Source organism: Pongo abelii, chromosome 16, assembly GCF_028885655.2.
Source record: "Pongo abelii isolate AG06213 chromosome 16, NHGRI_mPonAbe1-v2.0_pri, whole genome shotgun sequence".
NCBI lineage: Eukaryota > Metazoa > Chordata > Mammalia > Primates > Hominidae > Pongo > Pongo abelii.
In genome coordinates this window covers 58,822,965-59,094,616 of record NC_072001.2, presented here as the reverse complement: position 1 = coordinate 59,094,616, position 271,652 = coordinate 58,822,965, and the positions used below count along the sequence as shown (strand labels likewise).

The following is a 271,652-nucleotide window of genomic DNA, read 5'->3' as shown; positions in this document are numbered from 1 at the left end:
AAAATTGACAAATGGGATCTAATTAAACTAAAGAGCTTCTGCACAGCAAAAGAAACTACCAACAGAGTGAACAGGCAACCTACAAAATGGGAGAAAATTTTCGCAACCTACTCATCTGACAAAGGGCTAATATCCAGAATCTACAATGAACTCAAACAAATTTACAAGAAAAAAACAAACAACCCCGTCAAAAAGTGGGCGAAGGACATGAACAGACACTTCTCAAAAGAAGACATTTATGCAGCCAAAAAACACATGAAAAAATGCTCATCATCACTGGCCATCAGAGAAATGCAAATCAAAACCACAGTGAGATACCATCTCACACTAGTTAGAATGGTGGTCATTAAAAAGTCAGGAAATGCTGGAGAGGATGTGGAGAAATAGGAACACTTTTACACTGTTGGTGGGACTGTAAACTAGTTCAACCATTGTGGAAGTCAGTGTGGCGATTCCTCAGGGATCTAGAACTAGAAATATCATTTGACCCAGCCATCCCATTACTGGGCATATACCCAAAGGATTATAAATCATGCTGCTATAAAGACACATGCACACGTATGTTTATTGTGGCACTATTCACAATAGCAAAGACTTGGAACCAACCCAAATGTCCATTAATGATAGACTGGATTAAGAAAATCTGGCACATATTCTACCAGAGGTACAAGGAGGAGCTGGTACCATTCCTTCTGAAACTATTACAATCAATAGAAAAAGAGGGAATCCTCCCTAATTCATTTTATGAGGCCAGCATCATCCTGATACCAAAGCCTGGCAGAGACACAACCAAAAAAGAGAATTTTAGACCAATATCTCTGATGAACATCGATGCAAAAATCCTCAATAAAATACTGGCAAACCAAATCCAGCAGCACATCAAAAAGCTTATCCACCACGATCAAGCGGGCTTCATCCCTGGGATGCAAGGCTGGTTCAACATACACAAATCAATAAATGTAATCCAGCATATAAACAGAACCAAAGACAAAAACCACATGATTATCTCAATAGATGCAGAAAAGGCCTTTGACAAAATTCAACAGCCCTTCATGCTAAAAACTCTCAATAAATTAGGTATCGATGGGATGTATCTCAAAATAATAAGAGCTATCTATGACAAACCCACAGCCAATAGCGTACTGAATGGGCAAAAACTGGAAGCATTCCCTTTGAAAACTGGCACAAGACAGGGATGCCCTCTCTCACCACCCCTGTTCAACATAGTGTTGGAAGTTCTGGCCAGGGCAATTAGGCAGGAGAAGGAAATAAAGGGTATTCAATTAGGAAAAGAGAAAGTCAAATTGTCCCTGTTTGCAGATGACATGATTGTATATCTAGAAAACCCCATTGTCTCAGCCCAAAATCTCCTTAAGCTGATAAGCAACTTCAGCAAAGTCTCAGGATACAAAAATCAATGTACAAAAATCACAAGCATTCTTGTACACCAATAACAGACAAACAGAGAGTCAAATCATGAGTGAACTCCCATTCACAATTGCTTCAAAGAGAATAAAATACCTAGGAATCCAACTTACAAGGGATGTGAAGGACCTCTTCAAGGATAACTACAAACCACTGCTCAATGAAGTAAAAGAGGATACAAACAAATGGAAGAACATTCCATGCTCATGGGTAGGAAGAATCAATATCGTGAAAATGGCCATACTGCCCAAGGTAATTTATAGATTCAATGCCATCCCCATCAAGCTACCAATGACTTTCTTCACAGAATTGGAAAAAACTACTTTAAAGTTCATATGGAACCAAAAAAGACCCCGCATCGCCAAGTCAATCCTAAGCCAAAAGAACAAAGCTGGAGGCATCACACTACCTGACTTCAAACTATACTACAAGGCTACAGTAACCAAAACAGCATGGTGCTGGTACCAAAACAGAGATATAGATCAATGGAACAGAACAGAGCCCTCAGAAATAATGCCGCATATCTACAACCATCTGATCTTTGACAAACCTGACAAAAACAAGAAATGGGGAAAGGATTCCCTATTTAATAAATGGTTCTGGGAAAACTGGCTAGCCATATGGAGAAAGCTGAAACTGGATCCCTTCCTTACACCTTATACAAAAATTAATTCAAGATGGATTAAAGACTTACATGTTAGACTAAAACCATAAAAACCCTAGAAGAAAACCTAGGCAATACCATTCAGGACATAGGCGTGGGCAAGGACTTCATGTCTAAAACACCAAAAGCAATGGCAACAAAAGCCAAAATTGACAAATGGGATCTAATTAAACTAAAAAGCTTCTGCACAGCAAAAGAAACTACCATCAGAGTGAACAGGCAACCTACAAAATGGGAGAAAATTTTCGCAACCTACTCATCTGACAAAGGGCTAATATCCAGAATCTACAATGAACTCAAACAAATTTACAAGAAAAAAACAAACAACCCCATCAAAAAGTGGGCGAAGGACATGAACAGACACTTCTCAAAAGAAGACATTTATGCAGCCAAAAAACACATGAAAAAATGCTCATCATCACTGGCCACCAGAGAAATGCAAATCAAAACCACAATGAGATACCATCTCACACTAGTTAGAATGGTGGTCATTAAAAAGTCAGGAAATGCTGGAGAGGATGTGGAGAAATAGGAACACTTTTACACTGTTGGTGGGACTGTAAACTAGTTCAACCATTGTGGAAGTCAGTGTGGCGATTCCTCAGGGATCTAGAACTAGAAATACCATTTGACCCAGCCATCCCATTACTGGGCATATACCCAAAGGATTATAAATCATGCTGCTATAAAGACACATGCACACGTATGTTTATTGCGGCACTATTCACAATAGCAAAGACTTGGAACCAACCCAAACGTCCAACAACGATAGACTGGATTAAGAAAATGTGGCACATATACACCATGGAATACTACGCAGCCATAAAAAAGGATGAGTTCATGTCCTTTGTAGGGACATGGATGAAGCTGGAAACCATCATTCTCAGCAAATTATCACAAGGACAAAAAACCAAACACCGCATGTTCTCACTCAACTCACAGGTGGGACTTGAACAATGAGAACACTTTGACACTTTGACACAGGAAGGGGAACATCACACACCGGGGCCTGTCATGGGGTGGGGGAGAGGGGGGAGGGATAGCATTAGGAGATATACCTAATGTAAATGACGAGTTAATGGGTGCAGCACACCAACATGGTGCATGTATACATATGTAACAAATCTGTATGTTGTGCACATGTACCCTAGAACTTAAAGTATAATAATAAAAAAAAAAATGAGCGGTGAGAGGGGACATCCTTGCCCTGTTTGCCTTGTTCCTAATCTTAGTGGGAAACGTTTGAGTTTCTCACCATAAAATATGATGTTAGCTGTAGGATTTTGGTAGAGACTCTCTACCAAGCTGGGGAACTTCTCTCTATTCCCAGTTTACTCAGAATTTTTTTTTTAAATCATGAATAGGTGTTATAATTCATCAAATGTTTTTTCTGCATTTATTGATACAATCATGAGACTTTTCTTCCTTAGCCCATTGATGTGATAGATAACATTAATTGATTTTCAAATGTTGAACCAACCTGGCATACCTGGAATAAATCTCACTTGGTCATCATGTATAATTCTTTTTATACATTGTTGGATTGAATTTGCCAATACTTTGTTAAAGATTTTTGAATGAGAGATATTGGTCTGTAGTTTTCTTGCAATGTTTTTGTCTGGTTTTGGTATTAGGGTAGTGCTGGCCTCATAAAATAAGTTAGGAAGTATTCCTTCTGCTTCTGTCTTCTGAAAGAGATTGTAGATAATTGATATCATTTCTTACTTAAATGTGCAGTAGAATTTACCAGTGAACCCATCTGGGCCTGTTGCTTTGATATCAACTATTAATTTAGTATCTGTAATAAAGATAGACCTATTCAGATGGACTATTCTTATATGAATTTTGCAGATTGTGTCATTAAATGAATTGTTCACTTCATGCAGCTTATCAAATCTGTGAACATAGAGTTGTTCATATTTATATTCTTTTAATGGCCATGTGATCTGTAGTGATGTTCCCTCTTTCATTTCTGATATTTGGTCATTTGTGTACTCTTTTTTTTTTCCTTAGCCTGACTAGAGGCTTATTAATTTTACTCATATTTTCAAAGAACGAGATTTTGGTTTCATTGATTTCTCTATTGATTTCCTATTTTCAATGTCATTGGGCCAGGAAAAGTGGCTCATGCCTGTAATCCCAACACTTTGAGACACAAAGTGGGTTGACTGCTTGAGCCCAGGAGTTTGAGACCAGCCTGGGCAATAAAGTGAGACCTCATCTCTATTAAAAAAAAAACAACTCACTGATTTCTTCTCTTAATTATTATTATTTTTTATGCTCAATTTGGATTTAATTTGCCTTTTTCTTCTAGTTTTCTAAAGTGGAAATTTTGATCATTGAATTTAGATCTTTCTTCTTTTCTAAGATAGGCATTCAGTACTATAAATTTCCTCTGAGCACTGCTTTTGCTGCATCGCACAAATTTTGATAAGCTGTGTTTTTTATTTTCATTTAGTTCAAAGTATTTTTTAATTTCTTCACGTTTCTTTTTTGACTCATGTGTTATTTAGAAATATGCTGTTTAATCTCCACATGCATATATTGGGGTTTTCCAGCTATTTTTTTTAGACAGGGTCTTGCTCTGTCACCCTGGCTGGAGTGCGGTGATGTGATCATAGCTCACCGCAGCCTCAAACTTCTGGATGATCAAGTGATCCTCCTGCCTCAGCCTCCCAAGTAGCTGGGACTATAGGAGCCTAATTTTTAAATTTTTTTGTAGTGGTCTCACTGAATTTCCCAGGCTGGTCTTAAACTCCTGGCTTCAAGCAAGCTGCCTGCCTCAGTCTCCCAAAGTGCTGGGTTTATAGATGTGAACCACTTCATCTAGCCTCTTTTTTTTTTTTAATTTCTAGTTTAATTCTATTGTGGTCTAAGAGCAAACATTGTATTATTTCTATTCTTCTAAATTTGTTAAGGTGTGTTTTATGACTCAGAATGTGGTCTAGCTTGGTAAACGTTCTACGTAAGCTTGAGAAGAATCTGTATTCTGCTGTTGTTGGATGAAGTGCTCTACAGATTTTCATTATATCCAGTTCATTGATGGTGTTCTACTCTGTCCTTACTGATTTGGTGCCTGCTGGATCTGTTCACTTCTGATAGAGGAGTGCTGAAGTCTCCAACTACAATAATGTATTCGTCTATTTCTCCTTGCAGTTCTATTAGTTTTTGCCTCACATAGTTTAATTGTTGTTAGGCACATACATATTAAGGATTATTATGGCTCCTTGGACAACTGACTCCTTTATCATTAAGCAATGTCTTTCTTCATTCCTGATAATTTTCCTTGCTTTGAAATCTGCTCTAAAGTTAATATAGTAACTCCTGCTTTCTTTTGATTTATGTTGGCATGGTATATTTTTCTTCATCCATTTACTATTAATCTATATGTGTCTTTATATTTAATGTGGTTTTCTTGCAGAAAACATATAATTGGGTCTCATTTTTTGATCCACTCTAACAATCTCTGTCTTTTAATTGGTGCATTTAGACCACAGACATTCAAAGTGATCAATGATATAGTTGGATTAATACTTGCCATATTTATTTCATTCTCTATTTTTTGCCCCTGTTCTTTGTTCCTATTTTTGCCTTCACTCTTTCTCTGTCTCTTATGGCTTTAATTGAGCATTTTATATGATTCCTTTTTCTCTTCTTTCTTAGCATATTAGCTATACTTCTTTTTAAGCTTTTTTAGTGGTTGCCCTCAAGTTTGCGATACACATTTACAACTAATTCAAGCCTGCATTCAAATAACACTATATGACTTCACAGATATTAGGAGTATCTGATAATAATAAAATATTCCTAATTTCTCCCTCCTATTTCTTGTACCAGCATTTCACTTATATATAAGTGCTTGTATGTATATACATATATATGTACGTGTTTATATATATATTTGGGTTTTTTGTTTTTTAAACAAAGCCTCGTTCTGTCACCCAGGCTGCAGTACAGTGGCATAATCACGGCTCGCTGTAGTCCCAACCTCCCAGGCTCAACTGAACATTCCACCTCAGCCTCCCAAGTAGCTGGGACCATGGGCATGCACCGCTAGAGACGAAGTCTCACTGTGTTGCCCAGGCTTATCTCACACCCCTGGGCTTAAATGATCTACCCGCCTCAGCCTCCCAAAGTGCTGGGATTACAGGTGTGAGCCACCATGGCTAGCCTATATTTGTTTTTTCCTCAAGATATATAGATACACATACATACAGATATATGCATAAGTATATATAATTGAATACATTGTTGTTACTTTGAACTTATATTTTAGGTCAATAAAGAATAAGAAAAATAAAGGTTTTTATTTTATCTTCACAAATTCCTCTTCAATGCACTTCCTTTCTTTATGTAGACCCTGTTTATCTGTTAGATCAATTAAGAATAAGAAAAATAAAAGTTTTTTTTTTTATCTTCACAAATTCCTCTTCAGGGCTCTTTATGTAGATCCAAGTGTCTGACCTATATTATTTTTCTCCTCTTTAAAGAACCTCTTTTAACATTTCTTTCAAGGTAGGTCTCCTGGCAACAAATTCCTTCCATTTTTGTTTGTCTGAGAAAGTATTTACATTTCCTTCACTTTTTTTTTTTTTGAGAAGGAGTCTTGCTGTGTCGCCCAGGCTGGAGTGCAGTGGCACAATCTCGGCTCACTGCAACCTCCTCCCCCAGGTTTTAAGCAATTCTCCTGCCTCAGCCTCCAGAGTAGCTGGGATTACAGGTACGCACCACCACACCTGGCTAATTTTTGTATTTTTAATAGAGATGGAGTTTCACTGTGTTAGCCAGGCTGGTCTCAAACCCCTGATCTTGTGATCCGCCCGCCTAGGCCTCCCAAGGTGCTGGGATTACAGGCGTGAGCCACCGCGCCTGGCCTCCCCTTCACTTTTGAATAGTTTTGCAGGGTACACAATTCTAGATGGGCAGGTTTTTTCCCTTTAAACACCTTAAATATTTCATTCCGCTCCCTTTTTGCTTGCATGGTTCTGAGGAGAAGTCAAATGTAATTCTTGTTTTTCTTCCTTTATATGTACCTTATTTTCCATCTGGCTTTTCCAGGATTTGTTTCTTTGATTTTTTGTAGTTTGAAAATAATATGCCTACTTGTCATTTGTGTTTGTTTGGGGACTTGGATTTTTTTTTCTTTTTTTGGCATTTATTCTGCTTGGTGTCCTCTGAGCTTCCTTGATTTGTGGGTTAGTGTCTAACATTAATTTGGGGAAATTCTCAGTCATTATTGTTTCAAATATTTCTTCCATTCCTTTTTCTCTTTCTTCTCCTTTTAGTATTCTCATTGTATATATGCTACACCTTTGTAGCTCTCCTTTAGTCCTTAGATATTCTGTTCTTTTTTATTATTATTCATTGTTCCATTTAATTTTCAGGTTTGGAGATTTCTGTTAAGATATCCTCAAGCCCAGAGATTCTTTTCTGTCATGTTCAGTCTACTAATAAGCACATCAAAGACATTCTTTATTTCTGTTTCAATGTTTTTTATCTCTAGCATTTCTTTTTTTTTTTTTCAGGATTTTCATCTCTCTACTTACATTGTTCATCTGTTCTTGCATGTTGTCCTACTTTATCCATTAGAGCCCTTATCCTGTTAATCATAGTTGTTTTAGGTTAATTCCAACATCCCTGTTATGTGTTATGTCTGGTTCTGATGCTTACTCTATCTCTTCAAATTGTGCTGCCTGCTTTTTAGAATGCCTCATTTTTTTTTTTTTTTTTTTTTTTAAGCAGAGTCTTGCTCTGTCGCCCAGACTGGAGTGCAATGGCACGATCTCAGCTCAGTGCAACCTCTGCCTCCTGGGTTCAAGCAATTATTCTGCCTCAGCCTCCAGAGTAGCTGGAATTACAGGCGCCTGCCACGATGCCTGGCTAATTTTTGTATTTTTGGTAGAGACAGGGTTTCACCATGTTAGTCAGGCTGGTTTTGAACTCTTGACCGCAGGTGATCCTCCTGCCTTGGGCCTCCCAAAGTGCTGGGATTATAGGCATGAGCCACTGCGCCCAGCCTTCTTTTCCTTTTTTTAAGACAGTGTCTTGCTCTGTCACCCAGGCCGCAGGGTTCACTGCAGGCTCAACCACCCAGGCTCAAGCGACCCTCCTGAGTAGCTAGGTACTGATGCATACCACCATGCTTGGCTAATTTTATGTCATTTTTGTAGAGACAAGGTTTCATCATGTTACCCAGGCTGGTGTAATTATTTTCTTGATAACTGGATATGATGTAAACGGCAAAATGAACAGCTGTAAATAGGCCTTACTAATGTGGTGATGTGGGCCGGGCACGGTGGCTCATGCCTGTAATCCCAGCACTTTGAGAGGCTGAGGTGGGAGGATCACGAGGTCAGGAGATCGAGACCATCCTGGCTAACATGGTGAAACCCTGTCTCCACTAAAAATACAAAAAAAGAAAAAAAAAATTAGCTGGGTGTGGTGGCAGGTGCCTGTAGCCCCAGCTACCAGGGAGGCTTAGACAGGAGAATGGCATGAATCTAGGAGGCGGAGCTTGCAGTGATCTGAGATCACGCCACTGCACTCGAGCCTGGGCGACTGAGACCTCGCCTCAAAAAAATAAATAAATAAAATAAAATAATGATGTGGTGATGTGGTGTGGGGGAAAGGAAAGCATTGTGTAGCCTTGTGATTAGGTCTCAATCTTTTGGTGAGCCTATGCCTCTGGACTGTGAACCTCACAGATGCTTCTCAGTTCCCCCTCTACCCCTGCCTTTAGGTGAAACACGATGTCTGGAGTAGACTGGAGTTAGATATGTCCCTTTTCTCAGTTATGTTCTGATAAAACCCCAGCAGCCCCAGCAGGTTAGGCTCTAGTTAAATGGTTTCTCCTGAGAGCAGAATATGTTAAGAAGAACAGAGTGCTCTGGAATATTTCAAAATGCTTCCTTCCCTCCCATCTCTTCCTGGAAGCACAAAGAGATTTTTGTCTGGTATTTACTGTAATAATCTGGTGAGCTCCTAGAGATAAAACTCATAAAAGCATGAGGGTCCCCCTATGACTGGGTTCCCCTGGAGTTATTTTTAACTCTCAGGTTTTGTTCACACTGACTCTCCAGCAATTCATCAATTACAGTTCAGGTGCTCCTAACTTGGCACTGGCTCCAGTGGTGGTTTCCACTCATGAGTCTCCGCCTGGTAAGCCATGACTCCCTGTACGCTCCTGTTTATCTCTCCAATCTTAGGAGCAGCAGTGTGTCCTGTGTCCTCATCTCTCCTATGGATCCAAGAATAGTAGCTAATTTTTCAATGTGTTTAGCTATTTACTTGTTATATGACGAAGTTGCAACTTCCAAGCTCTTTACGTTTGGAACCAGAAACCAGATCTCCTGCATTTTTGTTTCTTGACCTTTTTCCAACCACCTTCTGTAATCAGACAGCATTTTATGCGGGGTATGTATGAACTGTGGATGAGGACAAATCCCCTAACAAGAGAATTCCATTGAAACAAATTCACAGTTGGCTCCTTGTCTCTACTCCAGGAGCAGAAATGCCACAAAATAGTTCTTCTTGAATGGATTTCCCTAGTTATAACTCTAGGGGTTTTTAGGAGGGTAAGAGCAGCATTCTGGTCTGCCAAAAACTAGCTGCCTGGTCTTCGGCACAAACAACTCCATCATCTATTCCATTGCTCACTCAGGAGCAGGACTTTATCACTAAATGATTTTGGCCCATAGTCCTGATTCTTTAAACAAATGCCCAGGATATGCACTCAGTCTTATAATGGTTTTGTTCTAGATCCAGTGTTGCCTTGGGCAGAAAATATTAGATTATGCTGTAATGCTGTACTTGTTCCTGGGCCCTTTAAGTCTTTAGGTTCTTTGATACCAGGCACCAAGTTATATTTCTTTTATGTTCCCCAACATTAAGATGTGTATGGAAGATGTGTAATAATTAAAAGCCCCTTATTCATTGAATTCTACCAGCAATTGAGCAACTCCTCAGACTGATTATCAGAGCCAGCGAAGCGGCTGTCAACTTGAGGAAGGCATCTGCTGGAGCAAACTCCTGCCCTTCCTGGCTTCTTCTTGATCTAGGCAGAGAACATAAAACTCATTGCATCAGATACCTGCCTTGAGCCTCAGATTAAGGCAAAATGCCAGGACTTATATGAGCTTCTGCACTTCCCATCTCCTGCCTTGAGCTATAATTAGCAGACTGGGAAGTCAACAGGAGGTATGAGAGCACGTCTTCAAAATGGAATGAAAATCAATTGGGAAATGATTTGCTTTACAGAAATTTGATATGCATCCAGAGTTCCAGGAATATCTAAAATGGGGTCGATTGCACGTTAAATGAAACATTGAAATAATGCTCAGGTTGTCTAGTCAATGAAGATAATACAAAAGAAGTTTCCAGATGATCTTTTAAAATACCTCCCTTCCATCGTATGAAGATAGAAATCTCTTTTTAAAAGTAGGAAAAGTGGGAATATTAATAAATTAATAATTGCAAAAAATATTCACAATCCTTCTAATTCTCTTCAGTCCCTTAATATTCTACATGTAATTTTTAAACTTTTTATTATAAAAATTTCAAATGTATGAAAATGAACAGAAGAGCATGAGCCTTCATGTAGTTTTAGCCCAATTTAAATAATTGTCAACTCATAGTAAGTCAATCTCATTTCATCTATGCCTCAACCCATTTTTCCCACTTCTCCAAATTATTTTGAAGCAAATCCTAAATATATCATTTTTTAAAATATTTCAGCAAGTTATATCCAATGTTAAGACCAGTTCCCCCTCCAAATTTTAATTATTCCTGGTTATTAATAGTCAAGAGTTGCTTAAAACTTTCAAGATAGCTTCTGTAAATGTAAACATGTTTACTTATAAATTCCTTTACAGTAATATTTAGTTACTTCATTCATTCATTTATGTATTTGTTCATTCATGATACATTAAAAACATGGGCTGGGCACAGTGGCTCATGCCTCTACTCCCAACACTTTGGGAGGCCGAGGCAGGCAGATTGCTTTGAGCTCAAGAGTTCGAGACCAGCCTATTCAACATGGCAAAACCCCGTCTCTACAAAAAACACAAAAATTAGCCAGGCGCAGTGGCACACGCCTGTAGTCCCAGCTACTCAGGAGACTGAGGCATGAGAAACACTTGAACCTGGGAGCCCAAGGTTGCAGTGAGCCGAGATCACGTCACTGCACTCCAGCCTGGGCAACTGAGTGAGACTCTGTCTCAGGACAAAAACAAAAAGTTATTTTTAGCTATTACATTTTGGGGTGATTTTTTACTAAAAACAGAAACTAAAACAGAAATTAGTCTTTGGAAGTGGGGTGCTGCTGTAACAGAAGCCTAACACAGGTGATTTTTTTTTTTTTTTTTTTAGAGAAGGAGTCTCGCTCTTTCACCCAGGCCGGACTGCAGTGGCACTATCTTGGCTCACTGGCTCACTGCAAGCTCCACCTCCCGGGTTCATGCCATTCTCCTGCCTCAGCCTCCCGAGTAGCTGGTATTACAGGCGCCGCTACCACACCCGGCTAATTTTTTGTATTTTTAGTAGAGACGGGGTTTCACCGTGTTAGCCAGGATGGTCTCGATCTCCTGACCTCGTGATCTGCCCGCCTCGGCCTCCCAAAGTGCTGGGATTACAGGCGTGAGCCACTGCGCCCGGCCTAACACAGGTGATTTTGAGACTGAGCCATGGGGAAGGATGGAAGCATGGCAAGCCAGCACGGAAATTGTTATTAGAGGCCGCAAAGATGGTCATCTGTGTTTCAAGGTAGTGGAACAATTAGTGAAGCTGATGGCTACAGTAACACGGAAGATAGAAAACTTGATCTGGCTAAAGGAAATTTCCACGTTGAATGCCGAAGGGGCTAATTTGTTTATTTTAGCTGCCTATGATAAAATATGGGAAAGAGAGACGAACCAAAGGAAGAGCAATTCCATTTCGAAGGAGAATTTAGAGTTAATAGTTCTGGACTATGGATTGCTGGGACGGAAAATAAAACTCTCTCCCCAGGGGTTCTCAATGTAAGAAATGGTGTCAGGAAGCTGCTGGCAAAATGTGACCTTAGTCTACAAGATTAAATTGAGGGTGCGGCTGTAAGACCTGTTAAAAGACCTCACAAAGCATAGAGATCTTTCTCCAAGAGATGTGTAGATGTGTGTGTGACTTGTCTAATGGAATAGGCTATAATTTAATATATAGAAAACCCACTTCTTTAAAGGAGTTGTACACAGACTAAAGGAACAAAGGCAATTCAAAATGAAGAGAGACCTCTGGATCCCCAACTTACCATGAGTGAGACGCCAACTGAGGAATTACTCAGCTGCAAAAATGAACCATTTGTCTTGGAAAAGGGAAATGGTCTCAGGATGGAGCCAACATCCAAATAACAGTGAATTAAGTAACCATTTGCAGGGAGCAGAAACAGGCCTTCATCGAGAAACAGTCCTGCCTCTGGAGTCACGGGGACTGGCAACGTGTGCCTGGCTGGATTTCAGAATTGCTAAGGACCTGTGCCTGCCACGTGCCTTCAATCTCCTCCCCTTGGGAATGGGAGTATCTCTTACAGTTATCTCATCGCTTTCACACTATGATATCTGGGGTTGGGGAGGGCAGTGATGGTGGCAGATAACTTGAATTATTAGTTCACAAACTTCCAGATTGAGAAAAAGCTGCATCCAAGCAGTCTAATTCACATCTAGACCTGAGACAGATAGTGAGATTCTGAACACTGAACTGTTTCCATATTGAATGAGAGATCTAACTGGGGCTTCTTGGGAGGATATGAATGTATTTCACATGTAGAAGAAATGCAAACAATCTATGGCCAAAGAATAAACTATGGTAGATTAAAGATGAGCATAAAATCTTTTCTATCCTCCTCATTGTGACATGAAATTGATTTCCTCTCCTCTTGAATCTGGGCTGGCTTTGTGACTTGTTTTGACAAACAGAATGCAGCAGAAGTAACACTGTGCAGATTCTGGGTCTAGGCCTTAAAAGACCGGGCAGCTTCCATGTTTGCCCTCTTGGAGACCCCAAGCCACCATGGAAACAGATTCAGCTACCCAGATGGATAGAGCACGTGCAGAGAGAAAGATGCCAAGCCCCAGATGTCCCAGGCATCACAGTGAGACACCAGACATATGTGTAAAACTATCTTGAATTCCCAGCTGCAGGCAGTGAACTGTCCTAAGTCCAGCAAACACAAATTGCAGAATTGTGGTTAGATATGTGGTGGTTGTTTTAAATCACTAAGCTTTGGGATAGCCAGTTACAAAGCAATAGATAAATAAAACATAGATACTATGATGGATGGAAATTACTGCACATTCTGTTGAGTTCCACATATCAAAAGATAGAGGCTCTTTCCCTCTCCCTTGAATTTGGGCTGGCCCCGTGGCTTAGCTTTGACTAATATCTTACTTCCCATGCTCTATAGGTTAGCTGTACAGTTCCTCTGCTGGGCTTGCCTGGGCTCACTTAGTTGGCTGCATTCAGCTGGGCTGGAAGATCCAAACAGCTTCAGTCACAGGGCTGGAAGTTGGAACCAGCTATCAGCTGTAGCATCTTGGTTCTCTCCCCCAGGTTGTCTTGTCTTCAGTAGACTAGACCAGTTTCCTTACGTAGTGACCATAGGGCCCTTAAGCACCATGAAGCTGAGTCTCTAGAACTTGTACATTGTCACTTCTACCACATTCTATTTGTCAAAGCAAGTCAAATGGTCAACCCAGGTTCAAGAGATGGAGAACTAGTAGAAAACTGAGTAGTTTCTCTACCTGTTGATGAGAAGAACAGCAAAATATGGTGGCCATGTTTTTCAATCTATCACCCATGGACAAACTGTACCACAATAATTGTAGTTAATGCCAGACATTTTTTGCTTAAGAATATAAGAGCTAAACAGAACAAAACTAGAATGATTGTCTGCATCAGTGATCCCCAACTCCTGGGTTGTGGACCAATGCTAGTCAGTGGCCTGTTAGGGACCTGGCCACACAGCAGGAGGTGAACAGCGGGCAACGGAGCATTACCTGCCTGAGCTCCGCCTCCTGGGAGGATCAGCCGAGGCATCAGATTTTCATAGGAGCGTGAACCCTATTGTGAACCGCACATGTGAGGGATCTAGGTTGCGTGCTTCTTATGAAAATCTAAGTAATGCCTGATGATCTGAGGTAGAACAGTTTTATCCTAAATCATTCACCACCATCACCCCTCCTCCAACCTCCACCCCTCCCACCCCTTACCCCCATCCCTGTTCATGGAAAAATTGTCTTCCACAAAACTGATCCCTGATGCCAAAAAGGTTAGGGATAGATGGTCTACATAATACATGACATTTAAAAATTCAGCTCGTGACAGCACTACATCATCATTTTATTTCAGCCTGAATGTCAAAACTACCTTAATTTTTCTTTTTCTTTTTTTAGGAAGCCAGTTTAAAAAAAATACCAATGCTAAAGCTAGGTCTCCAACTAACCAGGGTAGATACCATTCCTGGTAAGAACTGTTTTCCCCTGAAATCCTGTTAAACCTGGGAAATGGAGAGTAAGGAGGAACTGGAATACGAAAGCTGCAAATGCATGAAGATCAGTCAGGTAAGATCCCTAGATTCCTGGGCAGGCCCCAAGCTACTGTCAATCCTACTGTAAACACTGCTGTAAAAATGTACTTTTTTTTAGAATTCGACTTAACTTTTCTGGAATTAACCTTGCATGATTAATAGCTCGAATTCTACTAAGAACCAGATATTGTAGAGAATCCTTTAGTTCTTGAATTCCACAAATGCAAGTTTGCTGAACTAGAAGAGTCTGAGAATATCTACCTTTAGTCATGAGTCAGAAATTAGTGGTGATAGGCCAGGCACAGTGGCTCGCACCTGTAATCCCAGCACTTTGGGAGGCTGAGCAGGGTGGATCACTTGAGGTCAGAAGTTTGAGACCAGCCTGACCAACATGGTGAAACCCCATCTCTACTAAAAATACAAAATTAGCCATGTGTGGTGGTGCACACCTGTAATCCCAGCTACTTGGGAGGCTGAGGCAGGAGAATCACTTAAACCTGGGAGGCAGAGGTTGCAGTGAGCCGAGATTGCGCCACTGCATTCCAGCCTGGGCAACAAGAATGAACCTCTGTCTCAAAAAAAATAAATAAATAAAAAATAATAATAGAAGGAAATCAGTAGTGACAAATCCATGTCTAAACTTGATATAAAAAGTAAACTTACCTATTTAAAGGAATCTTGTGATTGTGTTTATCACCTTTTATCATCTAGAGCTGCAGTCCCCCTTTTTGGCACTAGAGACTGGTTTTTTAGAAGATAATTTTTCCACCGTTTGCGGGAGGTGATGGAGTTTCAAAATGAAACTGTTCCACCTCAGATCATCAGTCATTAATTAGGTTCTCATAAGGAGCATGCAACCTAGATCCCTCACATGTGCAGTTCACAATAGGGTTTGTGCTCCTATGAGAATCTAATGCTGCTGCTGATCTGACAGGAGACAGAGCTCGGGTGGTAATGCTCAATGCAGCTCACCTCCTGCTGTGCCGCCTATTTCCTAACAGGCCACGAACCGGAACTGGTCCACAGCCCAGCGTTTGGGGACCCCTGATCTAGAGAAATTTCTTGGACAAAGTTTTGTTTGTTTGTTTTAAAGAGGGGATCTCACTTTGTTACCCAGGCTGGAGCACAGTGGCTATTCACCAGCATGATGACTACACATTGCAGCCTTGAACTCCTGGGCTCAAGTGATCCTCCCACTTCAGTCTCTTGAGCAGCTGGGACTCCAGGCAGTCACCACCACACCCAGCTTAGATAAAGTGTTTTAATCAAATATGCTGTAAGAAAGATTTATGTCAGCTTGAAAAGTAACATAGTTACTTTTTCACAGTTTTATCAAAATAGATTAAGACTTGAACAATCTGTAGTATCAATGAGGTACTATTTTAAAAAAATTATTTGGTATTATTTCCAGTTTTATATCATAATTGTGTTAGAGAAGGCAAAAGTTACATGCAGTTTTTCAGTTTTACCACTAGATGGAGAATGCATCTTCTAAGCAACTCAAAACAAATCTTAAGAGTGCCCACTTTGTCTGCTAGGCCCTGCCAGTGCTGAAATACCATATGTAGATGATACCTGAAGTGGCTTTATGGTCTAAAAGGATAAGACAAGAATGGAAGAGTCTGTATTTCGAAGCAGAATATAAATGTCAAAATACAAACAAAATGTTCTATGGAAATTTAAAGAATAACTCCAAAAAGTTAGCAGAGTTTTGGATACGGTGTATTTGAGTTTTGAAGTTAAAGTGATGTTTCAACAGGCTGAAGTGGAGAGTGATGCACAAACACACACAGGCAGAAAAGCACGACAGTGCAGCTTTCTTGGCAGAGATAAGATCTGAGATGTAGTACAGGGCTATATTGCTTTAAATAAATGAACCAGGCTCCTCCACATTCCCTCCCTCAGGCAGTTGGAATGCCCTGCTGCCACAGTCATAGGCCTTCTGCCTATCGGAAGGAGTAGAATGGGAATTTCTTGAAGTCAGGGATTTTTTGAGTATGTTTTTGAATCTCTAGCATTGTGCTAGATACATGTAGCTTGGGAGCCAAGAGAAATGGGAAGTTACTGGAATACTTTTCTGGATAAAAAATTTGGCTTACCAAATTTAGCTTTCATATCCTCCTTTAATGGTGGGCTAATTTTTTTCTGATTATAAAAGATATACATGTTATTGTTATTTTTGGCTATTTTTACTAATTTGGCCCACCATGAAAAGAGGATATAGATTTCATACTAACGAGAATCTTCCAAAAACTATGCCATATTATGAAGGTAAGTCTAAAACATCAGTCTGCAAGTTTTATAATGTTAAGGCAGCCTTATTTGATCATATCATGTATACTGCTGCAATGTAAAATGTCAAATTAGGATAGAGATTGCAAGCTGGTGACTTGGGGTCCTATGTAGCTCAAGACAGATTTTGTTAAATTTGCACAATGTTTTTAAAATTTTTTAATTGATATTACAAGTCATGAGATTTTCACATACAGTCTAGATTTCTGGCTTCTCTTTAAAAATTCAAAAATTGCATCATAGTGGGTCCCCATTCTCAGATGCTAGAATCACCTGACACTGGGTGAAGAATCTCCCTATGAGATCACACACATCCTCTCTCGATTTCACAGTCCCTCTGCTCCCTTTGTAACACATAGGACCTACCTTCACCATGTACATTACCTGTCTGGCCTAACAGACAATTGATTTGTGTGAACTCTGTGTGGACTCATTTGGATCTTCGAACTTTAGTATATTCGTTGAACCAGCCATTACCAGTCATTACACACTGATATTCTAAAACTCTTTACTGAATCCACATTTTGGTTAGTGTGTAAAATCTGGTTTGTTAAAACTGAACATGCACACCATTACTTCATTAACCTGAATTCTCCAAAAAGTTAGCAGAAGATTTTTGGATGCTATTGAATGGGATATAATCTGCTAAAAGTAAGAGGTAAGAGACATGGTGTAGGATCAAAGAAAGATCACATGAGTACAGGAACATCTGAGAACTCTGCCCTGTGAGCATATAGGGCGTATATTCTGGGCAGCAAAAATGTCTATTCAAGTAACAATACAGTGCTGTGGATGCTCTGGTGGTGAAATTGTTTGAAATACATTAATATGCTTTTTTATTTTTGTACTTCTTTGGTCATGACTTTTCCCCTAATTTAGCATCCCTTGTCTTAAGAAGAGTTAGGATTTTTATAGCAGGAATATGAAGGGTCACTGTTGAACTCCTGAAGCCCATTTCAGAAGCAAAAGTATTGGTGGCCCTGCACGGTGGCTCATGCCTGTAATCCCAGCACTCTGGGAGGCCAAAGCAGGTGGATCGCCTGAGGTCAGGAGTTCAAGACCAGCCTGGCCAACACGGTGAATCCCGTCTCTACTAAAAATACAAATATTAGCCAGGCATGGTGGTGTGCACCTGTAGTCCCAGCTACTTGGGCTGAGGCCAGAGAATCGCTTGGACCCAGGAGGCAAAGTTTGCAATGAGCCGAGATCGCGACATTGCACTCCAGCCTGGGCGACAGAGTGAGACTCCATCTCAAAAAAAAAGCAGCAAGAGTCTTGGAAGCTAGATACATCAGGCAGAGTCTAACCAGGAAAATAGAAACCACTCTAAGAACTTAGAGAAAAATTACATAGGTAACCGGATAAAAAGGAAATGGAGGAGGTGAGAAACCAAAGAGTGGATGGCAAAGTCACCCAGAGATTAACACCACCACCAAGACTGGAGAGACAAGGCAGCAGATGGTGTAACTACAAGGAAGCTGCATCCACAGGGTCAGCTCCTGCAGAGTTATCACTGAGGTAGAGGGAAATACCCAGCCTTCTCCTTTGCCACCCCCATCTTTATCTCCTGCTAGCATCTCCCAGTGGCCATCCCAGCCAGAGCCAGTTGCCATAGGGTTTGCAAGCATCAGGGTCCCGAGACAAGAATGCTGGGCAGGGGCAGGGTAGGGATGGACTGAAGAACAGGCTGATGACCTGCACACCGATGACAAAGGCCAGCCATCTGAGATGGAACAGGGTTTTGTTCTGTTTTTCACTTACAAAACATTGCTTTTAAATATCTAGATCCAAAGCATAGAGGGCTAAGTTAAGAATTTTTAATGTAAACCATAGAGTAGAGAACATGAGGTCATGGCCTCTTCCTGTCACAGAAAAAAAGGCAATAAAAACCCTTTCTCATTTGGGAGGAAGATCTTGGAGAGAGTCTGAGGAGGACAGGGCTCTCCAACTCTGTCAATGGGGCTGGGTAAGGGAGGGAGAATCTGACTTTGGCTATTCCTCCAGAGGTTAGGGCTGGGGACGGTTCTGGGGGGTGATGTACCATTTCCATCTGGAAATTTTGAAGGACACTGCCTTAAACAATGCCCCACACTGACATGGAAATGAAGTAGAATAGCACTCTAGGAGAGTGGTTTTCCATGGGGATTCTGGTGTTGTGTATATCGTGGGTGAGCTCCAGAGGCCACATGACTCTGTGCAGGAGGCACAGCCTCTGAGAGGGCCATGGCCCCAAGGACTGGATTCCAGTTAAGGAGGGCAGACATCTTGAGCAGGAGTTCAGCACAAGCACCACAGGCCTCTACAGCACAGGCTGGCAGGAGCAGTAGCCAGTGGTGCACACAAGAGAGACAGACACCTTAGCTGAGGCCAGCAAGAAGTGGAGGTCACAGGGGCTCAGGCCCTCCTTTCCACAGTGCAGTGCTGGATACATGCCACCTGCCACCTGCACTCACAGCATACCTCTGGGGCAAAGGGAAAAGGAGATTTTTTTTAAAGTCTAAGCATTGAGTTTGACTTTGAATTAATTAAATTTGAATTCTGAATCGGTTATTTTTCCAAAAGAAATGAGGTTTTAAACTGGATGTTTTTTATCTTCATGGGGCAGAATGAAATGTTTCTACCATTTGTAGAAATTAGGGGCTATTTTTATCGACAAATAAACTTAAATTTCTTTGCATCTGACTTCAAACCTATTGCATGTGCAGGGTTTCGGGCAAGTATGCCTGCTCTGAGTTTAAACACACAGACCACACACACACATACACACGCACACAGAGATCACTCACACACACACACACACACACACGCATGCACGCACAGTTTTTCAGCCCTTCAATTGCTTTCTTTGTTACAGGCTGAATCAGCCTTTCCCTGAAGCAAAGAATGCCATTCTTTTTTTTTTTTTTTTTGAGACTGAGTCTTGTCTGTTGCCAGGCTAGAGTGCAGTAGTGTGATCTCGGCTCACTGCAACCTCCACCTCCCGGGTTCAAGCGATTCTCCTGCCTCAGTCTCCCAAGTAGCTGGGACTACAGGCACATGCCACCACGCCCAGCTAATTTTTGTATTTTTAGTAGAGATGGGGTTTTCACCATGTTGGCCAGGATGGCCTTGATCTCTTGACCTCATGATCCACCAGCCTCAGCCTCCCAAAGTGCTGGGATTATAGGCGTGAGCCACTGCACCCAGCCAAAGAATGCCATTCTAATGGGTGAACAATCATTGGGCAACAAATATCATTTTGGGAAAGAAAACTTGGTAACTTGGTTTAAACTTTCCAAGTTATCCACAATTCCAAATTCATTTATTTTCCTTTATGGGGACCTGTGATCCCCACAAAGATGTTTATTCTGATCTAGATGTCCCCACTTCCAAGAAGGCCTCTGTGTAGAATATATCTCTTTGCAATCCCTTTAGGGTTACCTGTGGGGCCTTGGCCTTCAGTAAAATTCTCACATTCCTTCGTCGGTAGTTTTCGTTCATTCTCCTGCTGACCCTACCCTCAGGAAGCTTCAGTCGTGATGCAGACAGAGCTTCCCTTGATGGGGGATGAGCTCAAGGCATGCATTAGGCAAGGCCCTCAGGCAGAGTTGTGCAGGAAGAGTGCATCTTACAGCCCTAGGAGCAACATTTTTATCCTAGCCTGTGTATGCATCACTCCCTCACAGGGTTGTACATGGTGTGCAGTGTGCATGGTGGCCCTCAATTTGTATCAACAGGAGTAAGCAGCTATCTTTAAGAGCAACAGAAAGTGTAGGCTAATTCCTAAACCGAAATCTCCTCTCCTCTCTGCTAGAGACAGAACTCTCCTTGGCTGGCTATGGGCACATCCTGCACTGAGGCTCTCTCAGGCTAGTGTGGTCCTCTCCTCGTTTCCTCTCTGCCCATATCTCCCAAGTCAGCTTCAGCTTCTGCTTCACTAACAACGGGTTCTCTTTCAAGCCTAGCTATAAAATCTTGTCTTTCTCCAAAACCCAGTCTTTCCAAATGTCCCTTAAGCCTCCACATTTATGGCCTGAGTTACTTTATGACTTTGCTTGATGCTTTGTGTCCATATCTCTCTCAAAAGAGCTTTAGTTCTTTGAACTATTCAGGGTCCAAGAACGAAGGCTTCAATATAGCATTCCACATTCCTTTATTTCTTCTTCCACCAGCTATTCTTCATCTGCCTCCAGGTAGCAAAACGGGTCTGTGCACCCTGTTTTTTCTCCCAACTTGAGGCTGACTCAGGAACTCACGGGTCTCTTTCAGGTTATGGAAGACCAGTGGGGCACCAACTCAAGCTCTCTTCATCTACCAAATATATTATGGCACCACTTCTACTCTATTGAGGCTACCCATCATGGCATGGGACACTGTGCACGGGGTTCCCTCCTACAGTTCAGCGTGGAAAGGGGAGCATAGTCTCCTTCTGCTCTGATGACTGAACCAAGCTCCATCAACCTGTTCCCCTACCAGGGGGTTGACTGCAGGAGCCTGGGACCAGGCTGCACATTAGCTCTTGCTCTCCTCTTACTCTTTCTCTGATTCCTCTCTCCCAGCTTGGTAAAAGTTTCTTTGGTTTTCCTGCCTGGAAGGGAGATGGGGGAACTGCCCATGAGTCATAGTCTGTATTGTTCCCTTCTCTATGGTTACCTTTTATAAAGCTAAACTCTGATCCTCTGATTTGGTTTAAACTTTGGAACCAAGCCCTCTTTGAATTAAAAACTAAATCATTTCTCTCTCAAAGGCTTGGCTCAAACAAATACAAAATGCTATGATTTCAGACTCTTTGCCAGGTGTGAATTTAAAAATCCATTCAACCTTGCTGTGGTTTGAATGTCCCCTCCAAAACTCATGTGGAAATTTAACTGTCATTGTGACAATATTAAGAAGTAGAACCTTAAAGAGGTGACTAGGCCACAAGGGCTCTGCCCTCGTGAATGGATTAATGCCATTATCTTGAGAATGGGTTAGTTATCCCAGGAGAGGGTTCCTGATAAAAGGATAAATTTGGCCTGATTTCCTCTCTGTCTTGTGCCCCCTCTTACCATGTGATGACTTCCGTCATGCAAAGACATGGCAAAAAGGCCCTACCAGATGCAGCCCATTGATCTTGAACTTCCCGCTTCTAGAATCATTCGCTAAATGCAGCCACACTTATTTTATCGTGCTTCACTTTTTGCACTTCACAGATATTGCATTTTTTTTTTTTTTTTTTACAAATTGAAGGTTTGTGGCAACCCAACATTGAGCAAGTCTATCAGCTCCATTTTTCCAACAGCACATGCTCATTTTATGTCTCCATGTCACATTTTGCTAATTTTTGCAATATTTCAAACTTTCTCATTACTATTACATTTGTTATGGTGATATGTGATCAGCGTTCCGACTGTACCACTGACTGGTCATTTCCCCATCTCCCACCCTCTCATTGGGCCTCCCTATTCCCTGAAACACAATATTGAAATTGGACCAATTAACAACACTACAGTAGCCTCTACATGTTCAAATGAAAGGAAGAGTGGCATGTCTCTCACTTTAAATCAAAAGCTAAAAATGATTAAGCTTATTGAGAAACGCATGTCCAAGGCTAAAATAGATCAAAAGCTAAGCCTCTTGTATCAAATAAGTAGTCAAGTTGTGAATGCAAAGGAAAAATTCTTGAAGGAAACTGAAAGTGCTACTCCAGTGGAGAAATGAATAAGAAAGTGAAACAGAAATTATTGCTGATATGGAGAAAGTTTTAGTGGTCTGGATAGAACATCAAACCAGCCACACCATTCTCTTAAGTCATAGCCTAATCCAGAGAAAGGCCCTAACTGTCTTCAATTCTACGAAGCCTCAGAGCAGTGAGGAAGCTGTAGAAGAAAAGTTTAAGCCAGCAGAGGTTGGTTTATGAGGTTTAAGTAAAGAAGCCATCTCCATAGCATAAAAGTGCAAGGTGAAGTGGCAGGTGCTGATGTAGAGGCTGCAGCAAATTATCCTGAATATCTAGCTAAGATCATTGATGAAAGTAGCCACACTAAACCACAGATTTTCAATGTATACAAAATAGCCTTCTCTTGGAAGAAGATGCCATTTGGACTTTCATAGCTAGAGAGGAGAAGTCAATGCCTGGCTTCAAAACTTCAAAGGACAGGGTGACCCTCTTGCTAGGGGCTAATGCAGTTGTTGACTTTAAGTTGAAGCCCATGCTCATTTACCATTCTGACAACCCTAGAGCCCTTAAGAATTATGCTAAATCTACTCTGCCTGCGCTCTATAAATAAAACAACAAAGACTGGATGACAGCATATCTGTTTACAGCATAGTTTACTGAATATTTTAAGCCCACTGTTGTGATCTACTGCTCAGAAAAAAAAAAAGATTATATTCAAAATATTACTGCTCACTGACAATGTACCTGGTTATCCAAGTGGTCTGATGGAGACATACAAGGAGATTCATGTTGTTTTCATGCCTGCTGAGACAAGATCCATCCTGCAGCCCATGGATCAAGGAGTAATTTTAAATTTCAAGACTTATTATTTAAGAAATACATTTCACAAGGCTATAGCTGCCATAGATAGTGATTCCTCTGATGGATCTGGGAAATGTATGTAAATTGAAAACCTTCTGAGAAAGATTTGCCATTCTAGATGCCATTAAGAACATTTGTGATTCATAGAGAGGACATTAAAATTTCAACATTAATGGGAGCTTGGAGGAAGTGGATCTCAACCATCATAGATGACTTTGAAAGGTTCAAGTCTTCAGTAAAGAAAATAATTGCAGATGTGATAGAAATACCAAGAGAACTAGAATTAGAAGTGGAGCCTGAAGATGTAACTTAATTATTCCAATTACATAATACAACTTAAACAGATGAGTTGCTTCTTACAGAAGGACAAAAAACGTGGTTTCTTGAGATGAAAGCTAGTCCTGGTGAAGATGCTATGAATATTGCTGAATTGAATTTAGATTACTCCATAAACTTAGTTGATCAAGCAGGGCAGGATTTGAGAGGATTGACTCCAATTTTGAAAAATGTTCTACTGTGGGGAAAATGCTTTCAAACCGCATCACATGCTACAGAGAAATATTCATAAAAAGAGTCAATTGATGTGGCAAAGTTCACCATTGTCTTATTTTAAGAAATTGCCCAGACACCCCATGCTTCAGTAACCATGACCCATCAGCAGCCATCAATGTCAGGGCAAGACCCTCCACCAACAAAAAGATTACAACTTGTTGAAGGTTTAGGTGATCATCAGCATTTTTTAGCAATATTTTAAAATTAAGGTATGTACTTTTTTTAGGACAAAATGCTATTGCACGTTTAATAGAATATAGTATAGTGTAAACATAACTTTTACATCCACTAGGGAATCAAAAAATACGTGTGACTCACTTTATTGTGATAGTCACTTTATTGTAGCAGTCTGGATATATATAAATATCTGGATATTCCAAATAACTGGAATATCTTCAAGGTCATGCCTGTAAATCTATGTTGATTATAAGCTACTCAGTTTGTGGTTTTCTATTATAGCAGTAGAAAATGGACTAAAACAAGCCTTTCCATTAAATTATTTCTTTGTAGACAGTGTCTGCCCTCAATAGTGAATGCCATTATCCAATACATAAACAACTAGAGTATAATTTTTAGGACATAAAAAATGTAAGGTCAAAATCTCCAAATACTATCCCAGAACACTTTTAGAGACAAGCTGACACATTGTTTTGCTTTGAAATTATTGATGATGATACAGTTTTGTTTTTACCTGTTATATTTCTTCAGGAATACTGTCATGACTTTTAAAATATTTGATGAACCACTTCCCTACTGTTAGGTCTTACAGAGCCAATGTGGAGAGATGGATGTTAGACAAAGTCATGGTTTCAAGGCTTTATCAAAATTTCTAGACTTGGAGATTTCCTCATGACATTTAGTTATTTCGTCTGGTTTAAGATCATTTATAGTCTGGATCCCATTAAAGAGAATCGCTACTTGAACTGGGAGATCACTTTTATAGGGAAAGACAAGAATGTATTACTCATTGAACTAAAACTTGTTTTGGTAAATTTATGAGGAAGTGGAATACATTTAAAACTTTCTTTGCTTAGCAGCTTGTTTCTTCAGATCTCCACTTTGGTCATAATATTTAGTTACTTCTTGAGAAGAAGACTCTAGAGAGAACTCCGTGTTGCCTCAAAGGAGTCTTTAAATAATCCATATTACTCTTTCTACTGAATTATCAGATAATTAAGCCTGACCTATATCTCCTGACCAGGAAGATTTTCTCTGTTTAATATCTGTAACTGGTCTTGATTTCTGCCAGGGGCATTAACTAATATTGATGAACAGATAATGTGTTTTAAAAATAGGTTTAAAGAGTCTTTTCACCGTGCATAATTAATGAGGAAGTTATTTTTTGTTTGTGGGGTATTCCACAGTTTATCTCCTCAGAGTACGTCTCAACAACATTCTTAATAACGAAGCACTTGCTTTTCAATTTCTAGAAAGGTAATACCCATTTACTGCAAAGGTATCCCAGCTCATATACAGAGAGTGATGCGTCTACTGAAAGACAGCCTTCCCACTTCCCTTCTGGGGTTCTAATGTCTTCCTGGAATTTCCTCCCTGGAAATCTCTTTTTTTTCCCTGAAAGATTTAACTTTCAGGAAGCATCCTGAAAGAAGACAATATGGTTCCTTTTGGAAGGGAACAGAGTTATTTATGACATGTTTAAAGTATGCAACCTCTAAATTATTAATTGAAAAGTCAATAATCTAACGTACTACTATCACGTCACTTTCAAAGTAATAACTAGTCTATAATGTTTTAAAAACTCATATAACCATCAAAAGTATGTAATAAAACACAGTATTCCTCTGCTTTCTTCATCTTCTTGTTCTGCTCCTTAGAGGTAACTATTTTCAATTTTGTAATGTTCTAGCATTTACCCTCATATTTCTAAATACGCAACTTTGCTATTTATTCACCAATTTTAGAAATTATCCAAGTTATCTATTATTACGGTAGAGGAGGAGTTACACTCCCTTAGCTTCCCCAATCCATCCTTCCAATGTAGTTTTTTCATAAATTTTGGTAAATTCATTTTCAGTGTTTTTCATTGCTATGACTGTATATATATATTTACATCTAAATCAAGAAGTGTGAAAGAATAGTACACTCCAGGGAAATCAGGTGGCCAGCTGGCTTTTTCTTCATGTAGCCCCAAAGGTCAATGTGTTACTGGTGGAGGGTGTCCAGGTTCTTGGCATCTTCAACAAAGAAGTGGACACAATGCACAAACAAAGCAAGAAAAGAATGAAGCAGCAAAACCAGAGATTTACTGAAAACGAAAGTACACTCCACAGAGATGGAGCGTCCCAAGCACAAGAGCTGAAGAGCCTAGTTACATAATTTTCTGGGGTTTAAATATTCTCTAGAGGTTTTCCATTGGCCACTTGGTGTACACCTCATGCAAATGAAGTAGTGGCCCACATCAGTCTGATTCGTTGCAGAAAGCAATCAATCAAAGGCTGAAGCGAAGCTAAACGGTTAAACTCTATGCAAACATCTGATTGGTTGTGGAAAACAACCAATCACAGGCTAAAGTGAAGTTGCAAAGTTATACTTCTATGCAAATGAAGACTTGGCTAGCAATCAGTCTGAATGTGGAAAGCAAACAATCAGAGGTATTTTCAATTTTCCATCTGCCATGCAGGAAAGAGGGGGTAGTTTGCAAAGGGAGCAGCCTCTGGTCTTTTTGTTACTTAGATGTGGAAAGTCGGGGTTTTCCTTTTGATACAGTTCTAGGAAGTCAGTGGGAATTGGCCTTAGGTTCCCTACCTCCAGACCCTATTTTCCTGCCTCAAATGTCTCTAGAGAGACACTGTATTTTTTCTGAGGTTGTTCATCTCTCCACATCCTGCTTGTGGTTGTATGATTGGTTATTGTTATTCTGAAATTCAGCAGGGGAACTTGAAAAAGGCTTTACAATTTCAAATGCAGATCACTGACTTTGTTTCAAATGGGTCATCTCATCTTCTCTCTTCTCTATTCCTAGTTCAGTTTCAAAGTATCTCCTCCACTACTAGTATTGGGAAGAGGTGGGACCTGACTACTTATAGTGTAGATGGTAACCTGGGAATCTAACTGTTTCTTATACAGGCTTTCAAACAGTCCCCCGACTTTGCTTTTTACACACTGTTGCGCCAAACCTTTATAGACTCCAGTGGGGATGACACCAGGTTCAAGAGGCCAAAGAAGAGACCCAGAGCCAGCAAACAAGACATGGGGTTGTACTGGGGGCTAAACACAGGGGAGAGCCCAGTGGTGGTGGGCAGGACAGGAGAATCCCACGACCCAGGGGCAGTAGGCTGAGCAGAAGAATCACAACCACTTGCAAAAAGCATGCAGTTTTTACAGCATTTTCACTTAGCCCCTGCCCCCTAATAAGCTCCACCTGGAAACTTGCATTTAACCCAAAACAAATAGCCTCAATCCTCTGTACAGCCCACATTCCACAGGACAGGATGGGGCCTAGATGTTCCTTATAGATAAGGAATGAATCTCTGCGTTGTCCACTCCCAGATTCCTTAGCTTGGAACTCTGAACAGCATTCAGGTGCACCTGCCATACAGGGTCATTCTCAGGGTATGCATGAATTATTGCTATCAGGTGCATTTAATACACATACACACAAACACAGAGACACACACACACACATTCACACACACAACCCTACCTTCTGATACACTTGGCACTTCCAATTCATGAGCATTTTCAGGATTCTGTGGGATGAATCAGCTAATTCCTATTAGTATCCTCATTTATGGGTACTCTTAAATTGTTAAGTCTACTGATTACATTTAAAATGTACTGGGTAGAGGGAGAGGTGGGAGAAATAGGAATTTATCTTCAAATAAGCAATAAAGCATTATTGTGTTGGGTTCATTGCATATCTGTGATTATAAATAGACTTTTAATTTGTCTATAGAGTTCTGTCTATCCTCCATGAGCTTGGCATGACAAGTCTGGTTTTGTTTTGTTTACCTTGATAGATAAGAAAGGAATCTTGAAGCAGCACTTGCCTTGTGTCAGGGGATTTAACAGGACAGGTCTGGGCCCCTGAACTACAGGTGATGTTAAAAAACCATGACTTTAATCTTTAAAACATTCTACAATTGCAGGAACATGTGAGAGCAAGAGTTGAACTCTGTGTCTCAAAAGTAACAAAAGGTCTCACATTTCATCCCTGGCTAGAAGGGGTCAGAAGTGCCTGTTCTGGGCACCTTGCATCCAGGCAGTAAGTTTGAGCAATCAATCTGTACTAGATCTGTGTTTTTTCCCTTTGTGGTGTGGTTGGGATTGGGGTAGCTGTCAGGTGGAACTGTTACACCAAAAGGTCCAGGGTTAATGGAATCCATCACTAATATGGTCTCAAAGATTTTTACATATTTATAATTTTCTCCATTCCTATATGATGACAGAATGTGAAGGATGTATTCACTTTTTGTGTGACAGCTACAGATAATTATCAAGCTAATATATTCCTTGCCTGTTTCTTTTTTCTTTAAAGAAAGGGTCTCGATCTGCTGCCCAGGATGGAGTACAGTAGTACAATCATAGCTCACTGCAGCCTCAAACTCCTGGCTCAAGAGATCCTGCCACCTCAGCCTCTCAAGTAGCTGGGACTATAGGCATGCATCACCACACCCAGCTAATTTTTTAAAATTTTTTGTAGCGATGGGGTCTTACTATGTTGTTGCCTAAGCTTGTCTTGAACTCCTGGCCTCAAGCAATCCTTCTACCTTGGTCTATTTATATAAATATTGGTATTATATCCAGAACAAAATAACGGGGTATAAAAATAATTAAGACTTGACCATTTGCTATTATCTGAAAATAATCTTAACACACTAAATAATAAATAACTATATCCCACTCCTTAAATCCTAAAAAGCAGGGGTAGGGGAATCTTAAGTGGTGACCCTTTTCAAGTAAAACACTAAAAACCATCTTAAAATACTAAGAAAAATCTGAAACAATAGTAGAAAAATAAAAAATTCTACATATAATTTAAAGAAAGTTCTGATATGGAGGTTAAAACTGGATGACAGAGCCAGTGACCACACTGAGGTGGCAACATCTTCAGTCACAGCTCACGGCAGTCATGGGCTTTCCACGAGTGGGACTCCCTGGAAAACTTACACACAATCTGATCACTAAAAGCAAAGATCCTCAGGTATACATCTCAAAGAGACGAGCCTTACATTTTCTCCTGTGTGACCTAAAGCAATGACATGGGATTTTTGCACCTCAGTTGCCTTACATGAAAAAATGGGATGCCTGCCTCCTAGGATTGTTCTGACAATTAAGAGTAAAACTCTTAGATGAGTGCATGGCACAGTGTAACTGTTACCAATTAGTATTATTACCTCACACCTAATGAAAGAAGGAAATAGACAAATGGGAAAAAAAAGGTGGGGGTGGCTAGAATTAGCTAAAGGTGATAATGCCCTAATCAAACACCCCAGGGTCTCTCCCTTGTGGTCCTAAATTGTATGTCAATTCAGGAAATTCCAGGATTGCATCAGCCGAGTGAGGTAACTGGCTTGTCGTCTGAACACTTTGCCAGCACGTGATGCTATTATGTGAGCCCACTGTTCCAACATGAGTCACACATGTGAGCTGCAGCCACTTCTGCAGATGGAATAAAGTGTGTCAAGGTACAAGAACTGTGCTTTCTCCTTTTTTTCTCACCTTGAACCTGAAAATCATGTGGGATTAATTTCCTAAGTATTTGCTCTACAGTTAACTCCAAATTATCCATGCTAGTGGAGGGAAAGAAAGACTCAGATGGACATGAACAATGATTGCTTCAAAAATGCCTTGTAACTTGTGACTTTTGTAGTTAGAATTCTATATTGAGAATTGGTACCTAAATGTTCTGGAAACAAAACTTGAAGCAAAGTAAGTCTTTCTCACCAGGCACGGTGACTCATGCCTGTAATCCCAGCACTTTGGGATGATGAGGCAGGTGGACGGCCTGAGCCCAGGAGTTCGAGACCATACTGGGCAACATGGTGAAACCCCATCTCTACAAAAGAGATTTTTAAAAAAATTAGCTAGGCATGGTGGCACATGCCTGTGGTCCCGGCTATTCAGGAGGCTGAGGTGGGAGGATCACTTGAGCTTGGGAGGTCAGGACTGCAGTGAGCCATGATAGTGCCACTGCACTCCAGCCTGGCCAACAGACTGAGACTGTCTCAAAAAAAGATTAAATTAAAAAAAATTTAAAATTAAAGTAAGTCTTGCTAGAAGACTGACCCCAGACAAACCAGAAAATCCATCCCAGACTTCATTCCATAACCTAGTACAAATCCATGCTGCTTTTCTCTTCTGAGGCAGGAGGAGCCATAGCATCTGATGGGGGACATTATCAGCCTAACTTGCATGGTTGCGTTCTCATGCACTTCATGGGAGAAGGAAGATAGTTAATCATTCCTGACAGCTGAATAGAATTGTGAGTAGAGCCTCAGTCTCTCTATCATTCTGAAGGTGGTATGCTATAGAAAGAAATAACAAAGAAAATGATGATACACCTGAGAGTTTAAGTTATTTTTTAAAATTCATGAACAGTATAGTTTATGCAATATGTAGAAATCAGCTCTTCAGTAGACTGACCCTGGGAAAACTGGTTGGAGTGTTTTTGTTTCGTTGTGTTTACAAGGGTGCAGACAGCAAGGAAGGAAGGGAGAGAGAAATATCAGACTTATAACCAATGATACACACACACACACACACACACACATACACACACACACACCAGTTTTATTGAGTTGTAATTACTTTTTGAGACAGGGCTGGAGTGCAGTGGCATGATTACAGCTCACTGCAGCCTTGAACTCCTGTTCTTAAGCAATCCTCCTGCCTCAGCCTGCAAAGTGCTGGAATTATAGGCATGAGCCACCACGCCTGGAGAACTGTAATATTTTGTAGTGAACTCTACTATGTGGTAAAACTCTAAATCATGATTTTCAATAAAGCCCACTGAAGCCGGTTCACCTACGAGATACTTTCTACAAAGTTTAATTCTTCAAGTATGCACACACTTTTTTAATGTATGAATTTAGAAATGATTGCCTAAACATTTTGTTTCTAAAATACAAGATGATACGTGCTTTATGAATGCACATATTCCATTTCATTATTTCTTTCTGCAGAACATAAATTCATGGTGAAGGGAACCATAATGAATTATTTAGCCAAGCCAGTATTTTTGACTTGAGCTAAGATGACTGATACGGTTTGGCTCTATGTCCCCACCAAAATCTCATGATGAATTGTAATCCCCAGTGTTGGGGGAAGGTGGGAGGTGACTGGATCATGGAGATGGATTTCCCCCTTACTGTTCTCGTGACAGTCAGTGAGTTCTCATGAGATCTGGATGTTTAAAAGTGTGTAGCACTTCCACCTTAGCACTTTCTCTCTCTGCTCCACCATGTGAAGATGTGCCTGCTTCCACCATGACTGTAAGTCTCCCGAGGCCTCCCTAGCCATGCTTCCTGTATAGCCTGTGGAATGGTGAGTCAAGTCACTCTCTTTTCTTCGTAAATTACCCAGCCTCAGGTAGTTTTTTTTAGCAGTGTGAGAACAAACTAATACAATGACCATATTGTCTCTAAGTACACACTTTGCTGTTGTCAGCCACAGAAATAAAACCAGGTTTAGGATGGAAGTCCCTATTGGCACTCAGAAGCCATCTGAAGGCCAGTTTTCATTTTTTCTCTGCATTTTCAGCCTGTACTGCCTTTTCATTTTTTCAAAAAAGAAAAATATATGATAATGGTTGAAAATACACTGCAAATATGTAATTCACTCTTCAGGAATAACTGTGTGTAAACTTTTATATTTTAATGCACATGTATAATTTGTTAATAAATGTAATCTGATAAAATAAAAACTTCAGGCAAATTAAATTTAAAGGAGTTTGAGCAATAAATGATTCATGAATCAGGAAGCCCCCAGAATCACAGCAGATTCATAGAGTTTCCAGTACAGCCACGTGGTGGAAGATTTATAGATAAAAAAAACAGGAAGTGATGTACAGAAATTGGAAGTGAGGTACAGAAACAGCTGGATTGGTTACAGCTCGACATTTGCCTTACGTGAACGCAGTTTGAACACTCAGCAGTGTATGAGTGGTTGAAGTATGGCTGTTGGGATTGGCCAAGACTCAGCTCTTGTTACAGGCACATACTCCTAAGTTAGTTTTTCAATCTTGTCTACCTATTAAGTTAGATTACAGTTTGTCCACAAGGACTCAAATACAGAAGTACAGAGTCCTTCTCAGGCCATTTTTAGTTCAATTTAACAAATCATAATCAACAAATTAAGTAACCTAATTTTTTCACTTGCAGTGTATCATGGGCATCTTTCTTGTTAGAGTTGATAGAAACATCTCGCATGTTAAGGGTTGAGTGGTTCTCAAACTTGACTGCTCATTAGAATTACCTGGGGCACTTTAAAACAATGCAAATACTGGGCCTCACTCTCAAACATGTAATCAGAACCTCCGAGGGTGGATCCTGGAATTACGAGTTTTTTAAGTGCTTCTGGATTCACAAGTGCAGTCAGGGTTGAGAATCACTTATCAATCTTATTATTTTTTAATCTGCATAGTATTATGCATATATCATATTAACCCTCTCCTACTGATGGACACTTAAGTGGTTTTGAATTTTTCTACTACATGCAGTACTGCAATTAACATTATTTTATATACATCTTTGCTTATTTGGCCTTAGGATAAATTCCCAAATGTGGAATATGCGTATTTAAAATATTAATACATGTTACCAGATTCTTTTCCAGAATGATACATTCCAAAGTACCAGCCAACCACCTTTCCTACCCTGGGAATTGATATTTTTCATTTTTGTCAGTTTGGTGGATTGAAAACAATCCTCTTTCATTTGAATTTCTTTGCTTATTAGTGAGGTTGAGAAACTTATGAGCCATTATTCTGTCTCCTAAATTAACTCTAAATAGAGTCAAGTACAGACTAAAGTGAAAGTTCTAACTGGATTATTTATTTAGCAGGTAGAAGTTGGGGAGAACAGTAGCTCCAAAGAATCATGAAATTATAGTGTTGAAAGAAAACTTACAGATATCTAGTTTAATTCTGAGTAATGCCGTGACTTGATTATTTTCCCATCCAAAGGTGAATGTTACTAACACTAGAAAATTCAGATGAAACAATAGTGAGATGAGGAAAAGATATGGCAAAGGGGGAGAAAACCTAAACTGGGTAGGAAAGAAGATGAGAGCAAAGGAGAGGCTGGTGCACAGAGAATAGAGAGAAAAGGTGAGTACTATCCTGTGGGTGACTATTGGGTAGGTCCTGCCAAGAAAGCAGGTGAGCCAGGTCCATGTAGACAAGGGCAAGGGCCACAGGGACAAAACCATGGATAGGAGAGTGGCTTCTCTAGATCAGGGCAGCTGGACCCTGCTGCCAGCAACAAACCAGCTGGAAGCTGTTTCCAGACAGACCCATGTTGGTGTACTGAGGAGAAGCCACGCGAGCACATCCCTTAACACAGGCTGAGGGCTCAAGTTCTCAGACAGGGGAGGTACAAGACAGCAGCCAACAGTAATTTTTTTAAAATGAAATCCAACCAGTACTGCTAGGTGTAGGGTGACAATTTCTGGTAGGTGTATGTTTGGAGCCAGAGAGGGGAGTCACCTCATAGATACATTAATCAGAACTGATTCTCAGGAGAGTCTGGCATCTCCTCTTTTTTAAGGACTATCATATCTGTGTGGTGAAATTCTGGACTTTGGTGAGTATTTGAAGCTGTCCATTTCAGTTTTATAACCTAGACATGGACTCCTCCCTCCTGAACTTTAACAATATAGATGCTCCTGTGCCCACTTTGAGTTGATTGTATACTGAGCCTAATCATCTTCTTACTCTCATTTGATCACTGATAGAGAAGTGGATGCTTCCACCAAGGAAAAGTCTGTTACTCTAGAGTATGAGGACAGAGGTATAAAACCACTGTTCTTAAATGACATGGTTAATGCCCACAGTGCACTTAGTTCTTCTAGAATTATTTGCCCCACCCAATCATAGTGAAACCAGCAGCGTTGAGAGTAGGGAGCAGCCCCCAGTAGCCAGGTGGTGCTGGGTGAGAGGGATGGTGATGCCATCTTCCATGCTGACCTCTGATAGATGGGCAGACATGCAGCTCACCTCTAAGCCAGCTGCAAACCCCTACTGGTGAGGCAGGAGCCGGAGCTAAGGTAACTGTGGGGACCACCACACAGCCTACATCTTCACAAAATGCCTTCGGCATTTTCTCAATCCTGGGAGTGGCTTTGAATACTATTTTAGGGTAAACACACCTGACAGCAATAACTTGAGCATACCCTGAGACCGACCCTGCATGGTACATACACCTGCCTGTGTGCTCCGAGCTAGGGAATCCAGGAGTGGCCAACCCGGAGATTCATTCCTTGTCTAGGAGGAACATCTAGGCCCCCATCCCATCCCAAGGAGCACAGGCCATGCAGTGGATTAAGGCCCCAAGTTTTGGGTTAAATGAGGATTGCCAGGTGGAGATTGTTAAGGAGAGGGTATTAAATGAAAATGCTATATAAACTGCATGGTGTTTGCAGGCAGTTGTGATTTTCCTGCTCAGCCTGCTGCCACTGGGCTGTGCAGTTATCTGGACTATCCCACCACCACCGGGCTCTTTCCCCTGTATGGAAGCCCCTAATAGAAACCACATGCTGGTTCTGGGTCTCTTCTTTGGTCTCTGGAACCTGGTGCCTTCCCTACTGAGGTTAATAGGGGTTTGGCACAACAACTATGGAGGCTGAATCATGGGTTGCTGGGTGTTGTCAATGCTATGCAGCCAAAGACCCCCAGGAACACCCCTGCAGCTGAACAGTTGGGTTTAGTGCTCCAAGCAACAGGGGAGACCATACACTCTGGGGTACGCCTCTGTCACCGTGGGGTGTTTAAAAGACTTTCTATAGGATTTGGGCTCTTGCTAGGCAATTGTAGAGTTTAGGGGAGTAGGAGTTTGCTCTGGACTGGAGGCTGTCAGGAGACAGAGGTAATTCTATGATTGGGCATCTTAATGAATCTCATCTAGAAGGAGGGAAGACTAGAGTAAATCTAAACTGATCATTGGTAAAGCAGCAGTAGGCACTCATATTAGCCAGGTTAGGGGCATGTTTGGTCATTTTTGTGGCTAGGAAAATGTTCATGTTTTGTCCATGTTCAAACCTGATCACAAAGTGGTCTCGTTTCTCTCTTGATTCATCCTGGTTCTCGGATGGCCTTGCTGGTGTTCTGTGAAATGATTTATGTTCAGCAGGAAAATGCCCAGGCCTGACTGTGGGTGCCAGGGCAGCTCCTGAGTGTCAGGGGCTTCTTATCTCTTTCTCATAGTCAAATTTGGGTGAGGAACAGAGCTCTTAAAGATCACAAGGGGCAAATGAGAACAACACTTTGGCTGGAAGGAGTGTGAGAGAGCCCAGCAGTGGGGGAGGATGGCAGAAAGCCACAGACAGTAAGCTGGTCTGAGGTCTCACACAAACCAGAGCTCTGAGGTCTCACACAAACCAGGAGAGCACTGGTGAGGGACAGCTGCTGAGAAAATCAGGGGGAAACAGGAAAGGATGAGTTCCTAGAAAGAGATACTACTAGAAACCAGGCTGCTTAGTATAGCGGAATGGGGGCAATCAGTTCAATATGTTTGCACCATTGATGTGAAGATGGGACTCGTGTCTCTTTCCTGATCTGTCACATCCAAGAAGGTGCGGACTGAAAGCCACTGAATGCTTCAAAGATACAATTTTTATTACTTGACCAGCCACAAAATGTTCTTCACTGACCAGCACATTAATTCTGAAGTAGGTGTAACCCTCAGACCAGAAAATAAAACTGAATGGTAGTACCTAGGGTAGGGTTGGCAAATTTAGGAAAATTATTGGAGATCTCTAGTTTACTCTGAATTTCAGATAAACTTCAAATATGTAATACTTGAGAATACTTATTATTAAAATAAACTATTTATCTGAAATTCAAATTTAACTGTCCTATATTTTATGTGGCAGCCCTAATCTAAGTAGGTATTTTTAAATTTTTATGGATGTATTTATTTATTTATTTTTTTGAGGCAAGGTCTCACTCTGTCACCCAGGCAGTGGTGAGATCTCGGCCCATTGCAACCTCCGCCTCCCAGGTTCAAGTGATTCTCCTGCCTCAGCCTCCCGAGTAGCTGGATTACAGGTGCCCACCACCACACCCAGCTAATTTTTGTATTTTTAGTAGAGATGGGCTTCACCATGTTGGCCAGGCTGGTCTTAAACTGCTGACCTAAGGTGATCTGCCTGCCTCAGCCTCCCAAAGTGCTGGGATTACAGGCATGAGCCACGTGCCCAGCCAAGCCCTAACCTAAGTAGGTTTGAACCACAAAATAATTGAGCCTAGAGGAGAGATAGTCTTAGGCCAGTGAAACAAGTTACATGTGCACCAAGATACCTGACCACAAGATAAGGGGTCCTAATGGAGCCTGTGCATGCCAGTCATCTATTAACAGAATGGTGTTCTCTGAGGACATGGGAATCTTCAATCCAGTAAAGCTGGTCAGGATTGTTAGCATCATTACTCAAACTCTCTTGATGCTTTCCAAGCTTTCTATCCATACATTATTCTGATTCTCATTTTTTTCCTTTGCTTATCAAATTTATTTTAAACAATCCAGTATATGTTAGCCATGCTAAGGTGCTAAGGCATTTATACAATTAACCTAACAAAGTGCCAACTAGATATAATAAAACAATATTACAGTAAAGGCAGAGTTGAGCAGAAGCAGTAATGTATCACATTCGGGTTGAAAACAATTAACATAGTAAGAAGGCATCTTTTCAAATTTAGTCATAGATTTAAGGTAGTACAATTAAAATGCCAATAGAAATTCCTACAGAAAATAGCAAACCATTTACAAAAAAACAAAAAGTGGTCAGGTGCACCGGTTCATGCCTGTAATTTCATCATTTGGGAGGCCAAGGCAGGAGGATTGCTTGAACCCAGGAATTGGATACCATCCTGGGCAACATGGTGAAACCTCATCTCTACAAAAAATACAAAAATTAGCCAGGTGTGGTGGTGCATGCCTGTAGTCCCAGCTACCTGGGAGACTGAGGTGGGAGGGTGACCTGTGCCTAAGAAGTTGAGGCTGAATGAAGCGTGATCACACCATTGCACTCCAGCCTGGGCGACAGAGTGAGACCCTGTCTCAAAAAAAAAAGAAAAGAAAAGAAAAGAAAAAAGTAATTCTAGACTCTGGTTTTAGTGAAAAAGTAGCCTTTTAGTTACAAAACAATTACATATTTATAAAATTTCCTATAAACAGAAGTGAATGATAGAATGCAAAAATTGATCCAAACATTTCAAAGGTTAAAATGGGTGGCTGGATTTCACTTTCTGTCCTCCTGTGTTCTTCACATCCTCATTTCCTTTTCACCCCTCTCTGCCCCCACTGCCCTTCAAATGGAAAGAATTCCTTGGTGAGACTTTGCACCAAAGATTGCTATGAGAAGTGGTCACTATCAGCAAAGGAAAGCTTCGTCTCACAGAAGCTTCACTCCTCAGGACCTGCAGAAATGAAACCTTCCTCAGATGCAAAAGCTCTACCACAGTGGCCACTGCTGCTCCAGGGGCACCAAGGACTTCAGAGATCAAACTCCAGCATTCCAAGACAATGCCTGGGCCTGAGGGAGAAGCATAAGAGGGAAAAAACCAGGGTTCCTGGTGGAGGAAGAGGAGGCCAGCAGGCAAAAAAGCAAAGTTCTAGATGTTCATCAGAGGTAGACTCCGGACTAAAAGATGATTCAACATTGTCAAGTAAAGAAAAAAAAATCAAGCTTTTGAAGAATTAAAGTTCATTTTATTCAGAAGTCTTACTGAGGACCACAGCCCAGAGAGAGTCAGAGAGGGTCTGCAAGACAGCTGAAGCAGTGTTTCAGTTGACAGCTTACCCACAGGTAGTAAGATTTAGTATGTGCTCCAAAGTTACATTAAGACAAAATCACATCCGAGTCTGAGGGTAAGAGTACATCTGGCTATAGATGACAAAGGCATACCATTAACCCTTCAGATGTTATCTTATGTGTAGGAAAAGGCAAAGACTAGGGTCATTTATCTTTTAAGGAATATGTTGACTCAGGCAAGAGACTTAGGAGCCATGTGCCCTATCCCGTTTAGTCTTCAAAGCATTAGCCGGGGGCAGTTGCTCACGCCTGTAATCCCAGCACTTTGGGAGGCTGAGTTGGGTGGATCGCTTGAGCCCAGGAATTTGAGACCAGCCTGGGCAACATGGTGAAACTCCATCTCTACCAAAAACACAAAAATTAGCTGCGTGTTATGGCGGGCGCCTGTAATCCCAATTACTAGGGAGGCTGAGACAGGAGAATCACTTGAACCTGGGAGGCAGAGGTTGCAGTGAGCCGAGATCATGCCACTCCACTCCAACCTGAGTGACACAGCAAGACTCGGTCTCAAAAAAAAAAATGAAAATAAAAATAAAGCATCCTTTTGGAGAGCTACACATAGTCACAGAGTCAGGGGCTCTGTGAAATTACGCTGGCAAGCAGAAATGAGAAAACATGACTTCTTATAGCTGGTACTTTGTCTCAGTGAAAAGCAAAGAAACATTGTGCATGACCCTTTGTACTACACACACACACACACAGCTCAAACAAGGTAGCATATTAACATACATTGTAACATGATGAAAGCAAATTGCAGAAGCCTGCATGTGGAGTGAGGCCTGTGTGTCAAATAGGAAGGAAAAGAAGGCACATTCATTTTTACTTGTATCTGCACTGAAAGGATACATAAGAAACTAAAGTGATTCCATGTAGAAGACAAGGGAGATGAGGTGAATGGGGCAAGGGTGTTAGAGAGACTTCAAGGCATACTCCTGTAACACTGTATGGTGGAAAACTTTCAAATACATATAAAAATAAAAAGAATACAGGCAGCTTCAGCAACAATACACGTTTTTGTTAAATCTTATTTCACTATTACCCCACATTTAAAAAAAATTAAAATTCTAAAAAAAAGTTTGTTCCATAAATATTTACCATTTGAAATAAATTCACAATTAGTTTAAAAAGAGATTTGGAAAGAAAGATGAGAGGAAAGCATTTGGAGACAAGTGTAGACTGTTTTGTTTTGGGTTTTTTCATTTTTTGTTTTTGTTTTTTATTTTTGACTGTAAAGGAGAAGGGGGAAGTGAGGATACTGAAGTGAGGACACTTTTTTGTTGTGTGGTTGTTTCTTGACAGACATTAATGGTATTTTGTGTGCTGATGGAAGAAAATACCCAGTAGAGACGGAAAATCTAATAATGCAGGAAATCAAGGTAGGATTTGCTGAAACATGCTACTGCAGGTGAAGGGATGGAATCTGGATCCTGGATGGAGTGGTTTCCTTGACTAGGAGCAAGGATGGTTCACCCACAGCAACAGGAAGAAAAAAGCAAAGTAAGGAGCACAGGCGCAAATACGTAGAGAAGGCCACAGGAGCTTAGAGAATAACCAATCTTTTTGTTTTATATTTTTTTGTGTTAGGCTTAGAAAAATATTTTTTACTCCAATGAGGCACAGTTGAGCCTCATTACTTATGAATTCTGTATTTGAGAATTTGGCAGATTTATTTGCAACCCCAAAATCAATACTCACAGTGTTTGTGCTGTCATGTGCAGACATTTGCATGTGCACAGTGGCAAAAACTTTGAGTGGTCCACTGTGGCTGTTCCCGGCTAAGGCTGACACCCCACCTTCTAGGTTCAGCTCTCCGTACTGTAAAAAGTAGTCATCTCAAGTACTATTTAGGGCCACATTTTGGTACCTTTGTGATTTTTGTTGGTGATTTTGCTGTTTAAAGCGGCCCCCACCTATAGTGTTGAAGTGCTGTCTAGCGTTCCTAAGTGCAAGAAGGCAATAATGTGTCTTACAGAGAAAATGTGTGCTAGGTAAGCTTCCTTTGGCCATGAGTCACCATGCCATTTCCTGCGAGTTCAATGTTAATGGATCAATAATAAATATTAAGTAAGGTGTCTTTAAACAGGAACACGTATCAAACAAGATTACGTAATGATAAGTTAACAAAAATGTGACCAACAGCTCCTGAGAATCTAACCTAGGTTGCCCTCAAACAATAGGTCAGCATTTGCTAATTCAGTGTGTGGGGCATGTTATGGGCTGATTTTATCCCGAAATACATATGTTGAAGTCCTAATCCCCAGGACCTCAGAATATGACTGTATCTGGAGATAGGGTCTTTAAAGTGCAAGTTAAAATGAAGTTGTTAGGGTAGGCCCTAATCCAGCATGACTGGGGTCCTTAGAAGAAGAAAAGATTAGGACACAGACACACACAGAAGAAGAACCATATGAATACATAAGGAGAAGACCACCATCTTCAAGACAAGGAGAGAGCCCTCAGAAGAAACCAACCCTGCTGACCCCATGACCTACAACCTCCAGCCTCCAGCACTGTGAGAAAATATATTCTGTTGGTTAAGCCACCCAATTTGTGCTACTTTGTTACGGCAGTCCTTGTGGACTGACACAGGGTGACTTTAATAGAAAGTAACTACCATGAATGACTTTAATAGAAAGTAACTACCATGAATGACAAGAATTGATTGTATGCTATTTAAAAAAAATAAAGAAGTTGGTACAAACCCAAATGACAAATCTAGCCTCTTTATGTCCAGGGTTGATAGTAACAACAAAATATTTTAATAAGGATAACAAGTAACATGTACTCAGAAATTACTATATGCTGGCCAGGCACGGTGGCTCATGCCTGTAATCCCAGCACTTTGGGAGGCCAAGGTGCATGGATCACTAGGGGTCAGGAGTTTGAGCCCAGCCTGGCCAACATGGTGAAACCCCATCTCTACTAAAAATACAAAAATTAGCTGGGCATGGTGGCACATGGCTGTGGTCCCAGGTACTTGGGAGGCTGAGACAGAAGAATTGCTTGAGCCTGGGAGGCAGAGGTTGCAGTGAGCTGAGATGGCACCACTGCACTCCAGCCTGGGCAACAGAGCGAGACGCTGCCTCAAAAAAAAAAAAAAAAGAAAAAGAAAAAAGAAATGACCATGTGCTAGATTCTAGTGTAACCGTTTTACATATATTAACTTACTTAAAGGGTCTTAACAGCTCAAAACATAAAAAGTAAACCAAAAGACATTCCAATATTTAGTAATTAAATAATGCAAATTAAAATATTGCATACTTCTTTACACTTTATAATTTGGCAAAAGTAAACAAAATGCTAAAACTGAACTGTTTTGAAGTGTATGGGGAGATAGGCATTGTTAACAGTAAATGATGTGACTTTTCTGGCACTGAGAAAAGCAGACACAGGAGCAACAAGGCACCTCTGTTGCAGAACTCCAGGGAGCACCATTTATGCTGCATCCTATATGAAGGGTTGTAAAAGTTGTAAAACCATTCAGACCTTTTTTATTCTCACAATCTCACTTTCAAAAACATGTCCAAGGGGAATAATTCAATACAGAACAAAAAGTTAACCACACAGAGATACTGATTCACAATGGAGAAAATATGGAAACAATACAAAGATAAAAAAATCTGAAAAATATCAAATGAACTATTCTAGATTAATATTAGGAAGCTTGCTGGGTGCAGGGGCATGCACCTGTAGTCACAGCTACTTGGAGGCTGAGGTGAATCACCTGAGCCCAGGAGTTCCAGGCTATAGGAGGCTACACCAACTGGAGGTCTGCACTAAGTTTGGTATCATATGGTGACCTCCCGAGTATGGGAAAATCACCAGGTTGTCTAAGGAGGGGTGAACCAGTCAATGTCATAAATGAAGCAAGTCAAAACTCCTGTGCTGATCAGTAGTGGGATTATGCCTGTGAATAGCCCCTGCAATCCAGCCTGAGCAACATAGCAAGACCCTTTCTCAAAAAACAAAGCAAGAAACAAATAAATATATATGAGGGTGCTCTTTACATGATCAATAGATAGATCAGCTACATGAAAAAGTATAAGTAAAATAATACTAAATTTTAATCATTAACTTAGGTAGTTTTAAGCACTGTGTCATTTTTAATTAGCTTAGGCAGTTTTAAGATTGTGTCACTTTTTTCAAAATATTTAAGCAATGTTTTAAAAAATTAGGACATTAGATATGTAAACATTATTGTACAAAAACAAAGCATCTGCTGCTGCTCAGCTGTTTGTAATTAAATATTTGCCGATTTGACACAATTCATATCAACATTAATAAACTAAGAAGGCAAGATATATTGGTTTCATATTATATCACAAATGCAGAGATAATAGAGAATATTTTGAATGCTGGCAAATGTCAGAAAGAATATTACTGAGAAAAGCAGTGAAGAGTAAGAATAGTAAAGAGGAAAAATAATTTGAGAAGGTCAAATCAGTTTTTCATCATTCTTATTGATGGAACAAAAACAGTGTGTAAAAGAAGTTAGCAACACCTGTCTTTTTTTTTTTTTTCTACAGGATTTTACACTGTTGCCTTGGCTGGAGTACAGTGGCATGATCATAGCTCACTGAAGCCTCAAATGCTTGGGCTCAAGCAATCCTCTTGCCTCAGCCTCCCAAATAGTTATGACTACAGGCAAGTGCCACCATGTCCAGTTGTTTTTTATTTTTTATTTTGTCAATATGGTGTGTATGTTGTCCAGGCTTCATATCACATATTTTTAGGAGTGGCAAGAGAGCCCTTGACAAGATAAATAAGTGTTCTATTAAAGCTTCCTCATTTATGATACACTTATGATATATGTGAAATGTAATTACTCCTGGGTGGTGTAACACTGTAAGTCATACTGGTTATTGTGACTAGGCTAGTAAGATTTTTTCGAGACAGTAAGTGATAGACAGTAGGTATTGATAGCAAAGTGTTTACAGGCATTAAAACCAGATTGTACAGATTCAGATGAAACTCTACTCAGGTGGAGAAAGTATGCAAGAATGCAGAAAGGAGACAAAGAGTCAAGAAATGTGTCTACGTTATAATATTTCTAGGACACTCCTTGGATGTGAGTCACATCAACAATCTACAAGGTAGAACCAATGTTACCAGCAACCAGAACATGTGAAGTGGGAGGGCCTGATATCAGGGTCCTTGTGTTATTCTGAATGAGAGTAGAAAAATGGTTACTTCTGTATTTTAAATATATAACACATGTTAACGTATTAAAGGTAACTATCAAAGGAATAAAAATAAGATTTATAATTAGCTGGGCATGGTGGTGTGCGCCTATAGTCCCAGCTGCTCAGAAGGCTGAGGTGGGAGGATCGCTTGGGCCTGGGAGGTCGAGGCTACAGTGGGCTGAGGCTACAGTGGGCTAAGATCACACCACTGCACTCCAGTTGGTGCAACAGAGTGAGACTCTGTCTCAAAAACAAAAACAAAAATAAGATGTATAACTTCCTAAACAGTTGAGGGGAAATGAAGAAAAACAAAACAAAATATGATCAATCTATAAGCCAGTCACAGTAAGAAACACAGCTCCCCAAATCCTAAATAAAATATTAATAAACTGAACCCAGCAATCAGGAGGAATGGAGGCAGATTTTGAGGCTGACAGAGCATCAAAATAATCGCTTCATTCATTCACCAAGTATTTACTGAGTAACTGGGTTGTGCCAGGCACTGTTACAAGTACCAGAGATATAATGGAGAAAACAGGCAAACATCTCTGCCACCTTAAAGTTACTAATAATATTCAAACTAGGGATAAACACAACAAACAAATAAACAAAATACACAGTATGTCAGATGGCAATCACTGCTATGGAGAAAAATAAGGCAGGGAAGGAGGTAAAGGAAGAAAGGAACATGACTGTAGTTTTACATAGTGTTATCAGAAATATGCAGAAAGTGATGTTTGAGCAAAGACCTGAGAATTGAGGGATATATGTAGACATATGTGTGTAGGTTTACATATATAGATGTGTTTATATGTAGATATGTATATTCATAAAATCTACATGTAGACATGTATATATATGGAGATCTATTAGTATATATGTAGACAAAACTATGTCAACATAGGGATATACGTCGACATCTGTGAGAGAGAACTACCCAGGCAGAGGCAGAGGAATGAGCAAGTGCGAAGGCCCTGAGGTGGGAGTGTGCCTGGAGTGAGCAGGAGCAGGAAGAGCAATAGGAGATGTGGGCCCTTGAAAGGACTGTAGTGTTTACTTGGAGGAAGATGGGAAGTTTTCCGAAGGTTTTAGGTAGAGAAGGGGCATAATCAGATTATATTTTTAAAGGATCATTACAGTTGCAATTTGAGAATCAACTATAGAGAGGCAAGTGTGGAAGCAGAGAGACTAGGAAGGGATCAGTGACTCAATCCAGGAAACAGAGGATGACGACTTCAATTCAGGCAGCAGAGATGGTTAGAAGTTGTCAGATGCAGAGTATATTTTGAAGGAAGGAAAGGCCAATAGGATCTTCTAAGAGATTTAATAGAATAGATGTGTGTTATGAGAGTGATTACAAATGAATATAAGTTACTCTAGATCAAATAGGATTTGTATCAGGAATGCAAGGAGAACCTCATAATGTTGTTCACCAAATTAGCTGATTAAAGGAGAAACACAATATAATCCTCTTATAGATGCAGAAAAAAAATACAAATTGACTCCAAGTGAAATGATGTACTATGCTTATCAGCCAACTGAACAGTCTGTGATTTGGTTGATAGGAAATGAGCAAATGATTGGGGGGAAACTTCTCAAGGGTATTTAAAATATATTTTTTAGTCTGGGTGCAGTGGCTCACACCTGTAATCCCAGCACTTTGGGAGGCCAAGGCGGGTGGATCACGAGGTCAGGAGATCGAGACCATTCTGGCTAACCCAGTGAAACCCCATCTCTACTAAAAATACAAAAAAAAAAAATTAGCCGGGTATGGTGGCGGGCACCTGTAGTCCCAGCTACTCAGGAGGCTGAGGCAGGAGAATGGCGTGAACCTGGGAGGTGGGCTTGCAGTGAGCTGAGATCGCGCCACTGCACTCCAGCCTGGGTGACAGAGCAAGACTCTGTCTCAAAAAAAAAAAAAAAATTTAAATCCAATTACTAAATTTAAAGATGGCAAGTTAGGCAAAGTTTTAAAAAAAGCTTAGGCAAACTTGGGATGGAAGGAAAATTGCTTGCCTTTGTAAAACATAGTTATAAAAAATGTATAGCAAACACCATATTTAATGGCAAAATAGTAGAAATAATACTTTCAAACTCAAGAAGAAAACAGTGATGCCCACCATCACTATTCTTATTCAATATTGTCATGAAAGACCTACTCAATGTAGTAAGACAAGAAAAAAAATAAGGATTGGAAGGAAAGAGCAAAAGGTAACTATTCATGGATGACAGGGTTATCTTCACAGAAAATCCAAGATAATACAACTATGATAACTAACGAAAGAGTCCTGCAATGTGGGTTTAAGCACAATATACAAAATTCATTGCATTTCCACAAAATAGCAGCAAACATTTCCATAGCGTAGCAGCAAACAATCTGAAAATGTTATTAAAGAGAAATGATCCCACTCATAGAAGCAACCAAGCTGGTTAGATAGCTATGAATAAATCCAACAAAAGATATGCAAAACCTCTATTAATGATATTGATTGAAGTTTAAAGAAACCCTAAGTAAATGGAATGGTTTGTCATGTTTCTTTTTTTTTTTTTTTGAGACAGAGTCTCACTCTATTGCCCAGGCTGGAGTGCAGTGGCATGATCTCGGTTCACTGCAACCTCCACCTCCCGAGTTCAAGTGATTCTCCTGCCTCAGCCTCTCAAGTAGCTGGGATTACAGGTGCATGCCACCACGCTTGGCTAATTTTTTGTATTTTTAGTAGAGACGGGGGTTTCACTATGTTGGCCAGGCTGCTCTTGAACCCTTGACCTCAAGTGATACATCTGCCTCAACCCTCCAAAGTGCTGGGATAACAGGTGTGAGCCACCACACCTGGCAGCCACGTTCTTAAGTAGGAATATTTAACCGCATCAACATGTTGTTCATCACTAATTAACCTGCATAGGCAATACAATTCCAATCGAAATCAAACTCAAGGCTGGGTTTTATGTAATCTGAAAAGGTAATCCTAAGATTCAGATAGTAAAGGCCTAAGAATAGAGACATTTTGAAGGGGAATTGAAGGGGACTTGCACTACCCAGACATCCAGATGTCAAGATGCACTATAAAACTATAGCAATTAAGTAGTTTAGTAAAAATTTAAAAAAAATCAAAATCATTCTAACTCTCTCTTAGTAGAGGAATGGATAAATTCTCTTTTATTCATACAATATCGGGGGAAATCAGCCCCTGATATTTCACGTAGGTTCTTTTCTATTTTCCCTAAGTGTCAGCCAGTCTGAGAAGTAAAGGGAAAGAGTACAAAAGAGAGAAATTTTAAAGCTGGGTGTCAGGGAAGACACCACATGTTGGCAGGTTCCACGATGCCCCCCAAGCCACAAAAGCAGCAAGTTATTAGTGATTTTCAAAAGGGAGGGAGTGTACGAATAGGGTGTGGGTCACAGAGATCACATGCTTCACAAGGTAATAAAATATCACAAGGCAAATGGAGGCAGGGCGAGATCACAGGACCGGGGCGAAATTAAAATTGCTAATGAAGTTTCAGGCACACATTGTCATTGATAACATCTTATCAGGAGACAGGGTTTGAGAGCAGACAACCGGTCTGACCAAAATTTATTAGGCGGGAATTTCCTCGTCCTAATAAGCCTGGGAGCACTATAGGAGACCGGGGCTTATTTCATCCCTTATCTACAACCGTAAAAGACAGATGTTCCCAAAGCGGCCATTTTAGAGACCTCCCCTTGGGAACACATTCTCCTTCTCAGGGATGTTCCTTGCCGAGAAAAAGAATTCAGCGATATTTCTCCTATTTGCTTTTGAAAAAAGAGAAATATGGCTCTGTTCCGCCCGGCTCTCAGGCAGCCAGACCTAATGGTTATCTCCCTTGTTCTCTGAACATCGCTGTTATCCTGTTCTTTTTTCAAGGTGCCCAGATTTCATATTGTTTAAACAATCTGTGCAGTTAATGCCATCATCACAGGGTCCCGAGGTGACATTCATCCTCAACTTGAGAAGATGACAGGATTAAGAGGTTAAAGTAAAGACAGGCATAGGAAATCAAAAGAGTACTGATTGGGGAAGTGATAAATGTCCATGAAGTCTTCACAATTTATGTTCAGAGATTGCAGTAAAGACAGGCGTAAGAAATTATAAAAGTATTAATTTGGGGAACTAATAAATGTCCATGAAATCTTCACAACTTATGTTCTTCTGCCATGGCTTCAGCCGGTCCCTCCATTCAGGGTCCCTGACTTCCCACAATGATACAATAGAATAATAAACAGATAAAATGAATAAACTCGATTTCCATGTATCAGATTGTATAGTTCAAAAAATGCTGTTAAAAGGCAAGTTGAAAACGAACCTATAAACTATGACGCTATTTATGTTTAATTTAGAAATACAAACAATTCATATATTCTTTATGGGTATATGCATATACACTAAAAGTTATATATTTGTATTTTAAAAAAGCTGTAGTTGCCTCTAGAAGAGAAGAAGAGGAAGAAACGGGGCCAGAGCAGGGCAATATGCTTTGCCATATTTATAATATTTTTTAGAGTGTGCTCTCAAATGACAGTAGCAAAATATCAAGATAAACTTACGCAAGCCTCAGTAAATTCAAAAAGATAGGAACCTTACTCTCAGACCACAGTGGAATAGAAATAGAAATTAATACCAAAATCTCTCAAAACCACAAAATTACATGGAAATTAAATAACTTGCTCCTGAATGACTTTTGGATAAACAATAAAATTAAAGCAGAAATTAAAAAATTCTTTGAAATAAATGAAACTAGAGACACAACATAACAAATCCCTGGGATGCAGCAAAAACAGTGTTAAGAGTATTATTTTTAGCAATAAATGCCTACATCAAAAAGCTTGAAAAAATCTTAAATTGACAACCTAATATCACACCTAGAGGAACTAAAAAAACAAAAACAAATTAATCCCCAACCTAGCAGAAAAATAACTAAAATCAGAGCAAAACTAAGTGAAATTGAGACCAGTGGCTCATGCCTGTAATCCCAGCACTTTGGGAGGCCAAGGCTGACGGATCACTTGAGGTCAGGAGTTCAAGATCAGCCTGGCCAATGTGGTGAAGCCCCCGTCTCTACTAAAAATTCAAAAATTAGCTGGGCATGGTAGTGCATGCCTGTAATCTGAGCTACTCAGGAGGCTGAGGCAGAGCAATTGTTTGAACCCGGGAGGTGGAGGTGGCAGTGAGCTGAGATTGTGCCACTGCACTTCAGTCTGGGCAACAGAGAGAGACTCTGTGTGGAAAAAAAAAAAGGAATCAACAAAATGAAAAGTTGGTGTTTTGAAGGATAAACAAGATTGATAAACCATTAGCTAGATTAACAAAGAAAAAAAGGAGAAGATCCAAATAAGCACAATAAGAAATGACAATGGTTATTATAAATGATGCTACAGAAATACAAAAGAGGCTCAGAGACTATTATGACTACCTCTATGCACACAAAGGAGAAAATCTAGAGGAAACGGATGAATTCCTGGAAACACACAATCTCCCAAGATTAAATCAGGTAGAAATTGAAACTCAGAACAGACCAATATCAAGTTCTGAAATTCAATCAGTATCAAAAAACCTACCAACCAAAAAAGCCCTAGACCAGATTGATTCAGTCAAATTCTACAAGATGTACAAAGTGCTTATACCAATTCTACTGAAACTATTTTTTAAAAAGTCAGGGAGGAAGGACTCCTCCCTAATTCATTCTACAAAACCAGCATCACCCTGATACCAAAACCTACCAAAGACACAACAGAAAAAAAAAACAAAACTCCAGGCCAGTATACCTGATGAACACAGATGCAAAAATCCTCAACAAAATACTAGCAAACCAAATCCAACAGCACATCAAAAAGTTAATTCACCACAATCAAGTAGGCTTCATTCCTAGGATGCAAGGTTGGTTCAACATATACAATTCAAGAAATGTGACTGACCACAGAAACAGAATTAAAAACAAAAACCATATGATCATCTCAATAAACACAGAAAAAGCTTTCAACAAAACCCAACATTGCTTCTTGATAAAAACCCTTAAGAAACTAGGCATCTAAGGAGCATACCTCCAAAAATAAGAGCCATCTATGTAAAACCCACAGCCAACATCATACTGAATGGACAAAAAAAAACTTGAAGCATTTCCCTTAAGAACTGGAACAACACAAGGATGCCCACTCTCACCACTCCTATTCAACATAGTACATTGCTAGCCAGAGCAATCAGGCAAAGGAAAGAAATAAAAGGCATTCAAATCAGAAAATAAGTCAAAATATCAGTCTTCACAGACAACATGATTCTATACCTAGAAAACCCTAAAGACACTACAAAAAGGCTCAGGGAACTGATAGATGACTTCAGTAAAGTTTCAGGATACAAAATCAATGTACAAGTATCAGTAGTATTTCTATATACCAACATTCAAGCTGAGAGCCAAACCAAGAATACAATCCCATTTACAATAGCCACACACACACAAAATACCTAGGAATACATCTAAACAGGGAGATGAAAGATCATTACAAGGAGATCTACGAAACACTGCTCAAAGAAATCATAGATGACACAAATGCATTCCATGCTCATGGATCAGAAGAATAAATATCACTGGGCATGGTGGCTCATGCCTGTAATTCCAGCACTTTGGGAGGCTGAGGCAGGTAGATCACTTGAGGTCAGGAGTTTGAGACCAGCCTAGCCAATATGGTAAAACCCCATCTCTACTAAAAATACAAAAGTCAGCCAGGTATGGTGGCACATGCCTGTAATCCCAGCTACTCAGTAGGCTGAGGCAAGAGAATCACTTGAACCTGGGAGGCAGAGGTTGCACTCCAGCCTGAGCAACAGAGGAAGATTCCATCTCAAAAAAAAGAAAAAACAAAACAAAACATGGAAAAAGAATCAATATTGTTAAAATGGCCATGCTGCCAAAGGAATCTACATATTCAACACTATTCCTATCAAACTACCAATGTCATCTTTCACAGAACTAGAAAAAAACTATTCTAAAATTCATATGGAACCAAAAAAGAGCCTGAATAGCCAAAGCAATTCCAAGCAAAAACAACAAAGCCAGAGGCATCACATTACCTGACTTCAAGTTATACTATAAGGCTACAACAAAAACAAACACATAGATAAATGGAACAGAATAGAGAATTCAGAAGTGAAGCTGCACACCTACAGCCATCTGATCTTGACAAAGGTGACAAAAATAAGCAATGGAAAAAGGACTTCCTATTCAATAAATGGTGCTGGGATAACCGCCTAGCAATATGCAGAAGAATGAAATTCAACCCCTACATTTCACCATATACAAAAATGAACTCAAGATAGATTAAAGATTTAAATTTAAGACCTCAAACTATAAGACTACTAGAAGAAAACCTAGGAAACACCATTAGGGACATTGGTCTTGGGAAATAATTTATGACTAAGTCTTCAAAAGCAATTGCAAAGAAAACAAAAATTGACAAGTGGGACCTAATTAAACTAAAGAGCTTCCACACAGCAAGATAAGTTATTAACAAATTATATGGACAACCTACAGAATGGAAGAAAATATTTGCAAATTACACATCTGACAAAGGTCTAATATCCAGAATCTATAAGTAACTTAAACAATTGAACAAGCAAAAACAAATAACCCCATTAAAAATGGAGGAAAGACATGAACAGACACTTCTCCAAAAAAAAAAAAAAAATACAAGCAGCCAACAAATATATGAAAAAAATGCTCCATATCACTTATCATTAGAGAAAGGCAAATCAAATCACAATAAAATACCATATCATACCAGTCAGAATAGCTATTGTTAAAAAGTTAAAAAATAACAGATGCTAACAAGGCTGCAGAGAAAAGGGAGCATGTATACACTGTTGATGGGAATGTAAATTAGTTCAGCCAGTGTGCAAAGCAGTTTGGAGATTTCTCAAAAAACTGAAAACAAAAGTACCATTTGACCCAGCAATCCCATTACTGGGTATATATCCAAAAGAAAATAAATCATTCTACCAAAAGACATATGCATCTATATGTTCATCGCAGCACTATTCACAATAACTAAGACATGGGATCAACCTAGGTGCCCATCAGTGTTGGACGGGATAAATAAAATGTGGTACATACACAACAGAAACATTACGGAGTCATAAAAACAAAGAATGAAATCATGTCCTTTGCAGCAACATGGCTGTAGCCATTATCCTAAGTGAATTAACGCAGGAACAGAAAGCCAAATACCACGTTCTCACTTACAAATGGGAGCCAAATATTGGGTACTCATGGACGTACAGATGGCAACAATACAAACAGGACTACTTGCGGTGGGAGCAGACAATGGTTGAAAAACTAAATTATTTTTTAAAGAATGTTCATTTTTCATTTCACGGAATTCTAAAAATGTGCCAGGTATAATTAACAGCTGTTAATTAGATTCAACTGTGCTCCTTTTCCTTTCTTTTGATTACAGCGCCCCTCTTCGCAGTAAGGAGTCTGTTCATGCAGTTCAGGTGGGGCTAACACGCTTGCACCTGCCCTAGATGAGGGAATGGGTACAAGAAAGCCCAATCAGACTCTTCTCTTAGATTAAATACATAGAGCTTGGGAGATAAAGGGTTTATCTTCTGGGCTTAGGGGTAAACTAAGAATTACATAGACTTGGGACTACTGGTAGCTGTTGTGCTGCTGAGTAGAGAGAGCCTCTTCAAGAACAAAGCCGTGAAGAGACAACAGAGGGATGGAAAAAAGAGAGACCTGAAACTCTCAGATCTAGTCATTCCTGGAATCAGATTTACCTCCTTGAACTTTCCAAGTATATCCAGCAACATACAATTGATTCTTATTATATTAGTCAGGGTTCTCCTGGGGGACAGAACTAATAGGATGGATGTAGATGTATATATGAAAGGGAGTTTCTTAAGGAGAATTGACTCACACGATCACAAGGCGAAGTCCATGACAGGCCGTCTCCAAGCTGAGAAAGAAGGAAGCCAGTAGTGGCTCAGTCCGAGTCCAAAAGTCTCAAAAGTAGGGAAGCTGACAGTGCAGCCTACAGAGCCCCCGGCAAAATGCCGGTGCAAGTCCAAGAGCCCCCGAAGAACCTGAAGTCTGATGTCCAAGGGCAGGAAGCACCCAGCATGGGAAAAAGATGAAAGTTAGAAAACTCAGCAAGCCCGCTTATCCCACCTTCCTCTGCCTGCTTTGTTCTAGCCTCTCTGGCAGCTGATTGGATGGTGCCCACCCACATGAAGGGTGGGTCTTCCTCTCCCAGTCCACTGACTCAAATGTTAATCTCCTCTGGCAACACCCTCACAGACAAACCCAGAAACAATACTTTACCAGCTATGTAGGCATCCTTCAATCAAGTTGACCCCTAATATTAACCACCACACTCATTATTCATGGATTCTGTATTTGTAAATTTGCTTACCTGCTAAAATGTATTTGTAACCCCCAGATTAATACTCTTGAAACTATAAGGGAGTTTTAAACCTTCCCCCTACTTTCTGAAGGTTTGATAATTTGAATCTCTGGAATAAACTGACAGCATACAGATTAACAAGAGAAAAGGCATACAGTTTTATTATGTGCATGCACGTGGGAGTGTCACAAATTATAAGATTCAAAGAAGGGGTAGATGGGTCAAAGTTTTTATAGCATCCTGAGCTATAGAAGGAAATAGGGGCTTGAGGCTTCTGTGGGGAGGTGGTGACAGGTTATGAGAGGATGAGAGGAGGAAATTTATAGTGAACAAAGTTGTCTTGGTATACAGAGAAAATATCTCAAGTAGCAACCCTCAGAACAGATGGGCTGGGGGCAGTGGCTCATGTCTGTAATCCCAGCATTTGGGGCTGAGGCGGCCAGATCGCTTGAGGCCAGGAGTTTGAGATCAGCCTGGGCAATATGGAAAAACCCCACATATCTACAAAAAAAGAAAAAAAAAAAAAAAGCTGGGTGTGGAGGCACATGCCATGTTCCCAGCTACTCAAGAGGCTGAGGCAGGAGGACCCCTTCAGCCTGGGAGGTCGAGGCTGCAGTGAGCCACAAGAGTGCCACTGCACTCCAGCCTGGGCGATAGGAATGAGACCCTATCTCAAAAAAAAATACAAGAAGAAGAATAGGTGGCAACTTTTGACAAAGTCTATCTGGGCAAGGTACCAACCTTTAGTCTCCTCTCCTGTGATATAATTAATCTTCCCTAGCTAATGAGATTGCAGAGAGGGGACAAATGAGTCCTTTTTGGAGGATCCATTTTTAGGCAGGTAAGGGAAATTCAGAGAGAGCTCCCTCTTGCTCTTCAGGAGAGAAGGGCAAGAGACAAGAGCACAGGAGAAAGTCAGTGAGACTTTGGTTCTCCTTCAGTTCGAAGCACTCAGCATGCCACAGTGCCATACTATGGGGTATTGTTTTCTGAGCCCCAACAGCGCTTTCACAATCATTCACTGACATGTATGTACAGAGTGGTGAAAAATTTGAGTCACCTGATGCGCATGTTTCCAGCTGAGGTTCAACAAGACGTCTGCTGTCTTGCTTCACCTCTCACTCTGTAAACAAATTTCCTTTTTGCAATCTATTTAGTGCCACGTTTTTCACATTTTGTGCTTGTCGTTGTTTTCACTGTTTAAAATGGCCCTCAAGCTTAGTGCTAAAGTGCTGTTTTGTTTAGCGTTCCTGAGTACAAGACTGAGATGTGCCTTACAGAGAAAATATATAGGTTAGATAAGCTTTGTTCAGGCATGAGTTAGCATGTTGGTAGTTCAGTGTTAATGAATCAACAATAGGTATTAAATGAGATGTCTTTAAGCCAAAACACACATAAAACAAGGTTATGTATTGATCCATTGATGAGAATATTGTGACCAGAGGCTCCCCGGAACCTAACCTTTTAGGTCTTCTGGGAGTAATGGTTCAGTATTCACTAATGCAGTGTTTATGGCAACTTGACAGAACATAACTACTGCACATAATGAGAACTGACTGTATTCTCCTTTGGTTAAGTTAGCTTGAGTTGGAAGAAGCAGCACATAATGTAGTAAGGGGCTGAGGGAAGGCTTTATGAAAGAAATGACTTTTAAGTGAGTAGCATTTTACCAGGAAACAGAGTGGGAGAAGAGAATTCCAGGCTAAGAAAATAGTCTGAACAAAGATCTTAGGGTGACAAGGAGCAAAGCACGTTTGATGATCCAAAAGAAAGCCAGTGCAGTCGGACCACAAAAATCAAGGGAATAATAGTGTGAGAATTTAAAGAAGGTAGAAAAAATATATATAGTGAGTATTCTTGGTGCCTACCTGTAATCAATTTCCCACACCTTCCTTCTCATAGATGCCCAATTTTGTTCTGGTATCCATCCTTATCCAACCTTTGGGATTAGGGAAAGCTAACACCATCCTGAGCTCACAAAGTAAGGACTGGTTAAGGTAAACTAACCATGTAATCTCATCCCTGGCCAGCAAATGGTTTAGGAATGAGAATGTACCTCAGTGTTGGCCAATAAAATTTGAGCTACTAATAGCTTTTGGGAAAGTTCTTTATATTTGAGTGATAACGATGGAAAGTAGATCTCACTGTTCCATACTGAATGTAAGCAAAGAAACCTGTTGCTCAATTTGTGTCCTTGAGGGAAGCCAGCCTGAGAACAAAACATACACATGGAGAATGGACTCACAAACACTGCAAGAAAATCAGGCTAGAACTTTGATTATGTTGAAAATGCCTTTGCAAAATTATGACAGTAAGAGAAATCTGACATAGTTGATTCCATCTTGCTTCTGACCTCCAAGCTATCCTTGGTCTTTCCTGGGTGTGGGCCAAGTTAACCATGGGGAGAATTTAGTTTATAGTTTAACCTTAAAGCAGGGGTGATAACAGCCCTTCCCAAAACTAAACTGCCTTTGTAAAACGAATAAAAAGCCACAAGCTTCGGATTATGAGAGGGGCCTGAACTCTGCTAAAATGTAGGCATAGTTTCTAATCCCTTACTGCTCAGGAGTCATGTGACCAGCGGTCACAAGATTTGTGACCTTCCCAATTGCTCCTATATAACATCACTATTACAGAACCTATAATTGGTTTGAGATGTTTTTCAGATGGACCCCACCTGAACTCATGACTCTCAATGAATCCTGTAGCCCCACCCAGAGGCAGACTCAGCCCATAAGGACTATTTTCCACACCCCTATGATTTCATCCCCAACCAATCAGCAGCACCTACTCCCTAAAAACTCCTAACCTCCAAATCTTCAGAGACTGATTTGAGCCCAGTTCTCCCTCATGGGCTTGCCTCATGTCAATTAAACTCTTTCTCTACTGCAGTGCTGCCATCTCAGTGGATTGATTTTGTCTGTGCAGTGCAGAGGAAGAACCTGTCGGGCAATGACAATATTGTACCTGAAGTCTGCATATATCAAGACATTTGGTTATGTAAGCCAACTTCACTGTTTAAGGATTGGAGTTGGTTTTCTGTTAATTGAGGTGGAAAGCCTCTTAACTAAAACAATAGTGTCCAGGCTCAGTCCCCTAAGTGATAAGCCTAAGATGAATGCAATTGGATGGCGGATTGGGATCTCTGGTGAGCAAGTTATTGAAGCCACCTGATACGGCTTGGCTGTGTCCTCACCCAAGTCTCAACTTGAATTGTATCTCCCAGAATTCCCATGTGTTGTGGGAGGGACCCAGGGGAAGGTAACTGAATCATGGGGGCTAGTCTTTCCCATGCTATTCTCATGATAGTGAATAAGTCTCATGAGATATGATGAGTTTATCAGGGGTTTATGCTTTTACTTTTTCCTCATTTTTTCTCTTTTCACCGCAATGTAAGAAGTGCCTTTCACCTCCCACCATGATTCTGACGCCTCCCCAGCCATTTGGAATTGTAAGTTCAATTAAACATCTTTTTCTTCCCAGTCTAGGGTATGTGTTATAAGCAGCATGAAAATGTACTAATACAGTAAATTGGGACAAGTAGTGTGTGGCATTGCTGAAAAGATACCTAAAAATGTGGAAGTGACTTTGGAACTGGTTAACACAAAGAGGTTGGAACAGTTTGGAGGGCTCAGAAGACAGGAAAATGTGGGAAAGTTTGGAACCTCCTAGAGACTTGTTGAATGGCTTTGACAAAAACGCTGATAGTGATATGAACAATAAGGTCCAGGCTGAGGTGGTCTCAGATGGAGATGAGGAACTGGTTGGGAACTGGAGCAAAGGTGACTCATGTTAAGTTTTAGCAGAGACTGGTGGCATTTTGCCCCTGCCCTAGAGATCTGTAGAACTTTGAAATTGAGAGAGATGATTTAGGGTACCTGGTGGAAGAAATTTCTAAGCAGCAAAGCATCAAAAGGTGACTTGGGTGCTGTTAAAAGCATTCTGTTTTAAAATGGAAACAGAACATAGAAGTTCAGGAAATTTGCAGCCTGACGATGCAGAAAAGAAAAACCCATTTTTTTTTTAGGAGAAATTCAGGCCAGCTGCAGAAATTTGCATAAGTAGCACAGAGCTTCATGTTAATCCCCAAGATCATGAGGAAAATGTCTCTAGGTTGATGTCAGAGACTTCACAGCAGCCCCTCCCATCACAGGCCCGGAGGCCCAGGAGGGAAAAATGGTTTAGTGGGCCAGACCCAGGGTCTCTGTGCTGTCTGCAGCCTAGGGACTTGGTGCTCTGTGTCCCAGCTGCTCCAGCCATTGCTGAAAGGGGCCAACACAGAGCTTGGTCTGTGGCTTCAGAGGGTGGAAGCCTCAAGCCTTGGCAGCTTCCACATGGTGTTGAGTCTGCGGGTTCACAGAAGTCAAGAATTGATGTTTGGGAACCTCTGCCTAGATTTTAGAAGATGTATGGAAATGCCTGGATGCCCAGGCAGAAGTTTGCTGCAGGGGTGGGGCTCTCACAGAGAACCTCTACTAGCGCAGTGCAGAAGGAAAATGTGGGGTTGGAGCCCCCCACACAGAGTCCCTACTGGGGCAGTGCCTAGTGGAGCTGTGAGAAGAGGGCCACCATCCTCCAGACCCCGGAATGGTAGATCCACTGACAGATTGTACCGTGCACCTGGAAAAGCTGCAGACACTCAATGCCAGCCTGTGAAAGCAGCCAGGAGGGAGGCTGCACCCTGAAAAGCCACAGGGGCAGAGCTGCCCAAGACCATGGGAGCCCACCTCTTGCATCAGCATGACCTCGATGTGAGACCTGGAGTCAAAGGAGATCATTTTGGAGCTTTAAAATTTGACTGCCCCACTGGATTACAGATTTGCATGGGCCCTGTAATCCCTTTATTTTGGCCAATTTCTTCCATTTAGAATGGCTGTATTTACCCAATACCTGTACCCCCATTGTATTCAGGAAGTAACTAGCTTGCTTTTGATTTTCCAGGCTCATAGGCAGAAGGGACTTACTTGCCTTGTCTCCGATGACACTTTGGACTGTGGACTTTTGGGTTAATGCTGAAATAAATTAAGTTTGGCAGACTGTTGGGAAGGCATGATTGGTTTTGAAATGTGAGGACATGAGATTTGGAGGGGCCAGGGGTGGAATGATATGGTTTGGCTGTGTCCTCACCCAAATCTCAACTTGAATTTTATTTCCCAGAATTCCCACATATTGTGGGAGGGACCCAGTGGGAGGAGGTAATTGAATCATGGGGGCCGGTCTTTCCAGTGCTATTCTCATGATAGTGAATAAGTCTCATGAGATCTAATGGGTTTATCAGGGTTTCCACTTTTGCTTCTTCCTCATTTTTCTCTTGCTGCCACCATGTAAGAAGTGCCTTTCACCTCTTGCCATGATTCTGAGGCCTCTCCAGCCATGTGGAAGGTGTAAGTCCAATTAAACCTCTTTTTCTTCCCAGTCTCAGGCATGTCTTTATCAGCAGCATGAAAACAGACTAATATACCACACTCAGAGGCTTTACAAGAACTCTGGACAGAAATATTTATAATCAAGCAGTAATCAGTCTGCATGTTGACCCACTTCCTTGTTACTGAAAGTCATATCACACTAGATACCGGCCGTCTGCACCCCCATTATACCTAGAATCATACAGCTTTTGTTTAAGATAGATATGATTTCTGACATTAGAGTCCTAACACTTTTAAGAATTGCTTAAGCAGATCCTGAATTCCAGCAGAACAGCTGATGCCAAGCAGTTTAAGACCCTCATAGGGTAACTCAATCAGCATCAACATGAGAATATCATTTCTTCATCTCTCTGTACCATGACTTCATCTTGCACTCTTCAACCAACAATCGTAATGCCTTGGCTCACTCCAAAACCCTTATAAACTCTAGCCCCAAACTCCTCAGGGAGTTTGAGGTTTCCTTCCATCTCCTCATATGGCAGCCCTACAATTAAAACTCTTTCTTTGCTGCAACCTGGTGTCTTGGCATATTGGCTTACCATGCACATCAGGCAACAGACCTATTACAGTCATGTAATAACCAGACAATCTAGTTTGGTGTTACATGTTGTGTTTATTTCCCTTTGGTTATTCGTTATTGCCTAGCCTTTAGTAAAGCCTTTTTTTTTTTTTTTTTTTTTTTTTTTTTGAGACAGGGTATTACCCTGTTGCCCAGGCTGGGGTATACTGGTGCCATCACAGCTCACTGCAGCCTTGACCTCTGAGCTCAGCCACTCCTCCCACCTCACCTGAGTAGCTGGGACTACAGGTGCACACCACCACACCCAGGTAATCTTAAAAAAATTATTTGTAGAGATGAGGTCTTACTATGTTGCCCAGGCTGGTCTCAAACTCCTGGGCTCAAGTGATCCTCCTGTCTTGGCCTCCCAAAATGCTGGGATTACAGGTTTGAACCACTGCACCTAACCCAGTAAAGACTTGTGTACACCATGAGCAATTGAAGTTTTCCTTGCCCATGAGATTATACTGAGAGTGACTTTAATGATTATTCCAGGCTCTAGAGAAATTCAAAGCAATCCCTTAGATTTCTTTGAACTCTACATGTACTCATGTTTATATGTTCATTACTACTAGCTCTGGTTCAGTTTATGGGTCATCTCACTCTCTAGTGTATGTTGAACTCTATGCTGTCTATTGAACATCATACCAACCTTTACCTGAAACATACCCTTCTATTCAAGATCCACACGTACATGAAAGAGATATTTATGTTTAATAAACATGATCAAATATTTTGGGGATGGATAGGGGACTTATCTTGTAAAAATGCCAACAACTTTAATGTTAAACACCCTTATTCTTTTTTTTTTTTTTTTTTTGAGATGGAGTCTCACTCTGTCACCCAGGCTGGAGTACAGTGGCGCAGTCTCACCTCACTGCAAGCTCTGCTTCCCGGGTTCACGCCATTCTCCTGCCTCAGCCCCACGAGTAGCTGGGACTACAGGCGCCTGCCACCATGCCCAGCTAATTTTCTGTATTTTTAGTAGAGACAGGGTTTCACCGTGTTAGCCAGGATGGTCTTGATCTCCTGACCTCATGATCCGCCCGCCTCGGCCTCCCAAAGTGCTGGGATTACAGGCGTGAGCCACTGTGCCCGACCTATTTCAAACAAACAAACAAAACCCACTACCTATCCAGTGTACGATAAGAAAACAAAAAACAACTTGGCATATCCTATTGGGAATACTTACAGAATCACAGAATTTTTGAATAAGAGGGCATTCCCTCATTGTATGTTTTAGGTGATACAAAAAGACATATAAGTTTTTATTGCAGAATAGATACAAAAGTATTGACTGCAAATGTAATTTTTTTCTGTGTGTTAAACATTGAGCTTTTTTGATCAATTTTGTGTATAGAAATGTCTTCCCTATTATGTGAGAAAGTCATATGAAACAAGGTCAACTCTTTACAGCCCAATTGACATCCATAGGGGAACAGCTTAAATAAATTGTGGTATACTGATATTGTATTTTTCCTTAAAGCTGCTGAAATGTATTAATTAGATGAGTATGCAACACAGCATAACAAGACAAAGTGTGGAAGGGAAAAAGCAAGTTGTAGAACAATGTATATACTGTTTACCGTAGTGAATTGTGCACATCATACTTAAAACAATGGCTACTTCTGGCACAGGGGAGGGTACTAGGATTTGGAGAATTCAAATAAAAAATGACTTTAGCCTTATTTATAATGTATTAATTTTTTAAAGAATAGTGCTGGCTGAGCACAGTGTCTCACGCCTGTAATCCCAGCACTTTGGGAGGCCGAGGCGGGTGGATCATGAGGTCAAGAAATCAAGACCTTCCTGGCCAACATGGTGAAACCCTGTCTCTACTAAAAATACAAAAAATTAGCCAGGCGTGGTGGCAGGCGCCTGTAATCCCAGCTACTTGGGAGGCTGAGGCAGGAGAATCACTTGAACCTGGGAGGCAGAGATTGCATATTGAGACTGGGTAAATTTTTTTTTTTTTTTTGAGATAGAGTTTTGCTGTTGTTGCCCAGGCTGGAGTGCAATGGCGCGATCTCAGCTCACTGCAACCTCTGCCTCCCAGGTTCAAGCGATTCTCCTGCCTCAGCCTCCCGAGTAGCTGGGATTACAGGCACCCACCAACACGCCCGGCTAATTTTGTATTTTTAGTAGAGATGGGGTTTCACCATGCTGACTAGGCTGTTCTCAAACTCCTGCCCTCAGATGATCCCCGGCCTCAGCCTTCCAAAGTGCTGGGATTACAGGCATGAGCCACCACACCTGGCCTGGGTAATTTATAAAGGAAAGAGATTTAATTGATTCAATGTTTCACAGGACTGGGGAAGGAAGCCTCAGGAAACTTAACAATCAAGGCAGAAGAGGAAGCAAACATGTCCTTCTTCACATGGCAACAGCAAGGAGAAATGCCAAGCAAAAAGGGTAAAAGCCCCTTATAAAACCATCAGATCTCATGAGACCTCACTCACCATCACGAGAACAGCATGAGGGTAACTGCCCCCATGATTAAATTACCTCCCACCGGGTCCCTCCCACAACATGTGGGGATTATGGGAACTACAATTCAAGATGAGATTTGGGTGGGGATGCAGCCTAACCATATCAATTAATGAAAAATACTATTACTACATGAATATAAGATTTTAATAAAACACATAGAATATTAGATGATATTTGTTGGAATATAAACATGTTATATTCCACCAAACATATTTATCTGTTATATAACATATTTATATGTTTTATGTTACATATTTATCAGGAGTAATTTAACTAAAATTACTCCTGATTCTTATTTGATAATAATATTGCAGGGAAACAATTTTAGAATTATTAAGAACCAGAGAGCTTTTTAGGATAACTTAACATTTCTTTTTTCATTTTTTTTTTGAGCCAGGGTCTCATTCTGTCACCCAGGCTGGAGTGCAGTGGTGTGATCATGGCTGCTGGGCTCAGGTGATCCTTCCACCCCACCTCAGCCTCTTAGGAAGCTGGGACTACAGGTACACACCACCATGCCTGGCTAATTTTTGTATTTTTTGTAGAGACAGAGTTTTGCCATGTTGCCTAGGCTGGTCTCAAACTCCAGGACTCAAGTGATCTGCCCACCTCTGCCTCACAAAGTGCTGGGATTACAGGCATGAGACACCACGCCCAGGCTTTTCTGGAAATTTAAATTTTAGGTGTGAATTCTAATAAAGGACTCAATAATGTAAAGACAGACAACCCAATAAGAAGACAGGCAAAATACTTAAACAGGCACTTCACAAAGGAGGATATTTAATTGTTCAATGAACATATGAGGAGAAGGTGCTCAATCATTAGTCATCAGGGAAATGCATACAATGAGATAGCACCACTCACATATGAGAAAGGATACAAAATTTTAAAATGATAATACCACATGTTAGCAAGGATCTGGAACAACTGAAAGTAATCATCTGCTGTTGGGAATGTACATTGGCATAGCCTCTTTGGAAAGCCATTTGGCAATAGTCTACTAAATCTGAATATGTGTTTACCTTATCCCCCAGCAATTCCACTCTTGATGAATGAAAACATGGGTGACCCAAAAGACATGTGCAAGAACATTCATTTGTAGCTTTGTTTATAATATCTCCAAATTGGAAACAACCCAAATGTATATCAAGGGTATAGTATTCATAGAGTGGAATACTGTATAACAATCAGAACAAGTTACTGTTGTATGCAACAGTAGCACACATTGCTGTATGACAGATGCACCTGACAGCAATGATTTAAGTGTACCCTTAAGAATGAACCTATGGTCTAAGAGGAATGTGTGTTCAGAGTTCCGAGCTAAGGAACCTGGGAGTGGTCAACCCAGAGTTTCCCTCCTTATCTACAAAGGGCATCTGAACCCCTAGTCCATCCCTTGGAATGCAGGCTGTACATGGGATTGAGGCCCTTTGTTTTGGGTTAAATGAAAACTGCTAGATGGAGGTTGCTAGATGGAGGGTGCTAAGCAAAAATGCTGTAAAAACGGCATGCTTTTTACAAATGGGAGAGGTTCTCCTGTCCAGCCACTGCCACTGGACCATCCCTGTATATAAGTTCTTCCAATAAACCCTATGTCTCAGTTGCTGTCTCCACGTCTCTTCTTCAGCCTCTCAGACAGGATGCCATCCCTATTGGGGCCAATGGGAGTCTGGCATGACAATTGCACAGGCATAATTTTGAGCAAAGGAAGGCAGACATTAAAGCATACTGTATGGTTTCATTTCAATAAAGTTCAAAAATGAGCAAAACAAATTTGTGATAGAAGTGAGAATAGTGAACATTTGTGGGAGGCAATGACTAGTAGACAACATGAAGACTCTAGGGCACGGACAATGTTCTGAGTCTTAATCTGGGTGCCAGTTAGTATGTGTGTTCACTTGGTAAAAGTTCATTCAGCTGTATACTTAAGACCTGTTCAGTTTTTGTGTGTTGTACTTCAATTTGAAATGTTTTTAATGGCGGGCGCAGTGGCTCACACCTGTAATCCCACCACTTTGGGAGGCTGAGACAGAGGATCCCCTGAGCTCAGAGGAGTTTGAGGCCAGCCTGGGCAACATGGCGAAACCCCATCTCTACTAAAAATACAAAAATTAGACAGGTGTGGTGGCATCTGCCTGTAATCCCAGCTACTTGGGAGGCTGAGGTAGGAGAATTGCCTGAGCCTGGGAGGCAGAGATTGCAGTGAGCCAAGATCGTGCCACTGCACTACAGCCTGGGCTACAGGGTGAGATCCTGTCTCAAATAAATAAAGTAAAATAAAATGTTTATAAAATAAAATCTCTAGCAGAGTCATATGGAGACAAGGCAGTTAGTGCCAAGTTATCCCAAGGGTGGCCCCTAAGATTGTCTGTGAGTTCCCCCTTCTGACGCCCCGGGAGCTATTCCAGTTTCTCTCCTTCCTGAGAACTGGTTGTTCTTTTTTTTGATTCTCTTGATCCTTACAATAAAAATCTCCCCCAAAATAATAATAATTAGTTTCTTACTGAGATCCACTTGAGTTTCAGGAAGAAATTGACATTATTCTTGAGGTAAACAGCACTGCTTTTTTTTTTTTTTTTGAGAGAGAATCTCACTTTGTTGCCCAGGCTGGAGTGCAGTGGTGCGATCTTGGCTCACTGCAACCTCCACCTCCCAGGTTCAAGTGATTCTCCTGCCTCAGCCTCCTGAGTAGCTGGGATTACAGGCGCCCGTCACTACACCCAGCTAATTTTTTGTATTTTTAGTAGAGACAGGGTTTCACCATGTTGGTCAGGCTCGTCTTGAACTCTTGACCTCATGATTCGCTCTCCTCAGCCTCCCAAAGTGCTGGGATTACAGGCATGAGCCACCAGTACTGCCTTTTATAAAAAAGACAAATACCTTATATGTAAAGTGGCAGAAAAAAATGTGTTTCTCTTATACATGATAGAACCCTAGTTGAGTACAATGGAATGTTTGACTGTAAGCAAGAAATTAATATAACTGGCATCTGTACTACAAGGGAATGCCTTCAAACTTAATAGCAATAAAATCCAGGTCTAAGATCAGAATTAAAAGAATCATACCCACAGTGGCAAGAGCATCTAGACTGGGGGTCTCTTGCCAATTACTCCTCTAGGGCACACTGACCAAACATGATCCTTAATATCCTTAGTGCAACCAAGAACGCTAGAATGTTTAAAGAAGAATGTTTAAAATTGCTAACTTATAAGGAGAGTTCTCTTCTAAAGAGGGTGCATTCTGTTATAAGAAAGTCCCTTTTGTTCTGCTGAATACCTTGATATGTTTAGGTATGCAAAATGAGCCTAGAGCTAAATTTCGATTGAAGAGTTGAATTGTTCTGCGGTTTAAGGAAAAGAAGATATTGGAGTTCCTAGTATATTCAGTGAGGGAATGGAGGGTGGAGAAAAGAAAGGAAAAGGATGACAGGAAGCTAGGGATTACTTGGGGAGAAATGGGCAGAAAAAAAATAAACAACAAAGAAACCCTGGTTGTACACCCCTTTAAGAATAAGGGTGTTGGCCAGGCACAGTAGCTCACGCCTGTAATCCCAGCACTTTGGGAGGCCGAGGTGGGTGGATCACAAGGTCAAGAGATCGAGACCATTCTGGCCAACATGGTGAAACCCTGTCTCTACTAAAAATACAAAAAATTAGCTGGGTGTGGTGGCATGCGCCTGTAGTCCCAGTTGTTGCCCAGGCTGGAAGGCAATGGCGTGATCTTGACTCACTGCAACCTCCACCTCTTGGGTTCAAGTGATTCTCCTGCCTCAGCCTCCCGAGTAGCTGGGATTACAGGCATGTGCCACCATGCCCAGCTAATTTTGTATTTTTAGTAGAGATGGGGTTTCACCACGTTGGACAGGGTGGTCTCGAACTCCTGACCTCAAGTGATTCACCCACCTTGGCTTCCCAAAGTGCTGGGATTACAGGCGTGAGCCACTGTGCTCAGTGACAGATAGTGTTTTAACCTCGAAAATATCTGCCTCAAACTTTGTGCTGCTATAACAGAATATCTGTTGCGTAATTTTAAATGGACAGAGATTTGAAGTCCTGGGCTCAAGTTATCCATCTCAGCCTCCCAAGTAGCTAAGACTATAGGCATGCACCCCATGCCTGGCTAATTAGTTTTATTAATTTTTTTTTTTTTTTTTTTTTACAGACAGGGTTTTGCTATATTGCCCAAGCTGGTCTCAAACTCCTGGCCTCAAGGAGTCCTCCTGCTTCAACCTCCCAAAGTGCTGGGATTACAGGCATGAGTCACTACACCCAGCTGACAATTACCTCTTAAAGATCCCACCTCTCAACACTGTGGCACTGGGGTTTAAATTTCCAACACATAAACTTTGGGAGACATATTCAAACCATAGCAGAAGTTACTTTAGTTTTGGCCTCAGAAATGAGTCAGAAGAAAAAGGAAGAATTCACATGCTACAAATTTATCGTGAAAGTTGCTTACAAAGTATTTATCTGCTCTTCAGTTTCTTCAACCAAAAGCTAAACAAGTTTGTACAGGTAGACAAGACCTTTAGCTTAATTTATAAGCGGCTTCCTGCAAAGCCCTCAAGCCATTTTATCACTCATCATCTCTTAAAAACAAAACTGGAATGTTAATCTATTTTTGGTAGAAAAAGTTGGAGACCATTTTATCAAATGGTTTACACATATGAAGCTGTATGTAACTTAAAACTACTTATTTGCCTCAGAAATATTACATATAGAGAAAGACAAAACTACACACAGACATTACATTACCTATAGAATAATATTAAGCACTTCTAATTGCTTGCCAACTTCTCTTCTTGATCTTATAAGGAGATAATCTTATTTTCATTCACACATTTGAGTCATTTTAAATGATAGTGTAGAAACACCAGACCTTTAGTAGGAATCCTTATTTATAATGCTTTTACTCTACATGTTAAAATAAAATGGAAAAAATATCTTAAATGTTTAACTAAAAATCACTTTTATAGGCAGATTCTCTTATTCAGAATTAAGAATAGCTAGTGTATACTCAGGAGGCTGAGGCAGGAGAATCACTTGAATCTTGGAGGTAGAGGTTGCAGTGAGCTGAGATCGCGCCACTGCACTACAGCCTGGGTGACAGAGTAAGACTGACTCTCAAAAAAAAAAAAATAATAATAACTAGGGTAAAAGAAACCACAAATAATGTCTTTTCTTCTCCTAGGAACCATATAACGCATTTTGCATTTCAAATTATTATCTTTCTGTTTTTTTAATAATTCAGGCAAATATAATCGGAAAAATTCTAAATGCTACTCATTTTAGCTAAAAGCTCAAGTTATTGTAGAAAGGCAACACTTTTGTAATATTGATATTTTAACCTCTTTTTCATTTTACCACTCAAAAATTGCTAATAATTGAAATGGAATGTTCTTTGTAAGTTTATTTTATATTTGGGAGCTAAAATAAACAACAGCATTTGCTCAAAGGTTTTGAACTACGGCATATTAATGGTATAGATATGGTTTATCTATTGCAGAATTGAGTCATATGCAATAAGAAACAGCATAAAATCCATAAATAAGATTTTATGAGGGAAAAAAATCAGTGTTACATATACATTTTTCCCTGTTTCTGGCAAATATAATCTTTCATTCATATAACTGTTGACTGGCTTCTATGTGTCCAATGGGAAGATAAGTACAGTTCCTATATTCAAAGAACTCCCAGACTAATTCAGGGAGAGCTGCAAGACAATTTAGGTAGTGCTAGATTAGGAATCCTAGTTCCTACTATGGGGTAGAAGGGATGCTTCTTCCAGGAGACACAGGAAGGGTCCCACTGTACTGGAAGCTATGACCACCACTTGGTCATTTTTGAGCTTCTCATGTTAGTGGACCAATAGACAAACATAGTAATTACCGTATTGGCAAGGAGGTATAGGAGCTATGGTTGAGTTACACAAGAAAGACAAGAAAGCATATGTTTGGAACTCAGGGGATTCACTGCATATTTTAGTACTTGCATGTCCAATGACAATTCTAAATGGGCAATTACTAGAACCATGACCCAATAAGTTTAACACAACTGACAAATCATACCTCTTGGGGAGGAAAACCTGAGTCCCCACCAGGCAATAACCTAGATTTGCTGAACTACTGGCCAAGAATGGGAAAATTGAGAGTGGGTGGTATAGGAGAGAGATAATGCATATCATTTATGGCCCTGAGACCAGTTACACAGTAGATGCTGCAGCTTATCCTAGAAACCCTTGTCTATCAAGTCTTTTGGAGAGGTAATTACTGGACACACCTCAAAGACTCTATGGCAGAAAGGACTAAGTGTGGTGCAGATTTGCACGTGTATTAGATTCCTCTTGCACTCTGACTCATACCCTCTCAACTAACCTTTACTCCAGTCCTTGCTGCAGCAACCAAAGATGTAGAGATGTAACCAGACAGCAACTCATTTTAGTTGTTTAATGTATATTTCACTTTCTGCCCCTGCGCCTCACTGCCACTGCTGTTGGACATACCTGTAGGAGCCAACTCAGCCATTCTATACACAAGAAAATCTGCAAATATTAACATCCTATGAAATAACCCCTGTCCAAAGGGGAATGGAAACTAATGAATAAATACTCCCTTCTTGGTAGAACAATTCTGAGGTACATTCTATATGGCTCCTGAAGCATCCTTACTGATATCGAGCCCAAATCAGGTTAATCATGTAAAGGAAACTAAAAAATTTAAAAAATCACTGCATGGGTTTTATGCCATTCCTTGTTTTACTCTTTTCTGTCCCTCACTCGTGTTTCCTAGGCTCAGTCATGTTCCGATAAATGTTTAATAACTGCCTCTCCAGGAAAAAAAAAAAATCTTGGTTTGTAGCGTTTGCCTATTTCTGTGATATAAATACGTCATAATTTCAAGCTACCAACATGACATCACCAAATCTGCAGTTGGATAGAGGTGTACACAATTGTACCTTGGATGCCAGTATGAGTTGAGTCCAGCACACTACTGCTTGGGAGTGTGTCTCAAAAAAAATTACTGCATGCAAACATTTGTCTCAGAAGATATAGGGTGAGACAAAAAAGACAAAAAGCTACCAGTCTGGGCCAATTACCAGACAATGATGGGTGTACTGACATCAGTCATGGATACCAATAAGAAGAGAAAAAAAATCTTAGGTAGAAGAGGAAAGAATTTCAATTGTATAACAAATTGGTGATAGGAAGAAGTTGTAGGAATGGGCAGGGAGTATGAATTTTAGAATACTCAGAAGTCTCTAGCCTTTGCAACTAGATAGACAATAATGCTATTTCCAGAGACACAGAATACAGGATGATGATGAATTTATTTTGGGATCTATTTAGTTTGAGACTTTTTTCATGATACCAAGGCAGAGACAGTTAGTGGGAAATACAGGTCTGAAGCTTAGGTAAGAGATAAGGGTGTGGAAGCTATAGCAAGGTATTGTGAAATTTTATTGTTGATAACTACTTATATTCCTGGAATATCCTGCTGCCCTTCCTCTGGCTCCAGTCAGACAGCAGTGAGGTTTTCTGATTACTGCCCTCAGGCTAGAACTGTTACTACAGAAATGAAAAGAGAAAGATGAGTCAATGCTCAGCTTATAAGTTTTAAAATAGAGCTTTGAAACTCCTGGTAGAAAAAATATGTTGACGCTGGGTATGGTGGCACATGCCTGTAATCCCAGCACTTTAGGAGGCCAAGGCAGGCAGATCACTTGAGGCCAGGTGTTCAAAACCAGCCTAGCCAACATGGTGAAACGCTGTCTCTACTAAAAATACAAAAATTAGCCAGACATGGTGGCGCATGCCAGTAATCCCAGCTACTCAGGAGACTGAGGCAGGAGAATCACATGAACCCAGGAGGCAGAGGTTACAGTGAGCCAGGATAGCACCACTGCACTCCAAACCTGGGATTACAGGGATGAGCAACCGTGCCTGGCCATAATAAATCTCTTTATATATCTGCATCCTATTGGTTCTGTTTTTCTAGGGAATCATAATACAGTGTCTTTAATCTGTCAGTCTGGAACAGTTCCTCCAACTTTCTTGACTTCTATGTCCTTGACACTTTTGAAGATTACAGGGCAGATATTTTGTAGTACGTTCCTTAAATTGGATTTGTTTTCTCATGATTAGATCCAAGTTATGGAGGAAAAGCAATGGGTTGCAAGATTTTGATTTGTCAAATGTTCACTTTGATCATTTGATTAAGGTGGTATCTTTCAGCCTTTTAATCTATGTAACTAAGTACTTTGTGGAAATACACGTTGAACCCTGTAAAAATCTCATTTGTCATTGAACTTTGAATGTACTCATTTATTATAATTTATATCTGTAATGAACTCATGGTACCAGAATTATTCATTGGATTATAATCTGTTGCTATCATAATTTATTTTAGTGCTCAAGTTAGACCATCTTTGGCCAGTGGGAGCTTTTTTCAGGTTGGTTCCTGTGTCCTTTTATTCTGTCTCCATCATTACTTTCATTATTTTCTGGGATAACAAGATGTTTCAGGCTCAACTTTTATTTGCGTTGTCCTAGTCCTGGAATCAGCCATTTTTCCAAGGAGCCCTGGTTTCTTTTAGTAAAAAGTTAAAATATGGATGCAAGATATGCTCATTGCTTTTGGGGTGTCATTGTTCCCAGGCCCTCTTAGAGTACAAATGTAGAAAATATTTGTGTGTGTGTGTGTGTGTGTGTGTATGCAGCAGAGGTTTACATCTACATTTATTTATATACTATATATATATGTTAAAAGCTTTTGAGTTCATATCAACACCACCAATTTCATTATAACAACACAAGACTCATTCAAGTTTTCTCTTTCCATTCTTGTAACTTCTTCAACAGTGACGAATGTGGTTCTCATTATCATTCATATATTCGCTTATTGGATCACTTGTCTCTACAAATAACTAATTTCCCATTTCTGCCATCACCAGTCCACCAAGCAAACCCTTCCTTGAACACACTTGGGTCCCACTGCCTTGCACCTGGCCGTCTCTCTCACTACCTCCCACCCCTTGTGGGGTGAGGAAGGCATTTTAAAAGATGACCATGATACCTGAACTCTCTTCTTTACTCCTTCCTCTGCCTTGTTACCTGGAACATAGATGTAATGATTGAAGCCTGAGCCACTCTCTAGACTATAAGGGTCACACCTACAAACATCAGAGCAGTGAGCTGTAAAGTGCCTGAATTTCTGACGCTTTGGCAGAGCAAACTAGCCATATTAACCCTGCCCTGCCCACTGTCTAGACTTTACATGACAGCCATATAACATGAATCTTTAAATCTTATTAGTTTAGGTAACTAACAGCCAAATGTAATTCTACTTGATAAAGATGTCCACAGCTAGAGGCCAGCGGGAACACAGATACATCTACTATTTCCAGGAGGGAGTGATGAGAACCTTTATCACCAAGATGAGGGAGCACAACAGCCTGTTAGAAGTCAGAATCCAGCTTAGCAAAAAGAGGCTCAGGGAAGACCAATGAATTGATTGGGGCTATGTATTCTACCACTGGAGGTAGAAACTTAGTTCATTTCGGAAAATCAAATAAACATTTCTTGCACTACTGAGCTCTGGATCTGAGATGGGCTCTATGAAGAGAATAGCTGAAACTATGGTAATGGCAATGGCAATGGATGAGGTCCAGGGAGTTTCCAGTGGAAGAAAAAATGAACCTTAAAAATCTCAAACATTAACTATTAGAAAGGAAGCAGCCAGCAGATATTAACAGTAAGAGAGAATTAAAGGAAAACTTCTGAACAAGACTTTTTTATATCCCTTAGAGAATTAATTACCAACATTAAAGTGCATTTCGTATCGTTACCTTTCATATTGTTACATTCCACATCAAATTTTGATCCCAAGGGGTGATATTTTAAAAACTAGAAACAATTTCTGCATCACAGTGAAATCTATAGGCAGAGTTAAAAAGGGTTAGCTAAGTACATAGACTACTAGAAAGTCTAGACCAGGTTTACTGGTTTTCATTCATTTCTTGTTTCTTAATCAGTTTGGAGCCTCATGTAAAGGCAGATTTGAAGGGAGACAAGACTCAAGAACAAGAGATAGAAGGGGTGATGCTATTGGAGGTTGCTAGAATTGCCTGGGTTTTGACTTGGGATGATCCCTAGCACAGGTATGAGGCACAGAATAAATTGTTATGCACCATGTCACATTCTTCACACGTGCCTCACATGGTTACACACATACTCAAACCAAATCAACATGAACCTAATCGAAGGCAGCCTAGGTGGACAAAAGGCCTTCATGAGAGTTCTGCGCAGTTGAGTGACAGGTAGAGGAGTTCTTCATTCTAAACAGCTTTCTCAGTGGTGGTTATTGGACCACCAGCTGATATCACCATCTCGATTTGAGCTTCCTTTAATTTCAGGTGCCCCTCCTAGCTGTTGACTGGGATACAATAACTACTCTAGTTCATCTTGTATTGGTAGCTGCCTGTTTAATTCTTCATGATTTCATATTCAGAAAGACAGAATAAGAAATCATGAGTCAAATCAGTGGTCTTTAAAGGTATCATCACTAATACCTATTGGGTACATCAAATGGCCAATTTGCTTTACTTTATAATCCCTTCGGGATTTACTGATTTTTTTTTTTTAAATTACCAGTTTTAGGCTGTGTATACTTCTCATATATTCATTAAATTTTAGTAGCTGTAACGGAAGCTGTTTTTACACGTTTGTAATTGTGCCCTGAAATGACACTGAATTAACTTAAATTCAAATGACTTAACTAACTTAAAATTAAACATAAAAATGTGTATCATGAGAGATGAGGGAAATATTCGTAAAATAGAAGGGCACACGGTATTTTCAGATTATTTTATTCTTAACCCACAAATCCCACAGATATGTGACAACTTAAAAAACAAATTAATGCTCTCATGGGTTTTTAGATTTAGGTAAGCCAACAATTCCTGACCATTCTGTAATTTTGTAGTCACGTTTGATTAAGTGCCATCTCTTTCCCCCTAATACGGATGAAATCTGAATTGTGTATTAACAGAATTTTGATATATATTATATGAATGAAATGGATCCTACCAAACATAAAGTACGACAATTGAGGTGGAGTCTTGTTCTGTCGCCCAGGCTGGAGTGCAAGGGCGCAATCTCGGCTCACTGTAACCTCCTCCTCCCAAGCTCAAGCGATTCCCTTGCCTCAGCCTCCCAAGCAGCTGGGACTACAGGCGCCCGCCACCATGCCCAGCTAATTTTTGTGTTTTTAGTAGAGACAGGGTTTTACTATGTTGGCCAGGTTGGGCTCGAACTCCTGACCTAAGGTGATTCACCCCCTTCGGTTTCCCAAAGTGCTGGGATTACAGACGTGAGCCACCGCGCCTGGCCAAGTACGACAAAAATCTTATGTAACAAACCAGTAATATGGGCTATAGCCTTGTTGCCACGTAGCATCTTAAACTGTTAAAAATAAATCAGAGTTATTCTGAAATCATTGAGGAAAATAAAAATTAGATTTCGAGATTGCAGAATTGTGCAAATTTCTGCAAATGTATAAAAACAACATGATATAAATTGTGGCCTGGGTGTTCATAATTCTCCCCAGACTCTTTTATGGATGCCTTATTTGGTGGAGGTCTTCCTGTAATTATGGAACTATAAAGCCCATCAGACAGGAATACTAAAAAGCATGATTATTCCATAACCTTATTCCACAGCAGGAGTTATTCTACAGGAGGTCCTAGTTCATTTTATTTTTCCCTCTTCGTCACTGCCTTCCGGTGGTGCTGCGGCTCAACGCCCAGCTAAAGCAGGTTTAGAGGGTCAGCCTGGAGGTTGGATTGTTACTGGTGGGATTTAAAGATGGACAGACCATAGGACAGCAAATAGCCTAGGAACTGGCACTGTTTACAAATCCTAGGGAGAGAATTTCAGATCCCGAGTCCAAGACTGCTGCGATCCCTCCAGGCCTCCCCATTTGCTGCCACGCTCAGGCTTTCCCTGGCGGTCCCCAGTTCCAGCCTCTTATTGGAATGACAGCCTTAACTGACAAGAAAGCCCTATGATTTTCCGTTTGGGATTTAAGCGGGGATTAAGCTCACGGATTCCCAGGCGTCTAGTCAAAGGCCGAACTCTGGGTCGGATCTCAGCGAGACTTGTTGCTGAGGAACACTGCAGCTTGGCTTCCCGGCGCTCCCCGGCGCTCCCCGGCTCCCCGGCGGGCCCGTCAACCACCCACCTCCCGGGGATGGGACCCAGGGCGCGCCCCGCCACGCTCGCTCCCCACGACACGGTCCCCGCCGCGCGCCCTCCCCACCCCCCGAGCCCCGCCACGCGCGCCCCCGCCCAGCCCCAGGAGCGCGCGCCACCGGCCTTTTCCCGCCGCGCTGCCGGGTGCCGCTAGTGCCCGCTCGCCGGGGGAGGCGCTGCTGTCGCTGAGGGAGCGCCTCCTCCTCTTCCTCCAACTCTTCCCCGCCTCCTCCCGCTTCTCCTCCTCCTCCTCCTCCACAGTTGCCTGCCCTGGGCGGGGGCGAGCGCGTCCGGTTTGCTGGAAGCGTTCGGAAATGGCAACTTGCGCGGTGGAGGTGTTCGGGCTCCTGGAGGACGAGGTGCGGGGACCGTGGGGCTGCGGGGCGGGCTTCCCTTCGGGTTATTCAGCAGCCGCACCCGGGGAGGTAGCGGCGGCGGCCACGACCGGAGGCTCCGCTGTCAGCCCCTCCTCCCTCGGCGCGAGCCCGGGGAGCGCGCGAGGCGCCGCGGGGACTGTGGGGGCGGCTCGGCGCGCGGGCGCTGGGGGCTCGCTGGAGGGAGCAAGCTTGTCGGGTCCACACCCGCCCCTTCCCGGAGCGGCCGCCGCCTTCCTTGTCAGTTTCCTTCAGGAAGTGTTGAGGAGGGGGCTAGGCGGCTGGTGGGGGACGCACATCACCGCGCCAGCCCCTTCCTGCCACCCCCGCCGGGTATGCAGAGCTCCCAGGCGTTGGGAGACGGTCGCAGCATCCCCGCTGTTGATTTGCTTGCTCTGGCGGAGGCCGGGCCGACTTAACTTTACGGACTTCGGTCTGGAGAGTTCCAAGTGAATTGTCATTCGCTGGTTTATTTTTTTATTCTTTATCTGAAATCCTTTTTAATCCCCTAACTAGAGACAGGGATGGGAGAGCAGGAACGTAAATTTTCCTCCTCCTCTTTAGCAACAAGTGTCTAGTGTGAGAAGTTCATGCTTAATTTCACCGGTCGTCGTTGATGTTAAAAAGTAAAGCCAAAAAAGTATACATACTTTATAAAGAAGTTACCACATCTGTTCCCTTTGAAAACTAGATTAAGCTCTGGGATTTGAAGAAGGCAAAGCTGTTTCTTTTCAGCTAAATAACTAATGCTGATTATGCCTATGCTTATTAAAAATATTGTAAGACCATTTGGAAAGGTTGTTCCGTCGTAAATGATATGTGGCTTCTGTGTGTTCTTGGAGATTGTCTCAAAAATGCAAATGGGTGGGAGATGAAAAGGCTGTATATAGTCTAACAGTGACTGGTTCCGAGTGAAAAAAATCAAATTTTTTGCCTTCTTGTTGGCTGACTAAGCTGCCACATGTACCTTTTATCAAGATTAGACCCAGTTAACTGAAAATCCATGAACCTAATTTATACTGCTTGCTTAAGTATTGTAATACTTAAGTTGTATTGTTCCTTCTCTTAGTACCTTGGTGTCGTCAAACATTTTACACTTCTCTTGAGAGTTCTTTGTTTATAAAGGGTGGGCAATTTGTTAATGCAGTCAAGTTATTTCAGGATATTTTGAGAATGCTTACGTGATGCGATTAGAATTTAATTTCCTAGTTATTGCTGCCAGAAGAGAAACAAAGTGATGATGGACAAATGGTGGCGGCTCATAGTCCCTCAGAAACAATAGTCAATGTGTTATAGCTAAAGATATCATTCTAGCTAATGGCACCTTTATTCTGTAGATGACATCAGAAGATAGTACAGCACTTCACCTGTGGTCGCTTTCTTATCAGTCAGATTTCCCTGCTTGCTACATAGACTGCCCAGTGCAGTTAACTTCAGGCTGGTGTCCAACCCAATCAGGCTGGCCTTGGACTTTCTTTCCCTGCTGTATTCACAGGTAGGCCCTGCTAGTTGCAGATTTCTCATCTCACCGCCTTCCAGCAGAGCCAGTTGATCTTAAAGAAAATAGTGCCAAAGGTATCATTCACCATCTGTTTTCTCCCTCTTGGTACATGAACAGTGTTTTTAATTATCTGCTTTAGTAATTTCTCTGTTTTCAGTTATCACCCCTCTGCCCAGCTGAAATAAAACTAATTGTGGCAGTTAATGGGTGGTCGGTAAGGACTGGGGCCAAAGGCCAGAAACTCCACCCTTTGAAATGTGGATTTCCTGAACTTGCTGAAGGATTTGTACTTCTAGGAAGTTTCATGGAATGTGGCCTATCCCATTCACATTCTGGCATTCTGGGAGTTCTGGCTGTCAGTTCCATGACTCTAATTTGCTTCTGTCCCCCCTCTATTTTGTCCACATTGAGGAAGGGAGTGAGATAGGAAGATAAGAGACATGATGATGAAGAATCTTCCACTTCTTCCATTGTAATTGGATTATTCATTCAACAGACATTCATTTACTGTTTGCTCTGTACCATGCATTGTGCTAGGCACCAGGGATAGAGAGGGAAAAAAGACAGTGTGAGCCTCCGACTGAGGGAAAGATAAAAGTCACTTTTTTTCTTGTGGAGGTTGCCGTCTCCACTGTCATTTGCCATTTATTTTCTGGTGCATCACAAAAGTAAAAGAAGGATGGGAACCACACTCCCCCCTCCTCCCTGCCCCCAAACACCCCTTTTGTTAAAGGAAGAAAGCATTGCAGCTATGTCACTTCTAAAACTCACAGACTAGTCTGGAAATAGGCAGCCCTCTGCTGTTGATTAAAAGTAAAGTGCTTTTTCATTACAACAAAAGGAGAAGATTCTTATTTTAAATTTGAAACTAAAACAGGGAGAAAAATAATTTGAAATGGGACAGAAGATAGTGAAAGAATTGTAATTTAATCAGTATATAGTGAATAGTCGCTGAGTCAGTGTCTGAGCATATTAGCACTGAAGTATGCTAAAATGTAGATCATAATACCTTTCTCTCACTTTTCAGTGAGTTTTGGCTCTTCTTCCACATATAAGTGACTTATAGTAAGAGATCACCCTGGCTGCATGTGCAGGATTTTACCATTAAAGTGTTAACAAACAAAGGAGGAAGTGTAGTATAATTTATACCAGATTTGCTGTGGTCACTTGAGATTAACAGTAGAGAATAACACGCACTGATCTTTATTGGGGAGCAGTGTGGTGGATGCGGGGACTGGAATTCAGCATCACTTCCCACCTCCTTCCCATGTACCTCCCTGTGATATGGAGGTGGGAAAACTAAACACTGTTTCCCACACTCCATTGAAATTAATGGACTGGATCCAAAATAGGCTCCCCAGTTAAGTGCGCTTACTTGAGATTTGGGGAGTGGAAATGAGGTGGAGCATATTGTTTTGTTTCTTTGGCTTTTTCTGCTGATGAGCACAGTCATGTAAACATCGAATTTTTCTGCAAAAGTATTCCAGTATCTGGTAACTTGCTTTGTACATATTGATAGGAAGTCACCGAAGTAGTGGTGGTGGTGGCTTCCAGACGTCGATTGATTATATTCTTGAAGTCATCATTTCTGATGATGACTCCTGATCATCTGCCTTTCTGACTGGGAGAGGTAGTAGCTTTCTGGGTGGGTCAGTTCTGCCATGTTTCTGATCTTCTAGAACTGCAGTCCCCAACTGTTTTGGCACCAGGGACCGGTTTCATGGAAGATAGTTTTTCCATGGACCGGGGATGAGGTCTAGTGGTTTCAGGATGATTCAAGCACATTACATGTATTGTGCTCTCTACTTCTGTTATTATTACATTGTAATATGTAATGAAATAATTATACAGCTCACCGTAATGTAGAATTAGTGGGAGCCCTGAGCTTGTTTTCCTGCAACTAGATGGTCCCAAGTGTGGGTGACGGTAATGGGAGACAGGGAGACAGTGACAAATCATCAGGCATTAGACTCTTATAAGGGATACACAACCTAGATCCCTTGCATGGACAGTTCACAATAGGGTTCATGCTCTTACGAGAATCTAATGCCGCTGCTAATCTGACAGGCAGCAGAGCTCAGGAGGTAATGTGATCGATGAAGAGCGGCTGTAAATACAGATGAAGCTTTGCTCACTGGCCTGCCACTCACCTCCTGCTGTGTGGCTGGTTCTTCAGGTTGGGGACCCCTGCTTTAGAAGTCCAGCCTAGCACCTACTCTTCCAGGTCTTGCAAAAATTTTGTAAGCATCTAATCCCCTGTATTAGCTTCTTTCTTCTTAAAGCATCGAGAATGATTTCGGTTTCCTATAAGAAAGCCTGACTGAAGCAAGGAAAAGAAGGAAGGAAATAAAGAGGAAAGAGTTTAGAGTCTCCGCTATCCTGTTGGAGAGTGCAGTTTGCACGTACAGAATAATAGATGCCCCTGGTGGCAGCAGCCACAACAATGCATAAGCAACAGGGTAAGAAGGGCATATTCTGATACTTCTGGACCCACTAAGGCTGAGCAGAAACTGACCCTTACTCAGTCTGGGAACAAACTTCCCAAACCTTTATGTACTACACACAAAGGAGGAGAAGCATAGGTTAAGCAGCAGCTGTATTAGTAATTTCTCCCAATCTTTCATGTATTGTTTTTGCCATTAGTGCTTTTTTGCAACTCTTTAATTCCAGGATCATTATAAAGTATTTTTCATGGACGCAGGGACTAAAGAAGTGAATATAGTGTATTTTTAAAATAACTTATTTTTAAATTATGTATTTTCTTTTGAGACGGAGTCTTGCTGTGTCACGCGGGCTGGAGCGCAATGGCGCGATGTCAGCTCACTGCACCCTCTGCCCCCCAAGTTCCAGCGATTTTCCTGCCAGGGTAGCTGTGATTACAGGCGCGCATCACCATGCCCAGCTAATTTTTGTATTTTTAGTAGAGACGGGGTTTTACCATGTTGGCCAGGCTGGTCTCGAACTCCTGACCTCAGATGATCTGCCTGCCTCGGCCTTCCAAAGTGCTGGGATTACAGGCGTGAGGCACCGCGCCTGTCCTATTTTAAAATTATTTTAAACCATCAGAAAAGTTGAAAGTACAACACAAAGAGCTCCAGTATCCTTCTCATGCAGATTCTGCAACTGTTAACCTTTTCACTGCAATTGTTCCATCACCTTTTTTTTGCCATTTTCATTAATCTTTTTCTGAACCACTTGAGAGCAAGCTGCAGACACAATGCCCCATCATCTTTAAATACTCTAGTGTGTATTTTTCTAAAACAAGAATACTTTCCTGCATAACAACCATACACCCTTCCAAGCTAGGAAATGGACACTGATACAACAATGCCATTCAATCCACAGATACCATCCAAATTTTGATAAATGTTACTAATAATTTGTCTTTTTCCTTTTCTGGTCTAAGAACCTATCTGGGAATATATATTGCATTTACTTGGCATGTCTTTGCAGTCTCTTCTAATCCATAACATTTCCTCAGTTTTTCTTATCCTAGACAGTTTTAAGTAGGACAGGCCTTGGCCGGGTGTGGTGACTCACGCCTGTAATCCCAGCATTTTGGGAGGCTGAGACAGGTGGATCACGAGGTCAGGAGATCGAGACCATCCTGGCTAACACGGTGAAACCCCGTCTCCACTGAAAATACAAAAAAAAATTAGCCGGACGTGGTGGCTGGCGCCTGTAGTCCCAGCTGTTCGGGAGGCTGAGGCAGGAGAATGGCGTGAACCCGGGAGGTGGAGCTTGCAGTGAGTCAAGATCATGCCACTGCACTCCAGCCTGGGCGACAGAGCGAGACTCCGTCTCACCAGAAAAAAAAAAAAAAAAAAAAAAAAAGAAAGACTGGCCGTACATCCTATGATGTTTCTCACTTTGGGTCTGTTTAGTGTTCCTTGATGACCATGTTCAGGTCACACTCTCTTGGCAGGAATCACAGAAATGATGCTGTGTTCTTCCCATACATCACACCAGGGGACACATGATGCTGACTTGTCCCTACACTGTCAGCGACCTGAATCACTTGGTCACCTTGGTGTCTGCCAGGTTTCTTCTCTGTAATGTCACCCTTTTTCCCTTTATAATTGATAGTATTTTCGGGGGACATAATTGTAAGATTACGCCAATATCCTATTTCTCATCAAGTCTTCATCGTCAGTTTTAGCATCCATTGATGAATTCTATCTGAACCAAACACCACTATTTTGTTTTCTTTCCATCTCTGTTAGTTGGCATTCTATGTAAGAAGAGCTTTCCTTTTCCTGTCATTTATTTATATCAGCATAGACTTATAAAATGCCACTTTATTCAGCAGGTTGTAATCAGTTACTGCCATTAAATATTTTATTGCTCATACTGTCCCAGTTTGTCCAGCGGGAGCCCTTTCAAGGAGGTTCCTAGGTCTTCGTAACGAGTCCCCATCATTCTTTGAACACTTTCTGGCAGAAGTTGTTCCAGGCATCTCTTGTATTTTGCTTGGCTCAGCTATCTACAATCAGCCATTTTCCCTAGGAGCACTGGTCCTATTTAGTATAAAATGGTTTTTACATGCTACAATTTGGGTACTTGGTGTGCTCATTGTTACTGGGATATACTCTTGGACCATCTCTGAACAGTTAAGCGTGTGTGTGTGTGTGTATGTGTGTGTGTGTACTGTATACACATATATAAGTATACACAAAGATCTATAGCTATTTCTATATCAATCTGTAAATGCATAAATTTAAAAATCATGAATTCATACTGATTTTTTCCAATTCAAACCTAATACCTGAGTTCCTTTATAGCCATAAGTACCTTTTCTAACGGTGAAAAAATTTGACTTTTATTATCCTTAATATATTTGTTCATTTACCTATGTGTTCAGTGTAACTAACTTCCTGACCATGCAGACATCTCCTCTGCCACTTCAGGTCTTCACATCCTTGGATGCCAGTGGGAATATTGCTATTCTCTATGCAGCATCCCTATGCAATGCCATCCTCCTCTCCTCAGTACCCTTGCCAGTGGGCACCCTTCTGATGCATCTCTGCATGGCACCTCCCTCCTCCCCTCAGTGCCCTGTGCTGGCGAGCATGCCAACCATGCACCTCTGTGAAATTCCCCCTCACCCCACAGACATTTTCTGTAGTGGTCTGTGATTGACTGCTCTGCACCAGGAACAGAAGAGGAGAAGGAATTATAATTTATTTTATAGGTAATTAGGAATTCATATATCACATAGGAGTAGAATCTTTGAGCTGGAAGAGACCTTGTAAATAAATCATTTAGGGTGAGCAGGGGTATAGAAAATGGGATTCTTTTGGGTTGGAGTTCTGGCCCTGTCCCTTACTTGGTGAATCTTGCATAATTATTTAACATCAGTCAGAGCAGGATATTTAAGTCTGCTGATTCTCCCATCCCGTTGCTGTCTCAGAAATATTCTATAGCATTTGGAGACATGCAGGAACCAATTGAACACAATTGCTTCTCAATCTATCATGGTTATCTACTCCAGAGCTGAATCTTTAAGTCAGATAGCTGATTTGAATTGCTAAACCCATTGTTCTGCTGAATTCTGTGGCAATTGATGTTACTTCTTCTTTACAACTTATATTTCTTCTGGCCTCCTTGTCAATGGTGTCAAAGTTTAAGAGGATAAATGAATGGGGAGGGGATAGGGGAGGCCTGGAGATAAATGCAGGGAGAAAGGCACAGCAGAAACAAAAAGCATTTTGATAAGGCTTTTCTGAAAGTTGAGTAAATATGTCTGTAGCCCATTATTATAACTCATGGCTGGACTCAAATGTCTAGCTTCGACTGATGTGAGACATGTTGGGGCAATGAAGAGAGTAATATGAACAAACAATCATGGCCGTCAATAAAGATGCTTTAGTGAAAGTATTCTCCTTTGGGAAAAAGAGTCAACCTAAATAAATAACAACTGCCTTTAACTGAATACCCACTATGTGCCAGGCACCAGGTTAGATTTTTTCATACTTTAGCTGTAATCATCACAACATTATTGCAGAAGTAGGAAGTATTACCCCCATTTTAGAGATAAGGAATGTGAGATTCTGGTTTGTTCAAGAAGCTTCTCCCAGTAGGTAGCAGATCTGGTTTTGAAACGCAGATCTCTTTCATAACAAACACTTGGTCCTTCCACTTTCCTGCTACAAATACACAAATAAAATAATTTAACAGAAGAGACTTTTTCTCAGGAATATGATGAATGTGAATGGAATGTGTGCAAAATTAACTTGTAATTGTTATGCTCTCATTTCCACATCTTCTGTCTTTTCTTGATAAAGCTTTTAGGTAGACCTCTAAAGTACTTGATTTCTGTATTTGCTTAACAAATATTTGATGAACACTGTGTATCAGGCACGTGGGTCAGGGCATGAGGTATAATGATATACAATATACTTTACCGATTTTATAGCCAAGAGGGAGAGAGAAACATTAAATAAATTATCACACGTCAATGTTTTATAAGTGTTATTAAGGAAAACAGTGTAAGATGAAAGTATTTATAACAGGTTGAGTGCAGTGGCTCACGCCTGTAATCCCAGCACTTTCAGAGGCTGAGGTGGGTGGATCACTTGAGGTCAGGAGTTCGAGACCAGCCTGGCCAACATGGTGAAACCCTGTCTCTACCAAAAATACAAAAATTAGCCAGGCATGGTAGCATATACCTGTAGTCTCAGGTACTTGAGAGGCTGAGGCAGGAAAATTATTTGAATCCCGGAGGTGGGGGTTGCAGTGAACCGAGACTGCGCTGCTGCACTCCAGTCTGGGCAACAGAACAAGACTCTGTCTCAAAAAAAAAAAAGTATATCTAAAAATTAATTAATTTTATATGGTGTGGAGAAGGGGGAAAATATCAAGGAAATTGAAACTAAGGATAAATAGGTGTTAGCAGATGAAGAGTGAGGCAAAAAGCCTTCTGAGTAAATAGAACCACATGTGCAAAAGATGGGATGGAGACGAACATGAAGGTTAGAGTGCTAAAACAAGAGGGACGATGTCAGCAGATGAGGCTGGAGAGGATAGCCTGATCAGGCAAGGCCTGGCATGCCATGTTAAGGATTTGGAATTGGATACCAAGTGGAATGGAAATCAAATGCGCGCGCGCGCGCACACACACACACACACACACACACACCCCGTTGTCATTATCATCAACATTATTTTTCATAGTTAATATTCGTTCCTCATATGCTTAACATTTGTTTGCTAGTTATTCTTTATTTCTTCTTGCTTCTTCACCTTTCCATCTGGGATCACTTTTTCTGCCTAAAGTACATCATCTGGAATTTTTTTTTTTTTTTTAAGAGATGGAGTTTCACTCTTGTCGCCCAGGCTGAAGTGCAATGGTGCAATCTCGGTTCACTGCAACCTCTGCCTCCTGGGTTCAAGCGATTCTCCTCCCTCAGCCTCCCGAGTAGCTGGAATTACAGGTGCCAGTCACCATGCCTTGCTAATTTTTGTATTTTTAGTAGAGACAGGGTTTCACCATGTTGGCCAGGCTGGTCTTGAACTCCTGACCTCAGGTGATCCACCTGCCTTGGCCTCCCAAAGTGCTGGGATTACAGGTGTGAGCCACCGCCCGCAGCCCTAGAATTTCTTTTACTGACTGTTTGTTGGAATTGAACTTTCTCAGTTTGTGTTTTTGTCTGAAAGTGTATTGATTTTGCCTTCTTTTATGGAATGGGGGTGGGGAAGAGTGAAATTTACAAAGAGTGAAATGCACAGATTATAATTGTATAATTTGATGATTTTCAACATGTAAAGCCAATGACCCAATTATGATACAGAATATTCGCATCATTCCAGAATGCTCCCTTGGGCCCTCTTCCAGTCAATTCTACCCCTGTACTCTGTATAGGCAACCTTTTGTCACCATGGATTACTTTTGTCTGTTATAGAACTTCATGTAAATGGAATGTACATTATGTACTCTTTTGTGTCTTGATTCTTTTTTTAAGAGTCATCCTTGGGGTTGTTTGTATCAATAGCTCATTCTTTTTCTTGCTGAATAGTATTTTATTGTATGAATATATCCATTCTCCTTTGATGGACACATTGATTGTTTCCAACTTTGAGCTATTATGAATAAACCTACGGTGAACATTCATCTGTAAATCTTTTCAGAAAAGTATATTTTTATTTGTCTTGTGTAAATACCTAGGAATGGAATTTCTGGGTCATAGGGTTATATGTGTTTATAAGAAACTGCCCAACAGTCTCCTAACGCAATTGTACCATTTTAATCTCCCATTGGTAATACGTGAAAGTTCTAGTTGCTGCACATTCTTTCAGCAACATTTGAAGTTTCAGCCAAAGCCTTCCTCCTACTCCTGTCTCCCAGCCTTCTCTAGTAACCTAGGTTATCAGTTCCATCTGTACCCTTCCAGTGATACTTTGTGTATAAAAAACGGATATGGTGTTATCACACTTAAAAGTAGTGATAAGATGTAAAGTAATGATGAGTTGTTCTTTCTTAGAAATCTTATAGTATTGATTGAATAAAGTCTAGTATTTTAAATGAGGAATACTTCCATAACCACATCAACTACAGCAGTTTCCTTTCCTACCCCCATGTTCTGTACCTGTGGTTGTCAACTTTAGTGTCCATCTGAATCATCTGAAGAGTTTGTTAAAATACAGACTACCCCACAGTGTGTGATTCAGTAGGTGCGGGCCTCAACATTTGCATACGTAACAAATTTCCATGTGATGTTCGTACTGCTAGTCCATGGAATCCACTTTGAGAACTACTGCTTGCTCCTAAATCCAAGGATTCTGGATATTTCTTCTTTATTATGGTTATTACTGTCAAAAACTCTTGAAGAATTTTGACTCTTGCATGTGGGTATCATAGACTCCAGCTTTACAAGGACACTTCTAATTGATTTTATTTCTCAGTTATGGGTGATCTTCCACTTATATTTTTATAGACCGTTTCAAATAAATTTACATACCAGAGGAAGAAAACAGCTGTCAATCCATAGGTTCCAGTTTTTAGTTTGGAAAATACGGTCGCCGTAAGTGATGTAGCATGTTGCTCAAAAGAAAAAAAAGGAGGCCGGGCATGGTGGCTCACACCTGTAATCCCAGCACTTTGGGAGGCCGAGGCGGGTGGATCACCTGAGGTCAGGAGTTCCAGACCAGCCTGGCCAACATGCTGGTGATATATGAGAATCCCACATATGTCTCTACTAAAAATACAAAAATTAGCTGTGTGTGGTGGTGGGCACCTGTAGTCTCAGCTACTCAGGAGGCTGAGGCAGGAGAAACGCTTGAACCTGGGAGGCAGACATTGCATGCAGTGAGCCGAGATCATACCACTGCACTCCAGCCTGGGCGACAGAGTGAGAGTGAGACTCCGTCTCAAAAAAAAAAAAAGGAAAAAATATGCATCCCTCCCTAGCAATTTTTTTTGTTGAATATTTTGTGATTACCTTATTACCCTATATAAATACAGTATTATTCACATCTGAATCACTATATTATGTTTATAATTATTTATTTCACATTTTTTATTTGGTTTAGTTTTCTGTATGTCTGTCACAAATTTAATTGCAAGCTGTTGGACAGAGCTTTAAAACCATTCAGTGTGGTAAAAATAACACACACACACATACACACACACACCCCTACACACACACTAAAAATGAATGCTAGCCATTTCCTTTTCCTTGTTCTTGTTGAAGACAGCCTCTTGCTATGTTGCATTCCATCTGGACTGCGTGTTCTCTACACCTGTTGTGTAGCCATCATCTGTGGGCTTCCATTTGCCATCATTGTGAGAGTTCACTTGCTCTCTTTTCTGTGTTGAATCTACTGTTTCTTTAATTTCTTGTTTTCTTCTTTCCAAATTTATTCCTTTGTTTGGTGGCTTACATCCTCTGTACGAGGGGCGGGTACTGTTGACTGGAGCCTCTCACAGTAGAATGATCCGAACCTACCATTTCATTGTGGGATTCTCACATGTCAGGATTTATAGCATTTTTTTTCCCTTGGATCACCCAGTTTGCTCAATCTTCTGTTTGGTGGGTACAGCAGCCGCTGTTCTCAGACCCAAGTAGGGGGATGAGGCAGGGGTCTCATTGGGCAAACTTTTCCCTGCTTTTAATAAGGTGTCTTACTCCTATTTTCAGCTACTTTAGAAAGGTTTCTTGTTAATCCAGAATTTGTCAGCCCCTACTGTGTGCCAGGTATTCTGTTGGTTTCTACAGAGGGGTATAAAGTTAATGAAAAGATGGCCAGGTGCTCACGCCTGTAATCCCAGCACTGTGGGAGGCCAAAGGCAGGCAGATCACCTGAGGTCAGGCGTTCAAGATCAGCCTGGCCAACGTGGCAAAGCTAAAAATACAAAAATTAGCTGGGCATAGTGGCACGCGCCTGTAATCCCAGCTACTCGGGAGGCTGAGGCAGGAGAATCACTTGAGCCCAAGAGGCAGAGGTTGCAGTGAGCCAAGATTGCGCCACTGCACTCCAATCTGGGTGACAAAGCGAGACTCCATCTCAAAAAAAAAAAAAATAATTATAATTATAATTATAAAAGTTAATGAAAAGAAAGTTTCTAAAATCTCAGTTTTAAAAGTGGAGAAAGGCATAAAGTTTATTGCATCAGATACAAGATAGTATGTGATAAATGCTACATAAATGAGGCTCTGACAATGAGAAGATTAATTTCATTTAAGGCTTTTAGAAAAGATGGCATTTGGGCTTTGAAGAAAGGACAGAACTTTCTTTAAAGAAAAAATAGAATGTAAAATTTACAAAATGTTTAAGAAGTAAAAACTTTCATGATCTTATTACTTTAATAACTATTTTTATTTTTGCATATTTCCTTCTAATCTTTCTCTGTGTGTTTTTACAGTTGTCATAGATTTCAGCGTTCTTATTTTTTCAATTAATGTAATTATTCTGTTATAATAATAATTACTTTTTAATGGCTTCAAAGGATTCTGCCCAGATGATATAGGATTTTAATAGTGAACTAGTAAGGGAATCCAGCTTGTATAAAAACTCAGAGATAAGTAAAAATGGGGTATATATATATTTTTTTAAAAATAGACTTATGAGGGTGGGGGACAACAGAGGAATGGGAGAAGGATGAAGAATAACAAAAGATAAAATCTCTCAAGACTTGTGAGAAATGGAAAGACGTACAGCCCTGCGTTTCCTGTTCTTGTTTTTTTTTTGCATTGTCAAGAAATTGAAGAGCAGGTAGTAGATGTCTTCATGAATTGTGGAGAAAATCTCAGCCTTAAGAAGCTACCTTTTAATTACTGACGCTGCTTGCATAGATAACACATTACATCACATTACCAATTTGTTTCTCCTTGTCATTCAAAAAAGCCGCATCTCTTTGCCTATAATTTGCAACTTTCTATTTTATTTTCAAAAAACAATAAAGCTGTCTTTACTCATGAGTTTGGAAGAGGGAAGTTTCAAGCTTTAGTGAAGAGCCTTGGTCTGGTATAATTTTGTCCCTGTTTTGATTACAGAAAGGGTGTTTAACTTTTGTTACTTTTTTACTTATTTAAGCACTATCCAGATTTCTGTTAATAGTACTCAGGATCAGAATTGTAAAATTATTGAAGTGATTTTTCTCTAGTTGCAGCATTTATGCTGCTTTCCCTCCTTTTCAAACATGTGAGAGATTACAATCTCAACACATTAAAGTGATGGAAAAGACTAATTTGACAATTCTCTAGCATAAAATTATAAAATGAAGTTAAAACCAATGCAAATATTAAAATAAATGGCACTTAATTTTGAAAGAAGTTTTTAATCAGTATAGCTTATCAATTAATCTTAGCATTTAAAATAACTAGTTCTGATTTTTGTGGTGGGAAATGCAAGGAGAAAGGTTAAAAGTTAAATGTATCTGGGATAGCTGTGTTATTTATAATTCCCCTGGAATTGTTTTTGATTAATGCTAGTTACATTTTCCCCATGAGGCTGGGGAGTGTTTCAGTCAAGGCTAACGTGGATGGTTTTTAATATCAGGAGCTCCACAAATATGGATTAACTTTTTAGAGATATATGGTAATCTCTTTTCTCAGTTAAGGTCATGCAAATTATAACTGCTACCTGAACTTAGAAAAAATAAGATAACTAACATTATTTGCTGTTGTCACTTTCAGTTATGCTTTACCACTTGAGAGAAATTGTACTTGTTAATTAAGTCATCACGGAAGAGATTTTTAATTGGCAGAATTCAGTTTTGGAGATTCCTACCTATGTAACATAGTATGGCTACTTTCCAGTAAACTGGTATAGTGAGAATTTGACCAGCAGGGCCCATGGAATATTTCAGTTGGCCTATTTATTCAGTGACCTTCCAGAAAAAAAGGATAATCTTTTTAAATTAAAAAAAAAAGATTAAATAAAATCTCCGATTTTTGTGAGTCCCTCCCCTCAGAAAACTGAAATTTCCTCTCTGGTTTTCAATTCCATCTTTATTTCTGATACCTGAGGATTTCCCTTCTTTCTTGAAAGATCAGCTATATATTTAATTTTATTTGGTGATGGAAGAAAGTTATTTTTGTCTAGCATCTCCAGTCAGAGTTTTTTATGTTGTATTAATTTACCATATGGATTTTAGAATTAGTAGAATATTTACAGTCATGCATTGCTTAACAACGGATACATTCTGAGAAATGTGTCATTAGGCAATTTCATCATTGTGCAAATGTCATAGAGTGTAGTTACACAAAACTAGAAAGTATAGCCTACTACACACCTAGGCTGTGTGATATAGCCTATTCTTCCTAGTCTACAAACCTGTACAGCATGATACGGTACTGAATACTGTATGCAGTAGTAATACAATGTAAATATTGTGTACCGAAACATAGAAAAGGTAAAGTAAAAATGTGGTATTTTATGGGACCACCATCATATATGCTGTCCATCATTGGCCAAAATATCATTCTGCAGCTATTACTATCTTATTTAGCGAGGCCTCCTGGAACAGGGATGTTCGTAAGTCTTTAGAAGAAAGAAGGTTAAAATAAATAATCTATGATATGCATATTTTCTCCCACTCAGACTTCTTGTTAGAAAGGCATACAAGCTACTGCTTGCCATTGGAATCATTTTAGAATAGAATCAGTTAATTTGCTATCTCTTGTGCTATAATATTTCACATTTGTTGATCTTTTAAAATTTTAAAAATGTTGGCCAGGCGCGGTGGGTCACGCCTGTAATCCCAGCGCTTTGGGAGGCCGAGGCGGGCGGATCAGGAGGTCAGGAGATCGAGACCATCCTGGCTAACACGGTGAAACCCCGTCTCTACTAAAAATACAAAAAAAAAATTAGCAGGGCGTGGTGGCGGGCGCCTGTAGTCCCAGCTCTTAGGGAGGCGAGGCAGGAGAACAGCATGAGCCCGGGAGGCGGAGCTTGCTATGAAGTGAGATTGCGCCACTGCACTCCAGCCTGGGCCACAGAGCGAGCCTCTGTCTCAAAAAAAAAAAAAAAAAAATTCGCCCAGATTTGGTAAAGGTACCCCTTTTGCCACATTCTTGCCAGCATTTGTTATTGCCCATCTTTCGGATAAGAGCCATTTTAACTGGGGTGAGATGATATCTCATTGTAGTTTTGATTTGCACTTCCCTGATGCTCAGTGATTTGAGCACCTTTTCAAATACTTGTTTTCCATTTGTATGTCTTCTTTTGAGAAATATCTATTCAGATCTTTTGCCCATTTTAATATCAGATTATTGGAGTTTTTCCTATTGAGTTGTTTGAGCTTCATATATTTTCTAGTGATTAGTCTCTTGTTGGATAGTTTGCAAATATTTTCTCCCATTCTGTGGTCTGTCTCTTCACTTTGTTGATTGTTTCCTTTGCTGTACAGGAGCTTTTTAAGTTGATGTGATCCAATTTGTCCAGTTATGCTTTGGTTGCTTGTGCTTTTGGGTATTATTCAAGAAAGTTTTGCCTAGACCAGTGTTCTGGAGAATTTCCTCAATGTTTTGATTTGATTTTTGTATATGACAAGAGATAGGGGTCTCGTTTGATTCTTCTACGTATGGATATCCAGTTTTCCCAGCACCATTTATTGAATAGACTGTCCTTTCCCCATAGTGTGTTCATGGTACCTTTGTCAAAAAGGAGTTTACTATAGATGTATAGATTTACTTCTGGGTTCTCTATTCTGTTCCATTGGTTTGTACGTCTGTTTTTATGCCAATACCATGTTGTGTTGGATACTATAACTCTGTAGTATAATTTGAAGTCCAGTAATTAATTTGACTCCATTTTGTTCTTTTTTCTCAGGATGACTTTGGCTATTCTGGGTCTTTTGTGATTCCATATATTTTAGGATTGTTTTTTCTGTTTCTGTGAAGTGTGTCATTGGTATTGTGATAGGAGTTGCATTGAATCTGTAGATTGCTTTGGGTAGTAGGGACATTTTAACAATATTGATTGTTCCAATCCATGAACATGGAATATTTTTCCCTTTTTTTTTTGGTGTCGTCTTCTATTTCTTTCATCTATAGTTTTCATTGTAGAGATCTCTCACTTCTTTGGTAAAGTTTATTCCTGGTTGTTTAATTTTATTTGTAGGGATTGTAACTGGGAATTACGTTCTTGATTTCTTTTTCAGATTGTTCACTGTTGGCATATAAAAATGCTACTGATTTAATGCCTTGTTTCTTAAATTAAAATAAATGCTACTGATTTTTTGTATATTGATTTTGTATCCTGCAACTTTACTGAATGTGTTTATCAGTTCTAACAGCTTTTGGGTGGAGTCTTTAGGCTTTCCAAATATAAGTTCATATCATTCTCAAATAAGAACAATTTGATGTCTTCCTTTCTAATTTAGCTTCCCTTTCTTTTTCTTATCTGATTTCTCTAGCTAGGACTTCCAGTACTATATTCAATAATAGTGGTAAAAGTGGGCGGCCGGACACATTGGCACACGCCTGTAATCCCAGCACTTTGAGAGGCCGAGGTGGGTGGATTGCCCGAGGTCAGGAGTTCGAGACCAGCCTGGCTAATGTGGTGAAACCCTGTCTCTACTAAAAATACAAAAATTACCCGGGTGTGGTGGCACACACCTGTAGTCCCAGCTAGTCGGGAGGCTGAGGCAGGAGAATCGTTTGAACCTGGGAGGCAGAGGTTGCAGTGAGCTGAGATTGTGCCACTGCACTCTAGCCTGGGTGACAGAGCAAGACTCCATCTCAAAAAAAAAAAAAAAAAAAAAGAAAAGAAAAGAAATGGACATCTTTATCTTGTTCCAGATCATAGAGGAAAGGCTTTCGGTTTCTCCCCATTTACCATGGCACTAGCTGTGGATCTGTCATATATGGCTTTTATTATGTTGAGCTATGTTCCATCTATAGTCAGGTTTTTGAGGGTTTTTTAATCATGAAGAGATGTTGAAATTTATCAAATACTTTTTCAGCATCAGTTGAAATGATCATATGGGTTTTGTCCTCCATTCTGTTGATATGATGTTTGACTTTCATTTGTGTATGTTGAACCATCCTTTCATCCCTGATATGAATCCCACTTGGTCACGATGAATGATTTTTTTTCAATGTGTTGTCAAATTTGGTTTGCTAGTATTTTATTACGGATTTTTGCATCAATGTTTATCAGAGATATTGGCCTGTAGTTTTCTTTTTTCAATGGATCTTTGTCTGGTTTTGATATCAGAGTAATATTGGCCTTATAGAATGAGTATGGAAAGTATTCCTCCTCCTCTATTTTTTGAAATAGTTTGAGTAGGATTGGTATTAATTCTTCTTTAAATATTTGGTAGAATTTGGCAGTGAAGCCATCAGGTCCTAGGCTTCTCTTTGCTGGGAGACTTTACTACAGCTTCAACCTCATTATTTGTTACTGGTCTTTTTATGTTTTGGATTTCTTCATGGTTCAATCTTGGAAGGTTGTATGTGTATAGGAATTTATCCATTTCCTTTAGGTTTTATAATTTATTGGCATATAGTTGTTTGCAGTAGTCTCTAATGATCCTTTGAATTTCTGTGGTGTCAGTTGTAATGTCTCCTTTTTCATCTGTGATTTTATTTATTTGGGCCTTCTCTCCTTAGTCTAGTTAAAGTTTTGTCTATTTTGTTTATCTTTTCAAAACACCAACATTTCATTTTGTTGATTCTTTGTATTATATTCTTTGTTTCAATTTCATTTATTTCTGCTTGGATCTTTATTATTTCTTTTCTTCTACTAATTTTGGAGTTGGTTTGCTCTTGCTTTTCTAGTTCTTTAAGATGCATAGCTAGGTTGTTTTTTTGAAGTTTTTCTACTTTTTCATGTAGGTACTTATAGCTATAAGCTTCTCTTTTAGTACTGCTTTTGCTCTATTCCATAGGTGTGCTATGTTGTGTTTCCATTATTATTTGTTTCAAGAAATTATTTAATATCCTTCTTAATTTTTTCATTGATCTGCCGATCATTCAGGAGCATACTGTTTAATTTCCATTTGTTTGTATTATTTCCAAGTTCCTCTTGTTATTGATTTCTAGTTTTATTCCATTGTAGTCAGAGAAGATACTTTTAAGATTTTAATTTTTTTAATTTTTTTCTTTTTCAAGACAGGGCTACTCTGTTGACCAGGCTGGACTGCAGTGGCACAGTCATGGCTCCCTGTAGCCTCAACTCTTGGGCTCAAGTGATCCTCCCATCTCAGCCTCCTGATGAGCTGGGAGTACCACTCTGCCTGGTTTTTGTTGTTGTTGTTGTTTTTGTTTGTTTTTAAGAGATAGGGTCTGACTATGTTGCCCAGGCTGGTTTCAAACTCCTGGGCCCAAGAAGTCCTCCCATCTTGGCGTCCCAAAGTGTTGGAATTACAGGCATGAACCATTGTGCCTAGCTGAATTTTTAAAGACTTGTTTTGTGGCTAACATATGGTTTATCCTTGAGAATGATCCATATGCCAAGGAGAAGAATATGTATTATGCAGCCATTGGATGAAATGTTCTGTAAATATCTATTAGGTCCATTTGGTTTACAGTGCAGATTAAGTCCAACATTTCTTTGTTGATTTTCTGTCTGAATGATCTATCCAGTGCCGAAAGTGGGATATTGAAATTTCCAACTATTACTATATTGAAGTCTAGCTGACTCTTTGACTTTAACAATATTTGCTTTATATAACTGGGTATTTCAGTGTTGGATGCATATGTATTTACAATTGTTGTATCTTCTTGCTGAAATGATCCTTGTATCATTGTGTAATAACCTTTTTTGTCTCTTTTTTTAGTTTTTGTATTGAAATCTATTTGATCTGATATAGCTATTCCTGCTCTTTTTGGTTTTCATTGGCATGGAATAGTTTCTCTGTCCCTTTATTTTCAGTCTATGTGTGTCTTTATAGGTGAAGTGTGTTTCTTGTATGCAACATATTGTTGGGTACTGTTTTGTTAATCCATCAACCACTCTATGTCTTTTGATTGGAGAGTTTAGTTCACTTACATTCATTGTTATTATTGATAAGTAAGGACTTCTGCCATTTTTAATTTGTTTTCTGGTTGTTTTGTGGTCCTTTTTGTGAAAGTGTTTTCTTTAGTGGTATGCTTTAATTTCTTGGTTTATCTATTGTGTGTCTGTTGTAGATTTTTTAACTTGATGTTACATGAGGGTTGCAATTAACATCTTACAATGCATTATTTTAAACTGATGACAGTTTAACTCTGATTGCAAAAACAAACAAGAAAAGAGAAAACTAATAAAAACTCTACACTTTATCCTCCTTGCTTTTTAACTTTTTTATTGTTTCTATTTTTGTCTTATTGTCTATGTCTTTAGAAATTGTTGTAGTTATTATTTTTGATAGGTTAATCTTTTAGGCTTTCTGCTCAAGATATAAGTAGTTTACACACCACAATTACAGTGATAAAATATTCTGTATTTGTCTGTGTACTTACTGTTACCTGTGAATTTTGTACCTTCAGATGATTTCTTATCGCTTGTTAATATCCTTTTCTTTTAGACTGTGGGACACCCTTTAGCATTTCTTGAAGGCTAGGTCTGATGTTGATTAAATCCCTCAGCTTTTGTTTGTCCAGGAAAGTCTTTATTTCTCCTTTATGTTTGAAGGTTATTTTCTCCGGATATACTATTCTACAATAAAAATTTTTTCCTTCAGCACTTTAAATAAATCATGCCACTGTCTCCTGCCTATTAGGTGTCCACTCAGAAACCTGCTGCCAGATGTATTGGAGCTCCTTTGTTTTTTGTTTTGTTTTGTTTTGTTTTTAATTTTCTCTTGCTGCTTCTAAGATCCATTCTTTATCTCTGGCCTTTGGGAGTTTGGTTACTAAATGTCTTAAGGTAGTCTTCTTTGGGTTAAATCTGCTTGATATTCTATAACCTTCCTGTGCCTGAATATTGATACCTTTCTCTAGACTTAGAAAGTTCTCTGTTATTATTTCTCTGAATAAACTTTCTACCCCAGTCTCTCTTGCTACCTCCTCTTTAAAGCTAATAAGTCTTTTTTTTTTTTTGAGACGGAGTCTCACCGTGTTGCCCAGGCTGGAGTGCAGTGGCACAATCTCTGCCGACTGCAGCCTCTGCCTCCCAGATTCAAGCATTTCTTCTGCCTCAGCCTCCTGAGTATCTGGGATTACAGGTGCACGCTGCCACGCCTGGCTAATTTTTGTATTTTTAGTGGAGACAGGGTTTAGCCATGTTGGACAGACTAGTCTCGAACTCCTAACCTCAAGAGATCCACTCGCCTCGGCCTCCGAAAGTGCTGGGATTACAGGCATGAGCCACCATGCCCGGCCCAATAACTCTTAACTTTGCCCTTTTGAGGCTATTTTCTAGATCCTGTAGGCATGCTTTGTTACTTTTATTCTTTTTTTATTTTTACTCCTCTCACGGTATATTTTCAAATAACCTGTCTTCAAGCTCGCTAATTCTTTCTTCTGCATGATCAATTCTGCCATTGAGAGATTCTGATGCATTCTTCAGTTTGCCAATTAATTTTTTCAACTCCAGAATTCTGCTTGATTCTTTATAAGAATCAAAGAGGTTTTTAATCTCTTTGTTAAATTTATTTGATAGGATCCTGAGATCCTTCTTTGAGTTTTCTTGTATTTCATTGAGCTTCCTCAGAACAGCTATTTTGATTTATCTGAGAGTTCACATATCTCTGTCCCTCTGGAATTGGTCACTGGTGCCCTATTTAGTTTGGTGAGATCATGTTGTCCTGGATGATGTTGATGCTTGTGGATGTTCACTAATGTCTGAACATTAAAGAGTTAAGTATTTATTCTAATCTTCACAGTCTGGGCTGGTTCGTACCCATCCTTCTTGAGAAGGTTTTCCAAGTATTCAGAGGGAATCTTAAGTCTTTGGTCACTGAAGCCATATGTGAGCATATTAGGGGGTACCCCAAGGCCATTAATGATGTGACTCTTCTAGTCTCATAGAGGCACCAACTTGCTGGTCTTGGGTAAGATCTGGGAGAATTCCCTGGATTACCAGGCAGAGAGTCTTGTTCTCTTATTTTCCCCCAACCAATTGGAGTCTCTCCCTTTCTCTCTGTCTCTCTCTCTCTGTTCTTAGCTGCCTGGAGTTGGCAGAAGGGTGACACAATCCTGTAGCCACCATCACTGGGACTGTGTTGGGTCACACCTGAAGCCAACACAGTACTGGATTTTGCCTAAGGCTTGTGGTGACTATTTCCTGGCTACCGCTTGTGTTTATTTAAGACCCAATGGCTCTTCAGTCAGCAGGAGATGAATTTGCCAGGACTGGGTCTTTCTCTTCAGTGCAGTAGGTTCCCTTCTGGCCCACGGTGGGTCTAGAAATGCTGTCCAGGAGTTGGGGCCTGGGATTAGGGACTTTAGGAATCTGCTTGGTGCTTTATTTCACTGGGGTTGTCATGGTACCCAGGTTACAAGACAAAGTCCTTTTTATTCTTCCCTTTGATTTTCTCAAGCAGACAGAGTCTCTGCCCATGGCCACCACTGCCCCAGACCTGTGGCTACTATAGTCTGGCTACTGCTGATATTTATTAAGGGCTCAAGGTCTCTTTAATCAGTAGATGGTGAGTCCTGCCAGGCCTGGGTCTCTCCCTTTAGGGCAGTGGGTTTCCTTCTGGCCCAGAGTGGGTCTAGAAATGCCCTCTCGGAGCTAAGGCCAGGAATCAGTGACTTTAGGAGTCTGATTGGTGCTTTATTTTACTGTCACTGAGCTGGTACCCAAGTTGCAGACAATTTTTTTTTACTTTTCCCTCTCCTTTGCTTAAGCAGGAGTCTCCCTGTGGCCGCCACAGCTGGGAATGTGTTGGATCACACCCGAAGTCAGCATAATACTGAGTCTTGCCCAAGGCCTGTGGCAACTGCTGCCTGGCTACCCCTGATGTTTATTCAAGGCCCAAGAGGTCTTTAGTCAGCAGGTAGTGACATCTGGCAGGACTGGGTCCTTTTCTTCAGGGTGACGGGTTCCCCTCTGGCCCAGGATGGGTCTAGAAATGTCTGGGAGTTATGACCTAGAATGGGGGCTTCAAGACTCTGGTTGCTGCTTTATTTTATTGTGGCTGTGCTGGTATCCAAGTTGGAGAACATAGTCTCCCCTACTCTTACCTCTCCTCCTGGAACTATGAACTGTGCTGTCTGAAGTTGGAGGAGGGGTGACACAAGCACACCCTTGGCCGCCCCGTCTGGTGTCTCACTGGTTCATGTGCATCCCAAATCTACTGGCTCCAAGCCCAGCACAGTACCAGGACTTGCTCAGGGACTGCAGTCCTTATGGTCTGGACTGCCTTTTAAGTTTATTTAGGATCTCGGAATGCTTTAACCTACAGGGGCAAGGCTTGCCCAAACTTAGCCTTAAACTGCTGGGATGGATGATTCCCCTCTGGCTGAGGCTGGTCTAAATACTCCCTCCATGGGTGCCAGCTGACTTCTGCCCTGTGTTGCCTTCCACTGTGACAGGGCAGCACTGAGTTCCAATGCAAAGTACCACAATCACTTTGCCCTTCGTCCCGCAAAGGCATAGATTCTCTCTCAGCCACCACACTACACTGCCAGGGCATGTGGGAGGGGTGGTGTGGGCAATTCAAGACTGTCTTTCCTACCCTCTTCAATGCCTCTTTCCTTGATACGATGTTAAAACTAGGTACTGTGATCAGTCACCTGATTTTTGGTTCTTATGTAGGTGCCTTCTTGTTAGAATAATTGTTTAATTTGATGTTCCTTGGTGGGGACTCTCACTGGAGGGTTCTAATGAACCATCTTGCTCCGCCTCCTCCTCCATATTTGTTAATCTTAAAAAATGCTCCTGTAAATACTGTTGTACTTAAGTCCTTGTGTACATAGATGTACATTTATCTAGGGAAACATCTAAAAATACAGTTCCTGGGTTTTTGTTTTAGAACTTTAGTAAGCATGTCAAACATCTCTTTAGAATGATCCATCAATTTACACTCCCACCAACAGTGCATTAGAGCTCTTTCTGCTAACTGGTGAGATTATCTTTTCATGTATTTCTTAGCCATTCTATATGGTATCTTGTACTAGGTTAATTATATTTTACATATTGATTTTTAGGAGTTATTCACATATTCTGGATAATTATCATTTGTCTCGATGTATATTTTAGATACTTCTGTAGATATTTTAGATATGTCTGCAGGAAGAAGTATCTAAAATATCCCCTTGTTTTTTTCATTTTGCGCATGATATTTTTTCTCATACTAATGGTACATAATTTTATTATTGTGGAATTTAATAATTTTTGCCATTAAGGTTGTATTTTTTTAAATCTTTCCAAATGCTAAAGAACTATTCTAAAATTTTAAATGAACTTTTAAAAATTTCTTTTCACTTTTAGACTTTATCTGGAATTTGGTTTTATATTTTAGTATAAGATAGTGATTGAATGTTATTGTTTACTTCTTTACTCATTTTTACTCCTCTCTATGAATTTTGGAATTATTTGTAAAGATCCATGAAAATATTTGAAGGGAGAGTGGGAATAGCATTAAATTTATAGATTACTTTGGAGAAAAAAGATAATAATATTAAATATTTTCACACATAAACATAGTGGATTTCTCCATTTATTGAAGGCTTCTTTACATTCTTCAATATTTTATAAATTTTTAAAAATAAGGTCTTGCTCTGTCACCCAGGCTGGAGTGCAGTGGTGTTTATAGCTCACTGTTACCTCAAATTCAGGCAATCCTCCTGCCTCAGCCTCTCTAGTAGTTGGGATTACAGACACAAGTTATCATGCCTGGCTTATTTTTTGGAGGGATGGGGTCTTGTTATATTGCCTAGGCTGGTCTTGAACTCCTGGGCTCAAGCAGTTCTCTCACGTTGGCCTCCCAAAGTGCTGTGATTATAGGTGTGTGCCAGCATAACTAGCAATATTTTATAATGTTATCTATGAAGGTTTTTTATATTTCTTATTAATTTTATTTCTGTTCTAATAGTTTTGTAACTTGTGAATTTTTAAAAAAATATGCATAATGTTTTATTATATTTTCTTACCTTTTTATTTTGAACAATTTCAAACCTACAGAACAGTTAAACGAGTAATATAAGTAGTACAGTATACACCTGTATACCCAAGAACTAGATCCACAAATTGGTAACATTTTGCTTATTCCCCTTTATTTGTATACACACACATACACACACACACACACACACACACACACAGCATAGTTATGTTCAAGTTTTTATTTGCTAAGTTATTTGAAAATAAGTTGCAAGCTTTATGATACTTTATCCCTAAGCACTTCAATATGTATCTCCTAAATCTAAGACACTCTTTATAAAACCTCAATGCCATCATATCAAAGATATTTAATATTTGATACATTACAGTATCCACACATTATCATACACTCTGTTGTCTGTTGAATGGGATTTAAAAAATAACCTTTTCTAAGTAGTTATTACAGATGATTATGGGCTGGGTGCAGTGTCTCACACCTGTAATCTCAACATTTTAGGAGGCTGAGGCAGGCAGATCACCTGAGGTCAGGAGTTCGAGACCAGCCCAGCCAACGGTGAAACCCTGTCTCTACTAAAAATAGAAAAATTACCTGGGCATGGTGGCGCATGCCTGTAATCTCAGCTACTCAGGAGGTTGAGGCATGAGAATCGCTTGAACCCGGGAGGCAGAGGTTGCACTGAGCCAGGATCACACCACTGCACTCCAGCCTGGGCAACAGAGTGAGACTCTGTCTCAAAAAAAACTCAAAAGCCAAATGGTTATGAACTTTCGATTTTGTGTACATATATAGCAATAATTGGAAATTCATATTAGTTGCAATACTTTGGCTTTAGATTTTCTTGAGCGCAGTGATAAATTCTTATTCAGTGTAATAAGTTGACTCAAGTTTTTGCTTATCTTTGTAAATAATCAGGTCATCTACAAATAATTTTCTTTTTTTCCTGTGTAACTTTTAATAAAATTAATTATTGAAAAAGATTCTTCAATTAATTTTAATATCCTAATTACTTTATTTGATATATATTTTTTAAAAGATTGTGTCTTAGTTAACTTATAAGTACGTGAAAATGAAATCTAAATTTTTGTATTTTAGGAAAATTCACGAATTGTGAGAGTAAAAGTTATAGCCGGAATAGGCCTTGCCAAGAAGGATATATTGGGAGCTAGGTAAGTATATCAATTTGGATTATAATTTTAAAACTTTGCATTTGTTAATTAGTTTTTTCCAAACTTTGGTTAAATTAAAAATCAAATAGTATTAGTAAATTGTTGTGGAAAGTATAATAATAATATTACCAGTTGGTGGTTTACTAAATCTCTTGGTATCTGAATTACTAAATTTGTGAAATTAGGCAGGAGTACAAATGATAGCAATAGTCACAAGATACATTATTGAGCTCTGCTTCTGGAAATTTACAAAATTCTAACAGACTAATCCTTTAGCAGATAACAACCATAAACTCTGGACTTAATACAAAAAGCAGCAACCTGAAGGCAATGGAGAGTGAACAGAGCAGGCAGATTCTGGTGGGAGTTCATATTTGGAAGAAGGGAATTGTACTGAGTGAGTTCCTGATATTATGAATTGGTCTGAGGGCAGGTAGAATCAGAACCTGGAAAAATTGTAGTCTTCATGGCCTGGGAAAATAGCAGAATCCAAACTTTGGTTCAATTAAAAATCAAATAGGGCCAGGCATGGTGGCTCACGCCTGTAATCTTAGCACTTTGGGAGGCCAAGGCAGGCGGATCAGTCGAGGGTCAGGAATTTGAGACCAGCCTGACCAACATGGTGAAACCCTGTCTCTACTAAAAATACAGAAATTATCCAGAAATCGCTTGAACACAGGAGGCGGAGGTTGCAGTGAGCCAAGATTGTGCCACTGCACTCCAGCCTGGGCAACAGAGTGAGCCTCTGTCTCAAAAACAAAAATACATACAAACATGCATGCATACATACATACATACATACATACATACCAAATAGTATTAGTAAGTTGTTGTGGAAAGTAGAATAATATTTCCAATTGTTGATTTACTGAATCTCTGAATCTGAAGAAAACATGGCAATGGTAAGGATTCTGGAAGGGAGAGAGCTGAAGAGCTCAGCAACTCAGCTGAAGACAAAAGATCTGAACAGAGATCACAGTCACTACCTAAGAAACGGGGTTTGGGAAACTGAGGCAGACAGATTGCTTGAGCTCAGGAGTTTGAGACCAGCCTGTGCAATATGGTGAAACCCTGTCTCTACAAAAAATACAAAAAATCAGCTGGGCATGGTGGCACATGCCTGTACTCCCGGCTACATGGGGGACTGAGTCAGGAGGATAGCTTGAGTCTGGGTGATTGAGGCTGCAGTGAGCCAAGATTGTGCCAATGCACTCCAGCCTGGGTGACAAAGTGAGACCGTGTCTCAAAAAACAAACAAAAACAGGATTTGTGGCTCTTGTCCAAACAAGATGATTAATTGCATGATAGTCTTATTCTGTTTAGTGTTGCTATAACAGAATTCCTAAGACTGTGTATTTTGTAAAGAAAAGAGGTTGATTTGGTGAGTGGAAAGTTCAAGACTGGGCCTTTGCATCTAGTGAGGGCCTCAGGCTGCTTCATTCAAGTCATGACGGAAACGGGAAGGGGACCTAGCGTACACAAAGAAATCACATGGCAAGAGTGGAAGCAAGGGGGAGGTGTGCCAGCCTCTTTTTGACAAATATAGAGGAACAAATAGAATGAGAACTCACTCACTCCCTAGGGAGGGCATTAATCTATTCAGGAGGGATTTGCTCCCATGACCCTAATACCTCCAACCGAGACCCATCTTTCAATATTCCCACATTGGAAATCAAATTTCAACATGCGATTTGGAGTATACAAATATCCAAACCATAGAATGATAAGCAGACACACACACACACACACACACACACACACACACACACACACACACCAGCAGCAAAATTCAGTCTCCAAAACTTAACATTTACAATATATGTCCAGGATATAATGCAAAATTACTTATCTAAAAAGAACCAGGAAAATGGAAGGCATTTTTAGTAGAGAAAAGAAAATATGCCCACAATAAATTTTAAAAATATGAAATGAAATGGAAACCATAAAAAAATGAAAATTTCAGGAGTGAAAAATACAGCATTTGAAATTAAAATTGTTGGGTAGATTTGTCAGCCAAATGGAGAAGAGGAAAGATTAACTGAACTTAAAGATAGATCAGTAGAAATTGTTACCCAGTTGGAAGGTGAGAGAGATGAGAGAGACAAAGATTGGAGGGAAAAAAGAAACAGAGCCTTGAGGATTTGTTAGCTAATATATAAAAGTCTAACATGGATATCATTATATAATATCTTACAGTCTAACACAGAAGGGGAAGGGAAAAGAAGGCAAAATATTTTTTGAAGAAATTTTGGCCAAGTTTTTTTCCAAATTTGATTAAATTTATATAGTATTAAAAAACACCAAGCAGGATAATAAACATTAAGAACACAATGAGGTGCATAATAGTCAAACTGTTGAAAGCCAAGTATAAAGAGAAAAATCTTGACAAAAAGAGAAAAATATGACACTTTATATATGGGGAACTACAATTAATTACTGACTTCCTACCCAAAACTATGGAGACCAGGAGAAAATGGAACAATAAAATAACAACCATCAATCCATAATTTTATATTCAGTGAAAATATCCTTTAAGGAAGATGACAGAATAACATTTTCCAAAAAAAGACAACTAGAGAATTCATCATTGGCAGACCTGTGCTGTAAGATATCTTAAAGTCCTTTCAGCTGAAGAAAATTGAAACCAGATAGACACTCAGGTCCTGAGAAAGGAATAAAGAGCATCAAAAATAGTAAATATCTGGGAATATACAAAACATGTTTTGCTTTTATCATCATACCTTTTTAAAATAAAACATACGCCTGTTGAAATCACAACTTGAAATATTGTTTTATAGGATTTATATTGTTTGTTAATGGAATACATAAAACAACTATAACATAAAGGATGGAGCAGGTATAAGTTATGGACCTATTTGGTAGAATGGTACAATACTAAGTATAAGTTGAATAAAAGATTAATGATGTATATTGTAATATCCAGAGAAACCAATAAAAAAAAATGCAAAAAATTATAGATAAAAAACAGTAGAAATTTTAAAATGAAGTTGTTGAAAAACTAAATAAACAAAAAAGCCAGGAACTTGAGCCCAGAGGCTCAAGACCAGCCTGGGCAACAAAGTGGGACCCTGTCACTACAAAAAGTCAAAAAATTAGCCAGGTGTGGTTGTATGCCTCTGTGGTCCCAGCTACAAAGGAGGCTGAGGTTGGAGGATCGCTGGAGCCCAGGAGGTCAAGGCTCCAATGAGCCATGATTATGCCACTGCACTCCAGCCTAGGCGACAGAGTGAGATCCTGTCTCAAAAAAAAAAAAAAAAGAGTGCCAGAAAAGGAGAAACAAATGATTAAAAAAAGTAACTGAGGCCGGTTGTGGTAGCCCACGCCTGTAATCCTAGCACTTAGGGAGGCTGAGGCCAGTGGATCACCTGAGGGCAGGAGTTTGAGACCAGCCTGGCCAACATGGTGAAATCCCATCTCTACTAAGACACAAAATTAGCTGGGTGTGGTGGTGCGTGTCTGTAATCCCAACTACTCAGGAGGCTGAGGCAGGAGAATCAATTGAACCCAGGAGGCGGAGGTTGCAGTGAGCTGAGATCACACCATTGCACTCCAGCCCGGGCAAAAGAGCTAAACATCAAAAAAAAAAAAAAAAAAAAAAAAAAAATGCCAGAAAAGGAGGAACAAATGAACAAAAAAAGTAAAAGAGGCCGGGTGCGGTGGCTCATGCTTGTAATCCCCACACTTTGGGAGGCTAAGGCGGGTGGATCACCTGAGGTCAGGAGTTCGAGAGTAGCCTGGGCAACATGGTGAAACCCTGTCTCTACTAAAAATACAAAAATTAGCTGGGTGTGGTGGCAGGCATCTGTAATCCCAGCTACTCAGGAGGCTGAGGCAGGAGAATTGCTTGAACCTGGGAGATGGAGGTTGCAGTGAGCCAAGATTATGCCACTGCACTTCAGCCTAGGTGACAGAAGTGAAACTCCATCTCAAAAACAAACAAAAAAACAACATAAAGGGCAGGGACAATGGAAAACAAACAATAAACCTGGTAGACTAAATCCAATCATATCAATAATTACATGGAACATTAATGGATTAAAATAAATATGAGACAGAGGTTGTTAGGATAAATTAAAAAACAAGACCCAACTATATACTGTCTTACATGATGCACTTAAAATATAAAGACATAGCTAAGTTGAAAGAAAGCGGACGCCAAAAGATATGCCATGCAAACAGTAAGCATAAAAAGACTGAAGTGGATATATTAGTATCTGGTAAAATAGATTTCAACACAAAAATTTTCAAACATTTCATGATGTTAAAGAGTAAAGTCAATCAGAAATATATAACAATCATAAATGTGTGTGTGCCTGCTAAAAAGAACTTAGAAAAATATGAATCAAAATTTGACGGAATTAAAGGGGAAGTTTTTAAAACTCCCACCATCATAGTTGGAGGCATTAACACTTCTCTTTCAGCAGTTGATAAAACAACTAAATAAAAAAATCAAAAACATAAATTTGAACAATATTATGAACAACTTTGACCTAAAGAACACTATTTCTAACAACTTTCTTTTCAAATGTACATTCTTTTCAAGTGTACATGGTACATTCACTAGCATAGACCACACATGGGCTGTATTAGTTTATTGCTGCATAATAATATTACCACAAGCTGGCCAGGTGCGGTGGCTCACACCTGTAATCCCAGCACTTTGGGAGGCCGAGGCGGGCGGATCACAAGGTCAGGAGATCGAGACCATCCTGGCTAACACCTTGAAACCTGTCTCTACTAAAAATACAAAAAATTATCCAGGTGTGGTGGTGGGCACCTGTAGTCCCAGCTACTCGGGAGGCTGAGGCAGGAGAATGATATGAACCCGGGAGGCAGAGGTTGCAGTGAGCCAAGATGGGGCACTGCACTCCAGCCTGGGTGACAGAGTGAGACTCCGTCTCAAATAATAATAATAATAATAATAATAATAATAATAATAATAATAATAATACCACAAACTTAGTTGCTTAAAAGAACATACATTTATTGTCTCATAGTTTCTGTGGTTCAGAAGTTCCTGCATTGTTTAACTGGGTCCTCTGCTACAGGGTCTTGCAAAGCTGCTGTTGTATTTTTTTTTCCAATTTTTTTTTCTAATTTTTTCTAATTTTGCAGTCTTGAAGTCTCTCACATGAGAGTGGCTGTAAACTCTAGCCCTGCCCTGATGAGCCTCTAGGAATTTGGACATAGATGTTTACAGTGTGCCTTTCATGGATATTTCTTTATCCTGGCAAGTGCCCTCATGCCTAAGTGTCTGACCTATGACCAGATGTCCCTCTCACAGCAAACTTGCATATCCTGGCAGATGCTCTTATAGCTCTTGTCTGTATCCAGTTTATTCTTACCAAAATAGCAGATAGCCACTCTCTAGGAGAATCCTGACAAAGAAGTTAGGGTCGAGTGTATCAGTCAGGTGAGACACGGGAGGCAACTCAACAAAACACATGAAATAACAGCAGTTTATTACTTACAGATGCCAGAGAGAAGAGGGCAGCATGCCTCCCAGGGCCAACAGGAAGTGGGGAGCCATCTAGGACATGCACAGTCAACTAGTGGGTGGAGAACAGGGCAAAGAGTACAAGGGACCTGTGGGCTGAGGCTTTTATTGGGGTCCAGGGCATTTTCCAAGCAGGTTTCCCTCAGGGAGTTGTGATTGGTGGGTTTAGAGCAAGTAGGCACAAATTTCATGGAGTCATGCTGTGTCTGAGAAATCAGTATTAGGGTTCTCTAGGGGGACAGAACTAATAGGATAGATGTATATATGAAGGGGAATTTAGTAGGAGAATTGACTCACATGATCACAAAGTGAAGTCCCACTATAGGCCATCTGCAGGCTGCGGAGCAAGGAAGCCAGTCCGAGTCCCAAAACCTCAAAAATAGGGAAGCCAACAATGCAGCCTTCAGTCTGTGGCCGAAGTTACAAGAGCCCCTAGCATATCACTGGTGTAAGTCCAAGAGTCCAAAAGCTGAAGAACTTGGAGTCTGATGTTCGAGGGCAGGAAGCATCCAGCACGGGAGAAAAATGAAGGCCAGAAGACTCAGCAAGTCAAGTCCTTCCACGTTCTGCCTGCTTTATTCTAGCTGCCCTGGCAGCTGATTAGATGGTGCCCACCCAGATTGAGGGTGTGTCTGCCTCTCCCAGTCCACTGATTCAAATGTTAATCTCCTTTGGCAACACCCTCACAGACACACCTAGGAACAATACTTTGCATCCTTCAGTCTAATGAAGTTGACACTCAATATTAACCATCACAGAGAGGTGGTTACTGTGGCTTATTTCTGCAGTCCTTGGGAGTATGGGGTGAGTGGAGCAAGTCAAGTAGGTTGAATCTAGTTGTTCCTTAGAGTTGTTCCTTAGGGAGGTGGTTACCAGGAGGCAGTTGTGTAAGGTAGTTATCTGGATTGACCACACTGAGGAGCTGAGAGGAGGTAGAGAACTGGAAACTGTGCTAAGGGTGACTAAGACCTGCTTCTGGTATAAAAATGTCCAACTTAACATTCAATATGGATGCTGAGGCAACATAAAATTATAGGAATTCACTTCAGCTGTCATTAAGGTATTGGTAGGGCTGTGGTCTTAGCTGAGGCTTGCTTAGGGAAGGATTCACTTCCAAGCTAATGTGGTTGCTAGTGGCATTCAGTTCCTTGCATGCTGCCAGTCTGAGCGTTTCCATTTCTTGCTAGCTGTCAGCTGGAGGCTGTCTCAGCTTCTTGCCATTCAGCAGCTCACAAGCTGCCAGTTTGCTTCTTCAAAGCTAGCAAGAGTCCCCTGGCAAGATGGATTACAATCTTATGTAATGTAATCACATACTTTTTGTCACATTTGCCATAATCTGTTGGTTAGAATATATAGATCTGTTCCAGGCTTAAGAGGAGAGGAACACAAAGAGCATGAATATTAGGAGGTAGGGATAATAGGAGCTGCCCTAGTGTCTGGATGCCACAATATTCTGGGCCTTAAAACAATAAGCCACATTCTTTTGAAATGCACATGGTATATTAATCAACATAGACCATGTGTGGGTCCATAGGACAAGTTTCAGAGATTTTCAACAGATTGAAATCATATAGAGGATGTTCTTTGAGAACAGTGGAATTCAATTGGAAACCAATAATATTAAGATCTAGAAAAACTGCAAATATTTGGAATTTAATTAGTATACTTCTAAATAATCTATATGTCAAAGAAGAAAACATTTTGAACTGAATGAAAATGAAAATACAGCAATATCACAATTGTGGAATGCAGCTAAAGTTATATTCAGAGGGAAGTTTATGTCTTTAAAATGCTTAACTTAGAAAAGGAGCAAGATATAAATGAATGACCTTAATAAATTAGAAAAAGAAGAGCGAATGAATTCTAAAATAAGTAGAGGGAAGAAATAATAAAGACAGGGGCCAAAATCAATAAAAGAGAAAGTGGACAATGGTAGAAAAAAATTATTGTAATCAAAAGCTTGTTATTTGAAGACATCAATTAAAGTTTTAAACCTCTAGCTAGAATGATCAAGAGTTAGAGAGAAGGCACTAATTACTGGTAATGAGAATGAAAACTGGGGCATTGCTATAGACCCCGTGGAAATGAAAAAGATAAAAAGAAAACATTTTGTACAATTTCATATCAATAAAGAAGTACACACAATTTAGATGAAGTAGATAATATTCTTGAAAGACACAGATTACAGAACTAGCCACAGAACAAATACAAAACTTTAATAGATGTTTATTATTGAAAGAAATTGAATTTGTTGTTAATTAAATTGAATTTGTCCTTCCCACAAAGAAAACTCCAGGCCCACATGGTATCACTGGATACAGCTATCAGACATTTAAGGAAAAAAAAATACAAATTCTACACAAATGCATTCAGAAAATGGAGGGTATTTCCCAACTCATTTTATTAGGCTAATATTATCTTGATCCCCAAACCAGACACAGACATCACAAGAAAACTTAAAACCAATATCCCTCAACATAGATGCAAAAATGAAATTGAGCATGATGTAGCAATATATCACCAGGTAGGATTTTTCCTAGGAATGCAAGATTTGTTCAACATTAAAAAAATTAATCAATGCAATTCATCGTATTAATACAGTAAAGTAGAAAAAACACATGGTCATTTCACTTAGCATGGAATGTGCCTTTGACAAAATCTAACACCCAGTCATGGTAAAACCTCTCAGCAAACTAATATAAAATACAAAGGTGGCTTAACATCTGAAAATTAACTGATGTAATACACTGTATTAATAGAATAAAAGAAGACAGTCATCTTTTTTTAATTATACTTTTAAGTTCTAGGGTACGTGTACACAACGTGCAGGTTTGTTACATATGTATACATGTGCTATGTTGGTGTGCTGCACTCATCAACTCGTCATTTACATTAGGTATATCTCCTAATGTTATCCCTCCCCCCTTCCCTCACTCCACGACAGGCCCCAGTGTGTGATGTTCCCCACCGTGTGTCCAAGTGTTCTCATTGTTCATTTCCCACCTATGAGTGAGAACATGCAATGTTTGGTTTTCTGTCCTTGTGATAGTTTGCTTAGAATGATGGTTTCCAGCTTCACCCATGTCCCTGCAAAGGACATGAACTCATCCTTTTTTATGGCTGCATAGTATTCCATGGTATATATGTGCCACATTTTCTTAATCCAGTCTATCATTGATGGACATTTGGGTTGGTTCCAAGTCTTTGCTATTGTGAATAGTGCCGCAACAAACATACGTGTGCATGTGTCTTTATAGCAGCATGATTTATAATCCTCTGGGTATATAACCAGTAATGGGATGGCTGGGTCAAATGGTATTTCTAGTTCTAGATCCTTGAGGAATCGCCACACTGAGAAGACAGTCATCTTAATAAAAGCAGAAAACACAACTGACAAAATTCAACACCCATTCATAATAGACACTCTCTGCAAACTAGGAATAGATGGAAATGTCCTAAACCTCATCAGGGGAATCTATGAAAAAACCCAGTAGCTAACCACGTACTTAATGGTGGCAGTTTGAAGGCCCTCTGCTTAACTCAGGAATAAGGCAAAGTTGTCTGCTTTCATGTTCTATCCACCATTGTACTATGTATTTTAGCCATGTAGTATGGCAAAGAAAAAAAAAATCATACAGTCAAAAAAGAAGAAGTAAAACTGTCTTTATTTGCAGACAACATGGTTTGTATGTAGAAAGCCCCAAGGAATCTACAGAAAAAACTACTGGAAGAACTAATAAGTGAATTTAACACCACCACAAAATGCAAAGTCAGTGTTTACATAACCCAAAATCAGTTATATTTCTGTATCCTATCATTGAGCCATTGGAAAATACAATTTAAAAGCATATTTACAGTTGTATAAATGTTAAATATTTAGAAATAAATACAACAAAAGATTTGCAAGAAATGGACACTGAAAACTATAAAACAGTGCTGAGAGAAGTCGAAGACCACATAAATCAATGGATACATACGCTGTTTTCATTAGAAGACTCAATAGTGTTAGGGTGTCATTTTTCTCCAAATTGATTAGATTTGGCACAATCCCAATAAAAATCTCAGCAAGTTTTTTCAGAGAAATTGATAAGCTGATTTCAATATTTGTATGGAAAGTCAAGGCACATAGAATAGCCAAAACAATTTCAAAAAAGAACAAAATTGGAAGACTTACATTACCCCATTTCAAGACTTGCTACACAGTTATAATAAGACAGAGTGGCAATGGCATTAGAATAGATATATTGTTCAATGGAATGGAGAGTGTAAAAATACGTGCGCGTGTGTGTGAGAGAGCGAGAGAGAGAATATATACACATATATATGATCAGCTCCTGTTTAACAAAAAATGCTGAGGTAATTCAAGGGAAAGGGTAGTCTTTCAGTACACAGTACTAGAACAACTGGTCTGTATAGAATGAAATGAATCTTGGTCCTTACCACACATCATACAGAAAATTAGTATGAGCTAAAATGATAAAACTTCTATAGGAACACATAGGAAAAAAATCTTTGCTCTATTGGGTTACACAAAGTTTTCATGAACAGTACCAAAAAGGATGAGCCATAAAAGAAAAATGTTGAAAGGAACTTCAACACAATTAAAACTTTTCTTCTTTAAGAAACAAGGTTACGGAAAATGCAAGCCATAGATTGGGAAAAAGTGTCTTTAGACATATATCTGGAAACAACCTAAATGTCCATTGTCAAATGAATGGGTAATCTCATGTACCCCATAAATATACACACCTACTATGTACCCACAAAAATTAAAAACATAAAAAAAGAAGTGTGAGCTGGGCATGGTGGCTCACACCTGTAATCTCAGCACTTTGGGAGGCCAAGGTGGGAGGATCACTTGAGCCCAGGAGTTCGAGACCAGCCTGGTGATAAGACCCTGTCTCTACAAAAAAATTTTTTAAAAATTAGCCAGGTGTGGTGATGCATGCCTCTGGTCCCAGCTACTCAGGAGGCTGAGGTGGGAGGATCACTTGAGCCCAGGAAGTTGAGGCTGCAGTGAGCCGTGTTTGTGCCACCTCACTCCAGCCTGGGTGACAGAGTGAGACCCTGCCTCAAAAAAAAAAAAATGTAATATAGATCCTTTTGTAGTTTTTAAGTGTCATGATGGGGTGTCCATGCACATGCGTAAGATGTGCCACTCTTGAAGCTTGTTACAACATGGGCAGATTACCAATCTCACATGAAAAGAAAAAAAAAGAAATGTATATACATACAGTGTTTATTCAGCCTTTAAAAAGAAGGAAATTCATGTGACAATATGGATTAATCATTAGGATATTATGCTAACTGAAATAAGACAGTCACAGAAGACAGATACTGCATGTTTACATTTATATATCTAAAATAGTCAAATTTATAGAATCAAAGAGTGGAATGCTGGTTGCTGTGTTGGGGTGAGGGGTGAGGGATAAGTAGAAATGGGTTAATAATTAACAGGCGTTAAATGAGTCAAGCAGGAAGAATAAGCTCTAGAGATCTGCTGTACAATGTTGTACCTAAAGTTAACATTAATGTATGTGCAATTAAAAATTTAAGAGGGTAGAGCTGCCAGTCGTGGTAGCTGATGCCTATAATCCCACCACTTTGGGAGGCTGAGACAGGTGGATCACCTGAGCCCACAAATTTGAGACCATCTCAGGCAACATGGTGAAACCCTGTTTCTACAGAAAAACACAACAATTAGTCAGGCATGGTGATGTGCGCCTGTAGTCCCCGCTACTTGGGAGGCTGAGGTGGGAGGATTGCTTGAGCCTGGGAGGTGGAGGTTTCAAGTGAGCCGAGATTGCAGCACTGCACTCCAGCCTGGGCAACATTGCAAGACTCTGTCTCAAAAAATGCTGCAATGCAATGCAGTGCAGTGCAATGCAATACAATGCAATACAATGCAATACAATGCAATACAATGCAATGCAGTGCAAAATAGGGTAGAGGTCATGTTAAATATTCTTACCACAAGAGAAACAATTAAACAAAGATATCTGAAGAAGGCCATTAACCCACTATATATATGAAACCTCTTACAACTCAGTAATAATATAATTAAAAAGCCAATTAAAAATGGCAAAACTCGGCTGGGCACGGTGACTCACGCCTGTATTCCCAGCACTTTGGGAGGCCAAGGCGGGTGGATCATCTGAGACTGGGAGTTGAAGACCAGCCTGACCAACACAAAGAAATGCCATCTCTACTAAAAATACAAAATCAGTCAGGTGTGGCGATACATGCCTGTAATCCCAGCTACTTGGGAGGCTGAGGGAAAAGAATCGCTTGAACCCGGGAGGTGGAGGTTGCGGTGAGCCGAGATCGTGCCGTTGCATTCCAGCCTAGGCAATAAGAGTGAAACTCCATCTCAAAAAAAAAAAAAAAAAAAAAAAGGCAAAACTCTTGAACAGACAGTGTCTGTGTATTGTTCAAGTGTATTTGTCTAGCTGGATGGTGAGATTAGGGATAGATACATAATTACATTTACATTTTGTATTTATATTTAATAGTATATAGTTAGTTGTAAAAAAGCCATGGATAAGATTGGAAAAGGAAAATGTAGAGAGAACAGAGGGCTGGGGCAATACGTAGGGAATATCAGTATTTAACTGGCAGATAGTAGAAGAGGTGCCTAAGTAAGCCACCGAAGGAACAGTTCGAGTGGTATGAGGAGCACTGGAAGAGATGTGTCGTAGAAGCAAAATGAGATGAGTGTTTCAAAGAGAAAATGGTCAGTAGTATCTAAAAACATCAAGAAGGCCAAAAAAAGAAGTATCTGGAAAACGTTGATTGCTTTAACAAGATTGATGACTTTACAACAGCCTTTTCATAGGAATGGATCTGAAGGGAAGAGACAGAAACCAGACTGTAGGGTTTTGAAGTGTGACGGGAATTAAGGAAATGAAGAAAAGGAGGTGGTATGCTATAGTGGTTAAGAGTATAGGCTGGGAGGCTGAGGCAGGCGGGTCACAAGGTCAAGAGATCGAGACCATCCTGGCCAACGTGGTGAAATCCCATCTCTACTTAAAATACAAAACATTAGCCAAGTGTGGTGGTGGGCGCCTGTAGTCCCAGCTACTCAGGAGGCTGAGGCAGGAGAATTGCTTGAACCCAGGAGGAGGAGGTTGCAGTGAGCCGAGATTGTGCCATTGCACTCCAGCCTGGCGACAGAGCAAGAGAGTTTAAGCTGGGCATGTTGGCTCATGGCTGTAATCCCAGCACTTTGTGAGGCCAAGGTGGGCAGATCACCTGAGGTCAAGAGTTTGAGACCAGCCTGGCCAAGATGGCAAAACCCCATCTCTACTAAAAATACAAAAATTAGCTGGGTGTGGTGGCACGTGCCTGTAATCCCAGCTACTTGAGAGGCTGTGGCAGGAGAATAGCTTGAACCCAGGAGGCAGAAGCTGCAGTGAGCCAAGATCGCGCCACTGCACTCCAGCCTGGGTTACAGAATGAGACTTTATCTCAAAAAAAAAACAAAAAAGAAGAGAAAAAAAGAAGAGTGTGGCCTCTGGAGCCAGGTGCTGGAGTTTCAATCCTGGCTGTCCGCTTTCTAGCTGTGTGATCTGTGTGAAATAAAGAAAGGAATAGTACCTACCTCACAGGTGGTTATAGAGATTCAAAGAATTAATATACAGGCTGGGCGCTGTGGCTCATGTGGGTAATCCCAGCACTTTGGGAGCCAAGGTGGGTGGATCACCTGAGGTCAGGAGTTCAAGACCATCCTGGCCAACATGGTGAAACCCTGTCTGTACTAAAAATACAAAAATTAGCTGGGCGTGGTGGTGTGCACCTGCAGTCCCAGCTACTCGGAAGGCTGAGGCAGGAGAATGGCATGAACCCAGGAGGCAGAGGTTGCAGTGAGCTGAGATTGCACCACTGCACTCCAGCCTGGGCAACAGAGCAAGACTCTGTCTCAAAAAAAAAAAGAAAAAAAAAAGAATTAATACACGAAACGTGCTTACAGCAGTGTCTGGCACTGAGTAATTGCTATATAAGTGTTCTTGTTTTTATTATTAAAAACTGTCTCTGAAAAGGTTTGACTGGGAATGGAAGAAAAAGATGTATTTTGCTTTGCTGAAGAAGGGAGGGAAAGTCAAGGGGAGGAGGAGTTTAAAAACATTTATATGCCTAGAGAAACCTAGATCAAAGAAAAAGCCAAAGGTCTAAAAGAGAGCAGTGAGAACAGATGATGCAAGGCTCCAAAGTTCAGAGAACTGAACAAGGGGGATGAAACTCAAAACAAGAGGACTCCTGACTCACTAGGTTAGGGGTAAGGATGGATTCTGATAAATACCAGTCTGTTGCGAGTGTTCTGGTGCCTTTGATTTTGGCCAATTAAGAGGTAATGTGGTATGAGGAAATGGAGATGGGGGAAGGATACTTTGGATTAGTTTGGAGGGTACTTGGTGGAGAATGGTGAGTACTTTGGATACCCAAGGAAAATAGGAGAAATTTAACCCTGGACAAGTAAAGTGTCCAAAGTCTTGTGGTTTACAACCCTATATATCACAAGAATTTCCTTCTCCATGTCTCCTTGTAGAAGTGGTTACATAACACCTAGTTATTTTATTTTATTTTATTTTTTGAGATGGAGTCCTGCTCTGTCGCCCAGGCTCGAGTGCAGTGGCGTGATCTTGGCTCACTGCAAGCTCCACCTTCCAGGTTCACACCATTCTACTGCCTCAGCCTCCCGAGTAGCTGGGCTAAAAGTGCCTGCCACCACGCCTGGCTAATTTTTTTTTTTTTTTTTGTATTTTTAGTAGCGATGGGGTTTCACCATGTTAGCCAGGATGGTCTTGATCTCCTGACCTCATGATCCGCCTGCCTTGGCCTCCCAAAGTACTGGGATTACAGGCATGAGCCACCGTGCCCGGCCACACCTAGTTTTTTGTTTTTTTTTTTTTTTTAAGTGAAAGCAGTTTGCCTTTACTTTATAAGAAGAGTTTACACCTATGAGATAACTTGAGACAACCTGAGGTCTTACAAAACTAGTCTTAGAATCATTGAATTAACCATCTTAACTCAAAAGAAGAAAGAATGTAATAAAAATCAAACAAAATTTTAAAAATCTAGGAAGGTTATAATCATTAGGCCTGTGATTAAAAGGTTTTCTTTCTAATTCTTTGTGTCTTTCACTAACATGATACTTCAGGTTTTTAACGAGATGCAAAAATTACTTTAGTTGCTTACCTGCCTAAGAATCCTGACTTTTAAATTCAGGAAATAATTGTAGATATAACTAACAAGGAAAACTATGAATTTTATAGACTGGGTAATCTGAGCCTGGGGTAAGCAATAATTAAAATTTTTCTTTTCTTTTTTTTTTTTAAACAGTGATCCTTACGTGAGAGTGACGTTATATGACCCAATGAATGGAGTTCTTACAAGTGTGCAAACAAAAACCATTAAAAAGGTTAGACTTAGCAATATTCCAAAGTTTTTAATGTACTTTGTTTTATTTTTATAAGACAAAACCTTATTTAGTTATACTATGTTTATTATTTTTTAGAGTTTGAATCCAAAGTGGAATGAAGAAATATTATTCAGAGTAAGTATATATTTTATTTTACTAAAGTGGAAAAAGTAAGTTTTTTTCTGAGGAGGTTAGAATGATAAATTCTTATTTATAATATTTGAAGATGTATCTCAGAGTTTGCCTAAAGTTGTGAAAATGTAAAAGGAATTGAAATTGGGGATGACATAGTCCTGGAACCATTTGTCTTATGAAAAACATAAATGTAAGATAATGGAGAGGTAAAAGACTAGAATTATCTCACTCTCGTAAAACTGACTTAGAGACTGTACAGTAGTCTTACTCCAGTTGAGCAGATTCAGTGTTTTCTCATAAAGATGATGCAAATTATATTTATATCTCCCCAGTCATTTATTATTAAACAGATTAGGGCCTATCAAGTGAATACATTTCTTTTTATCCACATGTCATTTACATTGCTGCCTTTCCACCCCATCTGCCTCATTTACCATAAGAGCAAATTCCAACCAGCAGTTATTTCCAGTTCCTCAGCAAGGCCCTGAAACTGACAGTGTCTCCTTGTACCTATTTAATATCAGAGTCCTTACTGTTGCCAGAATAGAAACTCTACCAGAGCAGTGGTAGAGATGCATTTTAGGAATTTCCCCTCTCTGGATTTTTCCCACTTGTATCATCCTTAAAATGTTCTTCCTTGACCCCATATTCCCGTTTAGCTGTTGACTCATTTCTCTGTTCACCTGAATAAGGAACATTCATGGGAGAGATGTCTGCCCTCATCATTTCCGCTTCTCCGGGATGCTCGTTAACCCACTGTACTCTAAATCCCCATCACTCAAATGAAACTGCTGTTATTCAGGTCACCAGTGACTTCCCTGCTGCCAAGTTCATCTTATCTCATCTTACTCATGCTCTTTGCCGCATTTGACCTGGCAGATCATTCCTGAAACACCAGCCTCTCTGGAGGCTTCTGTGGTACCATGCTTGATTTCAGTAAGGAAAACAGAAGCCGTTCTTCTGTACTTCATGTTTAAAGATTTTTTGTTGGTTTTGTTTTGTTCAATTTTAATAAAGTGAATTTGAGTGGAAGAAATTGCTGACACTAAGGGCAAGGAAGCTATTGCTGAAGATCCAGCCAACGGCATCAATTAAGTTGCTTCTGTTTTTTTGGTTTGGAGTAAGATTTTCCCCACTCTATGTAGTATGACATAAAAACAACGTTTTAAATCGGTTTGGAAATTTTGGATTCTTGAGGAAATGGTATTGAATCAATTGGATCGTCAAATGAAGAAAAATGAAGCTAAATTTCTGTTTTTACTATTTAACCAGAATAAATTCCAGACTTGATCATGTCTGGTTTTGATTGCTTTTTTTGGCACAAGTGTTGGTTAGGAGAGTGTTTTTAAATTCCCACGTTGTTGAGTTATTTATTTATTTATACTTTTGTTTTATTTTATTTTGTTACATTTTTCTTAGAAACATATGTATTTTCTTTTTTTTTTTTTTTGATTATACTTTAAGTTCTAGGGTACCTGTGCACAACATGCAGGTTTGTTACATATGTATACATGTGCCATGTTGGTGTGCTGCACCCATTAACTTCTCATTTACATTAGGTATATCTCCTAATTCTATCCCTCCCCCCTCCCCCCACCCCATGACAGGCCCCAGTGTGTGACGTTCCCCTTCCTATGTCCAAGTGTTCTCATTGTTCAGTTCCCACCTATGAGTGAGAATATGCGGTGTTTGGTTTTTTGTTCCTGCGATAGTTTACTGAGAATGATGATTTCCAATTTCATCCATGTCCCTACAAAGGACGTGAACTCATCATTTTTTATGGCTGCATAGTATTCCATGGTGTATATGTGCCACATTTTCTTAATCCAGTCTATCATTGTTGGACATTTGGGTTGGTTCCGAGTCTTTGCTATTGAGAATAGTGCCGCAATAAACATACGTGTGCATGTGTCTTTATAGCAGCATGATTTATAGTCCTTTGGGTATATACCCAGTAATGGGATGGCTGGGTCAAATGGAATTTCTAGTTCTAGATCCCTGAGGAATCGCCACACTGACTTCCACAAGGGTTGAACTAGTTTACAGTCCCACCAACAGTGTAAAAGTGTTCCTATTTCTCCACATCCTCTCCAGCACCTGTTGTTTCCTGACTTTTTAATGATTGCCATTCTAACTGGTGTGAGATGGTATCTCATTGTGGTTTTGATTTGCATTTCTCTGATGGCCAGTGATGGTGAGCATTTTTTCATGTGTTTTTTGGCTGCATAAATGTCTTCTTTTGAGAAGTGTCTGTTCATGTCCTTCGCCCACTTTTTGATGGGGTTGTTTGTTTTTTTCTTGTAAATTTGTTGGAGTTCATTGTAGATTCTGGATATTAGCCCTTTGTCAGATGAGTAGGTTGCGAAAATTTTCTCCCATTTTGTAGGTTGCCTGTTCACTCTGATGGTAGTTTCCTTTGCTGTGCAGAAGCTCTTTAGTTTAATTAGATCCCATTTGTCAATTTTGGCTTTTGTTGCCATTGCTTTTGGTGTTTTACACATGAAGTCCTTGCCCATGCCTATGTCCTGAATGGTATTGCCTGGGTTTTCTTCTAGGGTTTTTATGGTTTTAGGTCTAACATTTAAGTCTTTAATCCATCTTGAATTGATTTTTGTATAAGGTGTAAGGAAGGGATCCAGTTTCAGCTTTCTAGATATGGCTAGCCAGTTTTCCCAGCACCATTTATTAAATAGGGAATCCTTTCCCCATTTCTTGTTTTTGTCAGGTTTGTCAAAGATCAGATAGTTGTAGATATGTGGCATTATTTCTGACGGCTCTGTTCTGTTCCATTGATCTATATCTCTGTTTTGGTACCAGTACCATGCTGTTTTGGTTACTGTAGCCTTGTAGTATAGTTTGAAGTCAGGTAGCGTGATGCCTCCGGCTTTGTTCTTTTGGCTTAGGATTGACTTGGCGATGCGGGCTCTTTTTTGGTTCCATATGAACTTTAAAGTAGTTTTTTCCAATTCTGTGAAGAAAGTCATTGGTAACTTGATGGGGATGGCATTGAATCTGTAAATTACCTTGGGAAGGATGGCCATTTTCATGATATTGATTCTTCCTACCCATGAGCATGGAATGTTCTTCCATTTGTTTGTATCCTCTTTTATTTCCTTGAGCAGTGGTTTGTAGTTCTCCTTGAAGAGGTCCTTCACATCCCTTGTAAGTTGGATTCCTAGGTATTTTATTCTCTTTGAAGCAATTGTGAATGGGATTTCACTCATGATTTGGCTCTCTGTTTCTCTGTTATTGATGTATAAGAATGCTTGTGATTTTTGTACATTGATTTTGTATCCTGAGACTTTGCTGAAGTTGCTTATCAGCTTAAGGAGATTTTGGGCTGAGACAATGGGGTTTTCTAGATATACTATCATGTCATCTGCAAGCAGGGACAATTTGACTTCCTCTTTTCCTAATTGAATACCCTTGATTTCCTTCTCTTGCCTAATTGCCCTGGCCAGAACTTCCAACACTATGTTGAATAGAAGTGGTGAGAGAGGGCATCCCTGTCTTGTGCCAGTTTTCAAAGGGAATGCTTCCAGTTTTTGCCCATTCAGTATGATATTGGCTGTGGGTTTGTCATAAATAGCTCTTATTATTTTGAGATACGTCCCATCAATACCTAATTTATTGAGAGTTTTTAGCATGAAGGGTTGTTGAATTTTGTCAAAGGCCTTTTCTGCATCTATTGAGATAATCATATGGTTTTTGTCTTTGGTTCTGTTTATATGCTGGATTACATTTATTGATTTGCGTATATTGAAACAGCCTTGCATCCCAGGGATGAAGCCCACTTGGTCATGGTGGATAAGCTTTTTGATGTGCTGCTGGATTCTGTTTGCCAGTATTTTATTGAGGATTTTTGCATCAATGTTCATCAAGGATATTGGTCTAAAATTCTCTTTTTTTGTTGTGTCTCTGCCAGGCTTTGGTATCAGGATGATGCTGGCCTCATAAAATGAGTTAGGGAGGATTCCCTCTTTTTCTATTGATTGGAATAGTTTCAGAAGGAATGGTACCAGCTCCTCCTTGTACTTCTGGTAGAATTCGGCTGTGAACCCATCTGGTCCTGGACTTTTTTTGGTTGGTAAGCTATTGATTATTGCCACAATTTCAGCTCCTGTTATTGGTCTATTCAGAGATTCAACTTCTTCCTGGTTTAGTCTTGGGAGGGTGTATGTGTTAAGGAATTTATCCATTTCTTCTAGATTTTCTAGTTTATTTGCATAGAGGTGTTTGTAATATTCTCTGATGGTAGTTTGTATTTCTGTGGGATCGGTGGTGATATCCCCTTTATCATTTTTTATTGCATCTATTTGATTCTTCTCTCTTTTTTTCTTTATTAATCTTGCTAGTGGTCTATCAATTTTGTTGATCCTTTCAAAAAACCAGTTCCTGGATTCATTAATTTTTTGAAGGGTTTTTTGTGTCTCTATTTCCTTTGGTTCTGCTCTGATTTTAGTTATTTCTTGCCTTCTGCTAGCTTTTGAATGTGTTTGCTCTTGCTTTTCTAGTTCTTTTAATTGTGACGTTAGGGTGTCAATTTTGGATCTTTCCTGCTTTCTCTTGTGGGCATTTAGTGCTATAAATTTCCCTCTACACACTGCTTTGAATGCATCCCAGAGATTCTGGTATGTTGTGTCTTGGTTCTCGTTGGTTTCAAAGAACATCTTTATTTCTGCCTTCATTTCGTTATGTACCCAGTAGTCATTCAGGAGCAGGTTGTTCAGTTTCCACGTAGTTGAGCGGTTTTGAGTGAGATTCTTAATCCTGAGTTCTAGCTTGATTGCACTGTGATCTGAGAGATAGTTTGTTATAATTTCTGTTCTTTTACATTTATTGAGGAGATCTTTACTTCCAAGTATATGGTCAATTTTGGAATAGGTGTGGTGTCGTGCTGAAAAAAATGTATATTCTGTTGATTTGGGGTGGAGAGTTCTGTAGATGTCTATTAGGTCCGCTTGGTGCAGAGCTGAGTTCAATTCCTGGGTATCCTTGTTGACTTTCTGTTTCGTTGATCTGTCTAATGTTGACAGTGGGGTGTTAAAGTTTCCCATTATTAATGTGTGGGAGTCTAAGTCTCTTTTTAGGTCACTCAGGACTTGCTTTATGAATCTGGGTGCTCCTGTATTGGGTGCATATGTATTTAGGATAGTTAGCTCTTCTTGTTGAATTAATCCCTTTACCATTATGTAATGGCCTTCTTTGTCTCTTTTGATCTTTGTTGGTTTAAAGTGTGTTTTATCAGAGACTAGGATTGCAACCCCTGCCTTTTTTTGTTTTCCATTTGCTTGGTAGATCTTCCTCCATCCTTTTATTTTGAGCCTGTATGTGTCTCTGCACGTGAGATGGGTTTCCTGAATACAGCACACTGATGGGTCTTGAGTCTTTATCCAATTTGCCAGTCTGTGTCTTTTAATTGGAGCATTTAGTCCATTTACATTTAAAGTTAATATTGTTATGTGTGAATCTGATCCTGTCATTATGATGTTAGCTGGTTATTTTGCTCATTAATTGATGCAGTCTCTTCCTAGTCTCGATGGTCTTTACATTTCGGTATGATTTTGCAGTGGCTGGTACCGGTTGTGCCTTTCCATGTTTAGCACTTCCTTCAGGAGCTCTTTTAGGGGAGGCCTGGTGGTGACCAAAATCTCTCAGCATTTGCTTGTCTGTAAAGTATTTTATTTCTCCTTCACTTATGAAGCTTAGTTTGGCAGGATATGAAATTCTGGGTTGAAAATTCTTTTCTTTAAGAATGTTGAATATTGGCCCCCACTCTCTTCTGGCTTGTAGAGTTTCTGCTGAGAGATCCGCTGTTAGTCTGATGGGCTTCCCTTTGATGGTAACCCGACCTTTCTCTCTGGCTGCCCTTAACATTTTTTCCTTCATTTCAACTTTGGTGAATCTGCCAATTATGTGTCTTGGAGTTGCTCTTCTCGAGGAGTATCTTTGTGGCGTTCTCTGTATTTCCTGAATCTGAATGTTGGCCTGCCTTGCTAGATTGGAGAAGTTCTCCTGGATAATATCCTGCAGAGTGTTTTCCAACTTGTTTCCATTCTCCCCGTCACTTTCAGGTACACCAATCAGACGTAGATTTGGTCTTTTCACATAGTCCCACATTTCTTGGAGGCTTTGCTCGTTTCTTTTTATTCTTTTTTCTCTAAACTTCCCTTCTCGCTTCATTTCATGCATTTCATCTTCCAGGGCTGATACCCTTTCTTCCATTTGATCGCATCAGCTCCTGAGGCTTCTGCATTCTTCACGTAGTTCTCGAGCCTTGGTTTTCAGCTCCATCAGCTCCTTTAAGCACTTCTCTGTATTGGTTATTCTAGTTATACATTCTTCTAAATTTTTTTCAAAGTTTTCAACTTCTTTGCCTTTGGTTTGAATATCCTCCCGTAGCTCGGAGTAATTTGATCGTCTGAAGCCTTCTTCTCTCAGCTCGTCAAAGTCATTCTCCGTCCAGCTTTGTTCCGTTGCTGGTGAGGAACTGTGTTCCTTTGGAGGAGGAGAGGTACTTTGCTTTTTAGAGTTTCCAGTTTTTCTGCTCTGTTTTTTCCCCATCTTTGTGGTTTTATCTACTTTTGGTCTTTGATGATGGTGATGTACAGATGGGTTTTTGGTGTGGATGTCCTTTCTGTTAGTTTTGCTTCTAACAGACAGGACCCTCAGCTGCAGGTCTGTTGGAGTACCAGGCCGGCCGTGTGAGGTGTCAGTCTGCCCCTGCTGGGGGGTGCCTCCCAGTTAGGCTGCTCGGGGGTCAGGGGTCAGAGACCCACTTGAGGAGGCAGTCAGCCCGTTCTCAGATCTCCAGTTGCGTGCTGGGAGAACCACTGCTCTCCTCAAAGCTGTCAGACAGGGACATTTAAGTCTGCAGAGGTTACTGCTGTCTTTTTGTTTGTCTGTGCCCTGCCCCCAGAGGTGGAGCCTACAGAGGCAGGCAGGCCTCCTTGAGCTGTGGTGGGCTCCACCCAGTTCAAGCTTCCGGGCTGCTTTGTTTACCTAAGTGAGCCTGGGCAATGGCGGGCGCCCCTCCCCCAGCCTCGCTGCCGACTTGCTGTTTGATCTCAGACTGCTGTGCTAGCAATCAGCGAGACTCCGTGGGCGTAGGACCCTCTGAGCCAGGTGCGGGCCATACTCTCCTGGGGCACCGTTTCCTAAGCCCGTCGGAAAAGCACAGTATTCGGGTGGGAGTCGCCCGATTTTCCAGGTGCAGTCTGTCACCCCTGGAAAGGGAACTCCCTGACCCCTTGCGTTTCCCGAGTGAGGCAATGCCTCGCCCCTGCTTCGGCTGGCACACGGTGCGCTCACCCACTGACCTGCGCCCACTGTCTGGCACTCCCTAGTGAGATGAACATGGTACCTCAGATGGAAATGCAGAAATCACCCGTCTTCTGCGTCGCTGGCGCTGGGAGCTGTAGACCGGAGCTGTTCCTATTCGGCCATCTTGGCTCCTCCCCGCCTCTTTTCTTCTTTATTAGTCTTGGTAGCAGTCTATCAGTTTTGTTGATCTTTTCAAAAAACTAGCTCCTGGATTCATTGATTTTTTGAAGGGTTTTTTGTGTGTCTATCTCCTTCAGTTCTGCTCTTATCTTAGTTATTTCTTGTCTTCTGGTAGCTTTTGAATGTGTTTGCTCTTGCTTCTCTAGTTCTTTTAATTGTGATGTTAAGGTGTCAATTTTAGGTCTTTCCTGCTTTCTCTTGTGGGCATTTAGTGCTATAAATTTCCCTTTACACACTGCTTTAAATGTGTCCCAGAGATTCTGGTATGTTGTGTCTTTGTTCTCATTGGTTTCAAAGAACATCTTTGTTTCTGCCTTTATTTCGTTATGTACCCAGTAGTCATTCAGGAGCAGGTTGTTCAGTTTCCATGTAGTTGAGCAGTTTTGAGTGAGTTTCTTAATCCTGAGTTCTAGTTTGATTGCACTGTGGTCTGAGAGACAGTTTGTTATAGTTTCTGTTCTTTTACATTTGCTGAGGAGTGCTTTACTTCCAACTGTCTGGTCACTTTTGGAATAAGTGTGGTGTGGTGCTGAGAAGGATGTATATTCTGTTGATTTGGGGTGGAGAGTTCTGTAGATGTCTGTTTGGTCCGCTTGGTGCAGAGCTGAGTTCAATTCCTGGATATCCTTGTTAACTTTCTGTCTTGTTGATCTGTCTAATGTTGACAGTGGGGTGTTAAAGTCTCCCATTATTATTGTGTGGGAGTCTAAGTCTCTTTGTAGGTCTCTAAGGACTTGCTTTGTGAATCTGGGTGCTCCTGTATTGGGTGCATATATATTTAGAATAGTTAGCTCTTCTTGTTGAATTGATCCCTCTACCATTATGTAATGGCCTTCTTTGTCTCTTTTGATCTTTGTTGGTTTAAAGTGTGTTTTATCAGAGACTAGGATTGCAACCCCTGCCTTTTTTTGTTTTCCATTTGCTTGGTAGATCTTCCTCCATCCCTTTATTTTGAGCCTATGTGTGTCTCTGCACATGAGGTGGGTCTCCTGAATACAGCACACTGATGGGTCTTGACTCTTTATCTAATTCGCCCGTCTATGTCTTGTAATTGGGGCATTTAGCCCATTTACATTTAAGGTTAATATTGTTATGTGTGAATTTGATCCTGTCATTATGATGTTCACTGGTTATTTTGCTCATTAATTGATGCAGTTTCTTCATAGCGTCGATGATCTTTATAATTTGGCATGGTTTTGCAGTGGCTGGTACTGGTTGTTCCCTTCCATGTTTAGTGCTTCCTTCATGAGCTCTTGTAAGGCAGGCCTGGTGGTGACAAAATCTCGCAGCTTATCTATAAAGGATTTTATTTCTCCTTCTCTTATGAAGCTTAGTTTGACTGGATATGAAATTCTGCATTCAAAATTCTTTTCTTTAAGAATGTTTAATATTGGCCCCCACTGTCTTCTGGCTTGTAAGGTTTCTGCTGAGAGATTTGCTGTTAGTCTGATAGGTTTCCCTTTGTGGGTAACCCGACCTTTCTCTCTGGCTGCCCTTAACATTTTTTCCTTCATTTCAATGTGGGTGAATCTGACAATTATGTGTCTTGGGGTTGCTCTTCTCGAGAAATATTTTTGTGGTGTAATCTGTATTTCTTGAATTTGAATGTTGTCATGCCTTGCTAGGTTGGGGAAGTTCTCCTTGATATTATCCTGAAGAGTGTTTTCCACCTTGGTTCCATTCTCCCTGTCACTTTCAGGTACACCAATCAAACATAGAGTTGGTCTTTTCACATCGTCCCATATTTCTTGGAGGCTTTGTTTGGTTCTTTTTATTCTTTTTTCTCTAAACTTGTCTTCTCACTTTATTTCATTTATTTCATCTTCAATCAGTGATAGCCTTTCTTCCACTTGATTGAATCAGCTACTGAAGCTTGTGCATGCATCACAAAGTTCTTGTGCCATGGTTTTCAGTTCCATCAAGTCATTTAAGGTCTTCTCTACACTATTTATTCTAGTTAGCCATTGGTCTAACCTTTTTTCAAGGTTTTTAGGTTCCTTGCAGTGGGTTAGAACATGCTTCTTTAGCTCTGAGAAGTTTGTTTTTACCGACCTTCTGAAGCCTACTTCTGTCAACTCATCAAAGTCATTCTCCTTCCAGCTTTGTTCTGTTGCTGGTGAGGAGCTGTGATCCTTTGGAGGAGAAGATGCGCTCTGGTTTTTAGAATTTTCAGCTTTTCTGCTCTGGTTTCTCCCCATCTTTGTGGTTTTATCTACCTTTCATCTTTGATGTTCGTGACATACAGATGGGGTTTTGGTGTGTTTGTCCATTTTGTTGATGTTGATGCTATTCCTTTCTGTTTGTTAGTTTTCCATCTAACACTCAATTCCCTCATCTGCATATCTGTTGGATTTTGCTGGTGGTCCACTCCAGACCCTGTTTGCTTGGGTATCACCAGTAGAGGCTGCAGAACAGCAAATATTACTGCCTCATCCTTCCTCTGGAAGCTTTGTCCCAGAGGGGCACCTGCCTGTATGAGGTGTCTGTTGGCCCCTACTGGGAAGTGTCTCCCAGTTAGGCTACACGGGGGTCAGGGACCCACTTGAGGAGGCAGTCTCTTGTTATCAGAGCTCAAATGCCATGCTGAGAGAACCACTGCTCTCTTCAGAGCTGTCAGATAGGGACGTTTAAGTCTGCAGAAGTTTCTGCTGCGTTTTGTTCAGCTATGCCCTGCTCACAGAGGTTGAGTCTATATAGGCAGTAGACCTTGATGAGCTGAGGTGGGCTCTGCCCGGTTTGAGCTTCCTGGCTGCTTTGTATACCTACTCAAGCCTCAGCAATGGTGGACGCCCCTTACCCCACCAGTCTGTAGACTGGCAGGTCAATCTCAGACTGCTGCGCTAGCGGTGAGCAAGGCTCCATGGGCGTGGTACCCGCCGATCCAGGCATGGGAGAGAATCTCCTGGTCTGCCAATTGATAAGACCGTGGGAAAAGCACAGTATTTGGCCGGAAGTGTTCCATTTTTCCAGGTACAGTTTGTCACAGCTTCCTTTGGCTAGGAAAGGGAAATCCCCTGACCCCTTGCACTTCCCAGGTGAGGCAATGCCCCATCCTGCTTCGGCTTGCCCTCTGTGGGCTGCACCCACCATCCAGCCAGTCCAAATGAGATGAACCAGGCACCTCAGGTGGAAATGTAGAAATCACCCGTCTTCTGCATCAGTCACACTGGGAGCTGCAGACAGGAGCTGTTCCTATTCGGCCATCTTCCAATCATTACATCTTAAAGCTCCAAAATAATTCCTTTGACTCTGTGTCTCACATCCAGGCCACACTGATGTAAGGGGTGGGTTCCAAAAGGCCTTGGGTGTCTCCACCCCTGTGTCTCTGCAAGGTACAATCCCTTCAGCTGCTTTCACAGGCTAGTGTTGAGTGCCTGCGGGTTTTGCAGGCAAACAGTGCAAGCTGTTAGTCAATCTCCCATTCTGGGGTCTGGATGATAGTGGCTCACTTCTCACAGCTCCACTAGGCAGTGTCCCAGTGGGAACCCTGTGTGGGGACTCCAGTCCCACATTTCCGATCCACACTGCCCTAGTAGAAGTTCTACATGAGGGCTCTGCCCCTGCGATATCCAGACTTCTGTGTGGATATTGACACATTTCCATACATCCTCTGAAATCTAGGAAGAGCTCCTAGGCCTCAGCTCTTGCCCTCTGCACACCTGCAGGCTTAACACCATGTGAAAGCCACCAAGACTTATGGTTTGAACCTTCTAGAGCAGCGGCCTAAGACATATCTGGGCCCTTTTAACCACAGCTGGAGCTGGAGTGACTGGGACTCAGAGAGCAGTGTCCCAAGGTTGTGTAGGGCAGCAGGGCCCTGGGCCTGGTCTATGAAATCATTCTTCCCTTCTAGTCCTCTGGGGCTGTGATAGGAGGAGCTGCCACAAAGATCTCTAAAATGCATTCAAGGCATCTTCCCCATTCTCTTGGCTATGAACATTCAGCTCCAGCAGCTGGCTTGAATTTCTCCCCACAAAATGGGGCTTTCTTTTCTACCACATGATCAGGCTGCACATATTCCAAACTTTTATGCTCTGCTTTCCTTTTAAATGTAAGTTCCAGTTTCAGATCATTTCTGTGAATGCATATAAGCATATGGTTAGAAGCAGCCAGGCCACTTCTTGAACACTTTGCTGCTTAGAAATTTCTTCTGCCGGATACCCTAAATCATCTCTTTCAAGTTCAAAGTTCCACAGATTTCTAGAGCAGGGGCACAATGCTGCCAGTCTCTTTGCAGAAGCATAGCAAGAGGGACCTTTATTTCAGTTCCCAAAAGATTCCTCGTCTTTGAGACCACCTCAGCCTGGACTTTCCTGTCCATATCGCTATCAGCATTTTGGTCACAACCACTCAACAAGTCTCTAGGAAGGTCTATCTTTCCATCATCCTCCTTCCTTCTGATCTCTCCAAACTGTGTCAGCCTCTGTCCATTACCCACTTCTAAACTTGCTTCCACATTTTTCAGGGATCTTTATAGCAATGCCCGGCTTCCCATTACCAATTTTCTGTATTAGTTTGTTCTTGCATTGCTATAAAGAACTACCCGAGACTGAGCAGTTTATAAAGAAAACGGGTGTAATTGACTCACAGTTCCACAGGCTGTACAGGAAGCCTAGCTGAGGAGGCCTCAGGAAACTTAACAATTATGACAGAAGGTGAAGGGGAAGCAGGCTCATCTAACATGGCCAGAGAAGGAGGAGGAGAATGAAGGGGGAAGTACTACACACTTTTAAGCAACCAAATCTCATAAGAAATCGCTTACTGTCACCAGAGCAGCAAGGGGGAAGTCTGCCTCCGTGATCCAGTCACCTCCCATCTGGCCCCTCCTCCAACATTGGGGATTACAATTTGACATGAGATTTGGGCAGAGACATAATTCCAAACCATATGAGATACCATACAAACACCAGAAAAAATATGCTAATGGTTGTATTAACATTAGCCAAATTAGACTTCAGGACAGTATTGCCAGAGGTAAAGAGGGCATTTCATGATTATAAAGAGTGAATTCAACAAGAAGACATACAATCTGAAATGTGTATGCACCTAGTAATAAATCTTTAAAATTACGAAGTCAAAATTGACAGAACTAAATAAACAAATCCACAATAGTTGATTTTATCACTTCTCTCCTAGTAACTGATATAACAACTAGACAAAAAAAAATTAGTAAATATATAGATGATTTGAACAACACTACCAATCGTGTTAACCTGTTTGACATGTATAGTACACTACAGCTAATACCCAAGTGTATATTCTTTTTATATGCCCATGGAACATTCACCGAGATAGACCACATATTGGGCCATAAACCAAGTTTCAGTACACTTAAAAGGATTGAAATTCAACAGGATTGGCTGGGCACGATGGCTCATGCCAATAATCCACGCACTTTGGGAAGCCAATGCAGGCAGATCACTTGAGGTCAGGAGTTTGAGACAAGCCTGACCAACATGATGAAACCCCGCCTCTACTAAAGAAAAAAAGTATACAAAAATTATCTGGGTGTGATGGCGCGCACCTGTAATACCAGCTACTTGGGAGACTGGGCATGAGAATCACTTGAACCTGGGAGGCAGAGGTTGCAGTGAGCTGAAATCGCGCTGCTGGACTCCAGCCTGGGTGACAGAGTGAGACTCTGTCTCAAAAAAAAAAAAAAAAAGAAAGAAATTTAACAGGATATGTTCTCTGATCACAACAGATTTAAGTTACAATTCAGTAACACACGTATGTATATCACAAATGTTTAGAAATTAAACAAGTTTCTTTTGAATAAGCCATGGATCAAAAAAGAAAATATAAGGGAAATTAAAAAGCATTTTTACTGATTGATTGTTAAAGCATAACATACCAAAATGTGGGATGAAGCTAATTCAGTGCTTAGAGATCAATTTATACCTTTAAATACTTGTATATAAATGAAGAAATATTCAAAATCAATTATCTAAGCTTCCACCTTAAGTTCTTTAAATAAAAAGAAGGAAGGAAATAAGAATGGAAATCAATGGACAAGAAAATGGACAAAAAGTAGAGAAAATAAATAAAACCAAAGATGGATCTTCAAAAAAATTAATGAAATTGATATACAACAGCTGGCCTTATATGAGAGAGACAGAGAGAGTACTCAGATGACCAATGTTAGGAATCAGAGGAGGGAACCTACAGATACTTTTTAAAAGGTAATATTGTAACTAATTTTATGTGGGTAATTTTAACAACTTAGTTTAAATAGATAAATTCTTATAAGCTAAAATATACTAAAACCAATATAAGTAGAAACAGAAAATATGGATATCTGTTAGAGGAATTAATGTTGTAATTTATTTTTTATTTTAAAAAATTTAAGGTGTTTATAATTTAAAAATATTGCCATTCTTTTTGATGATCTTATTCTCCTATTAGAAAGAATATTTGGCCTGGCATGGTGGCTCATGCCTGTAATACCAGCACTTTGAGAGGCCAGGGTGGGCCGCCCAAAAGTTTAAGATCATCCTGAGCAACATAGTGAGACCCCATCTCTACCAAAAAAACGACCCTCTTCACAAGGCATGGTGACACACACCTATAGTCCCAGCTACTTGGGAGGCTGACATGGGAGAGAATACTTTGAGCCAAGGAATTCGAGGATACCACGGGCAACATAGTGAGATGTAGTCCCAAAAGAAAGAGACAGAGAGAGACAGAGAGACAGAGAGAGAGAGAGAGAGAAGGGGGAGGAGGGAAGGAGGAAGGAGGGAGAGAGGGAGGAAGGACTACTTTGGAATTAGAGATGTTAATGAGAAAAATAAGCCATTTAAACAAAATTTTAACTGATTTATTGGGCGTATAGTTCATATAGAAAAAGCCTGCACGTATTTAATACATACAGTTTGATAGGTTTAAACATATGCATACAGCTGTGAAACCATCACCACAATCAAAGTCATAAACATATCCATCACCTCCAAAAGTTTCCTCCTATCACCCCCTTTTTTGTGGTAAGAACACTTGATATGTACCCTCTTCACAAAGGTTTTGGTGTATAATATAGTATTAAACCACCATTCTGTTCTCTGCTTCTGTGAATTCGACTATTTTAGATAATTTTTGTAAGTGAGTTCATCAGTATTTGTTCTTCCGGGACTAGCTTATTTCACCTAGGGTAATGTCCTCAAGATTCATCCATTTTGTTGGAAATGGCAGGGTTTCCTTTTTGAAGGCTGAATAATATTCTATTGTATGTATATGTCACATTTTCTTAATGTATCCTTCAGTGGGTATTTAGATTATTTCCATATCTTGGCTACTGTGAATAATGCTGTAATGAATGTGGGAGGGCAGATAACTTTAATTGCAGTGATTTTATTTCCTCTGGCTACATACCTAGAAGTGGGATTGCTGGATGATCCGGTAGTTCTGTTTTTTAATTTTTGGGGGAACCTTTATACTGTTTTCTGTAGAGGCTGTACTGTTTTCTGTAGAGGCTGGAGTATTTTACATTGCTACCAGCATGTGCAGGGATTCCAGTTTCTCCACATCGTCACCAAAACTTGTTACCTAAAAAAATTTAAAAATTTTTGTAATAGTCATCCTAACAGGTGTGGTTTTGATTTGCATCTCCCTGATGATTAGTGATTTTTGAGCACCTTTTTACATAAAGAGTGGGCCATTTGTTTGTCTTCTTTGGAGAAATGTCTGTTCAAGTCCTTAGTTCATTTTTTAAATTAGGTTCTTTGTTGTTTGTATTAGTCCGTTTTCACACTATGATAAAGATACTACCTGAGACTGGGTAATTTATAAACAAAGGAGGTTTAACTGACTCACAGTTCCACATGGCTGAGGAGGCCTCAGGAAACTTACAGTCACGGCAGAAGATGAACAGTAAGCAGGCACCTTCTCCACAAGATGGTAGGAAAGAGAAGAGAAAGTGAAGGGGGAGGAACCCTTTGTAAAACTGTCAGATCTCCAGAGAACGAACTCACTGTCATGAGAACAGCATGGGGGAAACTGCCCCTGGTGATCCAATCACCTCCCACCAGGCCCCTCCCTTGACACGTGGGGATTATGGATCGAATGAGATTTGGGTGGGGAACAGAGCCAAACCATATTATTGTTGGTGGTGGGTTTTTTGTTTGTTTGTTGTTGTTGTTTTTGAGACAGAGTCTCACTCTGTTACCCAGCTTGGAGTGCAGTGGCACAATCATGGCTTATTGCAGCCTCAACCTTCTAGGCTGAAATGACCCCCCACCTCAGCCTCCCTAGTAGCTGCAAACACAGGTGCACACCATCACGCAGCGCCATTTTTAATTTTTTTTTTTTTTTTGTAGTGACTCACTGTTTTGCCCAGGCTGGTCTCAGACTCCTGGATTCAAGTGATCCTCCTGCCTTGCCCTCCCAAAGTGCTGAGATCACAGGCATGAGCCACTGTGCCTGGGAGTTTATTTTATTTTGTTATTGTTGTTGTTGTTGATGCTTGTTTTTTTTTACTATTGGGTTATGGGAGTTCCTTTTGTATGTAATTTTGAAGTTTGGAGATCAACTCTTTATCTTATACATGGTCTGCAAATATTTTTCCCATTTTGTAGGGTGCCTTTTCAGTTTGTTGATTGTTTCTTTTGTCATATAGCTTTTTAGTTAAATGTAGCTGCACTTGTCAATTTTTGCTTTCATTGCCTGTGTTTTTGGTGTCACTCAAAAAATCGTTGTCATTGTCAAGACCAAAGTCAAGAAGCTTCTTCTCTGTTTTCTTCTATGGGTTTTACAGTGTTGGGTCTTGTTTATGTCTTTAATTCATTTTGAGTTGATTTTTGTGTTTGTTTTAAGATAAGGGTCAATTTCTTTCTTTCACATGTGGATATTCAGTTTTTCCAAGCCATTTGTTGTTTTTTTGTTTTGTTTTTTGTTTTGTTTTGTTTTCAGACCAAGTCTTGCTGGAATGCAGTGGCACGATCTTGGCTTACTGCAACCACCACCTCCTAGGTTCAAATGATTCTCCTGCCTCAGCCTCCTGAGTAGCTGGGACTACAGGCACACACCACCATGCCCAGCTAATTTTTGTATTTGTAGTAGAGACAGGGTTTCACCACGTTGGCCAGGATGGTCTCCATCTCTTGACTTCATGATCTGCCCACCTCGGCCTCCCAAAGTGCTAGGATTACAGGCATGAGCCACTGCGCCTGGCCACCATTTGTTGAAGAGACTGTCTTTTCCCCTTTGTGTGTGCTTGGTACCTGAGTCAAAGACCAGTGGACTGTATTTCTTGGGTTTGTTTTTGAGCTATCTATTTCATCGGTCTCTGTCTGTGTTAATTCCTGTATCATACTGTTTTAATTACTGTAGCTTTGTGATATATTTGGAAATCAGGAACTGTTATGCCTCTAGCTTTGTTCTTCTTTCTCAAGATGCAGGGTCTTTTGTAGTTCTGTATGAATTTTAGGATTATATGTTCTATTTCTTTAAAAAGTACCATTGGGATTTTGATGGGTGTAGCATTGAATTTGTAGATTACTTTGGATAGTATGGACATTTTAACAATATTAAGTTCTTCCAATCCGTGAACACAGGATGTCTTTCTATTTATTTTTGTCTTGAAAGAAGGCTATTTGTAATTGACAAATCAGGATTAGGACTCTACTGCCATTTCCTTATTTTTTATTTTATTTTCTATAACTTCACTATTACCAAATGTTTTAGCTAGTAACGTTTACCAAATATTTACTTCATTTTTGGGATCATAGGCTGCACATTTGTTTCAATTAGAAATTCTGCTATTTTATTATAAGGATAACTAGATAAATTTGTGTGGATCAATGCTAATTCATTATGCTTAGAAAAAAACTGAAAACATATGGTGAAATATCTTCTGTACAAAGGACATTATTATGTGTGGTCCTCTATTTTCCTCTTTGTCATTTATATCATCATTTTTATATAGCCCAGAATGTTTTCAGCTGAATGTATTCACCATAAAAATGTCTGTTGAGATAACATATTACAGCAAAAACTTGGTTCTTGGGCATTTGGCCAAATAGAAATTGTGGTCAGAAGTTGAAGGCAGCTTTATATCTTTGAGAAAACATGAAGTTCAAAAAAAGTTTTTGTGAAAAACTGTTATTGACAAGTTAACACAAACGGGAAACTCCAAGTTGAAGTTAGTGCTCAATAGCAAATTATGGCCAGGCGCAGTGGCTCATGCCTGTATTCCCAGTGCTTTGGGAGGCCGAGGAGGGTGGATTACCTGAGGTCAGGAGTTCAAGACCAGCCTGGCCAATATGGTGAAACCTCATCTCTGCTAAAAATACAAAAATTAGCTGGGCATCGTGGCGCATGCCTGTAATCCCAACTACTCAAGAGGCTGAGGCAGGAGAATCACTTGAACCTGGGAGGCACAGGTTGCAGTGAGCTGAGTTCACACCATTGTGCTCCAGCCTGGGCGACAAGAGTGAAACTCTGTCTCAAAAAAAAAAAAGAAAAAAATAGCAAATTATAATTAAAATCTACACTTCACATGCTTAGAGGGAAAAAAGTGCAACACATTAGGTGCAGTGCACATGTTATTTACTCTGTGCATAAGAATTGTGCATGGGCATCTGAAAAAGCCTCACCCCATTTCCTACATTCTGCAGGTGCTTGCTCTGTGTATGTTTTTAGCATTCATACTCAATATATTAGATTTATGTAATGTATATATATGCAAGTGTATGTTTATATTATGTTATAGAAGTAATGTAACTTATACAAGATAGATTTTTTTAATAAAGAGAAATGAAAATCAGCCATAATTTCATCTCGATAAACCACCACTGATAATATGCTCTTCTGGGATTTCCTATGTGGTTTATTTTCTTTTGTATTTTTATGGTTGGGGGAAAAAAACTTACCTACATATGCACACAAATTTGGCGTGATATTTTTCTATACCTATTTCTTAGGCACTTTGCTATGATTGTTAATGAGGTGGCCACAGTTCCTACCCTCAATGAAACTTACTGTCTAGTATGGACCAGTGTGAACAGGTAACTCAAAATTATTACCAGTGTGCTGAGCTTTATAGAAGGGAAAACAATGGTACCGGAGAGTAAATACAGGGATGGGGGATCACTTAGTCTAGGAGGTTTAGGAGGGACCCCTCTAACAAAGTGTATCATTTAGGATGCTTTCAGCTTCAAGTTATAGACTTGAAGTAGCAATGAAAACTGCCTTCACAATAAGCACACTGGTTAGCTTTAATCATAAGAAGCATAGAAGAAGGTTTGTCATTGCAGCAGGTGAAAGAAGTCATGCTTGACCCAGCTTCTCTGGGATTCTCTTGGCTTTCTCTCTGTGGTCACAGATACTTATAGCAGTTCCAAAGACATGATGATGTCCAGAGGCTGAAAAGGGAGAGCTTTTTGCTGAGTATCTTTTTTTTTTTTTTAAACAGAGTCTCACTCTGTCGCCCAGGCTGGAGTGTAGTGGCACGATCTCGACTCACTGCAACCTCTGCCTCCCGGATTCAAACGATTCTCTTGCCTCAGCCTCCCGAGTAGCTGGGACTACAGGTGCATGCCACCACGCTCGGCTAATTTTTTGTAGTTTTAGTAGAGACAGGGTTTCACTGTGTTAGCCAGGATGGTCTCGATCTCCTGACCTCATGATCCACCCGCCTCGGCCTCCCAAAGTGCTAGGATTACAGGCGTGAGCCACCGCACCCAGCCTTTGCTTAGTATCCCTTTAAAAAAGTAAAAAACCTTTTTCCAGAAGACTTTGAATCTTTTTCTCTTGGGCCAGAATTGTGTAATGTGCATATTTCCTATGCCATTGTTGGTGAGGAAAATGGTGTTACCCTAAGGCTTAAAGGAATCAAAATTCAGCCCCTGGGAGAGAAGAGTTGCTGTCTATCCCTGACGTACATAGTAGTCACCCAATATTTGAATAAAATTATAATTCTTTTAGCTAGGAAGAAGGCAGGACACCCCATCAGTGGAGCAGTAAGTAAATTATGATACATTCATACAACAAAATCCTAATCTGCTGTTTAAAAAGAGACAGGTTTATATGTTGTTATAGATAATTCATTTCAGATTATATTAAATGAAGCAAGAAAAATGCAGAACAAGGCCAGGCATGATGGCTCATGCCTGTAATCCCACTACTTTAGGAGGCCAAGGCGGGTGGATCACCTGAGGCCAGGAGTTCAAAACCAGTCTGGCCAACATGGTGAAACCCCATCTCTACTAAAAATACAAAATTAGCCAGGCATGGTGGTGGGTGCCTCTAATTACAGCTACTTGGGAGGCTGAGGCAGGAGAATCACTGGAATCTGGGAGGCAGAGGTTGCAGGGAGCTGATACTGTGCCAGTGCACTCCAGCCTGGGCAATAGAGTGAGACTCCATCTCAAAAAAAAAAAAAAAAAAAAAAAAAGCAGAACGTTGTATATAGGAATATACTATTTGTGTAAAACCATAAAAATTTTTAATAAAATAAAATTTTAATAATAAAATTTCTTATATGCTGGTATTTTTAGAAAATAATTCTGGAAGGACCTAAGAAGCTATTTACTGTATTTGCTCTGGGGGTGGGACAAAGGTAAGACAGAGATTTATAATTTACTATATATCCTTTTTTACTGTTTGGGTTTTTTCTGCGTGGCCATATATCTACAGTTTATTTTTATATTTGTTGATTAGAGATAACTATTTGCATAAAGAAATAAAGTGGAAAGACATAAAACATTTAAATTAAAATGCCGGAATACTTTCTATTCATATATTGTTTTATGCTTATGAAAATACTTGTCTAATTCATTTAACTTTTTACACTTTTTACAGTGTTCTTAAAATATATGCACAGAAAACTTGTGCACCAATGTTCGTAGCAGCATTATTCATAATAGTCAAAAATTAGAAACAGCACAAATGTCCATCAACTGATAACAAAATGGGATATACACATATAATGAAATATCATTCATCAATAAAAAGGAATGAAGTATTGATACAAGTTACAACTTGGATGAACCTTGAAATCATTATACTAAGTGAAAGAAGCTATATTAGCCCATTCTCACACTGCTCATAAGATATGCCTGAGACTGGGTAATTTTTTTTTTGATTATCATTATTATTATTATTTTGAGACAGAGTTTCACTCTTGTTGCCCAGGCTGGAGTGCAGTGGCGCAATTTCAGCTCACTGCAACCTCCGCCTCCTGGGTTCAAGCAATTCTCCTGTCTCAGCCTCCCAAGTAGCTGGGATTACAGGCATGTGCCACCACACCCAGCTAATTTTGTATTTTTAGTAGAGATGGGGTTTCACCATCTTGGCCAGAATGGTCTCGAACTCCTGACCTCAGGTGATCTGCCCACCTCGGCCTCCCAAAGTGCTGGGATTACAGGTGTGACCCACTGCCTCCAGCCAGGACTGTGTAATGTATAAAGGAAAAAGTTTTAATTGACTCACAGTTTAGCATGGCTGGGAAGGCCTCAGAAAACTTACAATCATGGTAGAAGGGGAAGCAAACATATCCCTCTTCACATGGCAGCAGCAAGTAGAAGTGTCAAGAAAAAGGTGGAAAACCCCTTACAAAGCCATCAGATTTTTTTTTTATGCTTTAAGTTCTAGGGTACATGTGCACAGCATGCAGGTTTGTTACATATGTATACATGTGCCATGTTGGTGCGCTGCACCCATTAACTCGTCATTTACATTAGGTATATCTCCTAATGCTATCCCTCCCCCCTCCCCCCACCCCACAACAGGCCCCAGTGTGTGATGTTCCCCTTCCTGTGTCCAAGTGTTCTCATTATTCAATTCCCACCTGTGAGTGAGAACAGGCGGTGTTGGGTTTTCTGTGCCTGCGATAGTTTGCTCAGAATGATGGTTTCTAGCTTCATCCATGTCCCTACAAAGGACATTAACTCATCCTTTTTTATGGATGCATAGTATTCCATGGTGTATGTCTGCCACATTTTCTTAATCCAATCTATCATTGATGGACATTTGGGTTGGTTCCAAGTCTTTGCTATTGTGAATAGTGCTGCAATAAACATACGTGTGCATATGTCTTTATAGCAGCATGATTTATAATCCTTTGGGTATATACCCAGTCATGGGATGGCTGGGTCAAATGGTATTTCCAGTTCAAAATCCTTGAGGAATCGCCACACTGTCTTCCACAATGGTTGAACTAGTTTACAGTCCCACCAACAGTGTAAAAGTGTTCCTATTTCTCCACATCCTCTCCAGCACCTGTTGTTTCCTGACTTTTTAATGATTGCCATTCTAACTGGTGTGAGATGGTATCTCATTGTGGTTTTGATTTGCATTTATGCAAATTCTCTGATGGCCAGTGATGATGAGCATCTTTTCATGTGTCTGTTGGCTGCACATATGTCTTCTTTTGAGAAATGTCTGTGCATATCCTTTGCCCACTTTTTGATGGAGTTGTTTGATTTTTTTTCTTGTAAATTTGTTTAAGTTCTTTGTAGATTTTGGATATTAGTCCTTTGTCAGATGGGTAGATTGTAAAAATTTTCTCCCATTCTGTAGGTTGCCTGTTGACTCTGATGGTAGTTTCTTTTGCTGTGCAGAAACTCTTTAGTTTAATTAGATCCCATTTGTCAATTTTGGCTTTTGTTGCCATTGTTTTTGGTGTTTTAGTCATGAAGTCCTTGCCCATGCCTATGGCCTGAATGGTATTGCCTAGGTTTTCTTCTAGGGTTCTTATGGTTTCAGGTCTAACATTTAGGTCTTTCATCCATCTTGAATTAATTTTTGTATAAGGTGTAAGGAAGGGATCCAGTTTCAGCTTTCTACCTATGGCTAGCCAGTTTTCCCAGCACCATTTATTAAATAGGGAATCCTTTCCCCGTTTCTTGTTTTTCTCAGGTTTGTCAAAATTCACATGGTTGTAGATGTGTGGTATTATTTCCGAGAGCTCTATTCTGTTCCATTGGTCTATATCTCTGTTTTGGTACCAGTACCATGCTGTTTTGAAGTCAGGTAGCGTGATGCCTCCAGCTTTGTTCTTTTGGCTTAGCATTGTCTTGGCAATGTGGGTAAAGCCATGAGATCTTATTAGAACTCACTATCACGAAAACAGCAGGAAGGTAACCGCCCCCATGATTCAATTACCTCCCACCAGGTCCCTCCCACTACACATAGGGAGTATGCGAACTATAATTCAAGATGAGATTTGGGTGGGGACACAGTCAAACCATATCAGAAACCAATGACAAAAGACCATATATTGTATGATTCCACTTACATGAAATGTCCAGAATAGGCAAATCTATGGAGACAGAAAGTAGATTAGTGGTTTCCTGGGAAGGTTGAGGGAAAATGGGGAGTATCTGTTAAAAGACACAAGGTTTCATTTTGTAATGCTAAAAATGTTCTAAAATTGTGGTGATGGTTGCACATTCTCTGAATATATTAAAAACCATTGAATTGTATACTTCAAAGGGATGAGTGTATGCTATGTGAATTATAGCTAGTAAAGCTATTTTAAAGATGTACCTGTATTGTTTGTTCCCACAACCACTGGCAGAATTTTCAGGAATATTGCTTCAGTTTCTTTATGAACACAATAGAATCATATACTTCTCAACACCTTTGTTCTTTCTGGAAAATTGGATACTTTTTTGGCAACTTTTTTCCTCTGTTGTTTTATGCATTTATAGACTAACATAGTTATCCTTTTTTTCAATAAGGCTGTCACTGATATTTTTATTTTTTTTCTGCTTTTGCCTTTCCTTAAAATATCATCTTATAAACTCTGTTTTTTGTGAGCATAGTTTTACTTCTATCTTCAATAAACTTAAAAAATCTTGTGAAAGAATTTGCATATAGTTTTAAAATGAGATAGTATAAAAGGGCTTATAATGAAAAACAACAAATTCTGGTGCTCTGTCCTCCCTCCTATTCCTGCTACCCACTTTTTAACTGTTTCTGTTTGTTACTCTGATCATATTTCCCGTATTATTAAAAAGCTCATGCATGCATGTTCCAAGTTGATTTCCAACTGCGATAAATGAATAAATAGCCAACTTATGTTTGGCCATTCATAGGATTCTTGGGTGAACATAAATTTGAAGACATTGCTTTATCATCTTTTACAATTGTATTTTGTATTCCTGTTGAAAGATATACTTGTTCCTTTTTTCTCCCTCTTTCCTTCTCTTTCTCTGAAAAATTTTAATAATTATCTTTACGCCATTGTTTTAAAATTTCACAGTGATATGCCTTGTATGTACAGTTTTTAAAATCCATTGTGTTTGGCCTTTGGTAAGTGGATTAGTCCATTCTGATGCTGCTAGTAAAGACGTACCCAAGACTGGATAATTTTTAAAGGAAAGAGGTTTAACGGACTCACAGTTCCACATGGCTGGGGAGGCCTCACAATCATGGCAGAAGGCAAAGGAGAAGCAAAGGCATATCATACATGGTAACAGGCAAGAGAGTGTGTGCAGGGAAACTCCCATTTTTAAAACCATCAGATCTCCTGAGACTTATTCATTACCAGGAGAACAGTATGGGGGAAACCACCCCCGTGATTCAATTATCTCCACCTGGCCCTGCTGTTGACACATGCGGATTATTACAATTCAGGTGAGATTTGGGTAGGGACACAGTCAAACCATATCAGTAAGCATTTCGGTCTAATGAATACTGTTTCTCTTCAACTCTGGAAATTGTGTGAATAATTTCTATAATAATTTTCTTCCCTCTGTTTGTATTATCATTTGGGGATTCCAACTAGTTGAATGGAAGGTCACCTAGAGTGATTTTCTGTTCTTCTCAATCAGAATTCCTCATCTGAACCACAGACTCAGAAAATGGTTTGAGTAACTTTTTTCTCACATCTTCCAAGGCTGGTCTTAACCAGTACCATTCTAGATACATGAGAGAAATTAATAGATAACATACAGTGATTGTCTAGAACAAGGGTCAGTGAACTTTTTCTTAAAGGGACAGATAGTAAATATTTTCAGTGTTGTAGGTTGGGAGGCAAAATCAAGGCTATGGTGTAGGTATTTATATACCTATCTGAAATGTAACCATTTAAAAATATAAAAAATATTCTTATCTTGTGAGCCATTGAATTAAAAAGTAGGTGGCTGGCTGGATTTAGCACACAAGTCATAATTTGCCCAGCCTCTTTTTTAGGGCATTAGGAGTTAATTCTTTCACTGAATCTGTTCAGAAAATCCTCTTTTTTATTTTCGCTCATTTCCCTTCAACTTAGCTTTTTATTTTACCTTTGGGGAGATTTCCACAAATTTTTCTTAAAGCACTTCTATTTTAATTCAACAGTCGTTTTTCATTCCAGCACTTTTTTGTTTTCCAGTTCCCTTTTTTAGTATCTTGTTTTCGTTTTATGGATGCAAGACATTCCTAAATGTTTCTAAGGATACTCCTTATAGTTTTTAAAACTCTTTTCTTTTGTTTCCTAAATTATCTCTTTTTCCTTTGAGGACAGTTTTTCTAATTTGTACGTTCGTGATCTCTGGTAATCTATCATACTTAACAGTGATAAAATAGAAAAATCATCTGTTGTTTCTCTAGGTAAAATGCATAAACATTTAACAATTATATGTTACATTTTTAGTTACCATTTATATTTTATATATTAAAACTGATGCTTACAGGAACAGAAAACCAACCACCACATGTTCTCACTTATAAGTGGAAGTTAAACATGAGTACACATGGATACAAAGAAGGGAACAGTAGATACCGCGGCCTGCTTGAGGGTAGAGGACAGGAGGAGGGTGAGGATAGAAAAGCTACCTGTTGGGTACTATGCTTATTACCTGGAATGAAATAATATGTACAAAAAACCCCCATAACACACAGTTTATCTATAGAACCAACTTGTACGTGTACTCCCAAAACTAAAATAATTTTTTTAAAAAAGGAAAAAAATCTGATGCTTTTATTTTCATTAAATCTCCTCCTGAAATCAGACATAAAGGGAAAATCTCTAATAAGAGGGTGTGTGTGCGTGCGTGCTCGTGCATGTGTGTACATGTACCATCCGGAGGCTAAGGGGGTATTTGAGACATTCTTTCATTAGGGCAGTTGCCCCTGTTGCTTTGACACTCTGTTCTTTCGGTGGTTTTCAGCTTCCTCTGCCCTCCATCATCATTTCCGTCCCCGCTTCATCTGTCTGCTAGGTAACTGTTGAAATTGCTCAGCTGCTGATGGCCCTCTTATCTTCTTTGCTGTAATGGTTTTATATCTTTTACAAACTATTACCTACAATTTAAATAGAATCTCCCAAGAGAGAAGATAGCTGTTTATGTTGATGTTTTAATTAGTATTTTTAATTAGTATTCTCACTACACATTTTAAACTATATTTTTGCATTTATTATGTGCTTCTGAAATACAAAAAGCAACATGAATAAGTCATTTGTGGTGTTTATAACTCAGTAGGGAGATATCACACATATGCCAAATTAACTTTAATAAAAGGAAAAAATGTAGTAAATCTGATCAACTACTTTGAAAGCAGAGGAGTAGTAGTGAATGGGGAGGTCAGGCTCTAGGGAGAGGTTGGCATTTGAGCTGGGCTTGAATGATGAGCACAATGTAGACATGTAGAGTGGAGAAGGTGTTGCAAGTGGATAGACCTTAACATGCACAGAAGTACAAATCAGAAAATGCAAGAAGCAATTAGTAGTGAGTTTCCAGTGTGATTACAATATAGGGTAGATGTATATTTGGTTGGGCAAGGGGACATTTGTAGGACACAAGGCCAGAAAGGCAAATTGGACTCAGATCCTGAAGGACCATTCCATACGCAGGCATTTGGATTTTGTTATTTAGACCATTGGGGACAACTTTTAAGTAGGGTGTAAAGATGGCCTAAATGTCTTCTAGGTAAGTCACTCTGATTACAGTAGGAAAGATAGATTAAAAAGATAAGATAGGCCAGGCGTGATGGCTCACGCCTGTAATCCCAGCACTTTGGGAGGCCGAGGTGGGTGGATCACCTGAGGTCAGGAGTTCGAGACCAGCCTGGCCAACATGGTGAAACCCTGTCTCTACTAAAAAAAAATACAAAAATTAGCCAGGCCTGGTGGCATGCCCCTGTAGTCCCAGCTACTTGGGAGGTCGAGGCAGGAAAATCGCTTGAACCTAGGAGACAGAGGTTGCAGTGAGTTGGGATTGCACCACTGTACTCCAGCCAGGGTGACAGAGTGAGGAGGGAAAAAAAAAGATAGTTGAGGTAGTAACTCCTGTTACGAGCTATTAATTACAGTCTGAACCAGGACAGCAGATTAGTTTCTTAGCAATATTCATTAAACATCTGCAGTGTCTGCTAGATATTTTGATAGACATTGATACTTTGGAGATTTTTCCTCAAAATGGTTTCTATAGCCCTGTCTCCCTCCCTACTCCCACTGGGGCCATCCTGAGCAAAGCTCTGCTGACTCCCTGCCTGAGTTACTAGGGCTCCAGCTCCTGTAGACACCAGGGTCTCTCTCCAGTCCAGTTCATTTTATGCACCACTGACAAAATAATCTTCAGAAATGACCTAAATTATGTCATTTCTCCTTTTAAAACTGCTTTGGTCTCCCTACCAATCAAGTCTTAACTCTTCTTCTGGATGTCAGTGTCTCCACCCTGGCCCCACCCTAACTAACCAAACTTTTCTTGCCAGTGTCTAATGCAAAAATATTCTTGTGAGGCCATGACAGGAGGATCACTTGAGCCCAGGAGTTCAAGATCAGCCTAGGCAACACAGTGAGACCTTGTCTCTAGAAAAATGTTTAAAAAATTAGCCGAGCATGGTAGTGCATGCCTGTAGACCCTCAGGAGGCTGAGGTGGGAGGATTGCTTGAGCCTGGTTGCACTGAGCTGTGATCGCGCCACTGCACTCCAGCTTGGGTGACAGAGTGAGACTCTATCTCAAAAAAAAAGAATCTTGTCAGTCTTTGTCAGTCTCATTTCCTTAGAGCATGCTCATTCTGCCCCCATGCCTTCTTTTCTCATGTGACCTTGCTGTGCATGTTCTCTATACCTTCTCATTTAAATTCTTCCCATCTTTCAAGTCTTAGCTCAGTTACATCTCCTCAAAAGTTCTTCTACATCCTCTTTGAAAAAAAATCGTCTTACACTGTTTTTCTTTTTCTTTCTTTTTTTTTTTTTTTTGAGACGTAGTCTCACTCTGTTGCCCACGCTGGACAGTGCGGTGGCACGATCTTGGTTCACTGCAACCTCTGTCCCCCAGGTTCAAGCGATTCTCCTGCCTCAGCCTCCCAACTAGCTGGGATTACAGGTGCCTGCTGCCACGCCCAGCTAACTTTTGTATTTTTAGTAGAGACAGGGTTTCACCCTGTTGGCCAGGCTGGTTTCAGACTCCTGAACTCAAGTGATCTGCCTGCCTTGGCCTCCTTAAGTGCTGGGATTACAGGCGTGAGCCACCATGCCCAACCTTTTTTTGGTGGGGGTGGTGGAGGGGAGGGGACAGGTTTGCACTCTGTTATCTAGGCTGGAGTGCAGTGGCACGATCTCGGCTCACTGCAACCTCCGCCTCCCAGGTTCAAACGATTCTCGTGCCTCAGCCTCCTGAGTAGCTGGGACTATAGGCGCGTGCCATGACGCCCAGCTAATTTTTGTTATTTTTGTAGAGATGGTCTCTCTATGATGCCCAGGCTGGTCTCCAACTCCTGGGCTCAAGTGATCCTCCCGCCTCAGCCTGGGAGTACTGGGATGACAAGTGTGAACCAGCACATCCGGCCGTCTTAACACTATTTTTCCATCCCCACGTTGTGTAGCCTTATGTTTGGCATGTCTATCCTCAGTTACTCCATGGTCACAATATGGCTGCAGGAGTGCCAGCTATCCTAACCACATTTCAGACAGGAAAGATAAATGCAAGGGGCAAAAGGGACATCTCTCCCAGCTGAGTCAGCCACCTCTGAAAAGCTCTCCCGAGGAGTGACTGGCACTAGGTTGGCTTCATTGGTTGCCCCTAGGAACAAGGGATACATTTGTAGATAGACATATTCAGGGTCTCCATGTTAAACAATTCCATAGGACACCATTCACAAAAAAACAATATATAGAATAGAACAGAGTATTCAATATCTTTATCTGGTTTTGATACATATACAGTATGTATATGTATTTTTACATACTGTATATGTATGTGTATTTTACATACTGTATATGTATATGATACGTATGTATATGTATTTTTACATATACATACTGTATGATACAGTATGTATATGTAAAAAGTTATCAAGCTGTATAGTTAAGATTAGTATACTTTTTTCTTCCTCATCCCAACGTTAGTATACTTTATACTTCGCTGAATATGTGTTGTACTTCAGTTTTCAAAAATTAATGGTTTCCTCAAGAGGTGTGCAGTGTGGTCAGCCTGGGAACGTGGCTGTAGGTAAAACTAGGATTATGTTTTCAGAGGGAAAGGAGACACTGAGTTAGGTTTCTAGATATCTTTGTCACAAGCATAGGACTTTTTTCTATCAATACTTTTGACATGTACACCAATGTTTTAAGATATCATAGTGTTCAATATAATATATGTATTGTAGGTGAAAAATAAACATAAACGTGAATATGTTTTGTTCATTTTAAACTCTGGTACAAAAAAAGTTTTAAAGATTGCCTTTCAGTTTGATGTTACATAGATTTTTATTTTGATATCGAAACATTCCTACAAGAATGAAAGCATTGGCTTTGAAAAATAAAATATTGCTTGTAATTTTTATTCATGTGCTACAAAATTTAAACCTTAAGTGAAAACGCAGTGTATACATTTGACTGCTATGTATGTTATATAGTAAAAGCAACATGTAATTTTATTAAATCAATAATAAAAAGATTCACAACACTAGTTTCTGAAAAATAAATGTCCACTTTGGGTGGCTCTAAACTGATAAATAAAAAGCAAGTAAATAAAACTGATCATAAGATGTCAAAATCTAGTCTGTATTTATAAGCGTTTGCAAACATTTAAGTAATCTTTTGAAATTTTCTTTTACTTCCTTTCTTTCTGTTAGAAAAATCTGAAAAATAAACAACCAGATTCACTTTGTTGTTTTTGTGAAACTACTAGAAAATGAGTGACACATGACTAGTCTGCTCTTATTTCATGTAATTTAAAAATGCATTCCAAATAATCGGAATTAGCAAATGGCAACATCTTTTTGTTTGTTTGTTTTGTTTTGTTTTTCTTGAGATGGAGTCTCTCTATGTCGCCCAGGCTGGAGTGCAATGGCACAACCTTGGCTCACTACAATTGCCACCTCCCAGGTTGAAGCGATTCTCCTGCCTCAGCATCCCAAGTAGCTGGGATTACAGGCACATGCCACCATACCTGGCTCATTTTTGTATTTTTAGTAGAGACGAGGTTTCACCATGTTGGCCAGGCTGGTCTCAAAGTCCTGACATCAGGCGATCCACCCACCTCGGCCTCCCAAAGTGCTGGGACTACAGGCATGAGCCACCACGCCCGACCAAATGGCAGCATCTTTAAGCATTTATTTCTGAGTATCCATGGGTTGATGTTTATTTGTTTTTAAATAAAGATTGTGTTTTTCTTACTTAGGTTCATCCTCAGCAGCACCGGCTTCTTTTTGAAGTGTTTGACGAAAACCGATTGGTAAGTTATATAGTGCTTGTGTGAAATATGAAGTAAGGGTACGTTTCAATAGAGCAGCCGGGGAAGTGGGTAAGCAATCTGGGATTTGAGAGATGGCTTGGGGTTGGTTATGGAGACTCTGGGCAAAATGGTGAGGGAGATAGAATTTGTTTTCTTCCTCCTGGTCCTACTCACTCCCTTTCCATTCTCCTCCCAAGCACCTCTTCTGATTGCCAACATATTATAAGGTCTTACTCAAGACCTCTTGTGACAGGAGAGGACAGAAAACCAACCTCTTTGTCTTGCCTTCCCTCTCACTCGCCCATGACCCCTGGTTCCTACCCCGTGGCTCTGGGAATCCTCCCCCAGGATATCCTTCAGTTGCACCTCCTCACTACAGTGGCCTTTCTTAGGGTTACCTGTATCCAATGGACATCCTATCCACTCTCTCATCCCCACTGTTCTACAGAGGAAATCTGTCCTTTTTACACTGTTAAGGAATAAGCAAATAAAGTCTTCTCAAGGATGGCCAGCTCTTACAGAAGCAAAAAGCAAAGTTAAACCTGATGTTCTTTTTGTAAAATGATTGTTCTGATTTCTGAATTCCTAAAGACTCTCTTAAAGTCCTATCCTTTTCCTAATTTTGTCTTTGAGGATCCAATCTCAAACCCTCTTCTTAGCGTCTTACATCTATATTTTAAACCTGTAAGATTTGAACAGGTAAGTATAGAAACAGTGTTATGTGTGCAAAGCTTATCAGTTACAGCACCAGAAAAATTAAAGTTTTGTTCATTTTTTAGCTAACAGAGAAACTAGCTTTTTTAAAACAAAGTCTGTTTTTAGTGTTAAACTACATTCATGGTTTTTTGCCCTCAAGAAATGGTAATTATACTAGCAACTAAAGATATTGCCAATGAAATATTTAATAAACATCATACTAAGCAAAAGTACATTATTGCTGCCAAAGAAGACTATCACTGACTGGCAATATATATATATATAGTTTTTTTTTTGAGATGGAGTCTCGCTTTGTCGCAAGGTGGGAGCACAGTGGTGCAGTCTCAGCTCACTGCAACCTCCGCCTCCAGGGTTTATGCAGTTCCCCTGCCTCAGCCTCCCTAGTAGCTGGGACCACAGGCGCTCACCACCACACCTGGCTAATTTTTGTGAATTTTAGTAGAGATGGGGTTTCACCATGTTGTCCAGGATGGTCCTGATCTCCTGATCTCGTGATCCGCCTGCCTCTGACTCCCAAAGTGCTGGGATTACAGGCATGAGCCGCCATGCCCAGCCTGGCAATCTAATTTTTAAGGCTAAGTGACAGATGTTGCTGATTTGATTATCAAATATGGTTAGTTACAGAGCTATTTGTTTTCTGTCTGTGTTTTTGCTTTTTGAAAAGAATATAAAATGTTTTCCTTTTTTTCCCCTCTGTCTCTATAGATCTGTTTTCCTTTATTTATTATTATTATTTTTTGACAGAATCTCAGTCTGTTGCCTAGGCTGGAGTGCAGTGGCACAGTCTCAGCTCACTGCAACCTCTGCCTCCCAGGTTCAAGCTATTCTTCTGCCTCAGCCTTCCAAGTAGCTGGGATTACAGGCACCCGCCTCCTTGCCCAGCTTATTTTTGTATTTTTAGTAGAGATGGGGTTTTACCATGTTGGCCAGGCTGGTCCCTTCTAGATGGAAACAAATTAAACTTCATATTGGTGGAGTTTTTGTGTGTGTTTTGTTTTTAACTCATGAAATATACATACAAAAAAAGCCCACATAATATAAATATTTTAAATAATAAGACAAATATGTATACACATTACTCAGCTTAAGAATTAGAACATTACCAAAATCTTTGAAACCCTCCCTAGATCCCTCCTTAGTAGCATCTTCTTTTCTTCCTCCACAAGTAGTAGCCACTGTCCTCAATTTTGTATTTATCATTCTTTGCTTTTTAAAATACTTTTATCACATATATATGTGATATATATGTAATTGATATATATATCATATATATATCATATATTATATATCATATATATATGAGATATATATATCATATATATATCATATATTATATATCATATATATATGAGATATATATATCCCTAAAAAACACATTGTTGGCCGGGCATGGTTGCTTATGCCTGTAATCCCAGCACTTTGGGAGGCCGAGGCAGGTGGATCACCTGAGGTCAGGAGTTCAAGACCAGGCTGACCAACATGGTGAAACTCTGTCTCTAATAAAAATACAAAAATTAGTTAGACGTGATGGTGGGCACCTGTAGTCCCAGCTACTTGGGAGGCTGAGGTGGGAGACTTGCTCGAACCCAGGAGGTGGAGGTTGCAGTGAGCCAAGATCACACCATTGCACTCCAGCCTAGGTGACAAGAGCAAAACTCTGTCTCCAAAAAACAAAAACCTACCTTGTTTATTTTGCATATTTTTTAATTTATAAAAATAGTATATCTCTGTAGACATTCCTCTGATATGCTTTTTTGCTTAACATTATATTTGTGAGATCTGTGATTACACATTTCAATGATGCGTAATTTTCTATATTCTGAAAAATCATAATGCTATAATTTATGTGTTTAACCTCCTTAATAGATATTAGTGTTATTTCCAGTATTTTGCTCTTACCAATTGATAAACATTTTTATGTCTCCCTATGTACATGTCTGAGTCTATCTCTAAGAGATATGTTTTAGAATTGAATTGCTAGATCATGGTATTACTGTTATTTTTCCTGTTGCCACTGATACCGATGTGAATTCTGCCTGATCATTGGGTGTATTATTGGTGAACTATTTTATTTGCGTTATTTGCATGTTGTCCACAAGGAGGGACAGCTCACATTTGTGCTTTCCACCATGCTTAATTGTCTGGTCCATTTTGCCAGTAACTTTAGTATTGGCGTGACTCTTTCTTAATGGCCAGAATGGCTGTTTGTCAAACACTTATCAGTGAATTAACATTCCTTAAGTATTTATTGTGTATATAATACTATAAAGTGTGTCATGATAGGTTGGAAGAAAAAAATTATTGCCTTTGATATTAACAGTTGGATATTTATAGATGGATAAATATGACAAAATTTTTAAAACTTTTAACCAAATGAAAAAACAAATAACACATTAATCAAGATATTGTAATGCCTGTAATCCCAGCACTTTGGGAGGCTGAGGCGGGTGGATCAGGAGGTGTTCCTGAGGTTAGGTGAACACCTGAGGTCAGGAGTTTGACACCAGCCGGGCTAGCATGGTGAAACTGCGTCTCTACTAAAAATACAAAAATTAGCCAGGCCTGATGATGCGCACCTGTAGTCCTGGCTACTCTGGAGGCTGAGGCATAAGAATTGCTTGAGCCCAGGAGGTGGAGGTTGCCGTGAGCTGAGATCACACCACTGCATTCCAGCCTAGGCAACAGAGTGAGACTCCATCTCGGTGGGAAAAAGAAAAGTTATTATAGATCCCCACACTAAGGACTAAGAAATTCTATTATGATCCTGCCTTTCTTTGGGGGCATTAGCTTGTAACCCTAAACAAATTATTCAATCCTTCTAAAAATATCTTCTCACATTTAAAAAATGAGGACAACAATATTTGCCCTGCCTATCTCATACGCATATTGTGAGGATAAAATGAGACAGTGACTATGAAAATACTTGCAAAATTCTTTATCATGATACAAATATAAAGTGTCATTTAACATTCATGGACTTACACGTTTGTAGCTCTCTGATATGGTACATCTTGTGTTAGCTAAGATATACCATTTAGTATATCTACTGTGTTAGATGCTCTTCTGTGCATGGGAAATACAGCTTTTCTCAAGAAACTTGGTTTACCAGCAAAACAAAGAGCCAAAGATAATTAGAACATGGTGGTGTGTGTCATTCTAGTCTTCTGATTTGTTGCTAGTCTTAGCAGGTAAGGGAGGTATAGAGATGACCTGAGATGTTATAGAAACTATAGCCATTGGTGGAGTAACAGACCTGATTGTATAGCAACAAGTGACCTGTGTCATTATAAACGTCATTCCATCTTTATTCTGCTGAGGCACTCACAACTAAATTTAAAATGTACCATTTTCCTAGAAAATTATCTTTGAAAATGGAGGGTGAAGAACACAAGTATAATATTAAGCAGAAACAACTTTAGTCATCTGGAAAACGTTTGTAATATAAGTGATATTTGCTTTCAAGAAAGAGTAGGCTTATATCACTTTTTTCCAGCCAATTTTAAGACTTGAGGGTTATAAAATATTGTCGTTTCATTATGGTGATGGTGGTGGTAGTGGTGGCAATAATGACATAACATTTCAGAATGATGTGTCTTAAAAAAATTCTACCCACCAATGCAAAAGTTAGCACTGTGTCACCAGTCTAAGACATACACCTGTACACATTCAGCCACCGGTTTTAGGAGCCACCTATATTCTGGGTGGAGACCCTGTGCTTCTCACGTTTAGCAGTTGTATTAGTGAAGGTTCTCCAGAGAAATAGAAACAATAGATTGTGTATATATTTTATGTATTATTTATTTTTCATTTATTTTACATATGAAATTATGTATAATATATGAATATATATATTTCCACACAATATATATATAGTGAAGACTTCAATCTGAAATCTGCAGGGCAGGCCAGGAAGCTGAGAACTTAGGCAGGGATTCTACATTGTAGTCTTGAGGCAGAATTGCTGCTTCTTACAAAACCTGTGTTTGCTCTCAAAGCCCTCAACTGATTGGATGAGACCCACACACATTGTGGAGGGTAATGTGCTCTACTCAGAGTCTACTGATTTAAATGCTAATCATGTCTAAATGTCTTCATAGCAATGTCTATTCTGATAGTTTGACCAAACAAGTGGGTACCATAACCTATCGAAGTTGATACATACAATTAACCACCGCAGCTGACTTTGGCCTTCAAAGTTCAGTCAATGATTAAGATTACCCAGAGCCTATCCATACCATGTAGATAATCACATTATTTTCCATGTAGATGATCAGTAACCAACAGCTCTGAATGTGAGGTTCTTAGCTTCAATCCTAAGACATTATCTGTTTCATTCCAGAATATGAAATTCTATGTAGGATTTGCATGGATTCTTTCCAGATGAGGGCTGCCATGTCCCTCCAGTTCTACACTTAAGGTTAGGATTAACACTCCTGTTTTGGTATTTGCTGGACTGAGGGACTACAATTTATAGCAAGTTCCCCGATTTCCCATGTAACTGCTGTAATAGCAGTATAGATCCTATGCAATTTCAGACCTCAGCCAGCAGTGCAAACTGTTCAGCCTCCCTAGAATTTAAACTCAGACTAGAGTGCTAGGAAGTGCATGTGATTCTCTTACCTTACTTTTCCTTGGCTGAAACCTTCTCTGTAAATTTTTCAAACGTCATTCTTTCTTGTCCACCTGCAGTGCTTTTTGATATTTCTTTAAAAGTGGCAGCTGGATCAACTTCAACAACAACAAGAAAAATCCCGAAAGAAAGCATTAGGCATTCAGAGTGACTGTGATGACACAGCTTCTGAAGCTCAGGAGCATCAGAAGAAATGTGTAGTTATGGCCCATGCTCTCTGGAAAGTTAAAATCTAGTTAGGGGACATGGAACTGATGCCTATTTGTAGTGAAGCTTACCAAAGAGAAGACATTTATCTGGCCAAATACTTGGAGTTCATTATTTTATATGTTAATAATCAGAGGAGCTTTTCTTATTTCCTGGAAGTTTTAGGCCACAGGCATGAACAATTAGATCTCATTGATTAGCCTATTAGAAGGGATTCATTCTTTGAGTTATTAGACCCCACACTTAATCCCAGAAAGAACGCTGAAGTCATTTGAAGGCAGAGTAAAACAGGACTCCTCCTTATTTAAAAGAAAAAGACGTTAAGAGAATATTGACTGAAGTCTGTAAAATCATAAAGGAGGTAGTTTATACAAAAGCAAAAATAACATAATAATTGTATCACTAAGTTTCCAACTATTGTACGCGTTCAAAAACAGTGCTGTTTCATTCTAGTCAAATGAAATTCAATAAATTCCCATAATTTATTTTGTGTCTTAATTGATTAAAAATCTGTTTAGAAAATTCTGATCGAAAACAGATATATCTTAAGCAATTTTTTTAACAAAGTATGAGTATATGTTTTACATATTTGCTTTTACTTAGGAAAAAAAACTTACTTAGAAAAATACAAGTTGGGTGTAGTAGCATGTGGTATAAACAACGGAACTATTTTACCTTTTACTTTCCTATGAATGAGCCAGTATATATTTATTACTGGAGTTCCAGCTATAAAATTTAGGTAAGGGGTTTAAATATACCCTAGAGTATTATTTAAAAATAAATTTGTTTCTTTCAAATAGAATACCAACCTTGGTCTATGGCATTTGGGAGAGAAATTAAAATATTAAATTTTTATTGCCTAGTAAACTGAAAATAAAGGTTAAATAAATACAAAGCAGAAAAAATATATATACAAAATCACGACCTCTAAAAGGACAAACAGTCCACTGTTCTCTACTGTGGGAGCTTTATCAGCACTGAGTAATTCCACCTCTAGGGTAGGGCTAGCTCTCAAAAATGTAAACAAGTATGTACTTTGTTTATATAAAGAAATGTGCAGCTTGGTTTGTATTTCTTCATAGATATCAAACAGCTAAATGGATTGTTTCAAAGCACCAGCAGGGGCCAGCAAAGAGCTCTTAGAGTTTTTCAGAACAGAATTGGCATTGAGATATGTTTATTTGATGTGTTAAATCCTTTTTAGACTTCTTTACTTACCACAACACTCTCTTAAGTGAATGAATTGCAGAGACAGTGGAATAAAATATCCTGTGTGTTCAAACTATCTTGGGGTATAGTTTTTTTTTTCTAATCTGCATATATTTTTATTGGAATGTTTGCTTAGGCTATTTCTTGGCAGTTTTAATAGTCAAAGTATAAATGGCATCATTTAAAGACTGTTCTACTTGGCTGGAAAAGGCCTTAAAATTACAGGAGAAAATGCTTAGTGACAGCTTCTCTTAAACTTTTTTTCTCGAACCTATGCTTCAGTTTTGCAATGGTATTACTAGGTTAATTTTGTAGTTCTGTCCTTAAGCTTTCAGTTTTTATGTAACTAGCAGTTTGGAAGCTAAAATATGTATCTATTTGATGTAGTGCTAAAGTTTTAATTCATCGTAAAGTTTTGGTATTTCCAAATTTACCTAACTGTTTGAATTCACAAATTAAAAAAAAATTAGCAGTCCCTATATTAACTAACTTGACTAGATTCCTAGTATGGCTACTATTTGGAAATTCAATCTTTGATTTGATGCTTAATTACATGGGGTTTCGTTCCTACCAACTTCCTGTAATTCTATACCTATGGGTAAAAATATTAGTGGTCAAAGTCGGCTGGAGAAAGTATAGGCACTGCGATTCACACAGTTAAATGTTCATTTAGTAGAGCTGGGGTGAAAAAATACTGTTTCAACTTGAAATGTTAGAAGATTGTTGTTCTTGTGTTACTCATTCATGCAAATTGGAGAAGGTATAATTGAAACAAGGTTGGCTGTGTTTGAGTCAGTGTGCTGCAGCTGAGCTCAGCTTAAAGGTCGCTGGAAATCAAGTGCTTTGTAAGTGAAGGCATTTTGACTACAAGCAATTCAAGACATTTTGGAAACGTCAGTCTCTGGAATGGGTCGTCTTTTTCTTTCTGTGATATCTGGTATCTAATGTTTTACTTAGGATAAAGACTACTACTTAATAGCTCTTTTAGGCACCACAAATGATTTTTTCTTTTGATGCAGTGCAGCTGCTTCTAGCCTGTCTACGGACAGAGATCTTTGTTATGACTTTCAGCCCTTAACATGTTTGGAAATGAGAACAAATGGCACAAAGCTTACGATTGCACTTTGCAGCCAGAAGAAGCAATACTTACCCTTTGTCAGAAACCTCCGGAGATGACTTGGATAGCCATGTTCACATGTGCTTCAAAAGACCAACACGGATTTCAACGTCTAACGTTGTTCAAATGAAGCTGACTCCCAGACAGACTGCACTAGCTCCGTTAATAAAGGAAAACGTTCAGTTTCAAGAAAGATCATCTGTTCCCTCATCTGAAAATGTTAACAAAAAGAGCAGCTGTCTACAGATTTCACTACAGCCAACAAGGTACAGTGGATATCTTCAGTCTAGCAATGTCTTAGCTGATAGTGATGATGCTTCATTTACTTGTGTCTTAAACGATGGTATTTACAGCAGTGCTGTGGTCGATAATGAATTGAATGCTGTGAATGATGGTCACCTTGTAAGCAGTCCAGCCATTTGTAGTGGTAGCCTTAGTAACTTTTCAACCAGTGATAATGGGTCTTACAGCAGCAACGGTAGTGATTTTGGGTCATGTGCAAGTATCACAAGTGGAGGTTCATACACTAACAGTGTCATCAGTGACAGTAGTAGTTATACTTTTCCACCAAGTGATGATACTTTTTTGGGTGGAAACTTACCTTCTGACAGCACCTTCAATAGGAGTGTGCCAAACAGGAATACTACTCCATGTGAAATTTTTTCAAGAAGTACAAGTACAGATCCTTTTGTCCAGGATGACTTGGAACATGGATTAGAGATTATGAAATTGCCAGTGAGCGGGAACACAAAACTTCCACTAAAACGTTGCTCCTCCTTAGTCATTTTTCCTAGGAGTCCTTCAAATACCCCACCGACTTCTCCAACAAGTCCACGTACTCTTCTGAGCAAAGGATCCTATCAAACTTCACATCAGTTTATTATTTCTCCTAGTGAAATTGCACATAGTGAGGATGGCACTAGTGCTAAAGGATTTCTTTCAACAGCTGTCAATGGACTTCGGTTATCTAAAACATTTTGTACCCCCGGAGAAGTAAGAGACATACGGCCACTTCACAGGAAGGGCTCGTTACAGAAGAAAATTGTTCTTTTGAATAATACTCCCAGACAGACTGTCTATGAAGAATCATCTGAAGGATATTCTTGTGTTTCAGTGCATTTCAACCAACAAAAAGCAACTACATTAGACTGTGAAACAACAAATGGTGATTGTAAACCAGAAATGTCAGAAATTAAGCTTAATTCTGATTCAGAGTATATTAAGCTCATGCATAGGACATCTGCATGTTTGCCATCCTCCCAAAATGTAGATAGTCAAATAAATATCAATGGAGAATTGGAAAGACCACATTCACAGATGAACAAAAACCATGGTATTTTACAAAGAAGTATTTCATTGGGAGGAGCTTATCCAAATATTTCCTGTCTATCCAGCCTTAAGCACAATTGTTCTAAAGGGGGACCATCTCAGTTACTCATAAAGTTTGCATCTGGAAATGAAGGTAAAGTGGATAATTTATCAAGAGACAGCAACAGAGATTGCACAAATGAACTGTCTAATTCTTGCAAGGTAAGTTTCCTTTGGTCTTGGTAAATGTTAATTTATACGAAAATAACTTAATGAAATATTTGGAGAACATTTATTATAACCAAGCAGTTTTATATATTTTCCTGGTCCTTAGCTAGCAGTATTTTGTATTCATAAATTTTATATTTGTAAATCTGAAGAACTCTATGTATAGTTTTTTACTCTATTTGTTATTTTACCAATGTACAAAATATATATTTTTAAAAATCTTCCTAAGTGATTTAAGCTATAAAACTTTTCTACAACATAAAAACAAACTTTGAATAACAGTCTATTTCATAACATTTTATCTTGGTATATTTTTCCTTTAAATGGTATAGTATTCTATTGTGTAGCTCAATACTTTATTCCTATTTTCAAGTGATCATTTTGTTTTCTCCCCTTCTTAATCATTATGAAATAGAGTAAAATTTAGAACGCTTATCAAAATGTGAAGATCTTGTTATAAATTATCATAGAGAAACTATATCTCAAATACATGTGTTTATAAGATCATTCATAAAAACTATTATGCTGCATGTTTAAAGCAGAGGAAAAATAAATGGCATTTGTATTTGTATATACCCTTAACCACAGGAATTTTGTTTCCATCCTATTTTCCTTTAGCCACGAGTTAATACTACCTTCTAAAATGTAACCCACTCTTTCAACAATATTGAATTCTAAGTTTTAATATTTTTGAATTTGGTTTAAATTGCTAGGCATATCCCACAATTTTCTGTTTACCTTTTCATTTTTTTGACAATTCAGCTTTATTATATTAGTAATTTAACTCTTATGAATCTTAGCCAAAAGTTCTTTATGTAATTTGGCCTTTCCAAAGTATTTAAAATGGTTTGAACTGAAATAGATTTTTTAAATTTCTGTATTTGGAATGTTTTACCAGATTCCAGGAAATTTAAAAAATTTTCTAACTAAAGCAATTTTACATGACAGTACATCATAGTTTTGGGGGGAAAAAAACTTATCTGTGTTTTTGTAACATCCAATATGTTTATTAAAGATTGTTTTTTAAAAAAAACTTCTGGATAAGTAACTTTAGGTGAATAAAATAGTAATTGCTAGTTTATTTTCTCTCTTCTGAAATCTGGTAAATATAATAATTGTTACCAATGCCCAGATGTTAATGTAAGCCAGTACTTTACTAAGGATAAAAAAAGATCAGATTTCAAATTCTGATCTATATTTTAGAATTTTAAATTCCATTTAGGAAACTTTTCTAAAACCAGATTTTAGGAGATTATAATCTAATCAACTGTTTTCTTCCTAAAAGAAAGAAATGAAGTGGCACTGAGAAGAAACATTAATAGTATGCTAATTGAATTAATGTTACTTATACATTTATTTTACACTTAATGAAATAATCTGAAAGGAATAATTCATGTAGAAATATTTGTAGAAATACCTTAAAATAGTTTATTTTGTGGTAATAATTATAGTTTGTTGTGGATGCTTTTGAGAAGAGTATTTTAAATGTGTTTTTTAATGAAATGTGGATCAAATGCCTTTTGCATTATTAAAAATATCCATTGTTACTGGTTTTATTTATGCTTTGGTAAGCTAACTTAAATATTTTTTGTGACAATCAAATGTATAACTTTGTGCAGATTCTATCTTTTGGTAGATTATTGGATTATAAAATAATTCAGAAGTGTGCAGTTTGCTGGAGATTTAAATTGTCCCCCCCTTTTAATGTTTATTAGACTTCTCTTTATAAAAGCATTGTAAACCATATAGTGACAGTTAAATTTAATTTATGCTATATCTAAATAGATCTAATTGATAAATCAAAGGCTTGTTTTACGGAGAAGATTCTAGTGTTGTTTTTTCTAAATATAACAGTGGCAACAATAATGGGTTTTAGAAATAATCCTGTGTTTATCAATAATTATATATTAATCTAATTATAGTGGTATATTGTAACTCACTTATAAATAAACAGCTCCCAAAATATTTCCCATGACTCCAGTTAGTCTGGGTTAGTATTCTGATATGCTGAGTCTGGATTCACATTTAACAAGTTGATATTAGAGTAGCATTTAGTAATGTCAGCTATCTGTACTGAGCAGCCGTGAAATTAAATCACTGCTTTGGTCAGAGACCCTGGTTTCTAAAGCACTTGAGAGTCTACAAATTCTTTTCTTACATGTTTAGCTACCAGTCTCTAGCAGTATAAAATTGAGTTTCTAGCTTTCTATAATCAACAGCTCATTAATGACTGATTTTTTAAATCTAATGAGAACTTTTACCTGTATCTGGGACACTGTCTGTGTTCTGTGTTTACAACTTAGAGTGAAGATGAGACTTTGTAGTCTGTCTGCATAATAATGTTTATTTCAGGCATAGCAAACAACATAACAGTGACTGGCATATGTTTATTATATATGCCTTTTGAAATACAGTATTACTTTTGTAAAGGCTATATAATGACTTTTGATCTGAAAATAAATACTTGATATTTTAACAGTATGTGTAATATTTTGTCAGTTCAATCAAGAAGCAGGTTAAGGAGCTAAGGTACTACGTATACAGTTATAACAATGATTGCTATTCAGATTTCTAAATCTGTATAGTAGTTAGTTTTCTCTACTGTTATTTTATTTCCCTCATCTGTTGTTTTCTAAATCTCCTGTGTTAGGTTGTTAGGATGCTCAGAGATTTCAGTACCCTATTATTTAATGTGCATTAGCATTTTGCCCAAGCTTGAATGTCTTCCATTCTTTGCTTATATTCATATTTTTATTAGAATTATTTTTTACATTTTTTCTCTTTGTTATAAAAGTTTTTGTTCATTATATGTAACTTAATCCTAAATAGGTAAATTGCTTAAGCCTAGTATAGTAGAACTGTAATAAACTTACGTCTTAATTATTTCAAAGCCTTTAACACTAATCTCAAGATTATACATTTCAATATTTTCTTATTTTATTGTTCTTCCTAAAATAGATGTTTTAAATATATACTTACTTTAATGTTCCATTATTTTCCAGTCCCTATTTTACTAAATTTAGCAGAATATTTAGAGAGATTTGGTTAAATTTATTTTGAGCAGCACTTATATAAACCAATGTAATTTATAAATATTCTAAAATGTGATGCCACAATGTTAATGACTAGTTTTAGAAAGTTGGTGAAAAATGTATATTTGTACATGTGTATTTCTTAGAACTGAGGAATCGTTAATTTCAGACAGGTTCAGAATGCTGAATTGTTTGCTTGAAAATATTTTGTATTCTCTGTAGATGTGTCTCGTTTAATTCATCCAGTACACATTTGAGTGCCAGGCACTGTCCCAAGCACTGAGAATAAAAGATGAGTAAAATACAGTCTCTATTTAGGGGAGCTCCCATTCTAGTAATAGGGACATGCTTGTAAACATAAAAATTTTCAGTCTAATATGTGATGTGCTAAATAGAGGTGTGTATGAAAAAGTAGAAAGATGTGACATTATTTATCTGGAGAGAGGACCTGGTTGGTAGAGGAAGGTTTCTCAGAGGAGGTGACATTTGAACCGAGTCTTGATAGGTAAACTGGAGTTCATCCGGCAGAGAAATCAAAGAGATTCTAGGGCAGGGATTCCCCATCTCAGCATTATTATATTGGGCTGGACACTTTTGTAGTGGGGGCTATACTACTGTGCACTGTAGGATATTTAACAGCATCCCTGGCCTCCACCCACTAAATGCTAGTAACACCCCTTTCTCCCAGTGTGACAATCAAAAAGTGTCCCCAGACATTGCCAGATGTCCCCTAGAGGCAAAATTGTCCCCTGTTGAGAGTCACTGCTGTAGGTGGCAGCAGCAGCATATGCAAGGCTAGAAATGTGAAAGAATCTCACACTGTAAATAGTCCAGTGGGGCTCAAGCATAGGGTAGCCTGGGGATGTGGGAGGAGGTGATCTGCCAGAAGTGGGTCAGAGTCCGATTAGGCCTGGTGCTTCATGCTGAAGACAAAGAAGAGGGTCTTCTGCTGATAGTCAGTAGTTGGGCAATGGAGGTCTTTATTTGAGAGTGTGAAGTGCTCTCTTTAAGGTTTTTAGGAGATAATTTTTCATGGTTTCATGGATTATAAATGAATTAAAGTTTTCCTAAGTTGGATGACTGGGTTAACAGTGATGTTATGAACTAAAATGGAGAATTCAGGAGAGGGGCCAGATTGGGAGGGTGAAGAAGAAATCATGTATTAAGTTTATGTGCATCAGAGGCTGCCCTGGTAGTGCTGCTTTCAAGTAGGGCAGTTGGACATACAGGACCAAGGCTCAGGTGAGAAGTGAGAGTTGGAAATGTAGATTGGGAGTCAGGAGTATAGTCAAAGCCTCAGATAAGGATGAACACGTTAGGGAAGGTATACAGTGAGATGGGAAGGGAAGATAAATTATAATTCTGGGGACCACCAACTTTGGTGAGGTGGTAGAAGAGGGGATAAAGAGGAGACTAAGGAGGAACCACACAGAGGCCAAGAAAGCATGGAGGCGTGGAGAGAATGGAGGCGTGGAGAGCATGGAGGCGTGGAGAGCATGGAGGCGTGGAGAGCATGGAGGCGTGGAGGCATGGAGGCGTGGAGGCATGGAGGCATGGAGGCATGGGTGAAAGGTGAGGGAAGGAGGAAAGCAGACAGTACCACAGAGAACATAAGTATCCACTGGATGTGGCAGTTAGGAGGTCCGTTAGCAAGAGGAGGCTCAGGAGAATGCAGGGTTAAAAGTCAGATTGAAGAAAGAATCAAACAGGTAAGGAAGCAGGAACAGCCAGCATAGGTTGCTTGCTCGATGTCATAAAATAAGCATGAGATAGCATAGGCAAGGTATATATGTAGTGATTGTTATACAGAAGGCATATGTGAAGTGGGTATAAGATGTATAAGACAAACTCCCTCTCTACAGGGAGAGTACAGTCTCTTTTTCCTGGAGAAAAAAATAAAGGTTACAGTCTTCTGTTCTTTCACCTTGGAACTATAGAATAAGCAAGTATGATCAGTGAAAACTGAAATGGAAATTCAGCAATATCAAATGAAGGAAACAGAAAAGTACAAGTGAAAACTTGAAATCGCTTATAATATTCATACCTCATTTTGGACAGCATTAGTCTAACTTTCTCAGTCCCCTCTCTACCACCAAAAATAAGACAAAACAAAATAGAGCTTCCATGTAGAAAACAAGTCAAGGTTTTAAGGCCTATTCCCAGAAACTACCTGAAGAATAGGCAATTCTGTCTATGTTGCTGGCTTCTTCCAGGCTATGGAGCCTACCATGTGCTAGCTGTTGTGAGGCCTCACGCATTTGTATCCACTCTCCCTTTACATCACAGGTGACAGGGAAACAAGACAGACCAGGAGAAGCCAGGACAAGAGCCTTTGTAGGCTGAAGGGGCTTAGCAGAGTCTCTGGGTGAGGCCAGGCGATGTGTTGAGGTCAGGAAGCTGGTTAGCAGAAGGAGCAAATGAGTGCTGAGAAAGGGAACCAGTTGTCTTGTCAGCATACCTTGGAAATAATCCAAAGTATTGCTCACACGTCTGGTTCAGTATCCTCTGTTCCTTGTGTAAAATTGGAAGACTATGGTCAGATGAAGACAGATACTTAGAGATAAAAGAATTTCAAAACAAGAGATGAGCAGATCTGTCCCTGTTCAATGAGATGTTTTGGGAAGGACTCAACATGGGAGCAATTGTTGAAAAGCAATTTTACCCACACTAAGATTGAAGCGAACTGTTGGGATAGAACAAGAGCAGCAGACCTGAGGGCTTAGACGAGCAACCAGCTAGTGTGTATGTGCACCTTGTAGCTTGATTCATGGGTGAGTCACAACAAAGAACACCTTGAACAAGTAAGTAAATTCATGGCATTTCTAGTTAGGCTGGAGGATGTCTGTTGGGGGAGAAAGAGCGTAGGCCTTCTCTTGATTTAGAGGTATTATAAAACCATAACACTAGGAAACATTTTGATTACCTTAGTAGAAAAATACATTACCCAAGCAAGATATTGATGATATAGTAGACAATGTCTTTAAATTCAGTTATAACTAAACTTAGTTAAGTATAGTTATACCTGAAGTTAAGTACAGATATACCTAAAATAATATTATCCAGGATTGCTCCCTTTTATTTACTTTTTATCTCAATTTTTTTTTTATGATGAGGTCTCATTATGTTACACAAGCTGGATTTGAACTCCTGGGCTAAAGCAATCCTCTTGCCTCAGCTTCCTGTGTAGCTGGGACTACAGGTGCACTGCTATGTCCGACTCACAGGCTACCCTCTAATGCTTTATTAAGGAATTAGAGAATGGCTTATTAAGATGTCAGCTGGGCCAGTGATTTTTAAATTCTCATGTGCATGTAAATAACATGGCGATCTTATTAAAATGCAGATTCTGGTTCTGGTTCAGTAGGTCTCAGAATGGGGGCCTGAGATTTCTGTATTTATAACAGATTGTACCAATGCTGGTAATTCCCCAGACACACTTTGAGAAGTAAGTCTTAAGGCCATTCTTTGATGAGAACAGTAATACAGTTCAAAGTCGAAGTATCCATTGAGTCCCTGCAATGCCATTATTGTGGCCATTATCATGAGTAATTCATTAAAAACATATCAATAATACTTCAGTACTAAGTGTACATGCAGCAGGAAAAAAAGTTAAAGATGGAGATATGGCAATAGGTAGGCAAATGTAAATTCACTAGAATTGATTAGAGAAGTATTCTGGAGAATGGATTAAGCAAATCTTTTCTGGGCTCAGATTTGCTAGAATACAATTCCCTAGTATAGAGAACAATGACTAGCTCAAAATAGACACTTAATAGAAATTTATTAAATTAATGAATAAAGCCAGGGACCCTTTGGAATGGGGTAGAGATGACTGCAGAATCCTGATAGGTGAGGATGACTACACACAGCCTTGCAGAAACAGATAACCAAACTAGGATATTTGAGTGATGACTGTGATGATGAGCGGGAGCTACGTGATGCTTCATCCTTTGCATGGAAGAGTGGCACTCTTAAATGAATACCTTGTCCCTGGGGTGAATGCCAATGGAATATTATGATCGTGACTCAAGGATTAGTTTCCACAGTGGAGTCTGATTCATAGCCTACATATTCCACTAACTGGTACCGTATAACTGGGTGTCTGGTTAGAGGCTCAGATCAAGTTTTCTGAAAAGAAGATTGAATGGACAAAGATCTTTAAGGGTATTCAGACAAAGGCCATTTGACTGGCTTTCTTTCAGTTTATCATTGTTTTATAAAATGACTTCCCTCTAGACTTTATGTAAGAGCTGGGATTCTCAGATTAGTTCCTGGAGTTCTAAGTAACTGTTTCAGCTAAGAATGACCTTTACTTTTGTAACAAGGCTGAAAGACTGAACCCTCTTAAACAGTCACAGAGCTTACTGGAAACTCAAGTCATCTTCAAAGCAAATGAGTTTAACAAGTATTTATCAGAAATAGAATATGTGGCTGCCATAAGTGGCAAATATTCTTCCTGGATTTGAAGAGGTTATAATTGAAATGAGAAAACAGCATAATCCATAGAAAACAACCAGAGAACAATATAGTATAATATATAATAATGTTTATATACCTACTTCATGCAGGTAAACACCTAAACATTGAGATATATGATTGCCCATATGATTTAATTACTTTTATCAAGGTAACACATGTGCCCATTTTAAAAGTCAGATATTATTTCTTTGAAGATTTTCTGTCTTTTTCTCCATGTTTTCTCTTCCTAGAATTCCTGTTAGCCAAAGTTTGCACTTCCTGGATTGACCTTAAAATTTTCTGTTCTCTCCTGTTTTCTGTTTCTTTGCCTCCTTAATCTACTTCTTGGAAGATTTCTTCCAAATTTCCCCCTTTCTTTAATTTTAAAATTTTGTTTATTTTTTATTCTTTTTTTTTTTTTTATTTTTGAGACAGTCTGGCTCTGTCGCCCAGGCTGGAGTGCAGTGCCGTGATCTTGGCTCACTGCAACCTCTGCCTCCCAGGTTGAAGGAATTCTGGTGCCTTGGCCTCCCGAGCAGCTGGGATTACAGGTACGCGCCACCTGTCTGGCTAATTTTTGTATTTTTAGTAGAGATGGGGTTTCACCATGTTGGCCAGGCTGTTCTTGAACCCCTGACCTCAAGTGATCCACCTGCCTCAGCCTCCCGAAGCATTGGGATTACAGGCGTGAGCCACTGCTCCCAGCCTAAAATTTTATTATTTATTTATTTATTTATTTTTTAATTATACTTCAAGTTCTAGGGTACATGTGCACAATGTGCAGATTTGTTACATATGTATACATGTGCCATGTTGGTGTGCTGCACCCATTAACTCGTCATTTACATTAGGTATATCACCTAATGCTATCCCTCCCCCAGCCCCCTACCCCACAACAGGCCCCAGTGTGTGATGTTCCCCTTCCTATGTCCAAGTGTTCTCATTGTTCAATTCCCACCTATGAGTGAGAACATGCGGTGTTTGGTTTTTTGTCCCTGTGATAGTTTGCTGAGAATGATGGTTTCCAAGTTCATCCATGTCCCTACAAAGGACATGAACTCATCCTTTTTTATGGCTGCATAGTATTCCATGGTGTATATGTGCCACATTTTCTTAATCCAGTCTATCATTGATGGACATTTGGGTTGGTTCCAAGTCTTTGCTATTATGAATAGTGCCGCAATAAACATACGTGTGCATGTGTCTTTATAGCAGCATGATTTATAATCCTTTGGGTATATACCCAGTAATGGGATGGCTGGGTCAAATGGTATTTCCAGTTCTAGATCCTTGAGGAATCGCCACACTGTCTTCCACAATGGTTGAACTAGTTTACAGTCCCACCAACAGTGTGAAAGTGTTCCTATTTCTCTACATCCTCACCAGCACCTGTTGTTTCCTGACTTTTTAATGATTGCCATTCTAACTGGTGTGAGATGGTATCTCATTGTGGTTTTGATTTGCATTTCTCTGATGGCCAGTGATGATGAGCATTTTTTCATGTGTCTGTTGGTTGCATAAATGTCTTCCTTTGAGAAGTGTCTGTTCATATCCTTCGCCCACTTGTTGATGGCATGGGCAAGGACTTCATGTCTAAAACACCAAAAGCAATGGCAACAAAAGCCAAAATTGACAAATGGGATCTAATTAAACTAAAGAGCTTCTGCACAGCAAAAGAAGCTACAATCAGAGTGAATAGGCAACCTACAGAATGGGAGAAAATTTTTGCAATCTACTTATCTGACAAAGAGCTAATATCCAGAATCTACAACGAACTCAAACAAATTTACAAGAAAAAAACAACCCCATCAACAAGTGGGCGAAGGATATAAAATTTTATTTTTAATTTATAAAGTTCTTTCTTGTTTCTGATGATTTCCTAGTCCTAACATCCTACTTGTTTTTGTAAATACAATCTCTTATTTCTCTGAGAATATTTTACTTCGGGTTTGGTCTATTTTCTTTCTTAAGTTTTGTTTCAGGTCCTATGTTGTCTCTGGTTCCCTTTGGTCCCTTTGCTGTTGTTATTGTTACTTCTCTTTAATACTGGACATTTTCCTCCAGATATCTGTTGTTGATATTTGAGAGTAAGTCGCTATGAAGTTGCCTGGAGGTTCTGTAATTATGTTGGGCTTTTCAACTGGTGGATTTCACTGTTGGGAAACCCCCCAATTGTTAGTGTCTTCTCTCTGAGGTCAATTTGTTTCTCCAGAGAAGAAACTTCAAATGATTGCCCAGTTATGTTTTACAACCATGGTTAGTGACAAATCAGGAGTGAAGGTGATTCCTTTATATAAGTTCTGCAACTGAGTGAATTCCAGGTAAAATATGTCTTAACAGTGATATTTACTTACAGAATTCTTAACGTGCTGATGATAATTTAATTCATTTGCAGTAAATGAAATGCCTGATTTTCTTTTCTTTTTTTTTTTTGAGACGGAATTTCACTCTTGTTGCCCAGGCTGGAGTGCAATGGCACGATCTCGGCTCACTGCAGCCTCTGCCTCCTGGGTTCAAGCAATTCTCCTTCCTCAGCCTCCCGAGTAGCTGGGATTACAGGCATGTGCCACCACGCCCGGCTGATTTTGTATTTTTAGTAGAGACGGGGTTTCTCCATGTTGATCAGGCTGGTCTCGAACTCCCAACCTCAGGTGATCCACCCACCTCGGCCTCCCAAAGTGCTGGGATTACATGCCTGGCCGAAATGCCTCATTTTCATACCTCTGGTCTGACATACCTTGTGTATATTCTAGAAGCATATACACTCCTAGAAAGACTGAAGTAAACACTCTATAGTAGAAAATGTGGTTTCCTTAACGTATTTCTCAACTTTTTGCATTCTTGGTAATACATTGAAGTGCAAATATGCATACCTGTCACTCAGAAGAAGAGAATCAACCTGTTTAAAATGTGTATGGAAATACGCCGGGTGTGGTGGCTCACACCTGTAATCCCAACACTTTGGGAGCCTGAAGTGGGCAGATCACTTGAGGTCAGGACTTTGAGACAGGCTTGGCCAACATGGTAAAACCTCGTCTCTACTGAAAACAGAAAAATTAGCCAGGCATGGTGGTGCACGCCTGTAATCCCAGCTACTCAGGAGGCTACGACAGGAGAATCTCTTTAACCTGGGAGGCAGAGGTTGCAGTGAGCCGAGATCGAGCCACTGCACTCCAGTCTGGGTGACAGAGTGAGACTCTGTCTCAAAAAAATGAAATAAAAGAAAAGGTGTATGGAAATAGAACAAGGAGGAAGAGACCCTAACAGCCTTCTAGTAGAGTTTAATATTGGATGTTCACTGTCACTAGGACTTGAAGCCTCAAGTATGATTTTTAACTTGGAGAAAACGTTGATATATTCTTTTCTTTTGAGATGCAGTCTTGCTCTTGTCGCTGCAGTGCAGTTGTGCAATCTCGGCTCTGCAACCTCCGCCTCCCGAGTTCAAACGATTCTCCTGCCCCAGCCTCCGAAGTAGCTGGGATTACTGGTGCCTGCCACCACACCTGACTAATTTTTTTGTGTTTTTAGTAGAGATGGGGTTTCACCGTGTTGGCCAGGCTGGTCTCAAACTCCTGACCTCAGGTGATCCTCCCACCTCGCCCTCCCAAAGTGCTGGGATTCACAGGCATGAGCCACCGTGCCCAGCCAATGTGTGTACATATGTGTGTGTGTATATATATGTATATGTACGTGTGTGTGTGTGTGTGTGTGTATATATATATATATGTAGGTTTTTTTTTTTTTTTTTTTTGAGATGGAGTCTCACTCTGTCACCCAGGCTGGAGTGCAATGGCGTGATCTCGGCTCATTGCAACCTCCGCCTCCCAGGTTCACGCCATTCTCCTGCCTCAGCCTCCCGAGTAGCTGGGACTACAGGCACCTGCCACCACGCCCAGCTAATTTTTTGTATTTTTAGTGGAGCCAAGGTTTCACCGTGTTTAGCCAGGATGGTCTCGATCTCCTGACCTTGTGATCCGCCCACCTCGGCCTCCCAAAGTGCTGGAATTACAGGCGTGAGCCACCTCGCCCAGCCCCAGTATATTCTTTTTTAAACCCTTAGCCTTATATTTGTAAAAGTTTAAAACAGCATACTTCATGTGCCACATTTTAGGAAACTGTCTGAGATAGTGATTATATCTCCATATTAGAAATAAGTAGAAAGGCCCAGAAATTTTTAAATGACTTGCTGAAAATCACAAATCTAGCAAATGTCATACTTCAACCAAAACTCAACTCCATTATGTATTTTAAAGCACCTTTCTACTACCACTAGCCAAAAGGACTCTCATCGGGCACTAGGAGAATCCTACAGGATAAAGCTGCTTGGAAAAGATTACTTTGGTAAAAATAGCATCAGAAAGAAAAAAAAGAGTTGTCTAAAGGAAAAATTCCATTTGGGCTGACTACAATCTGATGAATAACGTTTACACTCTGAAGAATGTATAGTCCAGATCAAGTGCTTTCTTATGGCCATTGTTGAGTGAAAAAAAAGTTTAGAGATTATTATTAAACATTACCAGAGAACCAGTTTCTCTCGCAAATATTTCTTTTTTTTTTTTTTTTTTTCATTTGAGATGGAGTCTCGCTCTGTCACCCAGGCTGGAATGCAATGGCACGATCTCGGCTCACTGCAACCTCCATCTCCCGGGTTCAAGTGATTCTGCTGCCTCAGCCTCCTGACTAGCTGGGATTACAGGCACCCGCCACCATGCTGACCTAATTTCTCTCAAATATTTCCTTCCTTGTCTTCCAACTTGTGATTTATAATTACTTTGTTTTTTTCTGATTACTTTTATTGATTAACACATACTTTGTTTTCTGCCTCCTATAACATTGTTTATGAATTTCATCCTTAAGTTCTTTTTATTTAATAAATGTTATAAACTACCTATATTATTATAAGCTAGTTTTTTCCCAAATATTTTAAAACTTTTTGTTAGTGAAAATTTCAAACATACACAAAAGTAGAAAGATTATTGCAGTGAACCCCTATGTATGCCTCATCCAGTTCTAAAATATATCAACATTTTGTTGATTATATCATCCATCTCCTCCTCGCTTCTTCTTTTTTCTAGAATCTTTTTTAAAAAATACATATTGTACCCATAAACACGTTGAAATGCATCTGTGATGGTTAGGAGCCTTTTACATATATAAAGCCACCATGCAGTTGTGACAAAATTAATGGTAAAAGTAACATTAATTCTAAACTGTTTTGGCTAGATAAATCTCTAAGTCACTATGTCATTTTAGTATTGACAAAATTCAAGATGGATACATCTCCTTTGACTTGCGTTTGTCTAATTCATCTATTTTCTGATATTCACATCTCTGGGATGGAGCATGTCAGTTATTTACCATAGGATTTTCTCTTTCTTTAATCAAATAACTTTTGATAATACATGGGTTACCAATATAATTGAGGCCTTCCTTTGAACCTAAAACCAAGAGATTAGAGTTCAGATTTGGAATTTATCATCTAACCACATCTTATCTAAGCCTTAATTGCCACACTGTATTTAGGGTTCAAACATCTGGGATAGCTACCTTACTCATTCCTAGGCAGAGGTGAAAATGTACTCTATGTTGAAGTAACTCTATTAGTTCCTATTATAGCTTTTCCAAATCCTGGTTTTTATATTTATATAATATAAAATTTATGAAACATTGCAGCAGTGTTTCAAGTACGGGAAATTTTATATGTTTGGCAAGTACTTGATGCTCAATAAAGAGTAGCTCTCATTATCTACCTTATATTGTTGTGAGAGTATCTGAAGTCACTGTAAACTGTAAAGTGCCATGATATGTAACACATAATTGTTTTTTATATGTACAAACGGAATCATATATGTAATTATGAATCCTGATGAACAGTTAAGTAATGGGAAATGCATGAAAAGAACACATTAAAAAGTCAAGTAAAAATACACAGACCACGAATCTGGGGAAGCACTTCTTCATAAGAAACCAAAGCAAAGATCAAAGTCTATTTTCAAAGGAATACAGGATTTCTAAAGCCTTATTAACAATTAAGCCACAATTCTTTTTACTTACACTCACGAATTTTGATTAGATGTATTCTTAGGGACAGTGTCAACACTGGATGTACTGAAGGAGGACAAAAATAAGAATTATACAACAAATTAACAGGAGTAAATAATTAGCAGCTAGAAAGTCCCATATGTGGGCCACAAGCCCCACATTGAATATCCAATAATTGGTAGTTCTAAAGCAAACTGTTGTTTCTTTGATCCTCCATTGAAAATTTTGACTTATGGAGATGATTTCATAAACGTAAAACATAAAATTGTAGACTTTTTTCTCTTCAGTTTTTAAACTAAAGAATTCCCAGAGCTCTCAATAGTTAAGATATCACAAAGGATAAATGCTTGAGGGGATAGGTACCCCATCATCCATGATGTGATTATTATGCATTTCATAGCTGTATCAAAACATCTCATGTACCCCATAAATGCATACACCTACCATGTACCCACAAAAATTAAAAATTAAAAAAAGTTAAGATACCAGTTTTCGCTAATAGCATTATTTTTATTTAAATGAGTTTATTATATGTGAAAACATTAAAATAAACATCTTATTTTGTAAAAACCACTATTATAACTTGGTTTTTATCTTACTCTTGATCTTTAGGAATCAGTTCATCTTCTAGCTGTCATCAATGTTTTTGCCTCATATTTTTAACAAAATATTATTAATACATTTGCAATGGGAAATATATCCTAGTGTGCCAATTTATCTTCATATTAAAATGTTTAGTTGGCAGTTGTTGACAGGGTAAAAGCAAAGTAATTCAGCTATTATAATTTTACATTTATATAGTTACTCTTTGAGACATACATAAAAGCTCAATTTTGTATGATTCATATAAGCAACTCAATTTTGTCAGTCTGATAGGGCTTTTGTAAAGCTCTCTTATAGCTATCTCTCCCTTTACTGAAAGTAATTATGTATTTGGCTCTTAGGATATTTTTTGACCTTCTAAAGTTAATTTGGGTATGACCCTGGCATGTTATTTATAAATATTAGCAACAGGTGGTAAAACTGCTGAAATATACTGATACCATAATTTTGGAGCAAGCTAGTCAAATCTGTTTACTCCATTTAATCTAAGTTTCCCAAGCTTCACCAGCCTGCGGGGACCAGTAGATACAAAATAACAATTATAACCCAAGTTTCACTGACTTAGCTCTTCTCTTCTACTCATAAAAGATCCCAAGCAGCTATAAAGTGCTCTTCAGTATTTCTGGGATTCCGAGGCATGGCTCCTATGCACTCTAGAACAAATCCAGTCCTGTGGAGCAGTATTTCCAGGCATATGCAGCACACCTGTTGTCACTTTGGAGTCCTGCTGTGTCCCACTGGGCCCTGGTTCCTCCTCCTTTCCTTACGATGAGTTCTTGTCCAGAAGCATCCTTAAAAAGCTTATCTCAACCTTTTCTTAGGTAGGATGAGCCAAACTAGTTTAAAAAAAAAAAAAAAGTAGAGTCATGATTCTGAACACAGTGTGGTGTGGGGCATCATTCAGCTTTGAGGACATGTCTGAATCTCAGAGATAGCAAGAACTAAAACTAAGATCTTAAAACCGGAAAGTACTGTTTTACTAAAAAAAATTTCCTACAGCACCACTGTCCAGTTTAGTAGCCAGTAGCCACATGTGGCTATTGAGATTTAAATTAGCTTAAATTGGATTTAAAATTCAGAACCTCAATTGCACTAGACACATTTCCTGTGCTCCATAGCTACATGTGATCACTGGCTCCTGCATTGGACAGCAGTAGTACAGAACATTTCCATCAGTACAGAAAGTTCTGTTGGACAGGGTTCCCCTAGAACATTAGGTTTCAAGCTGCAAGACATTGATACCTCTGTACTTTCACAGTGATCCAGTGTATTGAGGAAAACGCCTAAAGCTGCTGTACTAGGTGGTTATGGCTGAAGGAGTGGAGCCCCATCCCAATGGCTTTATTTTTCTCTACTGGTACCTGCCCTAATGTTTAAGCAAGAAAATACTGGTTTTAAAGGGGTTCATTGAGTTATTTTCTTAAGCAACAGTAACCCACATCCCCTTTTTTCCTGTTTTCAGTGGTATGTCTTCAGTAAAAATCATATGAGTTTTCAACCCTGGAAAAAATCTTAAAAACTGTTTATAGATCAGCTAAACTTACATTTGATCAGATAACCAGGTAATCACATTGTAAGAATAATCAATTTCTACTTCTGAAATACATTTTTAAAAACTAAGAAAAGGCTATTCATTTCAAAAAGTAAAACTTTTTATAGAAAACATTTTATTCTGCCACTACATAATGTAGTCTCGTGCCAAGGTTTGAAAAACAGAGAGAGAGAATTAAAAAGAAGAAGAAAAACTACTTTGGGAATTATTTGATAATTATTTTGTTTGTTGTTTAGAAATATTCTCTGGCCATATGTACAATCTTTACACATACTTCTTGCAGTGTGTTTATTGTACTGAGAAGAAATCTTTGTTTTCACTGATCACTGTGCATCATTTGTGCTTACTACTATTAATGAATAGGAAAAAGACTACTAAAAATCTAACAAACAGATTTTGCTTTTTAAAGGTCTTTTCTTGGCCAGGTACAGTGGCTCACACCTGTAAGCCCAGCACTTAGGAGACTGAGATTGGAGGATCACGTTAGCCAAGGAGTTCAAGACCAGCCTGGGCAACAGAGTGAGACCCCTGTGTCTATTTTTTAAAAATTGCTTTTAATTAGCCAGGTGTGGTGGCGCTTGCCTATAGTCCCAGCTACTCAGGGACTGAAGCAGGAGAATCACTTGAGCCCAGGAGTTCGAGTTGCATTGAGCTACGATTGTGCCACTGTATTTAGCCTGGGCAACAAAGTAAGACCTTGTCTCAAAAAAAAAAAAAAAAGAAAGAAAGAAAAGAAAAGAAAAAAAGTTCTTTTTTGTGAAATACAAAAGAGCAGAAGACATTATCCCAACTTCTGATAGGGCAGTCTAGGCAAGGAAGACAAAGAACATATATAAGATGTTTTGAAATTATTAAAGAAGGATCAGAGTGTTGAAATTATTGTAAGCATCAAGGGTGCTTGCCCATGAATTAAGGAAGTTTGCAGGAGGATAATCTCAGTAAAGTCTATAGACTGAAAACTTTCATAAATCCTGGGTTGTTAACAGTGTTTTCAGGCCCACTAATGCTAGTGTTGTTTAATACATAGAAAAAGTTGAATATGAAGTTCAGTAGTTTATAACTTTTAGATTCATTTACCTTTGAAAATGATTAAAACTGGAATCTGGAGCAATAAATCTAACAACCAAATGATGAGCTAAATAGTGACTTCCAACTATGTGCAGTGTGTTGGTAGGCCTTACACTATATGGAAAAACTTAGGAATTATTTTTAACCTTCCTTTTGAAACATTGTGTAAACATTCTTAGATTATACTTAAACTATTAAATGGGGTAGTTTTATCTGAATCTAAGTCCACTTGAGTTGTGGATTTCACCTCTCATGGATGTGTGTTTTAATTGTGGGGTAATGTCAATGGAAGATCAGGGTTATAATATCATGGCATTTGAATAATAGAAATTCACGTAAAATATTCTAATCTGTCAAACTTTACCAACTATGTGCAGATTCCACAGCCAAGGATGGGAGTGTGGCTCATGGCCACTAGAGGGCAGGAAATGTCAGGAACCGGATGTGGAAGCCTGGGGAAAAATATAGGGGAAAGCTTGGATCACCGCTTCGTAAGGAAGACAACTTCCCACAACTTGAAACAAACACAATTCAGTCCCTGAGGCAGGAAAGCCAGTAAACGACGCAGGAACATAAGCCACAGTCAAAGCCAGGAGGACACATGGGCAGGGAATTAATAAACCAATCTGGAGCCCAAACCTTACCAGGCTGTCAAACTGCTGGCAGAAAGCTAAATTTAAGGCCAGGTTGAAGAAGGCAGTCAGATTGCAGGGAGTTGAGCAGGTCATTTGACCTTCACGATTATTGCTCCAAGTTGAACATACTGACCCTTTTGAAATGGGCAAAGTGGGACTTTAAGATTAATCTAGTGATTGAAAAGTCAAAGGAAATCTGATACCATATTCTTTTGATATTGCAGCATTTCCTGTCACAACTCCTGATTTAGTTTTGTAATGCTAGAACTATTCCTATTTCCTTCTTGGAAAATTCCCTCCACGTCCTAGAGTACTTCCTCAGGTCTAAATAGCTAATGTTTACAAAGGAAGGATTAAGTAAGACGAAGATGACACAGCACAGTTTTCCATTAAGACATGCCATATCGGCCGGGCGCAGTGACTCACGCCTGTAATCCCAGCACTTTGGTAGACTGAGGCGGGCGGATCACGAGGTTAGGAGATCGAGACCATCCTGGTTAACACAGTGAAACCCCATCTCTACAAAAATACAAAAAAATTAGCTGGGCATGGTGGCGGGCACCTGTAGTCCCAGCTACTCGGGAGGCTGAGGCAGGAGAATGGCGTGAACCCAGGAGGTGGAGCTTGCAGTGAGCCGAGATTGCGCCACTGCACTCCAGTCTGGGCAACAGAGTGAGACTCCATCTCAAAAAAAAAAGCCATATCAATAATCATATTTAATATTTTATAAATTGTATATTCATAAATATATACAAATATATTTATAAATTATCATGTTTAATAATTTAGAATTTATCTTTAGGTCTTAAACAGATAAATTATGTTAAAACTATAAAGGCAAGGCACATTGGGCTATAACATAGAATAAAAGTTTTCCTTAACATTTCTATGTACATGAATAGAATTTTATACTTTTCCTTTGCAGTTTTTACACAGATTTTAATTATATTTGCATGTTTGTCAACCATGCATGACTGGAGGCTCCATGATACCAGAAATACCCTCCTGAACTTAACCTGGAGCCTGACTCTAGAAGCTAGTCACTAGTATTTGTTGACCTCAAGGAATTTACCGTCTGGTTGGAGTGCAAGAGAACTATAATACAGATATTAAAAATAGATACAAAGTGAAGTAGAATTACAGAGGAGGAAATTAGCAATTTAGTATCATCAGGTAAATTTTTATTAAAATGGCATTAAGGCCAGGCATGGTGCCTCACCTTGTAATCCCAGCATTTTGGGAGGCCAAGGCAGGTGAATCACTTGAGGCCATGAGTTCGAGACCAGCCTAACCAACGTGGCAAAACCCCATCTCTACAAAAAAATACAAAAATTAGCCAGGCATAGTGGTGCGCGTCTCTAATCCCAGGTACTTGGGGAGGCTGAGGCAGGAGAATTGCATCAACCCAGGAGGTGGAGGTTGCAGTGAGCCAAAATCGTGCCATTGCACTCCAGCCTGGGCAACAGAGTGAGACTCTGTCTCAAAATAAATAAAGACAAAAATAAATAAAATGGCATTGAGCTGGGTCTTGTAAGTAGTTAAGGATTTACACAGGCAGAGACGAAAAAGAAACTTTCCAGCAAGAGGGTGTGCTGAGTGAGCTTGAGAGGGCAAAATATAGGATCATTGCAGCTATTGGGGGGCTTTTGTTAATAGAAGGCTGCAAGGTAGATTGGAAAAAACAAACTAGAATCCCATGCCAAGGAATTTAGTTTTCCTCTGGACCAGTATTTTTGAAATGTGGTCCTCACCAGTCTGTAAGATGCCTCGTATAAAACCTACCCCATTGACAGATAAGTTTGTATAATGCCACATGCTGTATCTTGGAATACCACAATGCACATTAGTAAATCTAAGTTCCTAAAGTTCTATAGGAAATAAACTTTTGAGCTTGGTTTATCCAAATGTATCCCAATTATATGACCAGCAGTAGATGGCCTGCTCATTTATCTTCAGCTGTTAACAATCATTGCTCATTCCTCCTGGTTTCTCCAAACATTGAATAGAGACGTGCTTCTCAAGGTGTATTGCTGGCCAGATGCATTAGTATCACCCGAGAACTGCAAATTCTCACACATCATCCCAGATCAGCAGAATCAGACATTCTGGGGGTAGAGCCCAGCAATCTGTCTTTAAAAAGCCTATCAGGTGATTTTAACACACACTGAATTTCAGCCTGAATCTTGAAACTCTAGATTAGGTTGGGCACAGAGCCTCCAGCTTTCCTCAGCTACCACAGCTTCCTTTTATCCATTTTAAAGTAGTTTCCTGTTTATCTGTTTTAAAGTTCACCTTCTCACACTTACTTGTTTTTAAATTGAACATCCAAGATTTTACACAGCTCAGCTCCTTGGTTTCTTAGAATTGAAGGCACTCTATATTTTGCAACAGTAGCAGTCATCTGCTGATTTCATTTCTCATTTAAACTGCAGAGATAATTCTTCAGAGAATGTTAGCATCCATCTCTTCGAAAGTTATCTTTTCCTTTCCCTAGTAGCTTGGCAGACATTTCTAAAAAGAAAAAAATTAATATCATAATTAGTGCTCAGAAGTGTGAATCTCTATTTTCAGTCGAGAGTGAATACTTTTCTTTTGGAAAGGAAGAGCTTTATCCATTTTAGCAGTTACCTAGCTGTGGGTATTTCCTGGCTAAATTATAACTTTATACACTTAGTTCTCTTGTTATTTTCCTTTGTTCAGAAATATAAATTTGAAACAATGGGATGAGCCCCTCCCTTTTTTAGAGGTGGAAAGAAAGTTGAAACAAATGCAAAACCTTTTTCTCATATTTAGTAGTCATCTAGTTTAGGAGCATACAATATAAATTGCTCCTAAAAGTGTGGATATATTAAATTTTAACTTTGGAAATAATTATAAAATCCTATTTATATTTGATACGGACACAACCTCTGATTCCTGTTATGTCTTGTCTGCTTCAGATTCCTTCTTTCCTGTAGCATATTAAAAAATTGTTTGTATTTTTAAATGCTCACAATAAATCATGAACGAAACTTTAGAGCATGTAAAGATAAACTTGACAAGGTAAATCATCTGTTTTCACAAGTCTGTGATAATTAGAAAGTAAGAACTCCAAAGAAACTGAAATTCAAAGGACAATAACTCAAACCGAAACTGATTTAGAAAGTGGTTTCTCCTGACTTCCACCTCACCCCAATCTGTGAGGTAAAAGTCCCTTTAAAGATGTGAGGGTTTCTAAGGGCCGTAGAATTTCAAGTAGTGTGAAGCTACTATCAAAGAACCAAGTACAGGTGTCTCTTGGTATTTGCAGGGGGATTGGTTCCAGGACCCCACAGACACCAAAATGAGCAGATACTCAAGTTCCTTAAATAAAGTGGTATAAAATTTGCATGTAATCTACACACATCCTCCCATACATTTTATCATCTCTAGATTACTTATAATACCTAATACAATGTAAACACTATGTAAGTACTTGTGCTGCATTGTTTTTTAATTTGTATTTTTTTATTGTTGTGTCATTTTTTCTTTTCAAATATTTTTGATCCTGGATTGATTGAATCCACAGATACGGAGAGCTGACTATACAGTTTATGTCTTGTAGTCAGATCTACCAGAAAGGCTAGAGGCCGAGCAAATCACAAACTTAAGACATGGAATGCTTGCTTTATGCAAAGATATCCAGTTTCCAAAGCACTATGATTTTATAGCACAGATTAAATTGTTTATCTAACTCCATTTCCTCATTGACATATTAAAAAGATTGACTCAGTAAATTTTGAACTTCTAGGAAAATGTTTTAAATAAGGCCATTATAGTATAAAGCACAGTCAATAAGGAAGTAGGAAAGAAGCAGCTATACAAATGCAATTTTGTTTAATAAGATTGGTTTACCTTAGAAAACAGTTAAGTTAAATTTACAGTGATTTTTATGAGCCTTTTTTCTATCTATATCTAGTATGTAGTATGAATCCATATAGTATGGATTTTGAGAGGAGGGATGTTCATTTAAAATAATAGTTTTTATTATATTCAGCAAGCAGAAAAATATGATTTCTTATTTTTAAAATACTATAAAAGGTCTATTCATATAAGTTCTGCTTATTTTTCTGAGAGACTCATGTGTGAATATCATCTGTGTCCAAATACCCACTTTTCATGTGTTCAAATAAAAAAAATTAAATGTCTTATAAATAGAATGGAAATTTAAACTCCACTTTAAGCAAAGAGGTTCTTAGATAATTTCACTTTAAGTTTTTAATTGTAAAACTTACAATTAAAGTTTTAATTAAAAACTTTAAGTTTTTAATTGTAAAACTTACAATTAAAGTTTTAATTAAAAACTTTAAGTTTTTAATTGTATTCTGGTCTTTTGTGATCTCTGAAGTATTTCTTGATCTGTTAGCTCAATTTAAATAATATGATTAATAACGGCTTGAACATTTTTATGGCTGTAAATTCATTCAATTTCTTTTTTTACTGCCTGCCCCAATTCTTGTTTTTAGAATTATATGATCTATACAGAGGAATCATGACATTTGCGCATAGAGGATTTTAATACAGCTCTGTGAAGACAGTTGTTATTAGCAGTGATTAAGATATTAATACAAATGTAAGCCTCTTGATCTTGAATCTTTGATCTTGATCTTATCTTTGAAGAAAGATATTTAAACTTATCTGTGCTTCTTGGCTCACTCAGAAAAGTATTTCCTTCTGTAGCACCCAATTAATCACTAAGATCTGTTTCTATTTCAGGTTAGTTTACTGTAATCTTTATTGTTACACAAAATAAAAATTATTTTAGATATATATGCAAAATGATAAATACCAGCTTAGTTGAGGCATTGTTTGTGATAGCAAAAGATTTGAAACCATTTAGATTGTCAGTCTGAGTTTAGATTGACAATCTAATTGTCTGTCAATAGGGAACTAGTTAAGTAAATTTTGCTGTACCATATAATAGCATACCATACAACCACCAAAAAGGTAAAGCATCTCTATATATATTGATATGTGAACAAAGTATGAAAGATAATGTTGAAGGGGGGAAAGCAAGCTGCATAACACTATGTCAGAGAAGACTCTAAAGGGATGGATAGGCACAAAAATAAAATAGCTATCACCTTTTGCAAGGACATAGGGTAAAAATGGATAGCTGGAGGGTAGAAACTGTTTCATTTTCTTTTTGATTTTGTACTCGGTATATGTGTTACTTATATTTTTAAATTACTTTTTAAAAAATGTTCTTGAAAGAAAAGTGCTGATAGCTAAGTCTGAAAACTGAAAACACGTAAATTATACTATATCTAATATTCAGGTATAAAATTTATTTTTACTCTTTAAAAAGCATGACTGAAACAAAAAGTTTGATATTACAGCAGAAAACCTTGGCTATCTTGTTGGCCTCTGGCTGTGAAGAAATTATTCCTTCTATAATCCTTTGCCTTTTACAGTAGATTTGCCCTGGAAAATTATTTATAATTCATATTTACTTATTTATTTTTTTATTTTTATTTTTTTTCTTGGAGTTGGAGTTTTGCTCTTTTGCCTAGGCTGGAGTGAAGTGGTGCGATCTCAGCTCACTGCAGCCTCTGCCCCTCCAGGTTCAAGTGATTCTCCTGCCTCTGCCTCACGAGTAGCTGGGATTCTAGGTGCCCACCACCACGCCTAGCTAATTTTTGTATTTTTAGTAGAGATGGGGTTTGGCCGTTTTGACCAGGCTGGTCTCGAACTCCTGACCTCAGGTGATCCACCCGCCTCGGCCTCCCAGAGTGTTAGGATTACAGGCATGAGCCACCGTGCCCAGCCTATGATTCATATTTAATAGAAACTCTTTTTAAAGCAAAGTATTCTTCAAAGTTGTGACACTTTAACTTAACTGTTTTTAAATTCTGATTTTTTATTACATTGGATTCTCTTAAAGCATAACATTTAGCTACTATTAATTCTTATTAAAGTTAACAACATTTGACCTCCTAAAATTAGAGCATCTTTAGTTCTAATTAAAGTTTTTACAAAAACAGCAATTTGGATTTTCTTTTTATGTTCTAAAAATTGTTTTAAGAAACTGAAATTCATGTCGTTATAATACTAGAAAAGGTATTATTTACTGACTAAACTGTGCCCATTGCAGATAGTCCTGTTTAAAATCACCTGGTGTTCTAAATTCTTTTTCAGACTTTCAGGTATTCTTAAATTACTTATATTGTACCAAATGCAAATTTGTTTTATGAAGTAGGCTGCATGCAGTTCAAATATAGGAAATAACTCTTGCAAAGAAATGCTTGATACTCAGAATTTGGAACAATTGGTTGGCTAGGGAAATATTAATGAACATCACAGACTGACTTGCCTTCATAGGAATGAATTTAAAACTATTACTTTTCCTTTGTAAATGGAAAAAGAACCTCTAATTGTCCTGTATTTATAGCAACCATATGTCCCAGAGTTTCCAGGATAGTTCCCAATTTCAGATTCTCCATCTTCTTCTGAGACTATGCATATTGACTTTTAGTTTGGAAAGTTTTTTCATTTTTCAAATATTGGAAATACAGCTATTTGAGATCATTTCATTTTATGTAGAAGTGAAGAAACTCATTTCAGATCATTGGCTTTAAATAAGACACTGTTGCAAGAAATATTTAAAATGTAGGTACTTGAGACAAGAAAATTCTCACCATGTGGGATTTTTGTTCTTTTGTTCCCAAAGACAACCAATGAACAACGAATATAGAACAATAAAAACAGGTGATTTTTTAAGGGAGATGGGATGGGATGAGTTTTCTTTCTGTCCCTCAGTGACCAGGCACTGCCTCTCCAATGGAGATGAAAGCTGTAGGGAAGATTGTGAGAGATTTTAGGAAATAAGCACAATAAGCACATGAAAAGATGCTCAACCTCACTGGCTGTCAGGGAAATGCAAAAAGCCACGATGGCATACTACTTCATACCCGCTAAGAAGGGTATTGTCATAAAGACAGGTCATTGTTGGTAAGAAAGGGGAGGAATTGAAATCTTCTTACAGTGCTGATAGAAATGTAAAATGATGCAGCAACTTTGGAAAACAGTCTGGCAGATTTTTAGCAAATTCTGTTCCTGAGTATATACCCAAGAGAAATGAAAACATATGTTCGTGCAAAAACTTTTACTCAAATGTTCATAGTGGCATTATTTATAATAGCCAAACAGTTGAAACAACCCAAATGTCAATCAACTGAAAAATGGATAAATAAAATGTGGTATATCCATATAATGTAATACTCAACAATAAAAAAGGAATGCTACAGTATGGATGAATCTTGGAAACATGCTAAGTAAAATAAGTCAGTCATAAAGGATCACGTATTATATAATTCCACTTATATGAAATATCCAGAATAGGCAAATCCATAAAGACAGAAAGTGGTTGTTGGTTGCCTAGGACTGAAGGAGGGGTGGGGAAATGGGGAGTGAATGCTGATTCGTAAGGGTTTTCTTTTTGGGTGATGAAAATGTTCTAAAATTGATTGTCTAATGGTTGAACAACTCTGTGAAAATACTAAAAAACATTGAATTGTACACTCTAAGTGGGTTAATTGTATGGTATGTGAATTATATCTTAATAAAGCTTTTTTTATTTTTAATTTTTGTGGGTACATAGTAGGTATATATATTTATGAGGTACATGAGATATTTTGAAACAGGCATACAGTGCATAATAATTGCATCAGAGTAAATGGGGTATCCATCCCCTCAAGCATTTATCCTTTCTGTTACAAACAGTAGAATTATGCTCTTTTAGTTATTTTTAAATGTACAATTAGTCTTGGTGTGGTGGCTCATGCCTGTAATCTTAGTGCTTTGGTAGGCCGATGTGGGCAGATTGCCTGAGCTCAGGAGTTTGAGACCAGCCTGGGCAACACAGTGAAACCCCATCTCTACTAAAAAATACAAGAAATTAGCTGGACGTGGTGGCACATGCCTGTAATTCTAGCTACTCAAGAGGCTGAGGCACAAGAATTGCTTGAACCTGGAAGGTGGAAGTTGCAGTGAGCCGAGATCACACCACTGCACTCAAGCCTGGGTGACAGAGCAAGACTCTGTCTCCAAAAAAACCCACTAAATTAAATTATTTTTGACTAAAGTTACCGTATTGTGCTATCAAATTCTAGATCTTATTTATTCTTTTTTGTGTAGCCATTACTTATCTCTACTTCCCCATACCCCACTACCCTTGTTAGCCTCTGGTAACCGTCATTCTACTCTCTATCTCAGTTCAATTGTTTTAGTTTTTAGCTCCCACAAATAAGTGAGAACATGTGAAGTTTGTCTTTCTGTGCCTGGCTTATTTCACTTAACATAGTGACCTTCAGTTTTATCCAGTTGTTGCAAATGACCGGATCTCATTCCTTTTATGGCTGAATAGTACTCCATTGTGTATATGTACCATATTTTCTTTATATGTCTGTTGATGGACACTTTGGTTGCTTCCAAATCTTGGCTTTTGTGAACAGTGCTGAAATATCTCTTCAGCACTGAAGTGCACATATCCCTTCAATACACTGATTTCCTTTCTTTTGGGCATATACCTAGTAGTGAGATTGCTGGATTATATGGTCGTTCTATTTTCTTCCAATCTATGGGCTGTCTCCCCTCTTTGTTGATTGTTTATTGTGGGCTGTGCAAAAGCTTTTTACCTTGATGTGATCCCATTTGTCCATTTTGATTTGGTTGCCTGTGCTTATGGAGTATTACTGAAGAAATCTTTGCCTTCTCCAATGTCTGCAGAGTTTCTTCAGTTTTCTTTTATTACTTTCATAGTTCAAGGTCTTAGATGTAAGTGTTTAATCCATTTTTATTTGATTTTTGTATAAGGTGAGAAATAGGAGTCTAGTTTGTTTCTTTTGCATGTGGATATCCAGTTTTCCCAGCACCAGTTATTAAAGAAACTGTCCTTTCCCCAGTGTGTGTTCTCGGCACCTTTACGCAATATGAATTCACTGTAGATGTATGGATTTGTTTCTGGGTTCTCTATTCTGTTCCATTGGTCTGTGTGTCTGTTTTTATGCCAGTACCATGCTGTTTTGGTTACAATAGCTTTGTAATGTAATTTGATGTCAGGTAATGTGATTTCTCCAGTTTTGTTCTTTTTGCTTAGGATGCCTCTGGCTATTCTGGGTATTTTGTGGTTCCACATGAATTTCAGGATTCTGTTTTCTATTTCTGTGAAGAATGTCATTGGTATTTTTATAGGAATTGCATCAAATCTGTAGATTGCTTTGGGTAGTATGGGCATTTTAACAATATTGATTCTTCTGATCCATGAACATACCTTTCCATTTTTTGTGTCCTCTTTGATTTCTTTCATCAGTGTTTGATAGAGATATTTCACATCTTTGGTTAATTCCTAGATAATTTATTTGTAGTTATTGTAAATAGGATTGCCTTCTTGATTTCTTTTACAAATTGTTTACTGTTGGCATTTAGAAATGCTACTGATATTTGTATGTTAATTTTGTATCATGCAACTTTACTGAATGTATCAGTTCTAATGGTTTTTTGGTGCAGTCTTTAGGTTTTTCCAAATATAAGATCATATCATCTACAAACAAGGATAATGTGACTTCTTCCTTTCCAATTTGGATGCCCCTTATTTCTTTTTCTTGCCTGATTGCTCTAGCTAGGACTTCCCTTACTACATTGAATAACAGTGGTGAAAGTGGCATTCCTGTCATGTTCCAGATTTTAGAGGAAAGGCTTTTAGTTTTTCCCCATTCAGTATGATATTCGCTATGGGTCTGTCATGTATGACTTTTGTTATGTTGAGCTATATTTCCTCGATACCATTTTTTGTAGGGTTTTATCATGAAATGATGTTGAAATTTATCAAATACTTTCTCAGCATCAATTGAAATGATCATTGTTTATAATCGATACTTCATTCTGTTGATGTGATGTATCACATTCATTAATTTGCATATCTTGAACCATCCTTGCATCCCTGTAATGAATCCCCCTTGGTCATGATGAATGATCTTTTTAATAGGTTGTTGAATTCGGTTTGCTAGTATTTTGTTGAGGATTTTTGTATCAATGCTTGTTGGAGATTTGGCCCTGTAGTTTTCTTTTTTGGATGTGTCTGTTTGGTTTTGGTCTCAGAGTAATACTGGCTTCATATGATGAGTTTGGAAGTATTCCCTCCTCCTCTGTTTTTCAGAATTGTTTGAGTAGGATTGGTATTAGTTCTTTAAATATTTGGTAAAATTCGTCAGTGAAGCCATTGGATGCTGGGCTTTTCCTTGGTGATAGACATTTTATTACAGTTTCAATCTCATTACTTGTTATTGGTCTGTTCCTGTTTTGGATTTCTTCATGGCTTAATTTTAATAGGTTGTATGTGTCTAGGAATTTATCCACTTCTAGATTTTCCAATTTATTGCGTATACTTGGTCATAATCTCTAATGATCCTTTGATTTCTGTGGTATCAGTTGTAATGTCTCCATTTTCATCTCTGATTTTATTTATTTGGGTTTTCTCTCTTTTTTTCTTAGTCTGGCTAAAGGTTTGTAATTTTGTTTATCTTTTTTTAAAAACCAACTTCTTTTTGTTGGTCTTTTGTGTCGTTTTCTTCATTTCAATTTCATTTATTTTTGCTCTGATCATTATTATCTCTTTTATTCTACTAATTTTGGGGTTGGTTTGCTCTTGCTTTTCTAGTTAAGATGCACTTTTTAAGCTGTTTATTTGAAGTTTTTTTTTTTCTTTTTTGATGTAGGCACTGTTAGCTATAAACTTTCCCCTGAGTACTGCTTTTGCTGTATCCCAGAGGTTTTGGTATATTATGCTTCCATTATTTGTTTCAAGAAAATTTTCAATATCCTTCTTAATTTCTTCATTAACCCACTGGTCATTCATTCAGGAGCATACTATTTAATTTCCATGTTTTTGTATCATTTCCAAAATTCCTTTTGTTATTTATTTCTAGTTTTATTCCTTTGTGGTCAGAGAAGATACTTGATATTATTTCAATTTTTTTTTTTTTTTGAGACGGAGTCTTGCTCTTTTGCCCAGGCTGGAGTGCAGTGGCGCAACCTTGGCACACTGCAACCTCTGCCTCCTGGGTTCAAGCAGTTCTCCTGCCTCAGCCTCCCGAGTAGCTGGGACTACAGACCAGCACGCTCTGCTAATTTTTTGTATCTTTAGTAGAGATGGGGTTTCACTATGTTGGCAGGATGGTCTCGATCTCTGACCTCGTGATCCACCCGCCTCGGCCTCCCAAAGTGCTGAGATTAGAGGTGTGAGCAACTACACCTGGCCCATTTCAATTTTTTAAAATGTTTCAAGGCTTATTTTGTGGCCTAATAAATGGTCTATCCTTGAGAAGGATCCATGCACTGAGAATAATGTGTAATCTGAAGCAGTTGAATGAAGTGTTCTCTAAATATTTATTAGGTCCATTTGGTCTGTAGTACAGATTAAATCTGATGTTTCTTTGTTGATTTTCTGTCCGGATATCTGTCCAATGCTGAAAGTGTGATGTTGAATTCTCAAGCTATTATTGTATTGGGGTGTGTCTCTCTCTTTATCGCTAATAATATTTTCTTTTTATATCTGAGTGCTCCAGTGTTGGGTGCATATAGACTTATAATTGTTATATCCTGTTATTGAATTGACCTATTTGTTATTATATAATGACCTTCTTTGTCTATTTTTATAGTTTTTGTCTTGAAGTCTATTTTATCTGATACAGCTACTCATGCCCTTGTTTGATTTCCATTTTAATGAAGTACCTTTTTCCATCCCTTTGTTTTTAGTCTTTATGTGTTTATAGGTGAAATGTGTTTCTTATTGACAACAGATTGTTGGGTCTTGATTTTTTTTTTTTTTTAAATCTATTCAGCCACTGTATGTCTTTTGATTGGAGAGTTTATTCTGTTTATATTCAGTGTTATTATTGTTCAGTAAAGACTTACTCCTGCCATTTTGTTATTTGTTTTCTGGTTGTTTAATAGTTTTTTCTTCCTTCTTTTCTTCCTTCCTGTCTTCCTTTTAATGAAGGTGATTTTATCTGGTGGTATGTTTTAATTTCTGTCTTTTAATTTTTTGTGTATCCTTTGTATGTCTTTTTATTTAAGGTTACCAAGAGGCTTGCAAATATTTTATAAGTTATTGTTTTAAACTGATGACAACTTAACACTGATTGCATAAACAAAGTAACAAGCCAAGAAAAAACTAATAAAAACTCTTTGTCCTCTTGCTTTTTTTTGTTATTTCTATTTATATCTTTTTGTATTATGTCTTAAAAAGTTGTCATGGTTACTATTTTTGATCAGTTCATCTTTTAGTCTTTCTGCTTAACATATGAGTAGTTAACACACCACAATTACAGTATTATCATATTCTGTGCTTTTCTGTGTTCTTACTGTTACCAGTGAAATTTGTACCTTCAGATGATTTCCTGTTGCTCATTAATATCCTTTTCTTTCAGATTGAAGAACTCCCTTTAGCATTTCTTGTAGGACAGGTCTGGTATTGATGAAATCCCTCAGCTTTTGTTTGTCTGTAAAAGTCTTTGTTTCTCCTTCATGTTTGAAGGACATTTTTGCCAGATATACTATTGTAGAGTAAAACTTTTTTTCCTTTAGCACTTCTAAAATGTCATGCCACTATCTCCAAGGTAATAAGGTTTCCACTGAAAAGTCTGCTTCCTGATGTATTGGAACTCCATTGTGTGTTATTTGTTGCTTTTGCTGCTTTTAGGATCCGTTCTTTACCCCTGACCTGTGGGAGTTTTGTTAATAAATATCTTGAGGAGTCTTATTTAGGTCATATGTGCTTGGTGTTCTATAACCTTCTTGTACTTGAATATTGATCTCTTTCTCTAGGTTTGGACAGTTCTCTGTTATTATCCCTTTGAGTAAACTTTCTACTTCAATCTCTGTCTCTACTTCTTTAAGGACAATACCTCTTTGATTTGCCCATTTGAGGCTATTTTCTAGATCTTGTAGGTGTGCTTCATTGTTTTTTATTCTTTTTATTTTGTCTCCTCTTACTGTGTAGTTTCAAATAGCCTGTCTTAAAATTCACTATTCTTTCTTCTGCTTGATAAATTTTGATATTAACAGACTCTGATGCATTACTCAATATGTCAGTTGCTTTTTTCAGCTCCAGAATTTCTGCTTGATTCTTTTTAATTATTTCAATCTCTTTTGTTAAATTTATCTGACAGGATTCTGAATTCTTTTTCTGTGTATCTTGAATTTCATTGAGTTTCCTCAAAACAGCTCTTTTGAATTCTCTGCCTGAAAGGTCACATATATCTCTGTTTCTGGGATAGGTCCCTGGTGCTTTATTTAGCACATTCTGTGAGGTCATATTTTCCTGGATGGTCTTGATGCTTGTGGATGTTTGCCAATGTCTGGACATTGAAAAGTTAGGTATTTATTATAGTCTTCACAGTCTATGCTTATTTTTACCTATCCTTCTTGGGGAGACTTTCCAGGTATTCAAAGGGACCTGGGTGTTGTGATCTGAGTTTTGGTTGCTGCAGCCATATGTGTGTTAGGGGACATTCCAAGCCCAGTAATGCTGTGGCTCTTGCACTTATACAAGTACCACCTTGGGACCAGGCATGGTGGCTCATGCCTGTAATCCCAGCACTTTGGGAGGCCAAGGTGGGTGGATCACTTGAGGTCAGGAGTTCAAGACCAGCCTGGCCAACATGGTGAAACCCAATCTCTGCTAAAAATACAAACATTAGCCAGACATGGTGGCAGGTGCCTGTAATCCCAGCTACTTGGGAGGCTGAGGCAGGAGAATTGCTTGAACCTGGGAGGTGGAGATTACAGTGAGCCAAGATCATGCCACTGTACTCCAGCCTGGGCAACAGGGTGAGACTCTGTCTCAAAAAAAAAAAAAAGGAAGAAGTACCACTTTGGTGGTCTTGGATAACATCTGGAAGAATTCTTTGGATTACCAGGCGGAGACTCTTGTTCTTCTCCCTTACTTTCTCCCAGACAAATAGAGTGTCTCTCTCTCACACACACACATAGAGTCTCTCTCTCTCTGTGTGTGTTTGTGTGTGTGTGTGTTGAGCTGCCTGGAACTAGGGGAGGGATGACACAAGCATCCCTGTGGCCACCACCACTGGGAATGCACTGGGTCGAACCTAAAGCCAGCACAGCACTGAGTCTCGCCCAAGGCCTGCTGTAACCACTCGCTGGCTGCCACCTCTGTTTGCTCCAAGGCCCTAGGGCTCTACAATCAGCAGGTAAAGTCAGCCAGGCTTGTGACCTTCTCTTCAGGGCAGCAAGTTACCCTGGGCCCAGAGTGCATTCAGAGATGCCGTCTAGAAGTCAGGGCCTGGAGTCAGAAAGCTTAGGAATCTACCTTGTACACTATTCTGCTGCAGTTGAGTGGACACACAAACCGTAAGACAAAGTCCTTTCCACTCTTCCCTTCTCTTTCCACAGGCAGAGTCTCCCCGTGGCCACTCCTGCCACAGGGCTATGGGGAGTACTGCCAGACTACCGCCAGTGTTCACTCAAGGCCCCAGGGCTCTTCAGTCAGCTGGTGGTGAATGCTGCCAGGCCTGGAATTCACTCTACTGGGAAGTGGGCTCCCCTGTGTCCCAGAGAAGGTCCAGAAATGCCATCCAAGAACCCCAAGAGCCTGCTTGGTGCTCTACCCTACTGTGGCCAAGCTGGTACCTAAACTGTAATACAAAGTCCTCTTTACTCTTCCCACGCAGAAGGAGTCTCTATAGCCAACACAGCTGAGAATGTGCTGGATTTCACCTGAAACCTGTATGTCTGAGAGTCTCACCTAAGGCCCATGATGTATACTATCTGGTTACTGCTGCTGATTATTCAGGACCTAAGGCTCTTTAGTCAGCAAGTGTCCTGGCCTACTATGGCTGAGCTGGTATCCAGGTTGTAAGACAAAGTCCTCTTTACTCTTCTCAAGCAAAAGGAAGGAGTTTCTTTCAGAGCTGCATGCTGCACTGCCTGGGGTTGGTGTAGGGGTGGCACACGCACTCCCGTGGCCACTCCAACTGGTGTCTCACTAGATCACCTGCCCCCCAAGTCCACTGGCTCCAATCCAAGCCCAGCACAGCACTAGGACTTAACTAGGAATTGCAGTCCTTGTGGCCTAAACTGCCTTTCAAGTTTATTTAGAACCCCAGAGCGCTTTAGCCCACAGTGGTGAGGCTTGCCAGAACTCAAGCTCCAAACATTAGGATGGACAATTCTCTGCCGGCTATGGCTGATCTAAATGCCACCTTCATGGACCATGGCTGAGTTCTGCCTGGTGTTGCTTTCCACTGTGACAATGCAGCACTGAGTTCCAATGCAAAGTCCCACTGTCACTGAGCTCTCCCAACCCTAAGTGCACAGATTCTCCATGCCATACAGCCACTGCCAGGGGATGGAGGGGGTGGGTGTCAGCAATTGAAGACTGTCTTTCCTACCCTCTTCAGTGCCTCTTTCAGTGATGTGAAGTTAAAACTAGATAACTGTGATTGCTCACCTGATTTTTGGTTCTTATGAAGGTGCTTTTTGTGTGATTTTTAAATTTTGTGTTTCTGCAGGGAGGATGATCAGTGGAGGCTTCTGTTTGGTTATCTTGCTCCACTTCCTATCTAAAAGCTGTTACTTTTAAAAACCAAAATTAGGAAGAGACTTCTGCACGTTGGAACATTTGGTCTTATACCTTCTGTAGCAGTGGTTCTTAATGAGGAATGATCTTGCCACCCAGGGGACATTTGGCAAAACCAGAAAATGTTTTTGGTTGTTATAACTGGAGGGCGGGTACTACTGACACACAGTGGGCAGAGGCCAGGAATATTGGTAAATATCCTTCAATGCACGAGACAGCCCCCACAACAAAAAAAAATTATCTGGCTCGAATTGTCAGTAGCGCCCAAGCTGAGAAACCCTGTTCTATGCCTGTATTACTCTAGTGACAGTTGATCACAGCTATGTTTTTTAAGCACTACAAGGTCACAAATCATCAAACATACAGATGTTCAGCGTATATGTTTAGTCAGGACAAGGCTATTTAATAAGACTAAACCAAAAAAAAGTTGTTGTTTTTTTTTTAATCTGGTTAAGCCTAAACCTAAGTTAACTAGATAATTCAGTTACCCAAAATATTTTATTCCTCAGTCATCCTGGTTGAGATTTACTATTTTTTGTTATATTTTACTTATTTACTTAGAGCTTCTTAAAGATCAGACTTATGAAGTATAACATCTACTTGTGATAAAAACAGGAATAAAGAAACATACTGGCTGGGCACAGTGGCTCATGCCTGTAATCCCAGCACTTTGGGAGGCCGAGGTGGGTGGATTACTGGAGGTCAGGAGTTCAAGACCAGCCTGGCCAACATGGTGAAACCCTGTCTCTACTAAAAATACAAAATTAGGCGGGAGTGGTGGCGTGTGCCTGTAATCCCAGCTATTCAGGAGGCTGAGGCAGGAGAATCACTGGAACCCGGGAGGTGGAGGTTGCAGTGAGCCAAGATCACGCCATTGCACTCCAGCCTAGGCAAAAAGAGTAAAACTCCTTCTCAAAAAAGAAAAAAAGAAAAGAAAAGAAACTTACTGCAATATAGCCTTGAAAACATCGTTAAAAGCTAACTTACCCATTTCAAAAATTATCATCAACTCATGTTCTAGAATAGGAGTATGGTGTTAAACTAAGCTAATTTGTTAGGCCTTAGACTCCAACCATACTCCTTTTCTTGGATATACCTGTTTGAAATGTCCACACACTGGTCCAGGGAAAGGGGAGCAGGGGTTTCATTGTATATGCCACTATTTTAAATATATATTAGCTAACATGTATTGAATACTTACTGTGTGCTGGGTATTATGCAAGGCACTTTGTATTCTCTTATTTAATTCTTACCAAACCCTACTAGTAGATACGATTATCCCTCGTCTTCTAGGAAACATCTCTCTCATAGCTGTCTTCCTGCTCCAGTACGCACTGGTTGCTCTCTAGGTGTTACATAACTGTTACTCTGAGACTTCCTTTCCCTGTCTGTCTGAGATTCCTCTATGCTCTCCTATCTTGAATCCCCTGCATCTTCCATATCACGGCACACTCCCTCATTTTGGTGAAGTATATCCTCCATTACCTCCCTGAAAATACCAGTATCTGAAAATGTCTTTATTCTACCATCGTAATTGAAAAAGGTAATTTTTCTGAATGTAGAATTCTACATAAGAAATATCTTTCTCTCTTTATTTTGCAGGAAGTACTCTCTTATCTTTCAGGTTTGTGTATTAGCTACTTTGTTACTCTCCAAGCTTTTAGAATTTCTTTATCTCTGGTGCTCTGAAATGTCACAGTGATGTGCCTTGCAGCAAGTCTTTTTCCCCTTTCATGCACTTTGCCTAATATTCAGTGGGCCTTTTTATTCTTTTTTTTTTTGGAGACAGGGTCTCGCTCTGTCACCCAGACTAGAATGCAATGGTGCGATCTCGGCTCACTGCAACCTCCACCTCCTGGGTTCAAGCAATTCTCCTGCCTCAGCCTCCTGAGTAGCTGGGATTACAGGCATGTACCACCATGCCCTGCTAATTTTTGTATTTTTAGTAGAGATGGGGTTTCACCACGTAGGTCAGGCTGGTCTTGAACTCCTGACCTCATGATCCACCAGCCTCGGCCTCCCAAAGTGCTGGGATTGATTACAGGCGTGAGCCACCGTGCCCAGCCAGCCCTTTTATTTTTAATATTCTCTTCCTTGAGTTCAAGCAAAGTTACTTAAAATGCTTTTTTGATAATGTCCTCCCTTTCCTCTTTTCTTTCTGGAATGCCTATTATTTCGATGTTGACTTTTGAATTTTCTCCTGTAATTTCCTTATTTAAAGAATCCTATAGTCCATTGTCTTTTAGTTCTACTTTCTGAGAATTTTTTTAACTCTGTCTTCTAACTCTATCTTGAAGTTTTTATTTGAGTTATATTTTTTATTTCTAAGAGATATTTCTTGTCCTCTGATTGCTTCTTTTTTGCAGCCTCCTATTTTGTTTGACAGGTGGTTCATCTCCTCTTATCTCTGGGAATATTACGGTTTTTCTGAGGTATTTTTCTTGCAATTTGACTTGATTCTTATCCATCAGACTCCTGTCTTTCATTTAGGTCTGTGTGTTTCACGTTATAAACTTTCCCCAAATATTTAGTAGTCCTTAACTGCCCATAATGTATAAGATTCCAATATTTATTGGAAGGGTTTTGTTCATGGGCATCTACTGACTAGTGGACCTCACTTTGGGGTGAGCAGAGAGAATTAGTCATTTTATTGGAAGACTTCCTGGATTTAATATCTTTAAGTCTGTCTCATTGGGTTGCTTAGTTGTTCCAGAGAGGAATTTTCTTTCCTGGGAAGCATATATTTGTCTGCCAGTATTCTAGAAGCCAAGTGAAACAAAGGAGTTGGAGAGGTCCTTACTGTTTGGTATTAGGACTTTCACTCATTCTCTCACTTCTCTCTGCTGTCATCTACTCTTCCAGTCTCCCTTTTTTCTTTCTTTTACAGTTCATGTAAATTAAATCGGACAGCATGTACTCTTTTGTATCTTCTTTTTATAATTAAACTTTTCTGGCCAGGCGCTGTGGCTCACGCCTATAATCCCAGCACTTTGGGAGGCCAAGGCGGGTGGATCACCTGTGGTCAGTAGTTCGAGACTAGCCTGGCCAACATGGTAAAACCTGTCTTTACTAATAATACAAAAAAATTAGCTGGTTGTGGTGGCACATGCCTGTAATCTCAGCTACTTGCGAGGCTGAGGCAGAAGAATCGCTTGAACCAGGGAGGCGGAGGTTGCAGTGAGCCAAGATCCCGCCATTGCACTCCAGCCTGGGCGACAAGAGTGAAACTCCATCTCAAAAAAACAAAACAAACAAACAAACAAAAAAACCACTTTTCTTTGAGATTTATGTATGTTATTTTGTATATCCGTTCATTTCATTTCATTGTTGAGTAATTCTACTAATTGCATATCCCACAGTTTCATTTTTCAAAGGACATTTATTTCCGGTTTAGGCTATTATGAATGAAATTCTATGAACATTCTTGAAGAAGTATTTTAGAGGATATTTGTTTCTATTCTCTTAAGAAAATACAAGGAGCAGAATTTCTTGGTCATATACTGGTATATGTTTAACTTTATAAGAGAGTTTTTGATTGCTCCACATCCTGACCAATATTTGTTTTTGTCAGACTTTTTTTATTTTAGCTTCCAGGGGGTTTGAAGTGGTACTGCATTGTGATTTTAATTTGCATTTCCCCGATGATTAATAGTGATAAGCATATTTTCATATAATATTTACCATTTATTTATCTTCTTGTTTGAAATATCTGTTCAAGTCTTATGCCCATTTTAATTGGGTTGTTTTTCTGTTTATTATTGATTCATATTATTGACTTATAGTGATATTTTATGAATTGATATCTTTATTATTATGAAATGTTTCTTTTTATTTGTGGCAACACTCGTCATCATGAAATCTAATTTGTCTGATATTATTATAGCCACTTATACTTACTGTATACCTGATTTTTTTTCCATACCTTTATTTTCAATTTATCTGTATATTTGAATTCAAAGTTCATCTCTTGAGCCTGAAAGTAATAAGCACCTTGAACCCAGATCTTTATATCTAAATGTGATTCTCCAGTAAAATTTATCAGGGTTCTCTGGAGAAGTGGCTGATTGATTGTAGAGCAGGGATAAGAAGAGTATATGCTGAACCTGAAGCATTTTTGTGGTGCCAAAAAGTAAGGAAGTACACAAAAAATTTGAGAAGATATCAGAAATGCACAAAAACTAACCTGAAGTGACTCTCAATGACCATATCTGGGACAATTTGAGTAAAAAAATAAGTAACAATAATGGATTATATCTTATAAGATAATACAAAATAAATATCAATGAGTCTATGATGATATAAATTAGAATGTATAAATGGGAGGAAGGGGAAAATTCTTTACTTAAGCAGAATAATAATTAATTAATATAAAAAGAATAATGGAAATGGTAGAAATAGAAAGTCAACATTTGGCAAGCACCACAGTAATAATTGTTGCAGGCAAGAATCATCAATGGATGCTAAAGTTTGTGAGAAAAAGTTTGATGAGAAATGGGCTATTTACGTAACCTCAAAGGCTTTTCCCACAAGATACTGTTAATTACAAAGGGGAAAATATTGAGAAACATGGAAGGCAGCACCTTAACCAAATGATTGAAGTTAATACCATTAGTAATGCAACAAATCAGTATCATGTGCCTCCTGATATGATGCACTGAGAAGGGCACAAGCATCACCTTTATGGTATTCTTGCAAAAAATGCATAATTTAAATTCAACCATGAAGAAATATTAGAAGGATGTTCTATAACTAGTCAGTACTGCTCAAAAATGTCAAGATTATGAAAGACAAAGAAAGACTAAGGTACTTTCCAGATTTAAAAAAATTAAATAGACAGGACTACTAAATGCAATATATGAATCTGAATTGGACCCTGGACTAAAATTAGGCAGACAGTTGGTGAATTTTGAGTCAAGTCTGTAGAGTAGTTAATAATATTTCTGGTTTTGATCATCATAATATTGTTATTTAAGATGTTAACATTTGGTGGATCTGGGTGAAAAGTATATGAGGATTCTCTCGCAGTATTTTTGCAATTTTTTAAAATCTGAAATTCTTTTAAAATGAGAAGTTGGCTGGGCACAGTGGCTCACACCTGTAATGCCAGCACTTTGAAACACCAAGGCAGGAGACTCCTTGAGCCCAGGAGTTTGAGACCATCCTGCATAAGATGGCAAGACTCCATCTCTTTAAAAAAAAAAGAAAAAAGAAAAAAAAAAGTGAAAAAAAAGAAAAATATTTAATAAAATATTTTTAAACAATAATGATAGATGTCTTTTATAGGCAACATATGGTTAGGTTTTGCATTTTTATTCAGCTTGACAATCTCTGTCTTTAATTGGACTAGTTTGTCATAATTTATATGGCTGGATTTAGCTCTCAGAATGTGCAGTTTATTTCTGTTCATCTCATCTGTTTCTTTGTTTCTCTTTTCCTGCCTTATTTTGGGTTAGTCAGATATTTGCAATATTCCATTTTAACTCTTCTCTGTGCTTTTTAGCTCTGCAGTCAATTAATGATTAACTTATATCAATCATACAACTTTATATAAAATATAAGTCTTGCAACAATATAGATTTGATTATTCCACCTATCTTGTGCACAATGTTGTCATTTTTATTACATCTACATATATTTTAAACCCATAGTATAGCGATACAATTTTTTTTTTGTATACAACAATTTGTTCTTTAAAAGATTGAGAAGGTACCTAAGAAAAAAAAAAACACTTTACCCACATATTTACCATTTTCTAGTGCTCTTTATTACTCTCTTTAGATCTGAATTTCTCTCTGGTGCCACTTATCCTCAGCCTGAAGAACTTCCTGTAGCATATTCTGTAGTGCCAACAATTTGTCTGCTGATGACAAATTATCTCAACTTTATCCAAAAGTATCTTTATTTTCCTTCCCTTTTTTATGGATAGTTTTTGCTAGATACAGAATTCTTGGTACATTTTCCATTTCGGCACTTATAGATATTCAGTTGTCTTCCGGCTTCCATTGTTTTTGACGAGAAGTCAACCATTATTTGTATTCTTATTCTCCTGTGTGTAATGTATTATTTTTATTAGGCTGCTTTCAAGATTTTCTGTTTATCTTTTGTTTTCAGCATTTAATAATGATGCACCTACCCATGTTTTCTTTATATTTATCCTGCTTCAGTTCACTGACTTTATTGACTGTCTCAGCTTGTGTTTTTCTAAATGTGTGAATATTTTGGCTGTTTTTTTCCCCAAATATTTTTCTGCCCTATTACCCATCCCCTTTTATGGAACTCCAGTTACACATATGTCAGACTGCTTGAAATTTTTCCACAAGTTCCCTTTATTTTTCATATTAGATAAATTCTGTCTCTGTATCTTCAAGTTCATGATACTTTTCTCCAGTCATCTTCAATCGTCTTTTAAAACCATCTATTGAATTTTTTTATTTCATGTATTATATTTTTCAGTTCTAAAATGTACATCTGGCCGGCCGTGGTGGCTAACACCTGTAATCCCAGCACTTTGGGAGGCTGAGGCAGGCGGATCACCTGAGGTCAGGAGTTTGAGACCAGACTGGTCAACATGGTGAAACCCTGTCTCTACTAAAAATACAAAAATCAGCCAGGCATGATGGTGCATGGTGCATGCCTGTAATCCCAGCTACCTGGGTGGCTAAGACAAGAGAATCACTTGAACCCAGGAGGTAGAGGTTGCAGTTAGCTGTGATTGCACCACTGCACTCCAGCTGGGGTGACAGAGCAAGACTCTGTCTCAAAAATAAAATAAAATAAAATAAAATGTGCATTTGATTCATTTTTAGTTTCCCCTTCACTGCTGAGGTTCCCCATCTTTTCATTCATTATGACCTTATTTTTCTTTTAAGTCCTTTGAACATCTTTATAATAGCTGCTTTATTTTCCTTGTCTGCTTATTCCATGATCTGCGTCATCTTGTGGCTGGTTTCTGTTAATTACTTTTTCTCTTCATACTGGGGTTTTTTTTTATTTCTTTGCATGTCTAGTAATTTTTTTTATTGTGGGCTGGACAATGAATATATAGTAACTAATAGAGACAGTGAATTTTATTATATTTCCCTGAGGAGTGTTTTCTTTCTTTTTTCTTTTTGAGACGGAGTCTTACTCCGTCACCCAAGCTGGAGTGCAGTGGCATGGTCCTGGCTCACTGCAACCTCTGCCTTCTGGGTTTAAGCCACTCTCCTGCCTCAGCCTCCCAAGTAGCTGGGATTACAGGCATGTGCCACCACACCTGGCTAATTTTTGTATTTTTCGTAGAGATGAGGTTTCACCATGTTGGTCAGGCTGGTCTCTAACTCCTGACCTCAGGTGATCTGCCCACCTCGGCCTCCCAAAGTGCTGGGATTACAGGTGTGAGCCTCTATGCCCAGTGTTGATTTTTGTTCTAGCAAGTTAACATAGCTGAACTCCAAATTCTGCTTCCCTTTTGGTGAACATCAGCTGAAATCAGTGATGAGCCCTCTCAGTCTTCCAGCTGTTGACTTTCACTTGTTCAGTTCAGGGTAAAACTAGGGATTTAGGTAAGAGTTTATATATAGATTTGGAAGAACTCTGGTGGCTTCTTTTTTTCTGGGATTTTTCTCCTCTTTTTCTAGATATGCTGTCAACCCCAAACTAGGCCTTCTGACTCCTCAAGCCAGTAATAGTGCGGATTTCAGCTTAAGTTATAGGCTCTCTGCATTATGTGGACTGTGGAATACTACTAGAGGAAAAGCCATATAAATACTGAATCTTACCTAGTGTAGTTCCTTCTTTGAAGGATTGACGTCCCTCCAGTTTCTGCTTGTTTTGGGTCATTCTGTTGTACTTTCAAATAGCTCTTTTAGTATTTTGTCACAGAATATAATTGTTATCTGCAGAAGGATTAATCTAATATATGCTACTCTTCCATTACCAGAAGTTGTACCACATTACTTTTTATTTTCCATTGATGCTGCATAGGACTGAATAAAAAAAAAAATTCTACATTTTCTGTGAATGGTGGCACTATCTCATTAAACTCTTCTAAAGGAATTGAGCATATTACTAATTATATTTTTTCTATTTTCTCTTACAGACAAGAGATGATTTCCTAGGTCAAGTGGATGTTCCACTTTATCCATTACCGGTTGGTATAGGTGTCCATGATTTTCCTTTTGTGCTTATTTTTTAAATTTAATAAATACTTACATATATATAATATAGTTAATGTAATAATTGATTTATCAAATGTATACTACTTTTATTTATTGAGCATACTGTTTTCTAAAAACTCATTTCAATTTTCCATTTCCATTTTCTCTTTAAGATTTCCATACATGAACCCCGGTGAGAAATAGAGAATTTCTGATGTTTGTTGGCATTGTGAAAACATTGTGCAAAAAAGATTAGTTTGAAAATATTGTGCTGAATAACTAGAATGAGGAGTGCCTAAGCTCACAGAAGAAAACTAAGATAGTTTACGACAATGGAAACATAAAACACTGAGAATCAGGACTAAGAATATAGCAAGGAGAAAAACAGATTCAGGACACATTGCAAAATAGAACATTATTGAATCACATATCTGACATGGAGGCTTAAGAAAATAAGCAAGAAGTAAAGATAATGCAAGTTGAACTTGGAAGATAAGAGTGGCATCTCATGTAGAAAAGGGAGGAAGAAAAGCCATTTTGTTTTGAAAAGCAAAAAATTTATTTTTGGACAAACAGAGTTTTGATAGGAAACAAAGAAAATGAAAGTTTAAAGTGGACTGCTGACAGAGAGATAAAAATCAGCTATGTAGGGAAAAGGGACTGGAAGGATTGAGTGTTATCACTGTCCAGATAACAGCAGAATCTCTGAGAATAATGGGCTTTCCTGATAAAAGAGAGAAGAATGGAGGGCCAGCCATTGACCCTCAGTCAACGTGAGTGGATCAGAAAAGAAAGAGAAGACAGACAAGGGGAAACAGGAAAACAACCAAGTAAAATAATGTCATGAGAATTTACAATGCAAAACATCAGAGAAGGATAATAAAAACTAACAACTGCTGAATTTTAAAGAAAGAGAAAAAATACTTCTTTTTCAGTCTTGTGAAGTTATATTAATTAGCTCTCCACAGTCTTTCCAGAGCATAATCTTTTTTTTTTTTTAAACATGGTGCAGGACCATAAGCTTTCAGTAATATATTTAATCCAGTCTTACTTTCCAGGCTGTTGACTTTTTTGATCTCCTAGAATTATCTCCATGCTGTAACCAAGCCAGCCTGCAGACATGTGCATAGTCCATGTTCTTTGGGATGTCAACATACTAACCACTCTATACTGTTTTTCTGCTTATTCTCTTCTGCCCTCCCTTTGGCTCCACAGCCCACCTGCTCAGCTGGTTTTCGTTTGAGTTGTGATGTCGGCTGCAATTCCTCTTGGGCAGGAAAGTGAAAGCACTGTCAAGTTAGCATTTGATAAACTAAAGCTACTTTTTTTTCTCACTTCCAACTTAAATTATGCCTTAGGTGATAGTTCATGAGTATTCTTGAAAAGTACATGCTTTTGGTGTTATAGATATATTTTGAAAACCCACTATTTTATTCTAGACAGAAAATCCAAGATTGGAGAGACCATATACATTTAAGGATTTTGTTCTTCACCCAAGAAGGTCAGTAAATATAAAATAATAGCATATTAAATTTTTTATCTCTTCATTACACCTTATAGTAGCCTTATTAGAAATTCAGGGTTTAAACCTCTGTAAAAAAGCTACTTCTAAATATTATTATTATTATTATTTTAAAAGCTTCATTGCTATTTCTGATTAAAAGTACTGTATGCACATTGCAGAACATTCTGAAAATACAGAAAGTGATCACAGCCCTTTGGGAAAGATTCGTTCTCCTAATACTTATCAGACTAGAAGGCTATTTATGTCATATTGTCATACTATGCTTTAAAAAATCACAAACATGAATTCATCTAAAACCATTATCCAACTCGACGTGCACAAAGCCAATTTCAGAAAAACCTAACTATATTTTGCATACTTTAAAAAGTATTTCAGAACACTCAAATATTTAGAGAAAATAACATAAGACTAGAATTTAAAACCCAAATAGCATGCTTATAATTCCATTTTCCCAAACAAAGTTACTTGATGTTTATCAAAAAAATTTAAATTTAAGCTGTAACTAAAACTCCTTTTGATCTTCTATACCTCATTGACAAGTAAAATCTAGTGAAAACATATGTGTGGATTTACTGTCAAAAAGGTCAAACTAAAGCAGAGAAAGGACATCTGTGAAAGCAACAGTATTTGTCTTGTTTCTTAAACTATAAAATGCATTTGAAAATGTACTATTGGAACTTAGTAAAATTTTTCACTTAAAAATGATTTTTTAAATTACTGTTTGTAATATAAATATTAAAACAAAATGAAAAGGAGTGCTCACTGACTGTTAATATTTACTCTTTATAAAGGAAGTCACATTTAATTTCTGTAGATGTCTGGAATGTAAATCTCTTTTAGTCTTTTAATTTTAGACTGATTGTGACATCTGCATATCAAGAATAACTAAATTGTTTTTTCTTATTTGATTGTCCTAGCAGCCTGCTTTTCAATTTGTCACATGCTTTCTAGTGTCTTTATCTTTAAAAAATACAATTTGCTTCTTCTGTCTGCAATGAATATTATTGCAAGTGTAGAAAGAACTTTATTCAGATAGAAAATGTACTACATTCCTAAATTTGTTTGAGCCTCATTAAGTCAAAACCTTGAGGCTTCTTTTCCAATTGAAAAGACATGAAACATACAATTGTAGAGAAACTTTTCAACAAAACATTATCTGAGCACATTTTCTGTATCCATCTTTTATAGCCACAAGTCAGAATGTTCACATCTCCTTCAGTATGGAGACACAAGCCACATTAGCGGCCTTGGAAATAAGCATCGGGATTTCACTGACTACTCAGGAAAGGATACACTAAATTTGCCAAATCCATGAGAACCATACAGAGAAGAGCTAAAAAGATTAGGGGAGGCTTGGGAGTGGGGGTAGGTAATCTCTTGAAGACAGAAGAAAAGGATTAGGACTCTTGTCTAGAAAGACAAAGGGTAATTGCTACATATCTGCTATCTGTAAAAAATCATCCCCAAAAAATCTATATAGACAGCTGAGACAAGTAAGGATTTCTTAAGTAAATCATAGGATACTAGAATTGATGAGGACAATAGAATTAAGCCTTAAATTAGAACCTTATGAAAGCATTATAATCGTAGCACTTTGGGAGGCTGAGGTGGGTGGATTGTTTGAGCCCAGGAATTCCAGACCAGCCTGGGCAACATGGCAAAACCCCGTCTCTACAAAAAAATACAAAAATTAACTGGGCATGGTGGTGTGTACCTGTAGTCCCCGTTATTTAGGAGGCTAAGGTGTGAAGATCACCTGAGCCTGGGAGGTCAAGGCTGCAGTGAATCGTAACTAAGCCACCGTGCTCCAGCCTGGGCGACAGAGGGAGATGCTGTCTCAAAACAAAAAAAAAAAAAAAAAAAGAAGAAGAAGAAAAAAAAAAAAGCAGCAGCAGCTTATGAAAGACAGGTTTTCAAAAGATTTACAATATTACTACAGCAGGCAGCAGCCTTTAGCTTAGACAACTAATTATTCAAAGAGGTGATACAATATAAAAATAGATTAGGTAAATTAATGGTGTGACAGTTTCAAACAGCTGCCAAAGAGATGTAGCAGGTTTCAGACACTGATCAGGCCTTGCCCTCTACTCTTCTGTCATCCAAAAAAATATGGCCAGATTCGTATCCCTAAAGCACATCTCTGAGGATACCTTTCTCTATCCCCCAAATTCTCAGTGATTTACCAAAATATGAAAAATAGTCTGAAGTTGTCTGATTTTGCATGACCTCTGGACCATCCCAATCTCCTGTCGTCCCCTTTACATGTCCTGTAATCTAGCCAAACTGAACTACTGCAATTTACTTAATTGCACCCCAAATTTCCCAACTGTTTCCTGGATCTTGCCTTCTTCTCCACTCATATGCCTTTTCCTCTACTGCCACAGGTAAGAATCCTCCCCAATCTTCTAACGCCAACTCAAAGGCCAGCTTCTCTTTGACATTGTCTCTGATCGTTCACTTAAACTTCCTTAGCATCTTCTTTGTGTCATAACAGTTATTTATTTATTTATATATGTTTCCCTTTTCTCTACCTTCTATTCCTTTCCCTAGATATCTTCTGCCCTGGAACTTGTCTTTGAACCTCCCTTTGTAGACCCCCTGGTACCTAGTGGGTGTTCATTAAACTCTTATTAATCGAATACTTTTCTCCCTGGTGTTAAAGTTTTATGAATATTTTTTTTTCTACAGTCACAAATCAAGAGTTAAAGGTTATCTGAGACTAAAAATGACTTATTTACCTAAAACCAGTGGCTCAGAAGACGATAATGCAGAACAGGCTGAGGAATTAGAGGTGAGATTTTATAAATATTTGGTTAAACTAAAAAAAATTTTAATTTCTTATTTTACTGTACTCTGAAGAACAATAACTATTGAATGAAGTTAACATGTGCAATAAAGATTATTTACTTGGACGTTTATTTCACCGAAGCATTCATTAATAGTCTTTCCTCTAAGGATATTTCTGTAGAAGGAATGGCCATTATTGATGGCCTTCTTAAAGGTTAAGGAGTAGAGAATAGAATATAAATCTAGTTTTTCAAAGTTTTCTAAAACTGTATATTCTCCATTAAAGTAAGAACACAATTTAGTATTTTGAAGTTAAATATATGGACATTTTGAGGAGACTCCACTGATTAGGAACTCTTTTATGAAATTTAAGTCCTGTTAATATTCTTATTATGGTGGGAGGGCTCATAGGAAAGGAGGGGAATTAGGGAGCAAGGAAAATTTAAGTGATCTAATAAAGAGCCTTCTGTATGTAGGGCAAGTAGAATTTAACAATTTTCATGGATGACAGAATGAGAGGAAAGTCCAAGTCAAGATTTGTGTAGAGTTACGTGCATCTGGAGTAAGCAAGTAGAAGGCAGAAAGTATGTATTTGGAATAGAATTGGATAGGGTTTGGAGACTGGAATCCTAGTTGCACACTCTATCTAGCCAGACTTGTGTGAGTCATTGAACTTTTCCGAACCTCAGGATCTTATTTGCAGAGTGACAGGATGGCATCAGATGACCTCGAGGGTTTCTTCCAGCAAAAAAATTTATGATTTGGAAAGGGGTCAAAAAAACACCTGCTCCTTGAGGTTCCCTTTGAAAGCACATTATCATCAAAAAGAAGTATCATTTATTCAGTAGCTGTGTTAGTCCATTTTCATACTGCTGTGAAGAAATACCAGAGACTGGGTAATTTATAAAGCTTTAAAAACAGGTTTAATGGACTCATAGTTCCACATGGCTGGGGAGGTCTCACAATCATGGTGGAAGGTGAAAGAGGAGCAAAGGCACAGCTTATATGGTGGCAGGCAAGAGAGTGTGTGCCAGGGAACTGCCCTTTATAAAACTATCAGATCTCATGAGACTTACTCACTATCATGAGAACAGCACCGGAAAAACTCACTCTCATGATTCAGTTACCTCTCACTGAGTGCCTCCCACGACACGAGGGGATTATAGAAGCTACAATTCAAGATGAGATTTGAGTGGGGACACAGCCAAACCATATTAACAGCAGTTACTGAAAGCAAAGCACACAGCGTATGGCACCAAATTGTTCTGGAGGGTTCTTATTTGTTGCCTTGCTTAACACTTTCTCCTCTGACTGAGGGCCTGCTTAGGTCTCCATAAGAACAGTGAAGCTGAGGGCCTTCCCCAGGGGCTAGGCTCTACCTCACATGCCCATGTACATTGAGAAAGAAAAGCTCTAGAACAGGTACTGAATTTGCAGCAGAGCTTTCTGGGAAAATTTTAAATGCACTAATGAGATTTTGCTTTGCAGGAGAATCTATAATAATAGAAGGAAAGACCTTTTTTTTTTTTTTTTTTTCTGGAGTCAGAGTCTTGCTCTGTGGCCCATGCTGGAATGCAGTGGTGCAATCTCAGCTCGCTGCAACCTCTGCCTCCTGGGTTCAAGTAATTCTCGTGCCTCAGCCTCCCAAGTAGCTGAGATTACAGGCATGTGCTACCATGCCTGGCTAATTTTTGTATTTTTAGTAGAGACGGAGTTTTACTATGCTGGCCAGGCTGGTCTTGAACTCCTGGCCTCAAGCCGTCCATCTGCCTCGGCTTCCCAAAGTGCTGGGACTACAGGCGTGAGCCACGGCACCCGGCCAGGAAAGAACCTTTTTTCTTCAAATCACAGAGTATAGATAGCCCCTGGTTTGGTGATCAAAGAACTCTCTTCACTTACTTGATTAACTTTTTGTTAGGTATTTTTCTCTGATTTTCGTATAATAATCATTTTTAAAGTTTTCAAGTGTTTATTCAGTAGAAGTTTCTCTACCTGGCTTTTTGGTGTACCAGAGTATCTTGAATAATGGAATTCTGTTTGAAATGAAGGATATCTGCTGTAAAGAAAGAAAATTATTGATTTAGTAACTTGAAAAAATTTAACAGCATTTCATTATTTAGTAACCTGCTCCAAGTTTTGCCCACATGCACGCATCATAGGACCCTACTCACAGTTGAGTTTCTGTGGAGAGAACTGCCTCACTTCATTTTGCGGTCTCATGTCTCAATGTTTGAATTCCCTCAGAATGCACCTTATAATTTCAGGAGATGTAAGGATGTAGGAGTTTATTTATGAAAGGGCCTAGGAATTCAAACACATGAATCTGTGCTTATTTACCTTCTGTGTAGCTAATGACTAGAGGAGTCTTGCCTAGTTCTTTGACAGCTAGTTTGTGACTGTATATATAAAATTCTACTATTTAAGTAAAACAATTGTAATTTTGAAATGAAGCTCACTCTTAGGTAGTTTGTATTCTGTAGTAAAGTATGGCTATAATAGATAATTATGTAACATTTGATTTTTGTACCATTTGCAACTTTAGGGTTAGTTGTATGTATTTTACAAAATTAACATAAAATGTTGGTTGTACCTCTGAATGCTTTCTTTCTGACCCTCTTTGACTTGATTAAATTGTGAGCAATTACATACTGGCTTTGCGCTTAGAAATTAAATAAGGTTCATTGATACTTAGAAAGTTATTTTATAAAGAATAGCAGCTGATACATATTTAATAGGAAGGCCTTCTATCCAAAAAATTGACTGTATAGAGGCATTGTATCCAGTCTTTCTAAGCCGTGTTTGATTGTACAACTCTACTTCCACAAATTTGAGACAGGTCTTTTTAAGCCCTTAATTAAATTAATTTTTGTTCTTTCTCTTCCTGAATTTACTCAGATAATATAAATACATTAAGCAGACATTTAAGAGAGAAATCTCTAAGAAACTTTAAAAGAAATATTCTTTTGGTACCATTTTTCTAGCACTGTGTATTTTTATAATCCTTTACAGCAGTAGTGAGAACTATTTTATTAATAAATTGTATTAATCTTAAAGGAAAAGTAATCAATGGTTATATTCAACCAAAAAATGTTAAATTTATATTTTCTCAAAAGAGTAAAATGTAAAAACTTACATGTTTTGGGACTGAAACCAGAAAAATACAATCTGATTCAATATATGCAAGACTAAATTTTAGGTATGCTAGATCCTGTATTATAATTTAAGGGAAAGGAAAAGAAAGAAAGAAGGAAGATAAACATGGATGGGCAGACGAAGTAAGAGGATATAGGGAAAGAAGAGAATGAAATTTGGGCAATAAAAAGAAAAAAATAGGGATAACAATTCTTATAAAAGAGGTAAAAATAAAAAAAAAAAAAAGAAGAAAGGTTGGGCACAGTGGCTCATGCTGGTAATCCCAGCACTTTGGGAGACCAAGGCAGGAGGATTGCTTGAGCCCAGGAGTTTGAGACAAGCCTGGGCAACATAATGAGACCCCATCTCTACAAAAGACTTAAAAATTAGCTTGGCATGGTAGTACGCACCTAAAGCCTGAGGTGGAAGATTGCTTGAGCTCAAGAGGTCAAGGTTGCAGTGAGCTGTGATGGCATCACTGCACTCCACCCTAGGTGTCAGAATGAGACCGTGTCGAGAGAGAGAAGAAAGAGAGAAATTCCCATCCAGACCGTTTCTCCCAAAATAATTTATTCTGTCATCTTCCTCCCCCACTACTCGTCACTTTCTATACAGAGCTAGCCAAACTAGATCAACCTTGCTGCAGAAACCCCTATCCATTTCTCCCTGCTACAAAAAAACATTCCTTTCCTTCCCAACTCTTTTCCCTGAGGCCTCGTTTTCAGGTCTAGCCTTCCAACATAGAAGAATTCTCTTCCATCTTGGAAGCAGTCCACTGCCTGTCACACAGCAGTCATTTACTGCTGATCTCCAGGCCTAGAACAGAAGCTCTATGTATCTAAGGAAATTATTCTGTTTCAGTTATCAAAGTACCAAAAATGTTTGCCACTTTGTCATTTGCTCTTTTTTTTTTAATGTTATTTAGTAGTTTTGGCCATATACAAATGTGGGTGTTTTGTTGTCAAATTTATGGATCTTCTCTTTCATGCCTTCAAGGTTTGGTGTCATACTTAACAGTGTCCCACTTTTAAAATATATTTCTAAAATTTTCAAAAGTTTTTTACTAATACTTTTTGGTTTCACTTTTAAACATTTAGATATTATTCAGTCTGTAACTTATCCTGATATAAGGCATGAGGTAGGGATTCAAGTGAAGTTTTTTCCAAATGGGTGCCCATTTTCTAAGTAATCTGCCTATTTTGCCACAGATTTAAAATGTGTTTATCATATTCTAAATTCCTATAAAGTTTTTTTGTTTTTTTTTTTGTTTTGTTTTTTGTTTTTTGAGACAGAGTCTTGCTCTATCGCCCAGGCTGGTGTGCAGTGGTGCGATCTCAGCTCACTGCAACCTCTGCCTCCTGGGCTCAAGCAATTCTCCTACCTCAGCCTCTTGAGTAGCTGGGATTACAGGTGCCCGCCACCATGCCCGGCTAATTTTTGTATTTTTAGTAGAGATGGGGTTTCACCATGTTGGCCAGGATGGTCTCAAACTCCTGACCACAAGTGACCCCCTCACCTCAGCTTCCCAAAGTGCTGAGATTGCAGGCGTGAACCACCGTGCCCGGCCGGAATTCCTATAAAGTCGAGTTTCTTTCTGGGCAAATCTATTGAGCTGCCTGTCGATGCATGCATCAGAACCACACAGCTTTAATTGTTGTCATTTATAATGTGTTTTTATCTGGTAGGGTTGATCTTCACTTCTTGCTTTTCTTTTTAAAAATTGTGCTGCTTATTCCTGCTTGTTTATGTTTCTATTGAACTTGAGAGTTGCCTTGTATCTTTTTTTTTTTTTTTTTTTTCTTATGAGACAGAGTTTCACTCTTGTTGTCCAGGCTGGAGTACAATGGCGTGATTTCGGCTCACCATCACCTCCGCCTCTCGGGTTCAAGTAATTCTCCTGCCTCAGCCTCTCAAGTAACTGGGATTTACAGGCATGCGCCACCACACCTGGCTAATTTTGTATTTTTAGTAGAGATGGGGTTTCTCCATGTTGGTCAGGCTGGTCTCAAACTCCCAACTTCAAGTGATCTGCCTGCCTCGGCCTCCCAAAATGCTGGAGTTATAGGCCTGAGCCACCGCACCTGGCCTATTTTTTTTTGTTTAATCATAACAGTTTTGTTGGAATCTTGGCAAATTTATAGATTAACTTGGGAAGAATTGACACCTTTGTGAGACTGAGTCTTCCCAGCCAAGAACAGACTATGTCTTTCCCTTATTTAGGTCTTCTTTTGTGTCATTTTGGGAGCATTTTAAAGTTTTCTTCACCAGTTTATTTCAGTTTCTAATGCTTTCCTAACCAATCAGTATTTAATAGAATCTTTGACCTACTGCCTTTTCTTTTATGAGGTTTCTCATATAAAAGCATTAACTCTTGCTACTCTTTTCTATCAATTCCTTACTTTAACTGCCCTAACTAAGGCTTTATGTTAATTTTGCCCCTTGTTAGTCTCTGAGAAACCAAACTTCTCAGTGCATTTTTAAAAAATCTTTCTTTGGCTGTTTTATGACTTGATAAAATGCCTTACCTTGGTGCAGAGGAGAAAGAGAGAAATCAGACAAGGGAATCAGAATGACTTTTCCATCACTAGAGAGTTCACTGTAGCAGTTATTTCTAAATCATTTGCCTTCCCCATCTTGCCCCTCTGTATATTTGACCTTTATCAAATGATTTTTTCCATGTGTCAGATAGTTACTGATTTCTACCATAAGCAAGGTGCTTTCTCTGTGGGAAAGACAATGACCAATAAGAAATAATCCTTGCCCTTCATTCAGCTGATAATTTAGAGAATAGCCTAAGATTACACTAGTAGTTTAAACTATACTTCTCAATTTCTCAGTACTTTCCAACTTCCCATGGTTGTTTATTTAAAAGATTTTTTGTCCTTTTTTTCTATTAGATTTTTTAAAATTTTATTTTTGATTGACAATAATTGTATATATTTATGGAGGACAATGTGATGTTTTGATACATACTTACAATGCAAAATGATTAAATCAGTCTAATTAAATCTGTCACCTCACATACTTTTATTACTTTTTTGTTATGAAAATTTTAAATAGATTTGTTTTAAAGTTCTGTTTTATTGTTGTTTTGAGATGGGGTCTGGTTCTGTCACCCAGGAAGAACCTGATGGAAACTTTACAGGCTTGTGCCTTTAAAGTTTTTTTTGAAAAAATTTTGGACAATTTTAAACAAAATTTAAATGGTTATCATTTTTGCAAAAAAAGTCTTCATTATCATAAAGTATTTACATTATGGTCTTAAAAGTTGAGGATTATTTATTCTGTCTATGCATAATTTCTAAAACTTGATATAATAGATCTCTTTTTAAATTTCCTTTAGCATATAATTTATAAAGTTAAAAAAATCATGCGTAAACTTAATTGCTGCCATCCTGTTTTTCAGCCTGGCTGGGTTGTTTTGGACCAACCAGATGCTGCTTGCCATTTGCAGCAACAACAAGAACCTTCTCCTCTACCTCCAGGGTGGGAAGAGAGGCAGGATATCCTTGGAAGGACCTATTATGTAAACCATGAATCTAGAAGAACACAGTGGAAAAGACCAACCCCTCAGTATGTGCTGATGGCTTTCACAATTTTAATCTGGAAACACTTTAACTGCGAATTTTCATTTTGAAGTCATGTCTCAGATGGATGCATAACAGTATAATGATCCATAAACTATAAGAATACTAGGATTTTTATTGCCCAGGACTTTAAAAATCCTAACTCTGCTGTTTTCGTTTTTTAAATGACTTGATAATATTCAAAATTACTTGACTCTAGATACTACCCTTTTAATTGCGTCTTAATTTTAATAGGTTTTTAATTTTATGTAGCCACAAATGGTACATTTTTATTTTTAGGCTGAATTAGAAGTCTTGGAGAATTTTTGTAGTTTGTTATTAAAATATAAAATGTTAATTTCTACAGTACTCTATTTTTAAAATATAAATTATTTGTAAAATATAAAGGACTCAATAATAAGGGTATTATGTTAAACGCCCATTTGACAGTCTGGTCAATGTCCACATAACTTCCAGCATGCACAGATCAAGGACGGAATGACTTTCAACATATTCTAACTTATGTCTCCTCAGTGATTTTTTTTATTATTAGACTGTATATACGTTTATAAAAGCTCCCATTATTCATATTTATTCTCAAATCCCCTTCCATTTTTCCTTCCATATAGTCTTATAAAGTCTTCCTTTAATCTTCTGTTTGAAACATACTTGTAATTTTTTAATGTGTTCATTAGCCTCCTAATTTTTGGCTTTGATATTTTGTGCCTGATATATGCCAAGCACTTTCATAGATATTTTCTGTTCTCAAATCCTTCCAAAACAAATCAGCAATTCGAGTACTTCATGGCACAGAAGCTTCAGTCTTCATAGAGTGACGTACAGACTGCAAAGCTGAAGACACTATAAAATTCTGCAGAATTGCCCTGTTGCATACCTCAGTATTATGGCAAGCCTTACATGAGCAAAATCACATTTCTTTCACTGTGGCTGATGTCATTTTCAGGTAGCCAAAATCAAATATTTAGGGGGAAAAAAAACTGAAGCATACCCTTAGAACCGTGTATCAAAATTATGTTTTCATTAGCTATGGTACAGTAAGAACTGGTCTTCTGACTAGCCTGAGCTCATGTCGCATTAAATAAATTAACAATAATTTTATTATTAAATATTTGAACAAAATTCTTGATCTGATAGACTGGTTATATTAAATGCAAATAGTTAGAATAATATAAATGACTGGGGTAAGGGTGTTCAATCTGATTTTTTTAATTTTAATTTCTGTGGGTCCCTAGTAGGTATATATGTTTGTGGGGTACATGAGAGGTTTTGATACAGGCATGCAAGGCATAATAATCACATCATGTAAAATGGGGTATCCATCCTCACAAGCCTTTATCCTTTTTGTTACAAACAATCCAATTATAGTTTTCTGGTTGTTTTTAAATGTACAAGTAAATTATTATTGACTGTAGTCACCTGTTAAGCTATCAAATACTAGGTCTTATTCATTCTTTCTTTTTTTTTTTAATACTCATTAACCATCCAATTTGATTCATTGTACCTCTCCTAAGCTCAGACAAATCTTTACTATTACCTTTTTCAGGACAGGCTCATGACTGTATATTACAAAAAACAGATACCATTCCTAATAGATATGTAATTCCTAAACCATTAAGCTTTTCATTATAAAGTTCTTACACTGTCTTTCATTCTGCCCTTCACATTGATGCATGGAGTACTCTACTCCTGGCTTAAGACCGATTCTAGAAAATGTACTATCTGATTCACAAAGATGTATGTATGTGTAACTCTATTACTCTTATAATAACATGGCAAAATAATATAATGAAATAGTCTATGAAGCGCTCTGATATTTATTCATTCAACAAATATTTTTGAGTACCTATGTGTGTTGGACATTATCCTAGACATAGTGACAAACTAAAATATCAAATCAGACATGTTATACCTTTTCACAAAACCTTAAACTCCGTAAGGTACTCTAAATATACCAGTCTGCCTACCCATGATTGAATCTTTGCATGTTGAAATAGCCTTTGGTCAAAGACAATAAATTTTTTTATTGATCTAATGTAGTTTTTTTTCAACAATCACAGAATCTTTGACAATCATTTTAACTACTTAAGACATGGATGATGGCTTTTTATACTTCCAATATAGGGACAACCTCACAGATGCTGAGAATGGCAACATTCAACTGCAAGCACAACGTGCATTTACCACCAGGCGGCAAATATCCGAGGAAACAGAAAGTGTTGACAACCGAGAGTCTTCCGAGGTATAAGTAGTTTCCTAGTTCTCCTTGAAAGACACATGCTATAGCAATAAAGTGTGTGTGGCTTAAGCTTATTCTGTTCATTTTAGAACTGGGAAATTATAAGAGAAGATGAAGCCACCATGTATAGCAGCCAGGCCTTCCCATCACCTCCACCATCAAGTAACTTGGATGTTCCAACTCATCTTACAGAAGAATTGAATGCCAGACTCACCATTTTTGGAAATTCAGCCATGAGCCAGCCAGCATCCAGCTCAGTAAGACGCTCTTAGATTTTGTTACGGCTTCAGTAGTTTATATTATGGATATTATACTATTCAACAACTAACTTTTATGTAAAATTTTGTCTTAAATGCAATAATATGTAATAATATGTTAGGGACCTTGGGACTTTACAACATGGTCATTTTTCAAATATCCTCATTAATAGTATGGACCAGAGTCATGGCATCCAAATTTCCATTATGTCAGTGCCCTCCAGTCAAAAATCACTAGGGACACATTTGTCATTGAACAAGTTGGGTTTATTATTCATTTCAGCAAGGGAGAACACGCACCATTGGTGTTTTGGTAGCAGAATGTTAGAAAAGACTTCAAGGATTTGGGTTCCTGTTAGGTGATTTTGAAGAGGGTTTTAGGAAGCAGGACTTTGTTCTACATGAGATGCTGTTGGGAAGCAGGGATAATTCTGTGATTTTGTATCTCAAATCTTATCTGTAGTGAGGCTAAAGCTATGATTAGCAAAGTAGAATAGTCACTCACATTTGCCAGGATAGGGAAATGTTTGGTATTTTGTGGCTTGGACAGTGTTCATGTTTTGTCTATATTCAGCCACAATTACAGAGTGGTCTTGATTTTTTCTTGATCTTACCTATGAGTGCCATGCCAGCTCCTGGATGTTAGGGACTGCTTTTCTCTCTCCCAGTTATGCTGAAGTTGGTTTTTTGTTTGTTTGTCTGTTTGTTTGTTTGTTTGTTTTGAGACATCTCACTCTGTCACCTAGACTGGAGTACAGTGGTGCTATCTCGGCTTACTGCAAACTCCACCTCCCAGCTTCAGGCGATTCTCATGCCTCAGCCTCCTGAATAGCTGAGATTACAGGTGCACACCACCACGTCCAGCTAATTTTTGTATTTTTAGTAGAGATGGAGGAGTTTCACCCTGTTGGCCAGGCTGGTCTTGAACTCCTGGCCTCAAGTGATCCACCCGCCTCAGACTCCCAAAGTGCTGGGATTACAGGCATGAGCCACTGCTTCTGGCCTGAAGTTTTAACATTATATCACAGATGTCACCAACAGGTATATATGAATAAGAACTGATATACTTTGACTAAACAAGGAGATAGATGACATTTTCACTTCAGCCACCACTGTAAAAACTGTTGTCCATAGGGTTCAGAATAAAGTATCCCAGCATATGCTTCCACGATGAGAACTTCATAGCTAGCTGTCTAATATGTATCATCAAGGGAGATTCAGTAGTAGACAAAGATTATCCTCTGAGGATGCTATTTGTCATTTCCAGTTGAGGTTTCCCTGCCTTTCATTTAGTTAGTAAATATTTATTGAGAGCAGATCACATATATGCAAGGTACTATATGCTAGTTACTGAGGATACATCAGTAAATAAAATTAACAATATCTCCTGCCTTCATGGGACTTATATTCTAGTGCAGAAGAAAGCAAACTACAACTGGTGGGCCAAATTGGCAGCTGCCTGTTATGAATAATTACCACTGGAGTATAGCCACATCATTTGTTTAGGTATTGCCCATCTCTGCTTTCACACGACATCATCTGAATTAAGTAGTTACAGCAGCAACCATATGGCCCACAGCCAGTATTTACTGTCTGGATCTTAACAGGAAACGTGTGCTAACCTCTGCTCTAGCATCTTCTTCAAGAAGCTTCACAGTAGATAGTTGTACGTGAATATGAATATCCGCCAGTAAATCCGCCTGCCTGCCTCCTGCCCTTCCTTTCTTCCATTTGTCTGTTCTGTCTTCCATTCATTTCATTTTTTCACAGGGGAGTGGGACAGGTCAGTCAAAGACCTAAAGAATAAACTACATTAGGCTGGGCGTGGTGGCTCATGCCTATAATCCCAGCACTTTAGGAGGCTGGGATTACAGATGGGCTGAGGTCAGGAGTACAAGACCAGCCTGGGCAACATGGCGAAACCTTGTCACTACTAAAAATACAAAAATTAGCTGGGTGTGGTGGTGCACACCTGTAATCCCAGCTACTTGGGAGGCTGAGGTGGAAGAATTGCTTGAACCCAGGAGGCAGAGGTTGCAGTGAGCCGAGATTGCACCATTGCACTTCAGCTTGGGTGACAGAGTGAAACTCCATCTCAAGACAAAAAAAGAATAAACCATATTGATTTGCTGATGATAAATCACATATGATCCCATTCCCCTTCTTCCTGGTATTTTTTTTACTTCAAGTAATACATGGCAACCATATAGTGTAATACTATGCAGCCATTGAAGAGAACAAGGTGGGCTCGAGTGTATATGTTGGATGGAACAATCCCTGAGAGATGCTGGTAAATGAAAAACAGCAAGGTACATAACAGTATGTTTGTTACACCAGAATTTATGTAAATTATTGAAATGCAGAGCATAAATATTTGTATAATTTACTTGAGGACTAAAGAGGAAACTAATAATGTTGCTTGCCTCTGAAGAGAGGCAAAGAATGAACAGGATATATATTGTTTGTACCTTTTGTTTTTTTGAGATAGGGTCTCACTCTGTTGCCCAGGCTGGAATGCAGTAGCATGATCACAGCTCACTGCAACCTCAAACTTCTGGGCTCAAGGGATTCTCCCACCTCAGCCTCTGGAGTAGCTGGTACTATAGGCACATGCCATTGTACCCCTGCTAATTTTTTAAAAAATTTTTTGTAAAGACTTGGAATAGTATTGTTTCTCAGGCTTCTTTCGAATTTTATAACATGTATGAGTGTTACCTATTTTAAAAAATATTTTTAAAGCACTGTATGGTTATGGTTACAAATTGAGACTGTATTTAGGTATATAAAATAAAACTTAAGGCTGGGCATCTTGGCTCACACCTGTAATCCCAGCACTTTGAGAGGCCTCTTTGAGAGGCAGATCACATGAGGTCAGGAGTTCGAGACCAGCCTGGCCAACATGGCAAAACCTCGTCTCTATTAAAAATACAAAAATTAGCCAGGTGCGGTGGCACATGTCTGTAATCCCAGCTACTCGGTAGGCTGAGGCAAGAGAATTGCTTGAACCTGGGAGGTGGAGGTTGCAGTGAGACAAGATCGCACCACTGCACTCCAGCCTGGGCAACACAGCAAGACTCTGTCTCAAAAAAAAAAATAATAATAAATAATAAATAAAAATTAAACCTTCCATCTTACCACTAATACATGTTCCCTAAGTCTCTATTAGTGATCAAAGACCTAAAGAATAAATGATATTGATTTGCTGGTGATAAATCACATTCATACGTATATAGAAACTTTTTCTGTATATTCATAAATATGCATGCATACACATATATTTGTAGATGATTTTTTAACCTGAGATCATCTTAAACCTACTTTTTGGTAACTTGCTTTTTTCACTTGCTGTCTCTTAGACATTGAACCATTTCAGTACATATAGATGTACTCCTTTAAAAACCAACTAAAACAATCATTAAACTCTGGCATATTCCATTGTACAAGTAACCCTTAAGGTATTTCACCAGTCTCTTATTGAAAGACTTTAGATTGTTTACAGTGCTATTATAAACAGTACTACAGTGGATATTCTGATTTAATTTGTATGTGCATTGTAAATTTTGGTGTCATTAAATAACAAAACTAAGATATTTCAGATAGTGATAATAGCATGTATAGAAAAACATAAGGAAAGAAAGAACATGAGATTTCCAGGAAACAAGTAGTCTGGAATGTCCACGGGGTAGATTGCGAAGTGGTAAGTGGCTGAAGAAGTCAGGAAGGGGCAGGTTGTGGTGTTCAGGAAGCATTGTTTTCTGTGCTGTCATGGGCTTCAGCTCCAGAAGGACAGGACTGGCTGTGCATTGCAGGATGCTCTGAGCCTGCAGCGTGCAGCATGGAGAATGGACTTAAGAAAGTAAGACTTGCAACGGGGAAACCTATTAGGATATTGCTGCCATTGTAATCAAAGTGACAAAAGATGAAAACGTGAAGTTAAAACAACAATAAAACTAGTAACTAAAGTGGAGAGGGAGTGTATTTGAGAATGGTTTCTGTGAGACATTCAAGAGAAGGTGTCCAGGAGGCAGTCCAGCACCGGGGGCGTGGGAGCTGGATGTGTGAACGTGTCCACATAGGGGGCTGAGAGCGACCACGTGCCTCAGCCTGCACTCTCAACATTTGCATCCTAGCCAGCCTTCTCTGTTCTGCCCTGTCGTATTTACCCTCACTACCTTAGCTGTCACTCAAAGGCAAATCACAAATCTCAAGGTATTCTTCTGTTGTCTTGTTTTTTTACAAGAATCATTCCAGCAGAAGAGGCAGCTTACAAGCCTATACTTTTGAGGAACAACCTACGCTTCCTGTGGTGAGTTTTACCCTCTCCCATCAATCAAGAAAAATATAAAATTCAGCATTTTTTTATTTTTTTTTATTTTGGAAGACTGAGTGTGAACGTTTGCTTTACAGGGAGCCAATACAGCGCAGAATGTAGGCTCCAGGTGGTGATGTTCAGGGAAGGGCCTTAAAGACAAAACATGGAGAACCGTCTCTCCCATGTTAAAAGCAAAGTCTCTGCATGCTGGTGACTGTGGGTGGTATCTGGGCTTGTCATTTGAAGTGCTGTGCTGGCTAGAGGTGATCTGCTGCATACAGCGTACAATTCAGGATCACTGTCCAGTTGCCGATGTTCTGCACGTGCACATGGCATCCAGCAGCCATGTCTGCCCTGTACATGAAGCATAGCCAGGGTTTCATCACTCAGGCATGCACTGGCACTTTAAGATATCTAAAATGTGGTTTATTTCACTAAAATGTATAATTTACCCTTTTTTTATTATAATACATGGTTTTAGTTCAAAATAAAATATAATTTGTTTTAAAGCAAACAAATAGTGAAGAAGGGATGTGGTGTTTTTTAAAGGATTCTTTCTTATTAATATTTAATTCTTCTGGCCAGGCACAGTGGCTCATGCCTGTAATCCCAACACTTTGGGGAGGCCAAGGCAGGTGGATCACGAGATCAGGAGTTCGAGACCAGCCTGGCCAATATGGTGAAACCCTGTTGATACTAAAAATAAAAAAATTAGCTGGGTGTGTTGGCACATGCCTGTAATCCCAGCTACTCGGGAGGCTGAGGCACAAGAATAGCTTGAACCCGGGAGGCACAGGTTGCAGTGAGCTGAGATCATACCACTGCACTCCAGCCTGGGCAACAGAGCAAGACTGTGTCTCTCTCTGTCTCTCTCTCTCTCTGTCTCTCTCTCTCTCAGAAAAGGCAAATATATATATATATATATATTTCTAGAAAAGGCAAAACTGTAGTAACAGAGAGTAGATGAGTGGTTGCTTGGGGCTGAGAGTAGGCATAGGGATGGAGGGAACTTTTGGGGGTGATAGAAGGATTCTTAAACTTGATGTATTTAATTCTTCTGTTATTCTTCACTTTAGCTTTTGCCTACTTCATCTGGATTACCACCAGGTTGGGAAGAAAAACAAGATGAAAGAGGAAGACCATATTATGTAGATCACAATTCCAGAACGACTACTTGGACAAAGCCCACTGTACAGGTATCCTGCAATCTATTAACTTGCTTTCTTACAGGATTTAAACTGTCACATCCCTTAAACTATTACATCACTTTGTAGTATACACTGGATACTTCTAGCACCTTCTTTTTTTTTTATTTTTTTGAGATGGAGTCTCACTCTTGTCGCCCAGGCTGGAGTGCAATGGTGTGATCGTGGCTCACTGCACCTCTGCCTCCTGGGTTCAAGCAATTCTCCTGCCTCACCCTCCCGAGTAGATGGGATTACAGGCACCCGCCACCACGCCTGGCTAATTTTTGTATTTTTAGTAGAGACAGGGTTTCACCATGTTGGCCGGGCTGATCTGAAACTCCTGACCCTAGGTGATCCACCCACCTCGGCCTCCTAAAGTGCTGGGATTACAGGCATGAGCCACCGTGCCTGGCCATAGCATCTTCTAATTATTTATTTTCTGACACTGATGTTAAGTGTCTACCTTTTCCTATGAATCTCTAATATACACGAATTACCACTTGTTATTATATAAAACAAGTACAAATGAGAATAAAGGAAAAAGCAAATGATCTAGTCTTTGGGTATTTTTGTAATTTTGTTAGGATCATTATTTTAACTAAAAGATAATCTTGGCGATTGGGATCTATTAAAGAAGTTTATGCTGGGCCGGGCAAGGTGGCTCATGCCTGTAATCCCAGCACTTTGGGAGGCCACGGTGGGAGGATCACCTGAGGTCGGGAGTTCAAGATCAGCCTGACCAACATGGAGAAACCCCGTCTCTACCAAAAATACAAAAATTAGCCAGGCGTAGTGGCGCATGCCTGTAATCCCATCTACTCAGGAGGCTGAGGCAGGAGAATTGCTTGAACCTGGGAGGCAGAGGTTGTGGTGAGCCGAGATTATGCCATTGCGCTCCAGCCTGGGCAACAAGAGCGAAACTCCATCTCAAAAAAAAAAAAAGGAAGTTTATGCTGGTGACACCTCACGCTTGGCAACAGTATCATCTATAATATTTCCTTGTAAGTGTTTAGCAAAATATTTATTTTCTCTTATCACCATGTCTCTTGTTGAGAAATGTTTTAACATTGAAAAGTGCAGAGAATAATATAGCAAATGCACATATTGTTCACACTTAGAATTACAATCATTAACAAGTTACCATATTAATTTCTAGACATTTTATTTTTAAAAATAAAGTCTTATAGATTAAATTCCTTTTAGCCAAGCTCTTGGTCCCATTCCCCAGGGGGAACCACCATCTTGAATTTGTTGTGTTTTCTAGCCTTTTTTATATACTTAGATAAAGAGCTTAAAAAATGTAAAATAAAATTAGCTGGGCGTGGTGGTGCATGCCTGTAATCCCAGCTACTTGGGAGGCTGAGGCAGAAGAATTGCTGGAACCTGGGAGGCAGAGGTTACAGTGAGCGGAGATTGCGCCCCTGTACTCCAGCCTGGGCAACAGATCAAAACTCCATCTGAAAAAAAAAGAAAGAAAAGAAAATGTAAAATATTGTTTATATGCCTGTGTTTCTAATTTTGCAACGAGAGAACACTCATTTTATTTTATAGAATGAGGTGCTGCTTGATTAAAAAAAAACTTTGCATTGATATTGTGGCCCTGTAAGTCTACACCTTTTTGCTTAACATTGTTTTAAAGCTCTGTCCATGTTGTTATTTATAGATCCAGCATATTTCTCTTAACTACTAATATTCCATCATGAATATATTGCATTTCAATTATCCATTTCTGTGGTAGATATTTGCCATTCATTTTGTCTGCCCACCATTTGAATCTACTTCTGTGTATGAGGAATTCCCCATCCTATGAGTTTTGGGAAAACAAAGATGACCTCCTCCTATAGGCACCAGAGCTCCCCTTGCAGCTAGGGCTTGAGCTTGCGGACCTCGCTCCTTCAGTCAGATGCACCCACGGCAGACTGTTAATATCTTACTGCTTGAGAATTAGTTGAGAAATTATAAATTACTGTAAAAATAAAGTTTTACAAAATAATTTATTGGAAAAATGTTATTAAATGTAATGCATTATTGAAATGTTGGGAAAATATTAACATGCCATAACTACATTTGAAAATGAGCCTCAAATATTTAGAGTCTCTTTAATGGAGGGTATGTATTCTATTTGCAGGTTAAGTACCTTTTTAACTGCATCTATTTGTGGGTTCTCGCTATAAAATATTACAATATGATTTCATTAATGTGCTAGGCCACAGTGGAGACCAGTCAGCTGACATCAAGCCAGAGTTCTGCAGGCCCTCAATCACAAGCCTCCACCAGTGATTCAGGCCAGCAGGTGACCCACCCATCTGAAATTGAGCAAGGATTCCTTCCTAAAGGCTGGGAAGTCCGGCATGCACCAAATGGGAGGCCTTTCTTTATTGACCACAACACTAAAACCACCACCTGGGTAACTTTGATACTTTTCCATTTAAATTTATAACAACAATAATCATCTCTTATGTATAGTTCCTTAAAATCTTTAAGTGTATATTAGTATAACCTATGTTTCCTAATATTCATTGAAAGATATATTGAATTCTTAATAATATTATTTGTATTCAGGAGAATGCTTATGCCTCTTTTTAATATTGTTTTGGATTATGATGGAGATGTTCATGTTTACTTCCTATTTTCAGTTTTTAGCTCACTAGCCATAAATGCTTAAGAAGATACATAGGAATAATCCTTTGCTTTTATATGAGGCTTTATAGCTCCAAAGCACTTTTGAATCCATATTTCATTTAATATCAAAAAAACCTTGTGAGGCTAAGTAGAACAAGTATTTTTATTTTAAGATAAGGCTTAAAATTGTTTAATGCTTGGCTTACCACTAATAGAAAAATTACCTAAAGGCCGGGTGCAGTGGCTCATGCCTGTAATCCCAGAACTTTGGGAGGCCGAGGGGGGCAGATCATGAGGTCAGGAGATCGAGATCGAGACCATCCTGGCTAACATGGTGAAACCCCGTTTCTACTAAAAATACAAAATAATTAGTCAGGTGTGGTGGCGGGTGCCTGTAGTCCCAGCTGTTCGGGAGGCTGAGGCTGGAGAATGGCATGAACCCAGGAGGCGGAGCTTGCGGTGAGCCAAGATCACACCACTGCACTCCAGCCTGGGCAACAGAGCAAGACTCTGTCTCAAAAAAAAAAAGAAAAATTACTTAAAATTAGCAGCAGATGAATAGATTTTAATTAATTATTAAAAGACCAACATAGCTTAAATAATACTAAAATTATTTAATAAATTAATAATATTAAAATAATATATGTAAATTAAACCAAATAAATAGAATTTTGTTCTCTTTTTTAACATTCTGAATTGGCCTTTGATAACCTTTTTGGGCTTACCTTCCTGTTATTTAAAAATATTAATCAACCCTTGAACAGATAGCTGGCAAAATGCATGTTCTGGGGCTTAGAAATATCATGTGGTCCAGGGCCAGGCACAGTGGCTCACACCTGTAATCCCAGCATTTTGGAAGACGAAGGCGCGTGGATCACCTGAGGTCCGGAGTTCAAGACTAGCCTGGCCAACATGGAGAAACCCCGTCTCTATTAAAAATACAAAAATTAGCTGGGCATGGTGGTGCATGCCTGTAATCCCAGCTACTCAGGAGGCTGAGGCAGGAGAATCCCTTGAACCTGGGAGGAAGAGGTTGCATTGAGCTGAGATGGTGCCATTGCACTCCAGCCTGGGTGACAAGAGAGACACTCTGTCTCAAAAAAAAAGAAAGAAAGAAATATCATGTGGTCCAATTTAATGTCCTACTCTTTCACCAGTTTTTACATAGAGAAAAGCCCTATATAGTGACACATTTCCTAAAGAGCGGGGCAAAAGAAATGACCAGTTAGTGGTGATCCCTGAGAACTGCTCGTTATTCCTTTTGATATTATAGCCTGACAGTGATAGATTTTAGAAGGAGAAAATATGGTGTCACATATTTAGGAAATAAAGTATAAATTGACTTTTACAAGAGAATATTTTAAATATCCATTGATGTTAGAAAACATGGTAACAGACTGACTTTGATTATTTTAAAATTTGTGTGTATCATTCTTTATTTACTCTACCAAAAAAGGAAGATCCAAGATTGAAAATTCCAGCCCATCTGAGAGGAAAGACATCACTTGATACTTCCAATGATCTAGGGCCTTTACCTGTAAGTATATAGAAATGCTAACCCATCTAACTTGGCTATCTCAAATATTTTGCATTTTCGGATATAGTAGTTCTTTATCAGCTATAATTAATATTATTATTAAAATGTTGATACCTTCTAAGAATGGAATGGAATATGCAAGTTAAATTAACCATACAACCAGTGCTATTTTTCTATCCATTCATCTAAAACCCTATCCTAAAATAATTGAAATACATTCTTAATTATAGCCAGGATGGGAAGAGAGAACTCACACAGATGGAAGAATCTTCTACATAAATCACAGTATGTGCAGTGCGATTTTTCATTGTTATTTTTTGTAATTTTCTGTGTGAGAAAGTACATCTTTTTTCTTTTTCTTCCCTTCAGATATAAAAAGAACACAATGGGAAGATCCGCGGTTGGAGAATGTAGCAATAACTGGACCAGTAAGTCTCTCTGTGCCAGTGTGCTCTGATGGGACTGTCCACTCACCTGTCTCTTCAAGAGCAGATAGTCACGGGCATAACCCTACAGGCATTGAGAGGAAAGCACATTGGCCATTCTCTCGTCTCCCCCATTTCCCATACTCCAAGTCTCAGTTATTTCAAAAGATTCTATGACGTCATTGTCCTTACCCTATGCAATAGCAGTGGGGGACAAGTGAGCCAGACAGTCAGAATGCTAAGGCAATGTGGGCTGCTGAGCTCAGGCTGGTGTCTCCCACTGTCTGAACAAGAATGATGACAGTCCTCCACAAATCAGAGAGGAGCAGAGAGTGTATGCGGATGAGGAAGCAGCAGCACCCTATCCACTCCAGGGTCATTCTTAAATTTTTTGATAGAAATCAAGCCAGGCTCACACCTGTAATCCCAGCACTTTGGGTGGCCAAGGCAGGTGGATCACCTGAGGTCAGGAGTTCGAGACCGGCCCGGCCAACGTGGTGAAACCCTGTCTCTACTAAAAATGCAAAAAAAATTAGTTGGCCATGGTGGCAGGTACCTGTAGTCTCAGCTACTTGGGAGGCTGAGGCAGGAGAATCACTTGAACCCAGGAGGCAGAGGTTGCGGTGAGCTGAGGTTGCACCACCACACTCCAGCCTAGACGACAGAGCGAGACTCCATCTCAAAAAAAAAAAAAAGAAAAAGAAAAAGAAATCATTGTAAATGCCCAGTATGTAAGACACATCCACACTTAAGTATAAATATTACCATGTATGATAATTGTACTACTCTTGAGTCAGATTGATAGGAAAATTATCCTTTTTTATAGCTGCTTTTTCCATTTTATTCAGATTTTGTTTTCTAATTCATAAAAATAAACTGAAGATACCGTTTTTTATTACTATTTACTATCTCAACATGTAGTCCTTAAATGTCTCAAAAAGGCAACTGCTTGGAGTTCAAGGGAAAAGCTTTTCACATTGTCCCTTTAATGGAGAAATCACTTTGAAAGTCTCTTTAGAAATGGAAATTTTTGTTTCTAATATTTCTCTACCTGGAAGAAACTTCCTACTTCTGGCATGCTGCATTTTAAGAATATTGCATAATGAAAATTACAGCCATAGGAATTGCTGAATACAATTTTATCTTAAACAGAGAAATTAAATAGTTTAAAGTTTTGTATTTGTTTTTCTTCTAATTAAACTTTTCTTTTCAAATATTTTTCTTTTAATGCCCTTAACTTATGTTCATAAAATACCCTGCAGGGAACTTTAAAAATTGTTCCAGAATAAAAACAACCTAAACTTCTTTATTTTTCCAAAATTTCCAACTAAAGGCAGTGCCCTACTCCAGGGATTACAAAAGAAAGTATGAGTTCTTCCGAAGAAAGTTGAAGAAGCAGGTTAGTGATGTTTGTAATAAATACTTAAGAGTCATCAATATATAGATGGAAAGTAATGGGAAATGTTTTTTTAAAGTAATAATTTGTTCTATATTTGTAACAACTTTGAATGAACAGTTTTTCCTAGAGAAAGGATGCTCATTTTTTGAGTAGCTGTGATATATCACTACAGACCATAATTAGTTTATGTCTTTATTTTTCAATATATTTTATAATATAGAGAAATGGCATTTAAAGTTTGCTTGCCAGAGCTCTAACCTGGTGTATCCTTGTGGGGTTTATGGGGCTTGATCTTTGTAGAATCTGAGCAAGAATGGCTCAGGAAATTATATTCCGGCCTAGTCTTTGACTGTGTTGGAGGACTGTCTGGATTTTTTTATGACTTTGTTGTTTTCCAGCGAAAGTCATTCATTCTCTACAGCTTCAAATGTAATGTCTCTGCATAATTTAAAAATACAATCATGAGTGGAACTGTGCTCTTGTGACTTGTCTCCTTATGCTTATCAGTTATGTTCACTACACTTTTTCCCATCGCCACGAATGCAATATGTTTGGAACTAAACTTATCATCTGTCCATCTATTTCATTTCTGTTGGTGTCTACTAGTTTTAATGCCTCTCTTACTTGTTCATCCTGTCCTCCTTTGCCTGCGGTTTAGGAATACTACCACTAGGTGGCCATATTGGGTTATACTTTCTTGCATTCTAAGCCAGAAGCTGGCTTTCACAAAGATTCAAGATGGTGGGTGGGCTACCTCAGAGTTTCACCCAAATTTTTAACAAAAATAAAACATGATAGTTTTTTTAGTGTAAACATTTTATGCCCTAATAAAATCCTTAAATATCATCAACTTTCTAAACTCATTTTTAAGGATAATTTTGTGGGCCAGGTGCAGTAGCTCATGCCTGTAATCCCAACACTTTGGGAGGTCGAGGTGGGTGGATCACTTGAGGTCAGGAGTTCAAGACCAGCTTGGCTAACGTGGTGAAACCCCCGTCTCTACTAAAAATACAAAAATTAGCTAGGTGTGATGGCACACACCTGTAATCCCGGCTACTCGGGAGGCTGAGGCAGGAGAACCACTTGAACCCAGGAGGCAGAGGTTGCAGTGAGCCAAGATCGTGCCACTGCACTCCAGCCTGGGCAACAGAGTGAGACCCTGTCTCAAAAAAAAAAAAAGAAAAAAGAAAGAAAGAATAACTTTGTGTCAAAATTTCCCTGGAAATTTGTTTTCTACTTCTAGACTTTGGGATTTTAAATGTTTGCTGATTTATTGTTCTGGTAAATATTTTCATTGTTAATGAGAATATGCTGGAGGAATAGAAGCACTAGCTTCTCCATTTGCCACTCTGAGTGGTTGAAACATGTTGTAGTATCTAATTGTTAATGTCTTCCAGGCAGCAGGAGATGGGAGACAATGCCATTACAGGCCACAAAATACAAAAAACAACCATGATAAAAGCAATTATATTTGTTGATATCTCACTGCATACCAGGCATTCTTCTTAGAAGTTTACATATGTTATTCATTTAATGTCTACAACAACTCTGTAAGGAAGGGACTACTATTACCTTTCACAGATGAGGAAACTGAGGCACAGAGAGAACAGGTAGTGTGATCAAGTCTCATGGTTATTAAGTAGAAAAGCTAAGTGGTCTAGCTCCAGATCCCATCTTCCTAAGCAACATGACATATCATATTGGTGACGAAGAGAATTAAGAGAGAAATTAATTAATTTGTATGGAAATTACCCAGAATACAACAAAGGTATGTAAAGGGATAAACATATAAAAGAAAGGTTAAAAGACATGAAGTCACTCCAGAAGGAGGGGACCAAGATCATGAAGAAGAGAAGGCTAAGAATATGAATTCTCACATTAATAAAAAGGCCCAAGCAGTACTTCAAAAATAAAATCTGTATCTAGACACATCATAGCAAAAGAGCAGAACACTTAGAATGTGAGAACGTGTAGCACCAAAACAGAAATAAAGAATATTAAAAACACCAGGTGCAGTGGCTCATGCCTGTAATCCCAGCACTTTGGGAGGCTGAGGCAGGAGGATTACTTGAGCTCAGGAGTTCAAAGCTGCACTGAGCTATAATCATGCCACTGCACTCCAGCCTGGATGACAGAGCAGTACTCTGTCTCAAAAAAAAAAAAGAAAAAGAAAAATTAAAAACCGGTGCTTGAAAGCCGTGTACTGTCTTTAACCTTTTCCTCTTCCTTATCCTCAACATCTCATAGTTAGGAATAATGATGGCTAATAATTACCATATGCCAGATACTGTGTAAGCATTTTTAATGCATGGAGTTGAAACAACTCCATGGGGGTAGCTATCATTATTATTACCCCTATTTTATAGATGAGGAAACTAATCCTTAGAAAAGACGTAACCTGCCCAAAGTCTCACTCCTAGTGAATGGTGGAGTCAAGATTTGAACACAGGGCCAGATTCCAGAATGCATGCACTTGTCTACTACTCAGTTCAAACACTGAAGTTTCTCCTGTACCCCTCTCTTCTTCCACTACCATTGCTCCGTCACAGGTCCCTCTGTCTTCTCTCACTGAGCTATTCCAGGGGTCTTTAACTGACCAGTGTGCCTCTTGTTTCTCGTCTTTAAAACCACCCTTTACACCCTGTCCCGTCAGCTTCTGAGAACCCAGCGATCTGACCGTGTGGCTCCCCAACCCAGAAACTCTCTTCTCAACTGCATTCACACTGTCCACCCTCTGGCCCCAGACTACTTTTTTGCATTTTTTCACTATAATCCCTGCTTTCTTTCCCTTCCACTCCCTTCTTCTCCTTCTGTGCCCTCTAGGTATTAAATATATCAGACCCCTCATGTATGCCGTTCCTCCGTCCTTCCCTCCCTTTCTCTGTCTAAAGACTTCCTCTCAAAGCCTTCTTGATTGCCTCATTTGAAGTCAATAGCTCAGTCTTTTATGCCCTGCAGAACATTGCTTCCATCTCTGTCATCAGCAATTGTCCTCCTATTTTAAGTCTCAGAATTAGCAGCATTTACACTTGTTTTTCACATATGCGCCAGATGAGAAACTCCTTGAGGAAGCAACGACATCTTACCCTATGTTTTTATTCCCTTTATTCCCCATCGTTGGCCCTACTACAATACCACCTGGCCCAGAGTAGGCCTTTGATAAATGCTTACCTGCACCAGCTGCCTAGTATCCAGTCTAAAGTTGCTTTTCTGCAAGCTTACCATTTTTTTAATGACATAAGCAGTATAGGAAACTGCTCATATCATGCTTATATTGCTTATATCAACTGCTTACATTATTATGTTTCTATAGGGCTTTCCATTTTCCCTAAATAAATTGAGAATGAAATTGATTTTTTTTCCTTAGAGCTAACCTTGTTTTTTGGAGGTGACAGAATATTGATGGCATGTTTTCTCTTACTGGTTTCCCCTGGAAATTTGCCCATGAAGTATTGAGGAATAAAATATTTAGATACATCTTTTGTAAAATTTACAATAAGTTCTGCCTAAAGCATAGTTGTGTACATTTGTCACATAAGCAAAGAATGTACAAAAGATTAGTGAGGCAATGTAGCTCCACTAATTAAGAGCACAGACTCAGGAGCTAAGACTTTCTTAAGTTGTCTTCTTCAGTTTTATGTGTAAAATGAAAACAATAATAGTAGCTTTTGCATAGTGTTGTTATAAGGTTAAATGAGTTAACCTGCCATTCCAGGGGACCCATGCCTGGTTGTATTAGTCTGTTTTCATGCTGCTGATAAAGACATACCCGAGACCGGGCAATTTACAAAAGAAAGAGGTTTATTGAACCTACAGTTCCATATGGCTAGGGAGGCCTCACAATCATGGCAGAAGGCAAGGAGGAGCAAGTCACATCTTACGTGGATGGCAGCAGGCAAAGAGAGAGCTTGTGCATAGAAACCATTAGATTTCGTGAGACCCATTCACTATCACGAGAACAGTGGGGGAAAGACCCGCCCCCATAATTCAATCACCTCCCACTGGGTTCTTCCCATGACACATGGGGATTGTGGGAGTTACAATTCAAGATGAGATTTGGGTAGGGACACAGCCAGAACATACCACTGGCACAGTCTGTAAATGTCACCATCTGTTAATGAGTGAAGGAAGATAGACTCCAGGGAGGAAAGTAGAGGTAGGGAAAACCCTGAACGGACAGGCACAACAGCTAGCAGGCAGTGGCTATCCTACAGCTCACAGAACGGTGTTCATTGGAACTTAATATGAAAAGGACTGTTAACAAAATGCCTTCATGGGGGCATTACTATCACCATCAATAGCTTCTTTAGGCTGGGTACCGTGGCTCATGCCTGTAATCTCAGCACTTTGGGAGGCCAAGGCGGGAGGATTGCTTGAGCTTAGGAGTTTGAGACCAGCCTGGGCAAGATGGCAAGACCTCAAAAACTTAAAAAATTAGCCAGGCATGATGGCATGCGCCTATGGTCCAGTTACTTAGGAGTTGGAAGCAAGAGGATCACTTGAGCCCATGAGGTCGAGGCTGCAGTAAGCCATGTTCACGCCACTGCACTCCAGCCTGGACTACAGAGCTGTCTCCAAAAAAAAAAAAGCTTCTTCAGATATAAAGAAGTCTATATTACTAAGTGATGAGAGAAAATGCAGGAACTCTCTCATACCATAGAGGAAACCAAGACAATATACCTAGTTGTGTTTTCCCTGAGTATATTACGTAAGGAAAAAGAGACTTGGACACAGGGTGTAGAGGGAATGTTATAACTTTATGAGAGAGAGGTTTGTTATTATGTTGAACTGATTTAAACAATAAGTCTCTCTGGATTTTCAGAATGACATTCCAAACAAATTTGAAATGAAACTTCGCCGAGCAACTGTTTTTGAAGACTCTTACCGGAGAATTATGGGTGTCAAGAGAGCAGACTTCCTCAAGGCTCGACTGTGGATTGAGTTTGATGGTGAAAAGGGATTGGATTATGGAGGAGTTGCCAGAGAATGGTTCTTCCTGATCTCAAAGGAAATGTTTAACCCTTATTATGGGTTGTTTGAATATTCTGCTACGTAAGTACCTTTACAATGATTATAGGCAGAAAAAGAAAAATCACTGTTTTAAAAGTAAGAGTTGGCTGGGCGCAGTGGCTCATGCCTGTAATCCCAGCACTTTGGGAGGCCGAGGCGGGCGGATCATGAGGTCAGGAGATCGAGACCATCCTAGCTAACACGGTGAAACCCTGTCTCTACTAAAAATACAAAAACTTACCCAGGCGTGGTGGCGGGCACCTGTAGTCCCAGCTACTCGGGAGGCTGAGGCAGGAGAATGGCGTGAACCCGGGAGGCGGAGCCGAGATCGCGCCACTGCACTCCAGCCTGGGCAACAGAGCAAGACTCCTCTAAAAAAAAAAAAAAATTACCGTTTTAGCCATTTTAAATATACAATTTAGAGTCATTACACACATTCACATTGTTGTGCTGCCATCACCACTATCCAACTCCAGAACTTTTTCATCTTCCCAAAATGAAACTCTATACCCAGTAAGCACTCGCTCCCCATTCCCTGGCAGCCACCATTGTGCTTTCTGTCCCTATGAATTTGACTCCTCTGGGTACCTCACATAAGTGGAATCATTCAATATTTGTCTTTTTGTGACCGGCTCATTTCACTTAACATGATGTCCTCAGGGTTCATCCATGTTGTAGCATGTATCAGAATGTCCTTCCTTTTTAAGGCAGAATAATATTCCATTATTTTTGCATATAATGCTTTGTTTAGGCTGGGCGTGGTGGCTCATGCCTGTAATCCCACCACTTTGGGAGGCCGAGGCAGGTGGATCACAATGCCAGGAGTTCAAGACCAGCCTGGCCAACATAGTAAAACCCTGTCTCTACTAAAAATACAAAAATTAACCAGGCATGGTGGCAGGAGCCTGTAATCCCAGCTACCTGGGAGGCTGAGACAGGAGAATCACTTGGACTTGGGAGGCGGAGGTTGCAGTGAGCTGAGACCATGCCATTGCACTCCAGCCTGGGCGACAGAGCAAGACTCCATCTCAAAAACAAACGAACAAACAAAACTTTGTTTATACATTCATCTGCCAAAGGACATTTGGGTTATTTCCACTTTTTGACAGAAATTACTATTTTTAAAACCATTAAATCGAGTGGAGGAATGTGGTTCTAATAGTGGTAAACAACTCTTAAAGGAGGAAGATTATTTGTAATTATTTGTTATATTACAGTTTTTCAAATGAAGTATTTAAATGGGGTTGTCTTTACAGGGACAATTATACCCTACAGATAAATCCAAACTCTGGGTTGTGTAACGAAGATCACCTCTCTTACTTCAAGTTTATTGGTCGGGTAGCTGGAATGGCAGTTTATCATGGCAAACTGTTGGATGGTTAGTATTAAGTATAAACTTTTTACAATGTAATTACCTGTTTTCTTTCACTTGGTAATCATCCTAAATGTATTTGGTTTTTTGCAAGGTTTTTTCATCCGCCCATTTTACAAGATGATGCTTCACAAACCAATAACCCTTCATGATATGGAATCTGTGGTATGTCTTTTTCACTTAAAGTATAGACGAAGTATAATTTAACAAGCAACTTGAACATTTTGAAGAATTTGCTTTTAATGACATGGAAATTAATATATTATCATGTTTCAAAATACAAATGAACTTTTTCCTCAACATTTTATTATGAAAATTTTCTAACATATAATAAAGTTTGAAGAATTTTACATTGGACAGTTGTATATCCACTACTCACAATTGCTTTTTTCTGGATTTACTTTATCACATACCTATCTGTCTATCGATCAGTCTATCTTAGTTTCTTCATGCGTTTCAGAGTAAGTTATAGATAACATTAAACATCCCACTAAATACTTCAATAGGTTGTACAAGTTATGTGTCTTTTGAATCAGTATTTGCATTATAATCTTTTATGATGAATGTTGTGTGTATATATATATATACACACACAACAAAATATATATATACAACATATATATACAATATATATAACAAAATATATATATATTTATATATATATATTTTTTGAGACAGAGTCTCACTCTGTTGCCAAGCTGGAGTGCAGTGGCATGATCTCGGCTCACTGCAACCTCCGCTTTCCAGGTTCAAGCAGTTCTCTGCCTCAGCCTCCTGTGTAGCTGGGACTACAGGTGCGTGCCACCACACTCAGCTAATTTTTGTATTTTTAGTAGAGACGGGGTTTCACCGTGTTCGCCAGGATGGTCTCCGTCTTTTGACCTCGTGATCCACCTGCCTTGGCCTCCCAAAGTGCTGGGATTACAGGAATGAGCCACCGCGCCCGGCCAAATGGTGTATATTTTTTAAATGGCAGTCGAAAGGCAAAGCATTATGGTTAGGCTCCTAGAAAAAAACAGAAGCCCAAGGATTAAACCCCGGACTGTAGCCGTGTTGTTTCCTGTGCTGCTGAATAGCCTGACACAATGTATGTACACATGAATTCCAGGACATCTTCCTTAGTACCAAGTTCATTTTTTATTCCTTTCTTATTACATATTAATAGCACAAACAGTGTGATTCTTTATAAATCATAAGATTGCACAGTTATTTGAGTTGGTTCATTGAGCCTCTATATTTATTTAGAGATTTTTCTTTATCTCGGGCTGGTTATAAACAATGGCCTCCTCATAGCTACTTAAACATTTCACACTTAGTGCTGGACACGGGGGTGCGCAACTGTAATCCCAGCACTTTGGGAAGCTGAGGCGGGTGGATCACTTGAGGTCAGGAGTTTGAGACCAGCCTGGCCAACATGGTGATACTCTGTCTCTACAAAAAAATACAAAAATTAGCTGGGCGTGGTGGTGCGCACCTGTAGTCCCAGCTACTCAGGAGGCTGAAGTAGGAGGATCACTTGAGCCAAGGAGGTCGAGGCTACAGTGAGCCACGATCGCCCCACTGCACTCCAACCTAAGGGACAGACCGAGACCCTGTCTCAAAAAAACACAAAATTTTAAAATTAAAAAATAAAAATAAAACATTTAACACGAAGTCACATAGGCATATGAGGAATATGCTAAGTGCTGCTGGATATCCAAAGAAGTTAGGTTTTATCTGAAAAATTCTGTATTCATTCCTTTAACTAGATAATAAAATCTGTACCTCCACTGCTTCCACATAAACATAGATTCTGAACTTTTAAGTAGGCACCACTTGATTGATTGATTGATTGATGCGTTTTTACTCTTGCCCTTACCTGTCATCCATCTATTTTTGTAATACACACACACACACATACACACATACATTTTTATGTATGTGTGTAAGTAAAGGATGTCGATCTGACCTCTCATCTTTTACCCAATTATTCAGACCCTCTACATACTGTTTTTTGTAATCTCAGGTGTGTTATATATACAAATTTTAAATATGTAATTTTTCCCATCTAGGATAGTGAATATTACAATTCCCTAAGATGGATTCTTGAAAATGACCCAACAGAATTGGACCTCAGGTTTATCATAGATGAAGAACTTTTTGGACAGGTTTGTGAATTTTGATCAGTTAAAATGGCACATAAATTGTGAAACAAATGTTAATACATACACTTAATGTTAATACATACACTTAATACATTCCTAGGCTCTGTTTTTACATTTATTTTCCAGTAACAAAAGCTGTTTCTGAGCAAGAATTTGTACTTTCTTTAACATTTGACTCGTTCCATATTTCCATATTTATTTTAGTGAAACTAGTATTTTAAGTTTTCTTAGCTTTTAACTTTTGACTGGACTTAATTTAAAACACCAAGTTTCTCGTGTAACTACAATATGTATACTTTTTAAATTTTTCTCGCTAAAATAACATAAAGTTATTGTATTTAATTTTAGACACACCAACATGAGCTGAAAAATGGTGGATCAGAAATAGTTGTCACCAATAAGAACAAAAAGGAATATATTTAGTAAGTATTTTATTGGATATAATTTTGTACTTTATTCCAAAAAGACTCTTCTTACCATCTTTCTCTGTCCCCTTGGCCAGAATCTCAGTGTTCTTTTTCTCTATCACAATGCAGTAGCAAGCACTTATATTCAGCTTTTACCTTGGGCTCAGCTAGCCTTTAGTTTTTGTTTCTAACTAGAATAATTGTGTCTCAGAATTTTGTCTTGGTTCACGTGAAAATGAAATGTTGTTTCTTTTTAGTCTTGTAATACAATGGCGATTTGTAAACCGAATCCAGAAGCAAATGGCTGCTTTTAAAGAGGTATTCATTTTCTTTTATTTGCTCTTCCATAATGTCACAGTATAACCTATAAGTTTCAAATATTAGGCCTCATCACATCTGAGAAAAATAAGTATATGGCTTGTTTTGTGAAATCATTTAAATTATATTTTTATATTAACTAAATATTCCATTCAGTCATTCAAGAAGTCTAGACAATAAACATGGACAGGTCCCCTTTCCCCCAAGCCTTTTCCCTATTCCATTCTCTTCACCTTAGGACAGCAAAAGAACAAGAGTGCTTTAGGGATAGTGTAACATATTGTTTGTTTTTCTAAATAGGATCACCTTATACATTTTGTTTCATGACTTACTTTCTTCTTTTTTTTTTTTTTTTTTTTTTGAGCGCGGAGTGAGTCACTCTGTCGCCCAGGCTGGAATGCAGTGGCATGATCTCAGCTCACTGCAACCTGCACCTCCCGGGTTCAAGCAATTCTCCTGCCTCAGCCTCCTGAGTAGCTGGGATTACAGGTGCCCGCCACCACGCCTGGCTAATTTTTGTATTTTTAGTAGAGACAGAGTTTCACCATGTTGGTCAGGCTGGTCTCAAACTCCTGACCTCAAGTGATCCATCCACCTTGGCCTCCCAAAGTGCTGGGGTTACAGGTGTTAGCCACCGCATTCGGCCTACTTTCTTCTTTTATCAGATATTTATTGGGGATATTTACATGTGAAGACATATAGCTGCCTTTCTTTGTGGCTGTATTTTATTCAGAATATAAATTAAAAAGTTACTTAAATTTTTCCAGTTGGTAGACAGATTGTCAGAGCACTCATTTCTTAAGCTAACTTACAATCTTCTGTTAAATATGTATCTGGCTGGGCGTGGTGGCTCACGCCTGTAATCCCAACACTTGAGGAGGCTGAGGCAGGAGGATTGCTTGAGCCCAGGAGTTCAAGACCAGCGTGGACAACATAGGGAGACCTTATCTCTATAAAAAATTAAAAATTTGGGTGCGGTGGCTCATGCCTGTGATCCCAGCACTTTGAGGGTCCGAGGTGGGCAGATTGCCTGAGGTCAGGAGTTTGAGACTAGTCTGGCTAATGTGATGAAACCCTGTCTCTACTAAAAATACAAAAAAATTAGCCAGACATGGTGGCATGCACTTGCAGTCCCAGCTACTCGGGAGGCTGAGGCAGGGGAATTGCTTGAACCTGAGAGGCAGAGGTTGCAGTGAGCCGAGATCGCACCACTGCACTCCATCCTGGGCAACAGAGCGAGACTCCGTCTCAAAAAAAATTAGCCTGGTGTCATGGCATGTGCATGTGGTCACAGCTACTTGGGAGGCTGAGGCTGGAGGATCACTTGAGCCTGGGAAGTCGAAGCTACAGTGAGCTATGAACTATGATGGCACTACTGCACTCCAGTCTGGGCTTGTCTCTAAAGTGAAACCTTGTCTCTAAAGTGTGTATGTGTGTGTGTGTCACATACTTTTTCATAAATTCAGTATTGAGTACTATGTGTATGGTGCTGTACCAGGCCAAAAGACATAGGTCCTGTTATTAAGGGATGTATGATGTAAAGAGTGAAATGAACAGAGGCAAGCATAAAGTGCTAGGTGAGCACAGAAGAGAAGTACAAAACCAGGGAGGGGCAAAGGAAGGGACAAAGAAGGACTAGAGGGATTGGCCAACCATGGAGAAGAGGGAAATGCAGTTCTAAGCAGCAGGAGCAGCGTGTGTGAAGTCTGGCAGTAAGGTAGGCTGTATCCACAGGCAGTTGAGTATGCTGGGTGAGAGAATGCAAGAGGGAAACAATCAGCCTGCGGAGCTAACAGACCAGCTTATACAGGACCTGTGTGTGTGTGAAGTGGTAGAGTTCGGAGTTTTCTCTGAATTTCAATGAGGGAGAAGGAAGGTAGCATTAAAGGCTATTAACCAATAAGACACTAAGATTCAATTTATGTTTTAGATCATTCTGAAGTGCTATGTAGAGCAAGTTAGAGGAGAGCCAGACTAGCAGCAGAGACTTCCCAGCAGAGTTGGGAAAGTGCTACAGTAATCTTGGTGAGAAATGGTAAGGAATTAAGGGAATGGTGAGGGAGTTGAGATAGGAATGGTAAGGGAATGAAGATAGTAGTGGTGGTCAGAGCTGCATGTGCATTTGAATAGCATTCAGAAAGGGAGACTTAAAGGATAGAGATGTATGGATTTGGGGATCATCTGCCTAAGTGTAGTGAAGCTGTGAACTCAATACAATGGAAAATGTGAAAGGGCTGTGAAAGTGGATGGCCTCACATATGGAGAGAGACCAGGGAACACTAGCATCTTAACTGTTGTTTTGAATGGATGGTTTATGAATGGACAGTTTAGGGCATGGGAAAAAAAAAAAAAAAAAAACAGAACAGGAGACTGCAAAGGAAATAAGGAAATTAACAGAGGCAGACAGAAAGGTATCAAGAGTAGACAGTCTCAATAGCAAAGATGGTTTTAATCATATCATACTGCAAAGAAGTCAAACATGATAAGGAATTAAATATGTTTATTAGATAGAGCTGCAAAGCCATCTTTGACTTTTTCCAGAACAATTTCAAGGAAGCTGTAGTGTAGAAGTCCGATTGCAGTGGGTTGAGGGTTAGATGGGAGGTGAGTGAATGGATTTGGTAAGTGCATAACACTGTCAAGAACTTGGCTGTGAAGGGAAAAAGAGAGTCATTAGTTTTGTTTGTTTGATTGTTTTGCTTTGTTTTAAAGGTAGGTATGGGTTGAGCAAATTTAAATGTGTACAGAGTGAGCCAATAAAGAGAAAGAGATCTAGTGAGATGACCTCCCTAAGGAGCAGGTGAAGCACAGGTGCAGGCCTAGCCTGAAAGAAGAGGCGGCACCTCTGTCTTCCACTGCGGCGGGAAGGAGGCCATGATGGGTGTTGGTGATGGTTGGGACGTAGGGATGCAGAAGCTTGAGGGAGTTCCATTGTGCATAATTGCCTCTTTTCCCTCAAATAGAACTTACACTTAACCTACTGTAAAGAAAGGGTGATGTGGAGGCTTGAGAAGGATGGGAAATTTGTTTTTTGTTGTTGTTCTTGTTGTTTTGAGACGGGATCTCACTTTGTTGCTGAGGCTGGAATACCTCAGCCTCCCCAGTAGCTGGGACCACAGGTTCACACCACCATGCCTGGCTAATTTTTGTATTTTTTTGTAGAGACGATGTTTCACCATGTTTCCCAGGCTAGTCTCAAATTCCTTGGCTCAAGCAGTCCGCCCACCCGGCCTCCCAAAGTGCTGAGATTACAGGCATGAGCCACTGCGTCTGGCCACAGGAAGTTTTAAAAATAGCCACTTTGAGAAATAAATGAGAGAGAACAGACTGTGCATATGTACATTTTCTGGCCAATATTGAGATCTCAGTGAAGAGCCCGTGATTGTGTAGTGGTAGAAACTTGTGTGGATGTGGGATTCCTCCAGTAACATCCAGAAGCTGAGGCATAGGAAAGGCCATTGGCCCTGCCCATCAAGTTTTTAAATACATCTTTTTTCTAGGGATTCTTTGAACTAATACCACAGGATCTCATCAAAATTTTTGATGAAAATGAACTAGAGGTAAGATATAACATTTTATGTTGAAACAGAAATTTCGAACCCATTATTTTTCTTGTTTATAATTTGACATTTCTTATGTAGCTTCTTATGTGTGGACTGGGAGATGTCGATGTGAATGACTGGAGGGAACATACAAAGTATAAAAATGGCTACAGTGCAAATCATCAGGTTATACAGTGGTTTTGGAAGGTAATTTGAAACTTCTATTTTTGTAAATTACTTTTTGATAGATCGAATCATATTTAAGTCAACTCTTGATTAACTATACTGGTGGATTACATTTAACTGATACAGAAAAATATACAGACCAGCAAAAATTATCTTTGATTTTGTACTGTATACATGCACCTTCTGGGTCTGTAACTATTACTAGGTAAGTAAAATATTCAGAAGGTAGTAAGTGGAATGACAGGCTGAGACAGGCACTTAGTTTTCTACTAAAGTAGGGACTGAAAGAACTTGTAATAACCTGCAGGGTATTCCTAGGGACTCCTGGGTGGCTCTTTTAAAATTTCTTATAGAGAAATATGTATGCCATTCAATAATATTAATATAATGTATTTTTTGAGATGGAGTCTCGCTCTGTCTCCCATGCTGGAGTGCGATGGTGCAATCTCGGCTCACTGCCACCTCCAACTCCCATGTTCATGCAATTCTCTTGCCTCAGCTACCCAAGTAGCTGGGATTACAAGCATGCACCACCATGCCTGGTTATTTTTTTTGTATTTTTAGTAGAGATGGGGTTTCACCTTGTTGGCCAGGCTGGTCTCAAACTCCTGACCTCAAGTGATCCACCCACCTCAGCCTCCTAAAGTGCTGGGATTATAGGCATGAGCCACTGCACCCACCATATAATTTTTAAAAGTCATGAGTGACATCTCAAGAGAAATTTTGTTACTTCACTAGGTTATAATCCCATTCTAAAAAGTCGCCATGTAGCCTTAGAAATAAAGTTTTCAAAAACTTTATAAACCACCTATAAACAAAAATGTAACCAAAAGAAACATCCACATCTAGTAAGGGATTATTAATATTCTAACTAAATTCTGATAGCTTATGTTTCAGGATAATTTGTTTACCTTTTTCCCAGTGCTGTTCCCTAAATGATGTTTTTATCTTATTCAGGCTGTTTTAATGATGGATTCAGAAAAAAGAATAAGATTACTTCAGTTTGTCACTGGCACATCTCGGGTGCCTATGAATGGATTTGCTGAACTATATGGTAAGGATTTTCCATAGATCATTAAAAAAATGGAATAATGCCTATTGTCTTTTTCATGGCTGACGAATCCTCAAGCTTCCATCATTTACTAACACTTAGCTTAATTTTAAAAAGAGTTAAGATTTTGAAAGTGATACCATTAGGGACACTGGAGTAGGCTAAAATATACTTACACCTTCTAATCAGATAATAAAGGGGAAAACTGGAAACATCAAATGACTTGAGTCACTTTCCATTCTTTAACTTCAAATTCTATGCCCAGTATGCATCAGTTACAGAAAAAGCATTACCTTGGCCGGGAGGGGTGGCTCACACCTGTAATCCTGCACTTCGGGAGGCCAAGGCAGGCAGATCACTCACTTGAGGTCAGGAGTTAAAGACGAGCCTGGCCAACACAGTGAAACCCCATCTCTACCCAAAAATACAAATATTTGCTGGGCTTGGTGGTGCACACCTGTAGTCCCAGCTACTTGGGAGGCTGAGGCAGGAGAATTGCTTGAACCGAGGAGGCGGAGGTTGCAGTGAGCCGAGATCGCACCACTGTAGTTCAGCCTGGGCGACAGACTGAGACCCTGTCTCAAAAAAAAGAAAAAGCATTACTTCTAATGTGATAGTTCAGGATAGCATTTGAAGTTTCACAGAATGTTATTAAGTATATTTTTAAAAAAATAAAAACAAAGAGTCATGGTTAAATACCTTTGGGGAAATGCTGGACTGAACAAAGTTAAATCGATTTCTTCAGGACTTGTGTAGAACCTTTAGTGTTAGAAGAAAACAAAAGCATTGTTTCCCAAACTTATTTGATCATGAAATCTTTTTTTTTTTTTCCTTTCAAGGTAGGGGTGGAAAATCTCATTAGGCTACTATTTTTCATTTCTTGGGGGAAGCAGCAGGACTGAGAAGAAGACTGCACATATCTCTTGATTTTCAGAATAGTTAATGCAGTTTTCGGTAAAGTAAGATTCTACGTATTTTATCGAATTATTTTCCAGTTGATGTACAAAACTGGAAGTATGTTTTGTTTAAAAGTGCCATTTCTGATGTAGATTACAGTAACTTTTCTCATATTGATTCATATTCTGTTTAATGGAATATTTACTTGCTTTTAAGGAAACCAAGAATCCAAGAATAAATCTTTTAGAAAGGATGTACCTAAAGTGGGAGGCCTACTCAGAACAACGAGTAAGATTAGGATTGTCCTGGGGACTAGAAGTCGGGACTGCTGCCTAGGAAATTGCTAAGCTGAATTTTTTGTGCAAATAGAAGCTGACCATCTGATGGGATAGCTAAACCTTTCTTCTCCATGGCAAATCTCGTCAGCTTGCCAAGCCTCATTAATGTATGTTTGCAGAACCGATCAAGCAGCTGCTACTTCTCTACCTAGAATAACCACTCAAAGTGGTTAGCTTTGCCACTAACCAATTCAGTCATTCTTTGCCTAATTGGACCTCATAGCCTCTTTCTTTTTCATGGTTTCACCTGACTCCCCTTCCCCCATCTTCTCTACCTTAAGTTAGTAGCGAAAAATGAAGGCAGGGCAAACAAATGCCCCTTTCCATCTCTGGTCTCTCTTCTCTCTTCTATGTAACCCAGCCCTATAGCCATCCACTGATTTCATGCACTGTTTGAAATTTGGGGCAAATATCCCACACATAGAGCCAGAGTTGTTTGTGTTAGAATATAAAGTCAAATTCTTAGAATATAAAGTCAAATTCTTATGTATTTATAGGAAGAAGTTATTTCAAAATGTTAAAATTACAATATTAAATAGCCAATAAAAAGTATGTTAAGTCGGCTGGGTGCGGTAGCTCACACCTGTAATCTCAACACTTTGGGAGGCTGAGGCAGGCAGATCACCTGAGGTCAGGGGTTCGAGACCAGCCTGGCCAACATGGTGAAACCCCGTGTCTACTAAAAATACAAAAATTAGCTGGGTGTGGTGGCACACTCCTGGAATCTCAGCTTCTTGGGAGGCTGAGGCATGAGAATCATTTCAACCCAGGAGGCAGAGGTTGCACTGAGCCGAGATCATGCCATTGTACTTCAGCTTGGGTGACAGAGTGAATGGCTTGTGGCTAGGAGTTCAAGACCAGCCTGGGCAACATAGTGAGACCCCCATCTCTACAAAATGAATTTTTTTTAAAGTTAGCCAGCCGTGGTGGTACACACCTGTAGTCCTGGCTACTCAGAAGGCTAAAGCAAGAGGATCACTTGAGCCCAGGAGCTTGAGGCTACAGTGAGCTTGAATCGTACCACTGCACTCCAGTCTGGGTGACAGAGGGATACCCCATCTCTAAAATATAAATAAATAAACCAAATTAGTTCCCTGTGTGTGCAGGTTCTACACTAGAAAAAGTTTTGATATGCCTGGAAATCCCTGTAGAGAGTAAATGAAACCAAATAAATTCTTCCTTATAGGTTCAAACGGACCACAGTCATTTACAGTTGAACAGTGGGGTACTCCTGAAAAGCTGCCAAGAGCTCATACCTGGTAAGCAGTTGTTTGGACCTTGATAGAACAAAGCCTCAGAGAGTGAGGTTCCTCTGACTGTTAGTCTAGCTACAGCAAGGCTAGTCTCCTCTGTGTTATGTCGGTGGCAGGTATGGATTATGGGTAAGGAGGAGTTGGTGACACCCAACAGACAGGTGTTTTGTTACCAAGTCGGCCCAGGCTTGAAGTCCAGGTAACTGAAGATCAGAGAGACCCATCTAAACTGAGTGATGAGTGATGGGCTGTCCCAAGACGGGCTAGAACATTCCATTTTGGAGGTTGAAGTGGCAGAGAACTCAGACATTTGGAAGATGTGGTGGGGGCAGCACTCCACAAGGAGTTGTGCAGAGTATCCATGCCCAGAACCCAGTCCTACGTCTTACTTCTACCCCTGGTGAAAAGACGTATTTTGGTGGTGTTGGAACATACTCATCATGAATAGCAGCATTGCTGTGTTTGCTGTGGTGGTACTTGCTTTGTCAGTGTCTTTCATAACCAGTTCCTCTCTGTTCTTTCAGTTTTAATCGCCTGGACTTGCCACCTTATGAATCATTTGAAGAATTATGGGATAAACTTCAAATGGCAATTGAAAACACTCAGGGCTTTGATGGAGTTGATTAGGTTACAAATAACAATCTACAGTGTTTTTTACTGCCATAGTTTTATAACCAAAATCTTGACTTAAAATTTTCCAGGGAACTACTAAAACTTGGCCACTGATTCTTCCCAGATCTTGAAGAAAATCATATAAAAAGCATTTGAATAAATAGTATGACAACTTATTTTCAATCACTTTTAAATAACGTGTTGCATTTACACAGTTGTTTCCTTCTGTCTGTAGAGTTAGGTGCCTGCCTAAAGCCAGGCACCACCACACCTGGCTTTAGAGTTCACACAATAGGATATAAGTCCTGTATGACTTAAATAGTGAATTTTGTCCTTAACATTTACCTCTTGTATAGTATCTGCCAGGCAGTTTTTTCTTAAACTACTGAGATGATAACTGTGAAATATTTGTGATTAAGTGTCATGTGTGAAAATTTTGACACATTTTGAGATGGAAAACTGAAATTTGGAAAAAGAAATACTTTACTATTGAGTAAACTACAATATATTTAGTGCTACTCACAGCTATTTATTATTTTGTAGACCTGCCTTACGCACCTTACTGCCTAGATTTTTGGAAAAAAACTTTGGAAAGTGTGTTACCTATATTTCTAGCCAACTAACTCACAGAAAAACTGTTTACTTCTTCACTTTCGAAGTATTTGGCCTTTGTTAATATGCAGTTTTTACTAAACAGATGGCTCATAAGACATGTGAAGCAAATTCACATTTGCAATGGGTAAAAACTCTTAAAGCCTTTCTCTTGCCTGCGTATCCTGTTGACCATTGGTATAGTCATCACTTTTTCATATTTTAGTGTAGTTACAAGAATTCCTTCTTCAAACATTAAAGATCCACAAAACAGTATTTCTAAATATGCCTTGAAGAACTAAATGAAGTGTATAGCACTTGTCTTTACTAGATATTCTTTACACTTGTACAATTATGTAGTAAATGTATGTTTACAGGGTTTATTATGTTTACAGATTAAGCTAATTTCTGTAGTTGCATTTTTATATTTTTAGTATCACTCTAGTAAAAAAAAAAACCAAATGATTTGTTTAAAATAACCAAAGAGTTGTTATAACGCACAATTTGTATTCAATTTATTACTATTTCTTAGGCCTTTTAAAATACTGTTTACTATGAAGACAGTGTTTTTAATTACAAATCCAGAATTCTGTAGGCAAAATGCTACAGTTCAAATCTTCCTTTAACCAAACTGAAGTACGTAAAGACCATGTACATGTATTCATCAAACGTTTATTGAATGCTGCGTGCCTAGCGCTGTGCTATGCTCTGGGGTAAGAGTTGTCAGCTTCAGAGAAGCTGAGTCCTGATCCTCAAGGAACTTGCAAATGTGTCGATGAATTTGTAAAACCATCAAAAGTAGGGGTAAGCAGAATAAGGCAAAAGGGAAAGTGTTCTAGGTTCCAGCACACCTGCAAAGATAAAGTATGCCAAGACTGTATTTATATTTCATACTTATATTGTTTCATCCTTATATTGGAATGATTATATAGAAAATGCTCTTAAAAAGATTAAACCTATTTCTCAGTATGGTATCTTGGTGATTTAGAAATAATTGTAAATATATGTTATGAATCTTCTTAAATATATATATATATATATATATACACACCCTGTGAGAACTGTAAAAAGTACCTCTGGTTCTTGGTTTAAGTTTGTTGGGGTATAACATGATGAGTACTCATTAGCACCTGATAGAAATCTGAAATGTGTCAGTAGCAAAACCACTCTCTACTTTCCAAACACCACATCATCAGCATGGTTTAGGGGAAGCAATTCACAGATTAATGTACCCTGCGTTTTGTCTTCACCATTGTCAACCAGCAGTCAAGGATGAGCACCAGGTATAGTCCTGGTTTGATCTCTCACCAGCCATGTGAACTGAAGCAGCTTACTTAACCTCTCTGGATTCGTATTTCTTCATCTGTCAAATGAGAATAATCTTGCCCACCCTCATTGTCATGCCAAATTGTCAGAAGTTCCAGACGGATGAGAAAGCAAAAAGTACTTTGTAAAGTGTTATACAATCAGAAGGTGCTTTGTGCTGACCGTCCGATTGTGTCAAGTAAGGTGTGCAAATTGACCACACTCCCAAAGAATCATTTAAAAGTAAAGTGACTTCTAAGAGACAAGAAAGTAGGAACATATCTGATATTAAACACATAAATAATATAGATACACATGTGTATACCTGTATATGGATCTTACCATCATAATTCATTTTCTTCATATCAGCAAAGTAATAGTAATGTGGGCCAATGCATTTTGGAAATGTCCTCATTACGTAGAATGGAATGTGAAAATTATTTTTGTTAAAACAGGATTTTGCTACAATTATTTAAATATTACGTTTGTGAACAATCTAAGCATGAGAAAATACAAAGCTTTCTTTTTATCTGTCTGATACTCATTTGGATGATTCTGTGACTCATAGAACATGGTGTTAAATGAGACCAGACTCACTGTCACCAGTCCCTAGCTGCAGACCTTCATCCCCTTCATCTCCCACTAGGGGCTCATGGTCCAGAAGGAACGTGTATCAAGCAACACAGCCCCTTATCCCAGATAGAAAAGTGTCTCAAATGCATTCTACTGCGGGACAGTCAGTAGGATCATTTTGATAAAGCAAGGACATCATATGTTTCTAGAAATGATAAGCATATAACTTTAACCTACAATCTCTTATTAAAAAATTTTAACAAAATTGTATTACAGATGCATTTCATCAGAACTCAAATTTAAATGGTGTTTGTTTTGGGTTTTTATAATGCTGAAGTTATTCCATATAAGTATCAAGTTAAACACAATTCATTTTGATTAGAAACTATTTGACTTTTTAAAATCTTCTGATACAGTAAATATATATATCAAGATTGATGTATCAAAATTTATTGCACACTTTAAAGTGTAAAATCATTTTTTAAAATCTTGAATCCACAAATAAAGTTCTATTCTGATAAAAAAAAAAAAAAAACTGTGGTTGATTATAAAATGGGAGTGTTTCCAAGTCAGTATGCTGGGTGATGTCTTCTGGTCTGGTTCCTCACAGCAACACGTTAAATTCTCAATGCAATCCTAAACTTACTACCTGATGAACTAACATGATTATAAACTCTCAACCACAGATAATCAATTTCCACTTTACAAAAAGGTCGTATTGCATAAGTCTGGTTGTTAGTGAAATAGTCAGAAGATAAAAATAATAGCTAAAAATGGACTGGATTTCAGGCACCTTCCTGCTCATCAAAGAAGGCATTCTTATAGCCAACCACTATTTATAACATAATTTCTATGAGAAAAAGAGTTCGGAGTGTTAATTCAGAACAAAGTGTCTTTTCCTCCTTCCTCTCAGGCATGAGAATTAGTTTCCCAGTTAGAAGGGAATCCACTCCCACCCACTCAAGCCAGCCTGAGAAGGTGCTGTTCCAGCCCCCTGTTTCTGCCACAGTCCAGACCATAGCTTTTAATTTTGGGGGCCTAGGCCGTGGCCCTCTGCTTCCACCTTTCCTGTTCTAGCCAGCTCGGGCAGCAGGTAGCCCACACCATGCTCCACCTGTACAAGAAGTCCTTGCTTTGCTGTCCATCACGGCAGACATTTATTTTATAAATGATATTAAACTAAGGTATTAGAATGTCAGGACCTCACTATGAAGAAAGAGACTTAGATTTTTGTGTATTTTCCTTGAAAGTTAAAGCCTATCACTACACGCCTCCTCTTTCTGTTCCACTCATCTCTTCCCCTGCAATGCATCCTATGCAGTCCCTCCATCACAATCAGTGTTTCCTTTTTAGCACACAGATTTGATCAGGTTACTGTACTGCCAAAAAACCTGAGAGCTCCCCAGAGCCAAAAGCATGAAGCACAAACCCTTTAGCATGGAGGTTCACATGGAATGCAGTCCATCCTCAGCCTAAGGTCTCAGTTCCACCTTCCATCATACCTCACTCAGGCGCCCTTGGTTCCCCTCCAAATCAGAGTCCTTCTAGCCCCTAATCACTGCAGACTCCGGTGCCGCCTGAATGCTTTCACTTCTCATGTCTACTTGATAAGTCACTCCACTTTCTGGACACAGTGGAAAGGTGCTGTGGCCTCAGCAGTTGGTATATACTAGTGTGGATGACTGCATTACAATTCTTTGTTTACATAATTTTGTCCTATAAACTTCTGGGCAGTTTGAGGACAAAGACAATTATGTATCCATCTTTTTCATATGTTCATTACCCAATGCAAATATTTGATGAAATTGAGCTTAAAAATACTGTTTGTGTATAGAATCCATTTGGGAGCACGTATGGTGTGCCTGGAACTGCAATAATGTGCTGGAGCTCTGTATTTAGGTGGACATTGGGGACTACGTAAATATTCAAGCAGAGAGGGAACTTGATTGAGATCCTGCTGAGTGCTGGATTCTGCAGTAAACACTTTATGTGGATCTCATTTAATCTTCATAAAAACTCAGTGAGACAGGTTTTATAGGCTGAAGGACAAGTAATACACCTAAGGCCACACAGCTTGTAAACTCAGTGGATTTATGAACCACAACAAAGAAAAGCTATGGAATCCAACAAATTACCAAGATGTATCCGTTTTCTTGGGCTGTACAACAAATTGCCATAAACTTAGCAGCTAAAAACAATACCCATTTATTATCTCAGAGTTCTGTAGGTCACAAGTGCACATGGTCTTAGCTTAGGATTCTCTGCTCAGGGTCTCACAAAGCCAAAAGCATGGTGTCTGGGCTCTTGCCTGCATCCAAGATCTTCCTGATTACTGGCAGAATCCAGTTCCTAGTAGCTGCAGGTCTGAAGTCCTTGTTTTCTTGCTGGATGGCAGCTGGGGGGCACTCTTAACTTTCGGACATCACCCACATTCCTCATGGATTGGCCCTCTCTCCCTCTTCAAGCCAACAATGCCTCTCATGCTTCTAATCTCTGATTCCCCATTTGGCTGCCCTCTTCTGCCACCAGACGGAGAAAGTTCTCTGCGTTTCAATATTTATTTGAATAGATCAGACCCAACTGAATAGTCTTCCTTTTTGGAAATTGACTGTACTGGCCAGGTGCAGTGACTCACGCCTGTAATCCCAACACTTTGGGAGGCCGAGGCAGGTGGATCACCTGAGGTCAGGAGTTTGAGACCAGCCTGACCAACATGGTGAAACCCTGTGTCTACTAAAAATACAAAAATTAGCCGGGCGTGGTGGCACGTGCCTGTAATCCCAGCTACTTGGGAGGCTGAGGCAGGAGAATCACTTGAACCCGGGAGGCGGAAGTTGCAATGAGCCAAGGTTGTACCACTGCACTCCAGCCTGGGTGACCAGAGCAAAACTCCAACTCAAAAAAAAAAAAAAAAAAAAAAAAATCTCAAAGAAAAAAAGAAAATTGTACCATAGGCGCAGAACACAGTCATGGGACCAAGATCTTATCACGTTCATAAACAGCATAGATTAGGAGGATGAGATATTTCCTAGATCATTACTAGAAAATCCTGCCTTCCACACAAAGTAAAGGCTAAGGATAGAAAAGTTAAGGATTATGGAGACTCACCTTGAAAAACACATATATATATCTAATTTTATAATGTGCAGTTCATTTTTCCACTCTTTGTCAATGAAAGGCCAGCTAAATAAACTAATGCTAACAACAGCCGGTAAGATTCCACTTCAGCAACTATAAATTCACAAGTCACTACTCTCAGATGAGCCATCAATTCACATTTTTCTCAATACCAGAGGGTTGCATTGGCCTGAAATTATATTCAACTCATCCTTACAATCTTGCTTCTTATACAAAGAGAAATGAAAAGCCATAATTGCTCCTTTTATTGGGAAGGTTGGTGTCTTTCCAGTGAAATCATGGTCAGGATTATAAGGTGGGTCCAAATCAGACTAGAGCCATTAAGGGAAGAAAGCAGTTCACAGCCCAGAGCTGCTGAACATTCTCTGCAGATGTGTTTAGAACTGCTTTAAATCTCTGGAGAGATGTGCAAGGGAGGGCCTCCAAACGCCCAAGTAAATGAAAGTTCCTGCGCAATCACATGACCCTGGAACAAAGTTTTTTCTCCTGGTGAAATTAACCAAAGATTAAAGCCATAAATATGGGCTCATGAGTTATACTCTACTCATTACTTAGGTCCTGACTTAAGTTCTCTTCTGAAAAATAATCAATGATTATAAAGGCAAACATCATGCCTTCTTAAAAGTTGTTTTTCTGTAACAAGAATATTTTATAAATGAGAAATTCAAGCGTATTTTCTCAAACTAATAGGAGGTAATGAGCACAGTGAACTAAGATAATCTCAGTTTAAACAAACAGGATTTTCACTGACGCTGGACTTCAAAACACTATCCAGATTAATGACTTTGTTAATACCCAGTCACTGGGCATAAGTCCAAGTGTAGCATAAATATTCTTCCAGATTTGATGACAGTGAAATATCCTATGTTTAGCCCTCCGAAGGGATAACCAAGTTCTCAGTGATTGATGGATGGCAGCCAAATAGGTTCGCTTTTTTAGTATTGCTGTTTGTTGGAATGGGGTCATGCTTGTGAATAGATGGTGATGGTGTGTGGTTTTATGAGGAATTCTGCAATGTTTTATCCCTGTCTGCCCCTTAAAAAAAAGTGTGCGAAGAGGAAAAAGAAAGCTCTATTAACTCAGCCACTACTAGGACTCTGGAATATCTGTGGTTCCCCCAGGGGCTCAATTTATATACTTGCCGTATCTCCATCTGGGGACATTGTGAAATGGAATTTGGGATTTATTGTCAAGACCTCTAATTACTAATATAGGCATTGACAAGGGAAGGGAAGGGAGTTACACACAGCACATACTGCAAGCCTTTGGAAGGTATATTAAGACACAGTTGAGCCTACAATATCTTAGGACTAGTCCAGCACTATTTAATAGTCATATAAAGTAAGCAACACGTGTAATTTTAAATTTTCTAGTAGCCATGTTTTAAAATATAAAAAGAAAATTAATTGTAATAATCTATTTTATTTAACTCAGTATATCCAAAACATCATTTCAGGCCAGGCACAGTGGCTCACGCCTGTAATCCCGACACTTCGGGAGGCTGAGGCGGGTGGATCACCTGAGGTCAGGAGTTCAAGACCAGCCTGGCCAAATGATGAAATCCCATCTCTACTAAAAATACAAAAAATTAGCCAAGCGTGGTGGCGGGCACCTGTAATCCCAGCTACTCAGGAGGCTGAGGCAGGAGAATCACTTGAACCCAGGAGGCCGAGGTTGCAGTGAGCCGAGATTGCCCCATTGCACTCCAGCCTGGGCAACAAGAGCAAAACTCCGTCTAAAAAAAAAATCATTTCAACATCTGATTAACATAAAATTATTAATGAGATATTTTCCATTTTTGGTACTAAGTCTTTGAAACCCAGTATGTACCTTATGCTTACAGAACATCTTAATTCAGACTGGCCACATTTCAAATAGCCATATGTGGCTGGTGCTGCCATACTGGACAGTGCCGGAATCCATGGGCCTAAGGACAAACTTCCACACAACACAAAGGAATTGAGAGGCAGCTACAAGTGACTCACCTAGCAATGTTGCTAAATTATTTTGCTTCCTCCAGGGAACCCAAGAGACTAGGAAGAAGTTCTTCCAGGAAAGCCAAATGTTGAAATTCAAACAACATTCTAATCTAGACAGTCACGTTCTGAAATTTAAAATTTACACTTAGAAATTATTTCATCCATTGTAGAAGACAGTGTGGTGACTCCTCAGAGACCTAGAAGCAGAAATACCATTTGATCCAGCAATCCCATTATTGGATATCTACCAAAGGAATATAAATCATTCTATTATAAAGATACTTTCCAGCATATGTTCATTGCACCACTATTCACAATAACAAAGACATGGAATCAACCCAAATGCCCATCAATGATAGACTGGATAAGGAAAATGTGGTATCTATACACCGTGGAATACTATACAGCCATAAAAAGGAACTAGATCATGTCCTTTGCAATGGATGGAGCTGGAAGCCATTATCCTCAGCAAACTAATGAGGAACAGAAAACCAAACACCACATGTTCTCACTTATAAGTGGAAGCTAAATGATGAGAACACACGGACACATGGAGGGGAAAACACTTATGGGTCCTGTCAGTGGGGGCGGGGTGGTAGGGAGAGCATCAAGAACAGCTAATGGATGCTGGGCTTAATACCTAGATGATGGGTTGATCTGTGTAACAACCCACCATGGCACATGTTTACCTATGTAACAAACCTGCACTTCCTGCACATGTACCATGGAACTTAAAAGCTGAAACAAAAAAACAAGAAGATATACAAATAGCCAACAAACATACGAAGCAATGCTCGGACTTATTTTATGTTGAAGACTGGAAGTACTTTTGCATCTCTTCTGTTCTCCAAAAGTTTGTGGAGTACTCTGGTATGTATTGTTAACTTTTTAAAAAAAAATCTATGCCTTCTTTTGAAACCACCTTTTTTTTTTTTTTTTTTTTTTTTTTTTTTTTTTTTGAGATGGAGTCTCACTCTGTCACCCAGGCTGGAGTGCAGTGGCGCGATCTTAGCTCACTGCAACCTCTGCCCCATGCCCCACCGGATTCAAGTGATTCTTGTGTCTCAGCCTCCCAAGTAGCTGGGATTACAGGTGCCTGCCACCACGCCCGCTAATTTTTGTATTTTTAGTAGAGACAGGGTTTCACCATGTTTGCCAAGCAGGTCTCAAACTCCTGACCTCAAGTTATCCGCCCAACTCAATCTCCCAAAGTGTTGGGATTACAGCCGTGAGCCACCGCACCCAGCTGAAACCACCTCATTTAAAGCGTCTGTTTTCTTAGTTTCTTTCACCTCTTTAAATTTTAAAATCACTTATTCTGTTTTATTTTAAATAGAACATGTACAAATTGTAGAATGTTTAGAAAATACATATGCACCGCCAGATTAAAATGCCCACACCAAAAATAAAAAAATATAATTTACACTCAGGAGCTTAAGGATGGTGGTCTGGTTTGAGGAGGAGCTGTGTTTCCACTGTAAGCACATGACTTTCACTTAGGTTATATGTTTACTAGGGGTGGCTTGGGTGAGAGGCTGATGCGGATTATGTAGAGGTGGGCTAAGCCCCCAAGTCATACCTGAGTGTGCCACTGTAGCTCCTATAGAGGCAGGAATTTTGCTGAAAGTCACCCCCCCAGTACTGAGGTGGTCCCCACAATACTGAAGGTGTTCCCTACTGAAGGTCATGGAAGCTGCGGGCAGAAGCAAACATGTGGGAAGAGCTGGGAAGCAGCATCCAGTATGAAGTGCTGGATCTAGCACCTTGGAAGATCATCACCAGAACAGAGGAGGCACATTGGCACCTGGGTGGTTTATCTGAAAGAAACAGCCAGTAGCTGGGCATGGTGGAGCACGCCAAGTAGTCTCAGCTACTTGGGAAGCTAAGGTGTGAGGATCGCTTCAGCCCAGAGGTTCGAGCTCAGTCTGGGAAACATAGTGGGACCTTGTCTAAAAAATTTAAAAAAGAAAAAAATGGCTAGAAATCACGAGCCTTGTTGAGACAGGACAACTAGGAGGGTAAGGCCACTGCTGAGGAGGTCGCAGGGGGTCACCTGGGAGCCAACCTCTGACACGGAGGGGAAGGCATAGACTGTGGGAGAGGCATCTGTTTGTTTTTTCTGGTGCAAGGAGAATAACAAAATGCGATCAGAAGGGCTAATAGACTGCAGATGGAGCTCAGCCCAGCTGAAGGCTTTGAACTGGAACCAGCCCTCTAATTTTCAGCAATGCGTGTGGCCCATGAAAAAGAAAGAGTGAAATTAAACAAGGGATCATCAGAGGCCATTATGAGTTACTCTCAATGGGCGAAATAGCAGATTATATTGAGAGAAATAGTAGGGATTTGACAGTGAAAGGAATCTGATCTGTATCCTGTCAACAATAGGGGAACTATTCAAAAGTTCCATGCCAAAGGGTGGTATGATGGGATGTGCACTTCAGAAAGCTCATTCTTTCTATCCAGGGGCAGTAAGACCGGGAGCCGGCATTAGTTTGGCGAGCATTCCAGTGACAGGGGAGAGATGGTGGCGATCTGAAGTCAGCCTGGAGAAGCTGGGATGCAGAGATGCGGGGAGGCTGAATTGCCCTTGTTTTTGGAGAGGGAAGGGCAGGAAGGGCGCAGACAGGAGTGTAGGTCCACACCTAAGTCTCTAACTGGGCCAGCTGGATGAGAGCTAGTGCCGCCACTGAAACAGAAACAGGATCATGGCGACATCAGAGGGGAGGCTGCCGGCAGGCGGCTGTGGATCTAAAAGTGGATAGAGATATGGAGGTTATCAGCAAATAATCATTAGCCCGTGAGGAGACCCTGTTACATGTGCAGCACACTAAGAAAGCTGATTGAATTATCAAACATCGCTTCTGATAAGCAAATTCTAATATATTTTATACTTAATAGAATAAGTGGTGAGTGGGGGAAGACTGTAAACAGTGCAATTGGTAGTGTTTTCCTAGCCAAAAGGAGGCTTTTAGGTTTTTCTTTTGTCTCTGTTAGGTATTCTAAGTTCTAGAATTATTGCCAACAGTTTTCTCTGGTGTCCTGTTCCACTCAGGGTGGAATTCCTCCCCACACCCACACATGTGTGTGCACAACCGTAACCTGACGGCTGCTGATGACCCAGCTCCCGTTCCCAATCTCGCTGGTGTGAGGCCCAATTTCTCTGCAGTTGCTCTCACCTGAGACCCTGCCTGTGCCTTGCACTGCAAAGTGGTCCTCTTGTTGCTCTTCATTTTGGCATCTAGGTGCTAGAAGGCCAAAAGCTGTAGGAGCTCTGGCCCCTGCACCTGTGGATAACGTCACTGCTGGGTAACAGCCCTATGACCTCCATAAAGAAGTTTGTGTGGGTGGGGAGTGGGGAGGCTGCAACTGGCCAGGTGGCCCTGGGGAGGGAGAAGCACAATGAAAATGGACTCTGAGGCCCTTGGAAGCGTGTTGGAGAAAAAGAAATAGAGATTAGAGATGAGCTAGGGAGGCCTAAAAGAGCATGAAGGACATGGGATGCAGGCTCCGTGGCAGGGAGTCTGTGTGGTCTCAAGCACTACCTGGAATAAGTCCCTGGCAGCCCCAGGATGGACGACCAGGTAAGGTAGCAGACCCTGGAGGGGAGTGAGAGAGAGCCCCTCCTCTCTGTCTTTCTATCCCAAATAACAAGTGACCCTAAAGTCTCTTAAATGACTAAATGTAGCTCCCTCTCGGGGCTGGCCCCCCTAGCGGGAATGGTGAGGTTCAAGAGAAACCAAATATGCTCTCACCTGTTTTCTGATGACTGAACTTAATAGCAAATAAGGCCTTTCATTTCCATACTTAGAAGACAGAAATTATAATACAAAGGAAAAGACTTCTGACCCCAAAACTATTCATAGTAAAGGATAAGAGCTGTTCCAGTATTGATAGAGATTAGAAAAAGGGACACTTCTCCTAGGTTGGAAAAGAGCCCTGAACTAGAAGATCAAGAGCCTAAAAGATCGATATTCTCAGCATTGACATTTTATCTTAGGCTCTGTCTACCTGAAGCCAGTTCAGACCAAGAGAAACAGCTGGAACAGTTTCCAGCGTGGGCAGTGATGGTCTTTCTCACAGCATAGGTCATTTAATTATTTTATCTGCATAAGATTTCACTTGGGGTTTTGTGTGGGAGAAGTATTTCACAAATCTCTATGTCATGAAATACTTCCAAGTATTGAATTACCCAAAAGATGCTTACTACCCATGGGCATGAACTCAGAGGGCAAATATGCTTACATCAAGAGGGACAGACAAAAATGTGAGGTTTTCCTTAATTATATTGGTTCCCTAGTTATATATAACAGACACTACATCTCTGAGTCTACAAAATCTTTTCCAGAGTGCCAATTCCTTTGACTCAAACTCAGCCCACTCTGCCAGCAATGTGGGATGGCCACAATCCGAAGCCTGTTTGCCAAGTTATGGGGGCTTGGAAGTCTTTTCAGCTGGTAGAACAGAGGTTTCCCAGCCCTTTTGTTTTATTTATTTATTTATTTATTTATTTATTTATTTATTTATTTTGAGACAGAGTCTCACTCTCGCCCAGGCTGGAGTGCAGTGGTGCAATCTCGGCTCACTGCGAGCTCCGCTTTCCGGGTTCATGCGATTCTCCTGCCTCAGCCTCCTGAGTAGCTGAGACTACAGGCACCTGCCACCATGCCTTTTTTGTATTTTTAGTAGAGACGGGGTTTCACTGTGTTAGCCAGGATGGTCTCGATCTCCTGACCTCCTGATCCGCCCGCCTCGGTCCCCCAAAGTGCTGGGATTACAGGTGTGAGCCACCGCGCCCAGCCTCCCAGCCCTTTTAAAATGATCTAACATGCATACAACAGAGGTTGGAAGAGTGACTCAGCCACTAGGTGAGTGGATACTTTTTAAATCCATGATAAATATGCTGGAAAGCTATCTAATTGTTCTTCATTAGGAACATTTCTTCCTCATTAGGACATTGAAGAATGCTGGAACACAATTCACTGAATCACTCTTACATTTAGATCGCACTTTTAATTCACTTTAATGCATTTTCACATTTATTGTCTCCTCTTATTAAATGCCAGTAAAGGAGGTAGGGCACACTTTATCATTCTCATTTGATAGCTCAGAAAGGGAAAACAAGACACAGCAAGGGTTTGCGTTTGGGTGCACTGCAAATTAGGAGCAGATCTAGAAGTTGAAGTCAGCCTCTTTGGGTGGTATCTTGACCCTACAACTTCATAGCTTGTGTCTAGGACTAATGAGCTCACCTAAATCTCACTCTGCCTGACCTGCAGGTGAGGTCTGGAGGCAAACTGTCTATTTGGAGTATCAGTCATATAGTTAGTGTTTCTTTCTCTCTTCCAGACACAATGGGTGTAGATAAATGAAGTGCAAACTGTCCATCCCTGATCCAGGGACTAATGGGCAGTAGGACCTAGCCAGATTTGCATTTTTTCATATAGACTTCTTAGCTTCTTAAACCAGGACTCGCAGTGAATAGTATTCTCAAAATAACTTGAATACCAGCAATAAATAAAATGTCCTAAATAGTTAAATATTACAACTAATTAGAAATCTAATATATTGAGATGCTTTTGGCTCAGAACACCAGGCTTGACTTACAGAGGAGGCCGTGGCAAAGATTCTCCAGCTAGGGTGGCTTAATGAGGGTCTTTGTTCTATACCTCTGAGTTCTTTGTTCTCTGTGTCTTGATAAGTTTTTTTTCTGTCATCCTCTCCCCTCTGTGTGTATGTGTATGAGAGTAGAAAGTGTGGGTGTGTATGTGTCAATTATCTGCAATATAACCAACGCCTGATCTATTACAAGGGCTTTCTGACCTGGCTACAAACACTTACACGCTTAGTTTTTCTGCTTTACTTTATTCTGACAGTTTTTATCTCAGATCACTGACACCACTGGTTATATCAGCCTCCTTTTCCCTCTCTTCAAGAAGAGAGAAACTGTTTATCTTAAGAAGTTTTATGGTTTAGGTGGGAAAGTTCTGGCTTCCTGCAGAGCACTGAGAGGAAGATCCAAAAAAGAAAATAATCCTGTATCTCTGGCATTTCCTGACTGCCCAAAGCATCCTTCCACAGCTGAGATTGATAAAAACGTCATCAGAGGCACTGGTCAATCAGACTACAGGCTTTTAAAACATTACTTACTGTGTGAGTCAGATTAGCATTTAAGATCCTGGTCTTTTTTCTGCAGACAACGTTACATATATTTTATCCATTTTGTATGGTATCACCTTCCGAAAAACTCAATACGGTCCCTAAAGTAGTTAAAAAACAAGTACAGTTTAAAATGTAATTTGACATTTCTGAAACACACAAAAGCTTTCTTGAATAAATGGAAGGATAGCTCCTATTCTTGCATAGGATGACTCAATACTATAAAGATGTCATTTTCCCTAACTTAATTTAAAACCTAATGTGATACTAACAAGCTTTTTTTTTTTTTTCCAGATGGAGATTCACTCTTGTTGCCCAGGCTGGAGTGCAATGGCGTGATTTTGGCTCACCACAACCTCCACCTCCCGGATTCAAGCAATTCTCCTGCCTCAGCCTCCCAGGTAGCTGGAATTACGGGCATCTGCCACCACATCCAGCTAATTTTGTATTTTTAGTAGAGACGGGGTTTCTCCTTGTTAGTCAGGCTGGTCTCGAACTCCTGACCTCAGGTGATCCACCCGCCTTGGCCTCCCAAAGTGCTGGAATTACAGGCATGAGCCACGGCGCCCGGCCTACTAATATGTTTTTTTAGATGAGTTAATATCAAAGTTTACATGGAAAAACATATCCAAGAATAGGTGGGAAAACACTGAAGAAAAGCTATGAGAGCTGAGTAGCTCTATAGGACATTGAAACGTATTGTACTATAAATCCTCTCTGATTAAAAGTGTGGTAGCACCACATAAATAGACAAATAGACCAGTTAAACAGGATAGAAAGCCCCAAAATAGACCAGAGTACATATCAAAAATTTAGTAGATTTTAAAGGTGGCATTTCAAATCTGAGAGCAAAACTTGAAGTTTTTCTAAATGGTGCTTTTAGCAATAGGCAAAAAGTGGAAATAGCCCGCATGTCTGTTGCCTAATGAATGGATAAACAAAATGTGGTATATTCATACAATGGAATATTCAGCAATAAAAAGAATGAAATACTGGTACATTCTGCAGCGTGGATGAACCTTGAAAATGTTACACTAAGTGAAAGAAGTCAGTCACAAAAGAGCATATGTTATAAATAGGCAAATCCATACAGACAGAAAGTAGATTAGTAAATGCATACAGCTGAGAGATGAGGGATACTAGGGAGTGAGTTTAGGGTTTCTTTTTGGGTAACGAAGATGTTCTAAACTCAGATTGTGTTTGGATGCAGAATTCTGTGAATACACTAAAACCTGTACGCTTGAAAGGGGTGAAAGTATATTATGAAGTTGATAAAGATGTTTAAAAAATAATGAAGGGATAAATGACCAAAACCAACAGAAAATGGGCAAGATCTTTTTCAAATATATGAAAAACTGTTCAGATTCACTCATAATTAGAGAAATGCAAATTAGACAGTGAGATACTCACCTGTCATATTGGCCAAAAAAGAAAAAGTATGGTGATACATTCTGTGAGCTGTGAGGAAACAGGCATTCTCATACATTGCTGGTGGAAATGCAAACTGCAAAGAGAATTTGGCAATACCTAACAAAACTACATATGCAATTTAATTCAGCAATAGCACTTCTAGGAATCACCTTGAAGATCTAGTTCTAACAATGTGAAAAAATACATAAGCACAAAGTTATTCATTGCATCATTTCTGGTCATTACAAATTTAAATGCTCAATCATAGGAGATTGATTGAATAAACTACCGCTCATCCATAAAGTAAAGTATTAAGTGGCTCTATAAAGCAATGAGGAGGCCGGTAGCAATGGCTCATGCCTGTAATCCCAGCACTTTGGGAGGCCGAGGCAAGTGGATCACCTGAGGTAGGGAGTTCAAGACCAGTCTGACCAACATGGAGAAATCCTGTCTCTACTAAAAATAATAAAAATTAGCTGGGCGTGGTGGTGCGTGCCTGTAATCCCAGCTACTTGGGAGGTTGAGGCAGGAGAATTGCTTGAACCTGGGAGGCGGAAGTTGCAGTGAGCCCAGATCACGCCACTGCACTCCAGCCTAGGCAAGAAACAGCGAAACTCCGTCCCAAAAAAAAGAAAAAGAAGAGTCTATAAACTTGGTATCAGTAGATTCTAGGATATACTGTGAAGTGAAAAAATAACATGCAAAAGAGCATTGATAGTATGCTATCCTACATGTAATAAAGAAGGAATATAAGAAAAAATACATGTATAGCAGTTCCTCCATTAACATCTTTTCTTCAACATTGTTTCATTATAAGATTCATGAGGAAAATAAGTCGATTCCCAGCTGGGGCCACCGTGCCAGAGTTCGCACACCCTCCCCAGGTAAGTGTGGGTTTTCTTTGGATACTCTGCTTTCCTCCCACATTCCAAAGGTGTGCCCTTTAGGTGAATAGGCATGTCTCAGTTGGCCAGGATGAGTGAGTGTGTGTGTGTGCGCTCTGTGTTGGGATGGTGTCCTGTCCAGGATTGGTTCCCATCTTGCTCCCTGAGCTGTTGGGATAGACTTGGGCCACCTCCGATTCTGAGCTGGCATGAGCAGGTTGGAAAATGAGTGAATGAATGGACACAAGTTATTGTAAAATAAAAATTCATGAAGTAGATGATAATTATACATATGCTTAACAAACAAGGTGGTGTGAAAGGACTCAGGCAGCCCACCATATTTATGATTGTTTTTGCATTGTGTGGTGGGAGGAGGCGCTCCTTACAATTTCCCTTTGCAAACATTTATTCTTTGATTTAACCCACCATCACTATGACTGCCATCACTTACTGATTCACCAAAAGTTGGATAATTGTATTGTTTTTTTTTAAGACAGTGTCTTTCTCAGGCTGCAGTGCAGTGATGCAATTATAGCTCACTGCAGCCTTGACCTCCTGGGCCCAAGCAATCCTACCTCAGCTTCCCAAGCAGCTGGGACCACAGGCATGTGCCACCATGCCTGGCTAATATTTTTCTTTTTCTTTTTTGTAGAGATGGGGTCTCCCTATGTCACCCAGGCTGGTCTCGAACTCCTGGGCTCAAACGATCCTCCTGCCTAAACCTCTCAAAGTGCTGGGATTACAGATATAAGCCACTGCACCCAGCAATTATCTTGTTTTCATCTTTCTTAAATATAAGTGTAACGCACATTTATTTCAATGTTTAATATTAGAAGTGTTTGAGAGGCCGGGCATGGTGGCTCATGCCTGTAATCCGAGCACTTTGGGAGGCTGAGGCAGGCCAATCACCTGAGGTCAGGAGTTTGAGACCAGCCTGGCCAACATGGCCAAACCCTCTCTCTACTAAAAATACAAAAATTAGCCAGGAGTGGTGGCATGCGCCTTTAGTCCCAGCTACTTGGGAGCTGAGGCAGGAGAATCGCTTGAACCTGGGAGGCGGAGTTTGCAGTGAGCCGAGATCATGCCACTGCACTCCAGCCTGGGTGGACAGAGTGAGACTCTGTCTCAAAAAAAAAAAAAAAAAAAAAGAAGTGTTTGGGTTTTTGTTGTTGTCGTTGTTGTTTTGAGACAGAGTTTCACTTTTGTTGCCCAGGCTGGAGTACAATGTCATGATCTTGGCTCACCGCAACCTCCGCCTCTCAGGTTAAAGCGATTCTCCTGCCTCAGCTTCCCAAGTAGCTGGGATTACAGGCATGTGCCACCATGCCCAGCTTTTGTATTTTTAGTAAAGACAGGATTTCTCCATGTTGGTCAGGCTGGTCTTGAACTCCTGACCTCAGGTGATCCACCCACCTTGGCCTCCCAAAGTGCTGGGATTACAGGTGTGAGCCCCCACGCCCAGCTTGTGTTTGGGATCTTCATTTAGAAGTTTGGTGATGTTTTTGTGATTTGAAATTTTGTGTAGAACTTTGCTTATTTATATCAATTAGCCTATAGTGAAACTGGTTTTGTTATACTTCATTGCACTTGAAGTTTCCAAGAGCCTATCAATGACCTTAAGTGAGAACTTACTGTATTTGTTTGTTCAGAAGAAATACAGAGAGGATAAGCCAGAAACTAAAGACAAAGCTTACTGTTATGGGTTGAATTGCATCCCTCCCAAAATGATATGTTGAAGTCCTAACTCCCAGTACCTCAGAATGTGACCTTATTTGGAAATGGAGTGATTGCCAATGTAATCAGTTAAAATGAGGTCATACTAGAGTAGGGTAGGCCCTGAATCCAATATGACTGGGGTCCATATAAGAAGACAGCCATATCACAGCACTTTGGGAGGCCAAGGCGGGTGCATCGCTTGAGCCCAGGAGTTTGAGACCAGCCTGGGCAGCATGGCAAAACCCCTTCTCTACAACAACAACAACAACAACAACAAAAAACTTCGCTGGGCGTGATGTGAAAACCTGTAGTAGTCCCAGCTCCTTGAGGGGTGAGTTGGGAAGATGGCTTAAGCCTGGGAAGTCAAGGCTACAGAGGCAATGGGCTATGATCACGCCATACTGCTCCACTCCAGCCTGGGCAACAGAGCAAGACCCTGTCTCAAAAAAAAAAAAAAAAATCAACCAGGATTGGGGGGAATCCAAAGTAGCATAAAATAGTAAAAAATTAATTGAATTGCAAATAACTTCACTGAAAGGAGTAAGGAAGAAAAGAAATAACTTAAATAACTTTGCAAAACAGTATTTTGATTGGATAATATAAGGCCAAAGACAAACTATATAAATACTGTACTCTAGTTAATAAGTAATTCTGAAATGACTATAGGTATATACCAGTATAGAATAAATAAGTAAATATACTACAGATATTGAAAGCCACATTTCTCAAGATTCCAGAGGGAAGTTACCAATAAGAAAAAGGGGAAAGCCTAGAAGGAGTTCTACGGTGTTGGATTACATTTGCAGGAATAACGATGAACTTGTGGTTTGTAATATATATAAAGATACATACATACATACATACATATATACATATATACATACATCCATTATTCTCCAATAAAAGGAACCAGGTCTCTTTGGAAAAAATAGTTCAATCCAGGGCTGGGGCAGGAAAAATTAAAGATGAGCCTGGAACATCCTGTGGTTACAGAAAGCAAGGAAGTGCTCGAAAACTAATAAAGGAACATCAAAAGGACACAGGCGCCAACCTGAAGAGCTCCTGATAGAGAAAGCTGGAGCAAATTGAGCAAGAAAATAAATGACAGTATTAAGTTGTGACCCATAGAATAAAATAAATATGCATGAGTCCATTCTGACATAAACAAATAATTGAATAAATAAATACATGAAATCCCAGCACTTTGAGAGGCTAAGGCAAGAGGATCCCTTGAGCCCAGGAATTCAATGCTTCAGTGAGGTATGAAAGTGCCACTGCCCTCCAGACTGGGGAACAGAGCAAGACTCTGTTCCTGAAAAAAATTAAAAATTAAAAATACTATATATAGGGTAGACTACTCTTCCTTACAGAAGAACTCCAATTAATGTGAGAGGAACAAGGAATTGAAAAGCATGATTAGGCAAACAAGATTCACTGATGGATGCTAAAGTGGCCAAAGGTGAGGAGAAAATAGGACATGAGCATATTCTCTATGCATCTCTCCAAAGATATTAATTGCCAAGGAAAAATAGTAACTTTATGGTGGAGAAACACTGTAGACACCATCTTAGCCAAGTGATCAAGGTTAACTTGAGCAATAATAAGCCATTTTGACATCATACACCACCCGACCCTGATATGAGGCACTGAGGAGGCCACAGCATCACTTGTGGCCTTCTTGCCAAAATCTAATAATGAGAAAACATCAGAAAAACCCAAATTGAGACACAGTCTACAAAATAACTTACTCTTCAAAAGTGTCAAAGTCATGGAAGCCCAGAAAAGACTGAATAACTGTCCCAGATTGGAGCTGACTTAAAGATATATTACTGCTAAATGAATTATGGGTTCCTGGGTTGAATCCTAGAACAGAAAAAGCATGATAGGGAAAAAAAAAAAAAAAAAACTGGTGAAATTCAGAGAGGGTCTTAAAGTTTTGTTAATAGTAGTGTATCGATGTTAATTTCCTGGTTTCCATCATTGAGGTATGGTTATGTAAAATGGTAACATAAAGGAAATCTAGATGAAAGGCATATAGGAAATCTTTGTACTGTTTTTTGCAACTTTTCTTTCAATCTAAGATTATTGCAAAATATAAAGAAAATAATGTCGTTTGAAATTTTTATCAATACAGATATTCTACCCTCGAAGTTTTATTTTCCTGATCCACAACTATAAACAATATTTTTGCCTCTGTTTCTTTGTTTTTTTTCTCTTTTGAGATGAGTCTCACTCTGTCGCCCAGGCTAGAGCGCAGTGGCACAGTCTTGACTCACTGCAACCTCTGCCTCCCGGGTTGAAGCGACTCTCTTGTCTAAGCCTCCTGAGTAGCTGGGATTACAAGCCTGCACCACCACACCTGGCTAATTTTTGTATTTTTAGTAAAGACGGGGTTTCATCATGTTGGCCAGGCTGGTCTCCAACTCCTGACTTCCAGTGATCCACCTGCCTAGGCCTCCCAAAGTACTGGGGTTACAGGCGTGAGCCACCGCGCCCGGCCCTGCCTCTATTTCTTGATTTATAAACTTTATACATTACTATTTACTTCCTACCATAATAGATGATTTAGCTCAGTCATTTTCTTACCTGCGTAAGCCCTCAAGTCTCAATTTCTCAGTTGACCTGATTTTTGGGGTTTTTGTTTGTTTGTTTGTTTGTTTTTTGAGACAGAGTCTCACTCTTTTGTCCAGGCTGGAGTGCAGTGGCACAATCTTGGCTCACTGCAGCCTCTGCTGCCCGAGTTCAAGTGATTCTCCTGCCTCAGCCTCCTGAGTAGCTGGGACCACAGGCGCCCACCACCATGCCCAACAAATTTTTGTGTTTTCAGTAAAGGTGGGGTTTCACCATGTTGGCCAAACCGGTCTTGAACTCCTGATCTCAAGCGATCCTCTCACCTCAGCCTCCCAAACTGCTGGGATTACAGGTATGAGCCACCATACCTGGCCTCTGTTGACCATTTTTATCACTTTAAAGACAATACCTTTATCTCTTCTTCTATCTCCTATAGATAATATTTCTTGGTTTCCTATCAGAACCCCCATTTTTTTTTCCTCCAGCTGGTCTCCTCTCCTTTCCTCCCCTAATCCTGTTCGTCTAAATTTACTTATGTATTTTGAAGATTTATAATGGTTACATTTTGTTCTGAAAACATAACTTAGTCTTCTTTGTGCTGCTTATTGGTTAGGCCCAACAGCTGAATATCAGCAAGCCACAATCATTATTATGATCAGGCAAATATTGTTCCGTACTGATTCAAACAGTGTATGCACTATAATTGAAGTTTGTTGTTGTTGTCGTTTCAGTTATTATACTTTAAGTTCTAGGGTACATGTGCACAACGTGCAGGTTTGTTACATATGTATACATGTGCCATGTTGGTGTGCTGCACCCATTAACTCGTCATTTACATTAGGTATATCTCCTAATGCTATCCCTCCCCTCTACCCCCACCCCATGACAGGCCCCGTTGTGTGATGTTCCCCACTCTGTGTCCAAGTGTTCTCATTGTTCAATTCCCACCTACGAGTGAGAACATGCGGTGTTTGGTTTTCTGTCCTTGTGATAGTTTGCTGAGAATGATGGTTTCTAGCTTCATCCATGTCCCTACAAAGGACATGAACTCATCCTTTTTTATGGCTGCATAGTATTCCATGGTGTATATGTGCCACATTTTCTTAATCCAGTCTATCATTGATGGACATTTGGGTTGGTTCCAAGTCTTCGCTATTATGAATAGTGCCACAGTAAACATACGTGTGCATGTGTCTTTATAGCAGCATGATTTATAATCGTTTGGATATATACCCAGTAATTGGATGGCTGGGTCAAATGGTATTTCTAGTTCTAGATCCTTGAGGACTCACCACACTGTCTTCCACAATGGTTGAACTAGTTTACAGTCCCACCAACGTGTAAAAGTGTTCCTATTTCTCCACATCCTCTCCAGCATCTGTTGTTTCCTGACTTTTTAATGATTGCCATTCTAACTGGTGTGAGATGCTATCTCATTGTGGTTTTGATTTGCATTTCTCTGATGGCCGGTGATGATGAGCATTTTTTCATGTGTCTGTTGGCTGCATACATGTCCTCTTTTGAGAAGTGTCTGTTCATATCCTTTGCCCACTTTTTGATGGGGTTGTTTGATTTTTTTCTTGTAAATTTGTTACAAGAATCTTTGTAGATTCTGGATATTAGCCCTTTGTCAGATGGGTAGATTGTAAAAATTTTCTCCCATTCTGTAGGTTGCCTGTTCACTCTGATGGTAGTTTCTTTTGCTGTGCAGAAGCTCTTTAGTTTAATTAGATCCCATTTGTCAATTTTGGCTTTTGTTGCCATTGCTTTTGCTGTTTTAGTCATGAAGTCCTTACCCATGCCTATGTCCTGAATGGTATTGCCTAGGTTTTCTTCTAGGGTTTTTATGGTTTTAGGTCTAACATTTAAGCCTTTAATCCATCTTGAATTAATTTTTGTATAAGGTATAAGGAAGGGATTCAGTTTCATCTTTCTACATATGGCTAGCCAGTTTTCCCAGCACCATTTATTCAATAGGGAATCCTTTCCCCATTTCTTGTTTTTGTCAGGTTTGTCAAAGACCACATGGTTGTAGATGTGTGATGTTATTTCCAAGGGCTCTATGCTGTTCCATTGGTCTATATCTCTGTTTTGGTACCAGTATCATGCTGTTTTGGTTACTGTAGGCTTGTAGTATAGTTTGAAGTCAGGTAGTGTGATGCCTCCAGCTTTGTTCTTTTGGCTTAGGATAGTCTTGGCAATGAGGGTTCTTTTTTCGTTCCATATGAACTTTAAAGTAGTTTTTTCCAATTCTGTGAAGAAAGTCATTGGTAGCTTGATGGGGATGGCATTGAATCTATAAATGACCTTGGGCAGTATGGCCATTTTCACGATATTGATTCTTCCTATCCATGAGCATGGAATGTTCTTCCATTTGTTTGTGTCCTCTTTTATTTCGTTGAGCAGTGGTTTGTAATTTTCCTTGAAGAGGTCCTTCACATCCCTTGTAAGTTGGATTCCTAGGTATTTTATTCTCTTTGAGGCAATTGTGAATGGGAGTTCACTCATGATTTGGTTCTCTGTCTGTCACTGGCGTACAGGAATGTTTGTGATTTTTGCACGTTGATTTTGTATCCTGAGACTTTGCTGAAGTTGCTTATCAGCTTAAGGAGCTTTTGGGCTGAGACGGTGGGGTTTTCTAAATATACAATCATGTCATCTGCAAAAAGGGACAATTTGACTTCCTCTTTTCCTAATTGAATACCCTTTATTTCTTTCTCCTGCCTGATTGCCCTGGCCAGAACTTCCAACACTATGCTGTGTTGAATAGGAGTGGTGAGAGAGGGCATCCCTGTCTTGTGCCAGTTTTCAAAGGGAATGCTCCCAGTTTTTGCCCATTCAGTATGATATTGGCTGTGGGTTTGTCATAAATAGCTCTTATTATTTTGACATACGTCCCATCAATACCTCGTTTATTTAGAGTTTTTAGCATGAAGGCTGTTGAATTTTGTCGAAGGTCTTTTCTGCATCTATTGAGATAATCATGTGGTTTTTGTCTTTGGTTCTGTTCATATGATGGATTACATTTATTGATTTGTGTATGTTGAACCAGCCTTGCATCCCAGGGATGAAGCCAACTTGATCGTGGTGGATAAGCTTTTTGATGTGCTGCTGGATTTGGTTTGCCAGTATTTTATTGAGGATTTTTGCATCGATGTTCATCAGAGATATTGGTCTAAAATTCTCTTTTTTTGTTGTGTCTCTGCCAGGCTTTGGTATCAGGATGATGTTGGCCTCATAAAATGAGTTAGGGAGGATTCCCTCTTTTTCTATTGATTGGAATAGTTTCAGAAGGAATGGTACCAGCTCCTTTTTGTACCTCTGGTAGAATTCGGCTGTGAATCCATCTGGTCCTGGACTTTTTTTGGTTGGTAGGCTATTAATTATTGCCTGAATTTCAGAACCTGTTATTGGTCTATTCAGAGATTCAACTTCTTCCTGGTTTAGTCTTGGGAGGGTGTATGTGTCCAGGAATTTATCCATTTCTTCTAGATTTTCTAGTTTATTTGTGTAGAGGTGTTTATAGTATTCTCTGATGGTAGTTTGTACTTCTGTGGGATTGGTGGTGATATCCCCTTTATCATTTTTTATTGCATCTATTTGATTCTTCTCTAGTTTTGTTTGTTTTTTTTTTTTGAGATGGAGTTTCACTCTTGTTGCTCAGGCTGGAGTGCAATGGCATGATCTCGGCTCACTGCAACCTCCACTTTCCAGGTTCAAGCAATTCTCCTGCCTCAGCCTCCCAAGTAGCTGGGATTACAGGTTTGAGCTACCATGCCTGGCTAATTTTGTATTTTTAGTACAGACAGGGATTCACCATGTTGGTCAGGTTGGTCTTGAACTCCTGACCTCAGGTGATCCACCCGCCTCAGCCTCCCAACGTGCTGAGATTACAGTCGTGAGCCATCACGCCTGGCCTTTAATTGAAGTTTTACCTTTTGTTTAGCTTTCTGGCTCTTTTTCTGGAATTTCTCATTTGCTTTCCTTTATGTTCATTCCACCAATTGCTTTTTTTATATTCCCAATTATTTCCATATTCTTCATAACTTAAGTATTATGTGTCCGTTTTCCCTGGAGATCTCTTTCTTGGGATTCCTGTCTTCCCGCTCCAGTCTGGACTGCTTGCTGAAGGGATCTCTGGAACACCTTGACTACTCCCCTACATTGGATCCACTATTGCTTAGATCTTATTTTTTTCCTGATTTTGCTCTTCATGTTTCTACAGCATATCTGAAAGCAAATTCCTAAGAAAGGGTTTGCATGAAATCGTTTGAGTCCTGAAAATATCTTGGCTTTACTCTCATGTTCAAATGATAGTTTTGTTGGATATTGATCTCTTATTGATAATCATTCTCCCTCAGAATTTTGAGGTCTTTCCCCGTAACTTCTAGCATTTACGGTTGCTATTGTTATTCTGATTCTTGCCTCTTTGTAGATGTCCTGTTTTATTCTCCTTTGAAATATTTAGGATCTTCCTCATTTTCAGTATTGTGAACTTTCATGCTATACATAGGTATACATCTATTTTCTTGATTTATTGTGCTAAGCACTCAGTGGCTCATTTTAATGACAGTGTCATTCATTGCCATTGTAATGTCATTCAGCTTTGGAAATTTTTCTTATATTATTTACTTCATTATTTCCTTTCTTCCATGTTCATAGTTCTTTGTTTCTGAAACTTAGGAGACTGAAGACTGAATCTAAACTTCCATTCTCCTGGCTCAGCCTCCCGAGTAGCTGGGATTACAGGCGTGCGCTGCCACACCTGGCTAACTTTTGTATTTTTAGTAGGGACAGGGTTTCACCATATTAGTCAGGCTGGTCTTGAACTCCTGACCTCAAGTGATCTGCCCACCTCAGCCTCCCAAAGTGCCGGGATTACAGGCATGAGTCACTGCACCAGGCCCATATCTTCCATATCTTTACTTTTTCATGTCTTTGTCTTTTTTTTTTTTTGTTTTTCTGAGATTTCCTTGTCTTTATTTTCTCATATCTCCATTTAGTTTCTATTTCAGCAATCATATTTTAATTTCTAATTCTTTTTTTTCCTATTTTATAATATCCTGTTCTTGTTTTATGAACATGATAGTTTCTGAGCATACAATATACAGATTGGTGTTTTTGTTTTACGTTCTGTTCTTTCCTCTGAATTGTCTTTGTTTTCTAGAGGTCAATTTTTCTTTTTGTTTAACCTTTTCATTTATTTTAACCAACTGTCTGGTAATCCTTGCACTTCTGCTCATGTTTAAGAATGAGGAGTTGCAGCCAGGCGTGGTGGCTCACGCCTGTAATCCCAGCACTTTAGGAGGCCAAGGTGGGTGGACCACCTGAGGTCAGGAGTTCGAGACCAGCCTAGCCAACATGGTGAAACCTTATCCCTACTAAAAATACAAAAAAATAGCTGGGTGTGGTGGCACAGGGCTGTAATCCCAGCTACTTGGGAGGCTGAGGCAGGAGAATCACTTGAAACCAGGAGGCCAAGGTTGCAATGAGCTGAGATCACACCACTCAACTCCAGCTGGGGTGGCAGAGCGAGACTCCATCTAAAAAAAAAAAAAAATGAGGAGTTGCCAGTGCTCTGGCTCACACCTGTAATCCCAGCACTTTGGGAGGTCGAGGCAGGTAGATCACTTGAGGCCAGGAGTTTGAGACCAATCTGGTCAACATGGGAAAACCTCACCTCTAGAAAAAGAAATACAAAAATTAGCTGAGCCTGGTGGTGCATGCCTGTAGTCTCAGCTACTTGGGAGGCTGAAGTCGGAGGATCAACTTGAGCCTGGGAGGTTGAGGATGCAGTGAGCCAAGATTGCACCACTGCATTCCAGTCTGGGCAACACAGTGAGACCCTATCTCAAAAAAAAAAAAAGAATGAGGAGTTAAGGAGTGTGAGTAGGAGAAAAGCCTGTCAGCCAGCAGGTGATTGAGCAGGAAGCCAGCTGTACGCTGAACAGACCCTAAATGCTAGGATCCAGACAACTCTAGAGTGGCTCAATTTCGTTAGCAGAGAACTCCTAGGTATTTTATTATTCTAAGGGAATAAATCCTGGCTTCCAAGTTTAGTGTACGAGAGAGAGAAGAGATGAGGGATCAACCGGTCTGTTCACCTTCCTCCCACACAGCCTGGCATGGTGGAAGGCTCTGGCCTGGACTCAAGCCCTGGTGCCTTCCTGGGACACCTTGTGTGAGTGACTGCAGCGTCACAGGGCCCAGGTTTCCTCCAACTGCAGGTTCCACGGGACCTCCAACCCCAATCTGAGCAAGGTCAGCTGGTAAAGGCAGCTGCTGAGAGGTGTTCCCTGTACAGCCATAAGCCTGGGGAGCTGGGCAAGCTCTATAAATAGCATCGGTGATTACAGAGTAGTACTCCTTTTAGATGCTTGCACTTTATAGCTTTCCATTCAAAACAGTCCCAGCCCAGTGTTTAGTCTCTCTGGGGGGCAGCTGTAAAGGCCACCTTGTTTCACAGCTAAGGAGAGGTTACAAGGCAATTAAAATATTTTTGTCTCTTCTCTCTTTTGATGATTATTCCCATGCAGTGGTAGCCACTAGAGGAGTTGCTGCCTTCCATTACCCACAGGGAAACCCGAAAACACTCAGTGGCAGCCTCCAGCCCTGAAGCTGGGCTCGAATTAGAGTTTCAGCCTTAATCCTTGCCTTGCTTTTCAGAGATTTACAAGAGAAAGTCAGAAATAATGGGGTCTTTGAATGGCCATAACCAGGCAACTGTAATTTACTTTAAAGGAGTGCATTTCCCCTTTAGGAAGATATAATCATAAATGCTTCTTTTGCCAGAATAATTATATGCTCTAAATTCTCTGTATTCTCCATCATGATAAATGCAGTAATTGCACAAATTATGTTCTAACCACATGGAGATATGTAGATAAAGATAACATTCCCCATTTACGGAATTGTAATAAATAATCATGATAGTCTTGATCATAAAAATTATAATTATATGGAAAGAGTGGCTATCATAATCTTAAAATTAATCCTGATTTGTATAGCCTCCTCACAGAGTTAAACCTCAATGCAACCTCACAGGGCAGGCTAGGCAGGGCAGGGGATATCATGACCAACCCATCACACAGGTGAAGACATACAGGCCTGAGATGTCCTGACACTAGTCAGTAGCCTATGCTGTACTGGGCTTATCAGACAGTACTCTCAGTGTGGTCCCTCCGCCTGAGCTTGGTGGACAATGGCAACAGCCCACACCACAACCCTTGCCCACCTCCCACTCTTCTCTCTGGGCAACCAAGCAATGGAAACTCATATCTGGGGGCACTTGTTCTTGCAGTGACTCGCCTGAGCTGGCTGACAAGTGGGAGGAGGGCAAGGAAAAGAGAGAAGAGCTGGAATATTAAGGATTCTCCAAGTCAGCTGGAACAGATTCTGCAAAAACCTTTCTCTCTTCTCCAAAATAACCTGGAGCAATTATGAAAACTATTTTCAGTAAGGAAAATATTAAAATGCAAATGAAGTGCAGTTGTGACTATAAATCACTGAAGAAAAATGCCACTGCTGTTATTAGAGTCCAGTGTAGGCACTCAGCACTATTGTGGTGATGCCAGTGGGGCTTACATCAGAGACATGAAAGGACCACAGAGGTAATCAGGCCCAGATCCTTCGTTTTACAGATGACAGCCTGAGAGGGGGACGGTTAATCCATTTTCCTCAGGATTAAGATGGCATTAGTAAACAGTCTTCACAGAGCTAGGTACAAAGCACATACCTGTATCCGTTTCCTAATGGATACAGTGTTCAGCTGTAAGTAACAGAAAGCTGGCTCTACAGGTTCATGTGTCTTACCCAGTAATCCAGAGGTAGGCAGTGCTGGGTCTGGATGTTCCTGGGCCTAAACAGAAGTCAGCCCTGCTCCTCACCAGTCAAGCTTCTCGGTAGGCAGGGTAGGGTTCTGGGGACACAGTGTCACCAGAAATAGAGGCCGTATGGTGAGAAGGGAAAACTTGTTGAGGACCTATGGAAGAAACCAAGGAGATTCAGCTTAAAGAAGAGGAGCACAGTAAAAACTTGACCACTATGATGTAAAAGACAATACAGGTCCTGTGTTTCCTAATAGGTCATAGTTAGGACAAGGGAGCGCATTTGTTGGATGACAAACTGACTCAATAACAGGAATAATTTAAATAATAGGCACTTACTGAAAATATGTCACCTCTAAAACTAGTGAGTTTCCTGGAGGTATTCAAGCTGGGTAAAGAACTGGAAGTGGGGCCAGGCGCGGTGGCTCACGCCTGTAATCCAAGCACTTTGGGAGGCCGAGGCAGGCAGATCATGAGGTCAAGAGATCGAGACCATCCTAGCTAACACATTGAAACCCCGTCTCTACTAAAAATACAAAAAATTAGCCGGGTGTGGTGATGGGCGCCTGTATTCCCAGCTACTCGGAAGGCTGAGGCAGGAGAATGGTGTGAACCCGGGAGGCAGAGGCTGCAGTGAGCAGAGATCGTACCACTGCACTCTAGCCTGGGTGACAGAATGAGACTCCATCTTAAAAAAAAAAAAAATAAGGAGGGGGTATAGCTCAGAGGTAGAGTGTTGGACTGCAGATCAAGAATTGGAAGTGTATGGCCGGGCGCAGTGGCTCACATCTGTAATCCCAGCACTTTGGGAGGCCGAGGCAGGTGGATCACGAGGTCAGGAGATCGAGACCATCCTGGCTAACACAGTGAAACCCCGTCTCCACTAAAAATACAAAAAAATTAGCCGGGGTGGTTGTGGGTGCCTGTAGTCCCAGCTACTCAGGAGGCTGAGGCAGGAGAATGGCATGAACCCGGGAGGCAGAGCCTGCACCAAGCCAAGATTGGGCCACTGCACTCCAGCCTGGGCGACAGAGCAAGACTCCGTCTCAAAAAAAAAGAATTGGAAGTATGTGTGTGTGTACGTGTGCATGCATATTAGAGGAGGTTACAGCACTGAATAAAGAAATGATTTCCAAATTCCCTTTTGCAGCAGTTCATTTAACTAAAACTATCTGTTGAGTTTCTGCTGTGTTCCACATAAGGACCATATTTTCCAAATAAGAAGCTCGTCTGACATTTATGAAAAAACTAATGGAGAGAACAGGGTGTGGGATAAATGATATTTACTGATCAACTTCTCAGGAACCACCTGCCTTCTCAGGATGCCATTCCATTGCTCTCTGGGGAACTCCCACTCCACAGAACAGGGCCTGTTTTCATTCAGGCTCGAATGACTCCAGAGTGGGACAATATGGCAGCATTTTTTCCAGACACATTCCAGCCTGAGTTTAATATCTGTTGCATGTGATATCATGTGTCTTAAAGGTAGAGATACCTCTGTTATTTATTAGCTATCACTTGAACCTCTCTGATCCTTACTTTTCTTACCTGGAAAATGGTACAAAATATATCTTCCTCGTAGAGTTGTTGTGAGGATGTAGTTATGCTTTGCACAGTGTTCAGCCTTTAGTAAAGATTCAACAGATACTGGTTCATTTCGCTCCTCAGTCTCAGCTCACAGATTTTGTCATGTCCCTTTTCCAGGCCTCATTTCCTCTAAAATGAAGAGGTTGTACTGGAACCAGTCCTGTGATTTCTCCCAGCATTGAACTTTCTGGCACCCAAAACAAAATGGCTGCCATGTTTTTCCCAGCCTTGGTCTGAAGGTCGTTTCTGCCAGGAGGTGGCACCACTGATTCATGTTTCCAGTAGGGAGGTGGGCTGGCCATTTGTTAATTTCCCCTTAAGCTTTGAAAAGGAGCCTCAAAACTCACCTGCTTAGCAGCTGCCTCTAAACTAACTTTTTAAATCCTGGGGTTGATGTTTCTCGAATGTGACTGAATTTTCCACTTTTTTGCTTGCTCCAAGAATATCAAAATTGTCTTCCTCAGTTCTCAATATTTAGTCTTCAGTATTTAGGGAAGGGGTAAAGAGAGAAATGGCGGGTGGTGAGGGGCACTTCCCCGCTGTGGTCTTTCCCTTTGCTCAGCAGCAAAACTGCAGATATCCAAGAGCATGTGCTGCTGAACTGCACCTACAATCAGCCATTTGCATGCTATTCAAAAGGCACAAATGGCCACTTAGGCTTGCAATTGCCTAATTGCCACACAAAGGGTCACAGATACAATTTTGCAGCCTCAGATCTCTGGCAGCAGCTAGGCTGGAGAAGCCCAGAAAATGTGGTTTTCTAGTCTTCTCGAGTTACTGTGAGCAGGGCAGGAAAAGGACTTAAAGCCAAGAGGGCCAAATTCTTCATTTTACCCAAAGCCAGTCCTGGAGATGAAAAGTGAATTTAAGATGAAAATTCCCTAACTGTATCCCACTCTTCGACTTTTCTTGAGAGTTTAGGAAACAGAAGATGTAGGGAGGAAGAGAGCAAGAAAGAGGAGGAAGATAAAGGAAGGGAAAAGGGGAGGGAGAGAGGAAGGAGAAAAAAGGAAGAGCAGAGGGAAAGGAGACAGAGGTAGATTACTTGTTGGAAATCCTTAAGAGTCAAATCAATTATTTTGCCTTTTCTCTCATAAGAAGTAAAATACTTTAAGATTTAAATATAAAACATAAGTGTATTATTTGGTCTTTGCTTCTAGCTTGCTCTATCTCCTTTACACATGTAAGCACTAAACATTTATTAGTTGTCAGCCTGGATAATTAAGGGGCTAAATCAAATCATCCTGTGGACTGATTCTGACCTTTCCAATGTTAGGTTGTGAAAACTTTCTTCTCTAATGCTAGCCTTAGCAGAATAGTTAAAATGTATCCCTTCTGAAGAGGAAAAATATTATTGTGAGACACCATGCAAATTTTTTTTTTAATTGTTCAAAAAATCCACGGTGATTCCTTGCTGATGGTGAAGGAGGCAGAGCAGGCAGGACACAGTTTCCTCTCTGGTCCCTTCTATTAGAGCTAACCTGATTATTTTAAATTGCTAGAGAAATCACGTCACACACCGTCAAGTCCCATTGATGATGGTGTAGATCTTATTAAGTAAAATCATTTTTCTTCATTACTAACTAACCAAGTGCTCTGTATGTGGCTGTGAAATTTACATTTAAAAACCCATGTCTTTTAAGTCTTTCAAGGTTCACGAGGTGGAACAGGACCGGGGGTTGTCAAAATGCTAGTTCTGCAGCTTCATTGTGCAGTCTCACCGGAGGCTTGTCTTTTCATTGAGTAGGGAGGTCAGGGGTTGCTACATCCCAGAACATTCCCTCCTCCTCTTGCCCCTACCTCATCTGCAGAATGGGAGCAGATGACTGTGGGCAAGAACATTATCACGGTTTCATCTGTTGTTGCTTATGGAAAGAGGACATCCCTGCAGAGGGTTTGGCTTTCTCCTGGTCTAATGAACAAGTTCTACTCTAAAGTCAGCCAAGCATCTCAGGACACCAACAACAAATGAACTCTATTAGGGAATTCTGTAGCAGCTTTTTAAAAATTTTATCAATACCATGCACAGTCCTTGCAAAAGGCAGTTCCTTTCTCTTGCTTATTTTAACTTCACCCTTCTGGTATACAACGCCTTTTGTGGCAGCAGGCGAAAGGTAGAGTCTTTTCAGTTTTGAGAAACAAACTCAGTTGAATTTCTGAGAAACTGGAAGGTGCTTTAGGTCCTGTTTCTTTCTTTGATATTTTCCCAGCAGAGTGGAATGAGGATCAGAAAACTAATTCGACAGACTCTTGTTAGGGTTATAGTGTTTTATTAATGCATTTGGGCCAGGCAAAGTGGCGCATGCCTATAATCCCAGCACTTTGGGAAGCCGAGGCTAGTGGATCACCTGAGGTCAGGAGTGTGAGACCAGCCTGGCCAACATGACAAAACCCCATCTCTACTAAAAATACAAAAACTAGCCGGGTGTGGTGGTGCACACTTGTAGTCCCAGCTACTCAGGAGGCTGAGGCAGGAGAATCGTTTGAACCTGGGAGGTGGAAGTTGCAGTGAGCTAAGGTCACGTCACTGCATTCCAGCCTGGGTAACAGAGCGAGACTCCATCTCAAAAAATAAATTAATTAATTTAATTAAATGCATTTGAAGGGGTCAGAAATCAAATCAACATTTGATTCCACTTACTGGAAATATACTATGAAGGAGACATTTAACAAAGACATCAATTGCCTCACTTAATCCTCACTACACTGTATGAAATAGGTTTTGTTATCTCATTTCTTTTTTTTTTTTTTTTTGAGACGGAGTCTCGCTCTGTCGCCCAGGCTGGAGTGCAGTGGCGCCATCTCGGCTCACTGCAAGCTCCGCCTCCTGGGTTCATGTCATTCTCCTGCCTCAGCCTCCCGAGTAGCTGGGACTACAGGTGCCCACCACCACACCCGGCTAATTTTTTGTATTTTTAGTAGAGATGGAGTTTCAATGTGTTAGCCAGGATGGTCTCGATCTCCTGACCTTGTGATCCGCCTGCCTCGGCCTCCCAAAGTGCTGGGATTACAGGGGTGAGCCACTGCGCCCAGCCATGTTATCTCATTTCTTAGGTGAGGATACAGGTTCAGAGTACCTTGTCCTGAGTCACACAGCTTCTAGGTAATGGAAAGATAACTGAAATCTAGCTCTGTCTGATCCAAACCCTGGTTTTTTTTGTTTTTGTTTTTAAATTCCATGTGAGTTGAAGTTGAGTGCTGCAGAAATGTAAAATGTTGTTAATCATTTCTACAACATTTGCTGTGTGCTAGACACTGTGTTAAGTTGGGGATGAGGGTGCTGAATGGGGTGGGTAGAGAGAGAGTGACTGCCCGCACCTAGAGAAATGAATTGGGAAAACAGGTGCTGGGGATATGCCAAAGGAAGCACCCAAGGATGATTCACAACGTGGGGCCTGAGGTGAAAAAGGAGCAGGCAGTGTTGTTCTAGGGTTGGATCTATGCCAGAAGATTATTGCAGATGAAACTCAGAGCAGCCTGAAGTAGGGGAAGGTAATTCTCCCTCTCTTTGAAAAGTTCAGGTAAACATTGGCTGAGAAGATTGCAAAACATTGCGATGTAGACCAGCTGGAGTGAATTTTACACCCAGTGAATGTTTTCTTGGCCACATTCTCTCCAAGCAGTGGAGTTCTCAAGAGCATGTCTTTGACAGTGGGACCTGGCTTCACATCTCAGTTTCCACCTACTTGCTATGTGACCTTGCATCTCAGTGTCCTTACCTAGCAATAACTGTTGCATAGGGTTATTGTAAGGGTGGAATAAGATCATTTACAAGATGTGTGGAGCACAATGCTGGCATGATTTAAACATTATACACATATGTCCTCTAGGATTTTACATTCTTAGTTATCCATCCCCCCTGGCATTTTCAAACTATCTCTAACTTCCTCCCTTCAGCCTGAAACCATGTCCTGGTCTCTCTTACTTTATTTTTATTTTTTCATTTTTTTGAGACATAATTTCACTCTTGTTGCCCAGGCTTGAGTGCAATGGCACAATCTTAGCTCACTGCAACCTCTGCCTCCTGGGTTCAATCAATTCTACCTCAGCCTCTCAAGTAGCTGGGATTACAGGCATGCACCACCGCACCTGGCTAATTTTGTATTTTTAGTAGAGAAGGTTTCACCACGTAGGCCAGGCTGATCTCTAACTCCTGCTGGTCTCTCTTACTTTAAAAAAAAAAAACCAAAAATAAAAACAAAAAAAACTCCCTTCAACCTATTTGTGGAGCCACCCTCCCAGTTCTCCTGATGGAACTTCCAATCCTCTCAAAAGAGGATTCACAGGCTGCCAATTCCAAAGAGTAGGGACCATGTCTGTTTTGTATATTTCAGTATCTCCAGTGCCTAGCCTAGTGCTTGGCATAAACATAGTTGGCATTCAATTATTTGTTGAATAAATGACTGTCTCCATTTCCTCATTATACTTTCCCAATTTATGTCCTTGCAGTCTGGCTTCTGCTCTTACCACTCTTTCAAAATTGCATTCCCACACAACCTCTAACTTGATCACCAAAGCTCGAGGTTGTTTCTCTATTCTCTTCTCTCAGAATTCTATATAGTCAATGCAATTCTTTAAAACAGGATTCCACTGTGCAGTATTTGGTAAACCCAAATGTACTCCAAGGGACATAGACGAGGCTAGGTTCTCCAGTTGCTTAGTTATCTAGTTAGTTAGTAGTATCCTTTGAAGTCTTTCGGGGTCACCTCCCTTTGATGGGGGTGAGTGGCATAAGACAGTGAACATCCTGGGAGGCACCTTCCCTGATCTCGACAGCTGGAAACAATCTCTCCCTCCTCCGACATGCTTTACTAAGCTTTGTCTATGCATCTCTAATGAAACTATTTCTTCCCACTTCAAGTAATGGTTATTTATAACCCTGTCTGTGTGATGCCTAACCCACCCTGTGTATGCCCTTTGAGGGCGAGAAGCAGGCTTTTCCTCATCCTCCCCTTCTAGCACAGCCTCTGGCACATGAAAAAGGCCTTACAAATGGACCAACTGAAAGAACTAATAGTGGAAAGAAGAAAATACCTTGAGTAGTTATGGGGCTCCTGCCCACAGAGAGTTTTAGAACAGCCTCTCTCATTTGTGTTAAAATTGGTAAAGCCCTGCAATGGACTAGCCCTGGCCTGGATAGAGTAGGAAGGATAAAACAGAGACTAACCCTGGGAGCACAGTCCTTACTTATAGTCCAGTTGGGACAACCAGGTGTGCATGCAAAAAAGTTAAGCAGCAATTCAAAAATGTAAGAAAAAATGCAAGAAATATC

General features: G+C 39.5%; 1 protein-coding gene and 1 non-coding gene across 4 annotated transcripts; both read left to right on the top strand.

Moving 5' to 3' along the window:
- Nucleotides 1-73,454: 73,454 nt before the first annotated feature.
- Nucleotides 73,455-239,069, top strand: NEDD4 (NEDD4 E3 ubiquitin protein ligase). Of its 3 annotated transcripts, XM_024232665.3 has the most exons (29): nt 73,455-73,655; nt 98,702-98,775; nt 113,633-113,711; nt 113,808-113,846; nt 143,898-143,951; nt 194,451-194,501; nt 195,948-196,009; nt 198,722-198,824; nt 205,359-205,525; nt 207,661-207,778; nt 207,865-208,032; nt 212,273-212,338; nt 213,421-213,540; nt 215,738-215,938; nt 217,610-217,690; nt 217,921-217,975; nt 218,060-218,118; nt 219,449-219,514; nt 224,337-224,566; nt 225,781-225,902; nt 225,991-226,061; nt 227,948-228,043; nt 228,389-228,462; nt 228,705-228,765; nt 232,266-232,325; nt 232,407-232,514; nt 233,451-233,547; nt 235,966-236,038; nt 236,557-239,069. In XM_024232665.3, the coding sequence occupies exons 1-29, from the start codon at nt 73,611-73,613 to the stop codon at nt 236,657-236,659; spliced, it is 2,703 nt and encodes a 900-aa protein (XP_024088433.1). In that variant the 5' UTR covers nt 73,455-73,610; the 3' UTR covers nt 236,660-239,069. The 3 variants fall into 3 exon arrangements, with proteins under 3 accessions (XP_024088433.1, XP_024088434.1, XP_024088432.1); XM_024232666.3 differs by lacking the exons at nt 73,455-73,655; nt 98,702-98,775; nt 113,633-113,711; nt 113,808-113,846 and adding an exon at nt 133,881-133,899; XM_024232664.3 differs by lacking the exons at nt 73,455-73,655; nt 98,702-98,775; nt 113,633-113,711; nt 113,808-113,846; nt 143,898-143,951 and adding an exon at nt 148,564-153,361.
- LOC112129294 (small nucleolar RNA U13) lies at nt 109,391-109,494 on the top strand. Its single transcript, XR_002911700.1, has one exon. It is a non-coding gene; the product is annotated as a small nucleolar RNA U13 (small nucleolar RNA).
- Nucleotides 239,070-271,652: the final 32,583 nt, after the last annotated feature.

Coding starts and splice junctions, on each gene's coding strand:
- NEDD4 (XM_024232664.3), top strand. CDS start 151,814: ATGGCACAAAGCTTACGATTGCACTTTGCAGCCAGAAGAAGCAATACT. Junction 196,010..198,721: donor TTTGTTCTTCACCCAAGAAG/GTCAGTAAATAT, acceptor TTTTTTCTACAG/TCACAAATCAAGAGTTAAAG. Junction 213,541..215,737: donor GGACAAAGCCCACTGTACAG/GTATCCTGCAAT, acceptor TTAATGTGCTAG/GCCACAGTGGAGACCAGTCA.